Raw genomic sequence first — 232,131 nt, 5'->3', positions numbered from 1 at the left:
CTTGTTTTGGTTGCACGCTATGATCATTTAATTAACAAGTTTGGTCTATGCATAATTGGATGTTAATGGTGGAATAACTAAATTCTTTTTTGCAATGCAGGATTTAAGCTTGGAATTTTAATTACTGTAATATTAAGCATTACACTGCAATTATTTGGATTAGGGTTTGGATTTAAATTGCTGAATTAGTACTATTGAATGTGGCCTGAAATTAATTGGAGAATTATATATATATTTTCTGTCAATTAACTGGATGGATACTGGAGTCTAGCTTGATGATTTATTAAACTTTGTCTTGTTAGTTCATGGATGGATTTTGGATTTTTAGTTGATGAACTGTTTAAATTCTGTATTTATCAACTATTTGGATTATGTGGATTTTATGTGATCAACTGCTTAAAAATGTTGCATCATTTATGAATCATTTGCATGATATGCACCGGTATGGGACGGTGGCATATGGAGGGACGGATTAGATCAAAACGCTAATCCTTACCCATTCATACATAGGGAATGGATTAACTAAAACAATTAAATCCTACATGGATGCATGTTCTGTCAACTAAACGGTTGAACGACATAACAGACTTATGTTTTATCTTTCTGCACTAGGAAATAATTTATATATATATTTATGGTACCGTGATACGAGCTTGAGTCTCCTGATTATAGTTAGGGTGTGTATATCGCTTGGATGGATATCTGGACCTAATGACGTTCCCTGGTAGGTCTAGGTGTATATGACGACGCTACGACGTTTTGCGTGATACCTTCTACTCAGGTGTGATGACTATAGGTTAGTAAGTATCCTATAGTATGTATGTGTGTGTGTGTATATATATATATATATACTATTTTTAGATATTGCCGAGCTATCTAGGATGTATCTGCGTATCGGGTTTATGTACGGATTGCAGTAGATTGGAACTTGCATGTGGGTCTGACCCACTCCTATTTTTCAGGTGTTCACCAGTACCAAGCTTAGAGCTTGATCGTGTTGATGTAGATACAGACACTCACTCTTCCGACTACATAGGATTTTTTTTCCTTTTTAGTTTTGGATTTAAATTCTGTAATGTTAATTATCGTTTGGGATTATTAGGGGTCCACTAGATGGATTCCCGAGTTGTACGGATTGGAAGGATTTAAATGATATTAATTTATTATTTAAAGTTTGAGGATTTTATTTTAGATTTCTTTCAACGTATTATTATTTTATTCTTAATTCAGTTTTTATTCCTACTTGTTTACATATTGATAGTTGGTATCCCTCGGATCTGTACTTAGACTTAATCACCCGTGGCTCTAGAATCGAGGGGTATCACACAAGTACACCGCACAATCAATGGCTTCGGCCGAAAATTATTTAGGCATTTCCTTACTTTTCAACATGCTTCGAGCCATATTGAGAATGATTCTGTTATTCCTTTCTGCAACTCCATTTTGTTGGGGCGATCTCAAAATTATTAAAGGATAGTGAATTCCATTTTCTTCACAAAATTTTTCGAAATTATTTGATGCGAATTAACCACCTCTATCGGATCGGAAAGTCTTTACATCATAGCCACTTTGTTTTTCAACAAGTGACTTAAATTTTTGAAAAATTCCATACACTTCCGATTTTTGTTTAAGAAAATACATCTATGCTTTTCGGCTAAAATCAGCAATGAATAATAAAAAAATAATTATTCGTACTAAATGTTGATGGATAAATTGGACCACAAACATCCGATTGGATAAGATGTAGTGGCGCCTTAGCTCTTGTGGTAGCTTCTTTAGGAAAACTTTTCCTTGACTGCTTGCCAACGAGACATCCTTTACATAATTGATTTGGATTGCTAATGAAAGGCAATCCCTATACCATCTTCTTTTTGGCCAACAACTCTAGTCCTCCAAAATTCAAATACCCAAGTCTCAAGTGCCAAAGCCAAGTTAAATCATTAAAACAAACCTTCAAATATTTAGCCTCATCGGTTTTAATATTTAGCAAAAACATCTGGTTCTTTGTCATTGGAACCTTGGCAATCAAATTACCCAATGGGTCTCTTATTGAAAGACTATAATCTTTCATGAAAATATTGTAGCCTTTTTCTATGAGTTGTCCAAAACTTAAAATATTGTTCTTCATGTTAGGCACATAATAAATATTAGAGATAAATTGATGATACACATTTATCATACGAATCAATATTTTACCTTTCCATCTTACCGGAATTTGTGATAAGTCTCCAAATATCACCTTGCCATTTATCGATTCATCGAAATCAACGAACTTCTCTTTGCTACTACATATATGGTTGTTAGCACCGGTACGTGTCAAGATACCACACATCTTCTTCACTCCTTTCACCTTTGTATGCCAACAACAAAGTAGGCTCCATTTCTTTATCAACATAATTAGCCTTTTCTTCAACATCGTTAGCAATATTTCTACATTTCGAAGCATAATGACCATTTCAAATGGTATCAAAGCTAGTTTTAAAGAGAATAAAATGAAGAAAAATACTTTTATTTCACTTGATTAAAAATGGGTAAAATACATGAGATAATATAGGCTCCAAAACATATATGTAACAACTATATGTAAATGAAAATTAATACCCCACTAACATAACATTTAGTAGGCATAACTTCTGCTAACATGACCATTACTAGTTGTAACTCTTATGCCTCCCACTAATTCCAATAAAAACTCAAATAAACATAATATTAAACAGTAAATAAAAAACACCCATGACCTTCAAAGACATTAAAAATTATAATCAAGTTTAATTTCTGACACTACCCAGCTGTCGATTTGATGGCGTTGAAGGCCAGTCCCTCCGGTGTTTGCCGAAGCATTCAAGGAGCTTATGACGACAGTAGCTTGCGTTGCGTTCATGGAACTTGTAAAGAAATCTGCCACCTTAGTTTGTGGTGGAGGTGGTGCTGGAATGTCTTCGTTTTCTCTGGTGTTGGCCGGAGCCAGAGTGCCAGTTGGATATTGTAAAAAAAAAAATGTTCGAGGGTATTTTGGGTTTTTTAGTTATAGGTCCATACATTAATATACAATTTATGAGCAAGATTGTAAATTCACACAACAGATGAAATATTGAAACGTAAAGGTCAGGGTGTAAGTGAAATATTGACAATGGTCAAAAAAAGTATAGATAAAATTTACCCTAAATATATATATATATATATAAAGTCTCGTGTCATGCTATAAATTTATGTAAAAAACGTAAAGATGTCAACATAGAAAAATTATGAGATCTTCTTGTACTTCAGGTTTCAGTGTAGTGTGTTGCGCAGGCTACGAGAACAGTTCTCCATAATATGGATATTAAATTTTGTCCTCAACTTTAAAACTCCAATGTCAATCTCAAATATATTTATATTTATATTCATAACTTTTTCATAGAAGGTCAGGGGAGTAATCTTACTATTTGGACTATGAAAGCATTGGCAATAATTTTGAGATTCAATTCTATCATCTCACTTTTTTTCTTTTTTTTGGGTGTTAATATCAACTCAAATGACAAAATAGACATTTGTTTGGGATCTGAAGGATTCTGAAAGGCCCCCTCTCACATAATTTTCTGGCCTTTGAGATGAATTTGAGAGAATTACAACACTGCATCGTTTAACACAGATAATTTGGTAGAGGAAGGGATCCACTTCCAACACTAGTGCGTGAATTCTGACCTGCGGTAGCTTTCAATTCGTAGATTTCCCAGTCCACCACACCATGAGTCAGTCTATGTGGGGCAGTGGACTGTCTGGTGCAGTATGAGCTGTGGCGAATTCTGATTAGTAATTAGGTTAAATCTCACGTGCTTGGGGGTTGGTCATTCGTCACATGCCCCACTCTCTGCCCAGCCAACTCTTTTGGCTACATCACCACCAGTAAATCCATTATATCAGACACGTGCTATCGTCTCTACCCGTCAATTCACTATCCTTTTTATTTCCCCTCCCAATTTTCTCACCATTTTTTTCAATTGATTAATTCCCCACCCAATATCTTATACAGTAATAACACGCATCAAGGGATCCCAACTCACACACAAATGCTCCGTTGATGTGTGGAGTTCACACGTACATTTTTACACGTGTGAGTTGGGATCCCTCGATGCATGCTATTTCGGTATAAGACATTGGGTGAAATTAAAAAATAGTGAGAAAATTGGGAGGGGAAATGAGAAGGATAGTATTTTCGATGCGTAGCAAGAGAAAGGTGGGTGACCTGTTCGCCACCTTCCTCTCCTATTTCCTGTAGCAAGAGGAAGCTCGCGCGGTCGGTGAAATGTTGGGCAGCTTACCTCCATATCAATCGGCCAAGGTGTTATTTTTATCTGCATTTACACCTGCACCTGATTCTGTTTTGCTCCATATATATATATATATGTATGTATATACACTTTATGGGGAGAGGTAGAAAAAGGTGCAGGTGTAGATGCAGATGAATGCCATTTTGGTTAAATATTATTATTGTATGTGATATGAGTTTTCAAGAGTGCAAACATGGGGCTTCTCAGAGGTAATTAACCATCTCTCTTTCAACAATTACTGTTTGGTTAATTATGACAGATATCACAATTTCAATACTACAACTGTCTTTTGCTAAAGAATTTTTTTTTGAGTATTTAACAGGTCATGAATCGGCATCAGCCGATTCATTTTTGCTTTTTAAGTGTTTTACTTCCTTCCAAACGTCTTTTCTTTATATATATATGTGTGTGTGTGTGTGAATTTATATATTTTCACACCCACTTATAAGATAAATCAAACGAGCTAGACCCCAAATGCATCAAAATTGAATTGATTCACAGTGGTGCTTGAGGAGCTGTTCAGTATTTTAAAGTTGGTTGTACAAGTTTTCTTCTTAATGTGTAAATTAATAATAATAATAAGTAATATTATTGCCAAAAATAAGGATGCATAACAAGGTTTCAAGTCGAAGTACAGAGAAAGATGGTAACAAGATGATCAAAGCCTGTACAAAATCAAGAATCATCCCAAAGAGAATTCCTTGTTGGGCTATGGTGGAGTTGAATTTTTCTTAGTTTGCTTAAAACATTAGCAATAATGTGTTTATCAAAATGTGTTTTTGCCACTTATTTCTGGTTTTCAATAATTTGTCTACAAAAACCAAGCCCTCTAATATTGCTTTTGGTCCTCATCAGTGGGTCCATGATCTATTTTGTTTTTATTAGTTCAATTCCCAAAAGCACTAGTATATATATATATTTTCAGAAAGCACTACTATTAATATGACAGTAAAAACATCAAAGCTTTTCAATTGTTGTGTGGTACATTGTACTTCAACCACAATCCAGATATATCACCATCGATTAAAGAAAAATGATTTTAAAAATATCTCGGTCCGCTGCCCTCAAACAAGGACCAAGACTTCCAAGGGGTTATCCTAAACTTTTCAAATTTAGGTTTACACATGCAGGTCAAAGGTCCCTCTTCATCACTGTTCATGCAACACAGGCGTGTATGTCAAATTTTACCACCCCTTTAAGTCAAGTACGTACTTCGCAGACTAATGTTTTCTTGAACATTTTTAACAATTTTATTTCCTGATAGAACAAACAAAGTGAATTTTTTTTTTTTTTTTTTTTTTTTGTCATGGATTCAAATTTCACAACATGCAGGACTGTAATTCCATTTTCCCTATGCAATTTTAACAATGAAAATATGACAAATAACAAATGCCTCCAGCCTCAGGAATCCCAGGAGCTTTAAGAACACAGCAATAATGGGAGAATTGAGCACAAACAATTTTATATATATTCCATCACGGGTTTCTATCTACATTGCACGAAAGAACACAAACAACAGCAGTACAATCTAAAAGCCAAACACGGCTGGCAACACTTTCATTCATCATGGGTTGTTTTGATCCCGATTACACTCGAAAAACCTACATGAAGGTAAGTTTTTTCTGACACAAAATTGTAGCAAAACAAACACAAGAATGCGGTACCCAACTGCCATAAGAAATAGCACCAGCAAATTTTCCCACTTAGAATTACTGTCCGGAGAGATTTCATATGCACTTCGAAGAGCCTGGTAACCGGATATGGTCCTCACCTGCCCAACTGCAAAGGAAGTCTCATCGTACTCATTCTCCAATAGCCCCTGAAACACAAGCACATGTAACCGGATATGATCATCATCACATTATTAATATTATAATAACTTAATTACTGGCAACTGCTTCAGAAATGCCGGATTATTGAAAAACAAATAAAATAACAGAATAAAAAAATGTAAACACTCCTGTCAAAGATTCAAGGGTAAAAAAAAAAAAAAAAAAACCTCAAATAGGTTTGTGAATACTTTCCCCTAAGTTCATGTTTCCAAAATCATGGAGAAGATTGGAAGTGATTCAAAGCAACATAAATTGATATTCAGAATAGAAACAGATAATGAAACAACACAGATAATTCAACTTGCCTGGATACAGTAAGTATGGAAAGCAATATAGGATACCGGATACATCCATACTGGTCCAGGCAAAGCATTTCGAATTCTGAAATAACCAGCGGAAAGCATCATAACCACCTAAAATGCAACAAATATTGACTGTTAGATTAAAGGGGCACGGGCAATTACTCGAGACCAAATCTAAACATTAAACAACTTAGTCAGTAGCAGATTACAGATAACTAATCAAATATTTAAATAATATACCACTGAATTATCAAATTCAGTAACTAATATAAAATTCTCATTAAATATGCACAAATTAGATTTAGCAGCCCCCTTTTCATCCATATATATATATATATATATATATTGAGAGAGAGAGAGAGGAGGATCTAATAATTAACTACATATAAGTAAATATAACCAAAGTGCTTGTGTGCCTAAGTTAACCCAAAATAAGAACTTGGAAGTGGCTAAGCAGGGTGCAACTCACATGTATGGACACCAGTGTCAAGATGCTCCAGAAAATATCTTGCCAAATGGAAGCAACTACAAGTACTAGTCCTTCGTTTACCAAGAGGCACATGAAGAAATTCAGCACAAAGTACATCAACAAGCTGAATTCGTCTCGAAGCCCTATGAGGAAATAGAAGACTAGACTTGATGAAATGGAGATGAGGAACAAGAAAGGAATACTGGAGAGGAGTTGCCCAAGTAAGAAAACTAATGCTCCAGAATGATGGTTTGATTCTTCACATGCATATATCTGCAAAGACATCAGCAGTTTGGATCAAGTTATTAATAAGGAAAACTGTAGAAGGCATGAGGGAAGCAATTATGCAACTGTTCAAAAGATCCTCATCTCACAACACCAAAATTCAGAATTTTCAAATTCATGGAGATTCCCTGCTTTGAAAAAAAAAATGCAGCTGGAAGTTTCAAAAGCAAGCCGATTAAAATCACATGAATCCAAGAATTCCTATTTGCATGTTCTAAACTTGTTGAACATTGCTGCATGACCCACTATAATCACTTTTGAATTTCTCTGAGAAAATTATGAGGTGCTTATTCACAAGGAAACATTATATATGCAGTTTCTATAATGGCTATTATGATTTGACTTGGCAATTGAAAAGAAACATTTTATTTGTTTGTTTGTTTTGTTCTGTTTTGATGAGTGCAATTGAAAAGACACATGAGCAAACATATGCACACACACTCAATTCATTAGCTCAATTTTTTAGACGACTTTACTCAAACAAAGCTCTCTCAAATACTACAAAAGGATCCAAACAGCCTCTTTGAAGGGTACTAAATTTAGCCAAGATTGTCAAGAAGACAAACTGGCAATATTCCTTGCTACTTGAAATTAACATGAATGAGGTGGGGAAGCAAAAGTGATTACCTTGATTTCTTTCATTTGAGCAGGTACTCCAGCGATGCTTAGAAGTGAAGTAAATGATACAAACACAAATATTGCAGCAACCCTAGTCTGCAATTTCAGAGGTGAAGAAAAAAAAAGGAATGAGCATGTCACAAGCGAATTGTAATAAAATAAACGAAAGAAGCAAGAAGAATGCCATTGCTAGAACACTCCCCCATCTTGCCTATGAAGTTTTAATTTTGGTAAATTAACCATATTAACAAGCACGGAAAAGATTATTGATTTGCCTCTGCAGCCAACATATTCATTATGTTGCCTGAGGAACTGTCAAAAGGTACTTGAATACTTCTAAATTATCAGTGACAACATTTGAAAACATTCTGCATATAAAATACAAGAACCCTGTTGCCAGAATATGCAATAGAGGAAGATTCAATTGCAAGTTTGTTGCAAAGTGTCTACTATTCATGAAAACACATCCAAAAGAAGAATAAGAAGAAGATATAAAACGGCCCACTGACAGATTAATGCTTTCCACTAACAACAGTTAACATGAAAGTCAAGCTACAATTAATGGTGTTTCATAGCAACTTCAAGGAAGAATGGCATCTAACAGTCAATATAAAAAATATACAGGACTAATTTCCATGTAATAAATTACCAATTAGAGCACACAACACTAATTTGGTACTTATTTATCTTTCCAGTTAAGTGCATTGGAATTTGCAGTAGCAATAATTGAAAAAAGTGTTAAGTGCGCAAATTCTCAAAGATCCTTTCCGGGAAAATACTGGAAATATAAAAGATTAGGAAAATTATTCTAGAAATGACTTTTGCTCCAACCTCTAAGACAGACCCATTTCCACCCTTGAAAGACAATCCAAAAGTGATACCCCAGCAAGTATCATAATTAATTGAACATTACAAATCATTCTCACTTTCATTTTGATTCCAATTATACCCTTGAAAGAAATTTTTGAAAAAAAATCCACCCAGCAGTAGAGATGAACATCAACTTTTGTATCTCTTAATTAAATGTAAACATAGAAATTTCCTAACCTTTAAAATTTCTTTATTAGCAATTGTCCACATAAACCAAAAATTGCAACAAAACAGGCTTAACAACTTATTACTAGATTATAGAAACATGGATACACCATCTAGATGAAATTATTACAACAAATTCAAAAAAGAAAACATAACAAGAAAAATGAGAATGACATCACATCGCATTGAACAAGGAAGGTTTTGGGCTTTTGACTAAGAAGTGAAGAATACTACAATTTAAGAAACTTGACGATGTTTAATAATTAATGCACTCAACGATTGTATGTTCTTTGTTTTATAATTCAACTTTGTGTTACAATTTGTGAAACTCACCACAACAGATGACAAGGAATGACCTAACCCAGAAAAAACTGTACCAACACAGAGTGTTAGAAACACACAGAGAATCAGCCGAAGCCAGTAGTATTTCCACTCCCTTGACATAATCAATAATGACCTCCAGGTCAAAACTGCAATCCTTGTAGCATTGCTTGCTTTTCCCTTGGTTTTGAGAGATGGACCTTCCTGTAGCAATGGTTGCACGTAACAAGTTAAGGAAAACAATAGCTTAAAAACTCATGTAAAACGACTTTCATTTTGGGCAGGCATGCATTTTAAAAGCAGAAGGGGTACAGTCTCGAGTTTAAGATAAGAAACCAGAAAAGAAAGGTAAAAGGCATCATCTTATTTAGATGCAAATAGAAATAAACTCATGCAGAGAATATAGGCAGTAATCAGGCATATTTTGTCAATTCAAAATGAAGTGAATTTGCAGCCTACAGAGTACAATCACCAAAAGGTTCTTCAATTTTACCATGTTAGACTCCTAGTATAGGCTTATTGTTCAAAAAAATACACCAAACCTTAAAATTTTCTAATGCTAGTTAATAATTAATTGCACATGTCAAGATATCTATTTCATCACCAAAGTTTAAGCCACTTTCCTATTTGGAACCCTGTTATATGATTGTGTCAACGGCAGCATACCTTTTCAGTGAGTCTTAGTATCATCGTCTCAACTGCAGCAGCATCAGGTGATGATTTGTATGTTGTTTCAAGGGTGCGTATTGCAACAGCGGTGTCCATATTCACTGATGAAAAATCTCCATTGTCATCCTGTCAAACGATTTACTCCATTTACAAAAAACTTACACAAAAAGGAGAAAGAAAAGCATTATGCTAACTTATGAGTGATGTACAGTAAGAAAAGTATTATGCTAAACTTATGTTTGATGTACAGTACAGGCCCAGAAGCATAAGTAAAAAACATTATAACTTATGCTTTCCATTTTGTTGTATATCATAATGAAGTTTTGTGTGATGTACAGTACAAGCCCAGAAGCGCAAGTAAAAAAATATTATAATAAAAAAAAACAAGTAAAAACCTATTTTAGAGCTTTCCATTTTGATGTTCTGCTCAAGTATCAGATTGGGTTATCCCAACTGTTTTCAACAGTTTTCTCAGTTGAAATTATGGTGCTCATGACTAGAATTGAATTGGTTTGCACTAAAGAATGCTTGGATAGAATTGAATTGGTTTATCCCAACTATTTTCATAAGCCTCGTTTTTGTTTCAAATTTTTGTGTTTGAATTATTAGGTTGGCACTTTGTCTTTTGTATTCTAGAACCAGAAAAGATTGGTGTCTGGTTTCTCTTTAACTTGGTGAGTTTTACTGAGCAGTAGTTATTTTGTATGGTATAGTGCATTGTTCATATTGGGGTTGAGTAATCATTTTCTTTTCAGTGTTTTAATTATGGCAGAGACTAGGGGCGTGAAAATCATCCCTAGACAGAATTGGCATGTAATTAAAAACAGTAAAATTGCATGGTCCTTCCAATTACTTGTTATGGGCACATGCTATCAGGGCAGAATGGAGTGTAGAAAGAAGTTTATGGTACAATTTGCCTGCAACCCTGTCTAAGGGTAATGCAGTACAAATTTGATGAGTGCCATGTGAGAACCATTTTGCAATGACTTGTTTGTGGAAAAGTATGGAGATGTCTATTGGCTCCAAGATTATGATCTGCGACATTGTAAAGGAGATTTTGGATGCATTCTGCGTTATTTTAAATTTTCTTGACTTCATAAATTGTATGAGTAAAAGCACTACAGTACCTACCAAATTTTTGCACATTGCAATGATCCTGTCGAAGTCCGTATTTATTGCACGTAAAAAGTGATCAGAAGGACTCTGCATGATAGGGCAAGGAAATCCAGCATTTGAAAAATGCTGCAGCAACAGAAAGATATGTTAGTTTATGGCAAGTTATAATGCTGAAAACAAAAACAATACATTCTATAAATTTTCATGGAATATTCTCTTTCTTGTGTTAATTTTGGCATTTTTCAAATTTCCATTTGCTAAAATGTCATAATGTCAATATTACCTAAAAAATAGGACATTCCATTTTTATTTTAAAGGAATTTCTTTTTCTTATGCAGATTTTGACATTTCTATTTTTTCCCCCTTATCTTTTTCCAAAGTGTTTTCATGCAAATATATTATCACAAAAAATGGGGTGTTTAATGATTTCAAAATACGCAAGCGAGCATTTTCATAAAATACAACTGTATGTATTTCCATTAAATTCCCTAGGCATCCATTTTCCAAAAAATTCCTCTAAGCTCTCAATTAAAATGATATTTTTCAATTTTGCATTCATGATTAAACTTCCACATTCTCATTTCAAGATTTTTTTTTTTTCCCCTTCTTGATGACAAAAGGGAGAGGTTAAAGGGATGCATTTTTCTTTCTCTTTTTTGATAAATAAAAATTAATTAAAGGCGCTCAAGAGAAATACATCCCTTTACACACTAAAGGGGTTTATTTTTCTATTCCATGCACTTGTGTGTGTGAACTTCTCATTTTCAAGGAATTCTTCGCATGCATTTCAAATCTAACCTTCTCGGTTCTTCAAGATTTAAGATAATAAGCCCATGTGATTAAAGCCTAAAATATTCCACATGATAAGACATTAAATAAATCTTTCATGGCATTCCATATTCCAAAAAACAAAACTCATTTGTTTCAGTCAAAAGTCTTGAACCTTAGAATATTTTTTAATATATATATATATTTGATAAGCAATAAAAAGGAATGTCAATAAAATAATGTGGTAGCCATGGTTTTTCATGGATAATTTATTGGTGCCTAACACCTTCCCCAAGCATAATCAAACCCCCCGATCTTTTGAGCTTTGTTCACATAACTCAAAATGAAAAAAGGAGGAGGGGGTCTTCTTACTTCCAAATGATATGTTCCCCTCAATTTTTAATGTGACCTAACACACCTTAACTCAGTGTTTAGTGGTGATTCCGTATTAATCTGTTTAAGACGTTTTTAATTAAAACCCTTAATTTTGTTGAATTAAACCTAGTTCTTTTACTACACCAATCACTTACTATGCCTATGCTAAGGGAATGGGTTAAAAACCGGGTGCGAGTGCGACACTGTACAATTTGTGGAATACCAGCTTCTTCTTCTGCTTTTGTCTATGCTAAGGAGATGGGTTAATAGCCAGATGCAAGTATGGTGGGCTCACAAACGCCAAATTCTTCACGTAGACCCAAGATCAAAGGAGAAAAATTAACCCATAACCAAAACATTTTACCTGCAAACAAGCCAACGTCTCTCCAAAAAACAGCGTGTTTCCATTTGAAAGCAGACAAATTCGGTCAAATAGCCCAAATACTTCTGTGTTGCTTTGGTAAATAGTAAATATAAGAGTGCAACCTGAGCTTGCAAGCTTCTTCAATGTAACCATCATCAGAAGTGCAGAGACACTGAACAAAGCAAAACATAACTTTTAGTTAAAATAGGAATAAGGTCAATGTCACTGAAAAACAGAGACCAATCATCATACATCTAGGAGTTATGACCTGCCACACAAACCTACTAGTTACCTAGACAAATCAATCTAGAGCATGGATAAGAATAAAAAAGCAGCACAATCAAGTCACTGATTCTGTTAGATACCTAAAAAATAAAAAATTAAAAAATGGAATAACATTTTTGAAACCATGAATACTGAGACAGCTTTGTTAGTCAGATGCCATAAATTATATTACGATTACAATAACAACAGGTTCCCAAGCTCTGAAATCATCATCTCGTGGCAACGATCATAAATCCATTTGTGTATATGTGTGAGTGTGTTTGTGTTTGTGGGTGCTATTAAGGATTTTTTTTGTTTAAGATTGTCCACAATGATCTCGGCGTATCTAAGGATACAAGGCCTTAAAAACAAATGTAGAATTAGGATACCAGGTTTTTTAAAGCAATAACCCTGCTCATGTGTTACAACAAGCTAACCATGCGGTAAACGCTGATTTTACAGTTACAAATAGTACGGTAAATCCCTCAGGACATAATTACCAAATTCCATGGAAAGCCCTTGAGAATTTAAATCAGTAAAAGAAACATACAGACACGCACAGAGAGAGAACCTGTCAAGATGATAAAGAGGCTCATCTATAAATAGGATATGCGGTCTCATAACAAGCTCCCTGGCAATACTGACACGCCTTCTCTCACCATTAGGAAGACCCTTCATGTAACAGTGGCCGCCTATGAGTTTGTTTGCATAATCACCCAATGACATAGCAAGGATGGCATCCTCTACCACACTCCTTTTCTGACAGAAGAAACCAGGAAGTTGAAGCAGAGCCGAGTAGTAAAGGAACTCACGCACGGTAAGGGATCCAATTAGGGTGGTTTCCCTCTCAACAAAACCCTGTGAATTGAGGGAAAAGGTACCTTGTCAAAACTTTGAACTCACAAAAGAACAAGTAATAACTGTTGATTCAAAATATTACATTGCAATCAAGAGTTAGAATCTGAACACAAATTTCCTTCTATAAATTATAATAGGTATGGGTGGATGAATTTGTACAATGCCCAGGACTCGTACTTGCTGCATGGGTAAAATGCTGCATTTTCAAGCGTGAGAACAAGAATTCAAATCCTGAGAGTAACCACTTTATCCAAATAATGCTAAAGGTTGTATGAAATCCAACCTCCTTGGTAGGGTGGCAAATTACCCCGCCCTTAGTGGGATGGGTTGGGGGTGGTTTAATCAGGGACGGGGTAACAGGATAGAAACCGCACGGGTGCAGGGCCCCACCCTGCCCCCGTTTATAACTTTATATTGCATAATTACATAAATAGTCCTATATAATATTAAAGATACTAAATACTCTTTTATAAACTAAAATGCCAAAATTCTAATATTGTATCCCTTTATTATTTCATAAACTCATGTCCTTTCTATTGCTTTATGAAAAATACATACATACATATATATATATATATATTGTTAAATGGGGCAGGGCAGGGTGGTGGGAGAATTTAACCGCGCGCGTGCGCGGGGGGGGGGGGGGGGGGGGGGGTGGGCGGGGGGGCCGGGTGTTGTGTTGCCATCGCTAGCCTTAGCACCTTCGATTAACGGAAACTACACCAGGTACTGACCATTTAACCTAGGACAAATGCTCCATTGAAGGAAAGAAATTTCACTGGATGATTTTTTATTTTATTTTATTTCTTTTGGGACAAGTTCACAAGATGTCAAATCATACACATTGGCTGAATAATATATTCAAACAATTAAGAATGATTCCAAACAATTTTCTCAAAGCTTGATTCACGATCTCAAGTGAACATCATATCGAATACAGTCCAAACCTTATTTCAGCTGCCTTAAGGTAGATTCACAAACAGAAAAGGTAAACACTATGTATTGAGGATACACATAACATGCAAGAAGACACCGCAAACAACTCAATTTATTGGCTACTGACATAGGCTGATCATTAAAGTTCATCTACTTCAATAGATTGAAACCATAATGATCCGGATTATCATAGAGTATGAATGATTCAGCACCTCATAAATATAATAAGAGGAAATTAGGTGGAGTTATTTTCTTTTCTTATTTTTTTTTCTTTTTTACGAATACCAAATTAGGATGACACTTGACAGGCACAAATAAAAGTAAATATATATATAGAAATAAAGATTCAATGACATGTAAGACAACATAAAACTTACAAAGGATCCATGTGGCAAGTGTGATTTTGCCCCATTTACAAATACCTCACCATACATCTTGGCTGAATTATGCAACCTTCCTAGATAAAGTAAAAAAGAAAAGCATCATTTTTAGATTTATTCCCCTCAAGTAGACATTAATAATGAAAGATGCATATTCAACTGCTTTTTTCTAGTATTGACAATCACTTGAATGCCTACAAACCTGCAAGAGCTCTCAATAGTGTCGATTTCCCCGATTTGGCAGGACCCATGATTGCTGTCATTGTCCCCGGTAAAGCATACCCATTTGAACTCTTCACAACCTTGTCAGAGTATTTCCTTTTCCCCTTTATTGTAATGGTTAAGTCTTTCCACACGACTGAAGCCCCTGCAATTTTTCTTGCAACGACCACACCCTCTGGTAGTGGTGGGGATGGTAACGACCCACTATTGAGCTTTGAGAGAGACGGGGAGGCCGGAGTGGTTGCAGCATTAATAGAGTCACCTCCTTCTTCAACCCTAACATCAATATCCGTATCCTCCCAGTCAGGTGAGTCCTCAAATGAGATAGGTTGTCTTAGTGATCCAGGCTTTCGCAAATAGAAAAAATTACTTGAGGGTACCCTACTGGCTGGACTGCTGGCTGATGAAGATGATGACCTATAATTATCAGATTGGGAATGTATTTCTTCCATTTATTTTTTTCCGAATTTTATATTATCTTAAGATGTAAATAACAAACATTCGACAATACATAAGAAACTTGTTCTTAACACCCAATTGAAATCATTTCCTGGTCAAATTACTCAGTAACTCCAAACATCAATATTACTTCTATTTACATTTTTCAACACACCAAATCAAAACCCCCCTCAAGCATTGAGTATAATCAAACCTGCATCCAAAAAAAGATAAACCAATAAACAATAGGAAAGAAATTCATGCTGCAACTAAATTTATATTCATGTCTTGGTTCTCAGATTCCGCCATCATTACTCTGTAAACACTTCAAAATTAAGAAAGATAGTGATAAGGATAATTAATATGTTAAAAAGTCTCATCTCACTTATCAAATATATATATCTATATATATATATATATATATAGATTCTCATTCACAACCTACAAGAGAGTGAGATTTAAATTAATCAGTTGTTTTATGGTATCAGAGCAGGCAATGTCCTGTAATCAAACCTCAGTGTCACCTTGATAATTAAAATTGAAATATATGTTGGACTAAAAGAAGGCCACCCTGAGGGGTTATATATTAAAGTTACACCCTCTCTAACAGCTCAAGCTTTTAGAGTAGATGGTGGTTAACCTATAGTGATTTGAAAATGTTCATTTCATGCTCCATTTGGTTTCTGAGAAAAAAATAAAAGAGTACTACTATGTATTAACATTGAATCATTGATTTTTTTTCTTTCTTTCATTAATGGAAACCCAAGAAAACTAAAGCCTCCAAAACTGACCATAACTTAATCATTTCACTCAAATCAGTAATTCATAGCTACGCTTTCTTTTCTTTCCCTCAAATATCTCAGCAAATAAACACTTCATGAAAGCAATCCAAGAAATCCAAAAGCTCCAGTTCACGAAATAAACTATACAAAGATATGTGTAACAAAAGAAAATCCATTTTACATGAATTCTTAAAATGCCCTAAAAGTTATCATTGAAATCAAAGCTTTGATAAGATAACTCTATATAGTGAGAAAGTACAGAATCGAAGCCGATGGGGAGAGAAGGAAAAAGAAGCTTACCGGATCTGAGAGAGAGAGCTCCACCAACAGATAGAGAAGCAGCGAGTGTGTGAAAGTGAAAGTGAAAGCAGTGGAAGCCAGTAAGCAAGTATTTAGAGATTTTTCGTCGATCTTTTGACCGCTTTTTTCGGTGTTCGAAATTCTTTGTTTTGCTTTTGTATTATATCTTTTATCTTTTTGTTTATATATACACATATATTCACCATTCTTAAAAAAAAATAAAAAAATAAAACAAAATCATTTTCATTCCGAACTTAGTAAATGTTTCCTACGGAGGAGCATATTCGGCTCCTTCATTCGGACCCACGTTTCACCTAACAAAATACGGGCGCAAATCACCTGCGATTCCCGCTGTTTCATACAGAGTGAGTGGTAAGTGGCCTTGATTTGCGCACGTTTTACTCCACTTAATAGACACTGTATTTGGCAATTGCACCATCATTTATAAATAACATTTCATCACCATTTATAAGTAACATCACATAAGTCTAAAAGTAATATCACATAATCTAAAAAATAACATCACCACGTTTTGAGGGTGAAGATATTTATAAATGGAATGGTGGTGATGTTACTTTTTAGATGATTTGATACTTCGTATTACTTTTAGACTTTTATGATGTTACTTATAAATATTGGTGAAATATTACTTATAAATAGTGGTGCAATTGCCAAACACATTCTTAGTGTTTATTAAGTGAAGTAATACGTGGCCAAACTAAAACCACTTACCGCTCATTGTAGGAAACAGCATAGAAATCACACAACAGATGATTTGCGTCCAAAAAAATACTATGACGATTTACACATTGGGCTCCTTCGTTCACCCATTTTGGATTTATTTTTATTAATTTTTATAAGAATGAATGGGTGGATGATTTTTTTTTTTTTTTTTTTTTTGTTGAAAATGATAAAATAAAAAAACCACACTCAATGATGGGAGATACAATTAAGAATTTTTGTGTAACGAGCAAATTCTTTATTTATTTATTTATTTTACATAAACAAATTTCAAATTAGATGAGTGATTTCAATACTCTTTGTATTTCTTTTTTCACAATTTCTAAATAATTATTGTGATAACACAACATTCATCTCTCTCATTGTCAATCATATGATAAATTATTAGCGATAGTCTTGGAGCATGTTGATTTGGTTTAATTAAAGTCCTCTAATTAAAAAAAAAAGAAAAAAAAGAACTTAAGGTTAGCAAAATATTATTTTGATTGAATTAGATCACCGACTGGCATATGGTGTAAAATATGCGAGTCAATTAACAAAACCTGCAACATAGCGATATATTATTTTATTTTATTTTATTTTATTTTTTTAAGTGCAAGGGAAATGGTTGGAGTTTTTCTTCATACCTCAAAACTTGAAAAAAAATAAAAAAAAGAGAGTTTAATATGCTTGTAAAGTTGTGAATTTGTCATATTATTTGTTATTTTAATAAAAAAAAATGAGATATTCACTCTCTTCTATTTTATTAGCGCAAAGCACTATACTTTAAAATAAAATGGCAGTGTCACTTGTAAATAGTGTAATTGAGTATAAGCGTCATTTATCCATTTTTTTGAAAATAATCTTGAAATTTAAAAATAATTACATATTTAAATAAATAATTACAAAAAACAATGAAATTGAACTCATTTTTTTTTTTAATATATAATAGTGATGATAGAATTGAAAAATATCTTTAAAATATTATTTTTTGAAAATATAAAATTATTATAATAAAATTAAACCAAACAAACTGGATGTGTTTGGAACCATGGAAATGATATTTGAAGAATTTCAAGGGAAACATTGTAGGCTAAATGCATGAAAACTCCCCTAATTTGTAAGGTTTTGCATTAAACATTCCTTTCAATTTTTTTGCCACCCCACCTAACCAAGTTGTTATTTTAATAGTTAATTTATGCCATTAATTGTATTTTGTCGATATAATTATTCAATCAAACGTAATCTCATATACTTGTATATAAAATAAATATTATAATAACAACTATAATAACAGTATATATAATATATAGAATGAGTAAACAAAAATTAAAAAAATAAAACATGTAACTCCTTTGACTTGGTAGGTATTTTAGTAATTGTCCTTTTAAAGTAACCTCTTCTATTAATAGGGTATTTTAAAAATAAAAGAAAATAAAATAAAGAATGTTTAATACAAACAAGGATTTTATTGCAATTTGCCAAATATTTTAAAGGTTGTAAAATCAGGAAAAATTAAAAGAATTTGGGGGAATTTAGTAACTAACTATTACTTAACTTACCAAAATTATCTTTTCCTTCACGTCTCTCACTTTACAAAACTTCTTTAGCATGATAAAATTTATTAAAATATTGTGTTTTTGAATACTATTTGAAATTAACATTAAAAAAAATTAGTTAAATATTTAAAATAAATTTCCTTTCATTTCAAATTTAAATACCGATTCATACTCCAAATACAACATTTTAAGTAGAATTCAATTCGTTTCCAATAGAATTCTTAATTTTTTAACTTTAAAATAAAAAGAAAATTAAAAAACTACTACTCCTATTAGGAAACCACATACGGTTTTAACATATCCTATTCCTGACAAAACAAAGAATAAACTGAATGGTTATATAAATAGCCGATCCAGTCTTCTGAGACTCCAAATCTCATATCATCTCTTTGATTCCTCTCTCGTTCTCTCCGTCTTTTTCATCAAATTCGAAGATGAGCCATGAAGCAGCTGAATCTTCTGACTCGTGAGTCCCTCCAACTCGTAACTCAGACTCGATTAACTCACTTCTTTTTACTATCATTCTCAACTACTTCACAATCCATGATGTGATCTGAGATTGTTCACTGAGTTTGACGAATTCGAATGATTATTTTTATGATTTTTCAGGAAAGGTGGGAAGAAGGATTTCTCGACCGCAATCTTAGAGCGAAAGAAAGCGGCGAATCGACTCGTCGTTGACGAGGCGGTCAATGACGACAACTCTGTGGTCGCGATGCACCCTGATACCATGGAGAAGTTGCAGCTTTTCCGTGGAGATACAATCATGATCAAGGTTTTGGTTGCTTTTGCTTTTTAATTTATATTTATATTTGTATTTGTTTCTTTCTATTTTGGTAGAATTTGGATAATAGGGCTATTGACCGTGTTGATATAATTCATATTATTCCGGTACTATATTATGACATTTGAGCAATTATCTTTAAACCCTTGGAGTTCTTCTTGTCCTTATGGTTTTACAATGTGATTATTAGATGACATCACTTATTTGCATAAATTGGTTATTAGGACTAATTTGAACTTTTGTCCCATTGATAAACTGCCACTCCCTCCTGTTTGAAATCTATATTGTATTTGAATTATCTTTTATTGCAGAAAGAATTTTGATTTTTGTGTGAGGGTTTGTCAAACTTTGTGTTCGAATTTGTAATGTGTCAATTGGGTTTATGGATTTTGCTGTTTGGGTATTACCACACTTGATGTACTCTATGGATAGAGGATGCTATAGAATAAAAAAAAAAAAGAAAAAAAAAAGAGAGAGCAGTGCCGCGAAAATAAATAAATCTACGGGTCCTTGTGTTTATGTATGCCTTTATTGATGTATATTTATTTATCTTACTAATAAAAATGTATTTTCTTTTAGAGTAACACATCCAACTTATTTCTTATATGGAAAAAGCAAATGGTAGCAATAATTTCAAATAACTTAAACTTTTGATTCTATTGCTGCGTAGGCACTTATCTGTTTCAACAAATAACTTATGCTGCTCTTTCATTGCATTCAATATGCAAGGCTGTCTTAGTACAATGATTAAGTTTCGGCGTGGCATTACCTATCACACGGTTCGTGTGCGGGGCTTTGTTTGGAGACTCGGTCGAGTCCGAGTCCAAGTTACCTATTAGAATTGGAATCACATGAGACTCGGTGGAGTCCTTAGGGAATAGGTTGTGTCTTGACCACATCCCTAGTGATTTTGTTGCTGCTATTTTATTCCTCTCATTTCAAGGTGGGGATTGCTTAAAGTTACAGAATGTTACTAGTATTTTAGGTGTATTTACTGAAAGATTGCAACATCAATTGTAAAATGTAGTTTACCTTATATGATGTCGAAATGTGCCTTGTCATCTCTTGTTTATATATTTATGGTGGTGCTGGTGTTTTATGTGTCCTAATTAGGTGGAAGTCTCTTCTTCCCCTTCCTTTTCTGCGTGGACTTAAATATGTGATTGCCACGGTTTTAATATTCTTTGATTTTATATTTTAATTTAATTGATTTTACCACCTTTTTGTTACCAGGGCAAGAAGAGGAGGGATACAGTCTGTATTGCTCTTGCTGACGACGCATGTGATGAGCCAAAGATCAGGATGAACAAGGTCGTCAGAACAAATCTGAGGGTTCGGCTTGGAGATGTTGTATCTGTGCACCAATGCCCAGATGTTAAGTATGGGAAGCGTGTCCACGTACTGCCATTAGATGACACTATAGAAGGTGTCACCGGGGATCTATTTGATGCATATCTGAAACGTAAGTTTTTTAACTTGCCTCCTTTGCTTATGTATACATGGGTTTAAGTTCTGGTGTCTTGAAATGCTAGGGACATCGCAAGTTCAGCTGCTCCTTATAATATAAAATTAATTTAGTTTAAAGCATGGTGGTCCATCTCCATTTGCTTCTCTCTTATTATTATTATTGTTGTTGTTGTTGTTGTGTTTTTTTTTTTTTTCCTAGTTGGTACTCACACAATAGGAAAAAGAGAGGGTGGTGTGCTTGTATTATTGTGTATCTTCTTTTATTTATTTTTTTGAAGAAAGGGGAGGGGTATTGAATTTTCTTAGCTTTAGAATTGAATGTTTGCTCAGATTGAAAGAGAAAAAGCTAAAGAAATGCCAAAGTCATCCTTTTTTCCCTTTTTGCTTAAAGTATCCGAGACCATTTTTCGACATAATAAAATCAAGGGATCCTAACTTCTTAAATCAAAATATGCTCGTATACTACCATGGTTCGCTCTTATTCTAAACAGTTACATCATCTGCATCTGATCTGACATATAACAAAGGTTTGCACATACTATCATTAAGACATCCAATAAAAAAATTGTGGCATTGCCTTCTAGTTTTTTCCTTTCATCGGTTAGCCCCAATAATTATCAAAAGATTAAATATGCTTCGTTCTAAAATGGCAAAAGTTTCATCACATATTTCCTTGTGAAAAGTGCATCCCCAATATCCCTTTTAATTGTTACAAAATTAAAATAAAAAAATATTTACAAATGGATAAAGTACCTTGCATAGTTTTGTTGGCTACACTAGAAAAGATAACGATCAGTGCTGGTCCTGAGGACTGTTGGGAGGGTCTCTATGAACTTTTGGCATTATTTTACACAGTTCATACATGAACCAGCACCCTCACACATCTCAGTTTGAGCTTTTACCGTCACACCAAGTAATGACCATTTCTTTCGTGCAACATAGGCCTGGAGATCTTTAGCATTTTCCTGGGCAATAGGAATTGAAGTCACGGGCTGGCTGCATAGAAAGTCAATCTAACTTAAAACTTTTTGACATTAGGGGTATTTGTTGCAGTTAGATGATATGTGTTAGCAAAGTTGTTTTCATCTTTTGATTTGGCAAAAAAAGGAAAAAGGAAGAAAAAGGAAAGTGATGAATGTCTACATGTATTGGTCGGAGATGTTTTTATCAGATATACATGCTTAGAAATATAAAACGTGCTTAGAAATCACATTTGGTGGGTTGATATGTATTGACAAAAGAAGGGAGGAATGAGTATCCAACATTCTTTTATATGTAGATGACTACTTGAGATTGGAACTAATGCTAAGCCATGTGGACTCGATTTGGTGTCTACTTTTCCTTATGTTCTAATTAATTAATTAATTATTTATTTTTTGAGAAGTTTATGTTTTTATGTTCTATAAAATTGTTGTTTTGCTGTTTTGCATTCTTGAGGAGCTTTGCATGCTTAAGGAAATAATTATATCACCACAGAATTCAGTTCCTGATGATCTATATTAAAGTATCTGGCTAGAGATCAGACAAGATGGTGATATTTTTATCCTGCCAACATTCTACCTGTTGAGGCATGTTTTAGTATTAGTTAATCTCAGGCGTTTTGAACATAGACATTCTATCTCCAATAACTTATACTCCGTGTGGTAGGAAGGAAAAAAAATAGGATGGAAGGGAGAGAAAAGAGATGAATGAGACATCCCTAGGGAAGAGATTGTGTACTTCCCTCCATTTGTTTGGTTGGATGGACGAGAAGAGAATGAGATAATATTTTTGTTTTGTTTGTTAGGAGAGAAGTGAAGAGAGAGTGTTAATTATAAGGAAAGTTTTGTAATTAAAAAACTTCGATAATAGCTTTGCCTTTTTCCTTGGCGTCTTCCGTCCATATTTGGAGAGATGAAAATTTGGGAAGGAGGAAGGATGACTCGTCCATCTATCAGAAGAGACGTGCGTGAGTACCAACTAGGAAAAAAAAAAAATTTGTCTGCTTCATCTATAAACTCTATACCTTGTATGGTGACAGTTTGACGAACGCTGCAAACTAAAAGTGGAAATAGGAGAAATGGATTATTCTTTTTCAGTCTTAATAAGGTGGAGGAATTTAACTTATCAAAAAATAAAAAATAAGGTGGAGGATTTTAATCTACATAATTTTAGATTTCGTTTTATTTCCCCCCTTCTCGGCACAATAGCAGATATATTTATCTTAAATGGGGACTAGATTGATTTAGTAGTAGGACATTGTGTCTGTGAAAATTGGAACACCAATAAAAATGTTTTTGTAACTGCAAGGGCTTGTGTTGATAATAGAATGGCCACCATCACTGTGTTCCTTAATCAGTTTTCCATTTATTTATTTAATTTGCATTTAGTAACTAGTTGATGCTCGTTATCTTTTATATGGTATTTTGTGTTGATATTTCTTTCTAGTTGAGAATGTAAATCGTTTAGGTTAACTCATTATAGAAATTGTGTTTAGTTTCATTATTGAAATGTCTTTCATCCCATATTTTGGTTAACCATTTGCATTGATGAGATGTGTTTGATTTATGCCAATTGCCAATATTTTATCTGCAGCTTATTTTATGGAGGCATACCGCCCAGTGAGGAAAGGAGATCACTTTCTTGTGAGAGGAGGGATGAGAAGTGTAGAATTTAAGGTCATTGAGACTGACCCAGGGGAGTATTGCGTGGTTGCCCCAGATACTGAAATATTTTGTGAGGGCGAGCCTGTGAGAAGGGAGGATGAGGATCGGTTGGATGAGGTTGGGTATGATGACGTGGGTGGCGTTAGGAAGCAGATGGCTCAGATTCGTGAATTGGTGGAGTTGCCATTGAGGCATCCACAACTTTTCAAATCTATTGGTGTGAAACCACCCAAAGGAATCTTACTCTATGGACCCCCAGGTTCAGGAAAGACGCTGATAGCTAGAGCTGTAGCTAATGAAACTGGTGCTTTTTTCTTTTGTATTAATGGACCAGAAATTATGTCCAAATTGGCTGGGGAGAGTGAAAGCAATCTCAGGAAGGCGTTTGAGGAGGCTGAGAAGAACGCCCCAGCTATCATTTTTATTGACGAAATTGATTCAATTGCTCCCAAGCGAGAGAAGACTCATGGTGAAGTTGAAAGGCGGATTGTTTCACAGCTATTAACTCTCATGGATGGACTGAAATCTCGGGCGCATGTTATTGTGATTGGGGCTACAAATCGCCCAAACAGCATTGACCCTGCCTTGAGAAGGTTTGGTAGGTTTGATAGGGAAATAGATATTGGTGTTCCAGATGAAGTTGGACGGCTTGAAGTTCTTCGCATTCATACCAAGAACATGAAGCTTGCTGATGAGGTAAAGCCTACTTTGCATTATTCTCATTAAAGTTTGTGTTCTTGGACGTGGTAATCGAGCTTAACGGCAGTAACAAATTTTTTTTTACTATACAGGTAGATTTAGAGAAAATATCTAAAAACACTCACGGGTATGTTGGTGCTGACCTTGCTGCTCTCTGCACCGAAGCTGCACTTCAATGCATCAGAGAAAAGATGGATGTCATCGACTTGGAAGATGAAACCATTGATGCTGAGATACTGAATTCCATGGCTGTAACAGACGAGCACTTCCAGACTGCTCTTGGAACAAGCAATCCGTCTGCTTTGCGGGAAACGGTAAATGAATTTCTAGAAGTGATTTTGTATAGTGGAATAGTATTGTTTCTTAAATAATATGGACATCTCTTTGGAATCAAATATTCATTACCCTTTTCTTTTTGAACCGATGCGCAGGTTGTTGAAGTTCCCAATGTCAGCTGGGAGGACATTGGAGGCCTTGAGAATGTTAAGCGGGAGCTGCAGGAGGTAATGAAAATAACTATTTTGGGTTTGAGCAGTGTCAGTATTCTTCTTTCAATGCTTCTTATGCCTTGGCTAAGTTTTTGTTTGTCTTTACTTCCATTTTATTCTGTAGACTGTCCAATATCCTGTGGAGCATCCAGAGAAGTTCGAGAAATTTGGCATGTCACCTTCAAAAGGGGTTCTTTTTTACGGTCCCCCTGGATGTGGAAAAACTCTACTGGCCAAGGCAATTGCTAATGAATGTCAAGCCAACTTTATTAGTATTAAAGGACCTGAGCTGCTCACTATGTGGTTTGGTGAGAGTGAAGCTAATGTACGGGAAATTTTTGACAAGGCCAGACAATCTGCTCCATGTGTACTCTTCTTTGATGAGCTTGACTCCATTGCTACTCAGGTTTGCCCTTCATTTCCCACCACTACTTGGTCTGTGGTTGAAATTACTCTTAATATCAAGTGGTTGAAAATCTTCAAGATAGTTTTAAAACCATAATTGCATGTGCATGTTAAAAGTTAAAACCCAGCAACATGGTGATTCCGTCAATTTAAATTCTTGATCACAGCTTACAAGTAAATTTCTTGTCATTATTGCAGAGGGGAAGCAGTGTTGGGGATGCAGGTGGTGCTGCCGATCGGGTTCTGAACCAACTTTTGACTGAAATGGATGGCATGTCTGCGAAGAAGACTGTTTTCATTATTGGGGCTACTAACAGACCTGACATAATTGACCCTGCACTTTTGAGGCCAGGCCGTCTTGATCAGTTAATTTATATCCCTCTGCCAGATGAAAGCTCTCGATTACAGATTTTCAAGGCCTGCCTGAGAAAATCACCTGTCTCCAAAGATGTTGATTTGACTGCTCTTGCCAAATATACTCAAGGCTTTAGCGGAGCTGATATTACAGAGATATGCCAGCGGTCTTGCAAGTATGCCATAAGGGAGAACATTGAGAAAGTATGCTTCTACATCCTTTGCTTGATGCATCTAATTAGTTTCTTCTAATAAGATTATGCATGGTTTTGCAGGCTTGCATCTACATATTCATATGTGCTGTTATAGTTCTTTTTGCTTAACCTTACCCTGACTATTTTATTTAGATGTATCAACTCCATGTCTATTGTTTGGTTCATATATCAGATAAATCAAAGATAATTCATCATGTCGTTTTATAATAAACTCAATTTACATTCTTCTAGGTCATCTCGTTATCTTTGGAGGGTCTTTAAGTTCTTGTAGTTATGGGTCCCCTTTTTGCACAACCATATGCATGTTCATTCTCTTCCTCAATTGTTAGTGCCCTCTTCATTTGAAATTAAAATGAAATGTTAATTTTTTTTTCCTTTAAAATTTTGTTGAATACCAAACCTTGCTTCAACATTCAACCTCAAGTTGGTCAAGGTTTTATTGTCATTGTGAAAGTTGAGCTTTCATGTAATCTGTACTGAACCCAACAGGAGCTAAAAAATGCAATTACAAACACAGGTTGGATCTTAAGATGTTCATTGTTGGGTATGGTTGCGTTAGGGATACCTTTTCTATATTTGGTGGGTTGATGTTACAAGTTGGTGCTTTTGAACCTCTTGTTGAGGTTTAGGAGATCAAGCTCCAATCCAGGTGGCCCTGTCAAGTTCAGCCTCTGACCTGTTGTGCTTTGTAATTGTTAAAATCGTTTTACCTCTAGCAATGTTTTCCCTCAGAAGGATCTTCCAAAATGTTGTCATCATCGTTATCATACCATTTTTTGCATTGTGTTGAGTGGATGTTGATATCTCTTTCAAGTTTACATTTTGTCTGAATTCATTCAAAATGATTTGCTTTCTAGATGAATCCCCCTAGAAGAAGGGGAGGGGGATTATAACAATCTTTCTAGTTACTTTGTTCAGTTTGCTGAGACCATTATGTCTTATTGCAGGATATAGAGAGGGAGAGGAGGAGAAGCGAGAATCCCGATTCCATGGATGAGGACGTAGAGGAAGAAGTGGCCGAGATTAAGGCTGCTCATTTTGAGGAGTCTATGAAGTACGCGCGTAGAAGCGTAAGTGATGCCGACATACGTAAATATCAGGCGTTTGCTCAAACCTTGCAGCAGTCTCGGGGGTTTGGAACTGAATTTCGGTTTTCAGAGGCTGGACAAGGGGCTGCTGGATCTGACCCATTTGCTGCTTCTGCTGGAGGAGCCGAAGAAGATGACTTGTATAATTAGATTTTGAGATACATTACTTTTTATTAATTTCAGTGACTTCTTTCAGTTTCGAATTTGCATTTTCAGCACTATATGGGCGATGCTCTCTTCAGCACCATATGGCTTGAGCCAATATTTGACTTGAAGAAGGGGTTGCTGAGTTAACTTTCTACTTTCTTGTTGCATCCCTAGTCCCAATTGTTTTGTTATTTATGGATGGATTTATGTAAGGACATGTTCAGGATGCGAACCCTGTTCCTGCTCTGTTTTAGTCAGTGAATCATTGTTCTTTTACCAAAGTGCAATTCAGATACCAAGCGATTTTCTTGCGGTAAATAAATGAGAAATTATTATATGGTACCGGGATCATTGCCAAACACCATTTGATACCCAAGTGAAAAGCAATAAAATTTACACATTTGTTTGAGTGTCAAATGATGATTGACCTGGAATCATGTAATAATTTATAGTAAATAAAATTCCAAGTTGGTCCACTATGGTTTTTTATGTGTCCGAGTTCTGCATATGCTGTAAATTAAGGCTTTCAGACGAACAGGATAGTACTGCGGTTAATTCTTACTATTTTTAGACTACATACAAGCGCATCTATGTTGGAATGGCCATATGGTTATCTAATCTATATCACTGGTTACTACTTAGGGCTAGGATTGTTTTTATTTATTTATTTATATAAAAAAAAAGGTTATATATATATATATATATATTTAAAAAATCATAATTTTGTTGACAGTTGAATTGCCAGCCCGGTTCAATAAATGATAGCTGAGTAGGCAGTGGGGCATATCTAGGTATCACGATTCACAACTCCAAGTATCACATGAATCTTGACAAGAGATGCAATGGTATCCAGAGAATTGGCAGTTCACTTTTTAAAAGCCATAAACTTTGAGTGCAGCACCTAGTGGGTGTTGTATCAGAAAAATCACCAAAATCCTGAGGTGAATCTTTGTCTCATTTTTCAGATAATTCAATTCGCGGTCAATTTCACAAAATGCATTAACTCATTCCCGCCCTTCGCGGTCAATATGTGTGATCACAAATTCAAGTAACAAAATATTGTTGTTCTGTTAGCAGAGTATTAGCAGATTCTGTTAAACTGCCAAAATCACAGAACAACTGAACTCTCGGAATTTAACGGATTGGTCAAGTAACATCACGATTCACAAGTATATTTGAATGCGATTGTACGAGCATTTGTGAATTTAGTGCAAATCTGGATGTTTTCATCATTCATGTTGTGGTCTTGAATTTAACCGAACCAAAAGCATACTGGAGAAAAATGAATTCATACAACATAAATACATGTATATATTCTATATAAAGATATCGGATACAAGATTTCATTGAGTTGTAAAGTCACACACACTCATATATATATATATATATATATAGAGCTGTTGTATATACTTGCATTTAGTCATGCAATGCACTCATCATTCAAAAAACATATGCTTGTGGTGAAAAAAAATAATAATAATAATATAAATAATTCTCTCAATATATAGTAGGAACACACTCTCACACTGCTCATAAACACACAAAAAACCATGTACAAATCACTCGACTGCACTTTCAAGGCTTCCCAGAGTTGCCACTAGGAGTAGGAGAGCAGCCGAATGTGTGATAGTTCACCCATCGGCTCGGGGCCGACGAGCGCCTATACCCCTTTGGCATGCAACCTTTGACGTCCCTCCCTCCTTGAAATGCGTCTCGCTTGTGATTCGAATGTGGCTTCACCGTCTCATAGTCTCCACTTTTAGACAGTACCAAGTTGCGACCGGCCATTGTTACTCGAAGTGTTGTTGGTGACAATAAGAGCAGACACAAGAGTGTTGTGTAGAGAATAGTGGTAGTAGACATTGAGGAAGCTTAAAATTTGGGTTGTTCTTGTTGTTGTTGTTGGAGGCTACGTTGTTTTGGCTGTTGTTGTTATATGGGTGTCGAGATGGAGAAAGGGGGGTTTTATAAGGGGTTTGAAGGGGGCCTTAATAGGCTCGTGAGTAGCTGTGAGAGGGCAGATATTATGGGCACAGCTCATTGCTAATAAGGAGTACTTGCCTTAGTTAGGCGGTGTGGGTTATGGGTTGGTGAGGTGGGTGCCTTTTTTAGGAGATTATGTGTGTGGGTCTGTGTGGGATAGGTGAGAATGCCCGTGAGTTTCTATAGTGGCACTCAAAGTCCCATTTCACATGCCCTAAATCTAATCAATCCACTTCATTTACATCTTTGAGTAATAAAGTACCATGTTTGCTTTGGCTTATGCTTTCGTAAAATATTTTTTAAAAAGTATATTTTTATTTTTTGGTATTTACTTATCGTAAAATATTAAAATTTAATAAAAATAATTTATTCATAAAATTTTAACAAGTTATTTTACACGCTCCGCCCTATGGACTCGACCTCAACCTCGAAATAGGCCTTTATCAAACACTAACAAAGTAAAAATAAAAGAATATTTTACCTGAAAAATAAAAATATTTTTTAAATAGAATATTTTACGTCGAAATAAACGGAGCCTTAATTTCAATTTTTTTTCAGTTGTATAGAATTAGACGCTTGAAATTGGAATTAGAATTTGAAAAAGGTTAACTAAGAAAATTGAAGGATTTTTTTTTTTTTCAAATTCCATCAATTTCAATTCCATGCAGCCAAACACACACTTAATGTTATGTTTGCTTTGAATTTAGATTTGAAATTAAAAATAAAAAAAAAATTGTTCAAACTTTTAACTAAAATTATTCAAATCTCAAATTCAAAACGCTGATTTGATTTTATGCTACCAAACATAACATAAGCAAAATTTTACTTTATAAATTATGTGTTATCAGACGCACTTAATTAAAAACATTTTAGTATCAATCATAACGAAAATTTTATATATATATTTTTGTTATTTGTCTAAAGTTGTTTTTTTTTATTTTTATTTTTATTTTTATTTTTTTTTATCAAAATCTAAAACTATTTGATTCATTTAGATGGGACCCACATGAGTTCCATGTAAATGAATTGTTTTGGACCTTTGGTGAGACTCCTACTTCAAGATGGTAGTTTTGGGGGTTAAGATTTTGAAAATGAGCCAGAGTGAGAGTTCTCGTCTTCTTAGTCATTTACTAGATAATAAATGAACATAAATAACATGCAGAGGCAAGACTTTATTAGATACTTATAGCACACTCGAGTTTTGGCTTCCGGTAAAGCTTCGACATCTAATATTGTTGATTGTGCACCATTGTCAACTACTTGCCCATTTATTTTAAATGGACATAAATGAAAGGGTGACCCTTTTTAAATACCTTTAATATGATACAATGAAAACATCTGCCAAGAACCATTTATTTCACAATTTTTTCATTGATTTATTTCCCCCTAAGAATATATATAGCGGCGAAATAGTACTTTCTTATGAAATTCTTTTATATATATATATATATATATATATATATATATATATAATGTTACAAAATTCTTGTATAGAGCCGATAATTACATAATTATATATAAGACAAGCAAACTAATTCAAGTTTTGAAGTGTTTGAGATTCGGTTGATCAATCTAAAGAACTGTTTGACCTTGGTTGATAGATGTGGGTTTACAATTTAGCCGACTAATAGACTGATCAATATAAAGAACTGTTTGACCTTGGTTGATATATGTGTGGTACAATTTAGCCCACTAATAAAATTTTAAATTAATTACAACAACACCTCCTGAAATTTGGGGTATTGACAGACATATATAAGTTAGTCATTTTTTGAACACTCACACTCCCTGCGAAAATTTTTATCCAAACAAGCCTCTAAAAGTTATGAAAAGACAAAATTGCCCTTCAATAAAATATCAATTATTAATCTAAAATATCAAAAAAATATATATTACAGAATTACCCTAGGTTTCTCTCTCTACCCTCTGCTCCAAAAAATCTAAACTCGATGACCGGTACCTCGCCGCCCACGCTGCAGTTCCGATCTCCGCGCCGCCGCCGCTGCAGTTCCGAGCTCTGCGTTGAGGACTGACGATGATGCCATCCAGCCGTTACAGGAATCGTGAATCGTGAACCAAAAAATCGTCGCCGGAATCGCGACTGATTCCTCATTGCCGGCTCCAAGCAGCGGTGGAGCTAAGTAAGAACGAGATCATCCGGCAACGAATCGAACAAATCACAGACTCTGGCGGTCTTCAAACGTTTCCGGCAATTCCTCTGTTGTTGTTCTCCGGCTAAAACTCTTCTCTTGATGACTTCTCTCTTGTCCAAACACATGTCCACTCTCGGATAACAAGTCCCTTTCCTTGTTCTCATCTTTTTATAGATAAGCTAGAGAGAGATAGCACCGTGTGATCTTTGTATATAAAAAAGCAAGATCGAACAAGAGGCTTTATATCAAATAGACCAACTAAAATGACACAGCCCAAATCTAAATAGCCTCCCAAATCGGTTAAACGGCGCTGCCCAGATCCTTTCGTCCGTCGTCGTCGATTGCTCTCTCTCTCCACTACAAAATGCCTCTCCTTTGTCGCTCTCATCTCCAAGATTGAAGACTATATCTGTATATATATATATATATATATATATAGAGAGAGAGAGAGAGAGAGAGAGCACCATCATAATCTCATATTTATTTATGTTGATGGGGCATAAACACTTCTCTGGAATAGCGACTGATTCCTCATCGCCGGCTCGGATTCTGATTTGCCCAGCAATGGCCTCTGGCCAACAAAAACTCTGGCATACTCTTCGACAACGGCCTGCCTCTACCCTATATTTTATATATATGTATATATGTATATATAGATACATGTGTGTAATTTTGAATTGTTGGGTTTGTGTGTTGGTGATGGAACAACGGAGGTGGTTGTGGAGACTGGTGAGTGGTGATTGTATATATTGGTTGAGGTTATTTTGGTCATTTTATGCCGTCAAAGGGTAAATATGTACTTTCATTATGTTTGGGGTGTTATTATTTAAGTTTATAAACTTGAGGGGTCTCATTGTTCAAAAAGGATCTAACTTATATATGTTTGTTAATACTACAAATCTCAGAGAGTGTTGTTGTAATTAACCCTAAATTTTTTTACTGTGCACGTCCAAGTGACTGAGAACCATTCTCATCTAACGGTGTCATTTTTTGTAGTGGATACAAATTTGAGATTATTTATATTTCATACACATGGACGCTATCAATAAAATTTCCAAAATTCAAATCTAAAATATCCAAAATTTTGAATTGAATTTAGATGAGAGACACCATTTTTATAAATTTGTTGGATAGAATTAAAAAAATTTTACTTTCTAACAACAAATTCACAACCCTAGCAAAGCGTTTAGCCAAGCATGACTGGGGTGGAATTCTTCATGGTTGAGGAAGACATCGCCATGGATCGATCTCTTCTTTCTTCATTAATCAATATAATAAAACTTGTTTGGGGCATATCTTTTAGCACAAGATTCGGTTTTCGACGCTGTTTCTTCCTTTATTCATATTTTCTCATTGGAATCTTTTTCGTTCACGGAGTTTTGCCGTTTGAGCGCATCTGCGCCATTTTTTGTCCAAATCTAACAGTAGATAAACATATGCATTGTGTATTTGTGTATTTTCAAAGCATTCTCACAAATAAGATGATGTGGACCACAAAAACAAGCATGATATTAATTTTTTAAAAAATTTGCTCCTAAATGACATCCAAAGTGGTTTCTAAAACAAGTATGTTTCACCCCCTATGCAAGGCCAAGGTTCCCAAAGTTATTGTTCATCTTACCAAGCATCAAATGGAAACCAATTTTCAAACTCTAATTTTTCAAACTAATCAAAATATCATGCTATCACAAAATAGGATGAACAAAGCACAAGCATGGCATTCTTCCACAAAATAAATACAAGTATGGCATTCCCTCGTCATTTTGTCACAAACATGCTTTTCATGTAAATGTGGTTGAGAATCACTTCATACTGTTACTTAATTTTAATAACGTTGTACTATTCGATTGGCTGGGTCATGGTATCATACAAATTTCAAATTTTTATAATTTTTTAAAAAAACTTATCACTATATTTTATAAAATTTAAGAGGTAAATGTGTAATTCAAATATATATATTCTTTAACTAACATATGGGTTCACTAGCTGAAAATGGAAGGTTCGACCAAATTCGGTAATAGTGTTTACCCTATCACATATTATGTAATATAATCAGTTTTTTTTTAATAATAATATCTATTAATTTTGATGGTGTCAATCGACCGTGTCAATTTGTAAATGTAAATTGTATGTTTTGTTATTTGATACATTCTGAGTAATAGAAGGTGAAGTTGATATTTCACATCCCTGATAACCTCACGTATCAACCCTACCCGCACCGTTAGAACTTAAAGGATTATAATGAGACCTCTATTCTTTATATAGATGCTTCCCACTATTATGACACATTACAATCAATAACAAAGATATAGGTTCTAAAACTTTACATCTAAATATCTTCCATTTTTACAGAACTCTTTACACTTCTAAAATATTCTCTAATCTACTACTTAAAACTGACAAATATTCTGATCCCGATGGACGCGGTTGATGACACCGATGGAGCAACAGACCCCAATATCTATTCCTGTACAATTTCAAAGTTCTCCAACTGTTAATTTGTTAACTACATATGCTTTTAGTTTTGAATCTACGGCTTAGCTTTTTACACCTGCTCAACTATTTAATCGATTAATTATGGTAGTGATGGTAGTTGTAGTTTAATAAATCTAGCAATTCTCATAATATGTATTAATTGAATTTAGGTTAAAACTTGCATTAATGAAGTTGGATGAAAATGTAATGTAGATGAGAAAATTTGGAAATCATTATTGGAGGTGGCTTTTATTGGGGTTGTTCATTAGTTTATGTGGTTTTAAATATCATTTAGAACTGGGTATATAATGATTTGGTGAAACCTCTACATCATTTGAGGTTTCTCTCTCTTCTCAGTAAAGGATTGAATTATTATTATGACCCCTTTTTAATTAATGTGCATCAAATTTACTTGGAGACCATTTATGGGAAATTAAGATTTTCAGATTTTATTATGATTATAAAAGTTTCCAAATATTGAGAGTTGTGGGGTATTAGAGGGGAAGCAAGAAATGGAACATCATATTTACTATTCATTGAAGATGAGCGAGTGTTTCACGAGTTTGGTAGAAGATGATGGGCCATGTATTTAATCTTTGGGGTGTGTTTGGTGGAATGGAAAGTTTGGTCTTCAATCAAGGAGTAGGTTTCCTTTCAATACTGGAAATGAAGATTACACAGATTAGAGGGGTGAAATATTTGTATTTGGTAAGGTGGGTTTGGATTTTGATGGGTTGATACTATATTTGGATTATGGGTGGGAAAGTAACTGAGACAGTAGATAACGGGTGAAAAAACTGTATTTACTGATTGTTGGCACCTACTCGCAGTGCTTCCAATGGAGCGTGAACAGAAATTTTATGGTCTCTCGAAATTTTTACTTTTTTTTTTTTTTTTTTTGAAATGTTTAGCAACTGAATATATATATATATATATATATATATATATAATGGGTAATTACATAATGGGCCTTAGGCCATACAAGCCCAAAACTGGGACATAGCAAAGCCCAATAGAAGCAAACAAAGGAAAAGCCCAGACCCATATCATAACTGATAACCGCAATTAACGGATTAATTAACCGTTAATGGTGGGTATCAGTGCTTGTTTCCGATGAGCTCTAGAAGTAACAATCCGGTGCCGTAGCCACAACGAATGACGGTAGGATGAAAGTAAGATGTTCCACTCACTTAGAATTCTTCTTGACGATGGACAATCGTGGACTCCAATTTTAAAATTGAAATAATGCTGGAACAAATTCGAGTAAGAACAACTCTTTGCAATGATTTCTTCCCTCTAAATATGATTTCATTATGCTCTTCCCCTATGTGGTGTACTACTGATGAAAAGCAGATTTTGCGAAGCAAATTTGGAGCTGAATTCCTTTTCCATCGTAGGCTGATGATCTATTGAATTAGGTTATCCGAATTTGTGATTGAGGTACAAAATGGACCTTTTTCTTTGATGAATCTCAAAATTAGTGAGACAAATGTTTGTTCTTAAGTGTGGAGAATTATTTGGCTAATACAATTCTGGTATAAGATTTAATGGAACGTTAATCATAAACAGAGCATCCAAATTATTATATTTATTAAAGTTTAACCAAATCACTAGAATTTAGGTGTGGTTTGTAGTACCACATTCTGAGTATCATCAATTAATCATATCTCATTATATAAGTAAGAATATAATAATTTGATGAATGCTGAATGCGTCAAAAGACGGTTTTATTATTTTTCAGATTCAATGGATTTGTGGCAAACGACATTGCAACGAACCTGTCAAATTGTGGTAAATGAGTTGGATTTGACAGACAGGTCAATCCATGATAAATTGGATCATCCAATTTGTAACTTCAAATTTCACAAAATATTATAGATTTCAAAAAAGAAAGAACGGTTGCAGTATATATGTATATAGTTCAAGAAGTTCCATCAACTCACTTGAATATTATATGAAGAAAATAAATATGAAATTAGTGTAAAGAAATCTTAAGAATGTCATTTTTTTTATCTTCTAAATAAAAAATGGAACAAAAAAAGGGATCATTGTCGATTAATCTAATCCCATATGAGAGTCTTTTCCCTTCGAGCTTTGACATGTTGTCGTGGTAGTGGGACCTAGTTATTTGGGCAACACATGGATACTCGTTCGTTTTATAGAAACTCATTTTCCACCACCTTCACAAGAATATAATACGATTATTGAATAGATCACGTTTAATTAATGGGTCAACACTTGACACGACTTGGCAAGACAAGACATACTTATACTTCTATAATATTTCTGTTAGAAGTAATGCTCATGACACCTTTACTTAGTATGTTGATCGGACACATTTAGTTAAAAGAAAAATTGAGTTATAAATTAGTTGGCGCATAGTTATTAAATGCACGCATAGGCTCCAAAAGGTCACAAGCTTATTAAGACTCAGCTGGAGTGCATAATGCTGCTCGTGGGATTTAATAATTGATGGAAAGGAGGGTGAGGTATGGATATATGAGACATCCTGGGGAGCGAAGATGTCTCTCTCACTTTTTATTTGGGTGAAAGAAAAAAATATTAAAAAAGATGGATGGCATGACATAAAGAAAGAAATCGTGTTTCTTGATGAAATAGTTAAATCAGAAATGAAGTTTGTTTAAATTATGGTATTTATTGATTAATTATTTTATTATTATTATTTTTTTTGGCAGAAAAAAAGGGACTATTGCTTGGTGCCAACAGAAAATAAGACAATTATTGGATTCTCTCGAGTCATTTTTTTTTTTTTTTTTTCCCTTCAATTAAGGACTACTAGTATTTAGGTAATTCAATGTGTATCATCAGGACAGTTGTCATCCAACACAGTTTTTCTTGATCAGTACCCAATGAAAATAGGCTGTTGATAAGGAAGAGCAATTCTCAGTTGAAATGTAATGCGCTGACACTGAATCTCAAACAGTGCCAACCGTTCCTATATATATATATATATATATATCGAGTTTAAAATATAATTCATCAGGTTCTTTTAATTTGGAGTAAAGTCTCAAGACTCTATATAAATAAAAAATTATTTTTATTATTTTAGTTCTTGCTTATTATATTTTGCGGAATCAGTACATCCATTCAAATATATATAAATTTATATATATCCCGCATTTTCTCACAGACAGAATAAAAAGTCAAACAAAGGCATGGTATATATGTGGCATATGCTAAGAGAAGAAACTAATAAAATTATGGTTTTTTAGACCAGGAACAACTACATATACATAAATTAGATTACAGGAAAGTGGGAGGAAAAGACGCGAAAAGAGGATCACAACCAACTCTTGACCTTAGAAGAAAAATGAAACAAGAAGACAAACACAACACACACATGGCTAATCTAACAACTTAGTATTCTACAAATTATTGAAGGACAGTACAATGCAAGTTGAAGACTTTGGACAAATAAATAAATTAAAAGATAAATATATATAAGTACGGAAAAACATATGTGTACGGTTGGTATGACTGTGAGTGATGTCATTGATGTTAAAATTAATGTTTGATCAGATTATAAAATAGTAAACATGGGTTGGCGTAGACCTGGGCGGGGTTGGCGCTGATGCAATTCTTTTGCAAGCAAATACGTTCAAACAATCTCATCCACCACATAACCACACATGCATGCATGTATGGGTCAGGCTCAGAAGCAGTCTCAAATATTATCCTAAATTAATTATCTGGGATTTTTTTTTTTTTTTTTGGGCGAATTTGGGATAGGTGGGATTTAAACTTGGATAATCCCGAGTTGGAGAAGTTGAACATTCTATCAATTTTAAGTCAGTAAATAAAATCTCTTGTTAAGAACCTGAATTTAGCTCTCCATAAAACAACGAATTTATTAATTAACATAACCAACATATGCTGATTGGGATAGTTATCGACTTAGTAGTTTGCTACTATTATTTAAGAACATATTAAGTTATGGGATGGACTAAAGTCGAGCTTATCCATTTACCATCCTTTTGTCTGATCCTCTCATCTTTAATGAGATGGGATGTCTAAGTAAGTCCATCTTATCTATTATACTTACTCCGTTTACTATAATTTCTCTGCCAATCAATTTTTTTTTTTTTTTTTTTTTTTTTTTTTTTTTTTTTGTGAAATAAAATTTGGATAATACCAATAATATAAATAAAAAATGGGTCAGATATAAAAAGGGGTTTAGTATCACAATTAAAATTAGTCCAGGTAGATATCGGAGATAATCAACATATCTTTAAGTTTAAAATAAATTGTTTTTTATTTTATTTTAACATTGTACATTTTGAATATTTACAATTACTCTTGAATCACGAATTGGAACTTGAAATATCAATGTAATGAGACCTTGAGTTACCATTACTAGTTTACTACCAAATAACCACAACCCCTATACATTGATGGTTAAAAATCAAACAGAAATAATTTATTTTGAAGAACAACTAATAATTAAGTGGGAGGAAAAGACACGAAAAGATGATAAGCAACTAAAATACGTACGATATGATCAAAGGACACACCCCTCACTAAACTAACATTTCACTATTTAAATTACACTAATTATCGAAGACTTAGACAAATGAATTACTAAAAAAATCAAATGCGTACGGAAAAATTCCATATGCTTACGATGTTGATGTGTACGGCTGCATACGATTTTCTTTTATTATTTATTTATTTATTTATTTTTTGAAAGTTTACTTAAGTATCCACCTCATCACGATGCTAATACAAACTATACTAGAATATTCACTACCGAACATGGTGTTGGCTTAGAGTTAGGCGGAATATTTGGTGCTAATGCAACTCTCTGTACTAGTGCTTACACGCATCTAAATATTCATTCCTTCACATATACCATTTAGTTACCTTCTGTTTTCTTTTTTTAAGAACTCTCTGGACTAGCCGTTGAACTTTTAATACCTGTAACTTCAACAAATTGAAATAGGTTAGGAAAAAATTAAGTTTTAAAAAAGAAGAGGGAAAGTTATATAAGGAAAAGTACATCTATATTACTCCCTCAATACAATTATACAAAGAATAAATAAGTTAATAATCGAATTCGGTAGTTAAGCGTAGTGGTAGAAGAGAAAATTGAGAAAAATCTCTCCATCTCTCTTCTCGAGAAATCTCCAATTATATAAAGAATAATAATTTAAGAACCGAATTCAGTAATTACTAAATCCAATTTAATTATGTGAGTGTAGTGGTGATGAAGAAAATTGAATAATATATATATCTCTCCATCTTTTCCCTCGAAAAATCCACGAAACTAACAAGGCTTAAATATTATAATTAAGGATTCTAAACAAATTTGCAAGTTGGTTTTAAAAACTAGGGGAGGTAGCTAGTGTGGCTTTGAAGTAAAATATAAAGTAGTGGTGCGTATCCTCATTATAGTTGCAATTCCATTATTCCCGCCAGGAAAGGAAGCTTTTGATAAGATAGAGCAGTTTTCATTTGACTTGTTGAGAGAGAAATGTGGTGAGCTAATTAATTAATTAATATATATAATAGTCAACTGAAAATTTAAGAACAGAACCACCCTTCTTTCTTACGTTATTTTAAAATTGAGTCAATGAACCGAGAAATTTCTTGGTCCCTTTTTTAATAAACTGATTTGTATTACTCATTCAAGCATAAACCATTTCATCATCATAATTATCTTGCTAACACATGTATTTATCTTCATGTTTTTTTCAGAGAACGGTAGAGCAAACACTATTTGCAAGGTCGATCAAACCCTCTCTGCTCTTTGACAATTACAAGGTTAATTATACCTTTGGATTAGAGACCCTTTGATTATTTATCTTCATATTACTCATTGATAGAATGAAAAGATATTTGCTAAGGAAAGTTAACAAAGTCATGGCGCGCTGCTTGTAGGACAATGAACAACTATAGAAATTCTTGAATTCAAAGGATACAAGACTAACATTTTAATTAAGATTTCAGAGATACACGAAAAGTGAAAGGAAAAGATGAGAAATATTATTAAACAACACAAAAAATTCAACTTACGTACATTTCATGACCATTTAAACTAGAATTAAAATAACACAAGTAGAGGACGGACAGAGCAAAACAAAATCTGCAATTCAACCAAAAAAAAAAACAAAAAAAAAACAAAATATGCATGCATACGTAACAAAGAAAAAAATGGCATGATCAGGACGGTTCAATCTGTACGGCGTACGATTGTTGTGGTAGATATGCTGAAATCATGAAATCAGAAACTATGGTAGTAGTAGGAATTTTTTTTTAATTTTTTTTCCTTCTTCTTTTCTTTGGCAAATGCTATGACAAGGGTATTCTCAGCGAGCTCACATCCTCATCGCCGTTGGATCTTGCAGCTCTGATATGAGCCGGTTGATTGTGCCCTCATCACAGACTTGCTCTTTTTTATTTTTTATTTTTCCAATTGAGTTTACTAGCTAAGTTCCACTAGCATCATGCATGATACTAATACTAGTGTTACTAAATTATATACATTAAACATGGATTGGAGTAGAGTTGGGCGGGGTTGACAGTGATGCTACTGATCTCTTGCCGCGCTCCGACCGGCTGTTCTCGGCAAACTTGACACTTCCTTGATGCAAGCCCTTCTCTTTCTCCTCCTCATTCCACTCCGATGCGTAGTAATGTTCTTCTGTGTATTTGGCATCTTTAGATGGCGGAAGGAACATGCTTCCCCACTGAGGAAAGTGAACCAGTGCCACAGGAAGAGTGCAAGCTACAGCCATGACACCCATCCAAGACAGACCTGCAGCAGTGGAGAATCTTGAGTTTGAGAAGAACATTAGTTGTGTCACACCGCCTCCAAAGTTGCCTCCTGCACCGGTTAGGCCCGAGATTAGCCCCAAAGCTCGCCGGGAAATGAAGGGAATGATGCCGTATGTCGCTCCACACGCGGCTTGAGCTCCAATAGAGAAGAGGATCATGGCTAGGACAGCGAGTGGGAGTGAATTGGCACGGCCTAGCCAAATACAGAATACACCTCCTAGGGTTTGAACCACCCAAAGGGTCCATAACCTCCCTCGCATGCCGAATTTTCTTGCTGCTAGGTCTGAAGCATAGCCACCGAAAGGTCGAGCCACAATGTTTGCCAAGCCAAAGGTGGCTGCAATCATTCCGGCTGTGTGTAGCTTTAGATCAAACCTGTTACACATAAAATTATTAGTAGCTCACTTCTTGGATTGGTCATGACATTATTGTAGGTGTGAAGGAATTGAAACAAACCTGTCATAGAAATATTCTGCGATAACATTGTTGATGCACAATTCTACACCCATGGAATAGCCATAGAGCAGTACAAAGATCCATGTCCGGTAGTTTTTGACTGCATACCAAAACACCTGAACAAGAGAAACAATTCAGATATAAAAAATAACATAGATATCAATTGTATCACACGAGTAATGACTTTGTCACCAAAACAAAAATTCCAAACATTGAACAGCTAGGTGTCTCACATAGCAGTCAGGTGTCAGCTATGTGAGACACCTGACTAGTTGGACGTTCGTAAGAGATGTAAACTAGTAATAATCTGAAAATACATGTCCGGGCAGGGCAAAAGTGTGTGTGAGTTTTTAAAATAAATAAAAAATCACCTTTGAGAATTTATCTTTGGCAACTTCACCCTTCTTTTGTAGGGTGCTGAGGTTGCCGTCAGGCAAGTCTTGGCCAAGAGTTAAGACCATGATCCCTGTGATCACATGAAGCCACCCGGGGATGAAGAAAGCGATCCTCCACGCGGTGTACGGGGCAGCTCCTGCTAGTTTAATGACATGATAAAGAAATGGCATGAGAAGCTGAGTGATTCCGCCACCCATGTCACCCCATCCACCGGTGGTTCCATTGACAAGCCCAATGATCATACTATTAAACATTGTGCTCATCCAGTACTGACACGACACGAACGTCGCGAGGGAGAATCCGATCATGAACCGGACGGCTATGAACCCTTGAGCCGACGAAACAAACGAAAAGCAAAACACAGTTGGAGCTGCTAACAAGTTGAGAACTGCACAACCATACCGTGGCCCTATTAGGTCACAAACCACACCCATCACAAGCCTAGAGAAGATGCTGCCAGAAACGGAGGCAACTCCGGCATTCCCGATGTCTGATCTGGTTAGGTTTAGGTTGTCACGGATGACCGGAACGAGAGGAGCAGCCGCGAAGGTGGAGACGAAACAGGTGAAGAAGGAGATCCATGAGAGGTGGAAGGCTCTCATGTGAGGTTGAGCAAAGGAGAAGATTTTGATGACTTTTGCTTTATGCTCAGAATCAACTGGTAGGGCAAATTTTGGTGTGGTATCAGTAGGGACAGTGAGAGAATCAATGGAGAGAGCAAAGGTTTGTTCTCTGCCTGTCACTCCATGCATGGAGGTCCCGAAGGAACTTTCATTGGCAGCCATTTTTTTTTCTTCTTTCCCTAGGGATCACTATCAGTGATTGAAATGGAGGGAGGTGAATAAAGCTACTATGATGATATGATTGTGGTTGTCTTTGATGTGGTATTTATAATGGTTGGCCATTGAAATTGTCAAACCCTAGGCATATAAAAATTGTCAAGTAGCATGATTTTTTTAGGAACTATTTACATGATAAGGATGATCTGTATAAACATTTTATGAGCCTCTTATATTAAGTTTGATTATGCACAAATATCAAGTTGTACGACTATACCTCCAACCTTATGGAATGGTTAGATATTGATGTTAAAAAATTATACATATGTCGACATTAGAGTGATAATGCGTGAAGGTGCTGAAAGGAATGAAGTGATACGAAAGCAAGTGGTACAGTGATATATTTTTTCCTTTCAAAATAAAAAGTAGGAGGTTAAAATCTCATCAACAAAAATATTGTTAAGAGTTATTTCCTACAGAAAAAATATATATTAGTGGAGCTAAACTTTGGTAAAAAGTCCGTTATTAAACTTTGGTTCAATTTGATTTTAATGATTATAATCAGTTTTAATGAAATTAATCTCTTATTTTAAAATCGATTTTATTATAATTGAATTCAAACTTTTCTTATTGTATGTGATTATAAGAGTAGTGATCATGCAATGATCCAAGGAAGGGATAAATCACGTGTTCGTATTTATGTGATATAGGACTTTTATGATAATTTCACCAGAATTCAAGGTTGCCGTTTGTATTGATTTCAAGAAAGTTATTTTATTTATTTATTTATTTTTTGCCCTGGCAAGAAAACATGCCATATGCTATATGGCATCTACAACAAGATCACCAGGTAGATACAAAATATCAAAAACACATAAAACACCATCCCAAACTAACTAACACTTCTTGTAGTCAAGATTAACAGTCTTGACAAGTCAAAGAAAAGGAAGTATCGGTGTTGTGTGTTAGGAAGGGGCTTGTGATCCGAGCCTCTTGTATAATTTCAAGGGGTTGTCCAAGGTCCAGAAGAACCCTTAAATATCTAATAGCAAAGGAAGGTTTGGAAAAAAGATAAAGCTCCTGTAAATGATGAAGATAAATGAAAATTTCAAATTCATTTTAAGCGATCTGTTGATAAACCTTTGTAGGGGTTCTTTTCAACTAGATAATAAAACAACAATATAATAAAGATATCAGGAATACAAATACGAAGGAAAATAGAGAAGGTGCTCAATGTAGGAGGAGGAGGAAAAGACCAACTATATATCAAGATAAAGATGGTGGTAGGGCGAGTATACAATATCTCATGACAGCTTTTCTTCTTTCGGGGTTGGTATTTTCTTTATAGGACAGTGCCATTTATAGATCTGGATCCCATTGGTTATTATCCAATGGTTCCTTCCATGCATGATCCCTCGCATGCATTACCCTTAAATCCTGGAGATTTAGGAGTCTGAAGGGTCTAATCCTTTCCTCGAGCCTTGTCCCATGTTGCCATGTCACTCCTCCCTTAATCAGGGGCATTAAATGTTACTTGGCCGTCGGTTGGTCAAGCCTGACATAGCATTAATTGTGATTTTAAGGTTTGTTGTCATGATATGTATAATCCCATCATCTTGTTAATTGGGCCTTGCCGAGAACGAAGGCACCTCTTGACTTCTCATTCACCAATCCAAGATCCTCCTAAGTTTCCCAAACATGGATTCCTATAACACGAAGATCCTACCTTCATCTCATACTAAGGAGCCCCAGCCTTGTAAAGCAGTATTGTCGGCGTAACACCTGGGTTCGAGGTATTCGAGAGTTGGTCTCTCGAGGCTTGATGGGCCTGGTGTGGTGCCAGGGCTTAGGATGCTCGAGGATCAGCTTTTCGAGGCTTATTGGGCCTGGAGCGATCATAGGGCTTTGTATGCTCAAAGTTTGATCTTTCGAGACTTGGTGGGCCTAGAGCGGTGCCAGGGCTTTAGAGTACTCGAAATTTGATCTTTCGAGGCTTGATGGGCCTGGAGCGATGCCAGGGCTTTAGAATGCTCGAAATTTGATGTTTCAAGGCTTGAGGGCCTGGAGCGATGCCAGGGCTTAGAATGCTCGAGATTTGATCTTTCGAGGCTTGATGGGCCTAGAGCGATGCCAGGGCTTAGGGTGCTCGAGATTTGATCTTTCAAGGCTTAAGGGCTTAGAGCGATGCTAGGGCTAGAATGCTCGAGATTTGATCTTTTGAGACTTGAGGGCCTGGAGCAATGCTAGGGCTTAGAGTGCTCGAGATTTGACTATTCGAGGCTTTTAACTTTTCAAATTGCCACGGAGGATTTGGCTAGGTTTGTATTGATTTGTCAACATGCCACATCAGTTTCTAATAAGTGACACCCACAACCTGAAAAGGAGAATAAAAAAATAAAAAAATAATAAAAAGGAAAATCAATTTCGAGCTTTTATTTTCTAAATTTTTTATGTTCACTGATTTGGAAATAAAAATAAAATTGGATGGATGAATGAGTTGAAGTGCAGGATGCATGAATAATCGCACGTATTATGTATGTGGTCGGTCAATGATGGAGAGTGTACGGGAGGTACGGCAAAAAGAAAGGAACCTTTTTAATAAAAATAAAAGTCCGCCCACGTTGTTGTTGACGTCACATTTTGAATTTATGGACCAACAACTTAAGGCAGGTCAGGGAAAATAAAATAAAATAATAAAAAAACTTAGGGCAGGTTAAGTTAAATTTAATCAAAATGGGAACAACTCGCGCAGATCCTTGGCTTCAAATTTTGGTACTGTTGTGGAACTGTTATGATTTTAAAATTTACGTTATTGAAAATTAGTATTTTGAAATTGGGCTCCATAATAAACCTATCTAATATATATATATGCTCATGCATTCTCAATTATTTTTGGTATTTTTTTTTTTTTTTGCTGATTTTAGTATTATAAATCTTAGAATACTCTATAATTTATCACTGTTCACAAAGAAAATTCTTTGAAAAAAAGATATCACTTGACATTGCTGGTACCTAAGTCACATAATATTTCTCAACGGGTGTCGCTCTCAAGTTCTGAGCGCGCTCCCGCACTTACGCTTCGCTCGCATTCTAACTCAAATTCTCACTATTTATGATTTAATTATGCCACTCTTACACTTCCTCTCTTGAATTCCCTCTCGCTCCTGCTCCCGCTTTATATGACTTAGGCTGGTACTTCACTAATACATCTCTTTACTATATTTCTTTTTTATATAAGAGTATTTTTAAATTAATATCTTCCTAATGAAAAAAAAAAAAGCAAAAAAATAAAAATAAAAAAATAAAAATCCAATATATCACTTAACATTTATAAAACATGCACTTTTACTAGCGAAATGAAAACGTTTTTAAACTTCTCAAAATCACTGAAGAGTGCCTTGTATATCCATCCTATTTACCTCTGTCCGCAATTATTTATATCTACAACACTACAAAACTCTCCACAATTTTACAATTTTTTATACACTTTACACGTATCTACAAATTCTTCGATACTCTAGAATATTTTACAAATTCTCCAACATTACAAATTCTCCCACCTATAAATTGTGTAGTTTCACTTTCAAATATGTAATTTGTGCATTTGATTCTCAATGTTATTAGTAGCCTAATGCCGTATTCATAGTTTGAGAGTAGTTTTAATGATACTTCTTGTATTCATAGTTTTAGAGTGGTTTTAATGATACTGAAAATGTTTTATTAGGCAGCCCATCTGACAGAAGTATTATGAGATTTGTTTGTTGAATATATATGGTGTTTAGCCAACATTATATTGATAATGCAATAAATAATGTTAAACTTCAATTTCAAACCTCCGTAATTTTACATTATCAACATCCAGCAACGTGCAATTCCTCATTCAAATTCTCTCCTATTTTGAAGTTCTTCAAATGCTCGGTACACATTGACCCACAATTTCTTACAAGAGTCAAATAACTGGTAACTGCACACGCACACATTACATTATTTTCTATTGTTTGCCTAGATAGTGGAAATCAGATGGAATACATTATAACCACCAACAAATTACAATACAGGTTATCAAGAATATCAATTTAATATTAATCCGCGAGAATCCTAGAACTACCGAAATCACAAATCAAACACACGCTCACAACTTTTCCCAAGCAAGGCTCGAACTCTCGAGTCTCATCTTCCCTTTTGGAAGAGAGATCATATTCACAAAGGTCCTAGAAGTATAAATATAACACATTCCACTACAAGCAAGCATAGGCATGGTCATCAACACAAGGCATGCAATGCCCTATTGCGCATAGATATTTCCATGCAATTCAATGAAAAAAGGTTCTCTAACAGAAAGTTCAACCCACATTGAGGAATGAAGATAAACAAAACCCTTACTGTATAGAAACATGTAACCCTTGATGATTCAAGTGATAACTTTGAATAAAACGATCCAACATTCACCAGCAGCTAAGGGCATACATATTCTTCACTGCTAATTCTGATTTGGGTTTTATGATAACCATTCCAACATAAGAAGAACAAACAAGCAACTCAAATGAAGGACTGTAACATGAGAATATTAAAGTTCTGGTACTTCACCTTCTTTGAACAGGTTTGTAAAGCACAACAGTGACAAATTTTGAACGGAAACGATGAGTGATCCCAAGTGCCACTACAGGTCGTGGATTTTCCCTGTTCTCAATATAAAGATGATTGAGAATGACGTTCTGTGGCAATGGAAGGGACCCAGAAGAATCTCCGTTTGTTGGTTGACTAAGCAGTGTGTGTTGCAGGTGTGGAGGCACCATAGGTGGGTCCCGCGCCTCATCTTCATTCCCAGGGTACGCGTTATTGTAACTTGCATCAGGAGAATTTGGAACTTCAAATCCTGCTACAGTTGCTCCATCCTGCACAGAGATTATACAGTTAATAACCTATCTGATCCATGTAGCACAAACAATGGCCAAATTTTTTTAGGCTTACTTGATCTCCGCCACATGGGTTGTTCATTTTGGAATAAGTAACTTGAGTGATTACCAATACAAGATCATCGATAGAGTAAGCCAAAAATATTGACGAGCCTGAAAAAAACATCCATTTTAATTCTGTTAGCATTTAAAAAATGATGGGACAGCTCATATAATTGTATAATGTAAGAAATACGTATCAAATAGATACATGACTCACCATAAAACTTACTGGAAAGATGACCCACACAAAACAACACCACTAGAACTCAAGAAAACCATATCCTAACTGTTCTGAATTAACAATGCTAGATTCACACTTAGTTCAGGATTTATGTTTGAAAGAGTCTCACTGGAAGCTTTAAGCTCCAATATAGCACAATCCCATATCACTGGGCTGTAAACACGCTGTGGATAAAAAGATAAAGCTCTATATGTTAAGCAGGGGCATTACATATATGGTGGACTCTGAAATACTAGGCAAACAGGTCTAAACAGATTTACGCACAGGGGAAAGCCAATATCAACAATGTTTGGTAGAATCCATGTAGTAGCCAGTGATAAGAATTATACTGATGAGTCAATCAGTTTCTTGCAATCCATGAATGACAAAATCCAGTGGGTCGGACTCAAAATATCACTTAAATAGAAGACTAACTGCAGCTAATTTTGTAGTAAAATGAGAACAAGAGATTAAAAGTTGGAGGAAACCCCCCTGAATAATGGGAGAAATAATTTCTTTTCATGGACAAAGCAAGGAGGAGCTCAAAACTAACTAAAAAAAAAAAAAAGTGACTGATATATATAAGCACAAAAAAGTGTCAAGAAGAATTAGGACAAGTATAACATTGCGGATTCTATTTAGTAGTTGAGATCACAATAGGAAGTTTAAGTGTATAAAATGGTACCAAACATGTGGTATTGCTCTCATTATATCAATCCAATGTTATGCACACAATGTATTTCTAGAAATTTTTTTCCTCGATCTATTTCTAGATTAACAAGATAGTATTGAGTCATTGCCATGTGTCAGGTCTAAGAAAATAAGGAAAGGAAACTTATGCAATAAGACAACACCAAAACATAAAGGCCAGGTAGCTGTAAGGCACTGAGGTATTAAGTGCATAAGCACTGGAACAAGAAGAATAAAAGAAGAAAGCAAAAACTCCTTGCATGTGCCAGAACAAGGGATGCACTGGGAGGAATGGAGGAGGAGGTTCATGGATTGGTGGCTGTGTTTTAAAGGGATGAAAGTAAAGGCACATAGAGAAGCGATAGAAATATCCTTGCATGTGCCAGAACAAGGGATGATAATAGGAAAGACAAGCAAAATTGAGAAAACGGTTACAAGGACCAAGAGCAAATTGCTTACGTGGTATGCACGACCGAAGAATCTGGGATTCCCAATTTCCCTATGTGGGGGTTATTCGCACAGGCGCACACTAAGCATGAATCTTGTAAACAAAATTAGCTTTGTAGAGAAGCAACAATTTTCATTCTCTCAGCTCAATCTATAATCTACTCTGCCTTCTATGAGTTATCTGAGCCCCTTTCTCCTTGAACCAGTCCTCAACAATCTGTTTAGAAAGTTGCAAAGAGTAGAGAATCAAATGCTTTGGATCTCAATCTAAACAGTAATATGCATACTTCAAAAGATGTAGTATGAATATTTGGGATTGACAATCAACGGGCCAGTGGCCTAGCGGTATCAGGCTCTTAACCTCCCAAAGGGAGGTCTGGAGTTCAAGTCTCAGAAGAGACAAGTGTGTGTGAGCACCAACTAGGAAAAAAATATATATATTTGGGATTGACAAGATGAGTTTCTTTGGAAAGCGTGGGAGTCCAAAAAGAAAAGAAAAGAAAAGAAATTTCTCCTTAAAATTCAATGCTAAATTTACTTATCAAAAAAAAAAAAATTCAATGCTAAATTTAGTTTTTCTAATACGTCAATGTGGAAAATTGATTCTCAACTGCATTGAGCCTTATTCCCAACTAACTATAAATATGAATATTTAACTATTCTTTGATTGAAGCTACCTAACCTTCGTGCTGAAAGGCCTGAAAAAAGTTGGGCAAAAGTCCCTTTAAGCTGGTTCATCCTATGCTTGGACCATACTTTTTTCATCAGACTAGAATTTTCTTACATTTTCGAGTCAAATTTCTCAAAGAATAAATTCCAATAGCAAATTAATTATAAACTAGGTAAATTGACATCATGTTGTAAATATAACTAGGTAAATTGACACCATGTTGTAAATATAACATCTTAAGTCACATGAAAGACAAACCACCATACTGTCAAAGATAAGAGGACCAACTCTGACCTGCTGATATTTGCTCAGATGGAGCAATCTTATTTACTTAACTTGCTCCTACTTATTGTTAATATTGGTTAAACAATCCAAGAATACGTACCCAAGCTCTTCTGTTCAACCTTTCTTAAGGCATCGAATCATATGTTCATGTTTCCTGTGGTTGTAATATCCATTATGTATCGAAGTCCCCAAAATACTCTAAGGAAACTAATTCTTCTCAACTACTTGTACATGCTCTCTAATGAGTATATATTTCTTGTCGGGAGGGAAACGAATATGGATAATGAACTTTGACCCTGCTTATCTTCAATTGAAGAGTATAGATCATCATTTTTCCCTACATCTTCTTTGCTCAAATGAATATGTCATTTTCCGTACTTAAATGTATAAATAGAAGTATGATACTTTACAAACATTAGCCCACAGTGATTTAGCCTTGGATTGTGAGCCACCTGAAAAGCATGCTGCTATGACATCAACTTTTATTTACCTTCTGCACTAATACGTCTCAAAAATCACAAAAATTCAGTGTGTTCTACAATTTAAACTTGATAATATAAGAAAACTATGAATAATATGCATGCCGAGGGCCATTATTCAGTCCTAGTCCCGTCTACGTGGGTTGCTGGGAGGGAAATATTGGAGACAAGACTAACAATTGTTGATATTATTTAACACAAAGTAGTTGCCCTCATAGTCGAATTTCTTACTTCAAGAAGGTTAAGGTACTTGCTCCTTGATTAACCTCCTAATATGTTACAAACTCCTCAAGTACTAAAGCCTTACAATAGCATTCTAGTAGTCTTTAAGGATTGTTTACCAAGCCTAGTAAGTTTGTTCTCAAACATTATGAATTGAAGAAGAGGTTTTTCCATTAAAACATAAATCCTAGTGTTCTTTTAAGGCCCTCAAGACACCCTTTGTAATACCCCGTGATTTTATGAATTAATTAAATGGGATTTAACATTTTAAATTGGGTTTAGATTAAATAATTGTGTATTTGCTTATGTATGGCTTTTAAAGCATTGGGTTGGGATTTATGCTGTTGGGTCATGGGGATTCCATGGGTCAGCTCTGTATCCGATTTCGACTTATTTTGTTAGCCTTAGCAATACGATTAGGTTAGTCACCGCCCCCCGGGGGGGGGAGGGGGGGGGGGGGGGGGGGGGGGGGGGGTGGGGTGGTTGACAGACTAAACAATATGTAGAGGAAGCAGAGAAACCCTAGGCTGGAGACTTGTCTGCGTACGTTCTAGTTCGTGTAAGGGAAACCAAGAAAGGGCTGCAACCCTAGGCTGGAGGTTTAAGAATTCGTGTTGCTGCCCTATAATCATGAGGCAAGTACTCTTCTTCTCTTCCCCTTTGAATCTATAAACGTTTCAGCTTTGCCAAACGAAATCAATATACCTAAACACTGTTAAAACATGATTCGATTATGAAAGTTCTAGATTGAACCTAAACGTCCCTGGTAATTCCAAACTGTATGACTTAATCTGGAACTTATACTTTGGTTTTGATATTTCTGGTTTGAACCCTTTATACGCTTCTGATATATTTTATTTGCAAGACTTACCCGCTATGCATAATTGATGAGGATTGTTCTAGTTTTTTTTATATTCGTATTAACCCATTGATTTTTCTGCTTTCTGGATTCTGGCTTTAATTGATAAGTGTTGATGAGTAAAACCTTGTTATACAATATCATCACTGCGAATAGGAATTTATTTCGGCATACTGAAATTCGATTAAAATCTCAAAATGATAGGAAATGGCATAGCAATTTCATGAACCTTAGTGCTACACCGAATTTATTAATGGGAATGGATTAATCAATTTCATGCTTATGTGTTATAGTTGAGGATTATCATGCTTTACATAAAAGGGTACTTGCTTATGTTTATGGGTATGGGATTGTGTTGTGGAACCACTGTGGGTTGACTATTAACGCAGTCTCACTAGTACCTATTGGTATGATTGATTTGCCAAGGCATGGTTGGGTTGTCAGGTACGTGGTTTGATTGTAGGCATGGTTGAGTTGCCTATTTTCATTATGTATATAATTGTCGACTGCATAATTATGTGCATGACATGACTCTCTAGGGATAATGCAGTACGTGGTAGATTACTCCTTACTAGCTGGGGTTTAGGCCTTGGTTATGGTATTGCGCATTATCATTACTGAGGGGTAATGAATTGGGGTTCCACTTGGTATTTGTGTTGATTTCATTAGAGGATGGGTTTATGGATTCTCTGTTGGGTTGTAGTAGAGGGGACTAGCTTGTGGGATTAACCCACCTTTTGTTGGCATTTCAGGTCCCAAGCAATTTTAGCCACAGGGTTGAAGATTCAGCTAACTGTAGTTTAACCGTGATCATCTACTCTATTCCAGATTTATTTCAGTGTAGGTTTTGTTACTCTTTTTAGACTTTTATGGATGGATATTTTTGGAATTGGATTTAGGGGTCCCCGGTTTATGGGATTCTCAAGTTGTAATAAATGAGATTATGGATTTGAAGGTTCTTTTAATGTTAGCATTTCCTTCCACCTTTAATTCGTTTTATTAATGATTATTGTACTTTGTGCTTGTTTATACCATGTGTTGACATTATATATAAGCCTGGCCAACTTATTTATGGAAATTAGGGGGTGTTACACCCTTTAATGAGAATCCAAAACTTGACAACTAGTGGTGATGCCAAGGTTGTGCTGGTTAGAGAAAAGCCGGTGTCTCTTGCTCTTGGCTATTATAACTATATATGTGGAATCATATATATATATATATATATATATATTTATGTGTATAAAATCATAGTGGTTCTTTCAGAGGCACTTTTATCCCCTTAGAATGGGATTCAGGTAGTGCTTGTCGGGGTGTGATCGTTTAGTGCTTGTCGGTGTGTGTGATCATTTACTCTCTTTAAACATGGTCTGCTACTAGCTTTATTCCATCAAGGATTTCTCTTCCTTCATTTGTATAACCTTTTACTGATAATATTATTTTTTAGCTTTATTCAATCAAGGATTTCTCTTCCTTCATTTGTATAGCCTTTAAATGATAATATTAGTTTTTTGTTATTTCAAGTAAAAAATGAATTGAAGTTACTTTTGTGCACTGAAATACCATTCTATCTCCCAGTGGGACTCCATAAAATATTTAGATCAAAAGGTGAGACTCTTACTTGTTGTAGTAAGGTGAGAGACCTCAATCTATTTTCTAGGCTACAATAAGCCCTTTGGACATACCCCCCATCGTAGTTCTTACTTATATCCCCTCCAACTTAGCATTCAAGCCCTGTTTTTCAACTGCTATCCAGAAGCAAGTTTATTCCTTCCAATCTGGACCCTGAATCTCCCAAGATCAAAGCCAATTGAACCTAGATATTCCAACCATAAATCTCCCAATCGTTTTCCTCTCCATAAAACCAATCTGAAGCCTGCAAACCTAAATTTAATAGTAGGCATCTCTTTTCGTAGATTATCTTAAAGGGGCGTGGTGATAATTTTTTCTACCAAACTAAGGTTAAGACATAATGACAGATAATACTAGAAGCGTAGACCTAAAAAGGATAAATGGGTCCTATTTAAATCTTGTTTACAAATTGCCCTAGTTTTAATTTGTTGATTTCCTATTAATCTCAATTTATATAAACTTTTAGTCTATCAATCATGCAATCAACCAAATCAACTTAAGAGATAACCAAGCACTCCACGCTGAAGTAGATTCACTATAACGATTGCCACTGATATCGCCCTCGTTAAACAAGTATCATAAAGATCTCCAAGAGCTATTTGATGTATACAGTTCTGATCTCTCAAGAAAAGTCTGTGTGTGCCTAGAATCTCCATTGTTCAGTATATCAACGTTATGTCTCTTCTAAACCTAGAATGGCTACTTGTAGAAGAATTTAGACAAGTTTAGAAACCCAAAAAAAAAAAGGCTATTCTGAATAGAGAACTCATTGAAATTTTGTTTCTGGCAAATAAATTATTCTACAACTTCAGTTTGATTAATCTATAATGTTCTATGAACACTTGATCTCTTGAACTTGTGATTTGACCATGTCACTTTGATTCGTGTAAAAAATTCGATCTATCAACCCACTCAATTGGTTGAGTAGCTACTGTTCTAATCAAATGTTGCCAAAACAAGGTTAAATAGTCCAGGGTTCACTAGTCACATGGAGGTCAACTAATCTACCCATTAATCACTTAGATCCTAATTCTCTAACTCTTCTTCGCCAAGTACGATACCAGGCCTCAAACCCTGTCCAAAGGGTTGAAGTAAAAATGGACTCCAAACCCAATTCTATAACTTATCTTTACCTAAAGTGGGTGACCAACAGTTTGAAGCATCAGTTGATGAAATATCCCGTCTTTCATCTTCAATTTTGAATAACAAATATTCAATCTCAAGCAACCAAGTCTATGACTTAGTCCCATGACCTAACTTCATCAGTTTTGTGTACAACTACAAACTTTGATCCATAATCTGCCAACACTTGGCACTATGTCCCAACATATTTAATAATAGGCATTCTTATTACATCTTAAGGACCATGCAACTCCATCCAATTTACAGAACCCAATTTAAGCTACTCCATTCTCCTATAATCCATTTGAACAGAGAAAGATCCCAACAAATGAACCCTTGTTTCACATTTCCATCCAATCTGAAAGGAATATGAGAGGAGAGACTGCCTCAAACCCTCTTTTTCAACTTGCCATAAGAATAATCCCTAGAGTGCTAGCTGCTTCTTAATGTTCCACTGGTTCATGGATTGGCATTAAAAGGATTTGAGGTCAAGAAAACGGAAAGGCCTTGCTAATGACAAAGCAACTTCATCTCTGGAGATGGACGAATAAATGCCTCTTATATAAGACTCTTTTCACCACTGCATACCTGCCAAAACTGTTTAGTTGAGCTCCATGTAATGTCTAGGCACAAGTTGAGCTTCAAGCAAAATATCAAATATATTGAACACCACACATTCATTTAACTGATTATGCAGCAACATCGGTCCAAACTCATTGAAAATTCCAGATATCTGTCTCCCGCAACAATTCCAAATTTATGTAACCCATACCATCTTGCTTTTAATCAACAGATCAGATTCTTTCAGTTCAACTTAAACAGTTTTTTCAACCCTACTCCTTTTCATGGTGTGGAGGCCCAGAGGGGCTACATTTGCCTGACTTGGTTTAACCATGGCACATATAGTTCCAACATTTCCTTTTCTTTAACGCTGGATGACAACTATCTACTGGGTAAGATACTAAGATCGATACATTTTACTAGTTTTTTTTAGAGAGTTGTACAATTTTCATATAATCTCTATTTACTCTTGCTTTAATCCTCTTACTCCTGGAGAAAACCATATCCACCTAAAAAAAGATTCCCCCCCCCCCCCCCCCCCTCCCTTACAACTTGGTTGACTTTTTTATTTTTAAGAAAAAGAAATTTCATTAACATAGTCATGAAAGCACCAAGCAAAAGGATTAAACCTTTTTTTGTTTGTGTGTGGCTGTTGGGTGGTGGGGCTGAAACCCGACCTCTGGGAAGGCTGCACCTTGGTCAACTAAATGTTGGGATTACAATGATCATACTGCGACTAATTTTAGTCAATGCTATTGTACTTCATTCAACAAAATTATACATATATTGTTTGAGAAAAAAGAAAAATAAACTATTGTTTTACATTTTTCAAAGGCAAATGCCAACACACACACACACACACACACACACATGTATATATATATATTATATAGTGTTCGTCCTGTTAATGAAACATGATAGGAAGAGTGGATTGAATACATATGGTAACCTACATTATCTGCAAAAAGCGACTACTCTCACCTCATATTCATGTCCTCGTGAAGGGCATCCCCATTTTTTTAATTGAGTAATGGTAAAAGTGGGAGCGATGTGTGTGAAGGAAAAGCTGAGGGAAAGGGAAGATAACAATGGATTAGTCCATCATTATAGGCAATGTGGAAAGAAGTATTCAACTTATCGACGGATTTCTTGTTCATATGTAGTGGTATACTGGTCATATTAGCATTTCAGCTGTTTTGCCAACATCTCCTCTTGCAGGTACTAAACACAGAATTCGATTATTTAGACGTAGCATCCAATGAAAGAATCTTCCCTTCCATCATATCATAGGAAGAAGATACGAAAGGAAGAAAGGATGAAGGAAAAGCTGAGGGAAAGGGAAGATAAAATTGGATTAGTCCATCATTATAGGCAATGTGGAAAGAAGTATTCAACTTATCGACGGATTTCTTGTTCATATGTAGTGGTATACTGGTCATATTAGCATTTCAGCTGTTTTGCCAACATCTCCTCTTGCAGGTACTAAACACAGAATTCGATTATTTAGACGTAGCATCCAATGAAAGAATCTTCCCTTCCATCATATCATAGGAAGAAGATACGAAAGGAAGAAAGGATGAAGGAAAAGCTGAGGGAAAGGGAAGATAACAATGGATTAGTCCATCATTATAGGCAATGTGGAAAGAAGTATTCAACTTATCGACGGATTTTTTGTTCATATGTAGTGGTATACTGGTCATATTAGCATTTCAGCTGTTTTGCCAACATCTCCTCTTGCAGGTACTAAACACAGAATTCGATTATTTAGACGTAGCATCCAATGAAAGAATCTTCCCTTCCATCATATCATAGGAAGAAGATATGAAAGGAAGAAAGGAAAGGGACATTCCCTGTGCCCAACAAATCCTTTCCATCACAACGGAAAGGAGGGAAAGGACTCCCTTTTATATTTTTGTCCTCAAACAGACCCTTTCTTCAATACCTAAAGACAAATGGTAAAATGAGTGATGATAGAGAAATTGAATGGTTTCTCCCGAATATCTACCAAATCTAACGTGGCCAAGTGTTACGGGTGGGCGCTTGCTCATTTACCCAAAAGCTTAAGCTATTTGGTAGTGCTGCATACTCACCCATTTATACCCATTTCACTTTCCATCTGGATCCGATGTGGGACAAGTACTCCTTGTAACATTCTCCTCCACCCGAACTCGCAACTCTCTCGTTTGTGGTTGGGCCACCCTGCCTACCCGGAGTGGGCTCACCTGGACGCCTCCGGGCCAGGCGCTTGGCGTGACACCGAATCAAGAACTGGGTCTGGCTTTGATACCAATTGTTATAGGTGGGCACTTGCCCATTTACCCAAAAGTTTAAGCTATTAGGTAGTGCTACTTACCCACCCATTTATACCCATTTCACTTTTCATCCGGATCCGATGTGGGACAAGTACTGAAAAGGTGGGAAAGGACTCCCTTTTATATTTTTGTCCTTAAATAGACCCTTTCTTTAATACCTAAAGACAAATGGCAAAATGAGTGATGATAGAGACACCGAATGGTTTCTCCCGAATATCCACCAAATCTAACGTGGCCAAGCCATGTCAAATTTTTTAAGCGTCTTTTTAGCGTGAGAATTTATTTTCTCTCTCACGTCACGTGGGCTTGGTGGGTCATCCACCGTTCACCTTCAACCTCACAAAATTGTCCTGCTTCTTCAACCTCACAAATAGCAGTACTCAATGGCGACGAGCCTAAGAAGATGCTTCCTGTCAAAACGCAATCTCTTGTAATGGAAGCCCAAACAATCCCTCTCAGGGCTCATCGTCGACTGTTGATTTTGCCGTTGAAAAATACTGATAAAAGGAATCGAATCTTAGTTCGCAATCTGATAAAAGGAAAATTATGGAAAAAAAGAAACTTTTGAGAAAAGTTTACAATGGAATAATAATACTAATTAAAGGAATTGATTTGAAGTCGGTGGATATGGCATTGCTCTTAGTTACTTGATGATGCAAAGCTTTGAAATCTATAATTAAGAACATCAGATATCCTCTCTCTCTCTATCTATATATTTATATAATTATATATTTGTTGTGTTTTATTCGTATGAGGTAAGAATTATGAAACCTAGAATTTAATTAAAATTATAAGGCTTTTTCTTACTTAATATATATATATATATATATATATAAGTAAAAAATATATTAGAAAAACGTTCAAAAGGGGAACGTGTCCCTAATAGACAAAAACGAGAGAGTAAAAGCCAAACCTACGGACCAACAGAGTCCAATAGAACTGAAAAATCATCAATCGATGAGCAAGTGCTGCCTCTAACATAACAGAAAAGAGAGCGAAGAATAAGAGACTTAGGGCCCGTTTACTAACGCTTTTACTTTCTTATTTTTACTTTCTCAAAAAGTAAAATCATGATTTTGATTTCTAGAGCTGAAATAGAAAGCGAAATCAAGTTTAGTAATATCTCAAATTCATTAAAATTTTGAAAGCAAAATAACAAAATCAAGTTTAATAATTATGATTTTACTTTTGTTTTTTTATCATCACTTGCATACCCAGTTCTATCATCTACCAATCCCACCATCCCAAGTTCATATTCAGGAAATCTGCAAAATAAAGTGCTTCATGGTTCCCCAAAATGTAGGAAGTTTCGGCTTGTCCTTGACTGACAGAAGAATCTATAAAATCAGTAAGCTAAGGCAAGCAAGGAAATAGGCATTCATAGATGCATTCAGACCCGTCCTCGCTTTCGAAGTTCATTCTCTGATTCTAATTGTTTCTATATGAGTCCATTTCAATGGAGAAGTCTACTGGCGAACGCTGCCAAAGCTCCTTCCTTTTCTTATGTTGTCGTGAGGTGAAAGCCAAACCAATAGCAGCTGAAACATCAACCTAAACCATTGTAAAGTCAGAAGTGTACCTATTTCGATCAACACAAAATTGGATGTCTTCCAGATATAATTGCAATCGAACCCACTATTATTGCAATTGCTCTAATCACAGTGTCAAAAAAAAAAAAAAAAAACAAAAAACAAAAACTGTGATCCCACTGCCGTGAAGGCTTCTTGGGGTTGTTGTGAGCTCTCTTCTTCGCCGGTGATAACAACGTTGAAATCAAGTACTACGACTCCACACTGCGACTTGTGAGCTCTCTCATGCGTTACGACTCCGACGTCCTCTCCGTCACTGGTCACCGGTCACCGCTTGCCGTTGGCCAATTCCAAGTTTGTAGTGGTGTGAGACGGCGTGATGAGATGATGGGTCAACAGTAGGAGAAAGAAAGGGTTTCAATCTAAAATGGATGATCAGCGGCGTTTGGTAGCAGTTTGTGGTGGTAGAGAGAAGAAGATAGAGTTGTGAGTCTTCTGGGTCTTGGTGATAAGGATGATGGGTTACAGAGAGAAAGCGGGCTTGGTTGGATAAGTAGCGCTACAGTGCAGAAAGTAATTTCTGTGTACAATACAGAAATTAGAGAAAGTATCAAATTGTCACTTTCTCTTTTCTTTGTAAAAAGAGAAAGTACTTTATGAAAGTAAAAAAGTAAAATTATTTTATTGAACATGATTTCTATTTTTGATTCCTTATTTTAGGAATTGACAGTGAAAACAGGAATTAATTCCTGTTACTAAACAGGCCCTTAAGATTTGCAAAAGACGGTTCATTCCCTTCAAAATTTCTGTTATTTCTCTCTCTCCAAATACATCACCAAACACAGTGTGGGGCAACCTTCCAAAAATCACGAGCATGACCAATAACAGGGCATCTTCTCCAAGCGTCAATTAATTGGAAAGAGTGCTTAGGCATTACCCACTGAACGCCAAAATACTAAATATGAGATTCCAACAATCAGATGCAACAGGACAATGCAAAAGAAAATGATCCACGGACTCGCCATCAGTTTTACAGAGACAGCACCAGTTAACAATGATATTACCTCTCTTACGCAGATCATCCAATGTTAGAATTTTTCCCCAAGTAGCAGTCCAAACAAAGAAGGCGACTCTAAGAGGAGCTTTAGAACGCCAAATACACTTCCATAGGAAATTATGTCCAATAAAAGTAGACAAACACAAGAACATGGATCGAACTTCGTAGCTACCATGAAGAGAGGGGGTCCACAAAATGTTATCACAACCTCTGCCAACATCATTCTGTCTATACAACAGGTCCAAAAAGACGCAAACTTCTGCTATCTCCCAATCTTGAAAAGAACGCCTAAAACGCACATCCCACGTAACTCCACTGTTATCAAGATGATAACAGTCAATTACGTAAGCATGCTTATTCTGGGTGATGCAATAAAGACGAGGAAAGGAAAGAGACAACAACTGATCACCACACCATAGGTCTTCCCAAAATCTAACCTTCATGCCATTACAAACCTTGAACCGAATATGGGTGGAAAACACATCCCAAGCTTTCTGAATGAACTTCCAAACGCCAACGCCTCCAGTAATAGAAACAGGAAGAGAGGACCAAACAGGAAGAGATAACTCTTCTCCATTGTCGATGACGCTCTTTACCGAACCTCCATAACCACTTCCCCAATAAGGCTCTATTAAAAGGGACCAACTTCCAAATACCTAAACCGCCAAACTTCAAAGGTTTGCAAACCTGCTCCCAATTAACAAGATGATACTTAAACTCCTCTCCTTTTCCACCCCAAAGAAAATCTCTCTGAATTTTTTCGATCCGTTCAGCAACAGAGCACGGGATTTGAAACAGGGATAAGAAATATATGGGAAGGGACGAGAGGGTGCTCTTAATAAGAGTGACCTTCCCCCCTTTCAAAAGATACTGTTTTTTCCACCTCGCTAATCTTTTTTCATACCTGTTAAACACCGGATCCCAAGTCCCCACTCTCCTGGAGGAGATTCCCAAAGGTAATCCCAGATAAGGGAGTGGAAAAGCACTCACTCCACACCCAAAAACAGCAGCTAAGGAGGAAATATCAGAGACATCCCCCACAGGGACAAGCACACTCTTTCCAACATTAATCTTAAGACCAGACACTGCTTGGAAGCATGCAAGAATGCACCTCAAATACCTGAGTTGGGAAACATCAACATCACAGAAAACCAAGGTATCATCTGCAAACAACAAATGGGATATCTCAATCTGGTAGCGACATCTCTGCCAACGGTGAACCCTCTTATGTAACCCAAATCCTCTGCCTTTTTTATTAATCTACTCAATCCCTCCATAACAATAAGGAATAAAAAAGACGACAAAGGATCTCCTTGTCTCAAACCACGCGAACTGGGGAAAAAACCAGCAGGAGAGCCGTTCACAAGCACAGAGAACATAACTGACGAGATGCAAGATTCAATCCATTTTATCCATCGATCCCCGAACCCCATTCTCCGAAGCAAGTAAAGAAGAAATTTCCAATTCACGTGATCATAAGCTTTCTCGATATCAAGTTTGCATAAGACACCAGGAACTTCACTCTTCAACCTGGAGTCAACACATTCTCCTGCAATAAGAACGGAATCTAAGATCTGTCTACCACTGACAAAAGCATTTTGTGACTCCGAGATAATTCCATCCAAAACATTTCGCATCCTAAGAACAAGGACCTTGGCAATAAGCTTATACATACATCCCATTAGACTGATTGGCCGGAAGTCCTTAATGTCAGAGGCGTTGCCCTTCTTAGGAATAAGAGCAATGAAAGATGCATTCAATGATTTCTCAAATGTACCATGAGAGTGAAATTCCTGAAAAGAGCCCATTACCTCATTACGCACCACCTCCCAGCTCTCCTTAAGAAACCGCATAGTGAATCCGTCTGGCCCTGGAGCTTTATCACCATTACAATTGGATAACGCCTTAAGAACTTCCTCTTTAGAAAACGGCACCTCAAGCATATCACTATCCAGCGTAGAAATAGCATCGAAATGCAAACCGTCAAGTTTTGGTCGCCATTCCAAAGTCTCAGTATAGAGCTGCTGATAAAAAGAAACAATGCCCCCACGCACCTCATCTTCTTTCCACAACTCTGAACCATTCACACGAATACGCCCAATGTTATTGTATCTTCTATGAGCGTTAGCAAGCCTGTGAAAGAATTTAGTATTGCGGTCACCTTCTTTAAGCCACAAAGCCCGAGATTTCTGATGCCACGAAATCTCCTCCATAGTAGCAATCTCAGCAAAAGTCGCCTGACAAGACACTCTTCTAGAGCGTAGAGATTCCGTACCTTGCCCTATCTCATCAAGACGATCAAGTTCAGCAATATCAGCCAGGACTCTATTTTTCTTCCATTCAAGATTCCCAAACACCTCTTTGTTCCACTTCTTAAGCTCAGATTTGAGAATCTGAAACTTCTTAGCAAGCACATAGCTGGGAGAACCAGTAAACATTGCTTCCCCCCACTAGGACTGGACCTTCCCTTAGAAGTCCTCAGCTCTCAACCACATATTTTCGAAACGAATTGGTGTGTGTCTAGATCTCATACCTCCATAGTCAAGAACTAAGGGCACATGATCAGACGTGACTCTAACCAAAGCTGCCTAAGTGACATCCGGGAACTTCTCCTCCCAATCTCCAGAAATCAGGAATCTATCAAGCCTCAATAGAGTAACTGGGTCTCTGCCACTAGACCAAGTAAATGTTGCCCCTTCCAATGGCAAATCAATAAGAAGAAGGTAACCATCAATAAAGTCAGAGATCTGGGTCATCTCCGAAGACCACCTCCCCCTGTGGATCTCTCAAAGGGAGACCGAACAGAATTGAAATCCCCACCTAAGCACCAAGGCAATGACCACAATTCCTGAACGTAGCTAAGTTCTTGCCAAAAAACAGGTCTATCACAATCAATAACGGGTCCATAAACTCCAGAAAAGACCCAACTGAAGTTATCATCTTCCATCTAAAACACACATGACAAAGAGAAAAGCCCTTTCCAGAAATTCATTCTGGACATCCATCTACGATCCCACATAATAAGAATGCCACCTGATGTACCAGAGGCGTCCAAGGCTTCCCAATCCACGAACCTACTTCCCCAAAGGCTTTTAACCACATCATCATAAATAGAAGCCAACTTGGTTTCTTGCAAACAAATAACATGGGCATTACACTTCCTCAAAGCAACTTTAACCACCTTTCTTTTGTCCAGATCATTTAATCCACGGACGTTCCATGTGATAATTCGTATCTTCATTGAGAACCAAAAATAATCAATGCCCCTCCTCCCTACTTCCCACTTCTAGTCATTCCCCTTTCTTTATTCACCCCATTCTTCCTTTCATAATTGATATTGGAAATACGGTTCTAGACCTCCTGATCTCCTTTCCGATGTGCATGTTTCCTGCCACAATATCATGAAGAATGGTTTGTGTTCAAACATCATCTCCTTCCAAGGAGACACCTAAAGCTTCACTGACCTCTCCAATATTATCCAACACACAGTCCATACCCAAATTTTTAATCTTCTCTAAGCAATCAGGGTGCACAGTTGCTAAGGGTTCCATAATGTCCACATCAGATTGATCAGTATCCCAGGCAAGAGGACAAATCTGTTGAGAAGAAAGCTGATCAAAGTCCTCCCCTTTGCTTTCAGCACTGTTCTAATACAAGTTTAATTGCAGATTCAACTCTGTTCCAGGGTCATCCGTAAAATTTGTCATCAAATCATGAGTGTAGTTCGTCCCAGTCAAGGAGGGTAGACCATTTAAGCCTTTTAGAGCAACACAGAGCTTAAGTTCGTTAAGTAAATTCACGGCTAAATCATCTGTCAGCTTAAAATGAAGGTCCCGTCCAACACAAACTGTCACCCGTTGGAACACCCAATACTTCCAGACTTGGTCATTGAAGACAATGACTCTGCATTCCGTGGAAAGGAAAGGACTCTATTTTTCTTACTTAATATTAATATAATTATATATTTGTTTCATACATCCATGCTTGTTTGAACCTGTATATGAATGCTAGGCTTTATTTTTGGTTAGTGATTGATGGTTAAAAGGACCCTCAATTGCAATGGAAGCCCAAACAATCCATCTCAAGGCTCATCGCCGTCCAAACAATCCATCTCAGGGCTTATCGCCGGTGAGTGTGTGGGGCTTGTCATCATTGCTGTTGAGTGCTGAGATGTAACCTTAGAAATATGACATACCCATGAGGTTGAAGATAGTGAATGACCCACCTAAATCACCTGAGGTGAGAGAAGATATGGAATTTTCATGCTTAAACAATGTTTAAAGAAGTTGACATGTCTTGACCACATCACATTTGGTGACAATTCAGGGGTAATTGTTCGGTCCCCCCATCATAATTCATGGTAAAATAAAGCAATGTTCGTTCTTCCGTTCTTCCTTTCTTTTCTGCCAACCAAAGAAAGGAAAGGACAAATAACATTCTCTGAGAATACTTTTTCCATCCCTCCTACCTCCCCTTCCTTCCAATTTTCTATTTCTCCAACCGAACAGAGCATTATAAAGGGCAAGAGATATTAAACTGGAATCCAACTTGATTAGATCAATTGTGAAAAGACTGCCCTTCCTTTCAAGGAAGGCAGTATGATAAAGCTTCCAAGTACAAAATACAAAATTTTGGTTTTGTAGTGGGAGCACAACTAGTCTAAGACCGTAACTAAGCATACGACAGTCTCAAGCATTGACCAGATAAAAGTGACGAAAATATTACAGAAGACTTAAACAAACAAACATAAAAACTAGGTCACCCCCAGAGAAAAAAAAAAAGAACGTTAAATTTAAGTAAAAAGGAAGGATGAAAGACAAGTTAGTATGCAAGATAAGTCAACGGGAATAAAAGACTACAAAACATTTAAAAGTCATAATAAGAAACCATTGTAGAAAACTTATCCTTAACTAAAAATTAATGTTCAGACACTTCGTGAGCACAGCCTTGTATCTACCGCTCATTGGGATAATTATTATGTTATTGTACTTGTAATATAATATGCATAAGCAGAAGGGTCTAATGCAGGTTTTTCATTAAACCTTTATACCATTATTTCCACTTTTACTTTCCCATCTACGGTTCTTCTGCATACAAACTCAGCGTAGGATAGGTAAATTTACAAGCTTCATATAGTAAAATAATAAACAAAAATACGAGGAAAGGATATGAACCATTTCCAGAATCATTGTGCGTACTAAGCATTCATTAATGAACAATATAAACATTGTTAGAATCGTTATATGTAAATAGGTATTTATGTTGGGATCATATTGTAATTAGACATAGGATTTGTGGCCATTATGTAAATAGGCCTTTCTTGTATTGTATATATATATGCTGTACTATGTGTAAGGGTTTAATATATGAAAAATGAGAAAAACAGTGAGGGCTGCGCCTCTTTCATCCTCTCTCTCTCTCTCTCTCTAATCTATAAAATTGACATGGTATTAAAGCAGAGATCCGGCTATTGAAGTCGCTACCACAGTGCTAGGGTGTGTACTAGCTCGTGAAGGGATCACTGTTCATCGTCGATCCGGCCTCTGTTGGACGACTTCGCCGTTCGCTGTTCACTGACACCGGTGGCTGTCGTGAGTGTGGTTCCTTGCTACAGTCGAGATTTGTGGTTGGGGCTTCGCCTTGTGTTGGTGAGGATCTCGTTGTTGACGGCAGCAGGTTTTAGCTCTTGCCAGCGTTGATTGAGAAGGAGAAGGGTAGTGTTTGGTTGCAGGCGCAAGGCTATCCCGATCCAGGTTCACCTCAACCCGTTTTTAAGATCCGGTCCAGATCCGACGACCTGTTTTAGATCCGATCTAGATCCGACCTGTGTTCATATTCGGCTCAGATCCGACCCGTTTTCAGATTCGGCTCAGATCCGACCCGCTTTCAGATCCGGGTCTGGTTCGACCCTTTCTTCCTGTTCCGGCAGTTTCTTCTATTTTTTCTTCTGTTCCTCTCGGGACAGATTCGGCAGCAGTGACTTCAACTTGGGCCAGATCAGTTTTTTTTTCTTCTCTGGTCAGTTTACATATACATTTGAGACATGAAGTTGGATTCTTCAACTGTTTCTTCTGAGTCTACTGAAAATAAAACTCCAGCAACACATGTTGATCATGTCGGGCTGCAAATTACAACTATGAAATTGAGTAATTCAAATTACTTGCTTTGGGCTCAAGCAGTGAAGACATATTTAGGCGCCCGACGAAAGCTGAAATTTATTACACAAGCTCCTCCACCTCAAACATCCACAACATATGATGATTGGGAAGCTGATAACTATATGGTTATGTCCTGGTTGTGGAATAGTATGGAACCTACTATTGCATCTACTTTTATGTTTCTCACCACTGCAAAGGGAATATGGGATGCAGTTAAAGAAACCTACTCTATGGACACAAATGTCTCTCGCATATACTGCCTATATGAGAAGATGTTCCATTCTCGTCAATCTGATCCCTCTGCTCAAGGCATCAGTGAGTATTACAGTACTTTCAAAAACTTGCTAGATGAGGTGAATCAATACCATCCCTTAACTACTGATCTTGACGTTCTCAAGAGACAACGTGAGGAATTTTCAATTTCTATTTTTCTTGCTGGTTTGCACCCTAGCCTTCAAAATATTCGGGATCACATCCTTGCTGGTGATGGAGGACTCCCATCTCTGGGTAACATTTATGCCAGATTGCTTCGTGTTTCAGAACAATCACATGGGACGTCCACAGTGAAAGAAAATTCAGCTATGATGGTTTATTCTATCTCTCCACAGTCCTCTAAAGGCCGTGATGCTCCCAATAACAACAGAGGGTATGGAGGAACTTCTAGTTGTTCTCGTGGTGGTGGTGGTGGCCGTGATAGAGGTCGCAGTCACCGTGGTCGTGGACGTACTGATAATCGCTACTGCAGCCACTGTCGGGGTACTAACCACTCTGTTGAGCATTGTTGGGCTCTCCATAGGAAACCAGCATGGGCAAATCAAGTAGTGGCTTCTTCTGATAGTGTTGGGTCTCATCCCTGTCCTGACCACCACCACCCATCTGCTCTAAACTCTGTATTGCCATCATCTACACCTACTAGTGACAGTGTAATACTCTCCCGAGCTGAGTTCAGTGCCTTGGTTAACCGGACACATCCCCACTCTACTGATATGGTTAACTTTGCGCAATCAGGTAATATCGCATGCTTGTCCGATTTACAGACTTCAGCCTCCCCTTGGGTTATTGACTCTGGGGCGTCTACCCATCTCACAGGTGATGAATCTCTATTTTCTACCTTTCAGAAGTCTCGTTTCCCCTCTTTTGTTACTTTGGCTGATGGTAGAACATGTTCCATTATTGGCCAAGGAACAATCAAACTAACCCCATCCATTTCTTTATCTTCTGTGCAATTGGTCACAAAATTTCCTTTTAATTTATTATCTGTCAGTAAACTAACTCAGGCACTCAATTGTTTTGTCACATTTTATCCTTCGTTTTGTGTCTTTCAGGACCTCAACACGAAGAAGACGATTGGTGGGGGCACTAACAGAAATGGCTTATACTATTTGGATTGCACACCTTCCACTAGTGTTGTTGCTTTACATTCCCAGATGTCTGTATACCAGTGGCATTATCGGTTAGGTCATCCCTTGTTGCGATACTTGAAGTCTGTATTACCTTTCCTTGAGTCAGTGTCTACTTTGAATTGTGAGTCGTGTCAGTTGGGGAAGCACCATAGAGTGTCTTTTCCTCCTCGTATTGTTAATCGTTGGTCTTCTTTATTTGAATTGGTGCATACGGACATTTGGGGTCCTACTCGTCAACCTAGTCAATCAGGTTTTTCTTATTTTGTTACCTTTGTTGATGACTATTCAAGGATGACTTGGTTGTTTTTAATAAAAGACCATTCTGAACTTTTTTCCATATTTCAATTATTTATAAAAGAAATTGAAGTTCAATTTGGTTGTGTTATACGAACTCTACAATCTGATAATGCTATGGAATATGTCAAAGGTGCAATTTCTACCTTTTGTGACTCTCGTGGCATCTTGCACCAAACTTCTTGTTCTTATACTCCCCAACAAAATGGGGTAGCCGAACGAAAAAATAGGCATTTAATTGAAATAGCTTGGACATTGATGATTCATATGCATCTTCCAAAGGCATTTTGGGGAGATGTTGTTTTAACTGCTTGTTATTTAATTAATCGTATGCCATCTTCTGTTCTTAATTGGAAATGTCCTTATTCCCTTGTTTTCCCTACCCGGCCGTTATTCGCATTACCGCCTCGTGTTTTTGGGTGTGTGTGCTTTGCTCACGTATTACCCCCTGGCATTGATAAATTGTCTCCTCATGCCATTAAGTGTGTCTTTATGCATAGTTGTCAAAAGCGCCGAAGGCGCGCGCCCGAGGCGCAAGGCGCCTACAGGCGCAAGTCCTGCGCCTTTGTATGCATAAGGCGATGCCCTTTGAACAGGCGTGCGCCTTTACATAAGAGGCGAGAGGCCCCGAGTGTAAAAAAGGCGCGCCTCCTTTATTTTGTTAGTATTTTGTTATTAGTTTATTATTCCCTTGTTTTCCCTACCCGGCCGTTATTCGCATTACCGCCTCGTGTTTTTGGGTGTGTGTGCTTTGCTCACGTATTACCCCCTGGCACTGATAAATTGTCTCCTCATGCCATTAAGTGTGTCTTTATGCATAGTTGTCAAAAGCGCCGAAGGCGCGCGCCCGAGGCGCAAGGCGCCTACAGGCGCAAGTCCTGCGCCTTTGTATGCATAAGGCGATGCCCTTTGAACAGGCGTGCGCCTTTACATAAGAGGCGAGAGGCCCCGAGTGTAAAAAAGGCGCGCCTCCTTTATTTTGTTAGCATTTTGTTATTAGTTTATTATTTGTTGTTTGTTTATTATTTATTATTTGTTTATTATACTTTTTAGACAACTTTACTAAAAGAAAAGAATAAATAAAAGCAAAAGGAAAGTGCAAAAGTGAAGTGAGTCGGCTAGGGCTGAGAAACTTTGAAGCAAAAGAGAAAGACAGAGGCTTGCGATTTGAAGGCTTGAAGCAAAGACACGATCTGAATCTGCCGACTTTCTCTCACGAATCACAATCCGAATCCAGGTATGTTACTGTTCTCTCCTTCTTCTCTCTTCTTTTCTCTCTCTTCGGCAGATTCTTCTCTCTTCTTCTTCAGATTCTTCTCTCTTTTTTTCTCTCTTCTTCTTCTTCTCTCTTTTTTCTTCTCTCTTTTTTTCTCTCTTCTTCGGCAGATTCTTCTTCTTCTTCTGCAGATTCTTCTTCTTCTTCTCTCTTTTTTTCTCTTCTCTTTTTTTCTTCTCTCTTTTTTTCTCTCTTCTTCGGCAGATTCTTCTCTCTTCTTCAGCAGATTCTTCTTCTTCTTCTTCTTTATAGCAAACTTTCTCTGTGCACAGTTTTTTTTATTTATTTATTTTTTTTTTATATTTTTTTTATATGAAATATGTGTCTTCTTTTCTTTTCTCTTTTGAACTGAACTGTAAGTTTGGAACTGGACTGCAGCTCTGTGTCTTCTTTTCCCTCTTTTTTTTTTTTTTTTTAATGAATTGAACTGGAAGTTTGGAACTGGACTGCAACTCTGTGTCTTCTTTTCTTTTTTTATGAACTGAACTGGAAGTTTGGAACTGGACTTCAGCTCTTTATTTTTTTTTTTAATTGAAATGTTAATATTGCTTTGAAATTGAAATCTGGTTTTGCTAATTGAAATCTGGTTTATTTTGTTACAACACCAATAATTGACATGAATTTATTTTGTTATCTTGAATTTGAATGTAGTTTGTACTTTAAAAGATGCCTAGTATTTTATTGTCTATGTTTGTTTTAGTTTTATCTCATTATTCTCATTAGTTGACTTTTGCATCTTTATATTATTATGTTTAATTATTTACTGTTGAACTCAAGTATTTGATTTAGTTGGCTTTGGCATCTTTATGTTGAATATTCAACTTAAGTAATTGATTTAGTTGACTTTTGCATCTTTATATATAGGTTTTTTTTTTTTTTTTTTTTCAACGTGCGCCTTGCTTCAGTTAGGCGTGCGCCTCGCCTTGCGCCTCAGGCTCCAGGAGGCCTTTGCGCTTTTGTGCGCCTTAAGCCTTTAACAACTATGCCTTCTTTGAGGACACTCCTTATTTTTCTTCACCTGGTTCGTCCTTAGATACTGAGTTGTTGCTTCCGTTGCCTGTTCTGTCACCCTCATCTGCTGATGTTCCACCACCTCAAGTTCCATTGCCACCTCAAGTGCCACCGCCACTTCAAGTGTATACTCGACGATCAAAGGTAGCACCCCCCCAATTGTCTACTTCTATTGAGGCTCCTGTTGCTACTGATGATCTTCCTATTGCCTTACGCAAAGGTATTCGATCTTGTGTTACCGCACATCCTATTTCTAACTTTGTCTCATATAATCATGTTTCACCCACTTTCTTTTGTTTTTTATCCACACTGTCTGCTACACTTGTTCCCAAGACTTTGCAGGATGCTCTTTCTCATCCTGGTTGGCGACAAGCCATGATCGATGAAATGGATGCTCTTCATTATAATGGGACATGGGATCTTGTTCCCTTACCTCATGGTGCCAAACCAGTTGGTTGTAAGTGGGTCTACACTGTCAAATATCTCCATGATGGTTCTATTGAGCGTTTGAAAGCTCGTCTTGTTGCAAAGGGGTACACCCAAACTTATGGTGTTGATTATGATGAAACTTTTTCCCCTGTTGCAAAGATCTCTTCTATATGGGTCCTTATTTCCATTGCTGCCAATCGTAACTGGCAGTTGTTTCAATTAGATGTGAAAAATGCTTTCTTGCATGGCGACTTAGTTGAAGAGGTTTATATGGAGCAACCACCTGGGTTTGTTGCTCAGGGGGAATATCGTCATACCGTTTGTCGCCTTCGGAAAGCCTTGTATGGATTGAAGCAATCTCCAAGGGCTTGGTTTGGAAAGTTCTCTGCGGCAGCATTAGCATTTGGTCTTAAGAGATGTCAAACAGACCATTCAGTGTTTCACCAACACACTAAAGCTGGTTTCATTTTCCTTGTGGTATATGTGGATGACATTGTGATCACAGGTGATGATTCTGAAGGTATTGTTAAATTGAAGTTGTTTCTACAAAATCAGTTTCACACTAAAGACCTGGGTCAACTCAGATATTTCTTGGGTATTGAAGTTGCTAGATCCAAGGAAGGTATAAGTTTATCTCAAAGGAAATATGTGTTGGATTTATTAGAAGAAACAGGTATGTTGGGTGGTCGTCCTATTGATACTCCTATGGATCCAAATACAAAACTCTTGTCAGATAAGGGTGATCTATTTGATGATCCTGGCAGATATCGACGGCTTGTCGGGAAATTAATTTATCTCAATATCACTCGACCGGATATCTCATATGCAATTAGTGTTGTAAGTCAATTCATGGGATCTCCTAGGATGTCACATTGGAATGCAGTTCTTCGGATTATCAGATACCTCAAGCAAGCTCCTGGCTTTGGGTTGCTATATAAACCAAATGGACATCTTAGGGTAGAAGGTTTCACTGATGCTGACTGGGCTGGTTCTCCCTCAAATAGGAAATCTACTACGGGCTACTGCACATTTGTTGGTGGAAATCTTGTTACATGGAAAAGTAAAAAGCAAACAGTGGTAGCACGGTCTAGCGCTGAAGCAGAGTACAGGGCGATGGCTCATACCTCTAGTGAGTTAATGTGGATACAACACTTTCTTAAGGAACTTGAGTTAATAGTCAAGACTCCTATTCCATTGTTCTGTGATAACCAAACAGCTGTTCATATTGCATCCAATCCAGTATTTCATGAAAGAACCAAGCATATTGAAGTTGACTGTCACTTCACCCGTAAAAAAATATTGAGCGGGAACATCTCTACACCATTTGTGAAGTCTGAAGATCAATTAGCTGATATATTTACTAAGGCTCTTAGTCATCATCTGTTAAAAGCAATTTGTTCCAAGCTGGGATTATATGATATATATTCTCCAGCTTGAGGGGAAGTGTTAGAATAGTTATATGTAAATAGGTATTTATGTTGGGATCATATTGTAATTAGACATAGGATTTGTGGCCATTATGTAAATAGGCCTTTCTTTTATTGTATATATATATGTTGTACTATGTGTAAGGGTTTAATATATGAAAAATGAGAAAAACAGTGAGGGATGCGCCTCTTTCATCCTCTCTCTCTCTCTCTAATCTATAAAATTGACATAAAAAAATAAAACTAAAAGGGGAGACGTAAAAATAAGATTATATCACTTAGGAACCCAATTTGGACATGTACAATTCAACTCAACAAAGCCTTCACCCAATTATATGGGCTCGGGTATATATATGTATGTCTTATTTCACCATTTCGCTCCAAGGCCATGGCCTCAGTTAAACCATATGCTCATACTGGGCAGGTGTAAGAAAAGATAGTGTCAAGGACATTGAGATACCCCACCATAGTAGGAAGAAGCTTACCATTATTGTAAGCTCACCACCACATTTCTAGGGATTTTGCTAGCAACTAAGAAGGAAAGCCCTACAAAGATTTCACGTTAAAGCACAAAGATGAGCAGTGCATATTTCATTTGATTGTTGAGATTGAGTGCGTAAGACTAGGTCAGCAATCTATCATACCTCCTACAGGTACTAACTCAAGGATAAAGGCTGTAGAAATTTTGAGGAAGCAAAGGCAACTGGTGCAGAAATTAAAAGGGTGAAATTATCGTGAATGGTTACTCCAAAGGCAAGTCTTGTCCTAACTGAAAAAAATATATATGTCCAGTGTGGTGAACTTCTTTTTACTCGTGAATCTTTTGATTAGCTTCAACTTTTAGATACCAAAATGGAACTTCTCAATGTAATTTGCCCCGCGGTTGGGATGATCTCTGCTGTTTTCTGTAGAAAGTCAAAGATTTGGTAGACAATTGAGATGGAGCTACCATTGGTATATAGCGGTCTCTATGAAAAAATCTAATGAGAAATTTAGAGTGGCATTGACATGGAAATAAGTAATGCTGTACTTTTGCTCTTTCTATAAGGCATAGCCAAGAAGTAGGGGTCACTTTCCCATAATCATAAAGCGCCAATTCAAACTAATGTAGCCTACCTCAAGACAAACACAACTTGAGAAAAGGTCTTAATAATGAGCTTTTAAAGTCTGGGAACTAGGAATGAGTGAGGTACTTGTCAGTAAATCATATGCTTAGTTTCTTGTTGATCATAAGTTCTTGTCCATAATTTGGCATAGAGTAAGTAGTACTTCGATTTCTCAGGCTTGGGGCAACAGAGACCATATTGTTTGGATTGCTATATTAAAGTTACTAAACTGAAGAACTTTTACAATAGAAAGCCCTGTTGAAACTAAAATCACCGGTGACCTAATTTCAACTTCTAAACCATTCCATCTCTAATATCACAAAGCATAGGGTTCTGCAACTGCCCATCCATTTTGGGCTCACCATGGTTTTGACTTTGTATTCTTAACAACTACTTTTACATTTCAAGGCCGATTATTGTTTAATTATATATTTCTTTTACTATTTGGTAATTAAGTGAAAGATTGGCTTGACTGGTGTCCAAGTTAATGTCTGGTTAGTCACAAGTTTAGTTATTGTAATTTTTTGTTGGAATTAGTTGAGTAGTTTTTCTTTTTTTTGATAAGTAATAATTGAAATAAAAATGCGTTCAAGAGGGGAACGCATCCCTTATTCAAAAGTGGAACCAGGGATTAAGGCCCCAAAGAAGCCAAAAAAATAATTAAATCTTGGGGAGAGGAACAGGACTTCCTCTTCACATAACTGAAAAGAGAGCGTATGATGTGAAGTTTCAAAATCGCCGTGGACGATTCTTTCCCTTCAAACATTCTACTATTCCTCTCCTTCCAAATACACCACCAGACACAATGTGGTACAACTCTCCAATAATCGCAAACAACACTACTCACACGGCATCCTCTCCAAATACGAATCAAATCCTTAGAATAACGAGGCATAACCCAACGCATACCAAACAGACAAAAGATAAGATTCCAACAATCCGACAATGCATGAGAATATGAGCAACTGACTCACCATCTTGTTTGCAAAGTCAACACCAGTTAACAAAACAGTTGCCCCTTTTCCTTAGATTATCAATCGTCGGGATCTTACCCCATTTAGCGGTCCAAACAAAGAATGCCACCGTAGTTGGAGCCATAGAACGCTAGATAGTCTTCCATGGAAAATCAACGATATCAAAATCAGAAAGACATAAGAATAAGGATCAAACTTTGAAGCAATCATAGGAAGAGGGAATCCATGTCATGTCATCACAACCTCTACCAACTGCCTCCTGTCGATACAACAAATCCAGAAAAACACATACCTCGCCCACCTCCCAATCCTGAAAAGAGCGTCGAAAGTGCACGTCCCACGTAATCCCACTACTATCAAGCCGATAACAGTTGGCTACGTAGGCATGTCTATCAACTGCAATACTATATAATCTGGGAAATAAACAAGATAAAGGCCGGTCACCACACCAAAGATCCTCCCAAAAATTAACTTTTCAATTAGTTGAGTAGTTTTATTATTACTATTTTGTCTAGAGTTTCATAAAAAGCTAAAGCAAATCCAACCATGTTCTGCCTTCTCCCGTTCAGGTCCGATTGCCTGGTACATCTTTTCAGAAAATGGTCTATCTACCAAGCCTCCTCACCAGACAACTATTCTTGGGATAATATCTCAACCTCTACTCTGTCATCCAACTAATATGTAACATATAGCCTCCTCTCCGAGTGAGGAGAGAGAGGGAGGGAGAGTGTGAAAAGAAGCAAAAAAACAACTTCAAGGTTGTTAAAGTAATTTGCAAATCCGTACACTTTTTACCTTAATTGTCATCATATATTGGTTATATCAGTGTTTATCAGAACATGAATCATTGTGGTCTATAGAACTGGAACGGTGTAACCTGAACATGGGACCCAATCCACATAATCCAATGTGTCTAAGGCAAGTTTATGTTTATATAAATGACATGGTTGGAATGTGTTAGGTAGTTCAAATAATGAGAATGGTACTCTTCCAATCAGGATGTAAATAAGGAAAACTAAAATTAGAATGCACGATGGCAAATGATTTATAAAGATTTGTCACATTTCCTTTTATGCTTCTACTAAAAGGAGAACTGAGGGAGCAAATAACTTTTTTGGAGAAAAAATTTCAGTATTCATAACAACGTCTTTTAAAACAAGCATTCCATTATATAAATGATTGGGGTATCTATGTTCTTCATTATCTGTGGTCAAATGTTGTTAGGATCGGGATTTTACGTAGGATTGATGAGGGGTCCATAAGATCAAAATCGTAGGATCAGATCAAAAATTGTAAGATTCTCTAAAACTAATAGAAATGTAACTCAAACTAACTTTCTAATTCAAATATTTTTGATATAAATAGAAAATAAGGTTAAATAACCAAATGAGACACTCTAACAAAATCAAGTAACATTAAAAGATACTAAGACACGTGATAAACACTTAAAATCAATTTCTTGATTTCATAAAAAATTCAGCATAGAATTTAAAATAAAATCTCAGAGAATAAATTAAAGTAAAGCGTAAACAAATAGAAAAAAAAAAAAGAACAGCGAAGTAGAGAGAGATATCTACAATTTAGTTGCCTAGTTGTCTAAGCAATTTAGGTTTTTTTTTTTTTTTTTTTTTTTGGCACCTGAGCAATTTCGTTGAAAAGTTAATTTTTGGTTAAAAAGAGGAATAAAATAGAGATAGAAAGAACAACAGAAAGGAAAAAAAAAATGAAGTCTTTTTGTTTTGTTTCATAATTGACAAAGAATATGTGGAAAAATATAATTTTTTCTATTCATTGTACTGAAAAAGGAAGAAGAAAAGAGAAACTAAGAAGAATAAAACTAAATAGAGGAAATTTTTGAAGTTTTGAATCATACCTTTGAAATTCAGAGTTTGATCATCTCTACATTTGACATTCGGTTCTTTGGTTTTTGTTTTAAATTTTTAGTTTTTAATGTAATAGGCTAAAGATTTGGACTTTATATTTAAAATGATTAAATTTATTAGTCCAAAATTAATTGTAGGCCCAAATAAATCCGGAAGAAGATAAAAATAACACTACTTAGTAGAATCGGAAGGATTGTGCGATCCTATGCGATTCTACAATTCTACTTCTGATTCTACTGAGATTCTACTTCTAAGTGATTTTGGATGGGATCGGGATTGGTTTGGTAATTTGGGATCGTAGAATCGTCCAGAATTGGGATTTTAACAACAATGAGATACATATTAGTTTATAAGACCTTGATACATTATTCTAAAATTTTATAGTGGCTTAATCGTTATATCTCATTACATTTATAATTTTATATGTAATGAGACAAGAACATCTAAAAGAAGCTATAAGTTTATGATTCCATTCTCTTCATTCTTTTTGTGACATAAAATACATTGCCAATATACAATGAGTGACAGATCTAAGGAAAATAATGGGATGCATGCTATTATATGATGGACAATTCTCTCTGTTGAAAACTGGGGGGTGGAACAATTGCAAACATAACCATGTTAATCCATCTTTGACATGTTTTGGATGATTAAAAGAGGTTTTTTTTTTTTTTTGATAAGTGATTAAAAGAGCTTATTTTTACTAATTTAAATATTCTATGGAAGTATATCTGCATTATAATTTTTTGACAAGAAATTTAACAAATACTTATTATCGTCATCACTGTCTTACCATTCATGGCTCATCCACATGGAAATACACCCTATGACATAGGTAAATGAATGTGATTTATATAGTAAATTCACAAAGATATATATAGATTTTAGGGAGTTGCCATGTTTGATAGGGTCCATGTCAAAACATGACAGCTGCGTCCTTGTCCTCAAATCATAGAACAAGTATCATGCATGTCATATACATACACCATTTACCATGTGCGATCAACTGAACGGCTACACATCTACGCAAATTACTAGACAATTCACAATGCCATTATTTTTTCACCAATCTATCTTCAATAACGTCACCAAGTTATTCACGTGAATACACGAGAGTTTGGAATACGCAAGGGTTTTAGGTGATCACCTACACATGGAGGCTACTGTTAATGTAACTGACTATGCCGTCGTTTTTTTACGGTAGACATTTTGAATGCTCATTTTCCATGCATGGCACCAAGTGTCATAGCCACAACATAAGACTTGCCCATCGTACGCGAGGGTTTTAGGCGGTCACCTACACATGGAGGCTACTGCTAATGTAACTGACTATGTCGTCGTTTTTTTACGGTAGGCGTTTTGAACGCTCATCTTCCATGCATGGCACCAAGTGTCATAGCCACAACATAAGACTTGCTCATCGTACGCGAGGGTTTTAGGCGGTCACCTACACGTGGAGGCTAATTTTAATGCAACCGACTACGCCCTCGTTTTTTACGGTAAACGTTTTGAATGCTCATCTTCCATGCATGGCACCAAGTGTCATAGCCACAACATAAGACTTCCACATTTGTCCATAGGTCGTCATATACATGTCATATATGCTTCAGGTTATCCACACATTGGGGCATTAACCAAATATGAATCCATGCAAAGAAAACAAGACAAAAGTTATTGTTTAATTAGATCTAACCCCCATAAACTAAGTTCAGCAAAAGTTCACTTTAACATCAAACCAAATGCCCAACACAACAGATTTGCTTAAAACTCTAAATTATCTTTTGACTTAAGAAATAATTAACCTAGGGATAGAATAAGAAATATTTAACCTCAAAAAAAAAAGGGAAGACAAAAAAACCCTAAGAAATAAAAACAGCAAGCTCAAGGCTTTTCTAAATTTAATGGCACACTCAAATTCCAGCCCAAAAAACAAACCTAACTATCTTGACCAACCACATACAAATCCCGAAGAGAATTTCAAATCTGCAAAGGAAGGTCTGAACTCAGAATGACAAACATACAAAATTCACAACAATAAATCAACAGAAACACATAATAGATAAAGATTTACATTTTGATGGAAGAAACAAACCTGGTTGAACAGGCCCTCTGGGTCTTCAACAATCAGTCAGCTTCTGATTACAACCCTCCTCTTGAGAACAGTTACACAAAAAAGATGAATGAACAAATTAAAAAATTTCCTCAAACTAGAATCCTATCTGCAAAGTTCACGCAAACCAGATAAGTTAAATTTAGCCCATTAGAATCTAAAATCAATAAAGTTCCAAAACAAAACAAAAAAAAATCTTCAAATTTAGTTCAAACCCTTCGACAGAACCCAAAAACAAAGGGTTATCATAAATAATCACAAAATCGTACAAAATTAAGAAAACCCATCAAAGGATTTTCAAAGAGAGATAAAAAGAGAACCCAACATGTAAGCTTTCAACTCATAAAGAGAAACAAGCAAAAAATCATCAGAAAGAAAAAGAAAAAGAAAATTAAAAAATTAAAGAACTTTAAGGAAGAAGCAAACCAATAAGCACTGTACTGTACCTAGTGAAATCCGCCAATAGATTCTACTTGAAATTTTTTGTTTGTATATATATATATATATATATGTTGGAGATGTGAATATAAAATGTAGCTGAAAAACTACTTCTCCAAAACCTTTCCCTATATATTACGAGAATTATAAAGGATATCCCAAAGGGCATATTTGTCAGTGGAAGGAGAGAAGTCAACGAGCCCAGAAAATTTTGCTTACTCAACTAGTTTTAGTCCAGCCCAAATTCGTTGCAAAGAAGCCCAGCGTCACGAGTGATTTGCCCAAATTCAGTAGTGCTGCTGGGCCAGTATATGTCTAAATTATCATATTATCATGACCTAAGTCGTATGAAATCTTAGAAACCAAGTGAGAAGCGAAAGTGTGAAAGTGACAAAATCTGAACACGCATAGTAGGAGTGAGAATGTGAGAGATTTAAAAGAATTGTATTACTTAGAATTCATGAATTCAAGTTTACTCTCTAAATACATAGTAATTTCAAGCATCTCCCTTTGATTTTTTTATTTTTGGTCCCATAAGCATCTCCCAGAAGCCTTTTTTTCTTAATTATTTGGGGTCCCTTTTATTAATCATATGTTTACATTTCGTTTTATTTAAAGTCATAGTCTAAGTCAATGTCAGACGTTGGACTGGGCAATTTGGCCCAAGAACAATTGACCCAAAAGATACAAAAGAAAGGAGTTCATTGAAACAACCCAGGACATAACAGTGAATTTTTTAAGGAGTTCATTTTTCTCCTTAATTGATTATTACATTGAAAATTAACTTATAAACACATAATTGATTATTACAATGAAAATTAATTAACTTACGAGTGCCCATGATTTTATGTAAATCTAAGCCAACCACCCTTTCAGTAAATAACACTTTCTAATATTTTATTTAGGTGAAGAACTGGTGTTAATAAATTTAACACTAGTGAATTTTTTAACGAAATTTGTAGTGTTTATAATAAATTTTCCGATATAGGACATAATCGAATCATATGCAATCAGTTGAGGAATGAGTCGAAAGACACAGTCAACAACCACCTAATGAATGATAATTATTGTTTAAGGGAATAAAATTAAACAATCATAAGTGATCATGTGAACTTATGCTTTTAAGTTCTGTCCCAGCTACAAATTCAGACAAATACTTAATTATTCTATCCAAAATTCATATTACTTTATGCTTGTGTTTTCGACTATATGTGGATTGGAATAGAACTTTAAAATATATATATATATATATATATATATATATATATATATATATATATTTAAAATTTGAATAATATTATTCACAATTCTGATGCATTTCATGCAACTGAAAGCATCATCTGTACCATTTTTTTTTTTTTTTCTTGATGGAAAAGTTATTTATAGTATACAAAAATTATGAGATATAACATTTAAAATGAGCTGCCTATCATGAATAAAGTATACGTGTTTTGATTCCCACAGGACCAGGTGACATACTGTTGCCCTATAACATGTTTGTTTTGTGATGGTGAGTCGATAACCATATGCTTGATGATAGTATATTAGGTTTAATTACACTTTAACTCTAGTGATCCTATTTTGTGGCACTTAATTTCCTTAATTGTGCTTTTAGTAGATAACTTCTCTGAACCTCCCCCCCCCCCCCCCCGCACACACACACACACACACATTCTCCCTTCTTGTTAATTGTCCGTTAAATAAAAATTGAAATGACTTTATTATCCATTTGAATATATTTTTATTAATGTCACATTTCTCTAAATAAAAAAAAAAAAAAAATTGGATAATAAAGTCATTTTACCTTCATATTTAACAGACAATTAACTAGAGTAAGATGCAATTTTTTTTTATAGTTCAAGGAGGTCACTTTTCAAAAAAATAATTTAGAAATTATGTGTTGTAAAGAGAAGTTAATGTTTGAAGTTTGAAAGTCAGATTAAAGTCGGACAAATCTGACTAATTTATGTGAGTGGGAGTTGACGTCATCATGATAGTATTAATATTCTGATGTCACGATAATATCAATCTCTATTTATATAAAATTAATCCAATTTGTTTAGCTATTGTCAGTTGAGCTTTTTCTATCTAATGAAATTAATAAGATGCTTCCTGTTATTCTTGAATGTGTAAACCTATCTCGTTGATCACTAATCTCTAATATTCTTGACATGAAAAAAAAAAAGAAAAAAAAAGGCAGCTTATATTTGAGTGCTTATCTCTACTGTGTGAACATGAATACAATTACTATTTTGCCCCATAACCAAACTTTGATTATTCTTTTGGTAACAAATATAAAAGTAAATAAATAAATAACACGGATTATGCTCTTGTCTCAGTATTTATTAATAATGTATACACATATAGATATATTTTAATTGTAATCCTAGGAAGACAAAATTGGGTCGGCAAAACACTGTCCTCCCCATCGCCCATCACGTGGCGGTGGCACGGATGCTCCCAATTGTACGGTGTTACAAACCTCCCTTCACGTGCATCCCATGTGACTGACCCCTCACTCTCTCTGTCTTGTTATTGTGTGTCATGTGGGCGGCTCTAAATTCAACTGAACTCCAGGGCCTTTATGTGGTGATTCTCAAAAAGTTAAGGGCATTATTATTTAAAATTTAAATTTAAACCGAGCAAGTTAATAAAGGAATTTTTATCCTAATGTTTGATAATTCAATTTAATGTTTAATTCTGAATAGATTCAGCACTTATTTAATTAAGTGCATTCGATGACGTAATTTGAATATAATTGAAAATAGTAAACATTACTTAAATTGGAATAAAATTTTAAATGACCGAAACATCACTTATCACTGAATGTTTAATGATGAAAATTAAATAAAATATCAAAATTCAACTCTTAAAAATTTTTATTTTATCAAATAACACATAAATCTTATCCAATGCATTCAGGATGCGTAACTTTCTCAATTAAAATTCTTAGTGATCTCAAGTTTGAGAATCACTTTTCCAAAAGAAAAAATAATTTTGAAGTTTCAATAAATAAAGGTTGTGAAGTGAAGGCAATTGTATTTGAACCAAATCAGATTAAATGATGCCTCAACGAGGAGGAGAGTGGAACTATATAGCTTCATTATTACAAGGTTTAAGGGCATATTGAGTACAATATTAAAGGTTGTTTCTCCATCCTTTTCCGACCCTTGGTTTAATCTCTCGCACACTTAATTCTATACACCTTGAGAGCACGCGAGAAAGGAAAATACTAATTAAGCCTAAAAAGTTAGTCAAGGACTCAAAAACGCTTAATTTATTCAAGTGGAAAAGGGCTTACAAGGCTAGCCTCTTCGGTCAACCATTTCGGTGCGAGTTAACATTATCACGTGATAAATGGTAAAAACACTAATATATGCAATTTTTTATTTTAGAGGGACTGAATCCTATTTTGAGTGTTCAAATATCCAAGTGTTATGATCGACCTTATTTAATATTAATTAAAAAGTAAACATGAAAAACGACAGAAACAAAATTTTGAAATCGAAAATAATCACTTCATAGAGGTAAAGTTTGACACATACATCTTTTAATCAAAGACTGAGGATTTGCATGGCTAATAATCATATTGTTATGATCGATGTTATTTAGTATTAAATTATTATTATTTTTTTTTAGTGGATACTCACATATGTATTTTTTTTGAGGTTTGAAATCTTAACCTCCCTTTGAAAAGTAGAAGGCTGATTCCGTTAGGCCACTGACCCGTTAATTTATTTAGTATTAATTAGGAAGTAAACATGAAAAACGAGAGTAATAAGTTTTTGAAATCTACTTCAGATATGGCTTAGCGATTTGCTTGTTAGACTTTGATGTTTAGCAAGTTCAATGTCTACGATTCGAATCCTGCAGGGTGTTTTTTGTTGATAACCTCCACTATCCCTATAATGATTTATCCCGTCTAGATGGAAAGACGTCTTTTTGAATCTTCGAAAATTAATCGAATTATTGAGAGATCCTAATAATTTGTGCCTTCTTGAATATTTCGGATTAAAAAAAATAATAATTAAAATAAAAAATAATCACTTCGTGCAAAATAAAGTTGGGTACATACAGCCTTCTGCATGGCTAAAAAATAATGGGTGTTTACGTCATTTCATATTAGGAATCTAATTTGAAACTTGCAAGAGCCTCCACAATTATTATTAGAGGAGAAATAAGGGGCCGACTAACAAAATGAAGCAACAGCCATGTTCGATTTGTACGGACATGGGCCCATCTTCAGGTGGAGGGTTGATGTAGAGAATCTAACGCCAAATAATTCCCCACCTTTTCTCTTTTTCAGACGTAAACGGTTTTCAGGTTCTCTCTGTCACACTCATTCTTCTATCATACTACTCCTATATTAATAAAATATATATAAAATAAAGTTTATAATAGTTAATTTAGAGTTAGCTTTTTGGTTCTGGTATGGCAAAGTGAAAACCAATTTTGGTGTCCGTAGGGCCATTCTATTATCAAATCAAAATCATCTTTTCTTTACGATGCGTCACAGTTCAGGGCACGTGCTAACCACGAGCTCTTACATCATATTCATAACAAGGATTTTAAGTTCTAACTCTAAAATGCTTTAGAGTAAAGGATTTTTTTTTTTTTTTTTCTCTCCCTCTTTTATTATTATTTTTTTAAAATATCGTTACAGAAAATACAAGACTGCATGTTAATCCACGATGTTTGGATGAAATCCAATATCATTGACCGAATATTTAGAATCAATTTTAACATCACAACAAGTAGTTATCTATGTTTCCGAATTGACATGTTAAATTTAAAATTGAAAAAAATTTAATTAATTTAAAATTAACATCGATGGTGTTGTAAATCAAACTTAAAATTAAAATTAAGTTCCATTTGATTTTAAGATTTTATTTTGATTTTCACTTTAAAAGCATCTCCTAGAAAGGATGTGTTGGTCTTTTTATCTTTTATTTTTTCGGTTATTAATATCATGCACTAAGATAATAGAGAGAAAATATTTTTTATTAGTAAATAAAAATTTATGAAAAAAAGTAAATTTATTAAAGATATCTTAAATATTTTTTGTTATTGTCCGAGCCATATTTGAGTCTTACCCAAGTAAACATTATAGTTTTATATTTGCTATATTTGATTGCAATATGATTTAAAAATCTCTTGGTGGTTGTCTTGCTAGACTTTGGGATTGAGTATTCTTTATGTCCATCTTGACTATTGACGTGGATCAATAACAAATTGGTCTTACTTGATTGGTGTTGGTTATATTCAAGTATTTGGAATTAAAGGCACTGTGGCTGAATAGTACTTTTTCGCCTTTCACATAAAAAGATTGATTGTTTATGTAAAAAAGTGAGTGTGTGAGTATATTTATATATGATTGTTTATGTAAAAAAATGAGTGTGTGAGTATATTTATATATATATAAATAATAAAGATAGTAAGAACAATGTATTTATGTAATGAGAATGAAAATGTCAAGATCAACTGTTAGAGTGACTAAGAGAAATAAGACAACTACAAGGACAAAAAAAATAAAGAATTACACCTATTAATGGGAAAATAAAACAGTAGACTTAGACAACTACAATGAAAAAGAAAAGAAAAGAATGACACCCATTAATGTGAAAATAAAACCGTAGACTTAGTTGAAATCGCATGTAATAAAAGGAATGGGGACAAAATTGAAAATTTTAAGATCAGAATTTTAAGTGCGGTAGTTTTTTAGTGGTAATTAAAAAACAAATATTTTTTGATATTTTTTTTTTAATTTTCAATGTTTAACATTCAGTGATAAGTGATGTCATTGTCACTTAAAATTTTAGATGCTTACTGTTTTCAGTAATATTCAAAATGTGTTATTATACATACTTAATTAGTTAAGCGCTTAATTTAGGAAAAAAAAAATTAGTTAAGTGCTTAATACAATCAGAATTAAGTACTGAATTGAATAATAAAACAGTACCAAAATTTATGTGATCATCCACTCATTTAGATCAACTTAATGCAAGAAGTACGTAATGATGACTTTAAACCTGTTTATGTAACAAAAATTTTAATTTTAAAACTAGTTATCCATTAAAAGTGGTTTTGAGTTCCAATTCTAGATATGATACATACACAATAATAATATAAAACTAGTTATATATTATTGAACAAAACAATAACACGCGAGCGCGCGCGCACGCATATATATATATATATAGGTTAAGTGTAAAAATATCTCCTAAACTATTGTCCTTTTACAAATAATTTTCTGAACTAAAAATCGTCCTCCCCTGAACTATTAATTTGTTATAATTAAGGACAAATTCATCGTAAAAGACTGTTTTACACTTTCTCATTAAAATTTTAATTTCTTATTAAATTATTTTTATTATCTTTTCTTGTATATGAATATTAATTATACTATTTACCTTAATTTTATTTTTAGTATCAATTTATCATAAAAAAAAAAAAATAGATAAATAGATTTGTAACTAACATTTTCTAAATTGATTAACTTATTGTTTATAATAAAACCTATTATAACCAATATAAACATTTTTATCATAAAAAGATATCATTTTTTTCATACAATATATTGATGAAAAATTAATAAAATACTTTTGAAAAAATACATTCTTTTCATTAATATATTCATTAAAAATTTAAAAATTAATTAATTTTTTTAAAAAAAATTATACTAATTTTTTTTATTTAAATAATTAAAAATTAATGGTAAATTCAATGAAAAATATCTCATCAAATAAGTATGAATTTTTTCATAATTTATTTAGATAAGAAAAATATATTAAATTTAATTCAATAAGAAGAATCATTATGATCATTTAATTAAATATAGTATAATTCTAGGGGTATGTTGCAATAAAATAAGATAATTTAGAAAATTTTATGCACAAAATATAATTCAAAAAGATTATTTACAAATTTAAACATAATTCAAAAGATATTTTTTTAATTTTACCCCACGTGTATATACACACACTTAATGAAACTGGGGCCCACAATCCCATTGTGCGTGTGCCAAATTCAAAGCAAGCATCAGCACTATATGACGCGATAAAAAAAACTTTAAGAAAAATAATAGTATTTAAGTTTTTTTTAGTTTGACAAATTCAACAGTTGTAACTTTCAAGTGATTGAGGGAGATCGGCTGTCACTTCTTATTTACATGAATGCAATTAGATTTGTCAGGACTCAAACTTTAAAAAGTTGTGTTATTCGTTCGTGTCAAGTTGTAACGTTGCCATTAAACACAAAACTCATGGTGGCAGTCACCAATCATCTTGGGCCCATAAGTTATTTGCGGACTTGTCGCTGCATTGCGATTGGCAAAAATTATATTTTTTCAAACTTTAAATTTATGTTTGTAATTAAAAAAAAAAAAACATATTTTATGAATTCACTGTCACTAATCGAGTGCAGCTAAAATTCAAAACTAAAGTTAAGAATAGTTTTCAAACATGGATCGACTCGGTTGATTTTAAACCTTTTTTCTCAGAGCAGAGCAAGGACCAAGAGGGGTACACTATTGCTAAGTATTTCTCATAAAAGAATATAAAAAATAAAAAATAAAAAATAAATTAGAGTTTGTTTGTAAGAGGTGGTGTGACGTGGAACTGCAGTTATATTGATACAATATCAGACAATCAACCAATCAAATTTCAAGATGATATGTAAAACATAGTATGTATTTGTAATTAAATTGCTTCGTGTAAACTTTCCAAAAAAAAAAAATTGCTTCGTGTGTATATATATATCCCCCAGCACATCCCTTCCCCACTATTACCCCCTTCTCTCTCTCTCTCTCTCTCTCTCTCTTTCTCTCTCTCGTTGTCACAAATCTGCATCCAGTTCTGGCCTGGAAGTTAGATCTCTACCTTATTTTCCTCCCAGTTTAAGTGTATTTTATTACTTTTTTACTTCTATTTGTTGGTAGTTTATATTTATTTGTTCTTACCCTTGTCTTCGTGTGTTAGGTTTTTCTGCCAATATATATATATATATATATATATATATATATATTAATCTTACCTATAGAAGGTATGGCTAATCGCCGGAATCTGACATGGGTAGATAATACACCAACTGGGTTTTATTGGTTTGGCCGGAATCTGACATGGGTACTCTCTTTCTCCTTCAGAATCTGACCGGAGAATCTAACCCCACATATCCAAAAAAACAAAAACAAACTACCAGCTGTTGTTGTTGCTTTCGATTCCATTTGTTAATTAGTTTTTCTCGTGGCCTGTTTTTGATTTGCAACACTATTGGTTTCTAATAGAAAATAGAGTTTTGTTTTGTTTCTTTTCTGTTGTTTAAAATATATTTACAGATTCTTCTTCTGTACCCTCTTCACACCATCCTTTTTTTCTTCAACCACTGGTAATAGGCCACATATCACATATGCGTATATATATTGATATGTATAGGTGTATACACAGTGGTGTATTTTCTCTATTTCAGCTGACCGATCTCCTTAAATGAAATCACTTCAATGGTCCTTTTGAAGCCCTTTCTCTCTCTAAATCATCGTTATTGTTGGTGATGGTGATGGTGATGGTGGTGGTGGTGGTTGTGGGTGGTGGTGGTGCATGGATTGATTGATTGACAGTCGTTGTTTGCAGGTGTAGCATCATCAAGATTCACATGCAAAGGCAAAGGCACCGTCTAGACGAAGCAAATCTAGCTTGACTGTGCCAAAGCTTTTGAAGATGGGAATCTTGATGATGCTGCATCAGCAATAAATGACTACCTATATATGGTATATAAACCCTATTCGATCAATTGCAGACAGAAAATGAATCAATCCACAAGTCAAAATTGTCCCAACCTTTGCAATTCAACAAGGACATAAGGTGATATTTTCTATTTGTGTCACGATTCTGCCAGGTGGGGTTTAGCTATTTTGAGGCAACATCTTTATACTGATAGCAATCTGTCAATAGATTCTATTATTTATATACGTTTTTATGTGTGTGTGTATGTGCATGTTCTCCCTCTGTGTGTATGTGTTTTTCCTTTCTAATATGCATTCTGCGGCATAAATGAACAAAGTCCTATATCAGATTAGTTCTTGGATAATGAGTATTTTCTTTCTAATATCAATCTTGTGGCATAAATGAGCAAAGACCTATATAGTTCTTGGATAATGATTATTAGACCTGATAGTCTAACCGAGGAGTTATATAGCCCAGAGTTCCTTATCTATGTGATGCATTAGATTTGGCGAAAACTTGATTTTGTTCAATGTATTCAATGGATGTATAAGAAACTATGTGCTAGACTAATCGGTTAGACTATTAGGTATGAATAGTATTGATGTTAGTTCATTGCATTCTAACTGTGAATGGCATTGAAGGAAAGCTGTGCTCTAGCTGACTCCGCAGATCTGTGATTATTCTCTTCAAGAAGGAAGCTTTGATTGATATGGTATTTCTCTATTTCCTGATGGAAATGGCCAGAGTTCAGATGTTGTCTATAGGATAATGTATATGTGTGTGTGTGTATATATATGTATATATTTGAAAGGTTTATATATACATATATATGTATGTATGGAGAGAGTGAGTCTTGATGATACTGCATGAGCAATGATTCCTATAGAAGGCAAATCTTCATATATCATTATTATCTAGCTGTGTTGAGTGATTGGTATAAAGATCTATCAATGAACTCTCACAGATTATTTTTTCTGACTCTTTTTTTTTTGCAGATAAATGGTTTTGGATATCAAACTCATTAACAGACTTAGACCGTGAATGTAGAAATTGCTAATATTGGGAAAGAAAACATCTGGGCAAAAGGGTGCAAAACAAGCAGGTGAGAGAAAATTTTGAAGCTTTTTATGTTTTTGTTTCTTTCTTGGGCTGATCAGTAATATCATACTGAAGTGAAATTTGGATTTTTTCTCTACCCATTTGTCTTCTTTAGAAGAGATTCAAGATATAATTGATTGTTTGATGAACATTCTTCCAAGTGCTTATAAGAGTAGGGGTTTGAAAAATAGGAATTGCTCAGCTGTGACCTTTGAATGCACATGTGACATTGTCACTGCCATGGGGTTCTGTTTTGCTTTTAATATTTATCACCCATTACACTTGTGGGTGGACCAACCTGAGAGAACACACCTTGCATATTTGGTCCCCTCTACAAGTACTCTCTCTCTGTAGACATATTCAGTGTACCAAAATTTCACACCTCCAATAATAGTACCCGAAAGCTTCATAAAATATCTTCAATTTTGCTCGACAGTGATAATTCATCAATATAGAGATCTGTGTGCCTATATCACTATCAAAAACTTGGCCCACAGAATCCGGGTTTCAAATTCAATGGGTCAATATATGCCCATGGTTTCAACTTTTCCTATATTAAACAAGGCAATATAAACATGTATAGTTGTGTGATTTTATGTTTGAACTAACTGATATCTCTTTTGATATACTTGATCTGGGAAAGATGTAATTGCTGCAGTTGGTACGTAGGAATGATGCTAGAATAAAGGACCGTATTTTATTTTTATTTTTATTTTTTGTAGCTCCGATAAGTAGTATAAGATAAGATTAGAGTGTCTCTCCTCTTTCAATCGGTAATAACAATTGATCAGAACTTGTATCATTTTTTTTTTTTACCTAATTAGTTCAAGATGTATTAGGAAGTGAAAAATGAATGCCTCAACCGTCTCCATTAGTCAGTACTCCAGTTCCTAAGACTAGTATAATAGGACTGAAATCGAGTGATGTTATCAATGCTAATGTATACTGAGCGTAGGCTTGCTTTGAGCACTCTAATTGTTAGTAGATCGACTTCTGATGATTCGGTAATCCATGTACCAGTTTATGTTGTTTTCACCCTGCTATCTGCCTTATAAGTTACTACACTTTAGCTGCAAGGATCTTTATTACTGCACCAATTTTAGAGCTACAACTCTTTAGCTGGTTCCTGAACCATGAGCAGTCTCTGTTGCATTTCAGTTCTTTTCCTAAAAACTAAAATCTCAAGCACAGCAGATGAGTAGATACATCAATCACAAGACACATGCATGCACAAAAGAACAAGCATGTTTTTGTTTTACATTAGAACAACTCATCTGCATGGGATACTCCATTTAGGTACAGATTTTAAAATTATATATTAAAAAGAAACTTAACCATCTTGTTTTGCCGAGCTTGATTCCATATTAGAGATTGTCCGTTTTGCACATTCTACCTCTTCCCGTTTAAAAGCACACTTTATCAGATTAGAGAAAGATGAAAAAAATACTCTCTTCTATTTATCTAAACTGATTTCTTTTACTTTTGGCAATACAAAGAACTGATATTCTTTGCATCTTCCATAGGAACTTTTATATACTACTATCTTCTACTGTGAATTGTGTAAATACTGATTTAATAACCCTTTCTTTCTTTTTCCAAAGAGAAGCTAGAATGGTACATAGCACAATATTAATCAATATATTAATTTCTTTTTCAATTTCAATATCTCTTATTGTTAGTCCTCATCGGTTTTATTTATTTATTATTATTATTATTTTTTTTTCAGGATGTACTTCCCAACATTTAACTCCAGTTGCTGATTCTATGGCTGCTGTTTAATTATTTGTCCTCCGCCTTTCTTTGGTTCTTCGTGTTCATGAGGTGCAAGCGTCGTTAAGAAATTACCTTCTCTATTTTCGAAGGACCGATCAAGGCTACATGCATTTGAAGAACATATATAGAATAATACCGATATTTAATTTGATTGTTAGCGGTAATCTTTTGTAATTCTAAGCCACCCGAAGAATGTTTGCTTTAAGGAAATACATGATTGAATGCGATTTTAATACATTGTTCTTCTTTTCTTCGAATTACTTAATGATATATAATATGAGAAATAATCCTCTTTAATTCTCCCTAGGGGTGGCAAAAGTTGACACGACCCGCCAACATAACACAAGTTAAACGGGTTTGGATTGATCTTAAAGGGGTTTGGGTCATAAATGGGTCGACACAATTAACCCGTTTAATTAATCATATCGTGTTTGGATTGAGGGGTTCAATCCGTGTAATCTGTTTATACACGTTTAACTATATATATCGTAAATAAATTTTTATTTAAGTTCTAAAATTGCTATATAAACTTATATCTTATAATTGAATATTTTGTAAACTAGAAATTATTTAGTAATTTGGTTGATTAAAACTTATATATATATTTTAATATTTATTATTTTATTGAGTATTATTAATAATTTAAATAATATAATTTTTATTTTGGTAAATAAGTCATTAAATGAGTTATACGTGTAACCCGTTTAATAAACAGGTCGGGTTAGTATTGACAGTTTCTGACTGGTCGTGTTCGAGTTGAGCTGTTTAGTATAATACCCATAAATTAACACGATATGATTACGACCCGTGAATACGAATTGCCATCCCTAGTTCTCCCACGCAGTTCTTCAGATCTTACAACTCCAACTTCAGACATCACATTTTCATGGTTTAATTTTTGTATTTGATATCCATTAAAAAAAAATAAAAAATAAAAAAATGGAACAACTTTTTCGTCTTGAGCATTTAAACACCCCAATATATAGTGAGAGAACACAAAACATGCCGGCTGTACTACTTTGCAGCCCATTTCTCTACTTCCTTGGTCATATCTTTGGAACTATACACACGCTGTATATGTATTTTTTCAATAGGTACTACAAATTTCAAACATGTGTTCAAATATATATATATATATATATATATTTACTTGTATATTAGTAAACTATATCCAAATTCTTCATAGTGCTTCACTGAAAGACCCTTCTTATTAAAGAAGTACTCCAAAGGATAGATCACAATGGTTGCTTTGTGTAATGTAAATTTTTTATTTTTTAAAAGAAAAAGAAAAAGAAAAAGAAAAAGCACTAAATTTACAACTAATCTATTGTGGCCTTGTTTGTTCCACGATACCTTACATAAATATTGATGGTTCTTAAGAGCGGTAGGTTAAATTTGAATCTCGATTGGTGCTCAGAGAGTGACGGATGATGCACAGGACAGATGGAGATCCACTCTCTTGTTGAATTTGTGGTCCAAATTAGTGCCAACAAATTGGTGTACTGTATAGCATTCATTCAAGTGGATTGGAGTCACTCATCAACAGATCTTAAGGTACAAATAAAATCAATCGACAAGGATCTAGTTAGGAAGAAAAAAAGATGCTCCTTTTTTCGGCCCCAGGACAAAGGAATTATGACAAAAGGACTTGGTTAGTAAAAAAGCAACTACTCTGGGCATCATCAATGACACCTAATATGGGCTGCTATCAGTAGATGGATCTGAAAATGGAATTGTACTAGTCCATTTTTTTTTGTGTAAGCACAACTATCTCGAGCCCTAGCCCAGCCAAAAGTCCAAGCCCGTAGGCCTGAAATGGATATAGTTTTGTATTTCCTTGTTTCAGCCCAACCATTTGCAACCCTAATCCAACCCGAAATCACACAATTATTTTTCATGATTGTTCTTTCAAAAGCGCTCCCGCTCCAACCCTCCCATACTTTCTCACAAGTTAATCACTTTGTGTAACCTAAATTTTGTCACTCCTACTTTTGAATCAGCTCTCTCTCTCTCCTGCCAACCGGCCCATTAACACAAGTAATAAGAAGTCGACAAAAACTTCAAATCAAACACCCTCTCTTCTTCAACCTCAATTTCAATAGCAAATGTCACTCCAAAAGGTCCTACAAAACCTCAAAACAGCAAAAAAATGTCGTCTTTCAACAAACTTCGAGAACCCAACAGAAAGAAGAATTGCAGAAACCATCATCTCCACAACCCTAAACACTTCAACTTCCAATCCCCTCCCAACCACCACCACCACTATGCTCACCAGTCTCACTCCCAACATGTTCCACGTAATTCTCTCTTACCCACATTTCGGAACCTCCAAGTGCCTTAATTTCTTCAATTGTCTCCTCAAAAATCAATCTTCAATCTCGTTTAAGATTGATCTTAAAGCCCACTTAGCCCTAGTTTTCAGGCTGATCGAGGCAAGGAAGTTCACAGATGCCGAAGATCTCTTGAGTTCTCTATCAATCGATGAAAATACCAGGTACCCTTTTTCTGATATAGCTTCTTCCGTTGAATATCACTGTAATGAACGCAAAATTGTTGCTAAATTATTCAATTTGATGCTCAAAGTTTATTCGGATAATAATAAGTTCGAACAGGCCTTAGAGACTTTCGATTACATGAAAAACAATGGAATTGAGATAAATGAGAGGACTTGTACTATACATTTGGTTGCCCTTGTAAGACATGATGAAGGGGAATTGGGACTAGAGTTCTTTTATCGAATGCTCGAATCGCGAATTGAAGTTTCAGTTTATTCATTGACAGCAGTTGTTGATGGGTTGTGTAAGTGTGGAAAGATCAAGAAGGCCAGGGAATTAGTGGAGGAGATGGTGGGTAGAGGAACAAAACCCAATATCATTACATGTAATGCATTGGTAGCAGCATGTGCTAAGAGATGGAATTTTGAGGAGTTAATTGTTATCTTGGCAATGATGGAAAGGGAAGGAATGAACTTTAACACTAAGACATATAATTTTTTAATTGATGGGTATTTGAGCTCTGGGAAGATTGATGAGGCCAAAAGGTTGCTCTTAGAGATGCATGATAAAGGTTTTAGGGTTGATACCTATTTCTACACTCAAATTATAAGTGGGTATTGTAGGATTGGAGATCTTGAGAGTGCATTTTCACTGTTTGGTGAAATGACTGAGAAAGGCGTTGGTAAAACCGCGAACATGCATTCAACTTTGGTCACTGGCCTCTGTAAGGTTGGAGATATGGAGGCAGCAAAGAAACTTGTAGATGAGATGCAGAACAAGGGGTTGGAGTTGGACCATGTGTTGTTTGATACTTTAATTGATGGCTATTGTAAGAAAGGGATGATAGATGAAGCTTATGTTTTGTTAGTTGTGATGGTGAAGAAAGGATTTATTGCTGATACATCTGCTTGTAACATGATAGCTAGTGAGTTATTTAAGTTGGGTCAGACTGATAAGGCAAAGTGGCTGTTGAACATTATGGTGAAAAGGGGTGTGACTCCTGACTTGTCGAGATTCACTCCTATGCTTGACACAATGAGATTTTTTTGTGGAATCGGAGGGGCTGCTTCTGGGGATGGGGAAAAGGGTGCAACTTGTAATACTGCTTCGTATTCTGATAAGATAGATAGGGAACATGAAGGGAAATAAAAAGCTTAGAGATAAGATCCAAGATGTGAACTTCATTTTTCATAGATTTGTATCACTTTGATGTGGTAATCGTGTATGTGGGAGGTGGAAAATGCATCATAACTCTGTGAAATTTTGGGAGACATTCCTGGCATTGTTTTCAGGCTAGCCAAAGGAAAGGAGGTGAGAGGAAGGACTGGATTCTTTGATTAGCCGTCATATGAACCAGTGATTTCTTTGATCTTGCGCGGACTTCCCTCTGCGGCCACTTGGTATCTTTTGAACAAGAAGAAAGTTCTCATAGTATGTTGGCTTGAGTATTCTTGGTATTGTTGTACAAGCCAAAGCTGGATAACTAGGAAATTGTACACGTGTGAAAATAAAATGGTTCATTATCAACTCATTCCTCATTAAAGAATAAAGAATAGCTCTTTACCCTCACCATTTCATCAAAAGCCAAAACTTGTAATGGCAGCTGTTTGAATGAGTAACGACTTACGTTGATGCTTGGAACTACAGTAAAAGTTACACCACAAGATTTTTGGCATCTATTTATGATTCTGAAATGCTAAGGTTATTTTTTTTGTTGTGATGATGCAACTGATAAGACTTCCATTTGATCAGATTGGTTGTCTGAAGTTTCTTCTAGTGTGTTATGATTAGGTTTGAAGCATTTCATTCCGGAGGATCTCATGGTGTTTCGACATGGAGGATCATTCAAGCTTGGCCAACAAATATTTCTTCATCTTGAATACTAATGTGGAAATATGGAATCAGATTAATCAGCTTCTTACTCCTAAACCCTAACCACCTTGAATTTAGGTGACACTAGGGACTCTAAATTTGTTATGTGCTGTGCTTAGAAAATAAGTGCAGTTCATGCTCCTCTTACTTCACATCTTGGCGTTGGGACTACCAAGAATCTCAAAAAGTCACCATTTCACTTCGTAATTGAAATAAATAAATAAACTATTCCTGTAAGAAATCTAAATTTTTAAAATGCAATTTAGTCTCAATGAGAAACTTTGGCTTCCTGGTTTGTTGTTAAAAGTAGGTTGATGGTGCAAAATTTCACTCTATGTTTTTTTTAGCTTATGTAGCTGTCTTAATTTTGATCTCTTTCGTTCGCTCGTACTCTAAGAAAGGGTAATGCAAGATGAATTTAGGGTAGTGATTCATATGCACTAAAAGTTGGGAGAGGCAAAAAAAAAAAAAAAAAGGACCCGGTTTACTTGGCCAAATACTCCAAACCCAGTGTTGGGTTTTCAGTCCTCGTTATGGTGTACCGGAATTGGGCCCGTATTACGAAACGGAATCGGGTTTTGCAATCATAAATTTTTTTCGACCTTGCAGATAAGTCAAAAATATATATATATGAGCGAATCATTTACAACACAATTATAAATGAAATTTTAGTAATTTTTATTGAACCTTTTAAGATCATTTAATAAAATTATAAGTCACATGAAAATATTATTTTTTAATCAAATTAATGAATAATTAAATATTTAAACTTTAAATAAATTAAACCCATATCATATATAATTTGTGAGAAAAGAAAAATAAAATTTAAAAAATGTATAATACAAATAAAATATATGTTTCTAAAATAAAAACACTTTAAAAGAAATTAAGAATATTATTATAGTAACAAAAGATGTATTCCTTCTACCAACCAGTCGATTCTAGGGAGAGGAAAGATGTCTTTGGGGCACGTCATATTTAAATCAGATTTCAGACACGGTGACCTCTATATATATGCTTCACTTCCATCGAGTTTAACAATGTATATATATTTCTTCTCACCCATCCACTCCAGCACTTATCCTCATCCCGTTTTAAGAATGTATATCTACTTTTATATCTAGTTTTCCTCACTTACTAACACTTATTGCGTGGTCACTCTATTGATATAAGAGGTTGCCACTATTTATAAGTATCCTCCTAACGGATGGCCTACGGTTGACTGTTAGGATTTGGAATAATCCTCAAATATTTAGTCATTTTTAACTTCTCTAGTATTTTTTTATTTCATACAACTACATCTTTTTAAAATTTTACAATTCTGGAACACTCTAGAGCCTAAAATTCTCTTAACTTGCTAAGCAGAGTCCTCCTCGGCACTCATGTGCTAGTCTAAAATTCTCTACGTCCTCTTCAGTCGTCTACATGACACATCTTCCTTTGTTAGCTAGTCTAAAATTCTCTACGTCCTCTTCAGTCGTCTACATGACGCAACCTCCTTTGATAAAGTGTGACATTCTTCCCCGCCCATGCCCATGATGCCTTCGTGATGACTTCAACTGCTGGTCTGCTCATGGTCTCCGGTGCATGAGCACGTGCATTCACGCACCATGCAGGAGATGAGAAGTCCTCAAGTGCTAAAAAGTGTTCACTCAAATTCTGGACTCTCCTTTCTGCCTACAGTTTGTGGCCTTCTTCGCCTCCCAGTATTATCATAGCCCTAAGGCATGGTATTGACACGGTGTTGTTCTGCTCCATGAAATCCAACACCATAACACAAGTCCCCATTACAACCTCCTCATTATGCTTAAAATTCAAGAAATTACTTCATACTCCAGTTTTAGCTTTCCTGGGGCTTTAGGCCATTCCCCGCTAGTAAATAATATGCAACTTATTGTTTTCAAATATTTTATAGACAAAATAAAGTGGGTTTTCAAATGGAGTGGGGATGGATATCTTCATTATACTAAATTAAATATACATATGTATATAAATGCATTATTAGCAAGAAAACCCGAAATGGAACACAAAGTAGTCCGGATACTGAAACTCAGCACCAAAATGCAACTAATAAAATTGAATGCAAACTTAAGTGTACGGTGTACCAGTCATACCGCAAAACAAAAATATCTGACCAAGAATAGATGAAAGTCCTAGTTTGGTAGTGTGATTAATTTTTCAATTTGTTTTGAACCACCACGTAATTTTACGCAATAAAAAATAAACAGTGCATTTTACTAGTTTTGCATTTCCCAACTATTGCCAACCACTACATAAAATGGGCCAGTGTTCTAAGTTTCCATATACAACCCAACTGTTCACAAGTATCACCTATGTGTCATGCCGAGAGGCTATATATCAAGAAGGCTTGCCCAGAAAACATGCGTAGCGAAGGAAACTACTACAATTGGTTCATCTATACATGCACATTTTCTTCAGCAAGTAATCTACCAAATCTCGAACCTGTCCAAAGGGTTGAATTACAAGTATACTCCAAACCCAAACATGCTTGTAAAGATTGGTATGTATACTTGCACATTTTCTATAAAGAAGAGAGAAAAAGAAAGAACTAGACAAAATTGTGGCCAGACGAAGTGAGACCATCAATCATTGACCCATGCTTTCCAATTGCTGGAATGCTGTTAGAACGTTTTCTGATTCTAATGTTGCAGGAGAATGGAGATTTCATTTCATTCTTCTCCTTGGGTAAAGACGAGTAAGGAAATGGTGGCTCTGATTGCGATTTATTTCTAGTTCTCAGGAAGTTGTCAAGATTTTTTCTGTACTTGTCACCGTCGGTAGTAGGTAATTCAGGGGTGGGTTGGTCCTCAGAGATAGGAACTACCTTGTCCTTTAACTTCTCGTCGTTGTCTAACTGGTAGCCATTCTCTTGCTCATCTTGCATTGCCAGATCATCATACTCCTCGTCTGATTTTGTGGACTCCTCATCCACTGAACCCTCCATCTGTAAAATAGAAAGAACATGACATTAGAAACATATAATTTTTAAAAAAACAAAAATTACTTCTATTTTTCCCTCCTTTTGTTGACCTTAGGCAGGATTCTAAACTAGTTAAGTTCAACAAAATCACAGTTACCGAGGTAGATGGCACCAACCAGCAGTGATCATCACCTCTCATCCAGGTTATCATCGAGTTTAACCCATCATGTGCAAAAACTAATATTCAATCTCATATTGTATACTTATGATGTATACTCATGATACTCTTAGTCTAACTACAGGATAGGAGGTCTCCCCACAGTGAATTTATTCGACCAAAAAACCTCGGCGAGAAGAAACTAAATGGTTAACATATGAGAACCTGGATGTTCTCTTCATGATGTTTCTCCCCAAATTACAGTGTTCATTAATACCTCTTCATGAATCTGTTCCCGAAAATCATCGCTGAGATCCTCATCGCTGTCCACCTCAGGTGGATCATCAACCTCCTCATCACTTCCATGCACCGAATTTTCCTCCTTGAGCTGAAAGCACAAGGGAAGATAAAGGACCCGAAAATATTAGTAAACTACCAAAAAAAATTATTGAGCATAACAATAAAAATCACTTAGTTAATAATGGAGAAGTTTGCTGCTTATTTCAACATCAATTGAACCATGACCGACATTGTTGTATCTATTTAGTTTATTCCAATTCACTCACTACTACTTCCCTGACAAAAAAACATTTGATTAAAGCAGATGCTTGAGAAATGATCATTTTCTTTATTCATAAATACCTCCTTGGCGGGTCCATCAGGCATCCGTGGTGAGCTGCAACAGGAAGAGTGTTGTCTACTACCACAGTCGGTTCCTTCACCTCTTGACTCGTCAACACTGCTTGCGCGACTTGTGCCACCAGTGTCACTGGGCCAAGCGCTGATCCCGAAGTGACCAAACTGAAGATTGACAGGTTCAGCCTTATCAATTTGCAACGGTCCATACATTGGCGATCCTATGCCATTCTCCATAAAATGGCCTACGATTGGCTTACCATTACCATCTAATGGACCAACAGGCCAAGCCTTTGCCACAGAGCCATCAGTATTCAGAAGAGCCATAAGATGCCTAGAGGAACCTTGCCTTTGGATCAGTTGGAACATTCCCTTGGAGCTCAATGAATTGGCAGCACACTGATTCCTGTACTCCTCATCAATCACAGCAACCCTGTTTGTGGTGGGATCGTAAAGTTGCTCCCCAGCCTCACGCCTTCTTAGGCAGCTGAAAACCGTCGCATGGATGGCTGCTACACTCTTGTCAACATTGGTATTATTTATTTTTGGGACCAGATGCTTGTCAGCTCGGTTGCAGAGGTATTCCTGGATTGTTCTGATGTTTCGAATGTATTTTACATACTTGTTTTTAGCAGGATCCAGTGTCATGTACTTCGCACGGACCGCAAAACGTTCCAAGTGTTTGTCCTCATTTGGGATGTATATCATGAATGGTATAATTGATGGGTGTTTCTTCATAAGTCCCATCTGCATGTCAAAAAAAAAAAAGTTTGTGATTAAAACTGACCATTAACAGAAAGAATAATTTTTACTCGGAAGAAGCTTAGTGTGCATATGGATTTTTTTACCACAAAATTAAGGCTCAAGTGAACACCCTCAACGACAACTGATTCTTTCCGCTCTTCCCATGCAGTAATCAGCCGGTCAAGACTGTCAATTACCATCTCACTTTGAGCCTTAAATCCCTCGACAGCCATCTGTTTTGGACTAATCAAGTTAGCAGTACTAGAAGCCTCATCTGGTGGTTGGGTATCAGATTTTCCAGTTGTTGAACCATCAACCATATCATCCTTGGATGGTGGGTGTGAAAAGCCAGCCAATTTTTTTTCTTTCCTCTTGGCCTTCGCTTCTGCAACAGCCTCTGGATCTAAATATTCCCCAGCATGGTATGTTGAAGCCCAAAGCAAGGGGTTTTGCTTTTCATCTACAAAGCTTCTCATCATATGTCGAATTGAGTCGGTAGAGATGATAGTTGTGATCCCCAACCTGCTACCCTGCAAAAATGATTTTGGAAGGGCTCAAATCCTTGCATGTGAATTTACTAACAGAAGAAACATACTTGAAATGTACATAATAAACTGGAAAATTTTGACCATGTCCACATAAAATTTGAAATTTTCGTTGTTTTCATTAAGGCACAATGCATACAAGTAGTTTTGGATTCACAAAATATAATTTCCAGAAAGCAAACAGAAAAAGCAAAGCAATATTAGAAAAGAGAATTAGTGTTTTTAGAAACTAAATGGATATACCAGCAGCGCGGACAAAGTAGATTTGCCACAGCCACTAGTGCCACACAATAGCACAGTCACAGATTCCTTCCTTTCTCGGATTCTGAAACAAGAAAATAGTTCTCAGGCCTAAAAAAAAAAATTTGAATTATACAGAGTAACTGCAGGAAAGGTAAAGGTCATACGTTAATAAGTAAATTGAAATAATAATAATAATAATAAAGCAAACAAATACATTTTAACTACTTAGCAACATAATTAATGTCGTCAATCATATTCTTATGGGATAACATGAGAAATGGCTTGCCATCGAAAAAGAATGGAGAAAGAGAATTTGTATAGTCGCCCTCATTCATACAGACTAAAGGAACTTCATTCATATGGGATAAAAGCAAGTATGATGTTGACGACGAAGATGGACTAGTTACGTCATAAGTTCAGTGCAATGGAGCTGTAAATGGATCAATTAAAATAGTGGTTACCTTAAAATAATGACTTTGAACACTATCTAATGATCCACAGTTCAGTCTTACCCTCTTAAGAGAATGAACTCAGTTCAGATACATTTTTCTTCAGTGATAAAAGAACAAGGAACCCCCTAAGGTGGAGCCCTTGATCCGAGGTATTATTCAGCACTACATACTTACATCTGCTATAGCAAAAGCAGAAGGAACTGCATTTACTATATTTGCATTCCGTTGACACATTCATCAGCATGTATTGAAGCACCTAGTTTATATGAGACACTAAATTTTTTTTTTGGATATAGGTTCAACCTAATGTCAGCTTCAATAAGTAGTCCATAGGTACACAAAAAAAAAACAACAAACTCATTAGAGAGAACAATTTTTCTATAAATTATAAAACACTAGGATAGATTTCACAAACTTCACACAATCTGCAACACAGCTTAAATATGTACCTTCCACACATTTTCATTTTTAATACTCTAACATGCCTAATTACATTTAAAGCAACCATACAAAGCAAAAGGCAATGAGAAAATAATGACTACATACTAAATTGAAGAAGAAATAATTAGCAAAAGAGAATTCCATCTATGGAAAGCTGCTCATCATTGTGTCAACTCTCAACAATTTACTAATGATTTTATATTAAAATGATTTTGAAAGAGTGGAAGCTGTTATGGTTTACCTGCAAGATAAGACCAAGTCCGCCCCCTGGTTGCGACCCACATACTTGTATTCCGCAAGAGCATCACAAACAACATTTAAAAAAGTCTTTCTTCTAACAACTACAGTTGTGCGTCTTTTATACAATTCAAATGGTTTACTCACAGTTCGACCATCTTTATCTTGAACCATGTGGTAGCTGCCATCTACTTTGCCCAAGCAATCACCAGTATGACAATTGTTTTTTTTCAGAGAATGTTCTTTTGAACCATTTAGTCCTGATATCTCCATTCCCTCTAAGGCCGGAGCATCCACGGAGCATTCACTTCTCATCAACTCAAAGACCCTTTGGCTGATCTGAGTGCATGTTCCAGGCATATTCAGTTAAGCTTAGAAACAGACATTTTAAAGGCAAAATAAATGCTTACAATGTACTAAAGAATAAGGAAAATGTAAGCAAGAATATCAACCATCTTCTTTTAGTTTGTTACTAACAAACAATCACTTGCCATGCAACAGAAGGCATGAACTCTGCTACTCAATTTAATATCTTGCATGACAAATCATTATTAGAATTGTCGAGTTTCAAATCAGGGCCATGTTTTTTGCAAGAAAAAGTAAGAAACAGTTCTCCAAAATAAAAAATACAATGGGTTCAATTTCATCTGTTTAAACGATGCTTATTTAGAAGCAGAATTTTAACAGCCCGTTCTGCTAGGAAAACATAGCGATTATGTAGATACAAAGGAAAATCTAAAAGAAACATTCAGGGAAAATGCAGAGCATGTCAATCGAACACCCAGACCTACTACTGATTTTACATAATTATTATCTATAATAGCAAGCTGAAAAAATAATATTAAATAAATAAAAGATGCAATATGGTTGATTCAATTTCAAAGCTCCACGGGCCAAAATAGACGGGTCAATTTTTTTTTTTTTAAAAAGAAGGCTACAAATAAAAAGACAATCCATTGCTTTTGTGTCAAATCACATGATGGAAGTCAATGGTTGCATCAATTGATGACCAATAAACACCACCAGTAATTAAAAAAGTTAATAAACCAGGATCGAGGAATCTACAAACTCCAAAATAATCAAAAGTTGCAAAAAATAAAAAATAAAATAAAATAATATAATAGCATGAACTGAATTCTTTAAAGCGGAAGACATGTCGGACCATGAAACAAACCCACTTTAATTTCCGGCTAAAATTACTAAAATTTCAAGTTCGCAGAAAACAAAAATTAAGAACAATTATATAGATGCAGAGACAGATACTGAAGGTCAGTGGAGTTAAATTCAATAAAATAGTACCTTAAACGCATGACGCGCTTTGCATCCCATTAGTTGCAGAGTGCTCTGCAAAACAGGGCGCGTATACCGAAATGACTCTTTCCCATTCTCTCTCTTCTCTCCATCGTCCACAACACCTATATACAACAGCTTACTCACCTCCGCCATTTCTAAACTGCACATTCATCAACTTCAAGTCAATTCATCAAAAACCACTATAAAGAAAAGACAAAAAACAAAAAAAAAGGTACAAATCACATGCAGAACAGAAGAAGAAAAACAGAAAACAGAGCAAAATGTGAAAAATTAAAAGATCAACGCCCATAATGACAAACCTAATTCACGCACGGTCTTTTAAAAGAATTCAAAGAAAAATTCAAAGCAGCGCCAGAATAGTCAGAAGTTGAAGAGATTGAGAGGAGAGAAGAGAGCAATGTAGGTTTGAGAATGGAATGAGATCGAGAAGAGACTGACTAACCTGAAGATCGAAAATGGTGAGAGCTGAGACGGTTAGGAGCACATTTGAAGAGCTCCATGGAAGCAACACGATCTCGCCATGTTCTGTCACCTCCTAACACGCATCACAACGACCAGGGCTCCACGAGTCGCTCTCTCAGAAAACACACACTTTCTCTCTCTATATCGACTCTTTCTCTCTCTAGCTTTCTCAACAAAAAAACGGTTTGACCGATTTCGCCTTCGATTTGGACGCGATTTTCAAGGTCATACGAAACCCTAGTGACCCGTTATTTATAGGTGAGGGAAGAGTGGGCATCGAACGGGAAGTAAGGGGGTGGCAGGATTGTAATTTTGATGGTCAGGAAGGGGGGAAAGTTTCTTCGAGTACCGCCAAGCGTGAACGACTACATTTTCCTTCGTAATTAAAGAGAAGGGAAAGAGGATGATGTAAAAGGAAATGAAACTGAAAGAAAGGAAAGCAAAATTTCTGGTTTTTTACTGGGATTGGGTTGAGCAGGAGGGAGGGAAAAAGAAGTGGGCCAAAGAAAAATTGGGTAATTTGTTTTGTCATCATATCTTTTCTTAGGGTTTTTGATAAATCCTACTGTAGCATGTAATATAGATATTCTATAAATAGATTTCTATTCCTTTTCCCAATTTTCATTTTTCAATTTGAAAAAAAAAAAAAAAAAAAAAAAAACACTCACCAAGGAAATACTGATTTTACCACTTCGACGTTTAAAATAGAAAATTGAGGGTTAAATTTTCTTGTAGATAATTCAGTTGGATTAAATAAAAGTTACGTCTGAAAATACTGAATTGATATTTTAAAATTAAAATAAAAAAAAATTAATTATTATTATTTTTAAACGTAATGAAAACGCAGTTTACTGCAAAATGTCTGAAAAATTACTGGGCGAGTGAAGTTGGGGTTGGAGAATACAACTACGCGGAAGGAGAGTTAACGCGGTCCGTTCAAATGCAATCGTCAATGGCACACGATTTAAGATTCTGACTGACATGCGATTCCAAACTTTGGACGGTTCTAATCAAACGTTATTTATACGTAGTTTAATTTATATTTTCCTTCTCACCGAAGCAAAGCAAACCAAGTCAAGTCCAGCTTAAATAACCACTTCTTTTCCTTTGTTTTTCTTACTTCCCACCCATGAACCAACTTCGACTTTTCTCTTAAAACCAGTAAAGTTAAAAATAAAATAAATATATACGCACTATAGTTATTTATATATGCGTGTTAGACACCTAAATTTCATACCTTATTAATATTTTATTTACATATAATTAAAAGGATAATACTTGGATTCTTTTTTGGAGTATAAAGTTTATCTTCTAAATTGATGTGGTCTAATATAATTTAGACACATGGTTAAAATTTTAAATTATTTAAAAATAACCATTATCCATTTTTTTATTGGTTAAACCGAATTCCAAAGTTATTTGTTTTTTTTTTTTTTTCCCCTTTCCAAAATACTACGTTGTTTCTCTACCCAAATTGAAAAAATACTAAATTTATTTAAAGAATGTACAATATCTAGTGTTGAATAGGGAAGTAATATGAGATTAAACTAATATGAAATTTTGATACTAACCTATATTTGAATAGAGTTTTTCTCGTATAATATTTATTTCTTAGTTAAAGTTAGTTTTTTTGGTAAATCTATTTTTGGTCAAAGTTAGATCTATCTCTTAGATTCCTCCCAAGTTCCCAACACCTTCAATTGACAGGGGTAAGGGTTGGGTGGTTTAAGGGATTCTAAAAATTTTAAATAAATAAATAAAAATTGGATTTAACTAGTAAGAAGTTGGATAATAATCATTATTAATTTTTTTTAAAAATATTTGGACATTTGTTTAAATTGTACTAGATAACATCAGCTATGAGGATAAAGTTCATCCTCCAATAAAAGGACCCAAGTATTGTCCTAATTAAAATTTTGGGATTTATTTTTAATTTTTCACAGAACTTATTCTATCGGCTTAACTAAAAATGATCACATTCGAAGTATGCTTGGATTAGCATAATTAGAGACCTTTAAGTGGTTAATTAGAAAAGGTAATACTGAATATATATATTTAAAATTCCAAGGGTACATTTGATTAGATAGAAATTTATAATATAAAGTGGAAGTGAAAAGAAAGTGATGTAAAGAAAAATAAAATCAAGTTTCTGACACGCGTTTTGTTAGAACGAAAATTTTACAAGAAAAGAGTAGGAAATATATATATATATATTTTTTCATAATTAGGAAAATATTATTTGATTAGTTTGGAAAGTATGAAATAGAAAAGAAAATGATTATACTTACCAAAATTACCTTTGTGATTTCAAATACTAAAAATAAAATAATTTTGTATCACTTCCCTTACCCATTTATTTATATCCATTTTTAAAAACAAAATTAATAATGATAAAATATTAATAATTATTTATAATAATTTTTAAATTATTTATATTTTAGTGGTTAATTTTAGAGACTGACTTCAAAATACATAAATAAAAAATAATAGGAACACAAATATTTAAAAAGTTAGTAACAAATTTCTCTCCATAATTGACGTTTAAAGTTACTATCATATACAAATCTATTAGAAGTCTATAAATATACAAATCACATATTGATAAGGGGTATAATAGAAAGTCAGAGTCGCATTTTTCACTAGAAACTAAAATTTTCTTGTGTTTTATACAAGAAACACTTTGAGGAAAATCAACAACTTGCGAAAAAGTAAATTTCCTCAAAATTTTCACTTTCCTTCCAACCAAACTCTTAAAAAATTTAAAAAATTTCCTTTCATGCTACTTACATTGAACCAAACATATCCCAAAGGAATTTGATTCCAAACAAAGCTTCGTTCCATTAGTCTCAAATTAATGATACATTTGATTGCTACTTTTAACCAACTACACAACCAACTTAATGTGGTAATTAATAATTACTATACATATTTTAAAAAGTATATCCATTCATTTAGAAAGGTGAAAAAAATCCTTATTAGATTCTAACCATTCTATCTATTTGGTTAACTAAAAGACTGGTCAGTTTTTATAACATTACTCTGTGAACCAGTAAGGATCAGATTTGCATGAACAGGACTATTAGTTTCAATTTCAATTTTTGATGAGCATGATTCCTCATTCTTTGTAATTCATTTTGTCGAACAGATTAGGAAGCCAATACTTTTTCTCACACTAATGGGGTCTTATTACATCCATCAGCTTCGAGAAACATACCTAGGATGGTAGGATGTGGAAGAAAAATTAGACATGACAATGTCCATCCTTTTTAATTTAGGTGACCCCACCTTAGATTTGTACATCCATTATTGCATTTATTTTTCCACTAATATCATAAACCTCTTATTACTTATAAATTTCCATCATAAACTTTCAATCTATTCCATAAAATTCTCAATACTTTAAAAAGTGATCAGAATGCCTTAATATATGTGTCTTGCCCGTTAACCGAGCTATAAAATGACAAATTTGATCTTACTATTTAATGTTAAAGTTAAAATTAAAATTTTAATAAAATTATAAAAATACCCTTTAAACATCTCTGGGTCTCTCACCACTCATCAATTTCACTCCATCTTCACACTCTCTCTCTCTCTACAACCCAACCCATCATACATCAAAAACACACAGCACACACCTCTTGGATCATTTCCACTCAAAAATATAATCAAGATTTGGTGTATTTCAATGGCCGTAACAGCACAGATTTGGAGAATTTGCAACGATGTACACATATAGTATTTGTATATATTCACTTGGACTTTTGTTTGTCTACATGTAGATTAGGGTTAGAGTTTTTAATTGAACATTTGGGTCTGAATTCAGCTGTCTATTTTCGGGCCGGTCCTCTTGTTCGGCGACGGTAGTGGTGAGGGGGAAGGAGACATATTCAAGGGTAGTTTTGTAATTTCTAAAATAATATATATTAACTTTTAAATTAATAGTAAATTATAAGGTCAAATTTGTCATTTTATAATCGATTGACCGGTCGAATATGAATACTAAGGCATTGTGATCACTATTTAAAATGAATGAAATTTTCTAAAATAGATTGAGATTTATGATCAAAATTTAATGGTAGTGAATTTTTTTAAAATTAGCCCTTTATTCTTTCTATTTAGGATAATTTTATTGTCTATTAAAGAAACCCATTCTGATTGGTTCTCAAACTCCTTTATTCTATCCTATACAAACGAACCTCTTCAATTACATTTGATGTGACATTCTATGCGTTTGTCTTTTCGAGGTACATTAGTATAAGCTACGTGGAAAAATAAAAGAAAATGATACTCCCTCCGTATCTTTTATTAATAATTTATTTTTATTTTTTTACATATTATAAATTAATTGTCCTTTTTGAAAAATCAAATCATCTTTTTTTTTATACTTTCATCACTGTCCTTTATCTTTTTAAAAATTTTCAAACTTTGTAACTAAAAAGGACAATTTGCTAATTTTAAAAATAGACAATGCATTAGTTACATGTCTTCCTTAAAAAGTTATAAAATAAAAAATAGACAACTAATAAGGGAAGGAGGTAATAGTGTGAATTATTTATTGTATTTTATTGCTTAAAGAATATATATATATATACACACACACTATGTTTGGAGAAAAAAGTTAAATGAAACTATGCTAATAAATTAACAATCATATTATTTTTCATAAATTTTGTTGTTTATAAGAATATTATAAAAATAAGGACAAATTTGATATTAGTAAAGTTTCATTAAAATTACTACAATTTGCTTCTTTTTTTTTATTTTGAATTTTAAGAGGATAACAAAATCTAATATTCATATCTTATAGCATTCTTCAAAATCTTTATTTTCCTTCCAAGATTTCTACCAAACACAATTTTTAGCTCCCTCTGCTACCATTCTTTTCTTTTCTTTCCATTTTCATTGTACCAAATTAGCCATTTATTACCTTATAGTACTAACGTAAGGTTAAAGGGAACTTTTTACCTACTAAGAATTAAGAAATCTAATGCACTAAAACAATTAACTGTGACCTTCTTGTAAATTTTTTTTTTTATGTAAATAGTGTATTTATGAAAGCAACTATAACCACAAAATATTGTATTTGTGGCCTTTAATTTAATTGAATTTTTTTTTTTTTTTTTTCATATTTTAGATTGAAATATAAGGAACAATATTGAACGATAGTAGTTTGCAGAAAATAAAATCGAACAAAATGATAATGATTGGTGTGGTGTGTGTACTTTACAGGCAATTAGTTAAGCTTGTGAAAGGTATCAGAATATATAGTTGACATGCACATCTTCTAGTTTGATTATTGAACGGTTCATAATTTGGAATATTTACAAGTAATTATTCATTTGAAAAGTGCTAAAACTAAAGTGCCAAAATGCATTAAATTTGCTTTTTTCGAAATTAAAGCGCAAGCAACATTAAGATAGTTATATTATCAATGCCTTAAATTTATATGCTCTTCTTGCAATTTATTTCATTGTCATAATATTGTTCATAATTTCATATTTATTTATTCATTTGAACGACATCATAATTTGCATAACTCTGATTTGTAGAACAAATTAGAGTAAGCCTTATATAACCAATTAAAATAACATGGAGCAAATCAATTTAGTTGTCGGATTGATTGAGTTGTTCCAAGTATCGGGAAATTCGTGTTTAAATTTTGCATCATTCTCTCCAATAAGTAACCACTAGCGCTAACATTCTAAATATATATATATATATATATGGAGAAGGATTCAAAAAGAGAATTTATTTTATTCCCATAATTTAAGTAAAAATATCTATAAAAAATATAATAAATAAAAAGAGTCACTGAATATATTCATTTGTCGGCTCAAATTAAATCCTTCTTTTGAATTCCAAAAAAGAGACACACACATTATAGGCCTATAATTAAATTGAACGAACCAAGGATGGATGAGAAAAAAACAATGGAATATAATCTTGATATTGTTGGGGTCAGGAAAATATATATATATATATATATAGCTGGTTAGCTTTCACAAGGAGACATAGATTCTCCGAGATTGAAGGGTTGGCTTTGTGTTTGACAATGACCTTCAATTCGATTTCTTTTTAGATTTAGCAAAGAAAAACAAAAAAAGAAATGCACCACCATCACTTTAACACGATATAAAAACAAATAAAACAAACATTGAAAAGCTTGCTTTCATGTTAACTCTAAAATTATTCTATAAACAATACTGTTATCGAATCGAGAACTTTTTTATATTTTTCTGGTAAGTTCGGAAAAGGTTTCATCAATCTCGATTCTCACATCAATGCAAAGAAAAAAAAAAAAAAATCTGGGTATCCCAATTGTACAGAGTTGGTTAAATTTATCAAATTTGAAGGGTGATTTGTGGATTTGTAGGGACCACTATTTACTTGGGTTCAGAATCAGTATGGTTTTTGTGGATTTGTAGGGACCACATTGCCCCAATTGTCAAGGTATAATGTGACGAATGTGACGACTGTGCTTACCGATTTCGTTTTCAATTGGGCTTGGACCATGTCTCCCAAACAATCTTAGTACATATGGCCCATGGGCCAGAAATGCAAGTCCCACTCTAAAATATGTAAAGAAAAAATTACGCTTTATATTTTGTTTATGTACATATATAGAGAAAACATCTTCCCTTTCATCAAATATTTCGCAGGAGGGTAGGAAGAGAGAATTAAAATGAGTAGCAATAAATTGATAAGGGGTTTTTTGGGCGTAAACTCAAATTGGATTCGATTTCCACAAAGTGCAAAAATACAATAATTTAAATAATAGGTTTACAAACTATCCAAGAGTTTAAATTAACTAACAGTTATGTTGATTCTTTGTTGCGGAAAAAAAAAAAAAATTGATAGTAATGAGACTCCCCGTCAGTGGAAGGTAGGTTCAACCATTCCCGCTTGTGAGGTAGGCTGTTTGCAAACAAATTACCGGAGGTCAATTAGAGAAGCGGGATTATTTTATCAGAGACCAATTTGGTTTTGATTAATTTTTGTTCTTTATGATGATTTATAACTACTTAAAGTTTTTAAAGTCTAATTGTTTTATTCCAAAATACATAATAGTCAATTTAATAAAATATTTTTTCCAATACTTAGAATTGGTGGTTACATGAAAACCTTATTTTATCGTTCTATGTTACGTAAGGCAATAGTCTCATTTAAATCACCTTCTTTTTTTTTCTTTTCTTTTTTAACATATGTTATAATAAAATTAGATTATTATTATCATTGCAAGTGTTTTATGGTTTAATTTACTACTTAATCTTAAATAAATTGAGCCTTCGTGATAATACAATTTGGATATTGGTTTAGAAACACATAGAATGAAGAAAAGAAAAAAAACAAAGGCGAAATTAATTAAGGGTAAATTCAGAATTAAATATGAAATTGTATATAGGCATAAATACATAATAGACTTTTTGGTTTCATTATAAGGTAAAGGCTCGCGTGCACTTTACACCCTTATGATATCGATATAGTGCGTATAACCTAGGGCTGCAATTTTGGTTGACTCAACCCAACCCAACCTCAACCCGAATCGGGTTGGGTTGGGCCAACCTAAATTGTACTCAACATGAGTTATGGCCATAATCCGAACAGAATATTTTCAGTCACGTTGGGTCGAGTTAACGGGTTGAGTTATTTTTTTTAAAAAAAAAAAAATTCGGAAATATATATATATCATATATATATATATATATATATATAATATTATTTTATATGTATTATATATATGTGATTATATTATTATAAAATATATATATTTTTATATCTAGTATGAATTTATATAAATAAATCTAACAAAAAGGGTATAATTCGCACAAATTAAAAACCAGAAGGATGTTTTTTAGACTTTTCCCTAAGGTAATTGACTGTATTTTGGAGTCAGAATGAATAGATGGATCATCAAAAATGGGCCAAGCCTTTTAAGTCTGTGGAATGTCATCTCAAATCTCATCTTTTGTTTGGAAATACTGAATTTAGAATTAGACAAAAAAAAATTTTTAAAGTTTGAATTAAATGTTACCCATTCTAATTCTAAGGCATTGATGCTTCCAAATGAGATTTTAATTTCATGGATGATGAAGAACATTATGAATGTAGAGATGATTGAACCTTGAAATAAGTGTACCATGTCCATAAGCATTATCCTCTTTTTATGGCTTGAACTTAGTGTGATTTTTTTTGGTGGGGGAATTAACTTTGTTCCATCTAAGCAATGCATTGCTTAGGTTGAACTTACTATATATATATATATATATATATATATATATATATATATATTCTAATTTAATCTCAAGCGGTGATCTAGATTGGAATAGAATCCGTGTAATCCAGTCAGTATCAAACCATAATGTCACGAAGTGATTCCTAAGACGCTTGGAGGATGGAAGACACGCATGCTGGTTGGCAAAGAGCAGAGTTTGACTGGGAATGGTTCCAGGGAAGGGGCGTGCAGGAGCACAGGATGGTACCTCTTCAGAGTTCAGGCAGGTCGACTCGGTTCAGTTCGAGGTGCTTGTCGCTAGTCTTGGACTTGACTATAAAGAAGGGAGTTGGCCATCCCTGCACAAACTGGTCGGGAGCTGGAGCCGTTCCCCTGACGAGGCCATGGCAGGCCGAAACCAGTCAGCATGTATCCTTGGAAGGGCAGGTCGTGGTGGCTGACCAGGGCGCTTGCGCGAGCTGAAGCAACGCCTTGGTGCCGCATGGGCCGTGCCGCTGCGCCAAATCTCTAGGCCCGTGACAAATGGTATCAGAGCAGGACTTGGGGTAAAGCACGGTGGGGTGCCCCCTTGTCGGTCCGGGAGGGGTCAAAGAATGAAGACGGTGCATTGAAGTTGCGTCGATGTGGAGGAATCAATGCAGTTGGGGGGGAGAGCCTCCATCTCCCCAGGAAAAGGCGTCCGTTGAAGTTGCGCATTGAAGGGCCGGAGGGCCGCGCGCACCAAAGTTCGTGCTTAGTCCTTGGGTGATGCAAACCATGGTGAAGGGCGAGCATCAAGTCGGCAGAAGGCCATTACTTGCTCGGGATGTCGAGGAGGCGGCATGACGGAGAAGAGTCACGTCCTTGAGGAGTGGACGTCCCCTTGGTCCGAGGCCTATCATTGGGCGAGTGCAGTGCAGGGAGCTGCACAAGGAAGCGATGGTGGGAAGGCGAGCATACCGCATGGAGGCAGACTTTGGAAGGGAGTGGACGCAGTAGTGAAGCGCCGCACTGCGACGAGGACGTCGCAGGATTTGGGTGGGGGAGAATGTCACGAAGTGATTCCTAAGACGCTTGGAGGATGGAAGACACGCATGCTGGTTGGCAAAGAGCAGAGTTTGACTGGGAATGGTTCCAGGGAAGGGGCGTGCAGGAGCACAGGATGGTACCTCTTCAGAGTTCAGGCAGGTCGACTCGGTTCAGTTCGAGGTGCTTGTCGCTAGTCTTGGACTTGACTATGAAGAAGGGAGTTGGCCATCCCTGCACAAACTGGTCGGGAGCTGGAGCCGTTCCCCTGACGAGGTCATGGCAGGCCGAAACCAGTCAGCATGTATCCTTGGAAGGGCAGGTCGTGGTGGCTGACCAGGGCGCTTGCGCGAGCTGAAGCAACGCCTTGGTGCCGCAAAGGCCGTGCCGCTGCGCCAAATCTCTAGGCCCGTGACAATAAGCTACGTTAGAACATGGGCATGATATGGTACAAAGGTGATAAAATTATTAGAAGCTTTAAGTTGTCCCGCTTCTGGTAGATAGTTGCGAAGGACTTTACATAGTGTGTAGAGAATTGTGAAATTATTATGAAGAGATGCGAATTCTACAACATTAGAGCATTTGAAGGGAATTGTAATTTAATAAGCCTTATAGAAGAGTAAAGAATTTTATAGACATGGTAAATATTTATATAACCTAGATGGAAAGATCTAGGAGTAGATTTTAATCAATGATTACAATGCATCCTAAGTGTTCATACGAAGGAGGATTTCTATACAAGATATAAGAAGTAGATGTGTCATTTGTAATCATAGTGAAGGTAGAACTTGGAGGTGAGAGTGAGTGGAAGGCTGTGCCCAAGAAACTAGTGTTTTTGAGGCTTAAAAAACACTTCTTGAGCAATAGAAACATGTTTTTTTAAAGTAGTTATATTTTCGGTGTGCGAACTACTTAGGAGATTCACGTCTATATATTTTGGATATAATCCGCTACGAGGAATTAGGGATATAAAAAATTTATATTATATTTGAAAATATGTATCAAAAATTAAATATACCTAGTAGAAAACTAAAATTTGGTAAATGAACTATATGATTTGATTTTGACTTTAATTGAATTTTTTTTTATATATAAGTTTCTTTACAACATATTTTAAATAACAATTTTTTGTACACAGTTGCATTGCACATTTGACAAATAACTCTATTTCTACATGAGAAAGATCATCTTATATCAAACACTCAGAATATTTGTATGTAGAAGAAGTAATCATCACAGCAATGGTTAAAACTCTTTGTTTCAGAAAAATGCACTTCCTTCTATTAGTAAATTGCTGACATCATGGAAGCCTCCTAAACATGATTGGATGTTATAATACCAGGAAAGAAGCTATTTGCGAATGATTGTGCTACACTTTGAATACCTGTTTACTTATTCGAATTTTGGACGTCTGGATGAACAACCATACCATTGTGTACCATTGTGTGCCGAGGTCGAACCACCTTACCAACCTTACCATTGTGCCGAAATCCTGTTTCCTTATTTCCTGTTTCCTTATTTGAACTTGTGACTTCATGATAAACAACGAAGTCCTGTTTCCTTAATTGAATTGAACTCATGACGAACAACCTTACTATTGTGTCGAAGTCCTGTTTCCTTATTTGAAATCATTACTTCATAATAAGCAACTTTACCAAAGCGCCCACAAACAATTGATAAACAGTAAAAAACAATCAACCAAGTTGGACTTGTAAGACATGAACTGGCAGAAGCCAGTGGCAATGAACTAAGGAACAAGCAAGTTAAAATTCCATATAACCAAGAAACAAATTATAGTGCCTCTTAACTCACGTACCCAAAAAAAAAAATAGAGAGACCAATTTATACCAATAAAGCACATTTTCAACTCAACACTCTCTTCCTCATTCAGTACTAGGCTACAGTAGAGGCATTCATCATCTCCAAAACCCTGACTGACTCTTGGGAAAAATGTCATTACTCTCACACAGTAAGACCTTGCGGGGGAGCAGCCATAGGTGCCTTAGGTTTGACCTTTTCCACAACAATGGCTTGCGTGGTAAGCACCATTCCTGCAACTGAAGCTGCATTCTGCAATGCACATCTTGTCACCTTAGCTGGGTCAATTACTCCAGCCTCCACCAGGTTCTCATATTTGTCTGTCATTGCATTGTAACCAATCTCCCACTCTCTATCCTTTACTTTTTCCACAACCACCTCGCCTTCAACCCCAGCATTCTGAGCGATCAAAGATGCTGGTGATAAAAGTGCCTACATGAAGAACGCACAGTCAATGTGTGTGTATATATATATATATGGGGAAAAGAAAAAGAATTTTCTGAACTGCTAAGCGTTGTGCAAAGGTACCATGATGATAAGTAAAACTTCTACTCAGAATCACCGTGTATAGTTTCCTCGTTAACCTAAGGGATTTGAGTTCAAACATGTACTTAATTATTATTAGTTCATCAGGTTGAAGCCATTTGAGTTCCAAGTCTGCCAACATGACAAGCTGGAGCCCAACCAACCATCATCAACTCTAGGGAAAAATCAACTCTAGCAAAAGTCATTGATCAGATTGATTGACCAAGTGAATTATACGTATTTCCATAAGAGGTGATCCGTATCACAATGACATATTGCTTAGCAGTAGCCCTAGGAAGGAATGTTAGGGATTAATAAAATTATGGTATAAACTTTTTCCCTATGGAGCAAATTAAATGTAAATCTAAGTGAGTATACTTTAGTTCGTTTGCTACCTTCTGCACAATGTCAGCGCCTAATCGTTCATCTGCATCTTCAAGCTTGTCCTTAATGGCAGGTACACAAGTGGATAGATGAACCATTGCAGCCCCACCACCAGGCACGATCCCTTCCTCTATGGCAGCAAAAGTTGCATTCTTGGCATCCTCAATTCGGAGTTTACGGTCCTCAAGCTCAGTTTCCGTTGCAGCCCCCACCTTTATAACTGCAACCCCACCAGACAATTTGGCAATTCTTTCAGCGAGTTTCTCGGAGTCGTATACAGAATCTGTCTCAGCCAACTCCTTTTTAATCTGTGCAATCCTGGCTTGGATCTCATCCTTTGTTGCAGCATCAGCAATGATGGTAGTGGAGTCCTTTGTGATGGTCACCTTTCTTGCCAAACCAAGCTGCTCAACAGAAGTATTCTCAATAAGTAAACCCAGATCACTGGCTTGGTACTCAGCACCTGAAAAATGCAGAAAGCTGTTAAAATTATCATTGTAAAATGCATACTATGTAGATGAATAAATAATTTCTCATATTATCATTGTAAAATGCATAATATGTAGATGAATAAATAATTTCTCATATTTTCTACCGATCTTTAAGATCACATTTGCCTGAAACAAGTGAAAATTAGAAACAAGCATTGTTTACAGGTCCTTGACCTTCATAGACATCAGTCATCACTAGGTGCAGAAGTTCTTGTTTAAAGAGTAATCAACAAACATTTACATTTTGAATAAGGCATGTTGCATCAATACACAAATGGAACTTCTGCTGGAAGAAAGCACAAGAAATAGGCAACATCTTTGGTTACCTGTCAGAATGGCAATATCCTGCAGGAGAGCTTTTCTCCTCTCACCGAAACCAGGGGCTTTAATTGCAGCAACGTTAAGGATACCTCTCAGTTTGTTCACAACAAGAGTAGCTAAAGCCTCCCCAGTGACATCTTCAGCAATAATCAGCAGAGGAGCCCGCAATTGAGTGGTCTTCTCAAGCAAGGGAATTATGTCCTTTATAGCTGAGATCTTCTGATCTGTAACCAACACTCTTGCGTTCTCAAATTCAACAATCAGTTTCTCAGGGTTGGTAACAAATTGTGGAGAGACATATCCTCTGTCAATCTGCAAGTCAAGGGAAAACCAAATTAACCAACAAGTCAAGTAGCTAACGTTTGAACTAAATAATATATGTTTAATACTAAAGATTAATGAAAATGAGAGAGGGAGAGAGAGAGAGAACAAATTTAACACTGCAGCTGATAGTCTACTAGAAGTACACACCTCCATTCCTTCTTCAACATCAACAGTTGTCTCAAAGGATGACGATGACTCAATTGACAGAACACCATCAGGTCCAACCTTGTCAATTGCATCAGCAATCATGGTCCCAATATCCTCATCATTTCCAGCAGAAATTGTAGCAATAGCTGCAATACAGTACACAGATTTATCATACAAAGCACAGGAATATTCATGGGCAGCTTAATTAACGTAGAAATAGAGTGAAAAAATTAAACTAACACACACTTCCAAGCATACCTTTGATATCATCACGACCTTTGACAGGCCTAGCTTTCTTCTCTAGCTCTTCAACCAAACCCTGCACAGTTTTTTCAATACCTTTCTTTATTGAAACTGGATTTGCCCCAGAGGTAACATTCAGTAGGCCTAGTTTGATTATTTCACGCGCAAGAACTGATGCAGTTGTAGTTCCATCACCAGCGGAATCATTTGTTTTACTTGCAACCTTCATTATTTGAATTACACATATTAGATGAGCAAAACAGAGAAATATCAGCAGCATCAGTGTGCTCGACTACACTTTAGTTTATGGCAAAACAAAGAAAACTCAGCTGCAATATTAATATTAGGAGACAAGTAGACTGAAAATATGAAAAACCAACCTCTCTAATGAGAGCGGCTCCAGCATTTTCCATAGGATCAGGTAGTTCAATAGCTCTAGCAATTGTAACCCCATCATTAACCACTTTCGGGGGGCCAAATTCATCCAAGACAACGTTCCTCCCTTCCAGAGCCAAAAGAAATATATCAGTTGATCGAGTTGTGACCATTCAATGACTTATTTGGGTAAAAAAACTTCAAAGCATAAACATTAAAGTACGGTAAAATTACACAGCATCACGTGTACTGCGTAGGTGACTTTAGAGCATAAACATTCAAGTATACGAAGCATCGTGTGAAGTTGGGCACAATAGATTTATCCAAGAACTGAAACAGCTTGATTTTAAGAGAGTATAACTAAATTACACAGCATCATGTGAAGTTGGGCACTATAGATTTATCCAATACCTGAAACAGTATGATTTAAAAGAATATAACAGAATGAAACCGAAAAGGAATAACGGGTTTTTTTACAAAGGAATTACTTGGAACAATATCAATTTCTTCAGCGAACCCTATAATTCTCAAAGCCTACTTTTTTCAAATATACCAGATTTCAGAAAACATGTTTTCTACAATTGCTTCACGATAATGACATTAATCAAAATTACAGCAAAATGAATAACGCCTCTACTAAAAATAAAATTTTCCATGTATATCCATCAAGTGGAAGTTCTACGGTAAGTGCTAACAATCTAATCTCATTTCAATTCTTCTATAATTGATTACCCATCGTTTCTTTCAATATATCGTACTAAAGAAAACCAAAACCGTTTTTTCGTACAGATAGATACATACATAGTTGTTAAAGGCTCAAGGCACACTAAGGCGCCAAAGGCCTCCTAGAGCCCAAACGCAAGGCACGAGTCTGATCGAAGTAAGGCGCGTGTATATAATAATGCATATATTATTATATATATTCATAATCAAACTATAATTGCAGTTAATGTAAGTAATGAATCATAAATTTATGAATTTGTCAAATATTTCATAACGTTAAACAATACTGTATATGATACAGAACCTTTTAATTTAGTAGCCAATAAGTAAAAAAGAAAGTGATATTAATAAATGATTAAAAAAATATAAGGTACGCCTTTTTGAGCTTGGAGCCTACTAAAAAGTGTGAGCCTAATTGAAGGGGCCTAGCCCTGGCCCTGGCCCTGTAGTAAGTTGAGACGCTCTAGCTGTCGAGCTGAACCTTGACGAGCCTTGGACTTTTTTTGGAGTCTAGGCGTGCCTTTAACAACTATGGATACATATATAGTTATTTTAACCCGTCAACACCAGAAAATCCCAGAATTGGATCACTACCCTGGTACAAATTCAATTTTTTTTATGAAATACGAGCAACGACTACAACCACAATAACAAACGCAGAAGAAAATGTGAAAATTTACCTCTGGGACCGAGAGTGAGCCCGACGGCATCGGCAAGCTTATCGATGCCGGCCTGAAGTGCCGACCTCGAACTCTGGTCGAAGGCGATTTCCTTCGCAGCAGCTCGCACCACAAAACGGCTCCTTGATTGCTTGTAATTCAGCTTCTGCCCCTGCAATTGATTCACCTTCCTACTCCTCAAACCCCCCTTTATTCGCACACAGTTTCAACACAAATTAACCAATACACATACACAAGTACATACATATATATATATATATATATATATATATAAACATAACACCAAACAAGAAACACATGTATAAAATATAAATATATATATAGATCAGTATAGTAAAACCTGTGTAGGAGTAGGGAGTATAGATGCAGTAGAGATGGCATTTGCTGAGGCCATTGTCTTCTTTGGCTTCCAAGAAGAGGAGAGACTGCGATTTTCTTTGTGAAATGCGAAGGTTTAGCCGCTTTGTATCGATAAGGTTGTGGCAGTTAGGGCTGTAGTTACTGTATATAGAGAGAGGGCGACAAGTTTCCAGAAGATTCCTCGATTTCTAGAACCGTTGAGCGCAAGGGCCCATCTTCGTCGATCTTGGGCTTTGGCCTTTGTTGGGCCGCCCAACAATAACTACCTGTTCTATTTATAAAAATCGACATCTGTTTTCCTCTTCTAAATAGCCTGGTTGGACACGGTTTGCAATTAGAAAAAATTTACTGTATTTTATATTTAATTTTTTTTATAATTAATTTAATTCTAAATTTATGCCACATCAAATATTAATTCAGTACTTTCAAATATAGTATTAATTCATTTATTTTTCTTAGCAAACAACAAATCAAAAGATAAATAAAGATCAAAATAAACTCCTAAATCAACTAAAATGCGATAAATTAGAAGGGTAAATCAATTGGAATGTATGCAACCAAAAAAAAATCAGAAATCAATTGGCATGTGATCCAAAATAGTCATTGACAACCGACCTTCTAGAGAGCTCTGTCACAGTCTGAGCCTACTCGCAGCTTTGTCACAACGTAGCATTAATTGATTTATTTGAAAAACTGTAATTCTGAATTCTATTATGAAAGATAGCCTCATAGCGTTATAAATCATTTCCATTTCTATAATCTGTTTTGTCTGTTTTTCTTTTTGGCTTGAAGTCATGCTAATTAATTTTTTTTATTTTATTTTTACTACAGGAGTAATTAATCAGATTATACATTGACACTTGGACTTCCATACGATTTTATTTTATTTTTTCAATTCCACTTTTAGAAATTTTCAATTTAATTTATGTTTTAGTTTTTGCAGCTGTGCTTACTGATTTACACATAAGGAGACACTTGAAATATCTGAGGCTTTTTTCCACTCTTAAACTTATATATTGTTATTACAGTCCAATATAATAAATATGGTACTCTGCTTGACTTGGCTTAATCCCGATTCCCTAACAATAGATGTATTAACTAATTTGGATTTAATTAGGTTTGAATTTGGTGTCATTGGATTCTTTTGGACTATACATAGTATTACCAATATTAAAAGAGATGGTATTAGTAGTATTACAACAATGTATATGTATAAAACATTAATCAAACTTTAACCAATTTTCAAAATTTCAATTAATCAGGGAATGAATAAGTTTTACTGAATCAAACGTAAACAAAATTTCATATTTAATTTATAAATTTGATCCCAAGGGGTTGGGAATAAAATCATTAGATATAAACCACATGATCAAATTTAATTTATATATCACTAATTGTGAATACTAATTTAATCATGGTTTTACAGTCTCTCAATACTTGCTGCAAATGAGATTTATATAAAAATCTCCGTCCAAAAGGTGAATTGGAATACATTTTACTCATGGCTTAGAACACTCCTCTAAATTATGTTAAATATTTAAAATTTTATAAAATAGGAATATTGTAAAATATTCTTTGAACAATGTTAATATGCAACAATGTGCACCCCTCTCTAAATTATTCTTTTAGAATCCTCCATGAGAAAATGAGAAGAATTGTTCTCTCAATTTTAAACATGTAAGAATCTGCAATCACAAATATCAAAATCTTTTATAAATTTAGTATGGTTAACAATATTTTTGTAGAACTAAAATTTGCAACCTTGAAGAAATTTAATTTATGTAGCCCGTCAACAAAAAAATCCAAGGTGGAATTATGAAACCTTTATTAAATTCAAAACAATATAAGGATTAATAGATATTTAGACATTAAAATATTAACAATTATAGAATCTATTGCATTTTTATTGTCATTTCATACATTTTTTTTTTCTATTGTCATTTCATACATTGACTCGCTTTTCTTTTTAAGCCAAACTCTACACTCGCGAAATTCTTGGCATGCCCCCTTCTTCTTTTTACTAATTTATTAGGATTATTTCATATATTCAAAACTTAACATGAAAAGTGAGGTAATTTATTACGATTATTTCATATATTTATTTTTTTCCCCTAGTCCGTTTATACAATTTTTTTTTTACTATGCATGTCATGGACACTGCAACTATTTTACCATGCATAGTTGAAAATATAAAAGAATAAGATTCCGTTTGTTTCGACGTAAAATATTTTTACTTTGTCGGTATTTGACAAAGGTCTATGTCGTGGTTGAGGTCAAGTTCATTGGACAGAACATATAAAATAATTTGCCAAAAATTTATGGATAAATTATTTTTATTAAATTTATATATAGTTTTCTTCGTAAATATTTTATGACAATCAAACACCAGAAAATAAAAAAAAATAATTAAAAAAAATCAAAAAAATATTTTACGTCCAAACAAATGTAGCCTAATGCTATGTTTGGTTGGAGGGAAGGATTGAAGGGGATGGATGAGAGGAGGAATGGATAAATATTTTCGTATTTGGTTGGAGGGAAGGGAAGAGAGGGAGGAAACAAGGAGGGATGAAGCATCCCTTCTTCTTTTTTGTTTTTCTATTCGCCCACTTTTGGGAGAAAGAGAGGAGAGAAAGAATGCATAACTACCTATAGATTTATAATTTACAATTTGAACCTTTTCAAAAATTTTGAAATAAATATCTACCTTTTATAATTTTATATAAAAGGGTGTATTAGTAAAAATAATACAATAACTCTCATTCCCTTTCTTCCAACCAAACAAGAAAAAAATATTACTCCATTCATCATTTCTACTATCAATTCCATTCAACTAAACATAAAATGGGAAAGACACCCCCCCTTTTCTAGGGATATCTCATCCATCCCTCTCCTTATCTTTTCTATCCATTTTTTCATCCCTTCAACCAAACGAAGCATAAGTACAGAAAATATTCCTAAAATATACTATGCATAATACTTTTACCTTTTACTTGAAAAAGTATGTAAAAAATATCCATAATTTTTTTCACATTATGCAAAAATACCCTTCAATAAGAAATTTGACATAAATTAGTGTTGTAATACCTGTTTTGTCCTTTTAATCTTCCGAAAATGCTCAAGGGGTATATATGCTACTAATCTCATAGTACATTGGTGTTATGTACACATTACTTTATATACATTTATATTTTTTTGAAACTTTTTTCTCTATATATGTCTTCTTCTTTTTCTTTCTTTTTTTTAACTTTGAAAATTTGCAGAACAAGAATTTGAAAATTTTGAGATTTCAGTTTACTGTTTTTTACTATTTTTTTTTTTTTTTGGTACCAATATTGGTTTTCATAATTTGGAGCAAATATGTTTTCTTTAGATTGCACTTTATTTTCGTTTTTTATTTTTTATTTTTTATTTTTATCTTTACAAAGGCAAAAATATAAGAAGTAAAGGCACACTTAATTGCATGAAAAATATACGAGAAACACTTGTTTATAGCGTGCAATTGCCTCACTAGACGAATAAAGAAATTGGAAGTTGATGAATCATTTACCTGATGCCAACAGTGAGAGGTGATTCAGGTGGAGCAAAGACTGAAATGTTAAGGACTTGCACATTACTGCATATCCAGATAATGATTAATTCATTTGATAATGCTCAGGATGTTATATTAGGAAATTGATTCAAATAACTTTTTAAAAAAAAGTTAAAAATTATACTTAGAAACCATTAATTAAGGTTCAGTAGTATACCTGCAATAGACTGGAGGAGTACGGATGGATATGATATGCAGGGGCATTCAAAAAAGAAGGGTTTGACACTACAATATCGTTGGAAGCAATAAATTCAACAAGATGAGGGCGACTGTAGTTCAAGTCCGTCAATGGTTCCATTATCACCTAGTACAGTGAGGGGTGGAGTCATGATTTAAATTCAAGGGACACATTATCAATAAAAAAAATAAATAAATAAACAAGAAGTAAAAGAAAGAAAAATAAATAAATAAATTAGAATATGATTGAATAAGAAATTTTTTTGACTTTTAAAAAAAAGTAAATTAAAGAAATTTAAAGAGTAACTGAGGAAAAAAAAAAGAAGAAAAAGTTAAAAAGAGAATTTTGGAAACTTAATATTTTTAAGGGGGCATAATATACAAATTTCTCTATATATATAAAAATAATTTTAAAAATTCATATATTATATATGGCGGGGCCAAGCCAGGGGGCATGCGCCCCCTAGGCATATGCTGGCTCTACCCCTGTAGAGTCAATGCATTCATTCATAACACTTGCAGTAAAATAAATAAACAAACCAACCCATTTCCAAAATTGAGAAACATCTCTGTAATCGCCGTTTAGGCTGTTTCACCGTTGAGCACAGCCTTGCTCACTAGCATCGCCAACGTTGCTGCTCTGTGTAAGCTCCTTCATGCTAACATCACAGTTTCGAGGACACCGTCTTCCCGTCCAATCATCACGGCTATTTTAACTCACCACCGCCGCTTCCTGCCATTCTTTGCAGCAGTTCCGATAGCTCGTGGTCTTGTTTTCCGCTCTGTTTCCTCTATCATTGCCATCAACAATCCTTTCCTGCCCGTCAGAATTGTGACTGTTACAGTCATTGTTCACTCCTTGCAAGGCGGTGGGTCCTTGTTTCACCGCCGTATAGTCCTTTCATTCTCGCCCACTTCAGAATATCCCTGGTTGCCGTTCTTCATTGTCGTCCTCCATTATTGGCGTTCTCTAACCGCATTCTTGATCCTCGGTATGTTCATTACTAGCATTGTCATTTTACAAAATTATTTATTTTTATATATTTTATAAAATAGTTCAGTAAGAATAATTTAATCAACTTAGGGTTTAAATTTGTCAGAGTAACTTATTTGTAACAAATTAAAACTTTAAAAATATTTTTTTCACGTGTTAAAATCCTCTAGTTCTCACTCTAATTTTCCTTTTTCTATTTTCTCCCTCTCTAAAAATTAGAACATCTCCATTGTTCATGTGATTTGCTAATACTTTTTCAATTGGGCTAAAACACTGTTTTGGGTCAAAATTAAAAACAAAAAGAAAACAGAGGGGCGCCCGCGGCTCGCTAAGAGGGTTGTTAAAAACCACGACACATTGACATGACCCAAATTTGACGACCCACAATAGAGCAAATTGGGTCGCCAAAATTGTCCAAATCGTCGGATTGGGCTGGCGCTGGAGTTGTACTTAATAAACGGAGAGCCAAGTATATTTGAAGACTGTCAGTATGATGACCCTAATTTTTTTGACCTTTATCATTGTCTTTTTGACCTTTATTATTGTTAATTTTATAGGGTAAGAGACGGAAGATATTGCCTATAGTTTTCAGTCGCAGTTTCATGTGCAACTAAATATTGGCTTAATTAGTGAGAATCAATTATTGCAGCTAGTGAATATTTTTCCACCTTGCATACATAGCCCAAAATGCAATAATACATTTTTTTTTGCAAAATAATTCAATAGAAAATGAATTTTTAGTGAATTGTGATTATTATTATTGAATATATTTAATAATATTTGACATTCTATAAGTAATGACTTACAACATGGTTGTTAAAGATGGGCCTAATATTTAAAAAAGTCTCCGTCAAGGTATAATTGAAGTGTCTTAATCTATTACAGTCCATACTCCTTCGATCAGGCTTAGGCTTCAGAATAAAAAAGGCATGCGTTTGTATATTTTAATAATTTTTTTATATTTAATGACTACTAAATTAAAATATTCTATATCATATATCATACAATAATTTTTTTATATTTAATGACTACTAAATTAAAATATTCTATATCATATATCATACAATAGTAGTTAACCTTACAAAATATTTGATTTTTTTATAATAAATTTATGGTTCAAAAAATGGTTAACAATTATTATTATTTTTAATCAAATAATGAAAATAATAGATTGAAGTATCAAAATGAAAATTCATACCTTAATGTGAGAAGTAAAAAGCATAAAATAGAAAAATAATTATAAAATTTAAAACAAAATTTTAAAAGGCAATACAAATCAAATAATAAAAGAGTATTAATTGAAAGATTTTTCTACAAAAGTAGTACTACTACGTATAAAATTGTTCACTAGTTTTTATTTTTTTTATATTTATTTTTATAAATTGTTCGCTGGTTTTTTTTTTGGAAATTCAAGCAACTGATATTTATATAGAAAAGTGTACATGGAAGGCCTTAGGCCAAAGTACAAAACAGGCCCAGTGGGCAGCAATGAAGCAACAAGGAACAAGCCAACCCAAACAAAAACAGATACCGACATTAACGGCTTGTTAGCCGATAATAAGGGACCTGCTAAACACTCCGGTGATGAACCCTAATGAGAAAGTTCCGCGAAGAAGGTAGAGCTCAATCCGGCGGCCGGCGTGGAGGACGGCAATGCGAGGAGAGACGTTCCAGTCTCTGAGAATCCTCCTCGAAGCTGAGCTCTCTTTAAGGAAACCAAGCTTGAGAATTGCGGTTACAGTGGAGCAAACCTTTGCACAGAGTACTGTCTGCGAGATCTTCTCCCCCCGATAAATTTGTGCGTTTCTCTCTTCCCAAGAATGATATACAAGTGAGGAGAGGCATAATTTGCGGAGACAATTGTTCGCTAGTTGATTTCTAGGGCGAGGTTCCGTCTTCAAAGCTTGCATTAAAAGCATATATGTAAGTTTGGATTATAGGTTGATCCCGCTGCAATCTTCTCACAGATCGACTTCACTCTTTCTTGCTGGTATGCGTCCTCTCTCTCTATATGCTTGTACACATGTTCATATGTAGTATGTATATACACATTTTCTTTCGAATTTTTATGTGCATGATAAATACATACTTCGGATTGTAGGGTTTTGGAATTTAATGAATGATTGGACAGTGGAATTATTTTCTAGATTTAGTTTGGAGTGACGAAATTGGAAGGAAAAGAAAATAAAAGTATTGATGAAATTGGAGGGAAAAGAAAGGGAGGGATAGTTATTTTCGTTAGATACAACGGCAGCCCATCCTCACGCCCCGGCGATTTCTCTTCTACAGTTCCAGCGTTACTCCAGCTATGGCGTCATTTCTTCAATTTTTTGTAGAAAACCCAAAATTTGTTGTTTGGATCAAAAAGATCATACTACGTTTGATATTTTGCTAAAATTTGGAGAGCCGTTTGGAGAAAGCCCGAGAATTGAAGCTCATACACGTAAGATATCGAAGCTTTCTTTTGGGTTTTTGCTCAAAGTTCAGATTTTGGTTGATCTTGAGCCATACTTCAGATTTGATTGATCTTGAGCCATATTTTCGTTATATTGCAACCCATTTGATAAAAAGAGTTGATAATTGTATCTTTGATTTGATGGGAAATTGTCGTGTGACACCATCTGTAAGAAGAAAAAGTCGTAAGCACAAACCAAATCCATTTGTTCGACTATGGTGCGAACCATAAATTACATCTGAGAATGGTGGATACAAGTCCTACGTATTGGACAACCCAACTGGTCATGAAAATGAGCGGACGTAGGAATTGGGTCGTGAGCTTGGTTGTGGCGAATTCGGGTTACATAAGTGTTTGCTTGTAAGTCAATATCAAAGAAGCAGCTAAAGACCCGAACAATACAAACAATAAAACCTCATCTCTAAGGATACCAAGAACAGATCTCAAGCCATGTATACATGGCAATTGCATAAATTGAGGCTGCAAAATACAATTTTTTAGTTCATTCAAACATGAATTAGAAGGCCGTGCTAGAATTAGTTAAAAGTTATTTTACTTCTTATCCATCCGTACTAGTGGGTGGCTAGCTGAAAAAAATACATTACTACTTGTGCATACCATTGAGTGTTGATTCCCAGCTGCAAGGGTACTCAAACTCTTGATTCTTGCTACTATTGGGAAAATTAAGTCCATACTAGTTTTGTCTTTTGTAAGGACAAACAACAAGTGCAACACTTCTCAGTGCTAGCAATTCACCCAGAATAGCTTAGATTGCTATCGTCTATTACATAAATTTTCTTGTTTATGTATGTTTGTACATGTATAGCCAGAAAAAAGATGTAATGCACCTCATTCAGTTGAAATTTAAATATAGAAGGGTATGGCAGTAAATTCCATAAAATAGTTTCCTTTTTTTTTTTTTTTTTTCCCCCTATAATCCTGCATTTGTATTGTTTGTTTTTCCTTTTGGTTTGTACTAAAACCTGCAAATTTGAATTCTTTAATGATAGATGGTAATTTATCAGTTTTTTTTTTTTTTTTTTTTTTTTTTTTTTTTTTTTTTCATAATTAATTTATCAGATTCTATATCTCGAGACTTGACTTCTATTTGAAATATATATATATATATTAATTCTACATTTATTTTATTTTTAATTTGTGCTAAATGTTTTGCAATTATGATTACTCATTTCCTCAAAAAGGGAATTCCCGAATTATGTCTTTATGCCTGCATAAACCATTTGCATTCTATTTCAATGTACTTTATTCATTACATTGTGATGATCATGGCGCTGGCATTTATTTTTGAATACTTGGTGGTTAGTTTATAGATTGACAAGTGTATTAAACTAGAATCTGTTAATAAGTTTTTTGAGATCAGTGACTTGCATGTTCTCACAACACCTCAGGGAATATAGGGTCCTAACATTTCTTTTTTAGTCATCTTTCACCTTTAATATCTTATGTTCAACATTTAACTGCAAATCAAGAGACCCCCATATGATATAAAAAATTTATTGCTTTTGCACATTTGGGGTTTAAGAAATAATTCTGTTAAAGGTTTTCATTTTACAATGGACGATGTGATTGTTTGTTCCAACACCGATAAATACTGGGGATAGACAAATGAAGGAAACATATATAGACATAGAGGAGGACGAATATACTATATTATCGTTTCCTATGAGTGTTTCAGTGATTCTCTGATGGGTCTTTTAGTCAACTGTTGACCTTCTGACTTATCTCTATGAATTCTCCTTGTTTGCAGAATAATAGTGGAGAATCCTGGCATAGTTATTACACATATGGCATGAGGGTGGAAGGGGAGGAGGCCTCGCCCAGGAATATTAGGAACCAGATTAAGAAAAACAGGAGTATGAGACCAAGGCTTCATAGGAGGGAGGTAAGTGCATGGACGCGGTGCATAATAAATAGGGTGGAGGTTAGTTTCAAATCAAGTAAAGAAGTAAGAAAAGGAAAGATAAGAAGGAACAAGATGTTTGTAATGATGATGTTCATCATTGTGGGTATCATGAAAAAGATGGAGATGTATAGAAACTAGCTGTTTTTTTTTTGGTATTTTTTTTTTTAAATTTTTTGTTATTTATCCATTTTATATTATATATTAAAAAGTTGGTTGGCAAAATTTTGCCTGTTGCTTTTGGTTATAGAATTTATCTGGGTTGTTTTTAGATGAATGGATATGACCATGTTTCACCATATTGCTCCTAGTATTGTTAGATTGGTGTTTTACACTTTTAGATGCGACTTTATCAAATAGCTCCAACAAAGCACTGAATTTTGTAGAAATCTCCATATCATTTACAAATAGTGAATATTTGTTGTAGTTCTGAGATCTTGTGGACAATTTTTGATCGTCAATATTATGTAAAGGAATTTCTAAATGGGCCTTTAGTGACAGATCAGCAGTCAATGATTTTTAGCATCTGCTGGTTCATGCCTCTTATTTTTGTATTCTGATACAAAATTTTGAATGTTCATAATGCAATATTCCCATAGTGATCTCAGTGTTCATTATCCTGTAAAATGGGATTTTGTTTTTGTTTTTTACATTAAGGTGTTTCGATTGAGTGTATAACTTATTTTTCCCTTCTTTTTTTCCCCAGGATTTAACTGAACTTATTATTTGTAATCTGAATTCTTATCAACAATACTTATTTTTGCTTTGGTGATCCATTGACGTTGGTATCTTCTCTAAGTTGTGATTAGCAGCTACCTCACTACTATATCTGGACTTGCATTTGTTAGCATCAATATACTTCTTTAATTTAATTAATATTACATCAATTAATGTACTTCTGTTTTACAATTTCTATCAACTATTGGTAATTTTCTTGGGTTACCTTGATAGTTTGTCATGTTGCGTTGTCGGGTTAATGCCGATTATCTCCTAAACAGAACTTTTATTCTAATTGCAGGTGTGAAGATATCAAATACCATGGGTGATTGTACAAAACACAGAATTTTGATGGTGTCTGATTTTTTCTATCCCAACTTTGGGGGTGTCGAGAATCACATTTATTATCTATCACAATGCTTGCTCAAGCTTGGCCACAAGGTCATAGAATGCATTTAGTTTGTTGATTGAACTCCTTGCCTTGTAGCCTTTTCTACCAATTAGCGACTACTGTAGCATGCAATAATTATCCTTAGATGTTTAGAAATGGTTTATTTCTTGTGTTTAAGGAAGAATTTGAATACAGTTTTTACAGATAATTATCCTTTTGTGTTCCGAATGTGGATTGTTTAGAAAGTAAGTAACTTTCTCTAACATGTTTTGGAAAATATAACATTGTTACAGAGGAGCATGTATTAACTTATTTCATTTCTTTGTTTTTTTTTCCCTTTTAAAAATTATCCTTTTTAAATCTTACTCTTAATATATTTTTAGAAACAAGATAAATTTTAGAGTAAATTGCCGCAATTATCAGATTTATTTTGTTTGCTTTTGGCTGTTGTTTGTTAAACAGACTTTTGTTTTATGATGCCTCAGGTGGTTGTTATGACTCATGCTTATGGAAATCGTTCCGGGGTTAGATATATGACACATGGCCTCAAAGTCTATTATGTACCCTGGAAACCATTTCTTATGCAGAACACCTTGCCCACCATTTATGGGACGCTTCCAATTATAAGGACAATTCTCATTCGGGAAAAGATATCTTTGGTGCATGGACATCAAGCCTTCTCAACTCTTTGTCATGAAGCTTTGATGCACGCACGCACGATGGGATATAAAGTTGTATTTACTGACCATTCACTGTATGGTTTTGCTGATGTGGGTAGCATTCACATGAACAAGGTTCTGCAATTTGCTCTAGCAGATGTGACTCAGGCTATTTGTGTTTCTCATACAAGTAAGGAAAACACAGTCTTAAGGTCAGGGTTGCCGCCAGAAAAGGTTTTTGTTATACCAAATGCGGTGGACACAGCTATGTTCAAGCCTGCCCCAGAGCGACTCAGCAATAATGAAATTGTTGTAGTTGTGATAAGTAGATTGGTTTATCGGAAGGGTGCAGATCTGCTCGTCGAAGTCATTCCCGAAGTGTGCAGTTTGTATCCGAATGTGAGTTTTTCCGACCACTAGAATGCTTTTATATAGTTTTGAATATTATCAGCATAATCCCATTTGAACAACATATTGACATACAGGATTCTCTCACTCTTCTTATTTCTTCCATTTTTCTTTTTCTTTGGGGTGGGGTGTGTGTGTGTGAGGATTTGATGTTATACAATATCCTAGATATATTCTTGTCAGAGTTATGATTGATTTTTTCAGGGCTAATCTTAAAGGAATTATTAATTTCTGTACTGGCAATTGTGCCTTGTGGATTCATTTAAAAACAGATTGTTCAGAAAGGCCTTAGGGGTTAACCAAAAAGTGATATAGGTTCTTGGTAGTTTATATATGTATTTTATGTTTCATGTTACCTTTGGAAGTTTAGAAATATTTCCCAAAATGTATTTTATATGCTCAGAAAACTATTTTACCTTGCTAACGTGATGCACTAATTATGTACCCTCTCTATGAATTGTTCTAGTGTGCACCAAAATCTATTTTGTTATTTCCAAGAGTTTCTCAGCAGATATGACATTTTCTAAATGTTTTACAAAAGTTTATATTTACCTCATCTATACAGGTAGAAATTATTTCTCCTTCTGCTCATCTCTTCATCCGCCTTTGGGGGTAGCTACGCTAACGCTGTTCCAGAGGCCACTAAATGCACTTTATGTTAATAATTTTTATCTTGGCAATTCGATATTTCTGATTACATTGACTTGTGAAACCTTGACATTTAAGGTGCTGCCATTTAAGTGATAAACATATAGGCATCAGATTACATTTTATTTGATGGTTTAAAATTATCCTGGAATCTTTTTGAAGACTAATACCAACTTGTAACATAACATATTCGTAATTATTACCACCCTTTTATTTATTTATTTCTATCATCTCATCTGGAATAATGTATGAAGGTTCGTTTCATTGTTGGAGGAGATGGGCCTAAAAGAGTGCGTCTGGAAGAGATGAGGGAAAAACACTCTCTTCAAGATCGAGTTGAAATGTTAGGTGCTGTTCCCCATGCTAAAGTACGGTCTGTCTTGATTTCTGGCCATATATTCCTAAACAGGTATAGACAACTCATTTCATTTTAGTAAGATTTCGTTTTCTAAAATTTCTGTAGTTTGATCAACTCACTAGAAATTTTAACTCTAAACTTCTTCTGGTTATTTGATGTAGTCTAGGTATGGCTAATGTTCCGTTTGGTATGAAGGATGAAAAAATGTAGGGAAGGGATGGGAGGAAGGATTGAAGAGGCATCCCTAGGGGAGGGAGGGTATTTATCATTCTTTTTGTTTGGTTGAGTGGAAGGCAAGGACAAAGGTCATATTATCATTGCAGTTTACCCTTTAAGGATTTAAATTAAAACACTTAAATGAGGGTGATAAAGTCTTTTCGATTTTTTCCAACAAATATTCATTCCATTTCTCTCGTCTTCTTCCCACTTTTGGATGGAAGCAAAATGGTTGATCCAGAGGGATGTTTCATCCCTCCTCCCATCCGTCTCCCCCCTCTACCAAACAAGAGAAGCTTGCTCCATTCCTCCTCTTTTTCATCTCTCCCCCCTTCATTCCCTCCAATTAAATGTAGGGTAGGTTCCATTATGGATGTTTCTTTTATATTTCCTTATCATTCAGGACATAATGATAGTTGAGAGCCTAAGGTACTTGAGATATCTCTTCACCTGCACTAATACGTCCTGATATAAATAAGTATGGAGTTCATACCAAAAACTGAAAATGTGTAGCACTTCACTATATATGAATAAGATGGAACTCCCTTATCAATTATAAATATTAAAGGGTGCTTTCTACTATTTTGTGTCAAATTCGCTTGAAAAACAAGAAGAAATATTTGTTCTCTTTTCTATTTGAAGCAATCTTCCTATCAGCAGCAGAGCTAGGTATTTGCTCTCATGGGTGTTGAGCATGGTTCAAATGGACAAGAAAATCCCAGCTAAGGAAGAAAGTGAACATGATTTCATGGAACCTGGAAACCCTTAGAGACTTATAAAATATTTACAAATGAATTCAAAATTTTTGCAGAATTTTCACTACCATTTTATTGAAAATAAAAGATATTCATAATCTCACATTTTTCAAAGAGAACTTCTTTCAGTTTTTACCTGTTCTCTAAAATCTATCTTTTGCAGTTCTTTAACAGAAGCATTTTGCATAGCCATATTGGAGGCTGCTAGTTGTGGATTATTAACAGTCAGTACACGCGTTGGTGGTGTCCCAGAGGCACGTGTATCAAAAGATTTTTTATCTACCTGGTTAATTTGATAAAACTTGCCTGTTTGAGTCTCAACTGAGGAATATGATATTTATTTGCTTCAATTAAAATTTTCAGAATTTCCTGATTTAGCATTTTTTTTATTTCTTTTAGTCATTCTCCTCTCTCATCAGGTTTTACCAGATGATATGATTGTCCTTGCGGAACCAGATCCTGGTGATATGATACAAGCAATCAGGAAAGCATTAACCATACTTCCCCAGATTGATCCTCAAGACATGCATCTTCGTGTAAGTGAAATCTCTAAAATGTGTTTTCTTTTCTTAAATATGCTGCTCAATTATTTACCAAGTACACACACACACACACACATAAATATATATGCTGCTCAATTGTGTTTGTCTTTGTTTTTTTATATATGCTGCCAGATGAAAAAATTGTACAGTTGGCATGATGTTGCCAAAAGGACGGAGATAGTGTATGACCGTGCTTTGAACTGCTCCAATCCGAATCTTTTAGAACGACTCCCGCGGTATGCTCTGAAGAATTTATGTTTAATTTTTTCTTTCTTGTCACCTTAATAAATGAAATCTGATTAGGTGGTTGTGGAACCTTTACTATGATTGTAAGCTTAAGTTCTTTAGTAAACAAGTGCAATATATTTGATGCAATGAGCAGTTTGTGTAGACCATCTTTAATAGTGATTATGCCTTTTCTTTAAACACACAATTCTACATTTGGTGATGATACATGGTTATATTGTTCATGTGGTACTGTAACTGTTCAAAATTTTTAGCTTCAACCAAATGACATGTTGTGAGTTTTACTTTTATGTTTATTAAATTGTGAGGTAAAGGGATAAAACTTAGATTAGATAGTATTGTTTATATCTGAAAAGTAATTAGGTTAATATTTAGTCATTACCTGGGGTATCTTTTTAATGTTTTATTATTTTGTTTATTTTAAGACCAGTATTATTTAGGTAGGCTGCATGTGTAATCAGGAGCACATTTCAGGATATTTAATTTTTCAAATTCCACCTTAGATAATAAAATTAGTTTGACAGTAGGGAATTTTACATAGATGCCTTGAAGCAGTTTCAAGCTTTGCTGACAACTAAGTGTGTTGTTAGGTATCTTACATGTGGTGCTTGGGCAGGCAAGCTTTTCTGCTTGGTTATGCTTATTGATTTTTTGTTTTGGAGGCTATTACAATTATTGCAGGTACATTTTTTTTTGGTTATATTCTAATTTAGCCACTGGTTTCACATCTTAGTTGTAACAATTTTCTGTTGGTCCTCCACATGGTATTGTGTTTTCATGTTGGTAACTGTTGCAGTTTTTCTTAGCCTGCAGTGAATATCGAAGAGGTACCAGATATTAATTTGCCAATTTGTCAACATGAAAGAGATGTCATGGAATTTCAATGAGGAACAAAGCTTGAAATGATAATTAGGGTTCGAACGTCGCTTATTTTAAATTGGGAGCCATTTAGTGGATGGAGGTAGTATTTAATTTGATCTATCAATTTCATCCTGTATGTATATAGGTACTATTCAATAGTTTCAGAAGGAAGTTCCAGACACAATTAATGCCTCTCTAACATCTGTTGTTGCCCATTTGCAATTATGCTTTCATGCTACCCTGCTGCCAAAATTGATGGTAAGCCTTGGCTTCCTGGAAAGGGAATAACATAACCACAGGTGTACCAGGAGATATTTTTAAATATTTTTTTTTTAATAAATGGATCGATCGTATATAAAGTACAGGAATTTATATACAGGAATAATGTTTTCTTACGGTGGTCCTTATTTGTCCAATCGCTCTCTCATTTTGTAGGAACCTGGGCGAGAATTAGAGTGTCATTGTAAAGAATTTAAAGCTTCAGCTACTCGAGGCAGGAACAGAGGTTAATTTTCATGACAATTTATCTCAGTTATTAGCAGAAAGCAAGACAAGATAAGTGACTTTTGGGTAAACATTGGCAACACAATGTGTGCGTAGCGAGCAATTATATTATGTTGGAGAAACTAGACCTTGTTATTGTGTTTCCTAAATCATTTTTGTTGTAGTTAAAATTACTTTGACACCATGAAGACTATGGTCAAGGCAAACAATGTCTTGTCAATTGTCATTGTACTGTGATATGAGCTTAGCAGTCACTGACTCACTGTGGTGTCCAACTGTTGAAGAATAGTTACGTGTCTCTTAATCTTTACCGGCCTCAGAAAATTGAAGTCCTTTATTTTGTTTTTTCTCTAAACGAAAGGAGATTTTTGTCTAGGACCTTAAAACTATTTTAGGCTTCGGATTTTGTTTGATATGTGGGATTGTTTTCCCCAATTTTATTGGCTGAGCATCCTATTAATCTCACTCATTGTGCATAATTTTATTGTTCTATGTTTTGAAAGTTCAAGTAAATTCGCGCTCACACAGGCTTCGGAGAGGTCATACCGGCTCAACGACATAATGCGTTGATGCATGACTAATCATGCTTGCTCAGACTCTGGAAAGATTTTTCAGAGTGTCCTGGTCGGCAAAAATGTTTTTGTAAGTTTAAAACCCTTTTTAGCATATTTTGTTTATAAAAAAATTCTAAAAATTATTAGGATTCAATTTTGGTCACTTTCTCAAAAATATATTGATATATGTGATTTTCAACTCACTCTAATGGTAAAATATCTTCTCCTTCAAAGGGAAGGTGAATGTGCATCATGAGAAGCTTGCCTTATGGCAAAAAATAAAAAAAAAAAAAAAAATCCTTGAGCAATTTTAAAAGATAAATCAAATTCCTCAAAAGAGAAGCTAGAGAGAATTATATAACTCAATTTGACATTTTCTAAACGAAATTTGCCAATAAAACTTTTATTATACCAATGTATAGCCACTCTCTTTCATTGCCTGGTATTTTATTAATTAAGGTGTCAAATTTACTCTATAGGGTAAAGATGATGAAGGATTTGTATATTTTTTTTATTCAATTAATTTTGACAAGTAATTTAAAATGATTTGTAAAAAGTAACTCGTCCGTTTGGTTTGATATAATTTTATGATAAAAAAAAAGGTGAAAGAAAGTGAAGTGAAAGAAAGGAAAATCAAAATTTTATGATGCATTAACATGAAAGTTTTGAAAAAAATATTATTTTGTTAGTTTGGGTAAGATGAAAGTCAAAAGAAAATAATTCTACTTCACAAAACTACCTTTATATCTATTGAAATTTTAAAAATAAACATTGTGCAATGGGTGATGGGTGATGTAAAAAAATATAAAATAAAATAAGGCAATCAATTTTTAAAAGTTGAATTTTACATAATTAGAGAGCACACACTCAACCAAGTATTAATATTTTTTATCTTTTATATTTGAATCACTATTTACTTCTATACAAGGTTAAGGGTTAGTAAATTATATTAAAAAAAATACCACCTCTTCTATATTATGTGAAAAAAAAGGGAAGAAGATTGTTTCATAAAATTGCTCACAAGTCACAACTAACGAAGGATAAGAGAGTTACCAAAAACAAAAACAAAAAAATAAAAAAAAGGGACTTCGTCCCGGGAAAATAATATTTTGCGTGTTTTATATTTTGCGTGTTTTGTGAGTGAATAGTTTTGAAGAAAAATAGGTAATAGGGGAAACCAAATTTTCTCTTCCCTTTATTTTTCTTTCCATCCAAACTCCAAAAAAGCTTAAATATTTTTCTTTCCAATTCCAAAAAAGCTTAAATTTTTTTTCTTTCCTTTTTTTTTTTTTTTTTAGTCGAATGTAACTAATCAAACAAAACCTACTAGATTCTTCGACTCAATGGTGTTGAACTCCTCTTCTATTTGATGTTTCACACGCTTAAATCGACCATATATTTAAAGTTTGAAGTTTAAATTTTAAACCTATTAAAAAATAAAAAAATGGAAAGTAAACCCTTTTAAAATCTCCTCTCTTGTTTGGGAACAACCAAAAATGTAAAATCTGTTCCATTGAAAGTCGAAACCCCCTCTTTGATTCCTCTCTCTCTCTCTCTCTCTATCTCTGTGCATAAACCCAAGAAACCTCTCTCTTATTCTCTCTCTCCATAAACCCTAGAAACCGCTCTGGATATCTATTTTTCTCTTTCAGCACTCATGGAATGGGAAACAATAGGCTTGGAATCACCATCAACATCAACAACTCAGCAGCAACCGAGCCGAGTTTCCACGAGTCAACTCGCTCCCTACTCGTCCACAACTCGTGATCTCCTCTCTCCATGCCCTTCGTCTTCGAAAAAGAAAGATCGGCACAGAAAGGTGAACGGAAGAGGCCGGCGGGTCCGAGTCCCGGCCTTGTGCGCCGCCCGAATCTTCCAACTCACACGCGAACTCGGCCACCGCACCGAGGGAGAAACCATCGACTGGCTCCTCCGCCACGTTCCTCCCTCCCACTTCCCCTCTTCCTCCGCTCCTCCAAGCAACACCGCCGCCTCCGCGCCTTCTCATTCGGAATCTCCGATGACTCCTTACTTTGCTCCGCCGATTACGGCGGTCACGGGGAACGATTGTTTACCGGAACTCCTCCTGTTCCCAGCGGAGAGTGAGAGTGCGTTCCCGAACATGTCATTCACGTCGTTGTTGATGGAAGGAGGAGGAGAAATTGAAGATCAGTTGAGGAGAGAGAAAGTGAACGATGATGCTTATTCTCAGCGATCAATAGATACGGACTACTCTAGTTTCTTTTGAATTTAACGAATGTGAAATCTGTTTCGGATTATTGGAATGGGACCCGATGTTTGTTTCTTGTTTTGGTTGGGGCCACATAGTAGTATGTATGTGTGTATACACAATGTTGGGACTTTATGGTAGATCATGGCAATGAATAGCCATACTTGTGTTTTTTTTTTTTTTTTCCTTGGCCTCGTGGAGAATTGACCATTGTTTTAGGATAAGAAATGCCAAGCTGAATTTGATCATCATTAATTATGTATCCAATGAATTACTAATTTGCATTATTTTACCACTTCATTCATAATATGATCGCATTGATTCACTTTCACGGAGATTGTCTCAAAACACTTTACATTATTTTACCACTTTAATATTCTCAAAATACTTTACTTATTTCACACTTTGATCATATTGACAAAGAGGTGATAGTCTCAAAATACTTTACATTATTTCACTACTTTACTCTTTGATGATGACTAAATTTTTTTTTTTTTTTTTAAAAAAACTTTTAAATAATATTTTAAAATTAAACATTATATTTTTAAAACTTGTAACATTTTTTTACTAAAAATATTTTTATATTTTTACTTTAAAAAATCTTGTCATAAATGAACGAATTGTTGTTAATTTCACAAAGAGCTCATACTTTTATGTAATTGTTTATTTATTTATTTCAGGATGGGAAGATTTCATTAGGGTGGAACTGTAAAGAGCAGAAGAGGAAGGGTTACATTTCTTTCCACACTACACAAGTGAAAGCTGAGAGAGGGATAGAAGAAAAGATAGGAACCGTATCATGATGGGTACAGATTAGAATGAGCCATTGAACCTTATGACATAGTAGCACCATGTTTAACTTAAAAATCAACCTTCAAATATCTACTTTTTGATTCAGAACCAACTTTACACTTAAATGGTAATTTCTTATTTCTTTTAAAAAAATCAACAGAGTAAGTGGTTGTCGAAAGCTTGTTACTTAAACAGAGTGTTAAGGTACCGGAAAATGTCGTTTTTGGTCATCTTAAAAGATGAAGTTGTAAGGAAATCCAATAAAAATGAAGGCTATTCTCGTTATTTCATAGATCCTACTTTCAAAATTTGTTGGCTGAAACTTCTATTTGCTTGCAACTCCTGTGCACTCTCTCTCTCTTTCAAAGACACTAAAAGGCTACTGTAGTCATTTCAAATCCTTGTTTTTCATGTTTTTCTGTTCTATATGAGACTGATCATCAATTCTTTGCCCTTCTCAAAATTTTCATTTTCGTGTATTATCCTTTCAATCTGGCCACACCACACCACACCACACCACAAGCCAAACCCTCAAATCTTAAAAGCAGCGTAAAATTGTTTGGGAGTAGTTGTTATCCAAAATAATGTCTAAGTATACCATATATTATAGTATTATTATTTAAATATTGTGTTAAATTATAATGTGTGTGTGTGTGTATATATATATATATAACAATAATTGTAAAACAATAATCTATATATATATAATTATAAAATATAGTTATAAGAAATAAAATAAAAACTATAAAAAATAAAAGAACCTCATTAAAAAGTCAAGCCTAAAATTTGATTTTATATCCTTAAGACAAATTTGCCCCGCTATGGTGCTAACGGATTCAGTGGCGTCTATCTCCTAGGATACAACGACTTATCTTCCTTCGATGGTAGCACTGCAAACCGAAGAAATCGACGAACTGGCTCAGTGTAGTACTCTTTGACTCGAATTCGGACTCGAACTCATTGACTAAGGCTCGAAGCGACAGACTAAAGCTCGAACCTACGAGATTAAGACTCAAACCCACAGATTAAAGCTCTGTATGCAAGATGAGAGAAGAGGAGAAAATTCAGAATCAGAGAAAAATGATTTTGAATTTTGGTGTGAATTGCAAATGATCCAAATGAGGTATTTATAGGCAGCAAGGTGCCTATTTGGGTGGGTGCAACCATGGGTCACAATGGTTCAGAACCAGGTGCACCATTTGGAAAAAAAAAAAAAGAAAATTGTTTTCTGGTTTTAATTTAAATTCAAAATACCATAAAACTGTTTTTAATCCATTTATGAAATCCATCAAACATGTCCAATTTCGCCCATTTGAATAAGCGCAGCAAAAAATAAAATCCAGCACAGGCCTAATTTTGTTTAATTAAATGGATTTTATAATTAAGCCCAAGCCCAAACAGCAGGGCTCGCACGTGTGGTAGATGATTTGGACCCAAGCTTGCTTAGGTCCTCCCTCTCTTAAAAATTTGGGTGCCCTTGGGTCCAAACCCAAATCTCATACTTGGCTTATTTAAATTCCAAATGGTTTCAACTTTTTTTCCATGTGGGTCCCACATTTTGCAAATTTAGGTTTATCAAATACCTCACTTTGGAGCTAATTTCTCATTCACCTGGAAACAAATATAAGAAAGTAAATATATCACGTTCATCTCCTTGCGGAAAGGAAAGGTTCGTGTATAGATCTGCAAAAAACTCTTAGCGGAATCTATATCAAATTTCATCCAAAGTATACGTTTTGTACGCCCCATTTCCAACAATAGTCAAACAGAAAAATGATATCTTTTGATTATTTGAACAAGTTACCCAGAAACTGCCAAATACTCCCCTGTCCATCTCTCTCTCTGATCAGACCTCCATTTGATTCCCTTGTCATCTTATTCGTGTGTGCCAACAATCCTTCACAACCATTCTATATAAATCAACACATCCCCCTAAGCCTCTACACCACATTCTGTTTTCTCTACTCTTCATAGTTTAACCTCTGATCAGAGTCTGGTTAGCTCCATTGACCTTGGAACAGACGATCGGCCACAATTTTTGTCTATCTGTCTTTTTTTTTTTTTTTTTTTCCTCTCTTTGTTGAGTTTTTAGGTTTCATAGTTCCCAAAAGGGGATATTTTTTTTGCTTCACACTCTACCAACTGATTTTCCTTCCATTGAGTGAACATACACCAAGTCATGGATCTTGTAGTATCTACATCTGATTGAAAATCAGAACTAGTATACCCGACTGGGACCACATCATCACATCCATAATTGAGCATGTGATCATTGGTTTTCCTAAGGTACTTTATGATATTTTTCTCATTAGATCAGTTATCAAGTCCGAGATTGAATTGATATCTACCGACTATCCCTACAACGTAGCAGATGTCCTGTCTGGTATAGACCATGGCATATATGAGAATCCCACATGCTGAAACATATTATTCCAGTCTCATTTGCTCAATCTCCTTTGTAGTATTGGAAAACTACTTTCTAAAGAGAGCAATCAATGTCAATAAAGTAAGAACTCATTATTTGAGTTTTGCATACCAAACCTAGTCAAAACTTTATCAATGTAGGATTATTAATAGGCTGAGGTTATCACCTTTGACAAGAAGTCCTTACTTTTTTTTCAACATATATATATATATATATATATATATATATATATATATATATATATTGAATTAACCTAGTGTTTGGGCCCTCCACCTTTTTACGCGAAAATCTATGCTTAATGAGGCATGATTCCTGGTTACTCAATGAAAAGGGTTTGGTGTCTGGGATGAATTATGACTTAATTAGAATTAATCCTGCAACTTAGAAATACTTTTTACAAAGTTAAATTGCATGCGGTAACAAACCATGTGGTAAATAATAGTCTTTATTTACCAGATTAAAAAATTCTTGTAAATGGGCATTTTGGTCATTTTACGTTACTTTTTATTTTTCGTTTGGATCATGGTTGATCTGAGGACTCATTTTTAAGGGAGGTTTCTTTACAAACTTTTTCCAAAAAGTCCCGTTTTAGTCTCATTTTCTTTCAAAGATTCAATCTTTATATATTAAAAAGGTCTAGTGACTTAAAATGTACCTTGATTGAGGTATTTTCATTCAAAGATTCAATCTTTACTCATTAAAACACACTTCGCAACTTCACATGGACATAAATATAACAATGTAATTAGCCTAGACAAGTACTATCTCTCAAGCATATAAAGAAGTGAACAATTAAGCTATAAGAGTTTCAAGAATTGCTCACAAAGGTCCCAAGCAATAACGTCGGTTCCCAAGCTCGCTCCTGACGGCTTTAGGGTATTAGGTGTAAAGACAAAGAAATCGACTAAAAAATAGAACTTGTCTACTTTTATGAATACATCTTCAACAATACCTCTCGGTTGCCTGACAGAACGGTCAGCAAGCTCTTTAATTATTTATTTATTTGATTATTTATTTCTTTTCTTGTTGCCTTACGGTTTTGTATTGGGTAGATTGGTTATGATAGGATCAAAGTAGTCATTCAGAGTCCAAGGAGCAGGTGGCACAGCTGGTGGTGTAGGTGGTATAACCGGTGGTGCATGTGGTGCAACTGGTGGTGGTGCAGGTGGTGGATCTATTGGAGAATCTGTGATAGATTGGGGATGTCTGAAGAGTGAATAAGTTCCCTTTGACGTCACGAAGAGTGTTTTGATGAGTAAAATTAGAATCTTTGAATGAAAATACCTCAATCAAGGTACCTTTTAAGTCACTAGACTTTTTATGAAATTTCGAGATTCCATATTTTCTTCATCTGGACTCCGAATTAGATGATTCTTGAGTCTAACGTTATTATTTTTCGTTGTCTTCCAGTGGTATGCACGGTTGCATCCATCAGATTGATCGAACCCTTCCTCTGATCGATTTTAGCAATAATCATTTTATTAAGGAATGTCAGACCAACGAAATTGTAAGTAACATCATATGTGCAAACAAACTGTAAATGATTTTTAGCATACTCTAATTTTTTGTGGTAAAATTTAACTTTAAATAACAACATACAAGTCCAGCCTGTTACTACATTGAGGAGTGGTAAAGTGGTTGATATCCAAGTTGAGAAACAGTGACGAGAAAATTGCCTTGGACACAAAGGTATAGAAGGTCAAAATTCTCAAATTTTTAAAATTTCAGTTATCGAGTAATCTAAAGGGTTTAGGCCTCCCCAGGTTGGGCTCGAGATTTAGATTAATATTTTTGTGAATATTTTAGACTTTGAAGGGTAGTTTATAATAATAGTTTTTTTTTTTTTTTTTTTTTCCTCTTATATTAGGTAAACAAAGGTTTAATTATTTTACATTTTTCTTCGGGTTTTTCCGCGGAAGGGGTTGATGAGGTTCGGGAAGAGTGGCAAGTTGTTGCCACGCTTTATTGGACCTTTTGAGATCTTCGACCAGGTAGGAGAGGTGGCCTACAAAGACATTCTACTGCATTTTCTAGGCTCACTGAAAACCATACACTCTTACCGGAATATGTGTTACCCTTATTGAGCAACTATTTGAATATGGTTTATGAAAAGCTGTAAGTTCTTTTAAAAGGATGTAATAGAACTCTTAGTAGCAGTACACATTTATACATTTTTTAATGAAGGATTCTCAATATTGTGCCACGTGCACAGTGGTCCTAGTGAGAGAGGCTAATGACGCTGACACTTCCTTCCCGCGACTTGAAAATAATAATATAATGGGATGAGCACAACTGCTCAGTAGGAGGTGTCTAAGACACACCTCCTAATGGCCCCGTCAATCCACACAAAGCATAGAGTAAAAATATCTTAGTTCAAAGATTTAATCTTTACTCATTTAAACATTCTTCGTGACTTCAAAATCTACTTGATCCCATGATTAATAGGGTGAGCATAGTAATATAATGGGGTGAGCACAACCGCTCAGTAGGAGGTGTCTAAGATACACCTCTTAATGACCCCGTAAATCCACACAAAGCATAGAGTAAAAGTATTTCCATTCAAAGATTCAATCTTTACTCATTTAAACACTATTTGTGATTTCAAAATCTACTTGATCTCATGATTATGGGGACCTTATCTACATGATCCTATGATGTCAGGGATCTTATCTACGTGATCCCACATTTTTACGCGAAAATCTATGCTTAATGAGGCATGATTCCAGGTTTAAAACATCAAAACTGTTTGGTCATTGGCCTCATTACACATATGTCAAAGTAGAATCAATGTAAGACATTTAAGTTTACATTACATGTCCAAAATGAAGCAAGTCATGCTTCTAAACTATTTATACATTTACAATAACAAAACTAATCAAAGCATGCTAATAAATTTAACCTAAAGCCTTAACACTCAAGGTGAAATACTTATGAGTCTTAAGAGGACAGATAGAGAAAAACTCGCCTGAAGGAGGACTTACTTGAAAGATAGATAGAATAGCAGAGGAAAAGGAAAAAAATTCGAGAGAGATAGAAAGCTTCGGCCAGGGAAATGGCTGAGAACGATAAGATGACGGCCTGAGATTTGCTAGAGAAGATGACTGGAAATTATAGAATTGGTTGGCGGCAAGGAGTGATCGTTATCTCCTTGGCCGAGAATTGGCAGGAGACGAAGCCTAGAAAAGAAAAGAGCAGATTGAGAGCAAAAGACCGAGGTTTGGCCTGAGATATCACAACATCAAAAACAATGAGAAACACCCAAAATGAATGAGTAATAAACCTTGTGATTTTTAATAATTTAATTGAATATTTTGAACTAAAAAAAATGAATGATTTTGTGTATATATAGTCTGTGATGTGAAAAAGGAGGATGGGCTATGAAAATGAAGTATGGGCTATTGTAATGTTGGAGAATGTTCTGTAATGACGTTTGAAATTGTGACTGAGATTATATATGTGTTTTGCAATTTTGAAAATCTGTGAATATATATATATATATATATATATATATATATATATATATATATATGCTTGGTGTTTAAAATTTTTGGCTATAATTTTTGATACCCCCCGGATTTTCGGATGCGGGTTGGCTAGGCCCACGCCCGAATACTTGAGGATATCAAAAATAAATCGGCAATAATCGAACACAGAATACAAACATGATAAATAAATAAATAAATAATTTCTGAAAGAAAACTAAAATGATAATCCATTAATTGAAACCTCAGAATAAAATTCCATTAAATATTAAATTATTCTGATATAATTAATCCTCCAATAATACAACTTGGGAATCCATACTGTGTGGACCCCTAGAAAATCTCAAACCAATAATCAATAGTAAACAACTGTCTATAACTAGATTCTAAATCAAAAAGGAAACTCCTATGTAGATAATTCGGAAGAATGATGTAGACGATCCCTGCTCAGCACGAACAATCCCTATTCCTGACGAACACCAGAAAAATAATGGTGGGTCAGGCCCACAAACAAGTTCTACTCTATTACAATCCAAGTAGAGATTCGATATACGTACACATCCTAGTCAATCTAACAATAACTAGTAGTCCGTATATATATAGATACACACTATAGGACGCTCACTGGACTATAGGTCTGTCTCAACCTGAATAGAAAGCAACATGCAAATCGCACATAAAGTGGGCATGAATACCTAGACCTACCAGGGCACCCAGATATCTACTATATCCAATTATCCATCCTAGGCAATATACGCAACCTAACCATAATTCTAAGACTCAAGCTCATATTATGGCACCATAATTATATGTGTATCCTATCCATCCATAAATAATCCAAATAGGTCATTTAACTTGTTCAGTTGACTTGACACGAATATAAGTAGGACTTAACTTTTTTAGTTAATCTATTTCCTTATATAAAATAGGTAGGACTTAACTTCTTTGGTTAATCCGTCCCTAAAATGTCACAATCCCATACTGGTGCATACCATGCATATGATCCATAAATAATGTAATAGGTAAAGTAATACATCAAATAAATCCATAGTTGATGCAATAATATAAATACATCAATAAGTGTAATAGAAATCAGATAAGTACATGATCACATTATGCATCCAATATATGATTAAAATCATAATATTTATATAAATTGTTAAGTTAATCTTAAGCAATTAATTCTTCTATTATCACCATGCAAATTCAATTAGAATTTCATACTGATTAAATCCTTAGCATAATAAAAATCAGGTAATTAACTGAGCATATTCTACTACTAATACATGATCAAAATCATATAATATCCATTGAAATTGCTAGAAGAAATTTAAGCAATTAAATTATCAAATAACCATATGCAAATTTATATAAAATTTCATATTGTTTCCAATGCTTAGCATATACATGTAAATTATGCTTCCTGGGATTTAAATATGTCAATTAATATTATTTTAAAACCCCATCATCAACTAACCATCACTGGAATCCCAAAATCCCAAACAGTAACCAAATTTTGCATCCCAAGTAAAGCCCTAGCAATGGAGCATGCTCCAAAATCAATGGAGCAAGTTTTGCTTTTATGGGAGCCGGCTATCCTTTGGGGAGAGCCGGCTCCATCCATGAGGGAGCCGGCTCTCTCCATTATATAAAATTTCATATTGTTTCCAATCCTTAGCATATGCATGTAAATTATGCTTCCTGGGATTTAAATATGTCAATTAATATTATTTTAAAACCCCATCATCAACTAACCATCACTGGAATCCCAAAATCCCAAACAGTAGCCAAATTTTGCATCCCAAGTAAAGCCCTAGCAATGGAGCATGCTCCAAAATCAATGGAGCAGGTTTTGCTTTTATGGGAGCCGGCTATCTTTTGGGGAGAGCCGGCTCCATCCATGAGGGAGCCGGCTCTCTCCATTAGAGAGCCGACTCTAAATCATGTATTGGATAATTAAGCTTATGAGGTTTCAGTTTACGAGATCTATACGAAATTGGTTATTCCTCCTACATCAAAACACACCCAAGACCTTGCAAAGAAGCATCTGTGTAGACAAGATACTCTATCCCGCTCTGTGGTGTAGACAGAACCGGTGCAGAAATCAATTTGCTCTTTAGCTCAGCAAAAGCTTTCTGACAGTGTTCATCCCATACGAACTGTACACCCTTCTTAGTCAAATGAGTGAATGGTTCTACTATCTTGGTGAACCCCTGAATGAACCTACGATAATATCCTGCTAATCCGAGGAAACTTCGAATCTCGGTAGGTGTAGTAGACTGTCCCCACTCCACCACTGCTGAAACCTTGGCTGGATCAACTACTATTCCCCTTTCTGACACTACGTGACCGAGAAACTTCACTTCTTTTTGCCAAAATTCACACTTCTTGAACTTGGCATATAACTGATATTCACGAAGCGTTTGTAACACTATGCAGCATGATTGTCCTCTGACTTAAAATAAATCAAAATATCATCAATAAAGATGATGACAAATTGATCTAAGTAAGCTCTGAAGACTCTGTTAATTAAATCCATGAAGACTGCTGGTGTGTTCGTCAATCCGAATGGCATGACACGAAACTCATAAGATCCATATCTAGTGAGAAATGTTGTCTTAAGAACATCCTTCTCCCTAACCCGAAGTTGATGATATCTAGAACGCAGATCAATTTTAGAGAAGTACGTAGCTCCCTTCAACTGATCAAAAAGATCATCGATCCTAGGTAGAGGGTACTTGTTCCGAATAGTCACTTTGTTCAATTCCCTGTAATCTATACACAGGCGAAGCAAACCATCTTTCTTCTTCACAAACAAAACTGGTGCTCCCTAGGGTGAAGTACTCCTACGAATGAAACCATGGCTGAGTAATTGCTGAATCTACTCTCTCAGCTCTCGCATCTCCACTGGTGCCATCCTGTATGGTACTTTAGCAATAGGCGTAGTGCCTGGAGCTAAGTCAATCACAAAGTCTATCTCTCGACTAGGTGGCAACCCTGGAATCTCTTGAAAAACATCTGGAAATTCCTGTACAATCGGTATGCTATTTAATGACACAGTAATCTCTTCCTCCGTTTCCTCTTCCATATAGAACAAATAAGTGCTAGTGACCCCGTTAGAACGTGACATAGTGACAACGTACATATCCTGACTAGGTATGGTAAAAACAACAGACCTATCATAACAATTGACTTGGGCATGGTAATGAGATAACCAATCCATCCCAAGTATCACATCATAAGTGTGCATGTCCAAGACCAATAGATTGACTAAAAATCTGAGTCTACCAATATCTAGTGTCACAGACTCATCACTCTCATGTAAAATGGTAGTATTGCCTAAAGGTGTAGAAATACCCTGAGGATTTTCGCAAACTCGCGTCGTCATCCCAGATAATGCAACAAAATATTTAGACACAAATGAATGAGTAGCACCCATATCAAATAAAACACGTCCCTGTGAACCATGAATAAGAAACATACCCTCAACAGCCTGAGGTGCCTGAATATTCTGTGGCATGGGGTTATACACCCTGCCATAATGCAACTGCTGCGGTCCCTATCCCTGAGGCTGTGGCGATGCTGGTAAAGCTGGATATGTCTATCCCTGAATTCGTGGAACCTTTGGAGCACGTAAAGGTACTGGTGCCCTTTGTCCTTGCTGCACATACTGTCCCTGTCCTGCTTTAGGACACTGCCTGGAAATATGACCAAACTCTCCACAAGTATAACAATTACCCTGAAAAGTGCCAAATGGTCTCCGTTGTCGGTTAGCCTGTGGCTGACCTTGTCCTGCCTGTGGTCCCCCATCCTGTTGCCTCTGAACAGGTACCTCATTCTTGTGAATATTTGAACCATCCTTATGTTTCTTCCAAGACTGTTGTCCTTGGAATTTGCACTTGTCATTCTGTCGGTGTCCATTGCCATTCCCTTTCTCAGCTGATTGATTAGCAAAGTCTCTGTTACCCCACTTCTCACCCTTAGCCTGTATGAAGTCCACGATCAACTGATACTGCTGTAAAGCGGCGTCTACCACCTGAGCATATGTAGTGTAGGCTAGACTACCGGTAATAGATTGCTTAATAGACCATATCAGTCCCTTAACAAAACTATTGCGTTTCTTCTCCTCTGTATCCACCTCTTCTGGTGCAAAAAGAGATAAACGCGTGAACTGCTGCTCATACTCTGCCACTGTCATATTCCCTTACTATAGATTAAGGAACTCTGTCTTCATAGCTGTCCTGACTGCATATGGAAAGTATATCTCATTAAAGCGAGCACTGAATTAATCATAAGTCAATGAAGTTCTCTCATCTGCAGTGGTAACTGACTCCCACCACTGCAGTGCATCTCCGACCAGTTTGAAGGTAGCAAGCATCTGCTTATGAACCTCCGTGCATTAAAACCATTCAAAGATGTCGCTCAATATCCTTCTTCCATTGATGAACTATTTTCGCATCGGTGGAGCTTAAAAACTCAGGTGGGCTCCCCTTTGTGAAAGAACTCCTGGCATTTTCCTAAGGATCAGTCGGAATCACAGGTGCTGGTATAAGTGCCTACTAAACCTGTGGTTGATTCCGAAGTGTAGTTGTTACCCCTGTTTCTATAGCCCGAGCAATGAGGTCATTGAGATGAGGAGGATACTCTGGATCTCCTCTTTGACCCTGAGTCTACTGAACTACCTCCTGTTCTTCGTGCAACTGACCATCATTATCCTGAAACCCAGATAATTGCTGCTCCTCATCCATTTGCTGACGCCATAGGAGATACTGTTGCCTACATGCCGCTCTCATTTGCCGTCAGTTTCCTTGTGTGTTCTATCCTCTTATAGCGTTATCCATTTTGTAAACACAGAAAGACAGACATCAGCACGATTTTTAAATGGACCATAAAGGAAAACAACGAGTCCTAAACTTAAGTTCTAAACAAGAGAATACGCTACGCGAAAGTCTTATACGATAAAATCTTAGATACACTGAACCTGGAGTGCTCTAATACCAACTGTGACACCCCTCGATTCTAGAGCCACGGGTGATCAAGTTCGAGCACAGATCCGAGGGATGCCAAACAATTAAGTATATAAATGAATACAGAATACAAAAGAAAGAACTAAGAATAAATAAATAGCATAAAAGAAAACTAAATAATAAAATCTCCAAATGAATTATCCAAAACCTTATACAATTACAACTTGGGAATCCATCTAGTGGACCCCTGATGATTATCCAACTGAATCAATCTAAAAAAACCATAATCAGAAACTAAAACATAGATAGAGTCTTACATAAAACCGGAGGAATGATGTGGACTGTCTCTGCTCAGCACAAACCAACTCTAGCAGAAAAGAAAACTAAATAATAAAATCTCCAAATGAATTATCTAAAACCTTATACCATTACAACTTGGGAATCCATCTAGTGGACCCCTGATGATCATCCAACTGAATCAATCTGAAACCAACCATAATCAGAAACTAAAACATAGATAGAGTCCTACATAGAACCGGAGGAATGATGTGGACTGTCTCTGCTCAGCACGAACCAACTCTAGGTCTGGAACTGACGAGCACCTGAAAAATATAAAAGTGTGTCAAATCCACGAACAAGTTCTTTCCACGACAACCCAAACAGAGACCGAAAAACTATACATCCATAGCTAACCCATGCAATAACTATATCATCCATAAATATATATATATATCCACACTAAAGGACTCTCACTGGATTACAGGTCGGTCTCAACCTGAATAGAGGCAACATGCGAAACGCACCCGAAGTAGGCATGTTTACCTAAACCTAACAGGGTACACCTCCAACCATCATAACCAGTTATGCATCCCAATGCATATACGCCCCCCAACCATCAATCCTGAGACTCAAGCTCATCTCGAGGTATCATAACTATATATTTAAACTCCATCCTAACCAAAGTAGTGCCATTCAACTGCTTATTGCCTTGACACGACATAAGTATAAGTATCCAATAATCCAGTTTACCTGACACAAATATAAGTAGGACTCAAATTTTTAGGTAATTCGTTCCTTTATATAATAGGTAAGACTTAACTTATAAGTTAATCCATCCCTAGAGTGCCATCATCCTATACTGGTACACTTAATCCACGCAATCCAACAATTGATGTAATAATTTTAGGAGTACATCAAATAATCCAAAGTTAAACATAACAATAAGATTATATCATGCTAACACAAAATATGACAATTTATAATTTATTTAAGTTTCCTATGTCACATATCCTACACATACTGAATTTTAAACAAATTGCTATATTTTGCTATATAATCACTTAAGCATTCTCCATACTTTGTTTAAAATTTAATTAAATCATCCCTAGTCTTTATTGGATATTTAAGACTTCACAAATTTTATCTAACAATAAAACAACGCTGTTTCCGAGACTTTACCAGGTAAGGCTCGAGCTTTTGTCTCAATTGCTCGAGCACCCTGTCCAAGGCTCGAGCATCTTATTTCAGGCTCGAGCTCTTTATCCCAATTGCTCGAGCTTTCCTTCTCAGGCTCGAGCTTTACATCCCAAATGCTCGAGCTTTACAGCCAGTTGCTCGAGCTTCACAACCAATTGTTCGAGCTTTTCATCCCAAGGCTCGAGCTTTGCCCCCAAGGCTCGAGCACTGTAACAGCGGTCCGAACACTGTTACGTGAATCAACCCAGAATCTCAACTGTGCATTAAATCTTTATTTGTTTCAGGAATCCTAGGCATGTTTCTACGTTCCATCCATATACAGATAAAAAAAAAATATCATATGAAGCATGCAACAAATTCACAAAATAATCAAATCAAATCATGAATTTAACAGTTTACACAAGAACAACGATGAACAAAAAAGATTTATAAAACCTAGTTCTAGATCAATTAAAACATGGATTTCAATTTCAATTAATCTTTTAAACATCCCTAAAATTATACTAGAGACATATAGGTTAGAAGTGTAGAACAGAGAACTTGCCTTTAGGATTTGATAAAACCCTAGCCTCTTTCTTCTTCTTCCTCTTCCTCTTCCTCCTTTCTCATTCTTTCTCTCTCTCTCTAAAATAATATACGTGATATATTTTCTAACATCTTTTCCAACCCTATAGAGACATATATATAGGCTACATATAAACCCTATTCCTTTTCTCAATCCACATCCAAATAATAAAGAAAAAATAAAAAATAAAAAAACTAAAAAGTAACTAAAAATATAATTTACGTATAATCTATGTATATTATTCTTATCTAAATAAAATAAATACACTAGATTATCTCCAAATATACTAGATTATCTCCAAAGAACTTTTTCTAAATATTCTATATATATATATATATATATATATATCCACTATCCATGGGTAATTATTCGTACCCATTAAATCCCTTATCCAAGTAGTCCATGAAACTCAATTGGTTGGCCCATGACTACTATCCATAACCCTAAAATAAAATGAATTAAAATAAAATAAGTAACCATTCAAAACATTTAAATTCCTAACTATTTATTACAAGAAAACCCAATACATAATTAATTAAATCATATAAACAATTAACAAATAGTCAAGAAAATCATTTAAAGAATCGAGAACACTCTTTAAAATAATTAATAAAAATACTAAGACTATCCTTTTAAAATTAGGGGTATTACAATAAAGTAATTACTTCATTTAATCCTAACTAATAATTACAATTAAACCACACATCATTTAACACCCAATTAATCAAAACCCTAGCACCCAATTAAGTCAAATAAATCACATAAGTAATTAAAACAAATAGGCATATAACATGAAGCCACACAAATACATAGCCACGTAAATACCTAAAATACAATAAAATAAATAATTAATTCCCTTCTTATATCCTTTTAAAAACTATGGGTATTACATAATCTGATATGAAAAATCCACATAAAAAAAATTGATGATAATATTAGTTATATTACGCTGAAAATCCAACAAATTCCTCATTTCTAGAATTAAACATAATTTATCATATACATTTACAGAATTAAAATGAAGCGTAATATTATCATTAAATGTGGAGTCATTTATGTGAGGACTTCGTTCTCGGGCAGACTTTAGTGTTATCATTTTAAACCCGTTTTCTCATTTTTATAGCGTTATGCCACCGCGAAGGGATACTGGAGAGAATTCTAGCTCTAATCCCATGGAGAAGGTTGAGGAACAACCCTAGGAAGATATGCTATTGCGTGATTTGGTCCTACCTAGAGGGGGACAAACTAGGAGGAATATTGAGTCGCCTATTCAAGTGGACAAAGATCAAGTTAGACAAACCCTAACCACGGTGTTGCAGGAAGTTCTTTGGGCTACAGTGGTGTCTTCGTCACAAGTTGTGTCACAACCGGCACCACTCCCAAAGAAGAGTGAGTCGAAGAAGATTCTTGACTACATTTCCAGGTCTGTGAAGTTGATACCGACCTTGAGGGCGGTCCAGATCCGCTAATGGAGGATAACTACATCAATAGGGTGGAGAAACATTTTAATGCTATGGAGCTACTGTCGGATAGGTTGAAGATTATATTGGTTACTTACAATTTCATGGGAGACGCAAAGATTTGGTGGAAGACTACTTATATATATAAAATAACCGGAACCTATACCTTGAAACAGCCGTATCCTATCACATCAATTTAAATAACGTGCCTATTAGTTCATTATGTGAAATTAAACATCCCATTCATCATCGTCATCCTTCTATAAAACACACGCTTGTATAGCCAATGCTCGCCTAGCTGTCACATTACCATATAAAACATGTTTGCACAAACCGTGCTTGTTTCTTGTCCTTACCATGTTTTATATACATGCTTTTAAATTTCAAATACCTTTCAACATTTAAACAAATAAGAAAATAACAAGTAAGCATGTTTCTCAAAACATTAAACATTTAAGCACGAAATATGCAGTCAATGCAAGTTAACTTTTTACCCCGTCTAGGTAAGCCGCTACCCATCGTCCGAAAGGTATTCGAACTCTGCTCTGATACCAAATCTGTAACGACCCAAACCAGGAGATCCGGATCGCTAACTAGGTCCCGACTCGTAAACACCCAAGGGTAAAATGGTCTATATAACCCGTACAAGGTATTAAAAGTCTAAATGAAGTCTTAAAGGTCAATTCTAACAATTTTAAATCGCTTTTGAACGAGAAAATCAACCCCGTCACTATTCGGGTCATTTAGGGTTACAAAGGTAAATCGATTTTTTTTTTACCGTTCATTGCCTGGGGGATTTTTTAATTTTCTTATAGGCCATATGTGGTCACTTGAGATCATTTAGAAATGAAAGAAATCAACTTAGTTCAAGGTTGCCCGATTTAGGGCTAAAAATGGCAAAAATGTCATTTCCGACCACTCCTCTGGTTTCCCGGCAACATGGAACCCCAGCCTCTCAAATACCCAGTAGAACCCACATAATGAAGCTAGGGCCCAATAATAATAATAATAATAATAATAAATAAAAAAAAAAATTGGTGCTTAGGATCCAATAACGATCGCTCGCGGGGTGCCCTACGAGCACTCATAGGACACCCATGGGTGTCCTCTTACGTGCGCAGCCCCAAGTGCCGGACCAGTGCTTAAACACCTGTTTCGAGTGCACGAGGTTTCCCATAAAATGGAGTCCTTGCCCCTTTTGTCCCAGAAACTATTCCCGAACCCCTTTGGTCATTTTTGACCCTAATGTCCCTGTTCTAACTCACAACATAGGTTACGAAAAATGAATAAATGCATCAAGTAGTGAATCATAATTGTATCATTAACATTAATTCAACCTAAGACTTTAGAATAAGAACTTGATTATCACTTCCATTAATTTCATGTCCTGACTATACAAGTTATAAGTTTAGACCTTTGTGGTCACAAATGCATCACTTTACAGAGGTCGTGGGGTTGATTAGGCTATCATGACATTGGCATAATCACAAGCATTGGTTGCATTGATAGAGCTGAGACACCTTTGGAAACAGATCGGCTCGAGGGCACAAATAGGCTCGAGGAGGCATCGGAGGCATTGGGAGCAGAGAGGAGACTCATAATTTCGTTACTAAACAATTAAGGTTTCTTAAATTTGGAAAAGTTCTAATTCTTCGTCCATAAAGAGACATGTTGTAGTTTATATAAGGCAATATTTTAATTTATTTTTTATTATGAATTGTTTTACTTTTCATTATGAAATAATAATAATAAAAAAATCTCAATTTGAATTTTAATTTTTATCAACATTTAACCCATTACTTGTTTCATAATGACGAAACATAACCATAATTTATTTTTCATTAAATTTAGAGAGAAATCATCTAAAGTTTATAGATGCTTAAATATTTTTAAAATAAGATAAAAGTTATATAACTTTATTAAAATAAAAATAGTAAGTGTCAAATTATTACTGAGCTCAATGGACGTCACATTCTAATTTATAGAATAGCCAAAATTGAACATGCTTCATAGTTGTAGACATCAGCTTATCAATATATGAAGAAAAATGAAATCATTGTACCACATCCTCACGAATACTGAAACATTAACAACCACTATTATCATGGCATTGTTATAAGATACGTATCCAGGCCTAGCATCAAATATGAAACTAATCGTACTAGACACTTAATACAAAATATATGTGCGTACATTAAATGATAATATTCTTCATTTTACGCTTTTGACCTTGTATAAGCCATCTTATGGCAACTATGACCTAGTTTGACCTAGTTCATGTTTCCTTGAATGCCATCGGTGCCGGAGGGTACTATCTGACCTTTATGACCTTAACTTCCGCATTTGGTTCCATATTGGGTATCGTTACCTCGTTTGAGGATCTTCCTTCGTCCTAGAGGTGGCACTCGTCTTTAGTGACCTTCTCTGTTATTTCACATCCGTATTCGTTTTCTACTCAAGACTTGTGATCTCTTAGGAGGTCATTTTGTTATCTTAGAGGTAGTATCCACCTTTAGAGACTCTTCTCTTTTCTTGCTTCAGCATTTCGGACTCGATATCGGGTCAAGTTCTGGGTTACTCGCTGACACACTGGGTTTTTAGAATTCAGGCCGTCACAAGTGGTATTAGAGTGTCTAGATTCAAATACCTTAGGATGACGGGTTTTGGGTTTACTTTATACTTCTTTTTCAATTACTTTGATGTATTCACATGTTTACGTGCTTATGTGCTTAAGTGTTTAGAAGCATTCCTTAATTACCTTAGCATGATCTATATGTTGTTTACATTATCATGCTTTATGTTTCATCCTTTTTAACATTTATGTATATTTATATGCCTATATGTTTATATGCTTACGTGTTTAAAAGCATTTCTTATGTAACACATGTGTTATTGCATCTCTTATATGACACGTATACCATTGCATCTTGTTATATGTTTTATTTTATACATTCATTAGATAAGTTGCATGTTGTCACGAGTGCTTGGAGGTGATTTATCATCCTTCCTTGCCACTAATCGTGTTTTGGACTTAGACGTTTAATAGGATGTTTGAGAGGTAGGTAGCTTCTTATTTCGAGTTTCATGCATTGTTAGGTGCACATATTTTCCTTGGAAGATGCTAATTGTTATGTTTACGTACTCCTCTACCTCCCCACTCAACTGACCGTGATCGGACGGATGGGACGGTAACTGCTATTTGTCACCTTGTGTTCAGGCTATGCTCTTCCTTTTGTGCTTAGAGGGCACAGACTTGTCAGGCTTTAGATTCATGTTTGTGATTTGTTTGATAGTGGTGTTTTGAGGAGTCCTTGATTTAATTAAAGTGACTTGATTTTGAGATTCTATGATTTTGAGTTGTCAGTTTTCTTCGTATTGAAGATTTAGGGCCTTAAGCGTGACGGTATCGATGGTATTGTTGTCAGAGTTATGGTATGGTCGAAAGATGTCTGGCCAGACCATCTCGGCCAATCCCAAAACTCTGACAACAATACCATCTATACTGTCACGCTGTTACTGTAGTCAGGGACGAATCTAGAAATTCATATGAGGGGAGCAAATTTACATAAAGAGGTTTTTTTTTTATAATTTCAGTGGGGGCAATTTCAAAATTTTATGGGTATAAATACAAAAAAGTATAAATTTGGGGTATAAAATATAATATAAAAAAAATTCAGTGGGGGCGCATGCCCCCACTGAGACCTTCACAGATCCGTGCTTGACTGTAGTGCTTTTGGCAATGATTGTTTCGTGGCATTAATGTCATTTGTATCAAGAGGTTTTATGGGTAAATTTAGTGGGGGCATGATATGAATTAGGGTTATATACTGTCAAGCTATCGTACGAAATTGTGCGCCATGGGCAGGTCTTTTAGAAATAGAGTTTATAATGACTAATTGCTAAGAAAGTATATACAAAATTTGAATCAATAATTATCAGCAAAGACTTAAAAGTATAAAAGATAAATAATACCTGATATTTTGCTGACACTTAAAAATGCCACTAACTGTAACCTTAATAACAGAACACCACCAATGTGACTGTATGTCACTCAACTTCCTCTTTTTCTTTCTCTCCCACCTGTACATTATGAAAAGATCACTCTGAAAAATTTAAATTTCTGAACAAACAAATAACTATAAAAAATACACAAATATATATTCCAAATTTTTTATTATATATATATATATAATAAAAAAATTTGGAATATAGTCAAGAACACACAATCGGTATAATTTCAGATTAAAAAAAAAAAAAAAACATAATGCACGTTTGCAAGTGCCCGAAACACCAACAAAAATAAAACTAAAAAAAAAAAAAAAAAATCCTTGAAACTAGACATTGGGGGGGCATGATCCACATGTATTTGTATATATTACACTTGCAAAATCCTTGAAACTTTATATTATAGGCATACGCATTGTCCTACTGAGTAATTCGATTACTCACCCTAGTTGATTATTGTTGTTCAGGCAAGGAGGGACTCTTCTTGGATGCACACCATCCATAGCTCGGACTTGTGTTTACAATTTGGACCAGTGTAGTTCCATTAGGACCCAAGAAAAAGTACTCAAGTTTATTCGGTGGTGGATTAGGCTCAAGCTTGTGAGAAAACTCATGAGAAGGACAATGTGGAGAACTCGAAATCAAAGGAGGCAGTTTTCTAACTGAAAAGACATTGATTGAATCCTCATCAATAATATTAATAAGGAGAAAAACCCACTAGCTTTAGCTTGTGGGCCATCCTGGTTTTCTGTTGAAAACCGTCATTTAGGACTCCGAAATTGCGTTTTCTTATCTATTAAGAGGCCTGTTGATTATTTCTAAATTTTTGTTTGAGGCCTAAACGAAGTCTGATTGCTTAGTTTTTATCCCACTGGATTTTTCTTAGCAAGATTTTAACAAGCCATATTCTCAGTGTAGTATGATAGACCCCAAGGGGAAGTGTTGTAAAAGTTGAATTGATGTGGGGTCCACATATTTATTACTTTGTTGATGTATGGGAAGTCGTTTGTTGTCTTAATAGATGTACGCCTCGTTGCCTTATTGCAAGTTATTAATAATTACTTCAAATTATACAAGTTTTTAATTTTAAATTTTTTTTCCTCCTGTTACATAAATTATTTTAACGTGACATGCTTTTTTAAAAGGTGCATCCACGAGGTTTAATTCTTTTATTTTGTGTTATTATACAATTTTCGAATGCAAATACTATTTTCGTCTCATAAAACGTGGATTTTTTTTTTTTAGAGAATGAACTTTTAAGGAAAGACATTGAATTTTAAATTAGAATAATTATTTTAGAACAATCCAAAAAATAATAATAATAATAATAATAAATAAATAAATAAAATAGTGGAGGAAGGGAGTACATTTTTTTTTTGGGTGTATACTTCCGCCAACTTGGTCACTTCTTCACCGCCCGGTGATCCGTCCAGTTCGGGTCCTCTGTCCTCCGGTCCACCATCTGGTGATTTGTGTGTTAATTCTGTAGTGTCTTTCAACTGATTCTGATCGAGGCCAAAACAGGATTTTTGCACCTATATATATATATATATATATTTGTCATTTTGAGTCCCAATATTACATTTTTTTTTTTGGGTTAAAGTTTTATTAAAAAAGTGAACGAGGAGGAGAGAAAAAAGAGAAAAAAAAAGAAGAAGTTATTTTAAGATATAAATATTTGGGGCTCAACATTAATTCTTTTTATTAGTTTTTAATAATATTAAAAAATTATTATAATATAACTTATATAATGAAAATTTAAAATTTTAGGACATTTCTATTTTCTATTGACTGTAGCCTTAGGCAACTGCCTAAGTCACTTAAGGCTCCAGCTCGCCGTGCCCATGGCGGCGAAGGCAAATAAAATTGCTGCCACTACTTTAATAAATAACAAATACATCAACTAACAGTTGTGTTTATGTGATAATTAATAAAATAAACAAAAAATAATTTTAAAACTACATAAGTGGTAATATTATAAGGAGATTACTTCATGGGTCTCTTTTCCCGTTAGGGTGGCGATTTAATTGTCTTATGTTTGAATCATTGGTGCATGTTTCTTTTCAACTTCATTAATTTACGTAACAAACCAATACACAAAATTAACCAACTCTCATATACTTGATTCTTAGCAAACCATTATTAGTTAATTATTAAATTTATTTTGTAACCATATACATATATATGTCATGGATCAAGGATAATTCATCTGAAATTGGGCATCCATGTAATGAAGAAAGGGTTGAAGATGGGGCTTTTGGACACACCATGTCATCAAACGGATACCTTTCTTTGGTGAAGGCAGTGACCCAACAATGCCAACTGGTATGATACTTGAGCCTTGTATTGGAACAACGTGGACTGGTGGGCCCCACCCATAGTCAATCTGGTTGAAACCCAGTCGGCCCCACTCTGATATAAACAATGTGGTGTAGAGGAGAGGTGGTGCAAATGGGTCCACAGGAATTTGACCATCTTCATTTTTTAGCTGCTCACCACCCTGCTGCTGCTGCTGCTGCTGCTGCTGCTTTGTCCATTTCCCAAATTCATCTGCTAGCCTAGTCTTGGCTTCTTGGATCAGCTTCACCACATCAACAATGGACGATGACCCTGACCCTGATCCTCCTGTTAGGGTCTGGCTCGAGGCCGAGACGGTGACCGGAAAGAAGCAGTTCCCATAGAAACCTTGGGGCAGAGGTGGGTTCAAAATAAGCTGACGGCAATTCGCAAAGAAGACAAGCTTGAGTAGTTGTGTATTTGGATCATTATCATCAGCATCCAAGTGAATTGCTCGAGTTCGATGGATCCATAACGTGGCAGCCACAATTTCAAAGGACGAGCAAGTTTGACCACCGGTGGAGTCTTGAAATTCTTGCTTGAGCTGTTTGATCTGATCTGCAGTAATGTCTATAATGGCATGCTCAAGCCCGTAATTGGGCAGAGGAGGAGGAGGAGGAGTTGGCAATGCAGTTTTCGGTGGTTGTGGTGGTGGTGGAAGAAAGTCCCTACACCAAGCAGGTGCAATGGTGGGATGGTGAAGACCCCTAGCCAGCTCCCCCACCGCATTCAGAAACTGTGCTGCTCCTAAGCCATCACATATGCTGTGGCAGAATACCAGCCCAATTACAAATCCATCGCACGCAAATTGAGTCACCTGATCAATCATCAAACGTAAAACACAAGCTTATATATAATTATTTTTTCCGGCTACATATGACTACTTTTTCACTTTATAAAGTAAAACATCTATGTTCAAGTCTCTGTAAGGGCATATAAGGTGTATTTGAGTTTGTTACCAGGATTTAATTACGAGGATCTATGGCATATAATAGGGGATTTTTTTTTTTAAGTTGGTACTCACACACAGGTCTCTTGAGACTTGAATTCCAAAGGGAAGTAAGAAACTGACACTGCTAGATTATTGGCTGTTGGTAATAGGAATGGTTATATACCTGCATTTGCACGAGAGCGTCTGTGGCTTGAGTAGTTTCGGTAGGATGATCAGGAAGAAGCATATCATAGGGGATGGATGGTGCATGATCAAAGTAATTAACGGATTCAAGGGTACAATTAGCTGATGCTTCCACGAACCAAACACCTTCTCCAGAACACTCAATCTGAATTAGCTGACCTGATTGGCTCGAAACATTATTCAACCGTCCTGCAAGCGGATAGTAGGGAATCAATGCCTTGGACAAGGCATTTCTTATGACATCATGCACTGCTCCAACACCATGCCGGAACACGTGCAGCGTTCGAGCGTTGCATCTTAGCACTGCTAATCTATCAATCACTGATAGATCAAGCGTGCCTGATGGTGTCACCCCAGATGGTGGAACTAGGCCTCTACTTGATCTCACCACACAAAAATCCATGGTGCCCAATTAATATGTATTAATCTGCTGGGAATTACAAGCATTACAATACCCATATATATATCTCTTTATAGTGCATTAGTTAGAGTATCTATTCGGTTTTAAATTTTTATATACTAGTAGCTTGACTTCGAAGTCAGTTTATACTTTATATAGATATATAGTTTGGTATTGAGCTGCTTCGAAGTCAATTTAGATACTCCATATATATATATAGTTTTTATTATTATTATTTAGGTTAGGTGTTAGGTGTGATAACTTGCTATAAATGTTACATATTAATATATTATACCCGTCATATGAAGCAAGCTAATTTTTGTAAGTTAGCCACACGGTTGCTTGTAATGCAACTTGTACATGTAACAATTATGGAATATTTGTGGTCAAAAACCTGTTAAAAGAAAAAAAAAATAAATAAATAAAATAAAATAAAATAAAATCTGCCCTCTAAAACTTAGAGCAGCTTTATGACATTTTAGGGGAGGAGGAACTCGAATACGGACATTATTTTTTATAGTTATTTGTTTGTTCAGAAATTTAAAATTTTCGGAATGTATAGGTGGGAGAGAAAGAAGAAGAAGAAGAAGAGGAAGTTGAGTGAAATACATTCACTTTGGTGGTGTTCTGCTATTAGGGTTACAGTTGGTGGCATTTTTAAGTGTCAGCGTGGCCCTCAATCATCAGGTACTATTTATCTTTTATACTTTCAAGTCTTAGCTGATAATTATTTATTCAGATTTTGTATATACTTTCTTAGCAATTAGTCATTATAAACTTGAGTCAAGTTTCAGTACTTGGCCTTTCTAATTTTGGATTTTTTAGATGATATTATATGAATTTCATTAACTAATAGCTTAATTTGTTTTTATTTGAAACGTTTGTATAGCGCAGTGGAAGAAGTAGATTGCATATAATGAGTTAAACAAGGGCTACTTCTTGTAAAATAAAAAAGTTATTCCTTTATGGTGAATCCCAATATAATTACAAATTCTTGATTAATGGAAGGTGAATTGGTGGTGGAAGTATTTTGTGGTCCTGTCTTTGTCTGGATAAATTATTTTCTCGGTGCCTTGTTGCAGTAATTGATAATTGCTTCAAATTACACAAATTAATTTATTTTTTATTTTTTGTTTTTGCTCCTATCACATATATTATTTTAATGTGACATGCTTTCTTTAGAAGGTGCATCCGCGAAGTTTAATTCTTTTATTTTGTGTTATTATACAGTTTTGAATGCAAATACTACCTTCATCTTATAAATTTTTTTTTTTTTTTGGAATTTAACTTTTTTTATTTATTAGAAAATAAAATTTTAAATATACCGTTCTATTGTTTTTATAAATTTCAAGGCAAGAAGCCTAGATTAGGAATATTAAAAAAAATTGTACATTAAATTTTAAATTAAAATAATTATTTTGGGGCAGATACTTTTTGTAGGAGTAAGGGAGAACATTTTTTTTTTTTTGGGGAAGAAGTGAATTATATTGGTTGTAAATATTTAATTTAAGTTTTCATATTTGTTTGGAAGGTAGCTAACTAACACTTTTACATTGTCCTTTTAATACAGGTTTTTTCCTTCTTGTGAGTTGAGAAGCTAAATAGATTGATTTGAATCGGAAAAGATGTCACATCCCTTTAATACTAAAAAGAAACACCATTAAAAATGCATGAAGGTAGCTATTACTCTCTGGATAATGAAGAAGATGAGGCGGAGGATAAACAACTACATGCTGGTGTATTAAAGAACAATATAACTATATATATATATATGCATCTTTAATTTTATCATTTTCTTTTTTTACTTCTTCATCTTTTTACTTTAATATTGTCGCTGACAGTCAAATGGATTTCAATAAAACGTCCAAGTTCAAAAAATGTAGAGGGTTCAAATATGGATGGGTTGGAGAAGGAGAAAACCCAATACTATTCAACCACATTGATGGACCAAAAGGATACTATGGGCCAACTCAGGCAAAACTCAACAAATTATAAGGCTAACAGAATAGGGAGTGACCAAACATCATAATGTACGTGTTATGAGAATTTTCTCTCTTCCTATCAAAATTATATAAAACCACACATATATATAATGGATAAAGTGTAAAAAAAACTCTCATGTTATAAGTAAAGAATAAGCCAAAAATATCCCTCGTGTATATAAATTTCTAACATTCGAAAATATATGTAAATTGTCTTTTGGATCAATTTTTTAATTAAAACCGCAAAATACCCTTAATAATTAATGTTTTTATGAAATCAATGTTTTTTTATTTTTACTACCAAAAGAGCACGCGCAAATGCAACTTTTTTGATGCGTGTATATTTATTTATTTTGTTTTTTGGCTCTACAATTTTTGGGAAAGAATGGGTTACTTTTAAATAGTGGAATTTTTTTTAAAAAGTAATTTAATGAGATGTTAATGAGGTATGAATCATATGGGAACTTTATAAAAAATGATACGTTTTTATTTTTTTTTGGCTTTAGAAATTTTGGTAAGAAATAGGTTCCCTTTTAAATAGTTGATTTTTTTAGATTAGGGATCTATAATTTTTAGGAATCAAATAAGGTAATTTAATGAGATATTATTATACTTTTTATAAAGAACAAATGAGAATCTTAATGAGGTTTTTTTTTTTTTAATAAAATAAATGGTACGCTATTTTTTATTTTTATTTTTATTTTTTTATTTTTAGCTCTACAATTTTTGGGAAGGAATAGGTTTCTTTTTAAATAGTGGATTTTTTTTAAAAAAATGTGATTTAATGAGATGTTAATGAGGTATAAATCACAAGGATTTTAATGAGACTTTATTAGATTTTTTATATTTTAAAAAGAATGAAAATTTTTAAGAAATTTGGAAGAGGCTTACTCAGTTAGAATTAGGCTTCTTTTTAAAAAGTGGATTTTTTAAAAAGGTGATTTAAAGAGATGTTAATGAGGTATAAATCATAAAGATTTTAATGAGATTTTATTAGATTTTTATATTTTAAAAAAATGAAAAATATTAAGAAATTAGGGAGGGGACTTGCACTTTTAGAATAGTATATGGAAAAAAAAAATGATAAATGTTAAGAAATTAGGAAGAGGGCTTAAACAATTAGACTTAGGTTTCTTTTTTAAATAGTGATTTTTTTTTTTAAAGGTGATTTAATGCAAGAAATGTTAGAAGTTAGATTAATAAATGCTGAGAGTTTAAATAAGGCACTAACCCATTGGATTATCAAAATATCTGCGACAAAGAACGTGAGTATAAATCATAAGGTTTTAATAAGATTTTATTAGATTGGGAACCACTAAATCACAAGGCCTTAATTATTTGATAAGAAACAAGAATTCTTTGTCTTCAAACCACGTCAGTCAGTGAAAATATCCGTTTGCAAGTTTGTTTTTTTCATTTATATATATATAATTTGTTGTTCGTTGCTTGATTTTTGTTGACCCCATCGATTTTAAATTATTTTGAAAGTAAATGATGACCTTCACTGAAATAGTCTTTCACCACATGATGCCAAATGCTAATTGGCAAAGCGAGTTGGTAAATGTCCATGATTAAAACTTAATTGCAGCCAAGCACGAGACTACTCATATATTAAAACTTATCCATATTTATCTATATAAATACCAAAGTTTTTTTTATCTCCTAAAGATTACATCTCCATACCATTATCATATATAGTTCATTTCTCATTTTAGAGGAATTTCCAATTAAACATAATGGTCAATGCATATGTCCACAAAAGGAAATACCAAATTAGGTAGTCTATCTGTATATATGCTTATGTGTGTGTATATATGTGTGTGTGTGTGTGTGTTTGTGTGTGCTAGCAAACCTTAATTATATGCAGCATGAGTTCTTCAAGGGCCATAGGAGTAGCGGAGATGGTTTCTTGCAACTCGTCAACAAAGCAGCCAAAACCCATTGCTGCAACTAAGCGCAAAGCCTCAAAAGCCAACGGTCACCCTCACAAACAATCAAAAGATCGCCATGTGAAGGTACACGGCCGAGACCGCCGGATCTGCCTAGCTCTCGAATGTGCTAAGCGTGTGTTCCGGCTGAGTCAAGTGCTTGGCCATCGGACTTGTGGTCAGACCATAGAGTGGCTTTTGCAGCAAGCAGAACCCGCCATCAATGCTGTCATTTCCACCAACTCCTCCACGTTGCCATCGCCGCCGCTGCCGGTGATCGACGGTTCGAGTCCTCTTTCCTCTAGTCCACCGTCTGTTGATTTATGTGCTAATTCTTTAATCATGTCTTCAACTGATTTTGAGACGAAAACAATATCACCTCCTCCTGAAAACCAAGCATCCATATCTGAACCAGTGTTACCTTGCTTTGATAATGATTTTGATACAAACTTTGAGATGGATTTTTTTGGCAGCAAGATTGCGAGCATGCCATTTGCACACTTTTGGCAATCACTGTCTGGATGATGAAGAAGATGATGAAGAGAAAGAGTTAAGAGTAAAAAAGGGGATCTATCTTTTTTCTTTTGGGGTTTAGTGAGCGTGTTTTATGTTCTAATTTTTTATGGGTCGGATATTGGAGTTTTAGGGCTTCAAACAGTGTTCTTCGATCACCAAAATCTTCTTAATTTCCATTGATGAAAATTTTGGTGTTATACATATTGAAAATTTGGAAGCAATTGGAAAAAAGAAACCCTTATGTTATTGAGAATAAATTTAATTTATGTTGTATTTGGAAGTATTGAATTGGTGTTTTGAATTTAGGATCAGAAAGAAATCCTTGTAAAGTTTTAACTAATTTTCTTTCAATTTTATATTTCAGTACTTCCAAACATAGCATTAACATTAAGAAGTTAAAAAAGCATGAATGTGATGATGCTACATGTGATATGTGCTGTGGAGTTGTATTCATGAAAGAATGTGAGTAGAAACAAAAATAAATAAGTAATGCAACATGTTATACCCAGCAATGTAAATTCATTTAAGAACGGTAGGTAGATCATATTCGTATTTCACTTTTTTTCAATTGTACTATATTTATTTTTTTCTTTTAAAGGAAATGATAAGGTCATTGAATTCATTAATATACTATCCCTTAATTTATAATGTCATAACTACCATTTATTCAACTTTAACATATTTTTACCTTCTTTACTTTATTTACTATTTCTTTTCCTTTCTATTTGTTTTTCATATAGATTAAAAAATATATAAATTAATCTTCTTATTTTCTTTTCTCTTTTTTTTGGGTGGGGGGAGGGGGGGGATCTTGACAAAAAAGATAATTTCTTTAATAAATATTTTTTTTTGGGCTTTTTTTTCCATGTCAAAAGAGATAATTTTTTCAATGATTTATTTATTTATTTATTTATTTGATCGGGTTAAAAGAGTCAATTTATTCAACATAAATTTTTATTTCTTGGTCCCATAAAAAATATATATATATATTCAATTAATTTTTTGTCTTGTCAAAAGAAACCTAAAATAATAAAGATTAGAGATAAGGAGAGGAAATTTGAAAAAACAGTTTTGTTATTTAAAAAGTAATAATTATTTATTTATAAAGTTAGGATTATAATTATCATTTCATTTAAAATTATATGTTGAAAAGTGAAGTACGAATATTATATCATATTGCAATGCTATTATAACATATTTATTATATAACATATTATATCATGTTGCAATGCTATAATAACATCAAAAAAAAATTTTAGCACATTTACTAATTGTTGAATTGAAGTTTGGATTAACGTTGTAAACAAGCAAGATAGAAACGGGACCAAAAACACATGAGAAATTATTCTGATTTGCCATTGTGTTATTTTTAAAGTATTATTTTTTATAAATTGAATAAATTACTGCCTAACGTACAAGGATGGTGTTACAAGGGGGAGACTTGTCCCACATCGGATCCAGATGAGAAGTGACATAGGTATAAATGGGTGGGTATGCAGTACTACTCAATAATTTGAGCTTTTAGGTAAATGGACAAGCGCCCACTCGTTACCGTTGGTATCAGAGACAGACCCAATCTTTAATCCGGTGTCACGCCAAGCGCCCGACTCGAAAAGCGTCCGGGTGAGCCACCCCAAGTAAGTAGAGTGGCCCAATCGCAATTAGGGCGTTGCGAATTCGGGTGGGGGAGAATGTTACAAGGGGAGATTTGTCCCACATCGGATCCGGATAGAAAATGACATGGGTATGCAGTACTATTCAATAATTTAAACTTTTGAAAATGAATAAGCCCGTTACAGATGACTTTTAATGTCAATTAACTTAACATTTTGGAAATGTTTCAATATATGTCAAATGAAAATTTTCATACCTAATGTACTAAGATGACATTATTTTGTGGCCTAACATACAGCTTCCCGATTGGGTGTCTTCTCTTGCTTTTAATATGTTTAAAATAAAATAAAACAACTAAATATACGAATTACTCCGTACATCACAGTACAAGTCAAATTGACTTCCGAATGACTTGTGTCAATTCAAACCCTACCCTAGTCTAGCGTCTATTTAACCAACATCAACCTGGCCCAGCCCGGACCAGCCCAATTATAATCAACCCACACTTTTTATCTAACTACTGAACCATTTTGCCAAGATTTAGACCATATTCGGATCAATTTTCGGCATATGTTGCTATATAGATCCAGAGCCCTTTATTACCTATTGGACTAGCTCAACTCGAGATCCAATCCAATAAGTTACTCCAGATCTAACCCTAACATTCTTGAAATGAAAAAATAATAATAATAAATAAATAAAATCTACAAAAAATATAAAGCCGATAACAAGGTTTATTTAATTATCATGGACTCCCAAGCACACGAATTTTCTATAAATAGAAATAGAAAATGGAAGGATTGTTATTCAACATGACTTATATGGTCAACCAATATCTAATTTCTTTTTTTTTTTTTTTAGGAATGAAATAGGCTGCAAAAATAGAATGATTTATATCTATTTGATTTTGATATGCTAATGGGTTGGTCCGGATGAGTTTTGAGAACTTCGGTAATTCAATGGTTGGATTGTTTCGAATTATTCTTGAGAGCCTGACTATAAGTCTTTGCACCTCTCACTTTTAATCTAACATTCTTGTCCTGAATATATATATATATATATATATATATATATATATATATATATATATAAATCATAAGTTTTGACCAACTTCATGAATTTGTTCCTTGTAGGGGTAGAAACTTCATCCAAATTTCAAGAAACTTATAGTAGAACTTAACAGAATTTTCCTAGTTCAGGATTATATTTCTTGAGTTCTATTATACGAAATTTGCTAAACCTAAGCCTACAAATCTAACAAAGTGAACTTAGAATTATCTCATGTTCAAAGTAACCTTATCGGACCTTTTGAACATGCATGCTTGACATATACTTATTTTTATATCTCCTTTTTCATCTTTTCTTTCCCTTTTTGTCACAAATTGGCCATGGTTGCACATTATATAATAGAAATGAAATTTAAAACATAGAGAGAAACAAAATATTTTTTTTTTTTTTCTAATTGTTACTCATGCACCCCTCTAAAAAAATTATATAAACATATTTCACTAAACTTGAAAATCCATTACATAAGAAAACCTAATAATATCCTGATCCAATATATATTTGAACTTAGAAAGTTCATTACAAAATTTGGACCATATATAAATTAAAACAAACAAATAAAACATAAGCATGAGTGCTAGTCCTAGTATATATATATATATAGTACTAGAAACAAAGTAAACATACATATAATTCTTTTTTGCTACTTCACTGTATCAAAAAGAGTTTGTGACATATTTACTTATTTTTTAAATGGCAATGAGCATAGAGTGGGGAACTTAAGGTCTGACTCTTTATCACTCGGACCTAAAAACACAGAGTGGGAACACTTAAGACCTGACTCTTTATCACTCGAAAAACGCCGCCACACCTGTTTCAGAAAGAAGAAGGAAATTGGAGTTCCTTGAAATGCAAGAGGAACTCGATCATCAAGGTTTATAACATTTTGATTTATGGTGTTGCCTAATTAACACCCAATTCAGCTTTAATTTGCCACATGCATTTGAACACATTTTAGTGTTCATGTTGCATCAAACATTGTACATGCTGGTTGTATATGCTGCATTAAACAGTGAACTTTTTTTCTATCCTTCGGACACTTAAAACAAATTAACTCCAATAACTAGACAAAGGTAAAACGAAAGCATTATGGGACTCTCAGATAAATTTTACCATTCAACCATGTCAAGGACGCACGACACACTTGAACAAAGAGTATTAAAAAAATTGGCTAGTCAAATATCATGTGATGATGGTGACTGGTGAGACGGTACTTCTTTGGGATAGAGTTGTTATGGAGTTAATGTTTGGATAAATATTTTGTTTGTTATATTAATAAATAGTGGAATATGACTCTTTTTAAGTTTTTTTTTTTTTGGTTAAGTCATATATATTAACCAAATATAAGATGTACAACGCTAACCAACTAGCCCACAAAAAAACAGCCCGAAGGCAACCAAGAAAACACAGGCCCAAGCTAGAAGATCTCACCCGAAAGCCCAACCCAAATGGCCCAAAGCCAAATAAAAACCTTCCCTCCCCCAAGCTCAGAACCAGGATTCAAACCAAGGAGGGAGAGCAACAGAAGGCAACATCACCCAGACGTAACCTCAGCAGTATTAATAATCAAACTAGGGAACCCTCATTCAGCAGCTATATATCTCAAGCTGGCGGAGTCCTTAGTTTTGATAGAGAGAAGACGAGCTCGAACATAATCTTCGATGATCTTTTATACAGCTTGAGGGGACTTTTGAGTTCCAGCACAGGTATGATTGTTCCTCTATTTCCAAATAAAATAAATTGTAGTAGAGAAGCAGAGCTTGATTGTAATGGCTTCAATCGATTTACACTAAGCTTTCCAAACCGTCCCAATCCACTTGCCCATGAAAAGAAAGCTGCGATCACCACAATACACACTACACTTGCGCTTCACATAATCCCAAATACATGAGGAGAAACTGCATTTAAAGAACAAAAGCTCATATATGGGTCTCTACCTCATTCATACAAAGAGAGCAAAGGTTAGAGTTATCCGAGGGCGACCATAAGAACCTATCCGTAGTATAGAGTCTACAATTCAAGGCAAACCAGGTAATGAAGGCGTGTCTAGGGATACGTTTGGGGAACCATATAATGTGGTTCCATCTAAATAGAGGAGCTGGTGGTAAGAGAGCATTCTTTTTAAGCACATTGTTTATTAACTCCATGACATAATTTCTTCTATATGGCTTGTTCTCATATTTTGACTATGTTGAATGGCTCCGTAGAACAATATAAAATTGAAGAGAGAAATAAAGAAAGAATAACTTATTACGCGGTTCAACCACTACCGCTTATATCCATAAGAGAAGAGAGTGGAGGTTTTTCTTATTAAGTAACTCTCAATGAAGATCACAACAACACAATAAATAGATACAATGTTGCCCAATCAGAGATTGCCATTTAAGAAAAATTACCATCTGTCAGCTTACCTACCAACAGTTTATTTGTATGGTGTTGAGATAATAGTAGAAGAGCTTCAACAAATATTTTGCCAAAATAGACGGACAAAAAAAAAGAAGAAGAAGAAAAAAAATTCTTCTCCCATTAAAAGCTAAACTAAAAAACAGTTTCCAAATAATACCGCGTAAGTCAAATGGAAGTGTCATAGTTTCTATTCCTCTTTTTCTACTACATAAAAGAAACAAAAATTATTGCAAACGAGTTGGTATGACTTCTCAATCAAGAGTGGTTGTCATCTCCGAAGTGAAATGAAAAAAAAAAAAAAAAATTAAATAAAAGTAAAGGAGTAGTACAAGTAAAAATTAGAAGTTGTTTTCTCTTCGTATATTTATCTCAAATATTGAGAACCTCAATGCATGAAAAGTTTAGGGTCCAAGAAATGTGTATGATTTAAATCCCAATAGAGAGGCATGGAACTAAAGAAATTAACTGGTTAGAGTAGGGCAGACCCCAATGTTCAACCACATTGTTAAATCAAAAAGACATTATAGGCCAAATTTTCATCATGGACCAAAATTTTATCATGGACAAACTCATGCATATCCTAACCTAGCTATCCAGAATAACAAAAAAACAAATTGTAGGTCTAACAGAATAGTATTCAATTATAGTGTGTCAGTGACCAACATGATTATGTGTAAATGAAACGTGGTCTTATCGACCACTAATGAACTTATGACCTTTTTCTCATCTGTTCATGTCAGAATTATCTTGCAAAACCACATATAAGTGGTGCTAATTGGCAAAGCAAGTTAGTAAATGTGGGTGATATATTAATTGCATCCAAGCAAGAGCCTACTTAGCACAACTCATATATTAAAATTAATCCACGTTCATCCACAGAAAAAATTCAAAAATTTTATAATTTTATCTTGTACTGACTCTTTTCCCTTTAGGAGTATGTCTCGATTTACAGTTCATGCCTCTTTTTAGAGAAATTAATTTCAATGCACTTATCCGCAAAAGGAATTAAATACTTAATTAGTTAACTAAGGAGCAGGGATAATAAACATAGTCTATCTGTAAATACATTGTGTTACTATATATATATATGTGCGTTTGTGTGTGTTTTTGTGTGCTAGAACCCTTAATTATAAGCAACATGAGTTCTTCAAGGGCCCTAGGGGTACCTGAGATGGTTTCTTGCTACTCCTCAGCAAAGCAGCGGAAACCCATTGCTGCAACCAAACGCAAAGCCCCGAAAGCAGCCTCCAAAGACCGCCATGTGAAGGTGAACGGCCGAGACCGCCGGATCTGCCTAGCTCTCAACTGTGCTAAGCGTGTGTTCCAGCTGAGTCAAGAGCTCGGCCATCGGACTTGTGGTCAGACCATAGAGTGGCTGTTGCAGCAAGCTGAACCAGCCATCAATGCTGTCATTTCCAACAATGCCGCCGCCGCCGCGGCTGCTCCACCGGTCACTGGTTCGGCTCCTCTCCCCTCTAGTACTCCTCCTCAACCATCTGCACCATCTGTTGATTTATGTGATAATTCTATGATGCTGTCTTCAGCTGATTTTGAGCCCCAAACAGTGCCACCTTTTCCTGAAAACCAAGAATCTGGAGTACCAGTGTTGCCTAATACCTTGGATGTTAATGATTTTGATTCAAACTTTGAGATGGATCTGTTTGAGAGTGAGATGGCGAGCATGCAATTTGCAAATTTTTGGCAATCGCTGAATGGATGATGGAGAAGGTGAAGAGAGAGAGTTGAGAGCAAAAAGAGGGGGATAAAGAACTATATTGTTATTGAAGAATAATAAAATTATTTATATATGCATATTCTATTTCATCTTTTTCTAGCTTTTGGGGTTAAGGGTTTAGTGGACATCTTTTATGTTCTAATTTTATGGGTCAGATATTGGAGTTTTAGGGCTTCTAATAATGTTCTCTGCGTTGATGATATGTATTTGAAAAATTAGAAGTATTTAGAAAAATTAGACTCCGTCTATGGTAGAATGTTCCCGAGAATAAATTGTCATTGTTACATCAATTATATATATATATATATATGTTTGTGTTTCTTGAATCCTTTCATGTTGGAATTTAATTAGGGTCTATGAATGAATGTGTAGAAGCAAGATCACAAGGATATATATATATATATATATATATATATATATATATATCATCTCCCGTAAATTTTTTCATAGTTTTATCAAAAGGGTAAAGTTCATGGTTATGAAAAGAAAATGAACCTGTAACCAAATAATAACAAAATTTAAATGTCACTTATTTTGCATCATTATTGTTAGAGTGTACAAAAAATCGTTGGAATCAATAAACTGTTGGAATCAATCAACCAGTATGCTATTTTGGCTCTTTTTTTAATTCTGGTTTGAAAAATAACTAAAAGTTAGATTACGATTCGACTACCGATTGAAGTGCATTACGATAAAACCCGTAAAATATATATAGAGAGAGAGAGAGCGCGCAATGATTCACGTCTCGAAAGTAATTTTTAGACTTGTATCTCGATACTACAAAGCAACGAACGAGACCATAATGAAAACAGCAAAAGCTTTCCTAGTGGAATATTTATGAATATGTTTATGCCAAAAAAAAAATTTCTTTGTGGGAGGATGAACCGAGGCGCCATTGAAACACCAATAAACATTCTAGTCCATCAGCGTTAGCTGCCACTGACAACCCTTTTAGAGATGACATTAGCAAGTATTAATCCACCAAAAACTACAAGCATAATTCTATTGTTGATTCCAAATTGATATCAAGTGTTTTTCGCATAGCGATGAATTATTCGTTGATGGAGAATTTAGGGTCTGAGATTTGAGCGAGTTGCCGCATATACCCGGACCCGGTTCAAGAGAAAGAGACCATAAAGAGATTAAAAAAACTTCAATATCTTTCTTTTTCATTTTTTATTTTGTCAAAAAAAAAAAAAAATGACAAACTTCATTATCGTTTTAAATCCTTGGAGATGGATAAAATATTAGCCCGCCTTATTTCGGCATCTTCTCAACGGTAATGACAGAAGACCTTCGAGTTGGAAATTCACTGAACTTGTTGGATCCAGTGAACCCTCTACAAAAGTGTGATCTTAAGTCACCAACTGGAAACAGCCATGTCATTTGATGATATATATATAAAACCTAAAGATGAGACTACAAAACTACAGGTCTGTGTCTCCAGAGACCTTTTGTACTCTCATCATTAAAAAATTGTATGTATTTAATGTTATATTATAATATCAGCTGTTTATGGTATGGTACAATCTAATAGCTTTCATTTAATGTTATATATTTTAATTTTTTAATCTTTTTTTTTTTTTTTTTTTTTTTTTTTTTTTTTTGGGGTATTCAATGTTATATTTTAATATTATTATTACATTACAGGGGGAAACTTTAAATAATGTCTTATTAATTACATTATTTTTTTTAAAGATTTTTGAAGTTCTAGAACCATGGTTCAGAACCAAACCGAACTAATTTTTTTTAGGGTTTGATTGTTATTATTATTATTATTATTATTAAATACTTAGAATAAGACTTATCTTCAAACATTTAAGGAAATATGTCTTCTTCTTTCATGATTGGAGACAAGTATTTTGTTGTTTGAGTATTGATATTTGGGCCCAAGGTTTGACGGAATCACTTGACCAAATAAATTTAATTGATAATTAATGCAAGAAATAAGGAAGTGAAGAATCATATTTTCTCGTACATTTTCTTATATTTGACATGCATCGACTCATTAAAAGCATTGGTTAAAGAATTTTGTCTAACTCATTGACTTTAAAAAAAATTTCCTTCTGTTTGTTCAAGTTTAACGTAAATGTGTAAATGTGTTGTCTCCTTATTTTCCTAATATATTATTATTGGGTTATCTATATATCTGACAAAATAAGAAAAGAAAAAAAGAAGGAGACAACACATTTAAGCTAAACTTAAACTAACAAGAAGGAAAATATTTTTAAAGTACATCCTCCACTTCCTTATCTCTTGTATTAATTATCAATTAAATTTATTTGGTGAAGTGATTCTGTCAAACCTTGGGCCAAAATATCAACACTCAAACAACAAATATCAATACTCCAACAACAAAATACTTGTCTCCAAAAAGGAGTAAATAATAAAGAAGTATTCTTTAACTGGTAATAACTATGCCCTATCATCTTCATATGTTTACGGTGAAAGACCCAAAAAGGATAAGATTTAGAGTAGAAAGTCAGAAAACTCTTATTTATTTATGTGAGTAGATAATGAAATGTCGAAAATATCATTAGTCTCTATTCACATAAATGAATAGGAGTTTGATTTTCGAACTTCAAATCTTATTCTTTTTTAGTCTTTCACCATGAGTTTATGAGTATTTGAAGATGATCTAGCATAGCTATCACCTATTGGAGAATACTTTGACCGTCTGTTATTATTTACTCATTTATTTTCTTATTTTGTTGGATATATATATCCATTAAGAATATAAGGATATAATTTTTAAATAAGGAAACTACACATTTATGCCAGACTTGGACAGTTCACTTATTGTTTAATATCTATGTATTTGACAAATTAAGAAAAGAAATGAGTAAATAACAACAATAGATAACTATTTGAGGTCATCATTTTTAAATGCGTATAGATTTATGGTAAAAGATCAAAAAATGACAAGATTTGAAATCAAAAGTTAGACAACTCCTATTCATTTATGTGAGTGGATGTGACGCCATTGGTCACTAATATTTCTGACATTACATCACCTATTCACATAAAATAAATAACAATTGTTTGACTTTAGATCTCTAAATCTTATCCTCTTTTTGGTCTTTCACCCATAAGAAGATCTGGCATAACTATCACTTATTGGAGACTTGGAATATACTTCGTCGGCCTGTTGTTATTTACTCATTTAACGAGCACCCTATCATTACTATATATATATATGTGTGTATGTATGTATGTATATACACACACGTTTTTTTAAATATTTTTGGGTGATGTTTTGGCAGAAATGATGATTAGCTTAAATTTCTTTCAAAATTTTAAACCGTTTTAATCAGACATGGAGTTCAAAAAATTAGCATTCTAGAATTCGAAAATTTATAGTGCCAGCTACTATATCTTGGAATAAGCATTAATTAAGTACTAAAAATAAATAAACAAATAAACATTAATTGCCCTCTTTGTAATTAAATGTGTTCTCTCATATATATATTTTTTTCTTGGGGAATAACTTAATATGTACTTGTTAAAAACTTATGATCATTTTATCAGACTCATATAGCTGTGAAAAAGGAGGTTGTCACATTGATTCTCGCAGTGAAGAACAATCACTGAGATCTAACATTAGTTTACTTTTATTAGAGCATGACATGAAACAGATCTATAACAAGCAATGTAAATTTCAGTCAGATAATGGTCCTGTCTAGGAATTTCACTAGGCTTGCATGTTATATTGTTATGGGATAAAAATAAACGGGAGAAAAGGAATTTATTTTTTCTCCGAAAATTAAGGAAAGGGAGTCAGAAATTTGTCCTAACACAAGGATTCGAACTTTGATGGGTTACACATGATGAAGTAATTAAGTGACATCTCCTCAAACTTACAAGGGACCAAAAAAGAAAATTATTAAAATAAGCATGTAGAAAAAAGAAATTTTAAAGAAAAATAAAAAGGAATGAAAATAATGAGAACTTATGAGGAGTTTGATTGAAGAAGGGTAATTTAACATATTTATTTTAAAAGAAATTTAAAACGAATTTGAAGAGTAAAAAAGAAAAGAAAGAAAAAGTAAAGAGATAATTGCAGAAATTAAATTTTTCAAGGGGGGCATTATTTAAATTTTTTCATATATAACAAGTGCAAACTCTAGTAAAATAGTAATTTTGGAAGAATTAGCTTTATATTATTTGGAAATCATATTATTATATATATAACAAAGCTTAAGGGCATAACTTATTATTATTATTATTATTGTTTATCTAGTTAAAATTCTCTTCTACTTTGCCCCTGCAGTGACTTGGACCTTACCTTAGGACAATACTTGGAGATGGGTAAGAAAACACAACGTTACGACAATACTTGCAGATGAGTAGGGGGAAGTTCCTATTCATACATATAGATGTAGGACAATACCTTTGACATCTCTTCATCTGCAAATTCTCGATGTGAATACAGAGACAAAGGGATTATATTTGAATAGGAAAAAGGGGATGTGTTTTACAAAAGATTTGAAAGGAAATCCAGATTAAACCCAATAACAAGTTGGATCCAAATTAGATCCAAATCTGATTCTCTCTCTATATAAAATCTTACATTTGCGCACACAAACACGAGCCCACACACATATAAAGAGGGGAAAGAGAGAATCAGAATACAGATTTTATTTGGATCCAACCAGTTGGTGAGCGGGCAAGTATTGTCCAAAATAGAGGCAATCGAATCCATAGGCACAACTCACAACTCAATCAATCTTCCGACCCTTGAAATGACGCAACTAGAAGGCTGACCTTCAGCCAGACAGTCCTATGCTAGTCTTACAACAACTAAGCACCGCCTGCTCTGATTTAAATAAAGCTTCACTACATTAACAAAGAAGATTGAAACCCTTCGTTCTACTCTGTTAAGAAAGCACATTATATCGGAAATACCAAAACCATCCATTAACATGCGATCACAAAAACTCGCATGTCCAAGTTAGGAACATTGGTCATAACAGCAGAATTAGAAAGCAGAACCTAGAATATCTGCGCAAGAAACGAGCTAGAAGGAATTCTTTCACACCAATGTTATTTTGCTGAAAATAAAGACTGTAGCTAAGAGTTGTATCAAGGACAGACATGTACAAATGACGCTGTAGCATGAAACCAGGATGAAATTTCTGCAGCGCTGCAGTACCCGTCCTTGGAATCTGCTCTGGAAGGAAAGCCAAATAGAACAAAGTAATAAGATAATTGAGACCTATTTTATACGCAACACAAGAAAAAAAGGTAGAATAGGATCCATGAACATTACCATTTCGTCAATTGTACTCTTCAGGTAATTCGAAATGCTCATCTTGAAAGGCCCACGACCTTCTCTTCTTCTTAGACCCAAATATGGGCATATCTGGATTACAACCAGCAACAATAGCGTTTTTATACCACAAAAGAATGCCAAATAGTTTCAACTTGCAAGTGCTTTTATCTAATGCGGTTCCAATATAATTAATAAGGGACCATAAAAGTTGAACACGCAACCCAAACATCGATCTGGATACGCAATATAATTTATTATAGATTCGCTGCTCAATAAATCCTTGAATACCAACTATTTTGGCCAGCAACCTTCATTTGACATTCAGATCTATTCAGAGTCTTATCAGTAACGTTCAAAAACTCGCTAACATTGCACTTTCCTAACTCGCTAACATTGCACTTTCCTAATTGACATGGACAAACTTATCAGATCATAAAAGAGAGAGAAGTTCAACATTTGCCGTTCAATCCATGTTACTTATCAATAGAGTAGTAAGTTTTAATTCTTTTCTTGTTACAAATTGCTCCATCCAAATGCAACGGGGGGCTGGAAAAATACGATAAATGTTTCTACAGTAAACCAGATTACCAAAATTGTGTTGACCATAGTTTTTAAATCAGGATGCACCAATTCACAATCCTTATTTATTTATTTTTAGTTGGAAATTCAACCCCCTATTAGATTTTAATAGTTTTTCTAAACAGGTATTTTGTCGTTTCTAAGTAACTACTCAGACCCAAAATAGCTGCAGACACCAAAGAGTGGTGGAATGGATATGGCACCAAACATTTCTTCTACAAGAAACTGAGATGCACGTGACAGTACAAAACATTTCACCTGCTGGGTGCAAATGCTTGAATCCAAAGGCCTTCTTATTGAATTTTACTGGATGCAAAGGCTATTAACAGGTGTTTGACAACCCATTAATCCACTCTATCCTTCTCTCTTCGTCACCCTTCATCTCTTCTGGATCTTCATACCCTTCACCAGCCCCGCCCTCCCCCCCCCCCACCCCCATTGTGCATATTTATTATAATGAATCCAAAATAAATACACGTTTGTCCCTAAACAATATTAGTCGAATCACCAAAGGGCCTTTGGCCCTAATGGTATAACCTCCTCATCTTCAAAGAAGAGGGGAGGGGTTCGAGCCCGGGCGTGGGCAAAAAAGTGTGTGTATGTTTGCTTTATCATAAAAAAATATATAAAAAAATAAAAATAAAAATAATATTAGTCGAATCCAAATCTGAGAAAATATGTATCTGCCTATTTCATGCTCTTCCCAGTAATGAACATATTTAATATAATAAAACTGTAAACAAAATATCTTACAAAAAGACAAAATCAATATTGTTCTCATGTTGCCATTAGCATACAGAATAGAAAATGTTTAATTAGGAAATATATGGATCTTTACCTCCTTGAGGATATATTGAATTATAGTGCACCTCTGCCCAAAAGCTCAAGAAAATTACTGCACAAAAATCCCAATGTTTTATTACACATAATGAATGAAAAAATTAAAACAAGGAAATATGCAATGCATTTCTTTTTCTAATATATATGGTATTTAGTGAAGCAACATTCAACTGAAACTAGTGATAAGAAAATAATAACAACGTGATCAGAATTCAGAAGTATATACTGATCATGACTTAGAGATAGAGATGTGGAGGCCTTCTGCTGATGTGTTTCACCACGAGGGAATCATTTCTCAATATTTCTCATTTTCTCTCCACCATCCTATACCTTTCCCTATTTGGTATGTACAATGATATAAAAGCCCTCACATTAAGTGAAAGCATGGTTTGCCAAACCAGCCGGTTCGCAAAGGAGTTAGAGCTCACTAATACTGGTTCTGGCCAGTATACCGGTTGCTGCTCTCATTCACATCTGAACCGGCTGATTTGTGGGCATGTACAATGATATAAATGCCATCACACTTAGTGAAAACATGGTTCACCGAACCGGCCTGTTCGCAATGGATTTAGAATTCAACTGATACCGGTTCTGGCCAGTATACTGGTTGGTGCTCTCATTCACATCTGAACCTACTGGTTCGTTTTTCATATGGTATCGGCGTTTTTCTATCTTAACGGACCGGTTCGGAACTACTAGGAGCACGTGTCTTAGTAAAAAGGTAAGGATCAAGAGAATCAAACCTGTGCCCCTTGTACCAACCAAAAAGCTCTCTACATCCACCAGACCACATGTGAATTTCAGATATAATGTTCCAACAAATATATATATATATATATATATATATATATATATATATATATATATATATATATATTGTATCCAGGAATGACTTTTGAATTTAAAATACAAAAACCATTAACCCTTTCTACAAGAATGTAATTTATTTTTATTCATTAATATACTATAACATATTTATTTATTGTGTCTTTATAAATGATACTCTTTACTATTTAAATCTTATTTTTTCTTCGTTATATATGGTATGAATTTTAATTTATTTAATGCTTAAATATATATTATTCATTAGTTTTGTGAAAAATATTATTATGATGCCTTTTTAATAACAACTTAGAATTTATAAATAGGTCACTAATTGTGTATAAATGATCTTAAAAGTCAATAAAAACTACTAAAATTCATTTTTATTGAATTATGTTGTAAAAAGTAGGGTATCCTTGATTTTTTTTTTTTTTTTGACTTATGAGGTTGAAAAATTTTCACGCGATAACTGATTCCGTTATATAACGCCGATGGGGACCCAAGTCCATTACACGGCATTCGCGTCTGCGTAGGCAACGGCAATTGCAAACGTTGAGTGAAAGTAAGGGTTATTGATGTCAAGATGGAAATTAGTATGAAGCTAACCTACTCAAATGATGGATAAGTTACCATAAATAAACCTCAATAGAGATGTACTTTTCATAATTTTAGTAGCTATTGAATAAAATCTGTTTTATAAGCCAAGCATAGGCAAATCAATTCAGCCCAATGCCAGTAAATAGGCACAAAATCAGGACAGATAAGGCTCCAGCCTCTAGCTAATATCATGCCACAAAATTCAATTGTCAACCACACCCCATCCAAGCCACGGAAGCTCCGTTATCTGATGACCTCTGAACAGCAATAACCTTATTCTAATTGCACAGGTTGATCAACGTTTGAGAAAAGCTTCATCTTTGGAGTGAATATGGGGTTTTAGTGCAATTAGTTAATTGGAACTTTTTGCCACTTTAGACATAAGTAGATCAGAAAAAATATAAAAGAATAAAGAAAAAAAGGAAGTATTAGGTTTTTCTGCCTAAGGATTTAGCAAAGATAACTAGCATTGGGTTACTTTCTCTTCCTCTATCGGAGAAGAATATGTGCAAGAAAAAAGATAAACTTTAGCTAAATATTCTTGACTATAATCATCCATTGATTCTTTCATGGAACTTTTAGATAGTTTAAATAGCAATGTACTAATTAGTTTGGTTTTGGGCCTTTATCTTGTATACTTCACATGCACTTAGGGTATGCCCCTTCTTTGGCCTTTGCTACTGAAAACTTTACTTATCAAATATATACATATATATATATATATATATATATATATAATATATTTCATCCCTGTATTTTATTCCTTTTTTTTTTTTCTCAGTACGTGCTCATGACATGACAAACATTTTTAAACAGACCAAATCTAAGAATCTGTAACATAGCAGTGTATACCTTGCCACATAAAGACAACTACATCCAGCGGTTTGTTAAAGATTCTTGGTACTTTGTACACCACAAGAACAGCCACTCTCACATAATCAACTTGACATCACATCTTTTAGAATTTTAGTAACATCGCCATCAAATGTAATATAATGGAAACTATCAGTACAATAAAGTGCCTCAAAAGAAGCAGCAAAATAGCATCAAATAAGATACAGCATTATAAACAATGGTAAGCCGAAAGAGATAAAAATACCCTCAAATTTTCCGAAATTTACAGATTTTTATGTTAGTAAAGGGAACTCGTGAAATAATACCTCGTTTGGACCTTTGAACACTTGGAAGAATCTCGATGTAGCATGTGTCCTTGAATGATGTAAGCACAAACATCTTAACACCATACTGCAAGGAATCATCAACATCCATAAGAATACATGTTACTGTTCTAAATATATACTCATTAACCATACTCACAAAAAAGTCAATAAATCCATTTATACAGATATTGTTGCACATACTTCAATTTTAAGCCCCATTAAGACTGATGACTCATATTTCATAGATTTTGCACAATGAGGACATTGCAGTCAGGGACGGAGCCAGATATTGATGCGCATACTTCAATTTTAAGGCCCATTAATACTGATGATTCATATTTCATAGATTTTGCACAATGAGGACATTGCAGTCAGGGATGGAGCCAGCATGGGCCCGGGTGCACCTGCCCCCCCGTCCCAATGCTGGCCTATTATTATTATTTACATTTTACACATTTTTTTATAAGTATTTACATTTTACACATATAGCTTATAAAAATTAACAAAATGCCCCCTTAGATATATATATATATATTTTAAAATCTCTCTAATTCTTCTTTATTTTCCTTCTTACTCTTCTTCAAATTTTTTTATTCTCTTAATCAAACCCTAATTTTTTCCCCTTCAATGCTCTCTCATATTTTTTCTTCTTATTGAGAAATTTATTTTATCATGTGTTAATATGCACCACCTGAAACAAGTTTCTGGCTCCGTCCCTGATTGTAGTCACTGACCAATGATGCAAAACAATAGTTTCTCAAGGAAATATTTTTGAAGACTAATACTGGCCCAGAAGGAAAAAAGAAAAACGAAGCAAAAGAATAAACTAGTGGGATGTATACATTCAACATAGAATGTCACAGATACCACTAGTCTTAGCTGGCCTGGCTCCCCCCAAGGAGGTGACATCCTTCCAAACAGTTAAGATCAAAGTGTCACTTAATAGTAAACAAACCCAAACCTACCAAAAAACTTGTTCCACAGCCCCACTCCTCATTGATCTTCAATGCTAACAAGTTCTAATGTGGACTCTAAATTTCACCAAATGGCCAAAATTACTTGCCCTTCAATATGGTTCAGTATTTTTTCCATTTCCACTTGCCAAATTTATTTTATTTTTATTATTTTTATTTGAGGAAGAAACAATATATGGCTTTCATTCCTCAAGAATTAGGACAAACAATTTTGGAGGCTTAAACACCTAAGACACGCATCTTTGATGTGTGACCAGACGTAGTAAACACCAAACAGTCTAAACATATAACCAGTAAACGTGCAACTGACAGAAACAGAACATCCAAGTTCAAGATTTAAGTCCTTGCTATACTTGTAAGATCCACACCCAAATACCAACAAATTGATATATATATAAGAGAGAGTGTTGCAAAACCATACCGAATCTGCAGCAGCCTGCAAAGTTACATGATCACCCCATTCACCACACCTAGTTCCCGTCCATATGGTAAGCATGGTCAAATCACACACAGTAAAATTCATGATCAAATCAACAAGAAGAAAAAAGGAGTAGAAAAAATACTTGGACATCTTCTTCAAATAGTCACCATAAGCCATGGGAACATATCCCTCATAAATCTCTGGGGAAGACTTCAGCTGTTGACACAATATAATGCAACAAAGAAACGTCAGAGTGCAAGTATATATACCCCAATTACATCTACACAATAATATCAATGGCTAACAAAATAATATGCTGAGATTAACCATACTAAAATATTACCAACCTGATTTACAACTTGTTGCCTCACAAATTCGTGGTGCTCAGGAGATCGATAAATCTGATCCGATAGAGCACGAAACTGGGGAAAGTATGGCACTAGTAAGATATCAAATGAGTTGTCTTGGTAAGCACCATAACAAGTAATAGGCATTCTGTTCATAGGGCAGTCTGTTATATTGTAAAGGTGATTGGGTTATAACCAACATCAATGTATATATAACCAACATAGCAAATATCTCATTGCTTATTAATATCTTATTGTGACCATGGGTGAAGCACCTTTCTGAACTTCTTCAATTAATTAGCGAGTAAGTTGTAATTTTCCCTTTCAAATGTTTGGATGGAAAAACAAAAGGTCACTTAGGCCTCAAGAAAGAAAATCTAAATTCATAGGTTAGGAAAGAGAGAAAAATGAGTTCTGGGACATGCACGCAGACAGACAGATCCCAAGGTGGGATTCAGAAATCAATACTCCATAGTCTTATTTCAAATTAAAACACCAAGACTAACGCAAAAAATTAGAATAAAATAATTAGCATTCCTATTCTCATTCATATACATCTAATTCCTAAATGACCTCGATAAATAAAAATCCGTCAAAGCTGGTTTTCATTCTCCCTAGTGGAGGCATCCAATTATACATAGGGTACATTTACCTATTTGAGAACTCTTCAGATCATTGATCTGAAGAGAACCAAGGAGAAGGAATTCTACAATGAATATCTTCACAAAAGGATTCTTTGATGATACAGAGGAAGATAACAATCGCATGACTGAAATATACTGTAACATTTGGCCTTCTACCCCTATCAAAACCTTGGATAAGGTATCAATCAAGGAACAATCATCTCGACCCGAAAAAGAAAGTAACACGTATGATGCCCAGCCAAAATCAGAAATCTTGCAGAAGTGCAATAGCAATGGACACTAAATAAAACACATAACACAATAATAGTTCAATCTCTCCTTTCCACTTGTGTTTGATGGAAAGAAGTAACTGTTCCATCAATCCAGGCGTGGAATGAATTGATTAGGTATCCCTCAAATTAATACTAAGTTCTGTACAGGCCAGATTACAACAGCTAAACAAATTCCAATGTCATAGTTTTCATCTTACTTAAAATTTATTGTGGATTATTTTTTAAATTTAATCAATTTAAGAAATTTTATGTATAGCGCGAGGTACTAGAGTCACATCTCTATATGGTCTTTCATGATTGAGTAAAATATTATAGAGAGAAATATATTGTATCATTTAAAAGTCTTGAAACAACCATTAGGCATTAGTGCCCTAAATTCAGAAATCACCAATTTGAACACCTGGTTCCATGGTTGATTCAATTTCACACTTCTATCTTATAGTCTTTTAAGTACAAAACATACCACGGTTGATTAATTTTCAGTAAAATATTTGATTTATGAAGTAGTCTATCATGATAAACATAACTTGAATCAGAAGTCTAGAGAAATGTCAAGCTACCTGAATACAAGATAAAAAGAACAAAGGAAAGCAATAATAATAATAATAATAAATAATTTATGAAAATGAGTCGGCTTAATTGATACTACTCATGCTCTAACAAGATATGAAGGGAGAAAGAATATCCTAAAGCATATGATCACACACAAATTAAGAGTTTGGCTCAAGAAATCCACTTTGGCAGTATTTGCTCATCTACTATGGACAAAGGATTCTGTATACCTAAAGCATATCCTAAAGCATATGATCACACACAAATTAAGAGTTTGGCTCAAGAAATCCACTTTGGCAGTATTTGCTTATCTACTATGGACAAAGGATTCTGTATACCACGAACAAGACATCAAAAACCACAAAAATGAGGCACAATAAAGTCAAGTTTGTATAAATTAAAAGGCCAACCTGACAGTTTCCATCTCCTAGAACTTTAAACTCTATCAACTGGTATACCTGCAACCTATAAAGAAAAAACACTTCCAGCATAAAAAAGTTGTACATAACAAATTGAAATAAACAAAAAGAAGGGAATGCCAAAGCCAGAGAAGAGAATAAAGACCTGTAATACTCTGTGTATGTGCATAAATATTTCTAGACAAAATAAAAGGCTTCCTAGAAACATCCTTTGTCCAAAATAACAAAAGAAAAATACCTGTCCAATAGCCTTTGATGATCTAAAGTTGCTTCATCTACGGATGGTATTTCCCCATTGATTCTAGGAACATGCTGCATGAATCAGCAACGCATTAAAGAGTGGATAAGGAGTCCAGTTCCAGGACACCAAAGACAAGAAAATTAAGCAAACAGAAGCACGTTCAAACATGAAATTCAAAGAGAATCAAATGCCAACCACTCTGTCAAATTAGGGACACACATCAGCAATGTGCATTTCTGGCAACTTTTCTAACTTCAATGAAGCATAGAATACAAAATTTTGGATATCCCCAATCTGAAACCTCAAATATAACTAAAAAGACAATTTATTGATAACATACTCAAGTCAATAAAGCATTTTCCCAACTCAATTGACTGGAAATATACGAAATATATATATTATTGTTACCCAAAGTGGCATTAACTCTTAGCACTTCCAAAAAAGGGAGAAGAGAGTACGTATATGATAATAAATCTAGCATAATACTAATATTCCTACACTCCGCACGGCACAAAGCAAAGTTAAAAATGTAAGGTATAGCAGGAGCTGTTATCTCAAATGCTAAAAATAGATAGTAGCATATAGACATCTGGAATTCAACTTTTAAAAAAAGATCATCTTTTATCATTTTTTATTGTACACAATAAATAAAAGTAAACCCAAAATACAATATCAGATGCTAAAACACAACTAGCACCCTGTAAGTACACACAAATAGAAAAATATCACCAGCCAAAGGGGAGGTGAAGGGTTCAATTCCCAAGTGGCACGTGGATGCGTATCACTTAACAGAAAAAGAAGAAAAAAAAACATAAAAACATAAAAAAAGAAAATTAGAAATTTCTTTAAAAGTTCATCAAACCTAAACACTCTGATGATAAAACACTTCCAACCGAGTACATGTACTATTGCCTTTGTATCACACAGAAATCGAAAACTCGGATATACTTACAGGAATAGGAATCATCTGATTTAACCTTTTGCCAACTTCACCATCAAGACCATACTCATCCGTTATTTCTAATGAATATGACCAATCATCCCCACAATATGGCATTCCTTCAGGGCTAGAACATGAACTAGAAGGTCCCATATCATCTGCCTCTTTATGATGGCCATTGTCATGTCCTACAAGTTGTGCACGATATAAGTTGGTTAGAATTGAGCAAAATATAAAGTGATCAAACTAATCGGAAAATAAGATCAACATTCTTAAGTCATTCCAATACCAAAAGTGTAATTTCCAATAGATTCACCAATCCAATCCTGATGGTAAATAGGTTGTTGCAAATGTTCTACTCCTTCCTGGGAAGATTCGGGTGTTTCTGCAACTGAAAGCTGCGATAGTTCTTCTTGAAGAGCATGCGCGATAAGCTCATCATTCGCCACATTACTATATCCTGTATTATAATGATCTTCTTTGATATACTGTTCATGATAATAATCTGGATCAATTTGTGCGACGGTGCCACAATACCCACAACTGGAATATGGATCACCATCAAAAAGCTGGAGACCCCACCGTACAACATCAGGATCTTGCTCGTATGTAATCATTTGCAATATAAATGATTCTTCAATCTAGATTCTGTGCCTGCTCTGACCAATACTGCAAGTATAAATTTGCCAATAACGGGCAAAAGATATTTGAATGTTAGGGACACAAAATTTGACCAGCTTCAAGAAGGGCATCACATCCAACTTCCTTCCAAAGAAAATGCTATACTTCACTATTGAACTTCAAGCCAAGCCAGAAAATTGATTGAATGCCCAACAAGAGTGAAAAGGTTAGCCAACATACCCCAAAATCCCAGGAAATCGTCTTCCGTTGCAGTTTCTTAAAGATAACTAATAATATTATACCTGCAGACAATCAAGTTACATATTCCGCATTCAAATACTGTCATAAAAAAATTATAATATAATTTTAAAAAAATAAAAATAATAATAATATCCCATAAGAAAATTTGGCAACTACACCATAAAAACAAACTAAAGGATAATCAGACCAAATCCAATGTTGCTTGCAAAGTGGATAAGAGCCAATAAGAACTGAAAGGTTTTGGAAAAGAGGACAGCCAATTATTAATAAAGACATAAGCTCAGTCCTAATAGTTTTGAGTTATTTGTAGGGGAAAAAAAAAAAAGGTGATGTTATGCATATATAAATCATTTGGGGTTTATTATGCATCACGAAAGCATAAGGATATGCATGACTATATAAAAAAAATTCTAAATTGCCTGAAATTCATGCAAGCTCAAGGATATCATGACACACTGGGAAATGGGCGCGCACATAGATGACAAACAAGCAGGACAATAAAACATCAGATTAAATTAAATGTGAATAACTTCAACTATAGTAACAATCTGCGAGTCTATCCGACATCATACGATTGACCTAGGGTGAGCCAGCACATCTTGTGAAGAAAAAAATAGTACCACCTATTTGCCATTTGAATCATCTTCATCACATTCATCTTTTAATAATAGCATTTGCACTTAAATGATTTCATTAAGCAAAATTATTTAATATTGAACGATTTTACAAAGATAATTTTGTGTCAAATGCTATAAACACAAAATACATAGTTAATTCGCCCGAATTTGGAAATGTACCAATACTTTTTTGCATCAAATGCTACCAACACAAAATGCATAATTAATTCGCCTGAATTTGGAAAGATACCACATGATGAGCCAAAGCTAAATTATTAGTGCTTACCATGTGATAGTTTTGGCTAGACTAAGAAATATTAAGATATCATCTCAATTTGTTGTTCTTGATCTAAACTTTAAACAACTGATCTCAGATTAGCCTCTTAAGATAGATTTTTTGAATTAACGAGAGAAAGAGGGGAATGCCCACTTGAGTGAGACGTGGAATACTAACTTTTTTGAATTAATGAGAGAAAGTATTGATGGAATTTTCAATTCCATAGGTTCAGAATGGCTCTTTTATTTTTTATTTTTTATTATTTTGGTACCAAAGAATCAACCCACCCGCTAGCAGAATGTCTATGTTAATTAAAAATGAATCCTATATCTTTTGACACTTCCAGAATACTCAAAACACATGTGCACTTGACTTTCTTAGTCTGAATATTCAAAGATGAAGTGATTAATAACATTATTCTTCTAAAATACTTATTATGCATACTATAGAACAGCTTGTTAACCCTCCTCTTCAGTTTTGAGCAGTTTGTTTTTCTTTCTCGAATGATGCAGCAAGCACAACTCCTCCAAGCCAAGGACCTTAGTTTCTCTCTAATTTTAATAGTTTAGAGTATAAACATAGAATCATGTGCAAATAGTGTATTAGTTAATTGAACCAATCCCAGCCCGTACTAAGATATTAATACATGTCTGAAATATAGGCCCGCTATAGTTAGTGATACCATCTTTTGTTATATTGGTTATATAGTCCAAAAGAAGCCCGATGACTCCAAATCCAAGCCTAACTATATCCTAACAGTCAACTAGATGTATTAGTAGGAAATTAGTAATGAAGCCTTTTAGAATGCTTTACTTCTAATTTTTGAAGATCAAGTACATCTATTACAGTATTACTAGGGATTAGCAATGTCCCGGTCCAACTTATCTTGTGATTGTAATAACCATATACATTTAAGAGTGGAAAAATCCTTGGATTTTGGTATAACTTGTTCGCTGCATCATATTAAATGATTTATTCATCCTTGCAATCAAGTGTAACCCTTGAAGGATCGATAATGATATATTCTCTGTTTAGGTGTCAATTAATTCTAACCTCCCCATATTCATGATTCTCAAGTTATCCTCTCAATCATTGCTGGAAATCTAGTTGATATCAGTCTTTTTTAAGCAGATAGGTGCTTTTTTCACTGCATTGCTTTGATCACAGATCAGCACGTTCTAAGTACCACAATGGCATCAAATGTTCATTTTGTAATCTCTCTCCTCCATTCCAATCCGATTAGGATGTCTACTATTATATCACATCTATCCTACTTTTGGATCCCAAATAGTTAAGACAACAAGACATTTCTACTTTTAGATTTTATTTTTTCCTTGTTGTATACTATTTAAAAACTGCATAAGGAAGAGATAGATAGCCCACATTTATACAACTCTAATTTTATCTATTATATATTTCCTTAAAATCCAAAAATCTTTTATTTGTGGGGATGATGCGATCACCCCTCAATTCGTTGTGCCGTCATTGCACTAGAATAATTTTGATTGCAATCCGTAACTCTTGTTATTTATTTATTTTTATTTTTTTAACCTTGGCAAGAAACACACTCACGCACCGCTTGTTACTATGCTAACTTGACCCCTCAACCTTCTACTTTGGGAGGTGAAGAAGTACCACTGGACCACAGTCTTTGGTCATAACTCTTGTTATTGGAGTACAACTATTTTGGGGTTATTTGTGAACCAAAAAGGTAAGTTATTCCTCATCATACAACCAAATTACCAATAAGGCAACCGTATCACCCATCAATTCTAATACATAACTCTTGCTCGTTACAGTCATGTTCAGTATTTGTTGATTACTTAACTTGTATTTGTATATAGATATATACAGTCTACTCCAAACATTTGGAACCATGATATATTTATTGTAGGATTCCCATCAAGTTTAGACCATGTATCACTCAAAGCACTAAGTATTGTTTCTACAATTTTAAGAGGATCAGGACATTAAATTTTAAAATTTTTGGAGCATTTATTTATGCATTAGCTAATATAAAGAATTTTTGTTTTAAGTCATTTCAATTTCATATTGAGCAAGATATGAAGAGCACACAATGAGATTTCTTTGCTTAAAATTACGACCTTATATTCACAGCTAAAAAGAATTTTATTAAATTTTGGCCAAATTTTTTTACTTATGTGAATTCTAAAATCATAGTACAGCACATTACGAATTCCTAGTACACCAACCGCGCAGAGATATAGATTAAAAATGCTTAATTCAAATCCTTCATGCTAATTCTCGTTAGAAAAATCTAAAAGCAACCCAGAAAATCCTTGCATCAAACCCCAAATCCAAATTTATATATCTCTCAAGTGGCAATTCTGTTTTTTTTAAACAACAAACTATCCTCTTGAGATCAAATAGAAGTCATTAAATCGAGATAAGATCTGATACATGTTGTCATAAAAGTAAAGGACAATCTCGTGGTCTGATCTAATCTTTCAATCCATAAAACAAGATTCTTCGTGCTTCTTGTGTGTTTCGATTAAGATTTAATTTTACAACATTTAATTCAATTAATTCTACAACATTCAATTCAAAGATCTCAAAATTAATAACAGACGAAAAATTGATGTATCTTAGCCCTTCGATCAAAGAAAAAAGATATCCAAAACAACAAAGAAAGATTGAAAACCTGAAGAACGTATATAACTCACCTTGGTTTATGAGATCAAATAATTGTTTCACTCCGATCGAAACGAAACACGTACCTCCATATTCCGAGATGGAATATATAGAACATGTGGTGTGTGTGTAAATATATAGTAGTAATTTTCAGAAGAAAGATTATATATATAATACGAGTGTGTGTATAAATATATATATATCTATGTGTGTGTATGAAATGATGCGCGTTCGAGACGCCACAAATGAGAAGATGTTAACAGTTAACCAGGCGAGAGGATAGTGGGGGGATTGAAGGAAGGACCAAAAATCGTGAATGGCGGACGGACGTCACGAGGTCATGTATGTACTGGAGTTACAGAAAGCAATAAAGGCATTAGTCATCCACCTACTTTTTTACCGAGCAGGACACTGAATTTACTGATTGCGCGTCAGACGTTAACTGACGGTAATGTTATTGTCTATAAGTCGACACATGACAACTAACGTGGGCTTTGGAATTTACCAAAAACGAATCTCCCTGAAATCTTCTTCTGTAACTAAGTAAGAAGTTTGTCTATATTCAACAATTTCTAAGTTGCTAATGAAAAATAGATTCCATTGGCAGTTGTGAAGCCTAAATCTCATTAGATCGAATAGGAAATGGTTATCCAAATGAATCAATTTTTTCTTTTTCTTTTTCTTTTTTTTAGTTATGTACCCACAATGGTTAATGTTACGGGGTCAAATCACACCACAAATTTTTGTCCCTGTAATGATACTTGGGGCCATCAAGTCTCAGCCAACACACAACACTGAAATATAAAGAAGGCACACGCAATTTACAGGGACAAGCCCCAATCTTTGTTCATATTAAACATATTACAAATGATACCAAACTCGTACAAAGAACCAAGGCTAACAACACACTGTGTTTTTCCTCTCTGCCTAAACCATGCCCCTTGCATCCCCAATATATAGGCCCTTAACAAAACTGCCCATAATTGGTTGTATGTATCTGTGCATATAGATACACACAGGATAAGGTTGACATCCCAACCATTTAGCCAACTGGCCCAATCAATCTCGCCCAACTCAACATAGCAGTTTCCTCCCTCAACTGCTTATCTATGTCTGACACACTCAGTTGGACAACCCCCAACTGCTAGGAATTGCCCAACAACTGTCATAAGCAATACAACATATATGCATAACCTATCACAACCGAATATAAGCCACAAGACACATATATAAAAGAACTGAACATAAGCCACACAGCATATCTCAACTGTTCCCCCATGTCTACTCTTGATTGGATCCTCCCTTGATAAGCACACCTACTACCCACCAAGTGATATGTGGGTGCCATGGCCTTAGCCATGCTCCACGAGCCACATCTAGTCAAAGCCCACAAGTCTGAACCCACATATAAATGTCTCCGAGTGCACGGCGTGCCAAGCCATGCACACCCGTGTGCACGCCCGAGTGCATACCTAGGTGCATGCCCATAAGCGCGCTGCTGCACACTGGCGCGCATGTTGGTGCTCATCTACGCGCGCCGTACTTGAATCCCCGTGCGCGTGCGCCTGCACGCCCTCTTGGACGCCCTCGCGCTTGCCGCTGCACATCCGAGCTCACATTGTGTAATACCCCTAATTTTAAAAAGGATATCCCGGGGATTTTAATTTAGTAGTTAATTGCATTTTATTTGATTATGTGTGATTAGTTGAATTAATTTGATTATTTAATTGTTCAAGTGTTTTAATTAGTAAATTGATTTAATTGTTTTAATTTATTTGCGTTAATTGTTTTGATTTAATATATTTAATTCTAGTTAATTATTTAAGTGGTAGTAAATTGATTTAATTGTTTTAATTTATTTGAGTTAATTGTTTTGATTTTATTTATTTAATTATAGTTAATTATTTAAGTGGTAAATTTATTTGTTTTGTTTAATTTGGTTTTCACAGGACTGTATGGGACACATATAGTTATATTAGGGTTTCAGTTATAGCCGGCAATGTATATATCATAGGTCGGTTTATGGGCCAAGGAGGGCTCTGTCTCTATTAAACAAGGATTAGGGTTTGGGATTTGTACGCCTATATATATACATGCTTCTTGGTGTTAAGGATTGGAAAAAAAGACTCTACTCGCGTAACATAAAAGCAGAGAGATACAGAGTGAGGTTTTGAGAGAACAGCTTTTGTTTGGTGTGGGATTCGACGGGGATTTCAGGGTTGGACCTAGGAGAAGGGAAGGGCAGAGGTATTAGGAGGCTAGACAGTGTTGCAGTGGTTACCGGAAGTTGGGAAGACGGCGACAAGTTTTGAGTCCAAAACTTCAGGCAAGTTCTTTTCTTCCTCCTTCCCGTTGGCCTGTGTTCTGTGCACCTAGATATACTCTAGGGTTCTAATGGATCAATAATTGAATTAAGCATGTTTTTATATGTCAATTTAACCTTATCTTTGCCTTGAATAAATTCGGTGATGGTTTTTTAAAGTTCATTACAGTAGTTGTTTTCCTAAGCATGATTTGTCTGTGGAACTTGTAGTTTTTGTTTTTGATTTCAACTGTTGTAAACACTCCATGGGGATTATACTGGACATAGTTAGGACCCTTGGGAACAGTCTAAAACTAAATAAAACGGATGGGAAGCGGCCGACGTTGAAGAAGAAGGTCACAGAAGTCACAGACGGACAGACGGCTCTCAGAGAGGGAGAGAGCCGGCTCCATGGAGGAGGGAGCCGGCTCCCCCCTAGTGTAGAGCCGGCTCTAGGAGGTGTAGAGCCGGTTCTACCCAAGTAGAGCAGGCTCCAATAAAAATTGGAGCCGGCTCCACCTTTGTTCATAACCTGTTCTTGCTCAGTTTGTTTCCGGAAAGTGTTTAATGCACTGTTTGAAGCTGTTGTGTGTTTGAACTTAAAAAAAAAATATTGGGACTTGCCATAGTGATTAAGAAGTTAATTTTGGGTCTAAATAGAACTTTTAATTGATTAAAGTTAACCTCTAAATTAACGGAACAAACTGTATAAAATTTATGCACATTGTACACGATTAAGGAATGGAAGAAGACTTAATTGCTCAAGCTTATTTTTGAGCATTCCAGTGGGATCTAATATGTTTATAAATTGTTCTAAATACATTATAGGGTCATTGATGTATTGAAGTTGACCTATGCATGCTTTGGAGGCTAATTGTTGAAATAGTAAATACTTTCTGCAATGATATGGATTATCGTTTGGATTTTTAATTGCTAGAACATCAAATATCTTCCTGCAATTATTTGGATAATGTTTTGGAATGTAATTCACTAAATTATGATTTCTATATTGTAATTGGCATTGATATGGAGGATTATATGCACCGGTATGGGACGGTGGCATACTAGGGATGGTTTAGCTTCAAAACGCTAAGACCTAACCTAATGGATTAATGGAATGGATTGTAAGATATCGAATCCTAATTGTGACTAAGTCAGATCAGCTGTAACTAAGTTGGATGACTTCCTGGATTAACGGATGGTAGTTAAGTCATATCCACTGAATAAGTTGAGTGACTAACTAGTTGGTTTATTATAGGTCAGTTTAATAAATAGTTAAACTGCTTACCCTGGATTTGGATGGACTTTATATATATGTTTATGGTACCACGAGTTGAGCTTGAGTCTCAGACTCGTTGGTTAGGGTGCGTATATGCAGTGGATGCGTAGCTGGTTATAATAGGTTGAGGTGTACCCTGTTAGGTCTAGGTACTCATGCCCACCTTTGGGTGCGTATTCGCATGTTGCCTTCTATTCAGGTTAAGACCCCTATTATAGACTAGTGAATGTCCCTTAGTGTGGATATATTTATACGTATGGATTAGATAGATATTGTGAGATGTCTACGGTGTATCTGCGTATCGGGTCACTGTATGGATTGCAGTTAGATTAGAACTTGCTCGTGGGTCTGACCCACTTCTTTATTATTCTTTTCAGGTACAGGACGGTTCCAGCCTTAGAGCTTGATCGTGCTTGTCGAGGACAGTCTCACTTTCACTGGATTACGTAGGACTTCCCCCGATGTTTTTAGTATTATCTATTTTCAGTTTCAGTCTCAGTTGAATTTTTAGTTAGCGGTCCATCAGTGGATTCCCAAGTTGTAACTTTGAAGTTTTGAAGGATTGGAGTTTAAAATTTTTAGTTACACATGGAGGATTTTATTATTATTATTTCTTGCAGTTTTATTCTATCTTTATGGTTCTTTTTGTCATCTGTGTTCAATTTAAAATACTTTAATTGTTTGATATTCCCTCGGGTTTGGGCCTGGGCCTGATCAACCCGTGTCTCGGATCCGAGGGGTATCACACATTGGGCTGGACGCCTGCCCATGCTCCCGCCTGTACGCCCGCGCGCGCGCCGCTGCACACTTATTTGCCCTTCGGTAGTTTGGATATTTCCCTCTTGTGCAACCATCTAGGAGTGGTGCAACACGTGCCCATGCACGTTGGCTAAGCCCTCTAAGCAAGCCATACCATAATCTAATTGATGTGCTCAATAGACCCTTCCTTAGTATAGTTTTAAGGAATATCAACCTCTAACATGAGTAGATATCACCTATGTTTGAGGAGTCATAATGGCCTTTTAGGCCCTTCCCGACATCCAAATCGAGTGCCGTATATGCCAATCATCTTCTATGGACTCAAGGTACCTCCCATAAAGATCCCGAGCCAAAACTTCAAATTTCACTTTTCGCCATATTTACAAAAATGCCACTGGGCACCTCCAGTTAATGCTGAGCATCCTGTGCACGCTGACAGCCCACTAAGCATCCTCGTGGTTATCTAACCAGAGCCAAGGTATTCCCAAGACATGGCATGGCCCTGAATGCCTATGTCTTCCCATAGACAAATGTCAAGGGGATAACAGTTAACCAAATGAATCAATTTTTTCTTTTTCTTTTTTCTAGTTATGTACTCGTCCTAGGGTAGGTTTCTTCTTCTTTTTCTTTTTTTCTAGTTATGCACCCACATGGTTAACCAACTGAATCAATTTTTTCTTTTTCTTTTTCTTTTTTCTAGTTATGCACCCGCTCATAAATGTCTATCGTGAAATTGGAACCCTCACCCTAGGGTAGGTTTTTTTTTTTTTTTTTTTTTTTTTTTTTTTTTTTTTTTTTTCTAGTTATGCACCTACAATGGTTAACCAAATGAATTAATTTTTTTTTTTTTTTTTTCTTCTAGTTATGTACCCACTCATAAATGTCTATCGTGAAATTGGAACCCTCACCCTATCCTAAGGGAAGATTCCCAAAATTTTAAGAAGCCTAGACGAATTTTCAAATACGAGACCTTTTATAAGGTTTCACACTCGCAAAAATAATTCTAAGATCGCAAAATTTTCATTAAAATGAAACGATAAACATATAAGATATATTAATATTGAAAATACACAATACAAAACCCGGTCTTTGTGCTTTATAAAGAGCATGATTCAGTTTATATCAAAAAAAAAAAAAAAATTCAACACAACTTAGTCAAAAATATCAAAATCCAACAAAATATCAAAGTAAATGTGATTATCTTGCATTTTAAGCTGCAAAATTATCAATTAAAGTGCTCCAATCAAATTTCTTTGACATTTTTTTCAATAGATATTATAACCAATCCATTCAATCTCTCTTATGACATCGTCGACTGTAAGTAAGATTTGATCAACTTTAACTTTGAAAAACTTCTCTAAACACCAATAGGGCAGTGGTCTAACGGTACCAAACATTTAATTCTCAAAGAGAGGTTAGGGGTTTGAACCTCAGTGTAGGCATGTGTGTGTGAGTACCAACTAGGAAAAAAATAAAAAAATAAAAAATAAAAATAAAAAATAAAATAAAAACCTTGTCTAAGCATATGCAATTGTAATTGGGATAATCAATAATACTCTATTTGCAGCATTGATGCGTGTCTCCCTTGGTAATTTCTACTGTAGAGATTTGGCTCTCTTTTTCAACAAATCTAGAGTTTGTTCAATATTTTTTCTTCTATTGCTTCAAGATTTGTATGCATTTTTTTTTTTTTTTGCTTGTCTTTTGCCTCTGTACCACCATTGATGGCTTGGCCATTATGCTTTTGCAATGATAAGAAAAATATATAATAAAAAATTTCATCCTTCATAAATATTTAATAAATCTCATAAATAAAGTACGTGATGGGTTTAATGGTTAAAACAACATTTAAAATCTCTCTTTCCTTTTATCCTTTTCTATCATACTGAACAAAAAGAAGGAATAAAATAATTTATTCTCTAGAAATGTCTCACAATTCATTCTTCTTTCCCTTCCATCCAATTTACTTCCTTCCTACCGAAGGAAGCATAAATATTTAGAAGAAATAAAGTGTTTTTACATAGGGATATATATATATATATATATATATATATATAAACACGCTTAATCTTTGTCACAATTTTTTTTTTTAGGGCAAGAATAGTAAGAGTAAGTGGTTAGTTGTTAGAGGGGGATTGGAAGATGCAAGGCTCGGGAGCAACCCAATCATTTAGACAATACTACACTTGCAAATATGCCGCTCATACATATACACAAAACACAAAGATGTAGTAGTAAATTAGTAATAGATAATTTTCAGGGTTTTTATTATGTTCCGTGTGCTTTATCTAGATTTCAAAGGACACAGATACCCTTGTTAATCCTTTTAAGTAACACAAGGGTCTAGCTTTTTCTTTCACCGTGGTTAAAGTGCGGAACATGTGATTTTATCATATTAACCTTATTAATTACATTAATTTTTAAAATTTAAATCATAAATTAATAAAATCCATAAACATTTATCTCTGTGTGTGTGTGTTTTTATTGACAATAAACACACTCACACACCCATAATATTCCTATGGGGATTTGAACTCTTGACTTTATTCTTTAGAAATTAAGTAAGGGGATACACCACCTTTGGTATGTGTGTACGTATAAATAAGAGAAAAAATTGAGAGATAATGTCAAAGATGAATGGTTAGGATTGTTTAAAGATAATTTTAGAAGATCTTTTACAAGTCAATTTCATATTCAAAGTTAAGCAATTAAGATCATCAGATCAAGGAAGAAGGAAAAAAAGGTCCCGTGATAGCTACTAATGGTGGAAAACAACCAGAAAAGCTATTTGGGTCTTGGGTTAATAAAGTTTTTGTTTAATATATAGGGTGACGATATTCACACTCCTCTCTTTTCTACATTTACCTCTCATCTAAAAGAAAATAACTTTGTTAACACTGTCTCCCATGGACACACTTGGTATGGTCTAAATCAATGGTTCAGAAGCACCATTTTATCTTATGCATGGCTTGGTATCCAATCCAAACTTAGCACATTAGACCGAGATTGCACATCTTTTTTGAATGCCCCAGACCTCTACAATAAGTGTAATTTGGCTCCAGAATCGCATAACCATCTATTATTTCAATGCTCATTCCATGGATTTATTTGGACATTTATTCAAACACAATGTGCGTTCCATGTCTGCCCATCCTCATGGAATGAACTGGTTTTCATGGGCTTCACACCACTGGAACCTCTCGTCTAGCATTTACATCACTAGTTTACAATATTTGGGCAGAGCGAAACCGTAAGGTATTCAAAAAGAAAAGAATTTTCAGCAAACGCACTTCTATACGAGTACTCGAATCAATCCAATTCAATTTGATGGCTAATCCTCCATTTGATTCCCCAATAAAAAAGCACATCGTAAGTGACTGGGACATCCCTTGCTCCATCCTTCGTCTTCCACCAAGACAACTGAACTAAGATCGGATGGGTGATGCATGTGATACTCCCAATTTCTAAGCGCGAGTTGATTAGGTCCTAAATAACAATTAATTATAGACGAGCACATAATACAAGATGAAATAATAAAAAAAATAAACAATCGCTTAAGGGAAACTAAATATTAATTAATTAGAAAATCCTTTTATACCATTAACTCTCAAAATAAAATCATAATTAATAATCCTCCAATATACAACTGGGGAATCTGTATCATGGACCCCTAATGCTCTGTTCGGTAGGAAGGAAAAAAAATTGAATGGAAGGGAGAGAAGAAATGATAACTGAGACATTTCCAAGGAAGAGATTAAACGTTTCCCTCTTTTTGTTGGATTGGATGGAAGAGAATGGAAAAAACTAACAATTTAATTTGATCAATAGGATAAAAGGAAAGTTAAATTTTTAAATTGTTTTTACCATTAAACTCATCCTTACTTTATTTATGGGATTTATTAAATTTTTATGAAGGGTAATGTAGTAATTTAAAACTTTTATAATAGTTTCACTTGTCTTCTCTCTTATCTTCTACCTATATTTGAGTGGATGAAAATTTGTGAAGGAGGAAGAATAACTCTTCCTTCTTATTATCTTTTCTTTCACTATATCATCTCTACTAAACGAAGAAAATTTGTTCATTATTTTCCATTTTCCTTCGACTCCTCTTCTTTCCTTTTTACCGAGCATAGCATAAATGAAACTCATAAATTGAAATAAACAATATCTAAGTCTAAACACGAAATAAAACTAAGATAATGCCCTACGTCGATAATCTGGAATAGTAAAGATGAATATCTCTTATCAGCACGAACAATCTTTATGACTGGAACTGACATGGACCTGAAAAATTAATTATAGGTTAGACCCACGAGCAAGTCGTTTCTACTGCAACCCGATTAAAAAACTGATAATCAATACATCCCTAACTAAACTCATGCAATAGCTACATAATCAATACGTACATATACACACTAAGACGCTTACTAAAATATAAGGTAGTCTCAATCGAATAATGGGTATCTTATGAGAAATCGCACACAAGGTGGCCAAGAGCTCCCCTTTAACAAGGTACACACATCTCATATATTCATATACTTATCCCCGACAATATACGTCTCAGTCCTAACTATTGATCTCGATGCCACGAATCAACTCGTATAAGGGCATATATATATATATATACATATAAAATATATAAAGATAACAACATTAATAATCAAATCCATATATAACAATGGCATAATATAGTGAGTCTAAACTTATTAACCAGCTCACTCGATCATTTTATAGCCATATCTAACAATGACACATATTAGTGTAATACCCCTAATTTTCAAAAGGATAAAATGGGGATTTAATTTTGATTTTTATTGCATTTTTTTTAATTTTAATTATGTGACTTATGTGTTTTGTTTTCTTAATTGTTATATAGTGAATTGGTTTGTTTAATTGATTAAGTGTGAATTATTTGTTTTAGATTAATTGATTTATTTTAATTGTTTATTGGTTTTAAATTAATTGTTTAATTGAATTGGTGTTTTAAATTAATTATTTATTTATTTTAATTTAATTGGTTTTAATTGACGTGTCTTGTTTATGGCTTATATGGTTTATATTTTAGGGTTATTTTAATTTAAGTTAGGGTTTCATTTATTCATGGTGTAGCCGACTTGTAAATTTAATTGAATTAAACATAGGTTAAATAATAGCCTATATATATAAAACTGTATGGTCTGCTAGGGTTGGAGAAACAAAAACAAAACCCTATTCACGGAAAAGTATTTTGAGAGGAAAATAGAGAGGGTTCTTGAGAGAATCTGTGAGGCTAATGGAGGAAGGATAGAGGACGAGCAGAGGAGTTGCTCGTGGGTAAGTCAAGAAGCAACAAAGGAATAGAAGATTTATCAAAGGAGGAAAATAATCTGGGGAATTCTGAAACGTAGAGCGGCGTAGAGGTTTTAATTCAAAATCTCTTAGGCAAGTTTCATTCTATCTCCTTCCTGTAAACTTGTGTTCTGTGCATTCTAAATAGTCTCCAGGGGATTAATTAAAGTTTTAAAACTAATAATTGATGCATGTTTGCCGGATTGTAATTGAGGAACCTTTGAAATAACTGAAGCTTGTTTCTTTGCATAAACGGTGAGGATTATGTGTTAAACTCTTGTAAATTAATTCATAATGGAATGTGAGGAGTTGCTAGGATGGTTAAGAAGTTAAGTAAACTTTAAAACAGATGTGTATGCATGACAAACTAAATTGTAATCTATGTATAACTGTTTCACGTTCTGTAACTGAAGTTGCTTTGTATGTATAAACTGTTGTAAGCTGGAGTTAAACCTCTGTAAATTAATTTGGAATGGAATGTAAAGAGTTTCTAGGATGGTTAGGAAGTTAATTAAACTTTAAAAATTGATTGTATGCAGGTCAGAGTATTTCTGTAATTAGTTTTGCGTTTTTTAAAATTGGAACGGTGGGTGTTTCTGCGTAAACTGCCCTGTAATTGTTTGGATTTTTATAAAACAATTGGCAGTAGAATCAAGGGAGTTTATAGGAGTATTATGGCTTAAATTGAACCTAAAAAAATCCTTAAGAAACTTAGGACAGACAGTTGGAACTTCTGCCGGAAGCAAAGACAAAGCAGTGAAGCAGAGAGGAGCTCTCAAGGGTGAGAGCCGGCTCCTAAATGGTGGGAGCCGGCTCCCATGAAGAGAGGGCCGGCTCTCCATGAGGGAGAGCCGGCTCTAGAAGCCTAGGAGCCGGCTCCAATAAAGGGGAGCCGGCTCCCATGGGAAAAAAAACCCCTACGGGTGTTTTCTGTAATTTTTTTGAAGTTCAGGGGCTTAGAGGTAATTACTGAAAAGTGATGGGGGGTTTTAAATGATTAAAATTAACTTGTTAAAGCCTTCAAATAGTTGGTTTATGCTAAGGTGCTAAACCTAAATGCATGTCATAAAACATAAGCTTATAATAGGCCTACTGTCAAGAAAGGAAGAATGCTTGTTTTGCTAAGTTGTTTTGACAACTTAATTTAGACTGACATTGTAATTATTGTTAGAATTTATATCAATGATATATTTAGCATAGTTCAGTTCCAGGAATGTTGGTTATGACGTCATGTACTCGTATCTAATAAGTTGTATATTGTCGGGAGTAGTGGAAGGTTAGTTGTTAGTTTCGTGTTAGCAAATTAAATGAAACTGGTATAAAATACTTTTGAAGTTTCATATGATGTACTTAAACTTTGGAGTGTCATTATATCCGACACCGAATTTATAATGGGGAATTACATAGATGCCATGAGATTTAATTATAGATTTGCATGCCATAAAGGATTTGGGAGGATGTAAATGCTAGTCATCATTTTAACATTTAAAACGATCTAGTATGGATGTGTTGATTTGGAATTCTAGCATAATGTGCAGTTTAAAATTCTGATATTCATTATATTATGTTATAGAGGATAATTGCTGAACTGTCTTAATTTTGGTTCTGTCAATTACATGGAAATGGATGGTTTAAATTGTTTATTCTTATTTTAACAATTTAAAAGGAGGATCTATGATTATAAACATATACTGGATGCATGATAGGATCTTATCAAAATCTGATTTCTATTGTGTTGGTTTCCGGATGGATTTGATGTTCAAACATGTGTGCATCATTGATGGATCATTTGCATTATATGTACCGGTATGGGACGGTGACATATTAGGGATGGATTAGATCAAAAAAAGCTAAGTCCTATCCCTTTTATACATATGGAATGGATTAACTCAAACAGTTAACTCCTACATGGATGCATGTCTTGTCAACTAAAATAGTTGAACGACATAATGGATGGTTGCTTTATTTTTCTGTATTAGGAAGAGATTTAAATATATACTTAAGTGCCGTGATACGAGCTTGAGTCTCCTGATCATGGTTAGGGTGCGTATATCGCCTAGGATTGATAACCAGGCCTGATGATGTTTCCTTGGTTGTTCTACTCGGGTTGAGACGGATTATGTGGGCTGGTGAACGTCCTATAGTGTGTACTTATATCTATATGGACTATCTTAGCTATTGTTGAGCTATCTAGGATGTATCTGCGTATCGGGTTTATGTATGGATTGTAGTGGCATGGAACTTGCATGTGGGCCTGACCCACCCTTATTTTTCAGGTGATCGTCTATAACAGGTTTAGAGCTTGTTCGTGGTGATGCAGATACAGTCATTCACTCTTCCGACTAAATAGGATTTTTCTTTCTGGTTTTAGTTTTGGATTTTATTCTGTAAAGTTTTATCATTTGAGATTATTAGGGGTCCACTAGTTGGATTCCCGAGTTGTACGGATTGGAAAGTTAATTTATATTAAAACTTTTATTTTTGGAGGTTTTACAATTAGAATTCTTTTCAGCATATCATTATTTTATTCTTAATTCAGTTTTATTCCTGCTTGTTTATATATTGATTGTCTGGTATCATTCGGATCTGTGCCCGGACTTGATCACCCGTGGTTCTAGAATCGAGGGGTATCATAATTAGCGAGTATAAACTTATTAGCCATCTCATTAAATTTCGTTCAAACATACAAATAATACATCAATCTCATCAACATTGTGAATATCATAGATACAACGAATAGTATAGCCATAAATCATATTTTTAGATCGTAAGAACAACAATTTATATGATTAAATCATAAATGAGAATATTGTAATATGGAACACAATTTAAGCCACATTAAGGAATAAATACAACTTATAAATTAGTTTAAGCCTCAATTATTAATTCCCAAAGCAAACTGAATTCCTCTGAGCTTTTAAATCCATACCAAAGTTCTTTGGACTCATTAAACCCTTTAAAACCCTTAAAACAGAACACAACAACCAAACACTGCCCTGCACAGCAAGGCATTTCTGTCGACGCCTGGCTCCATTCGGTCGACCGGGTTAGGCAAACTGGTCGACGCTTCTAACCTATCGGTCGACCGAAACAGGTAAACCGGTCGACCGATGCCCTTCATCCCGTCGACCGAAACCTGCTTCTTCCTCCTTCATGATAACAAGTTCTAACACTGTAAATTCATTATTCCGGGTAATATGCATGCATACTATGTTTTAAACATTCTCGTAGTTTATATGACATATTGTTACATGCTTTAGCAATTAAAACAGATAATACAACATCAAATATATAAACAAGTTAATACATATATATACAAACATGCATATAAGTTAAGTTTATACACACATCACAACATTATAGCCAGTTTCCATTTTCTAATTTAATCTATAAAGTCTAGCATGCGATATTATGAAAAGTTTATAAGTTGTAAGGGGAAGCGATAGAAAATATACTTGCCTTATGATTTTCAGATTAAAAATCAACTACGCAACTCTTTATGATTTCTTCGGTCGTGTTCCTCAACTCCTGCAACCTTCCTTGGCTGGTTTCCTCATTCTTCTTCCTTCCTTCCTTCTCTCTCTCTTGGTTGTCTCTTTCTTCTCTGTCTCTCTCTCATCATGTATCTCTGTTTGCGTCTGTGGGTTTCACGTAAAACCCTCTCCTAAACTACTACACACATATATATACATAAACATGAGAAGTAAATAATAATAATACTAATATATATAGCACAAATATACATACATATATATATATATTTACATTATCTACACAATTAATCAAATATAATTATTAATATATATATATATATATATATATATATATATATATAATAAAATCTATATATATATTCATACACCTTCTCATGGGCCTAAAGCCTTCATCAACGTATCTAGGCTTACTCAACGAGTCCAAACCAACCCCTCTGGTCCAACTAACCTAAAGTCCAACCCAAGCCTAATAAAATAAAATAAAATAAATAATTAAATAAACATAACAATTAAAAATCAAAATAAACCATTTAGATTAAACAAACAATAAAGCCATTCTAATTAGACAATTAAACAATTAAATAACCTAAAGAAACAAATAATTTAAATAACTCAAACAATACAAATAATTAAAATAATGCAATTAAATTCTTTTAACCCTAACTGTTAATAATTTTTTTTTTTTTCAAATTACACAATTACTTTCCATATATATATATGTGTGTGTGTACGGTGAATGATGTGCGCTTAAGTCTTGATATAAAATTTTCAATAACACAGAAGGGATACAAGCAATTCATCAGAAGGCATTTATACAACAGAAATGTTACACGTGATTGGTTTAGATTTTTGAGTAGTTTTTCAAAAATTAAAAAAATATATGTTTGATCATCCTTTTTGAAAACTCAACTAAAAAATATATATATTTTTATTAAATAAATTATATATTTTATTGACTGAGACTCCCAAAAAAAAAGGTTATTTGTTGAATAAATTATCTCTTTGACAAGACTTAGGAATTTTTTTTTTTGGATAAATTCTCTCTTTTTGATAGGACAGAAAAAAAGAAAAAAGAAAAAAAAAACTACTAAAGGAAGTAAATTAAGGTATTAAAAAAAAAAAAACCTTTAAAAAAAAATTAAACACTCAACCTTCTCTTCTTCTGCTTTCATTGTGCCCAACAAGATTGTTCAACTTCTTCTTCTTCTTCTTCTTCTTTTGGGTCAGTCTCGGGTCAGCTAAGTGGTTTATATATATATATATATTTCATTGACAAAAAATATATTCACACATTTATTTTATATTCACCCATAAATATCTATGACGATGGATTATGAAAAAATATTGATACAAAAATAAGTGATTTATTAGTAGAAAATGTTTCAATTAGATTTAATGATTTCAAATTTTCTAAAGATAAAAACTTTAGGTATTTTTCTGCTACATATTATTATGTTAAAAAATTATCAAATGGAGAGAACCGTGAAAAAAAAAATGATTCTGTCTATTAAAAACATGTTGATACACTGTTTTGTTTTTGTCGCAAATTGTTTTTTGTTGCAAATTGTTTAATTCAAAGTAGAAATTGGAAAAATCCTAGTGGTAAGTTTAAAATCACAAAATAACTAATGAGCATATTACTAACATAAATACATAATAGTTACTATTAAAAGGCCACTTTATTTTTTTCACCTAAGGCCTCAAATTACATGCATAATTCCTAGTTGGCCAAATGCATTTGTACATGAATGAATGTCTTTCTTAACACCATGAAACTAGCTAGGGAAGTACAAGGTTACTCTTGGTCCCACTATGGTAATGATATCAAACCATTGGGGTTTTAAATAGCAGCAAAAATATATTAGGTTAAGTTATTGAGATCTCGCTTTTGAATTCCAACCCTAATTTGAATGATAAGGATGTTAAAAAAAAAAAAAAAAAAAACTAACTTTTATCATTCACTTACAAATTTACAATATACTCTTTTTTTCATTTTAATTAAAGCCTGGCCCAATTAAATCTGGGTAAAGAGTCAAGTCTAAAATCCATTTGAAACGCAAAGCCCAGCTCATCCAGATCGAGAGAGTAGCTTCTAATATAAAGGCCCTCGGAATGGGCATGAGTCTCTTATTATTACCTTAAGCCCAATCCATTGACCCGTCAAACTCTGACGGACTTGAGCAGCCCCAGGATTTCCCAATTTGCGGGCCGAGCCCAGCCCAGCCTTTTGGCACTTTGGCAGGCCACACATTGCACATGAGCTCCACTACCATGTTTATTAGAAAAGAACAAGGCATATTATATGCTCACCACTGGAAGAACTTTGTACTCGTTGCACTCATTCAATCATTCATTATTGTGCGAATATGTGTATTAGACGGATTGTCCAAATGCACCTGTTGCATGATGCACGCTCATATATTTTTTCTTTGGGTAGGAATTGAATAATAATAAAATTAAATTTTTTTTTGACCTTAAACAATAAATAAATGGAAATGTGTACATGTTCGATTGATGTTTTCACCTTTTGAAAATGTGGCATCTCATTTTTAATGTCATTAAATATATTCTCTTAATATATACTGTATGTAATTAAATTTGACTTTATCTTGATAATTTTTTTATATTTAAAAAAAATTACAAACAAGAAATACAAGTTATTAACATGATTCTTCCTCCTTTCTCCTTCTTGTCTTTGTGTTGGATTTTAAAATTAACGGTATTTTGTAAGAGCTTATAGACAATAGTTAGAAGATAATCATACAAAATTAAAACTAAAAAAAAAAAAGGTTAAAAAATTAAGTGAATGTGAATCTATCATTTTTTTTTTGGGGATAAGTAATTTGAATGTGACATTGATTAGTAAGAGGGAGTGATTACTCTTTTTCCATAACGGAACAGGCGTAGAGTTTTAATAAAACTATGAAATGGGAGGACAGAGGACTTCATATGGCACCACAAAAAAAAAGAAGAAAAACAAATCATTTACTATTATCCATCTTAGGCATCACCATTAAAAAATAATAATAATAATAAATAAATAAATAAATAAGGCAGGACTTTAAAAAAACTACCAAATCCCATAACATACTTGAGCTTAATTGAAGTAACTAAAATAAAAAGAAAGCTCGAGTGACCTTAGGAAAAAAAAAAAAAATTCATGGATCCAATTCAATTCTGATATTCAATTCTGATAGTAGTTTTTAAATCTTTTTATTTTATTTTTTCTTTAATTAACCTTATGTTTGTTTCTTCATGGATGGATGTATATGCAACAAATAGAGAAGAAGTTGGTAACTTTACTACTCTTATGAATGTACCTAGTGTCAAGCACTGCTTCTTCTGCGAAATTTTCTTTTCCTCTCTGCATAAAACTAAATTAACCTTAGGTTTATTTCTTCGTGCATGGTTATACAACTGGGAAGAATTGAAGAAATTTGTTATTAACACATGTCCAGCATAGTTGTCATGTTGTTTTGGAGTTAAAAGAAGAAGATGGGTTAAGAGGCCTTCTTTAACATTTTTAATAAAACAGTGGTCCTGATATACACGTATTTAATACTTTTGGTTTAAAAACTATTATTATTGTTGTTGTGGAGTAGATTCAAATGTGTATTTTTTAAAAGTGATGAAGTACTTATTTTTATAACTCATTAATTATTATGATTTGTTATTTTTTCATCACTGGTTAATGAAAAATAATATTACTTTTAAAATAAAGGATCGTCTACATGTAAAAGGTATATTCAGTAGCCATTGTGTAATATTTATAAGCCCCATAGATCGTCCATTTTCTACTACTCCGTACTTCATATTTTCTTGCATAACATTTACTATCGCATTAGTCATCGCATTTTTCACGTTCTTATAAAAGCCTGAATGTTTTTCACAAAACCACTTGGTTAAACAATGAATATGTGGTAGGGGAACTATAAAATTAATAATTTCAAAAAGAAGAAGAAAAAGAAAAATTCTAGTTTTCATGATTTTTTTATTGAAAAAAAATGTGTAACGTCCCACATCGCCCGAGGGAGAGAATCTGGGGAAAGGAGTTGTTGACACTTATAAATAAAGGGTCCTACCTGTACGTATAGAAGAAGTAGAAGAAGAAAAATCCTAGTTTTCTTGATTTTTTTATTGATGAAAAATATGTAACGTCCCACATTGCCTGAGGGGGAGAACCTGGGGGAAGGAGTTGTTGACACTTATAAATAAGGGGTATGTTTCCTACTTGTATAGATTCTTTTTTAAAATCAGAGTATGGAGAGTGCAAAACGAACTCCCTAGTCGAAAATGAGGGAGCATGTATAAGCCCATGATGGTCAGTCCACCGAGGATGGTGGGTTTCAAAAGGTGGTGACTGTGACGTCGAGAGAAGTTGTTGGTACTTATATGGGTGAATGTCTCCTACTTGTGTAGATGCAGTTTGAAACCATGGGTAGGAGAGTGTGCAAAGGAGACAATATCTATGCAGTATAGGGTGCGTCTTGTCAGAACAGCTAAGCGTTGAATTGCTTGGTCCTAAAATTCACCTATTAGACATTTTAGTGTCCAACGGTAGGGTTGTAAATGAACAATTTGGAATTCGTTTGTTTAAAGTTTGGCTCAAGCTCATTTAGTAAACAAATTGATCCCGAACATTGTTCGACTTAGCTCATAAACATTAAGTTTGTGAACACCAAGCTTATGCAGGTCCGTCCGTATGTGTTCATGAACATATGCAAGCTTAAACCGAGTCTGAACACAAATATGGTTAATTGTGACATTTTTCTTCTTCATATAATTAAACGATTCGAGCAGAGTTTAGGCAATTCCAAGCTTGAGCTTTTCAAAATAATAATGAGTCAAGCTCAAACTTTACTTTTTGAGTTCATCACAATTCCAAACTGAACCACAAAGAAGCGTGCCCAAACCCAAGCCCAAATAGACTAAAGCTCAGCTAAACTTAATTCATTTGCAACCCAATCAAAAGGCATTACATCTATTCTCAAAAAGTTCTAAAAACATTTTTTTTTTAATTTTAAAATATGTAATTTTTGAGAAATTTCAGAGGATAAAGATACTGGTATACTATCTTAGAATGTTGTAACCGAGATAATTTGGATGCTTTAGGGATGTCTAAGACCTTCCCTTTCCTTAACCAGCCTCCCGAGCTTATGAATATTAAGTGACGGACTTACGTGAAGCCACTATAAAAAGACTTTTTTAAAAAAACAAAAAACCATTTGAAGAATCATTTCAAGACTAGTATTTTGTAAGAAGTTTAAAGCAACCTCACACATCTAAACCAGTTATTGGGTAGGTATTCTATGAAATTTTACGCCGGGCTTTATAGTAATTCATCGTCATATTATGTCTACCTTTTAATTCGCATTGTTCTATTTGAAATTTATATTTTATAATTCACCTTTTGGAGCCAATGTTGTCTACAATATAATTTGTAGTCATTTACTTATTTATCTTCTACCCGTGACAATGATCGATGTTCTTAAATTATCCTCAGTTATATATACTTTGGAAAGAATCATGCAAGTAGCTGCGGCTAATTGGGAGATGGAATGTTCTTAACATGCTTAGAAGACTTGCAGCAAAAGTATGACTTGTGTTGGGAGAAAATGCAGGTTTAGATCTTTTTGTTTTGATAAATATGTAATATAAGATTCAACTTGGTGCACATCATTTTCAAAAAGCATACTTATCTTTTGCAGCCTATACATGTTGACTGGCAGAGCCGCCACTCATATTAGTAAATTGTGTTCACAAATATATATATTAATATATATATACACTTGTCAATCGTGAAGGTGAAGAAGATGAACTGCATCACTGCGTCGGCAATATCTTAGTGATCATCAGCCTCAAAATCAGCACTGCCACTCTATTCAAGGGTCGTTGCAACATTTTGACATTTTGTCTTTTGACTTTTTGAATGGCTGCTTTTTGTTAGTCCCATTCCTTGCAAAGTGGACTTAGCTGTTAAACTGAAAGTGATGCATTCTCACTTACAAGTGGACTTAACTGTAACACTTAGCTGGACTTTACCTCTCTCTCTTGAATTTATTATTATTATTATTATTATTTATTATTATTATTATTATTATTATTTTCCTGAGATTGAAAAATAGATGATAATTAAGGTTCATATTACACTTTTTTTTCTTTTTAAATATTTTTAGTAACTTACAGTGTAGTTTATGTCTCAAAGAAGGGCATATATTAACAAATTTATCGTTTTGATTTCCTTCTACCATATTAATTAACCAATAACAGGATATAAAAAAATTTCAAACTAGCTATTACAATAAATCAGAGAACTTCAACATTAATTGATATTTTAATTTACAAATTTGATTTTGAAGTAATCAGATATTCGAAGTTATAAATAAGTAAGTCGATTACATATAGGGATGATGGAGAGGGAGAGAGGGAGTGGGAGCACAAAAATGGTGTAATTTAAAAATTATTGAAGCGGGAGCATATATAGAGACTAGAGAGTGTGTAGCTCAACATGTTTTGAGTGTATTCTTTATTACATTATATGTAATGCAAGGATATATTTAAGATAATATTTTCTTCCAAGCAAATGCAAGATAAAAGGTTAAATATGAAATTATTTGAGGGCTTGTGTGATAATAAGAAAAGTTTGGACTCCATCTACATTTTCAAGTTGAGTGAGAAAAAAAAAAAAAAAAAAAAACTTTATATATTATTTTATAAAATAGTAATTATTTTTATTTTATTTCTTAACTTTCTAAATTTTTAATCATACCAAGCATTTACGAAAGAATTATAAAAAATTATAACTAAGAGGGAGGATTTAGACAAGCATCCAAGTGAAATTGTTCATCATGAAGTGAATGTAATAATTACTCTATGGCTGTTGCTCATATTTAGTCATTAAATAACTTAATAAAGAAAGTAACAAAAAAATTTAACAAAATAATAACTCTAAAAAAAATATTCAACCAAAAAAATAATAATAAGAAAAACACATACAATCAATAAAATAAAAATCTTAGGTTATTCAATCATCGATTTTTTTTATATTAAAAAACTTCAAATAAAATTTTTGTTCTAAATTTTGTAGAAATCAATTTATTATAGAATTCTTATAGAAGCATTCCAATATATTCAAGATATATGCAAACTCAGTTTGTGAAAACAAAAAATATATATATAGAAAGAGATTATTTTTCTATTATACTCTAATTAGAGGGGAAAAAATGAAAAAAAAAAATGGAAAGAATGAGTTGGAATTTTAGAATAGTAGGAAAAGAATTGTGTTTGAATTGAAATTTTAGAATAGTTACATTAAATTTTTATATGAGTCCGTTTTGGTCGGAACACTATATTACTCAATTATATCATTTTTCATAATTTATATGTGTAGCGTGTATTATATCAGCGGTACCGAGCTCCTATTTCTCAAAGAGAGGTCAGGATTCAAGCCTCAGTGGAGGCATGTGTGTGTGACTACCAACTAAAAAAAAATATTATATCAATTTATTAATATTATTTTCCCTGAATTTTTATTTAATTAATGTAAATTGCATTATAATGTATCTAGAAATACATATAAATTAATTTTATATTAATGAGTTCCCCCACCCAATTTTTTTTTATTATTTTTAATTATACTATCTGAAAATTTATTATTTTGTAAATAAGCGATTTTTTCAAATTTGTTTTATACTTCCTAGAAATTGTCATTTTTGTACCAAACTGATGAAAATTTTCCATTGACCTCTCCAAATTTTTTCAAAAGACTTATTTGTTGGCCTTAATTATAATTAGTTTGGAAATAAATACAACTTCTATTTTTTCAAATTTCATAAATTTTTAATTAAACCTTTTTAGTCTAATTCAAATCTTCTAAAACAAAAGTGTAATAAAGATTTACATTTGTAGTCCTTATAATCATTGCTACTATTTCGGTAGTACTTATTATCATTACTACATTTACATTTGTACATATATACACATTTATAATATCAATTATATGATGTTTAATAAAGATATATGAACTTTTTTTTTTTGAAACAATTTTGTTAGATGGTGTTAACAAGGAAAAATATCTAAATAAACCTTTTTTGGAGACAATTTTGTTAGAGGTGTTAACAAGAAAAAATATCTAAAATTATGTGCTCATGATCTCCATCTACGGGTTTTTGTAGAATCCAAAAAAAGGAAAAACTAAAGTGTAATTATACTAAGATAGCCAAAATGCCAATAGCAACAACGATCTCAGATATGAATTATTTTTTGTTGTTAGTTGTTAAATGACAAAATTTTTAGTTATTTATCTCTCTATTTTGTTGTTGATAATCATGTTTTATTAAAGCTTACAAAATTGTTAATCTTTCGCCAAGATAATAATAATATATCTTTCTCAAAGTAGAATCAAAGTACTCAAAATTAAAAAAAAATTAAAAAATTAAAAAATTAAAAAATTTGAATCTATTGATGAAGAAAATTTAATTTTTAATTTTTGTTTACCATTTCTCTATCAGTTTTGTTTTATTTATTATATTTTTAATTCTATTTTTCTTAATATATATACTAAAATTAATATTGTAGAAAAAAATATCCTATAATTAATTCCTAAATATTTCAAGTTTTAATTACATAGTTTAATTAGCCCCCAACTCAAAATTCATGACTTTGCTCCTGTTGCGACACCTTAGGGGGTTTACAAATTTAGGTTTTGAACCTTGTTCCATGCATTTTTTTTATGTTGGGTAATTCAACATCGGTTGGTGAAGAAGAAAATTTACAATTTATATGAGGTAAGGGTCAATTCATCTAATAGGTTAATCTTTAGTGTCCAACCCAACAACTGATGTCAAAACCAAGTTTCAAATAGCCTCACTCATGTGGACTCGAGATCCCCTAACCTCAACTTGTTAAATTACGGAACTTAAAATTGACATATGAAATAATCACAATAATCAAAGTGATTTTAACTTATTTTATAATTCTTGTGCAGTTAGGTAGATTTTTGGTTAATGGATTATATAAATAAAATTTATTCAATTCAAAGGTTATAAATTTTACTTCCGGACTAAGATTTTTAAGTGTATTAAATTTATACAAGATTTTGATATAAGTAAGAATGTAAGATTTTGTCACCTTTACATTTTGAGATAAATTTTATAGTTGTTCCTATTACTCTTATGGATGATTCGAGCTAGAAAGGCTGCATAGAATTTTGAATATCTAGAATAATTTTGAGGAATGTAATAAATAAAACTTGGCGGGTAAAATGTATTTCAAACGACCATGGAAAGGACGATGACTATATAAAGCGTAGAGTCTCATCTATAGGGAGTCTGAAGAGCGAGCGAGAGTAGATCTAAAACTATGAGTAAATCAATATTGAAGAGAAATTCTAGTAGCAGGATTGAGACATTTTGTTCACAAAAGAAGGAAAATAAAATACATTTTGAATGGGTTGTTCTTAATGTTGATTAGACACATTTTTAATGGATTGTACTCAATGATTAATCACAAAACTCTCTGTGGTGTCGGTGAGAAATTGAGAATTCGAAAATTATACAAATTTATTTTTTTAAAATTATGAAATATTTAACTTTTTTTTTCGCTTAATATGAATAATTTTTCGTATAAGTTTTTCGTTTCAAATTATGTTTGTTGTGAATTCTGAAGTCACAGATACATGTAACTCATAACATCTAGTCATCATACTATTAGATACTTTATTATGCTTGTCAATTGCACTATTTACATCAGTCAAAATTGACAGAACATTCTCAAACAAGTAAAAAGAACCCATCTCAAATTGACGTCTTTTAATTCTAAAAAATATATACCTTAAACAACAAATCGTGTATAACTCACATTGAATTGAAATAGAATGAGATTAAATAATTGAATAAAGATTATGAATAGTAATATTGGAGTCCAAGAGTTTGACATAATTTTCTGACGAAATATTATTTTTCTTTCTCACTTCTTTTGTAAAAATATTCAACATATTAATTCAATTCAATTTGGAGTTTGGACGTACAAAATATACCTAGTTTGCGAAGGTTAGTGTTATTTTCTAATCCAAAAGAGAACTCTATAAGTATAAACATATGCGAGTCGATCATCAACCTATATGTATAAGTATAAACATATTGTTGACTATTAGGTTCATATTTGTCAGAATTGTAAGCTTTAATCTTGCAATATAGACTGTGTAACGTTGAGATTTTAAGTCTTCTGACTTTTTGAGAGTCTGCTTTTTTTAGGCAACTCCTTATTAAATTATTGAAGTTTTTTATTTAGACCCATCACTCAATTCTCAGGTCCCCTCCCATCCAAACACCCAAATTGTTCAGCAAGAGTCCAAAGTTGGAGGGAACTATTTCCAAAACTGAGAGTGATGTATTTCCTCTTACAACAACAATTCCAAACCATCGCAACAAATAAATACTTTTTTAACATTAATTAATATTTTTATTTATGAATTTAATAATCACGTTATGGAATGCGAGATAATGCAACTAAAAGGATAAAAATGAAATTCTTTGAGGGTTTGTGTGACAACGAGAAAAGTTTGGACCTTATTTGCATTTTCAAGTTGAGAGTGTGGAAGATTGTCCCACTAGTTCCTACTTAGTCCTTCCTATGTGGCATCACCACCACTCGTACATCTTGAAGCAAAGAACCATATTTACCCACTTAAACACTAATGAGTAGGTGATCCGCAAACCTAATTCAATCACAAATACATATTTCAGTCTGTGATTGAATTACAGATTATATATGTATTTGTAATTGGACACGAACTCACCAATAAATATAAATAATTTAATAATAAAAAATTGAGGGGCATGATTGCAAAACAAGTATCTTACTTATTAATGTTAGAAAAACTATTCGTTTGTCGTTACCTCGCAGTTACCTAGCACTTGAAGGTGTATTTCAAAAAAAATAAATAGAAATTTATGGGTGTGTTCGGTGACATAAAATTCGAGAGACTCTCTAATACTTTTTGTTTTTCCGTTTGTGTTGCAACATTTACTAATTATATAAGATTGTTCAATTGCTTTCTGGAGCCTAAAATTAAAAGCAATCTTTTCAAAGCAAGAAGTGTTAGAAGTTAGACTATTAGATGCAGAGTGCCAAAATCTGACACTCCAAAGTCCATAAAAAATACTAATTCATTAAGTTATCGAAGCATATGCATATATTAAAGCGTTAGAATCACCTCAAGTTAGTATTAATAAAAATACAAAGAATGAAAAAAGAAAAAAACTAAAGGCAAAAACATTTTTTTATGGGTCCTTATGGAAGAAGCTATTACTAATATGATCGTGACTTTGTTGTTAAATTTTATATTTTTCTGATTTATGAGGTTTTATTTTTTTTTAAGAGTAACAAGGTTTTATTTATTAATGACAGACTAGTAGAACTAGAAGATATAGAATGAAGCAAGAAATTAAAGAAAAAAAAATGTATTTACCATTGGCTGTTTTCAATTTTAGCGTATGTTGTCTATGCACACCAAGGAACAATTCAACGGTGTTGATTGACTATAATTTATTTCAATTTGTAATTTTATTTATTAATATAAAATGAACTGCTTAATCCAATTATATTGATTATAATTTATTTCAATTTGTAATTTCATTTATTAATATAAAAATAGCTACAATATAATGTTCTATATCATTCTATTGCGTATAGCATGGTGCAAAAGACTAAAAAAGAAAAAAAGAGAAAAAAAAAAGCACACGTAACGAAAATATTTCTTATTCCATTTTGCTACAAATGCTCTTATTTTTTAGTTAGGATAAATTCTGATTGGTCGAGTAAAATAATCCATTAACCACTTATGTCACAATCAGGATTCAGAATCCACTTGGATCTCCCAAAGTAATATAAAAATTGATAACTAAAATAAATTATAAAATAATTAGAATTCTCTACATATTATTCATATTAAAATCAATTTAAATATAGCCGCCAGAATAAATTTTTTTTTTTTTGTTCCAGCCAAAACAAAAAAAGATACAACGTATGAGTATTCGTCATCGAGGGCCCAAAGAGACCGAAATATCCACAGGAACTTTAACCTTCTTAGACCAAACCTCCGACTCTAGATAGAGCTTTGATATCTTCCCCACCACGCGTCGCATGGTTGGCCTCTTATCTGGATCCACGTGTACACAATCCAGCGCGACACGTGTTAATTTCACCGCCACCTCCACCGGGAACGAGTCCTTCAGCCTCTTGTCCACCCACCTCCTCAGTCTCCCCTCCACCGCCTCTCCTCCTCCGCCGCCGCCGCCGTCGTCTTCGACCACATCTCTTGCCGTATCAATCACTGATCTTTTTTTATAATCGCCACTCCTCCTGTCAAACCTGAACTTCACCGGCTCTTCACCGGACAATAGCTCCAATATTACAACTCCGAACGCGAACACGTCGGACTTCTGCGTCGCGATTCCGGTGGACTGGAACTCCGGCGACATATAGCCTGTGACGCCTTCGAATTGCAACCCTCGACTGTCCGATCTCTTCAACTTCGACGGCGTTCTCGGCGCGTCTTCTTCCGTGATCTCATCGGAGCCAGTTCTTTCAACAATCTTAACCTCTCTCTGTTCAATTGCGGTCTCCCCGCAGAGCTCCGCCGCGCCGAAGTGACAGATCTTGGCATTGAACAACGGTTCCGTCACGATTATACTACTGCTTTTGACGTGTTTGTGCACGAAGCTCATGCTCAATCCCGTGTTATTGTGTATGTAATCCAAGCCTTGCGCGAGGTCAGCCGCGATCTGCATTCGCGACATCCAACCCGAAAGCACCGTGAAATTTGGGTTTCTAGGGTTTCGTAGACAGTCCGAGAGGTTCGCGCCGTTCACGAAGTCGTAAACAAGGTAAATGTGGTCGCCGGAGATCGAAGCGCCTAGGAGCTTAATTATACTCTTAGAATGGCTCCAACAAATCACGGACAGCCGCTGTTTCAACTCCGACGTCTCGATCGAACGGCGAATCTTGCGCTGGAAAACGACGACGTCCTTGTCTCGGAGAGTGCACCTCCAAGAAGGGGACGACGAGGAGGAGTGCCGTTTGGCTAGGAAGTTGTTGGTGGCGGAGCGAATTTCAGCGAAATCGTAAATGTAAGGGTTTTCCGGCAACGAATCACGGAGGCTGGATAAGGATGTTCTGCTTGAAAATGAAGTTGTTGCTCTTGACGTGTCTAGTTTGTAGCTCGATCCGGTGCTGCTGTAATCAACGTTGCTGGAGGAAGGATCGGAGATCGGAGCAGATGGTCTTGGAGACTGAGGCTTGCTGGAGGGTGTGTTGATGGAGGTTCTTGTGGTACCTGAATTTCGAGAGCGGGTCAATTTCGGCTCAGTTGCATTAACTGCCATTTTAGTTTTACACATAAGCTTGAAGAAGATGGATTAGAATCAACTCAATTGATTCGGAGATCGAAAAATTAGAAGATTTGTGGAAGAAAGTGTTTGGGTGTCGAGAAATTGGGGCAAATGAAATGAAATGGAGAGATGATTGAGTCATAGCCGCGGGTGTGAACGAGTGAAGGACGAAAAGTATAAAGCTAATGTAGGTGATTCAACAAATCTGTTTGTGCCTTGGGAGGTAAAGAAAATGAAACAGGGATTGACGTAGAAGACGACTGTTTCTGAGAAAGAATGTCTCAAAAAGCAATTGCAAAAAGACTGGAATTTGCTGGAATTGAATGGATCATTTAAAAATACAAAGTTTGGCAACTCTTTAGGGTTATTTTCGGCACTTCCTAGTTTAGTCTGCATCCAATTTGATTTGATCCTTTGGATGTAGACAGGAGAGTGGAATTTTAACCTAATGTCGTTAATTTTAGAATAGAAGACTCTGTTGAGCAAAGGAAAAAATATATATTTAATGGCGATACCCCATTATATGATTTAATACACAGTACACAAACGCCCGTCTACTCTTTTAAAATGCTTATGAGAGTCGTTAGGTTTTGAATGGGGGAGGGGATAAGGACAGGTCTATATTGTATGTATATATATATATATATTAAATAAACCATAGGTTATCCTATTCTAATAACCGGATATCATTTTGTATATTTTTATTTGACAATATTATTTTGATATTTTTATAATAATATTAAATTTTAATTGAGAATTTAAATCTAATTTTTTTGGGATTAAAAAAACAAAGAATTAATTTTTATTATATTTGTAATATAATTACAAAAGTATTATTCAAAATGTGGATCTTATTTGATAAATTGTTTTGGAAGACGGGAATGGGAGTAGAATCGGGGTGTCCGGCTCCAAACCACCGCCCATACCTATAAAGCTCAAATGAAAAACCTTGCACCCGTGACTCTCTAGGCATGCATATGTGGTGGGTGAGAGATGGGAGGTCAGTTTCAGTGGTGTGGTGTCATAGGTCAGTAAAAAATGCACAAACATGGGGGATGGAGACTCCAGAGTGTTGAAAGTTCTGCTACACAAGATGATTGGGTACGTTGGGTGCGGAGCAATTTTGAATTTTGTAAAGACCTTTGCTTGCTTTTGGGTCAAGAAGGGGACAAGAAAAACCAACCAATTGGCTTGGCACGTGAAAGATTCGTTCTTCAAGTACCATTGCCAAACAACTACTATTGATTTTGTTTTGGATTTTGTTTTATTTAATGGTTCATCTTCATGTAGAAGACTTGGCAGTCTAACCGTCAATTACTTTCACAAAACTTTATAGACAGGAAAGTAAAGAAAATAAAACACATGAAAAAGTTCAAAATTTTATTTAATGGTTCATCTTCATGTAGAAGACTTGGCAGTCTAACCGTCAATTACTTTCACAAAACTTTATAGACAGGAAAGTAAAGAAAATAAAACACATGAAAAAGTTCAAAATTTTATTTAATGGTTCATCTTCATGTAGAAGACTTGGCAGTCTAACCGTCAATTACTTTCACAAAACTTTATAGACAGGAAAGTAAAGAAAATAAAACACATGAAAAAGTTCAAAATTTCCACTAATAAAAACATGACATCTGACAGTTTTTTTCACATCAACAGCTAGTCTTTCATGTTACTAGTCTAATGTTGACAAGTTAATAAACAAAATTCATAACAAAACCCAATTCCACAATACTTATTAGTTAGGAGGAATATCAGTAAATCTCATTTCATACCATCAGCGACCAGAATCTCAACTCTTGTATAAAACTAAAAGAGTTAAATAAGGCCAATAAGTTGAAGAATTGATGAATATATATATATATATATATATATATATATATGAAGAAGCAATATGAAAAGATTGATATACAAAAATATGCAGGGGATGAAACTATCATCTCAATTACGTTCGACCTGATTCGCACAAGCTTTATTTAGACCGAAATACGTACGCAACTTAGACAATATTAAGTTCAATAACACCGATATTCATAATAGTCTTTTGCTCTTTATCTTAGTGTAATTGGTGTAAGATTGATTGGTTCCTGTACATGAAAATTTTTGCACCTGCATATATATTTTCACTGTCACATGAACATGGACTTTGTAAGTTTGTACTGAATTAGACATAACATTTTGGTATATCATCTCAATTCTTCTTAAGCCTTTGTTCCTTGTGATCCAACAAAATTAACCTGTACCGTTAAAAAAACAAAAACAAATTCACCCTGATATTACATTAAAAAATTTGTATTTTAATGTTCTAAAAGTTTGACCACGTTTTTGGTGGGAAAAAAATTAATAAAATTGAAAGAAAAGTTTGATTGAGTATTGATAGAATTCGAAGAATGTTAGTAGTGTTTGTGTCAGACTACTAATTAAACAAATAACATGTTGCCACCACCCTTAAGAGTATATGTAATATATATATATATATTTTGGAATTTAGTATATGTAATATTTTTGCATATGCGTATCAAGCATGTCATAAAATTGATGTTTTGATAATAAACTAGCTACTTGCTCAATAAAGAATGCCTTGTAGACTTGGTAGGTAGGTCTGGGGGTATGCATGATCATATGATCTTTATTCTTTAGTCCCTAGAATTATCTTCTCACTTCCTTGGTCAAACGAGGAGAGAAATATTGCGACCAAAATGTGTGGAATAAATCAAAGTTGCCAAGATAATTATTGGCATTGTTCAAACTTATCCTATCAGTCTATTTTAAATATTTTTTAAATTTTTTAAATGATCAAGATTACATGATTTCAGTCAATCATAACTCAACACATACACAAATGTGTTAGTTTTATTCAAATTTTTACTTGTGTGTCATGTTGTAAGTGACCGAAACTATGTAATTATTTCTCCTGCATTTTTACACGTGAGGGGAATAATTTTCATATATTAAAAAGTGTGAATGTCTGCTAAAACTGTTTAGCCTATAACTAGTTGAAAAACAGAATTGTTGACAAGAAACTAATATGTCACGTTTTTTTCCTGGGTAGAATGATATGTTTAGCACACCCAATATGTTCTCTGGCGGCTTGGGGGCATGGACGTAATAAAAAAAATGGATCTTTCTTGCTTGAATGGGTTGTCTAAAACATAGTATTAATAGGAAAAGAAAAAAAATAAGGGGGTTGTCTAAAAACATTTGAATTGCTGGACAATGCTGACTTTAGACCAATAGGATGATTTGTGGCCAAATTAATTTATTTATGTATTTGTTTATATTTGTGATGAAATAATTTTAGAATGTTGACTCTATCTTGGATATTTGGTTGCACCTTTCCTGGAGGCTTTATTTGATGAGATGGGAAAGGAATTTGGCTTGGTTTAGATTTTAATTTAGAGGGAGTAAAATAGGCCTAATTTAGCCCTAGCCTGAATCCTGTAGGACCCAGATTGGTGTATCCATTGGGCCTAGCTTTACCTGGAATGGGTCTAACTTCAGGTTAGTTTTCATACAACACTAAATTCAAAGTAATTGATTTCAACTCAACTAATACAAATGTTTGGCATCTCTGTAAGTGCTAACTCAATTAGATGTGCCCTCACACTTTTGAAAAACAAATTAACCTCATATATTGTTTATCTCAACAGCAGTCAGATTCCAAGGCCCATGTTTGGTACGGGCCTTAAAATACAATGAATTGGGGTAGCTTTAAGGCCTTGATGCTTCTTTGGGCCTTTGACCACACCACCCTTTGATATCTGTAGTGTTTTAATTCTTGCATTAGAATTGTATAATAAAATATATTATCTCTATCCCATTTTAAATATATGTGGCTCACAATTTTCATAGAGGACATTTAAAATAGGACCGAGGAAGTACAATATCCCGTGATCTTTTGACATGTGTTACACATTTGAAAGTTTTTTTATTTATCTTAGTAATCAAACAGTCCTGAACCATTTAATAATTTCTCAAAGTTAAAAGTTTCAAGATAAATGAATAGGAGAGGGGTACCACGCGTCAAAACATTAGGGTGTCTTATAATTTCTCCAGTAACAATGCAAAATACCACTAAAATAATTTTTTTTTTAATAATCAAACAAATAAAAAATAAAAGATATTAAGAGAGAGGTCACTAAGAATCTCAAATATGAACAGGCATATACAGTAACTACGATTTTATTTAACTATAAGATTACCTTTACTATGCCAGGGTAGTACACAAGCTAATAGAATATTACAACACTGTATTCAAACCCATACAGAAATACTTACTATTATCTAACACATATATATATATGATATGATATACTATTCATATAAGACATGCAAAACAACCAACTGATTAGTACTAAACATAACTTTTTAGACCTTTGCCATCACTTTCCGCCATCATCACCTCCCTTAGGACCACTTCCATAGTTATTGAAGTCCTGCCTAGGTATGGTATGGTGGTTGTTCACAGTGCTTGCAGGGTACTCAGTTTTGCCATTCTCATTCTCGGCTAGATGCCGGAGATGGTACAGGTGCAGGTCATTTTCCTCAGCCGTTAAACCTTTCCTGTTCATGGCCAAGCAAGAGTTCACTATCAACAGGGTAACAACAAGCACTAGGACCCTCATTCTCGAGCTTTCTTGCTTTTAGCTGCCACTTAAAAACAAACAAAACCAAGTTCAATATATATGACTAATGCATGAGATATATAACTATGGTAATCTTCAAAGTCTCTTGATTCAGACAGAATATGGAATTACCTCCGCAACTGTGTTGCCACAGTAGTATATATATATATATATATATATATATATGGACTTACCACATATGGTGAATAAATGGCTAGAAGGATGCTTGATGTGAAATATTTATGAGGGAAACAACCAGATGAATAAGTTGTATATTTATAGTTGCATGCCAGGTTTATGTGAATCGACTGTTTAATTGGTTAATAAAAATTCGGTGATGGAGTGTCCACTAAATTAGGCAAGATTAAGTGGAATGCACAGATTGCACCAATAAAATGGTTCTCAGAACAATTAAAATGATGGAGTTGAAGGAAATGTTTTGTCCACAAATGCACTATAAAATAGATAGATTTCAATTTATACATATATTAAGATGAAGTCAATCAAGTGGTGGAGTGGAGTTTCTGTTTTGTTGCCTTTGTGATGTCAAAGCATAATAATGCAAAATTTCTCTGAAGTTTCTATACAATTTGTCATCGTGTAATTAATTTAGGGGAGAATTAATTTTGGAAATCCTCTAGGTTTAATGATTATACTAGGTTGCTGAATCATATTTAATTTAGCACTTAGTTGAAATCAATCCTTAATCATTCCCTTCAACAAACTAACATAATGTTTTGTCTGATAAAATTTCAACATTTCAAAATGTGTTTTTGAAAGTATTACAATAATGTGGAGAGCTACAAATTAGAAGCAAAATACCATAGATTTAATTCTATGCATTTGTATTACCACTTTTTTTTCAGTGATATTCTTCTTTTTCTCTAGTAAGGTAAATGGCATTAAAAGACATTAACTAATACAATGATATAGGGAGGAACATGCAACAAGTGAAGGAAGAATTAGAGTAGTTCTTGTCACACACATTCCCTCTTTTCATTAAATCTCTCTCTACAACTCTCTCTCTCTCTCTCTCTATATATATATATATATAGGTAATGATCCCTTATTCACCGGTAAGTAAGAAATTCATCCGCACCATATATGATTACCAATATGTTAAAAAAGTAGTTACCAAAATAAGATAGCAATCACATCCAACAATCATCATATATGGTGTAGATAAATTTCTTGCTCTTCGATAAGTAAGAGATCTTTTTTGTATATATATATATATATATAGATAGATATGTGTTCTTTTTGGGTAAGAACATACAAGCATCACAATGAAAATACCCAAATAAAGAACAAAGAACATTCCTTTTTAGGTAAGGCTATTGGGTCCTTTACAATTGATAATTAGATCAAAAGCATATATAGTACACACTCTTAGGGTCGGTTTACTTCCTCATCCAATTATTTTGTAGTTTTTTAACTTTTAAAGAAAATTATCATGGAGATAATTAAAACTGACCATCTAATAATTTCTCTCTAAACCCCCCATTATGTTATGGTTGTCTGTATTGATAAGTACTAAATCTCGACGCTATCTATAAAGCCTAAAAATGAAAATTACACTGTTCTCTCTCTATCTCACTCAATAAATTTGAAACACAAATACAAAACCTATTATATCACCCAACAAACACCTGTACAAATTGCTTTTTGATAACCTTTATGTCTAATGGTGGGGTTTGTTTTTGATTAATTAGTTTTGATGGCGGACCAAATACAAGCACCTAAGTTTTTTTTTCTGTTTTTGACGATGGCGGTGGACTATATATGCACCGAGCATATGCAGTCCCTCTATCTCAAGAAATTTTTTTAGGGAGTAAAACAAAAATTAGAGTTCATGTTCAGGATAACCCAATATTATTTTATTTATTTACTTTCTACCTTGACAAGAAACTTACTCATTTTTCGCTCTTATAGAGGATTTAAATTCGGCCACCTTCTACTTCAGAAGGTAAAAAAATATCACTATGCTATAACTCACTCTTGATGATGCATCAATCGAAACCGCACTAATCCAGACATATGTAGCTTCTGAAATAGTTCATTCATGATAAGTTTTGATATGACACGTTTCTAATATAATGTCTCAAGGCGAGTAAATATGTCAAAGAATATATTGTCTATAATGAAAAAGTCAAATGTTCCAACAGAGAAAAGAAATATGATGGTCAATTTTATCTGGGGTTGGTGACAATGGAACAAATAATGATTTCAACTAGTAATTTATTTGCCATTTTCATGGTTAGTTTCAAAGCACAATGTAAACGTGTCTCCTTTGTCAATATAATCATAATCTATAATAATGCTGCCATAATCGGTCAGATGCAGTCATCCCACATAAGAAGTTAATGTTTGTTTTAAATATATGTGTATATATCAATATATGTATATAATGATCGTATGTATCTCTTGAAAAAAAACACAACAATTCTGCTATTTAGACTTGATACATATTAAGGAACCAATATATATATATATATATATATATATATATATATATATATATAGCAGAGGAGATGATCAAGGAATCAAACTAGTGCCAAATATTGGTTAAATAAAAAACTACCATCCAATATCTAATTTAGACATAGCATTAAATCCTTAATTGAATTTTCTCAATTTCAAATTCAAAGCGTTTATTTATTACTTTCGAATATAACATTAGTGTAATTATTTAACTAGAGGGTGTCGAATGAATAGACTTAATGGATGAATATTTAAATACAATCTCACAAATATAGGGTCGAATGAATAGATTTAATGGATGAATATCTGATTGTTGACATTATTTTTAGGATGAATATCTGAGTGTTGACTTAATTTTAATAAAGGACTGCATATTCTCAAACATTTTCCTTTTATTTTTGAAGCACAACCGAAATTAAAGTTTGTAACTTTTGAGGGACTATTAATTAATTAATTAATTTTTTCCTAGGCACCAATTTAATTAACAAAGGAACACACTTACAAGAAAGAGAGAGGCATATACCTCTCTAAAACATCACAACTAAAAGGAACCATTTCCAAAAATTGGCTAAGATAAAACAACAAAACAAACAAATCAGCAAAAAACTTTTTGTACATATTTTTGTAAATTATTATTTTACCTTTCGGAAAAAAGAAAAAAAGAAAAAAAAAAAAATCAGCAAAAAACTCCAGCAAAAGGAATAATAATTTACAAAAATATGTACAAATATAGGCATCACAAGACACAAGGTCCACAACTTTCAATCAAAAAAAGACACAAGGCCGAACATAGTTCAAAGAACCAAAACAAGTGGAGTCAAGGTCCAATAAAACAAAACAGGCCCAATAAGCAGAAATTGAAGCCTGTTACAATTCAAGGCCCAAACAGGTGAAGTCTAAGCCCGAAACAAGCTACATAATGCAAAACCAATGCCTCTGGGTAGTCGAAGCCTCATTCTTGAGCTTTCTTGCTTTTAGTTGCCACTTAAAACAAACAAATTGAAATGAATGGATGAGATAACTATGGTAATCATCAAATTTTTGTTAATTGTAGATTTTTTGTTAAAAAAATCTTATATATATATAAATGGTGATGGAATCTGCACTAAGTTAGGGAAGACCAAGTGGAATGCTCATATTGTACCAATAAAATGGTTCTCACAACAATTTAAATGATGGGGTTGAAGGAATTTCTTTGTCCACAAATGAACTATAATAGATAAATTAAGCTGAAGTCAATCAAGTGTAGTGGAGTTTCTGTCATGTTGCCTTGTGATGTCAAAGCATGGATCATAGATGCAAATTTTCTCTTAAATTTCTTTACAATTTGTCATCAGTGAAGTGTTATAATTAGATGAGATCATGAGAGTTCTGGAAATCCCCTAGGTTTAATGATTATTAGGTTCAGCAAATCATCTTTAATTTAGCATTTAGTTGAAATCAATACGTAATCAATATGACACATTCCCTTCAGCAAACTAACCAAAATGTTGTGTGATAAAATCTTAACACCCTAAATTGAATCTATATATTTGCATTCACCATTTTAAGTGATCTCTTATTTTGTCTAGTAAGGTATCAATCTGATGTCAATGTTTCCTTCAATTCTAGCATACTTTAATTCACTATGCTACAATTCTTGGTGGTTCATAATCCAACAATTTAGCTTAAACCAACCAATCCAGATATATGTAGCTTCTTCGTTTATAATTTGCTAGGTTTTGATATAACACATTTCCAATACAAAATCTCAAGATGACAAGGAAATATGTCGAGAATATGTTGTTTATAGTGAAGAAGTCAAATGTTCCAGCAGAGAAAAGAAATGAGAATATGTTGTTTATAGTGAAGAAGTCAAATGTTCCAGCAGAGAAAAGAAATGAGACGTTTTATTTTATCTGGGGTTGGTGATGGTGGGGAGCTAATTATGATTTTGACCAGTAATTTCTCTTACCATATCTTGGTCTGATTTAGTCATCCCACATACGAATAACGCTAGTTAATGTTTGTGTGTGTGTGTGTGTGTTGCCGTACATATGTTTGAAGTAGACATAATACTTATGTTGTTTAGAGCATTTCTAATAGCCTCTCTAAAATTAGGCTATCCGAATTTGTCATATCAGTATTTTTTAATAGTCATGTCAGCAATTCTCATAGTCACATTAGCGTTTCAAGTCTTCAAATTTTAGCTATTGCATGTACTCTAAGGGTGTATTTCCGCTTTCCAAAAATATTAATATTTTTAATAAATTTTATTTTTTAACTTTTTCCTAACGTCTATATTTTTAAAGGCTATATCATACAAAAAATTTAAACAATACAATATTTATTATGAATTATAAAAATAAAAATAATACAATACGACATAAATTTAAAAATAATAATAATAATACAATACCATTATTAGGAATATTTAACCTTTTTTTTTCCCAAAAAAAAACCTAAAACGGCTATAATGTCAATAGAAATATTTTAAAAAGTAAAGTTTTTTTTTTTAAAAAAAAACATTTTTCTCCATTTTCTTAAAACTTTTTTTGCCCAAAAAAAACCTTTAAGACACTGTTTGTGTTAGCCAAATAGTGCCTTAACGGCTCTTTGGTTCAATTATTTTGAGGAAAAAAAAAAAGAAATCAAAATAACCCAAAAATATAAATTTTAGCTTTTATTTCAGTTAAACAGGACTTTAGAAACAGTGTTTTGAGTTAAAACAGTGTTTTTTGGCCAAAATAAAAAAAGGAAAAGAAAACGCCCGCATGGCAGGCTCGCGGCTCGCTAAGAGCATAATGAGTCACCTAAATTGCCGAATTGGGCTGGCGTTGAAGTTGCTCTTAGTATTATCAATTTTTCAAAAGTTTCTTGTAATATTTATCATACAGTTTGTATTTTTGAAATTATTTGATATTTTGGATGATGTCATCTTAATTGTTTTTTTGTATTAGTCATGTGTCCTCTATGTCAATTTAATTTTGCCAGTCTACTTTTTGTTCACTTTTGTTTAATATATAAGCAGAATGAAGAATTTTTTAAAGAATTGGATGAAGTTATTTTTTAAATAAACGTAGTCACCGGGACTAAACGTGGGTTGAGATTTTATTTTTTTCTAACTTGGGCCGGCTGGGTTGTGATTTTTTTGCCTCAATTTATTTGTTTGTTTTTTTAGAATATAGATGGGGCTATTTGAGGAGTGAAAGGTTGAGAGAATGCGTGCACTTAAAAAAAAAAAAAAAAATTGAATGGAATGAAAATTATATGTGTCAAGACTGGAGTGAGAAGACACGGGAAGTGTCTTTCTGTTAATAATATGGAAATCCATAACCATAAAAATTAATAACTCACTCTAAAAAGCATGATAAAATGGCTCCAGAGTACTAATGAAACAACTACTTATTTCTGCAGTATGCGGAAGACAACTTTTTACATTCCTCAAAATTATTTTAAATGTTGATGATAACTTCTATATATTTTTTTTCTTATTCCCTCTTTTAGTGTTGCAGAGTGCCTTACTAGACAAAAATTCTGTCCCTAAAGAGCCAAATTTATGCAGTATTAATAATATATTAATATAATTCGAATTCTACTATGTTTTGTGAGCTAAAATTATATACCACTGATCAAGGGGAAAAAAAAAAATGTACAGCAACCATTCTGTATGTCAGTTCAGTAATGTAAATTATATGTGAGATTCTTAAAGAACATATAGTATATATATATATATATATATATATATGTTTGTAATTCATCTTTACTCTTTTTAAACAGGTAGCTTTTGCAGCCTTTATTAATGTTTATTGTAAGTTTTGTTCAACCACAATTCGCAATAATACTAGTAGTGATTGTGAGATGAAGAGTGTGGTATTGGCTTAATAGAAAAGAATTACATGTTGATTGTTGTGATAATACCACTCAAACTAACAGACTTGAATAGAATAATACAGATTTTCTTTACCGCAAAACTCTTTTTAGTTTCTGAATGGTTGAAATTTGGTGAGCTCAAATCACCAAATTTTCTGCAAGTCCTATTTTATCCAAACCTTACTGCAATAACATATTGATGTAATTAAAATCCGTATCTTCACTTTGTTTTGTACACTAAAATTCTACAGCACCAATCAGGGGGTAAAAAATGTATAGTCCCATTCTATATGCTAGTTTAGTAACATATATTATAATCTTATTTTTAAAGATAAAATGAGGAAGGGTGAAGATTCTAGTAAAGGAACAATTTGTGTTCATTTTAGGTCAACGAGTCAAAGCCAAGGGGGACAATTATTCTGTCTTTATCCATCAAACCTTGACTTATAGTGCTTTAGTGGTCCCAAACGTGTTCCATGGTTTTGGACACAAAAATAAATAAATAAATAATTTGTTTTGAAGTTCCAATGACTTTTTAGACTATTCACAATTGCGTTCACTTAAGCCAATATTTTAAATAATAATAATAATAAATAAATAAATTATACATAAAAAAAGAAGACAAATTTCATATGGTTGGACAGTTTAATATTTATTATTTTAATTATTTTTTTAAATTGATACATGTATTCAATAATGTAATAGGGTTGGGGCATTTAGTAACGTTTTAATTTTTTTAAATTTTTTTTTATGAACATTTGTTAGAAACATCTATCCTTATAGTATGGTTTTCATGAATATTTGTTACACTATAATAGAATGGAATATATGCAATGCACATGCTAATTTATCATTCCTTTTATCATGTTTAATAAGGCACGTTATAATAAAAATGTTCATAAATGTTTGAATCATCATAACTCTTCTAGAGTTAAAAATGAGCATTCCATTCCATTTCATTATATAATATAATAATATAAATATGATATATAATATTATAAAATATCTATTATGTGATAATATGTCAATATTATTATATAACATAAATAAAAATAAAAATAATTATAATTATAAATTCTTTGTCTAAAGAGTTCATTCACACTATTATATAATCTATTAAAAATATTTATTATCGACATTTGAATATTACAAATAATAGGTAGCATTAGTATATAATACTAATTTCTATTTGGAATGAACAATGCCCATACGGTAAACACAGCAAAAAAAAAAAGAAAAAAAAAAGAGATGTTTCCTTTTTCTTCACAAAAATAAAAAAACGTTTTCTTAGGAAAATAAAAATCATACAAATCATATTTTTCCTTTCCTTCTAATCAAACACAAAAATAATATCATCTCATCAATCATTTCTCTTATCCATTCCATCCAACCAAACAAAAAGCAAGGGAGACAACTTCCCTTCTATGTTACCTGAATTCGGGTACGTGTGTTGGACACGGGTACATGTCTAGAGGTCGGATCCACCAATCTATTTAATTATAGGATACAGGGACACGGAATAAAAGTGTCCAAAATTCGGATACGGGTACTTGGACACGATATATAAAATATTGAAAAATGAAAATCATATTAGTGATAGTCTGATAGATATAATCATATAGGCAACTAAGCATGGCATAAGGCAGGAGGCAGCAACTAACAAGATAACTTAGATAAGTAAGAGATGATGTTAATTCATAATTGTTAGATAAGTTAAATAACTAAAGAACTTAAATAATTAAATAAGTACCTTATTGAATTAAGTCAATTGACTAAATTCTCACACTTGCACCGTATAGATTCGGATTTCAGTCTTCACTCTTTAGTCACATAGCATACAGATACAACACCATAGGTCCACAGTTAGACTCTGTGCACTTCGAAAGTTTGCACCTGAAAAGGCTGAAATATAATTTGAAATTTATGTTATATTGACATATTGTTATGAATTATTGAACTTATGAAAAAATACAAAAAATAAACAAGTGCAAAATTGTTGAATAGAACTGTATAAAGACAAAGATGTTAGGAACTTAAGAATCTTAGGACTTTAGAGTTTAGAATTTCATAATGAACTCAAAGACTTTAAACTTTAAACCATAATGATATCATTCATATCATAAAGTCATACACTAACATATTACCAATACCAACTGCCAAGTGCCACCAACTACCAAGTACCAACAACTTGCAAGTTGCAAGGAAACATTCCAAAAATTTAAAACAAAAGCCAAAAGTTATATCATAATTCATATAAAGAGATAAACATAAGAAAAACAAAAGCCAAAATGTATAGTTCATCTTTTGCTTCATTTATTCAATCCATCATTCCTTGTTGGAATTCATTAGTTGGTTCAGTCCATAAGGTAGTACTCTCTTCAAACTCTTCATCAAATGTCATAAGCTCTAACTCAAGCTCATTAATGAAAGTCCTGTTGAAGATTTTAAAATTTAAAAGTAGTTAGTTTATGAACTTACACAAGTCTCAATACTTTGTTGGCCCTTCCTTGTATTTTTTCTTTTTTCTTGACATGAGACGGAGGTTGCAATGTACAAAGACCAAATCCTCAGCTCTATTTGTAGTCAATCTGTTTCTTTTGATGCTTTGAATAAGAGAATATGTACTCCAATTTCTTTCACAACAAGATGATGATGCGGGCTGCGAAAGCAACTTGAATGCTAACGTTTGTAACATTGGTGTTGAAGCACCATGATTAGCCCACCATGAAATTAGTTCCTCATACAATTTTGCATCAATAACATGAGGCGCATTAAAGTAACTAGATCCATTTGAAAAAGCTCCATATTCGATATAAACTTTCTGAAAATCATCTTAATTGCTAAACAATCGTTTGAAACATTTGTTTCTATTTAAAAAGACCTCTTGATCTTCATGTGGTGAGAGCCGTGGAACTCCATCACTTCCACCTCCAATCCAAGCTTCAATGTAGTATTTAGGAACCAATGAATGAGCTATATAATGCAGTGGATTGTTACTTTTATTCCATCTTGTCTCCAAAATATTGTGAATGACATCAAAGAAATTAGATTGGCTAGTGAGCAGATCTTGTTTTTCATGTTCAAATATTCTAGATTTAACTTTCTCAATCATTGTGTCCCACATATCATAAATCAAATGGAGAACAGGAGCATCAATGTCTACTAACCTTAGAAATTCAACAATAGGCTCAGTAAAATCCAAGAGATATTCCAAATTAGTCCACTAACTATCACTCACAATGGAAATTTTGACTTCCCTAGCCTTGATTTCAATTGTTGATTTTTCATCCCATTTTAGATGCATTCTCTAACTTGGATCCATCACCATCTTCTCAAGTGCATCCTTCACTTCCCTCATGCGTTTTCTCATAATAATGCTTGATGCAAATTTTGTTTCCGCTACTCTTAGCAAATCCAATTCCGAGTAAGTTTTGAAAATTGAAAGTACCATGCCATGGTTAACAATGAAATTTCTTATATTTTGCACACTACTCACCAAATCAGTAATCCACTTACATTCAGCATATTGAGGTGAATTTTTAGATGGTTCACAAATGTTTTATAGAGTTAAATTTAGGCAATGCACAACACATGGAATCCAAAATATGTGAGGATATATACCTTCAATTATGCCCCAAGTAGCCTTAAAGTTACTTCCATTATCAGTAATCACTTGAACAACATTTTGTGAACCCATTTCTTGGATCACGGGTATGAACAGATTTGTTACATATTCAGTATCCTTTATGTTGCCACTTGCATCAACTGCCTTTAAGAACATTGCACCACCTACTGATGTAGCCATTATGTTTATCAGTGGCCTTTGTTGTCTATCCGACCACCCATCAGAACAAAGAGACATGACTTTCTTTTTCCAAGTATCTTTTATCGGCTGGAGCTTGTGATTCACATGTGCTTTCTCTTGGGCTAGAATTGTTGTTCGTAATCTATTGAATGTTGGAGGAGTATAGCCAGATAACTTGTTGTTGGCTAATGTGAATGAATATTTTCTGAAGTGAAGGCACCTTGCCAAGTTGAAGGATAAAGCAGACGCATAGAACATATGAGCAGCTTACTTATTTACCATATCTCTTTGTGCTACATTAAATGCATTTTCTAGCACTCCTGGAGCTGATGTCCTTCTTTTTTTGCATTGCAACAAGTCTAATCCTTTAGTCAAGGACAAATAATCTTCCTTCTTTCTCACATTCAATTCTTTTTGAGCTTTTTTGCTTTCAGAATGGTCAAGTTCCTTTTATAATGCTTGAAATACAACATTATTGATAGACTTGCAAGCGTCAACCCTTTGATTAGGAATCTTCAATAAATGACCCTTCACTGTTGAATAAGATCCAATAACCTTTTTGTTGTAGTAATTGCAAGATCAAGTTCTGTTTCCACCTTCACGTGCTGGAAGGCTAAGAACCTTCACATGATTCTATAGTGGTTTGTCATCAAATTCTGACCCCAGAGCTTTTGGTGGTCGTAGGTTTGTCTTTCCTTTCCTTTTGACATATTGTTGAGATGGAGATGACATTGTATCTAAACTCTAAAGCACAAGTGTATATATAAATGCATGATATATATAATGAATAGAATAAAACTTAAAAGAATAAAATTATCAAAAAAAATTCTCAAAACTTAAAAGAATAAAATTATTCTAGTATTAGTTGATTTAGTTGTATAACCAATGAATGCATAAAGGACACAGTGTTGGAAAATGTGTAAGTTTTAAAAACTTTCTGAGGGATTTTCTAACATAGATCTTGATTCATCACATAAAGACAATGCAAAAATAAAATATGATATATCATTCAATGAATAGATTGAATACTTACATCGAAGGTTTGAGAAAACCTTTAAATCTTTTATCTAAAGTGAATGTTCTCACTTATTGTAGATCCCTTTGCTAGATGCCTTCTCCTTGGATCTCCATCTTCTCAATAATGGTTTTGTCTTTAGGAATCACTCATAAGCCTCCATGAATGACCTTGGAAAATAAGCTTGTGGGAGACTCTATTAGATGAGAACATGAACCCTAGAATTCTAAAGAGAGAAAATATATTATTGTCTTCTAAAAAAAAATCTCTCCTAAAATATACATAGACCTATGTATATATAAGCAAAAGAAAGATAAGGAAAGTAAACAATAAATCATTCTCAATCTCTAATTCACATGTCTCGAATCTAATAGGATTCCAATATCAAGTTGGGCTATGAGTGAAAATCCTTTGGGCTTATTTTTTTTGGTTACAATGAATTAATAATTGGCCCGGTCCATAGACCCAATTAAATTAATTCATTAATTAATTTCTACTCCACTAAAAGAAATTAATTGAACTCCAATTAAATAATAAATAACCTCTAAGTCAATGTTGCACTTTGATCCCTCTGTGCATAATTAGTTATTGGATAAATAAAGTCATCAATCCGACTACTTAATTAACATATTTATTTTGGTACCTTTGATTATTTCTAGCTTGATCACAATAAAATATTTGTTTGATAAAAATAATGATTTAAATAAATAAATATATAATAAATCATTTTGTCTAAAAACACATGAAGGCCTTCGAATTTACTTTGTGATCAACCATAATCAATACAAAATAAATACAAGTAACAATGATGCAAATATTAAAAAAATAACTCTCTAACTATTAATTACATAATTGCCCAAAGAGCCGGTCTAAGGATTCGGAAGATTCCGCCAAGCAAATCAAGGTAATTACTAATTAATAAAAGAGACTATATTTCTTTCATGCTTAAGAGTCAAATGCCATGATAGTGATAGGGAGCAATTGCATACGATGGCTCTCGCAATATATCTCAACCTAATGCGGATCCAATTCAAGTCTTAGTTAATAATGAGTCCATCCATAATTATCGACTATGAACAATTTATGATTACTATTTATATTCATGTATTGATCGCCATCACATACATATATAAATATCTCTTGTAATCAAATGGATACTATCAATTCCATAATGAATCGAAACGTAATACATTGAATTCACCAATTTTATAAATCACAAA

General features: G+C 34.3%; 14 protein-coding genes and 1 long non-coding RNA gene across 36 annotated transcripts; 7 read left to right on the top strand and 8 right to left on the bottom strand.

Annotated features, from left to right (window-relative positions):
- Nucleotides 1-5,744: 5,744 nt before the first annotated feature.
- Nucleotides 5,745-16,785, bottom strand: LOC132269602 (ABC transporter G family member 3). The gene is made up of 12 exons (XM_059770857.1): nucleotides 16,645-16,785; nucleotides 15,105-15,776; nucleotides 14,900-14,979; nucleotides 13,300-13,586; nucleotides 12,465-12,636; nucleotides 10,973-11,083; nucleotides 9,839-9,967; nucleotides 9,185-9,376; nucleotides 7,826-7,912; nucleotides 6,914-7,186; nucleotides 6,448-6,555; nucleotides 5,745-6,129 (listed from the first exon to the last, which is right to left on the bottom strand). Exons 2-12 carry the CDS (start codon nucleotides 15,574-15,576, stop codon nucleotides 5,875-5,877), a joined length of 2,166 nt encoding a protein of 721 aa, XP_059626840.1. The 5' UTR covers nucleotides 15,577-15,776; nucleotides 16,645-16,785; the 3' UTR covers nucleotides 5,745-5,874.
- A 2,460-nt stretch (nucleotides 16,786-19,245) lies between these two features.
- LOC132269601 (cell division cycle protein 48 homolog) lies at nucleotides 19,246-27,496 on the top strand. Its single transcript, XM_059770856.1, has 9 exons — nucleotides 19,246-19,389; nucleotides 19,533-19,698; nucleotides 20,941-21,169; nucleotides 23,749-24,515; nucleotides 24,611-24,832; nucleotides 24,950-25,021; nucleotides 25,131-25,412; nucleotides 25,610-25,969; nucleotides 26,928-27,496. The coding sequence occupies exons 1-9, from the start codon at nucleotides 19,358-19,360 to the stop codon at nucleotides 27,216-27,218; spliced, it is 2,421 nt and encodes an 806-aa protein (XP_059626839.1). The 5' UTR covers nucleotides 19,246-19,357; the 3' UTR covers nucleotides 27,219-27,496.
- A 12,243-nt stretch (nucleotides 27,497-39,739) lies between these two features.
- LOC132268442 (high-affinity nitrate transporter 2.1-like) lies at nucleotides 39,740-42,258 on the bottom strand. The gene is made up of 3 exons (XM_059769287.1): nucleotides 41,449-42,258; nucleotides 41,078-41,193; nucleotides 39,740-40,996 (listed from the first exon to the last, which is right to left on the bottom strand). The coding sequence occupies exons 1-3, from the start codon at nucleotides 42,256-42,258 to the stop codon at nucleotides 40,330-40,332; spliced, it is 1,593 nt and encodes a 530-aa protein (XP_059625270.1). The 3' UTR covers nucleotides 39,740-40,329.
- Nucleotides 42,259-46,613: 4,355 nt separating this feature from the next.
- LOC132269600 (SNF1-related protein kinase regulatory subunit beta-3) lies at nucleotides 46,614-77,924 on the bottom strand. 8 transcript variants are annotated; one of them, XM_059770854.1, is made up of 6 exons: nucleotides 77,810-77,924; nucleotides 77,346-77,472; nucleotides 73,663-73,783; nucleotides 73,371-73,509; nucleotides 47,224-47,321; nucleotides 46,614-47,147 (listed from the first exon to the last, which is right to left on the bottom strand). In XM_059770854.1, exons 5-6 carry the CDS (start codon nucleotides 47,248-47,250, stop codon nucleotides 46,836-46,838), a joined length of 339 nt encoding a protein of 112 aa, XP_059626837.1. In that variant the 5' UTR covers nucleotides 47,251-47,321; nucleotides 73,371-73,509; nucleotides 73,663-73,783; nucleotides 77,346-77,472; nucleotides 77,810-77,924; the 3' UTR covers nucleotides 46,614-46,835. The 8 variants fall into 8 exon arrangements, with proteins under 8 accessions (XP_059626837.1, XP_059626836.1, XP_059626832.1 ...); XM_059770853.1 differs by lacking the exons at nucleotides 73,371-73,509; nucleotides 73,663-73,783 and adding an exon at nucleotides 77,189-77,236 and having other exon boundaries at nucleotides 77,325-77,472; XM_059770849.1 differs by lacking the exons at nucleotides 73,371-73,509; nucleotides 73,663-73,783 and adding an exon at nucleotides 77,189-77,236.
- A 7,334-nt stretch (nucleotides 77,925-85,258) lies between these two features.
- LOC132269599 (uncharacterized) lies at nucleotides 85,259-89,624 on the top strand. The gene is made up of 2 exons (XR_009469544.1): nucleotides 85,259-87,620; nucleotides 89,343-89,624. It is a non-coding gene; the product is annotated as an uncharacterized LOC132269599 (long non-coding RNA).
- Nucleotides 89,625-91,158: 1,534 nt separating this feature from the next.
- Nucleotides 91,159-93,658, top strand: LOC132269598 (pentatricopeptide repeat-containing protein At2g28050). The gene has a single exon (XM_059770847.1). The coding sequence runs from the start codon at nucleotides 91,495-91,497 to the stop codon at nucleotides 93,031-93,033; it is 1,539 nt and encodes a 512-aa protein (XP_059626830.1). The 5' UTR covers nucleotides 91,159-91,494; the 3' UTR covers nucleotides 93,034-93,658.
- A 2,237-nt stretch (nucleotides 93,659-95,895) lies between these two features.
- LOC132269597 (P-loop NTPase domain-containing protein LPA1 homolog 2-like) lies at nucleotides 95,896-102,163 on the bottom strand. Of its 2 annotated transcripts, XM_059770846.1 has the most exons (8): nucleotides 101,909-102,163; nucleotides 101,452-101,605; nucleotides 100,157-100,491; nucleotides 99,023-99,104; nucleotides 98,339-98,764; nucleotides 97,497-98,237; nucleotides 97,132-97,242; nucleotides 95,896-96,721 (listed from the first exon to the last, which is right to left on the bottom strand). In XM_059770846.1, exons 2-8 carry the CDS (start codon nucleotides 101,596-101,598, stop codon nucleotides 96,326-96,328), a joined length of 2,238 nt encoding a protein of 745 aa, XP_059626829.1. In that variant the 5' UTR covers nucleotides 101,599-101,605; nucleotides 101,909-102,163; the 3' UTR covers nucleotides 95,896-96,325. The 2 variants fall into 2 exon arrangements, with proteins under 2 accessions (XP_059626829.1, XP_059626828.1); XM_059770845.1 differs by lacking the exon at nucleotides 101,909-102,163 and having other exon boundaries at nucleotides 101,452-101,806.
- A 10,746-nt stretch (nucleotides 102,164-112,909) lies between these two features.
- On the bottom strand, nucleotides 112,910-117,694 carry LOC132269596 (ruBisCO large subunit-binding protein subunit alpha). The gene is made up of 8 exons (XM_059770844.1): nucleotides 117,538-117,694; nucleotides 117,198-117,384; nucleotides 115,800-115,921; nucleotides 115,435-115,642; nucleotides 115,177-115,322; nucleotides 114,711-115,017; nucleotides 113,905-114,356; nucleotides 112,910-113,416 (listed from the first exon to the last, which is right to left on the bottom strand). The coding sequence occupies exons 1-8, from the start codon at nucleotides 117,589-117,591 to the stop codon at nucleotides 113,129-113,131; spliced, it is 1,764 nt and encodes a 587-aa protein (XP_059626827.1). The 5' UTR covers nucleotides 117,592-117,694; the 3' UTR covers nucleotides 112,910-113,128.
- A 6,091-nt stretch (nucleotides 117,695-123,785) lies between these two features.
- LOC132269594 (phosphatidylinositol N-acetylglucosaminyltransferase subunit A) lies at nucleotides 123,786-133,463 on the top strand. 13 transcript variants are annotated; one of them, XR_009469543.1, is made up of 12 exons: nucleotides 123,786-124,307; nucleotides 126,541-126,675; nucleotides 127,712-127,851; nucleotides 128,287-128,859; nucleotides 129,771-129,925; nucleotides 131,009-131,099; nucleotides 131,265-131,381; nucleotides 131,520-131,623; nucleotides 132,224-132,314; nucleotides 132,440-132,547; nucleotides 132,640-132,752; nucleotides 132,930-133,463. XR_009469543.1 is itself a non-coding variant. In XM_059770837.1 (11 exons), the coding sequence occupies exons 3-10, from the start codon at nucleotides 127,732-127,734 to the stop codon at nucleotides 132,518-132,520; spliced, it is 1,332 nt and encodes a 443-aa protein (XP_059626820.1). In that variant the 5' UTR covers nucleotides 123,786-124,307; nucleotides 126,541-126,675; nucleotides 127,712-127,731; the 3' UTR covers nucleotides 132,521-132,547; nucleotides 132,640-133,463. The 13 variants fall into 13 exon arrangements, 10 of the variants coding, with proteins under 10 accessions (XP_059626820.1, XP_059626818.1, XP_059626825.1 ...); XR_009469541.1 differs by lacking the exon at nucleotides 132,640-132,752 and having other exon boundaries at nucleotides 132,440-132,594; XR_009469542.1 differs by having other exon boundaries at nucleotides 132,440-132,752.
- Nucleotides 133,464-134,412: 949 nt separating this feature from the next.
- On the top strand, nucleotides 134,413-136,113 carry LOC132268441 (transcription factor TCP11-like). The gene has a single exon (XM_059769286.1). The coding sequence runs from the start codon at nucleotides 135,210-135,212 to the stop codon at nucleotides 135,798-135,800; it is 591 nt and encodes a 196-aa protein (XP_059625269.1). The 5' UTR covers nucleotides 134,413-135,209; the 3' UTR covers nucleotides 135,801-136,113.
- A 20,866-nt stretch (nucleotides 136,114-156,979) lies between these two features.
- Nucleotides 156,980-158,852, bottom strand: LOC132269593 (acyl transferase 4). The gene is made up of 2 exons (XM_059770831.1): nucleotides 158,407-158,852; nucleotides 156,980-158,108 (listed from the first exon to the last, which is right to left on the bottom strand). The coding sequence occupies exons 1-2, from the start codon at nucleotides 158,827-158,829 to the stop codon at nucleotides 157,149-157,151; spliced, it is 1,383 nt and encodes a 460-aa protein (XP_059626814.1). The 5' UTR covers nucleotides 158,830-158,852; the 3' UTR covers nucleotides 156,980-157,148.
- A 3,824-nt stretch (nucleotides 158,853-162,676) lies between these two features.
- Nucleotides 162,677-163,261, top strand: LOC132269793 (transcription factor PCF1-like). The gene has a single exon (XM_059771034.1). It carries the CDS (start codon nucleotides 162,677-162,679, stop codon nucleotides 163,259-163,261), a length of 585 nt encoding a protein of 194 aa, XP_059627017.1.
- A 6,214-nt stretch (nucleotides 163,262-169,475) lies between these two features.
- On the top strand, nucleotides 169,476-170,057 carry LOC132269792 (transcription factor TCP11-like). Its single transcript, XM_059771033.1, has one exon. It carries the CDS (start codon nucleotides 169,476-169,478, stop codon nucleotides 170,055-170,057), a length of 582 nt encoding a protein of 193 aa, XP_059627016.1.
- Nucleotides 170,058-174,939: 4,882 nt separating this feature from the next.
- On the bottom strand, nucleotides 174,940-188,936 carry LOC132269592 (OVARIAN TUMOR DOMAIN-containing deubiquitinating enzyme 12-like). 2 transcript variants are annotated; one of them, XM_059770829.1, is made up of 13 exons: nucleotides 188,613-188,936; nucleotides 185,014-185,075; nucleotides 184,442-184,821; nucleotides 184,165-184,340; nucleotides 183,210-183,283; nucleotides 182,963-183,017; nucleotides 181,085-181,159; nucleotides 180,880-180,953; nucleotides 180,738-180,786; nucleotides 179,343-179,427; nucleotides 176,762-176,818; nucleotides 175,342-175,434; nucleotides 174,940-175,242 (listed from the first exon to the last, which is right to left on the bottom strand). In XM_059770829.1, exons 3-12 carry the CDS (start codon nucleotides 184,767-184,769, stop codon nucleotides 175,349-175,351), a joined length of 1,059 nt encoding a protein of 352 aa, XP_059626812.1. In that variant the 5' UTR covers nucleotides 184,770-184,821; nucleotides 185,014-185,075; nucleotides 188,613-188,936; the 3' UTR covers nucleotides 174,940-175,242; nucleotides 175,342-175,348. The 2 variants fall into 2 exon arrangements, with proteins under 2 accessions (XP_059626812.1, XP_059626813.1); XM_059770830.1 differs by having other exon boundaries at nucleotides 174,940-175,237.
- A 24,675-nt stretch (nucleotides 188,937-213,611) lies between these two features.
- LOC132269591 (lysM domain receptor-like kinase 3) lies at nucleotides 213,612-215,586 on the bottom strand. Its single transcript, XM_059770828.1, has one exon. The coding sequence runs from the start codon at nucleotides 215,140-215,142 to the stop codon at nucleotides 213,781-213,783; it is 1,362 nt and encodes a 453-aa protein (XP_059626811.1). The 5' UTR covers nucleotides 215,143-215,586; the 3' UTR covers nucleotides 213,612-213,780.
- Nucleotides 215,587-232,131: the final 16,545 nt, after the last annotated feature.

The sequence above is a fragment of the Cornus florida genome, unplaced genomic scaffold, assembly GCF_030987335.1.
Source record: "Cornus florida cultivar Cherokee Brave unplaced genomic scaffold, ASM3098733v1 CherokeeBrave_3.0.0_Hap2_Chr08, whole genome shotgun sequence".
NCBI classification, from domain to species: domain Eukaryota; kingdom Viridiplantae; phylum Streptophyta; class Magnoliopsida; order Cornales; family Cornaceae; genus Cornus; species Cornus florida.
Note: the sequence above shows the minus strand (reverse complement) of the source record. Positions and strands in the feature narration are given on the sequence as shown.

Coding starts and splice junctions, on each gene's coding strand:
- LOC132269602 (XM_059770857.1), bottom strand. CDS start 15,576: ATGGAAGAAATACATTCCCAATCTGATAATTATAGGTCATCATCTTCA. Junction 13,587..14,899: donor ACTTGCCACATGGATCCTTT/GTAAGTTTTATG, acceptor CTCAATTCACAG/GGTTTTGTTGAGAGGGAAAC. Junction 9,968..10,972: donor TTGCAATGTGCAAAAATTTG/GTAGGTACTGTA, acceptor ATCGTTTGACAG/GATGACAATGGAGATTTTTC.
- LOC132269601 (XM_059770856.1), top strand. CDS start 19,358: ATGAGCCATGAAGCAGCTGAATCTTCTGACTC. Junction 19,699..20,940: donor GAGATACAATCATGATCAAG/GTTTTGGTTGCT, acceptor TTTTGTTACCAG/GGCAAGAAGAGGAGGGATAC. Junction 25,022..25,130: donor TTAAGCGGGAGCTGCAGGAG/GTAATGAAAATA, acceptor TTTATTCTGTAG/ACTGTCCAATATCCTGTGGA.
- LOC132268442 (XM_059769287.1), bottom strand. CDS start 42,258: ATGGCTGCCAATGAAAGTTCCTTCGGGACCTCCATGCATGGAGTGACA. Junction 41,194..41,448: donor CCAAAGATAAATTCTCAAAG/GTGATTTTTTAT, acceptor TCTCTTGTTCAG/GTGTTTTGGTATGCAGTCAA. Junction 40,997..41,077: donor GCAGAATATTTCTATGACAG/GTTTGTTTCAAT, acceptor TATGTGTAACAG/GTTTGATCTAAAGCTACACA.
- LOC132269600 (XM_059770853.1), bottom strand. CDS start 47,250: ATGAACAACCCATGTGGCGGAGATCAA. Junction 47,148..47,223: donor ACCCATGTGGCGGAGATCAA/GTAAGCCTAAAA, acceptor ATCTCTGTGCAG/GATGGAGCAACTGTAGCAGG.
- LOC132269598 (XM_059770847.1), top strand. CDS start 91,495: ATGTCACTCCAAAAGGTCCTACAAAACCTCAAAACAGCAAAAAAATGT.
- LOC132269597 (XM_059770845.1), bottom strand. CDS start 101,613: ATGTGCAGTTTAGAAATGGCGGAGGTGAGTAAGCTGTTGTATATAGGT. Junction 98,765..99,022: donor CTACTTTGTCCGCGCTGCTG/GTATATCCATTT, acceptor TCATTTTTGCAG/GGTAGCAGGTTGGGGATCAC. Junction 96,722..97,131: donor GGGAACAGATTCATGAAGAG/GTATTAATGAAC, acceptor TCTATTTTACAG/ATGGAGGGTTCAGTGGATGA.
- LOC132269596 (XM_059770844.1), bottom strand. CDS start 117,591: ATGGCCTCAGCAAATGCCATCTCTACTGCATCTATACTCCCTACTCCT. Junction 115,643..115,799: donor GAGCCGCTCTCATTAGAGAG/GTTGGTTTTTCA, acceptor CAAATAATGAAG/GTTGCAAGTAAAACAAATGA. Junction 115,323..115,434: donor AGGTCGTGATGATATCAAAG/GTATGCTTGGAA, acceptor ACTGTATTGCAG/CTATTGCTACAATTTCTGCT.
- LOC132269594 (XM_059770834.1), top strand. CDS start 127,732: ATGGGTGATTGTACAAAACACAGAATTTTGATGGTGTCTGATTTTTTC. Junction 127,852..128,286: donor TGCTCAAGCTTGGCCACAAG/GTCATAGAATGC, acceptor ATGATGCCTCAG/GTGGTTGTTATGACTCATGC. Junction 131,624..132,223: donor CTTTTAGAACGACTCCCGCG/GTATGCTCTGAA, acceptor GTGTGTTGTTAG/GTATCTTACATGTGGTGCTT.
- LOC132268441 (XM_059769286.1), top strand. CDS start 135,210: ATGGAATGGGAAACAATAGGCTTGGAATCACCATCAACATCAACAACT.
- LOC132269593 (XM_059770831.1), bottom strand. CDS start 158,829: ATGGATTTTTGTGTGGTGAGATCAAGTAGAGGCCTAGTTCCACCATCT. Junction 158,109..158,406: donor ACGCTCTCGTGCAAATGCAG/GTATATAACCAT, acceptor ATGATTGATCAG/GTGACTCAATTTGCGTGCGA.
- LOC132269793 (XM_059771034.1), top strand. CDS start 162,677: ATGAGTTCTTCAAGGGCCATAGGAGTAGCGGAGATGGTTTCTTGCAAC.
- LOC132269792 (XM_059771033.1), top strand. CDS start 169,476: ATGAGTTCTTCAAGGGCCCTAGGGGTACCTGAGATGGTTTCTTGCTAC.
- LOC132269592 (XM_059770829.1), bottom strand. CDS start 184,769: ATGATTACATACGAGCAAGATCCTGATGTTGTACGGTGGGGTCTCCAG. Junction 184,341..184,441: donor TATTGGAAATTACACTTTTG/GTATTGGAATGA, acceptor CACAACTTGTAG/GACATGACAATGGCCATCAT. Junction 183,284..184,164: donor ATCAGATGATTCCTATTCCT/GTAAGTATATCC, acceptor TGATTCATGCAG/CATGTTCCTAGAATCAATGG.
- LOC132269591 (XM_059770828.1), bottom strand. CDS start 215,142: ATGTGTAAAACTAAAATGGCAGTTAATGCAACTGAGCCGAAATTGACC.